Here is a 288,358-nt window from a genome sequence, read left to right on the forward strand (position 1 = left end):
GTACAAACAGCAAAACAACTGCAAAGGACAGAAAAAGCAGTTTATTATATCTTGTTCAAAAAGATCTGCTCCTCTGATAAATAACTTTATTTTTTGCCTGTTCCAACTGGTTTTATGTTGTTCCTCTTTCCCCCCCTCCTCTACGTTACACAACATCATAAGCACGGTTCTTCATGCTGCCAATCCAGTGTGAAAACAACATTCCAGTGTCAACATCAAAGCACAGCAGCCCAATTTGTCACATAGATTTTACAAGGTCTTGTGTAATTCTATGGTTAAGCAGTGATGTGTATAGGTCTGCTAACATGGTATGGACTGGTGATGTGGTTTGAATAGTCATATGTGGGTTGAATGTGTGTTCAGTCTCCCACCTCATACACAAGGTGTGTGTGTGTGTGTGTGTGTGTGTGCGCGACAGTCTCGAGGTAGTATACTTGCCAAGAGCAACCTACAAATCTGATTCCATGTGTAGGCTTCACTTTAGGGTGCTGAAATATGACAAAATCATCAACCTGTGTATAGTCCATATCCTACAAGATACCTTTTGTTACTCAAGACTTGTACATCTTGTTATCTGTCGTGGGACCGATTGATCAACGTTGCGGTAATCAATAAGGCCTTTTCATTGTCCTGTCCTTGGGAGGACCTTTCTACATATCCTCCGAAGATTAACATCCCTGATCAATGGAACACACACACCGGCTACCTCTGGTTTCTCACATCCTGCATAGTGTGAAAATAAACCACAACTGCTCTGTTTTGATTTTAACAGCTGTTGGCTGAGAGGGGCCTGGCTAAAATCTGAGCCCTGACCTTGGCCGTCATTCAGTTTGTCCACTTACTGCTCACCCACTCATGTCTTTGTAAAAGTAGTCCCCATGCTGGGTGCATGAATGCTCAAATAGCTGCACTATGACCTTCTGGCTGCAGTTTGTCGCCACTGTGTTGGTATCGAGGGTAGTAAATTAAGTCCAGGCTCTTAGTATTAGTGCGGCATGTCCAATAACTCAATCGGAGACGACTAACTAGATCTGGTGACGTCTTGGGACAAGTTTAATTAGACAACTGTGTCTCTCTGTCATTAACTCAACAGACACACACTTACCACATGCATACAAACTTGCTCACACACAAAAAGAAAAACCACATATCCCCACAAAAATATTTGCAATCTGGTCCAAGATAACAGCGTTTGGCAATGCAGCAGGCGACAAGAGACTCCACATCAAAGCAGGAGACAGATATGGTTGCCTTAACAACCAATGCAACACATTTACTGGATCCTGCTTCTCTGCCCTTCAGCCAGCGTCTACATATAGCTACAGTATGTTAATGCTATAATTACTGTCGAGGTTCAGATGAGTCTCAGACACCTGGTTTATAGAAATGATTATTTGTTAAACTTCTATTTCAGTTTGGACTTTTGTTTGTTACTGCCAACTGTGCTTTAAAATGAAAAACATGTTCCTTGGTTAGATTTAAAGAGTAACTTTAGTTTATTTTTTCCAACCTGGACCCTATATTTCCATGGTTTTGTTTCTAAGTGAGTAACAGGAACAACAGTTTTTGAAAGATAGCTGGCAGCTATGAAACAGGCTGCAATGTAACCACTTGGGGCAATAATGCACCATCAATTTACGCCCACTTAAAGTGCTTGTTTTTGCCACTGACAGGCTCATATTGATTTAATAAGTGTCTGTCAATAAGTGTAAAAGGATCCCTACAGTTAAAGAGTAAGATTCTTTTTGTTTAACCAGACACAGCCCCCAAATCTTCATCACCAAACTCACCAGACTCTATTTAAATAATCAATAATTTTATCATTGTATGACACACTTCATTCAAAGTGGATAAAAACAAAATAATACTCACAAAACCCATCTTGGTTCATCTTTTCACCGCTCCAACAAGCACCAACTCTGGTTTGGTGGAAATAAACCTTTAAATCACAATGTTTGATGTGAAAACATGCTGGTGATATGCACTCTAAAATTCCTGTTTTTTAAAATGGAATCTGGTGTGTTTGACGATGGTGATTTCTTGGCTGTTTCTGGTTAAAAAAAGGATCTTATTCCTAAACAAAAAGGTCTATCTCTGTAGGGATTCTTTCCGTAATGTTATCAGACACTTCGAATAACAATATGAGCATAACAGTGACAAAAACAAGCAAATTTTGGGGACACAAATTGATGGTGAAGTGATTACACTGCAGCCCTCTTGCTCAATATTGCACCAGTTTCAAATACTGTTGCTCCAATTAGTCACTTAGGCATAAAACATTGGAAAATAGGGTTCAGGTTGAAAAATACCAACAGCAAAACACCTGAAGTGCCCCTTTACCAAATCCGTTATTTGCCATTTGATCGTCACGATTTCAACTGGTGACCACAGGACACACAGCTATAAGGTTTTGGCATTATGGCTCATCAGTTGCACATCTACCAATTACAAGGACATGTAATATTAGCCCCAACATCCAAATGGTCTGCAGTATCAGCGTGCCATCTTAAAGCCAGAACGATAAAACATCCCTTGAAGTCAAACACTGATAACTGATTTTGGGAGATAAGAGTGTGCAGATAGGCAGGGGGAATGAGAAACCCCATTTTTCATGTGACTTGGACAGATAGCTAAATTGTTCATAGTGTTAACTTTATGTTTCATTTTTTTTCTCCGTCCCTTATTCTTTGAATATAAACGCTGGAAAAAGTCACAGACTTCTTGCATCAAAAAGAATCTGGCATTTATTCTGAGCTTTGAAAATGGGTTTAGTTCTTATCTCAGTGGTGTGCATGGTAATTTGCACCTTGCCTAGCGCTCATTCTTCTGAGTTGGGTCACATACGGCTGCTGTGTGTGTGTGTGTTGATGTGTGTGTGAAATAGAAACTCGGAGTTAGAGATAGAGAGAGACGCGCCGTTAGACAGGCAGAGCATACTCAGATGTGTGTGTGTGCGCGTGTGTGCTTGTGTCTTCTGACAGCCCGAGAGTAAACAGAAACGATATTAATCCCCCCTTTTGCTCCCCCTGCCCTTGTGTTTTCGTCATTTTTAATAACACGGTTTCTATTCAACAATTAATCCAATTAACAAGGATCCAGATAATTAATGAACATGCGTTTAGCCCCTTTTGAAGAGAGGCTGTTAGCTCGCTCACAATGAGCTTGTAGAGCGCCCTGGGTTTTCCACTGAAAGTATGCTGCTGGAGACAATGGGGCCCTCGGTAGGGGCCCTGTAGCTGGTTGCAGCCCGCCTCGGGGGCCACAGCCGCAGGAAAGTGAGTGGGAGCTGGTTACTCTGTCGAGGCAAGGCTGTCTGCGATAACGACTGTAGCTCTGGAGGAGGCGAACAGAGGCCCAAAGGCTCTGATAACACGCATACATACAAACAAGAACAACATCTTTCCCTTTTTCTTTTGGCTTACTAGTTTGGGGACTGTGGGGGGGAAAAGTGCTGGCAGAATCTGGGTCATTTACATTTTGAGGAAGGTGTGAGCACAGCGCAACAGAAATAAATGTCCTTCTAGCAACCACAGCGTATACAGAGCATATACAGAGAAATACATAATGTACCTATAATTCATTTTAACTCGTATCATAAGCATGACATGACAAATGCCCTATTCGTGCTCGTGTTCATGCACTGTTGCTCTCATACTCGTTTGCGCATGCATTTGTTATAGTCAGTGACTGAACATTATTTATTTGTCTTGAAAGCACCCGGAGTAAGAATTGTAGACGATGAGGATGAAGAGGAAGGATGAGTTAGTGAAAGCTATGGTGGAACAATTTCCCTTCCCTCTGTAGATGTACTTTAGCGGTGTCGTAGATCAAATCAGCACATTTAAGTGCCTCTATACCTCTTTGTGAGCACTTGTTTTATATGTCAATATAATGATCGCACATTAGAGTTGTTGCCATTTAACTGTATCTATGTTTATTCGGACGACTTTGCAATCATAGAAACTCAACAATCAATCAAGTCCCAGTGCAGCAGTGCAGGAATTACTATTCACAGTTGCTAACAGGTAGCATTTATGAGACCGAATCACTACTTCACGCTCTTTCAGTTGTCTGACGACGCAAAACAGGAAACTATGTAAATGATAAAAGATAAATTGTGACTTTGTTTGCACTGAAACACATTATAGGTGATCACGGAGAGCAGGAAGTGATAGAAGAGAGGCTGTGTTGGCCCCACCCATTACCAAATGTCTGTTGTTATGCATAACTGTGTGTTTTGCCAACGTAAAGAGAACAAAGACGAACAGATTTAGCCATTTTCCTGGTGTTCAGGGAAGTTAGTGTAAATGGAAAACCTGAAAAAGATTTTTTTTTTTTTTTTGCTGGTCTAGCGTGGATGTGATCTCAGCTTACATCTGCTCCAGTATGTTTTAATTTCAAAAGCAGTGTTTTAAAATAAAAACAATCTCCGTACACACTACTGTTTCAGCACAAATTCAGAAATAACTTTCATCCATACTGAAAATGCTGCTCACATAACCATTCATGCACACGGGGCATGCACATGCCGGGGTAAACAGGAAGCAGACTGTCTTCTCTGCAGCTGGTTGATTAGATACAAAAATATAATACAGAGGAAGAAGATCGATTGCGGAAAGTAAGAGTAGAAATTTCTTTGCATAGACCAATGGCAAAGTAACTCATGACGCTTGTTTCCCCATAGCGCTTTACTTTGGCAGAAAAGTGGTGGCAGGGGATCATGTGCTCATCCCATCCCAAGAATATCTTGACATTTACATTAGCTAGGTAGCCAACACAATGCTATGTTAACAGAGGGCTGAATACAGCTACTCACAAACTTACAACGTGTGGTGATAGAAGCACAACATTAAGTATTCGGCATATCTGCTCCAACAGATGGGCTTTTCTGTCTTGGTCGTGATCATTTCTGACTGGCATATCATACGGCTCAGGACAGACAGTAGCTGAAGGAGCGGCTGTGACGACATCAGTGCCTGTCTGAAAAATTCAAAGATTTTTGACTAGAAGCGCTCAGAGCGGTCATACAAAAAAGCCAAAGTGCTCTGAAAAACTATGCTGGGTGTGGCGTTTTTTCCCAGGGCGGCTGCAGGTGCTTTTTCCTTATTGGGTACAACACAAAAAAGATGCTCAGAAAACAATGCTATGTGGACCTGGGACCTAAGGCCATCAAGGCGGCTTCAAGCATACGGTAGTCTCACGTGACTAGCCTCCCTTACTTCGGAATGGGAGTCTGGGGACATCCGTCTTTCGTTTTGTAATAGACATGAGTAGGGATATCCAGACCACGTTACGTGCGTTGCACGTGTGTTACATGTAACAGAGATGTTGCAGCTCTGCAATATAGCTGAATCAAATGAAATCATATACATTTTAATCTCTTCTTGCGATGCACTGAACATTTCCTTTTCTGTTGTACTACGGACAACAATTCGGGGAACAGCAATTCCGGTGTAGGTGGGTGTAAGGCAAAGCTAATTAGCCGTTGGTCGAGGAAGTCCGGAAGTACACGGATTTGGATCCAATCACATCACTGCCGCTGGGAGCCAGTGCTAGTTCTATTACAACTTCCTATGGGAATGTCCACAGACGACAGAGTCTGCCAACATGCTGACGTCATCAGCGTCTGTGTAAGAGACTATTTCAAACATAGATTGGGAGTTGTTACAAAGCAAATATGGTGACATGTCAGAGCGATGCCAGGAGCGTTATCTGTCACTGGAGGAAGCCATGGCAATGGGAAGTGAATACCAACACAAGAAGGATGAAATAAGAAAAGGTATAAAGACCTAGCCGAATGTTTTGGCTTGACATGCTGTAACTGATGAGACCCAGTCAGGAAGCGAATGTGGCTTCGTGTCGAAAGAAGCCAGTTGAGGCGGTTCCGGCATCTGATCAGGATGCCTCCTGAGTGCCTCCTGTTCGAGGTGTCCCAGGTGTCCCGCTGGTAGAAGGCCCCGGGGCAGAGCCAGGACACACTGGAGGGATTACATATCTCATCTGGCCTGGGAATACTTTGGGGTCCCCCAGGAGAAGCTGGAAAGTGTTGCTGGGGAGAGGGACGTCTGGGGTGCTTTGCTTGGTCTGCTGCCCCTGCGACCCGGCCCTGGACAGGCGGATGAAAATGGATGGATGGATGGATTTTCAAAAGTCCCTAGCTCCGCGTGTCCACACTAAAACACAACAGCATTTTGATAAGATGCCTTCGTCTTAGCCTTAGTTTTGATTTGGGTAAAGCTGTCTCTCCAGGACCAAAAACATCCACAATGCAGTGGGTCCAGTTCAAGCTGTGAGTGAAGGGGTTTGGTGTGGGGGTGTGGAGACCTCTATCCATCATGTTATATTTGACACCTACCTGCTGACTGGATTACGGGGTTAAGGAGGGTCAAAACGGTTCAAGAAGATGCATTTTTTAACCTAGCTGGCATAGTTAGAACTGAGCTAGAGCTACATGTCAGTGTGTTTTCACAGATTTTGGTGCATTTGGGGTTGTAGAATTATCTAGAGATGGGAAATGGATACTAAGTGGACCAGGAAAGGCAGTAAGTTCAGTGAAAGTGAGGAGACTCGTCTGTTGTTGAGGCGTGTTTTCTTTTTATCCCTCACAAATTAGACTTTGCATGAGAAAGAGTATATACTATTCACACACTACAGGAGGAAGTGTCACCTGGAGGAGTGCTACAATATGGAGCGGCAAGAGGAAAAATCTATCACAATCCAATCTGAAGCTGCAGTATTCCTGTGTTTCCAATAACACATTCTATTCTCGCCACCACAGCCATTCACCATTCTCTATTTTGTTAAAGGTCACCTTGGGTGTTGTAGTCTGGATGCTCCAGTGGTTCGGCAATCTGGTGATGGAAATGCCTGTTGGCCTGCCTGTTGGCGCTCGGTCTGGGGGGAGCGAGGGATTGGGGAAAGAGGGGGGTGACAGCTGGAGCCACTTGTGGTGGAAGGCTCTGATGGGAAAACCTCCAAAGTCCCACCTCGAACCTGCTAATCATCAATCAACAGGAGGAAATGACACAGAAAAACACTCTGCCATTTTACAGTGTGGGGCACTTAAACAGGCCGAGGGTAAACAAGGTTTCGCCCACTCCTCCTTCCTCATTTCATCCCTTGTGGAGAACACACAGGTGTCAATACGGCTTAAAGAAGTCCAGCCGATGCTACATCTGTCCCCGCCAATTGTTAACAGTGTGGATCCATCCCCGCTCCTACTGAAGATGCCTGTATTTGTTTACTTGCTCGTTCGCCTGTTTGTGCACGCCCGCCAGCCCGTAGCGGGGAAAGAAATGAGTGTTTGCAAGTGATAAGACCTGTAGGAGAGGAAGAAGAGGAAGGAAGAACAGAGAAAGTGGGTGAAGGAGAGTGACAGAGAGAGGGGGAGAATCCTCATTGATCACATCTGTTCAGAGGAGGATTGATCCTGTGGTGTGGTCTACTTTGGGATCTTAACACACACACACACAAGAATCCTCACAAACCTAGACAGGAAATCACGATGTAAGATTTTAGCATACTTTATTTATATTTAAAGGAACAGTGCGCATGATTTAGGGGGATTCAGCAGCTAGGGGGATTGCAGACTCATCAGTGTTCTTGGTTCACGAGGTTTTTACTGGCAGAAGTCTCTTCCTCTACAAAACAACAAAAACAAAACAGACAAGGTGATTAAAACTATTAAAAACACAGAATAAAGCAGTTTTACGTCACAGGCAAGCCACAAGCCCTGCACCTGCTAACGTATGCTCCTCTTTTTTCTCTGATAACTAAGATCCAGACGTTTAGGAGGTTTTTACCGGGAGCTGAATTATCTGCAGAGGTCTTCTCTTTCCAAAACAAGTGGACCAGAGGCCTGTACTACGAAGCCAGTTCAACTTACCCAGAATATATTTTTGCTATCTGGGTAGACTAACCCTAACATTGGCCGTCTGGATAACCGGTACAACAAAGGTGGTTATCAACTAGCTCAGTTAATTCTGGGTTTTCCTATCCAGCCACAAGCGTGTTCACGTGAAAGAGGCGGCGGTGTTAATTACGAGCAGAATCATCAAAACCATTAATGAAGTAGGCAGCTTTATATGATATGAGATGAAACAGTAGCGACAATGTTTTGTTGACTGGACAGTAAAATGTCAGTGGCGCGGGATGTAAACTATACTCACAGAAAATGTCAAAACATTTTAAATACATTCCAAAAATTCACCGTCAGCCGAGACTTAAATTACGTGAAGGTATCACTTGGCTATATGCAACATTAGTACAGAGTATTTTTTGTGATTTAGTTGGAAGAAACTACTCTGAATATGTCACATAAAACACTTTAAAGTGTTGCCAGACTGTTTCTGCTACCGAAATAAAGGGTGGAAATGTAGTTAATGACTGATGAGGTCTGTCTGACCCAGATGTTGCATTTATAATAACGGGAGCTAAATATTATTTTTCTTATAAAATGTTTCCTCTTGTTCTCATCACACAGGTGTCTAATGTCATTTTAAGCTGCAGCGATGGAATAAAATAAATTTTACATGAGCTAAAATCATGTGTTTAGTGTTTTAACCGATCTCTGTGTTTGTTAGAAGCTCTGTTTTAGAACCAGTGGAAATAGAGCCCTGGAACAATGAAATCATTCTGACCCATAACAGCATATAGGCTCCTCTTTTTTACCTGAGACTCCGAATATTTGTCCAAGGATACTTTTTTCTTCAGTGATCTCATTGGTCAGATGTTGGGGTGTTGACAGGCTGTCATCTGACACCCTTAAGTTAACTTGCCCCGGAGCAGGTTAGCTGTTCAGCATAAGTTACCGCAGTGATTTATCCCGATAAAAAGAGAACCAGCTTCATAGTACTGAAAACCCAGAGTTAACCCTGAAGTTACCTCGCTAACTCCAAATCCTGCTTCCTAGTACAGGCGTACAGTGATTTAAACCGGTAAAACACTGAATAAAGCAATTCCACGTTCACCACGGAGAGACTCTTAGTGGACATGACGAACACAAATGATCCTATATATAGTCAGTGTTTGGTTTATCCATTCTGGGCTACTGTAGAAACATGGCCGTGCAACATGGTGATCTCCGTGGACCCCTATGTAGATACAAATTGCTCATTCTGTAACAAAAACTCAACTATGCTTATTTTCAGGTGATTACACACTAAACAAAACACACTTATTATATTCCATTTCTGCCACTATACCCCGCCTAAATCTCACACACTGTTCCTTTAAGAGGAGCTTCACGGAGCACTTCAGAAGGAAAACAGAATATGAGCTCCTCTTTCAAAGTGTTTACATTATTCCTCCACTCTTGAATTAAGCCTGCGAATCAGACACCTGGCATATGGAGAGGCAGATAGATAAATCTCCATTGTGCTGTCCTGCCTCGCACATGCTCAGTAGCTCCCCGGATGAGCACGGACTCCGACGGGCAGACGTGAACAAGACAAATCATTCCCAGGGGGGCATTTATTTCTGTTGCACGGCACAATCCTTCTCATTGCTGGTCCTAACAATCTGCCTTTTGAGACTATTACATTGGAATAACAGAGACAGCTCAGCAGAAGAAGGGACGAGAGGGAGAGGAGGAAGTGATAAAGGGGAAGACAGTTGAAGGCTTCCCGAATGCTTTATAAATCCTGCACCATATCCAGGGTTATGTTACAACACGCAACCCAACTTTGATCATATTAAGTGTGACCCACATGGATGAATTATTTGATTTCCAACACGGGGAGACGTCGTACATTCAGCTTGTTTGTTCAGATAAGGGAGCGTGATGATATCGTTAAGTGCCAGTTGTCGCCTCAATTCTCTTCTGTTTCTCACTTGTGAGGGAAAAACAGATAACCAAGTGGTGGAGTCTGCACCACCCCGCCCCCATCCACCTCCTCTTTCTCTTCTTTGGTCTCTTATTCCTCTCTCTGCCGCTGAATGCTCCTAAATCTCAGGTCTGGCCAGAGCTAGACAGCTCTCTCTACCAGGTGACACAACATCCCACTTCCCTCCATCCATCCATCTCCACACGGCCCACACAGTCTCTCCTTCCCTTCATTTCTCTGCGTGCCAGATTCATCTTGGACTGCCGGTCTGTCTCAGGCGCAATGTATCTCTCTGTCTTCCTCTTTATTCAACATGTTTACTCTCTCAAACACACACACACTCATACCACAAACACTGTCACGCTGCCGTTCCTCTTCCATAATTGTCTTTCCCCTCCTCAGTCTTAGCGTTTCCTCTACTTTTCTCAATCTCTTTTTTCCCCTCCGTCAACAGAACGCTATCGGCGTGTTTGTGTAGCTTTTGTTGCGCAGCTCACTGCAATACAAAAGCCTTTGTTGGCCTGCCACTACTGTGATGTGGTGAGACGGAGATGTGCAAGGACAAACTTGAGCTCCATGGTGCCAGCTTTCAGAAAGTCAATGTTCACTCTCACATAGCGGCTCAACCTGATGGCTGGAGTAGCTGGTGGGGTGCGAGCCAGACACACGTGTAAACACTTGTCTGCGTAGTCGACTGTGTTGATCGGCGAGGCTGTATGAATTGTGTAAAAATCGTCCTGTGTCGCTGCAATGCTTAGTGTTTCCATCAATGAAATGGCTTGCATGTGTTCCTCAGTGGGAGTTATTGCTGGCTGCAGGGCAGCGGCAGCTGTTGTGAGGGGCTGAGCTAGCGAGGCTAATAATAACCCCAGAGCTGAGTGAGTGCCCACAGGCCTCACATCGTCTAGGGTTGACCCCTGGAGTCCAGTTGCAGTGTAGAGTGAGGATTAGGCCAGGCTGTGGATTAGAGAGAGATATTTCACCCTGGTAAGGACGAAGGCAGGTGTGCAGGAACGCTACACACTCAGTGGTTAATGTCGGGGTCGTAACACCCTCAATGCACCATTTTGGAAGCCCATTAACCATGTGGTGCATAATGTGTTTTCCCAAATCCAGTTAGCAGTTAGTGTTATATACAAACAAAGTGAACCCTGAGCTCTGAGCTGGGGTTTAGCAAGGAAAGAATATATGAAATCTCTCCAGCACTTATCTGGGCTGAGAGGAAATAAACAAAAGGCAAACAACATGCACAAATATGTTGTGAAATGGCTGAATATTCTGGTTTGGCCAGTCTGATCTGGTATGAACTTAAACCAGTTTGATTTAATGCAAAACAGCATTTATCATTAGGACACATGGCAAGTCAAAAAGTGGCTACATCAGCAGCCTGTGCTGAGGGCTCCACAGCGATAAATCCAACTTGTATTGCATAAATCATAAGAAATGTTAAAATGTGATTATCAAAATAATATTTTTATAAATGGACTCAGGCCCTGAACACATGTGTTGCTTTGTGCCTTGCATTTCTGCATGCCTCACATTTTTGCTAGAGAGAGAGAGTTGAAAAAACTTCAACTCAGAGCGGAAAAGTGCCCTACATCATTTCCATTTGTTCCCATTGTCCAATCAGATGATTTGAGAGGTGGACCTTCTGTGGTGGTCATGACAACACTTTTACAGTAGGTAAAGAATGGAGGAGAAACTGGTGGTAGCGGCTGGTGGATACTCAGCTATACTTCCCCTGAGTTATCCCAAAATATGACTGTAAATGGCCATCATTGTGACAAAGCTCCTGGACCAACTGGTGGTACTCTCCATGATCCACCCTCTTTTTTAGGGTCTCATGTAACCACACAGATCCCTATTTCCCTGTGCCCAACAAACTGTTTACTGACAGCCTCTCACCCTCAACCAGAGCTAGAACAAGTAACCTCTGACTAAACATTTTAGTAACTAGCTACTAATTACCGTGAAATAAATAAACAGTAGAAGGTTAGGGTAAGCAGGTGATGGGGTGGTTGTCTGGTTACAATAAAAAAGTGCAGCAAGTTTTTATTTAACGTGTTTTTGCAACCTGTAAAACGCTGTCTGTGTAATTGGAGCCGAATGGAGCCACTAGTGTCTCGAAGGCCATGAGCTGAGCACCGGCAACATGAAGATCAAGTTTTAGTGGAGGCAGGAGGAGGGGAAAGTGGCACACACCGTGTTTGTTAACTGGAAAGTTCATGTGTTTTTTGGGGTGACAAAACATGGCTGAGTTAGTCTCTTAAGAAAACTAAAACTGCGCTAATACAGCAACACTTTGGATTTGAAGCCAATGAAAGGGAGTGTCCTAACTAGCTTTTGTTTCTTTTTATTCTTGTTGCTCGCTTTGAAAACTCTGCAATAGATGAGGAATGGTTGATTCCTGAAGTTGAATTTAGGAATTATGTAGGTGATACCTTCTTTTGCACCACAAAAACCTAAATAAGGTGAAGCTTGCTGGTGGGAGATCACCAGGAAGCTAAAAGTTTCTGCTAAGGTAAATGACCATCGCTAATAACAAGCTAAGCTACTTGCCGTTGACTATATTGTATGCCATTTCCAGTAAATATCTCAGTTTAAAACATGTTTTCTGTTTTAAAGTAACATTACAACTGTAGGACGATAGCAAGTGGTTACGTGTCCAGTCTGATCGAATGCACATCTGATATTTACATGGCTTGTTTACATGATGTAATGAAAGTGCACATTAAATCGAGTAAGTGCAGACAGCGATGCGACAGTCGGGGTCAGGGGCGGCTGCTACGTTAAGTGTTACACCTGGTAAAATTTGGTATATCAGTCCAGTCTGGTGTTTGAATTAGTATCAAAAGTCTTTACACCAACCCAACCCTACTGAATATGTTAGATGTGTATGTTATAACGTGTTGGATCATTCCTATCACCTGCACAAGACATCAGGCAGATCTCTCACAATAGACAGGGAATAAAAACAAACAAAAAACCCTTGGAAATCCTCTCAGCTGAAAATAATAATGTGGCTTTATCTGTGACAGATACTATCTGCTGTTGGGAAGTAGAGCATGATGTTATAACCTGTGCTCTATGACTGGAGGAAATACTCTGAATGGGTAGCAATTTATTTCCTTGTGTATGTCGGGTCACCCGCAGTCACAAAATGATCAATTGCTCATTACGTCTAAGGCGAAAGGGTTAGAATATGATGATCAGGACAATTTCTGCTCTATGCTACATTTGTTTTTGAGGCCCTTTTTTCATGTCCAAGAACAGAGTGAGATAAGGGGGAAATTCAAGTAATGTCATGCTTGGTCTTTCAGGCCTGTACGTCTGGACCAGTCAAGCGTTGATGCCTTTGATTGGCCAAATAACCTCATTGGCTGCCTCCATTCCTGTTCATTTCACAGTTGACTCTATTACTTGCATGAGCAATTACAGCTCGGTGTTGTTGTTTGGCATTGTTTGCCATTATCGTGTGTGTGTGTGTCGGTGCGCATGTGTGTGTGCATCTCCTGACTGGGGAGCATATTCTCCGATGTTCCTTTACAGACTGTCACCTTTCTTAATGAGCTTCAGTGGGTTCCTGAGGAGGTCGAAACGGACACCATTTAGCATTTAATGCCCATTAGCGCCTTTGATGTGACCTAATTGAGCCAAAGCAATTAGACTGCTTGGCCCTTTAAGTGCGAAGAAGGGGAAGTGAACTCTAAATTTCTGTATATTATGGCTTGTATGACATTGTGCGCTGGCTCCAAGCTAAAGGCTGTGATGAACAGATGGAGTGCGTCTGGCGAGTTCTGCAAAACAATATTTGAAGCACTCTATGAAGAACAAGCTTAACAAAAATGTTCACACTCTGTCCTTTTTTTCTTTAGTTGTCCTCTCTATCTTAAAGCTCTCCCTCCTCTCCAGCTGCTAGCCTGTGGCTCAGTAAAATTGGACAGGTGAAGCGGGACAGTGGGGCGTCACTGATACAGTTCGACAGAACCGCAGGCTGTTCAGAGTTCGATCGGCTCATCAAGCGAGAACAGAGGTGAAATTGTAACCCCCCCCTTTTAAAAGTAGTCCATGCCCCTGCACCGCTGCTATATTTGTTGGATTATGCAGCCGCAGTTATTAAGGTGAATTATGTGTTTTGTATTTGAAAGGGGGCCGCACTGCACTCCTTTTTTTGTCTTTCAATGCACAGATCAGGCAGCAGGCGGAGAGCAGCCAACCGGGTTCAGCAGCGTGGAACAGCTATTCAGTAGCGTTCTTTTCAAGATGTGCTGAGGTTGAAATATGAGCATTATGAACCTGTCTTCTGGTTGAGAATAGATTCCTCTGCAGGCCTGTAAAGTTGCTTTTGCCGGAGACATGACTTACAATACGAGACGGTGCAAGTGTCCTTGTGAGTGTCAGAAATCAATTACGCTATGTTTCCCCTGTGGGTCGCAGGGTTGTATATGTATATGCGCAAGTGTGTGTGGGGGGAAATATGGTTGCTAAAACTTCCATTGTGTCTGGGAAGAAGTTTCCACTGTGACTTTAAAGCCTTAGAGAGGATAGTGGGGAGAGAGAGCTTCAATCTGGAAGTAAGAGAACACAAAGTTGGTTAAAGATGTGACTGAGGTACTGGTTGTTCTGGTCAAATAAAAGAAACATGTATGTTGTCATGCAGAGACAGTCATAAATAAGCCCACATGCACGCCAAATGTTCAGTAGGATCACAGGGGGGCATTTGAGTTCAAAGGATGGTAACCAAACGTGTGTGTGTCTGAGTGAGTGTTATCAGGAGGAATGCTGTCGGTCCTCATTCCTATGCGTCTTTCCTCTGCATGTTTAGACAAGCTTCGTCTCCAGCTGGGTTTGTGACAGAATGGGTACAGTGGTACAACACAATAGGAGCAGTTGTAGAGCGGGACAAAACACAGTGCAGATGTACAACAGGACCTTGTGGACTGAGACAGGAGACACGGGCCTGCATCACTAGAATCTCACCCAGCTCCTTTTTTTGTGCCTCTCAAGCTGCATTAGCACCCTCTCAATTAATAGCTTTGTAGTGGTTTTCATGTGTTTACTGTTTCAGCACAGGGAAATAAACTACTTAATATTGATATTCTAAAATATCACATGTGATCTAAGTGGAACTGTGGGAAAAATGTGTCTTTTGAGGTGCGTTCACACCCCGCAGGTGTGACAAAAGGTGACTGCAAAAAGGCAAAGAAATGTTGCAGGAGTGGTTTGAGAAGTTTCTTTTGGACTTGTTGGCGCTTTTTCCACCTTGAAATCATGTCACCGTGCAGGGGAATGTAACAGCTGCTGAAGCAAAGAACCAACCTTTTACAGACAACAGTGGAGCATCAAGCGGTGGTGAGCGTTTGAGAGGCAGAAAAAAAAAATCACTTTTAAATCAATGGAATTTTCAATGCTGTGTTTTCATACATTTTGAAAGAGTGTTTGTCACATTTTTCATCTGATGGATATCGCTGTTTGACATCAAAGTCACTGTGCATCAATGATTACTTATCAGCCAGCTAAATAAATCACTGAAGTAATAAAAAAATGAACACGACATGGATAATACATTAAACATAGTGGTGTTTTTCAATGAGGGAAATTTGTTCTGTCAAGCTTGTATTAACAAGTTATAGTGGTAAATACACAGATACAGAGAGAACATGTATGCATTGTTAGAAATTTAATAGGAGTTTAAAGGGATGTGCCAAAGAGCAGAGAGGGTGGAGAGGCGGGAGGAGAGGGTTTGAGCAGAAGAGAGCAGAGGAAGGGGCAAGAGTCTGTGCAGTGTCAGGGTGACACCCTCCCTCCTCATCTGATCATGCAGGACTCATAAGTAGGCACCATGTATTTGATGTTGATGAAGGCATCCTCCCCTCCATAGCGCTCAAACACCTCCAGAGTCTCCTGGATCAGGTCTCCGATGTTCTCTCTCTTCTGCTGGCCGTAGTAGATGGAATCTCCGCAGTTAACTGCAAGGATGAGGGAGCAGAGTCAGGCAGACAGAATGAGCAAAACAAAAGTATTTCAGCCCAGCCGGGGTCACCGCACACTGTGAGGCTGATGTCAGGGCTCACAAAGCACCACCTGTGGCCACGTCAGACAGAGTCGGCAAATGTCATCCTTCCATCTGACTTCAAACCCACTGGACAGACTGAATTTAATTTACTCCTCTTATGCCGAGGCCAGTTGGGACTGAGCGGCAGCAGAGTTTTTAACTGTTCAGCTGAAAGTTTAATGAGGCGAGCCTGCGGAGAGGAGAGCAGCGTAAAGGACGTGCGAGTTAGAGACGGCTCTGCTGTTGCACAACGCTGCGTTGATGCGCACGAGGCAAGAGCAGTGACCTGGAGTCATGCTCCACAGGTAGGAATGTGTGTGTGTGGGTGGGTGATTCTCATTAGAAAAAGAAAACAAATTCAACAGTATCAATATTTCCATTTATGAAGGTGTTTGTGTTTGTATGTGTGGTAAAAGAAAAATAGGCTCAGAGAGCATGATACACATGTGGCCAATCACAACACAGCAAGAAAGCGCCCCCCCCCCCCAGGACACACACACACACACACACACACACACACACACACACACACACACAAACACAACGGCGTAGACAGCGCAGTAAAACACACAAAATTGTACAACAGAGCTCTAGAGTGCTGGGGGAACTTGTTATCGAAAAACCATTCCTGAGGTGTCCAGCCTCTATTCCTTCCTTCTTCCTCGCTTTCACCAGCAGGCACACTTAAACACACACACACACACACACACACACACACACACACACACACACACACACACACACACACACTCACACAGATCGTGACTTTATCAGCATGCAGCAAACTGCCAATCTCATGGCACTGCACTGGGGGCTCCAAACACTTTTCAGAGGGAGGTAAATATAGAGAGGAATGAGGCACGTACACACACACACACACACACACACAACAGACGTCCAAGTTTGTTTGCAAAAAAATGTCCTGTTGAACTAAAATAATCTGGAGAGAAATGGCGGGTTAATTTCTTGAGGCTATAAAATGAAACAAAGAAAAGAAAAGTGCTCGTCGTTTGACTCAAAGCGTTTCTTGTGTGAGGAGAGGAGAGGACAAGAGAGGAAAGGACAGGAGAGGAGAGTGTATCATGAAGTGTACCTATGATGTGAAAAATTAACAGCAGCACTTTAAGACGGACCCCATAGCCCCTTCTTTCACTCCTAATTAGACCTGAGGAGAGCAGGCGACATTAAACCTCTCTCCGACTTCTTCCTTACACACCATCCTTTATTCTTCCTCAATCTTCTCTAATCTCTCATCTTCCCTGACAAACTCAACCTTCCCTCTCTCTTTCTCTCCATCTCCTCGCCTTTCCACCCATCCATGGCCTCCTCATTAAAACACAAAAAGAGCCGATCTCATAAAGTGGGCTGTTAAGCAGTAACACGTCTATGATCTCAGTCAGCTGCACTTGCTTTTTTCTGCTCAGGATTCGCCTTCCTGTTCTACATGAAAGCAACGGGGGGGGGGGGGGGGGGGGGGGGGGGTTCCTCCAGCCGCGTTTTGACCGTTGCTTAGCCTGGACGGAGTGCAACTTTAACAGCGTCGGCTTTATTTAGCAGCTATTTACAGTTTTCCGTTTAGAGCAACAAGCGCAATAACAGCTCAGGAATGCAGCCTTTAAGAAAAACTCGCTGTGTATCTAAACTCAGGCGGTGTTTTATTTCGGAGCTGCCCACAACACAGGCCGCTGCACACTACTAGTTAGCAAAATCTTAAATAGCATCTAAAACGCAGCCATGTGAGCAGTGAAAGAAAAAAGGCAAAGCAATCAGGGAGAAATGTGTATGTGGTGATGTGTGGAGTCGGGGCGGTCGAGTGGTGAAAACATAGAAATAGAATGAGAGCAGAAAGGACATTCTCATTCATATAAACACAGCAGGGTGGTCAGAGTGGTGGTTTATGTGCACTGTTGCCATTGCAACCATTGTAGTGGGCTAACTTCCCTATAAACTTTGGTATAAAGTGACTTGTGGCAAGTCGTGAACTCAGTGAGGTGAGGTTTTGCAGTAACGACCAAATGAGCAGTGGAGTAGTATAAAGCATGGAGAGGCGCTGTCTCTGTTGCCTTGCTGCTAGAGAGGAACTGAGGATTGCTGGATACATATTATGGGCGGCACGGTGGTGCAGCGGTTAGCATTGTTGGGGGAGCCCTTCTGTGTGGAGTTTGCATGTTCTCTTTGGGTACTCCGGCTTCCTCCCACAGTCCAAAGACATGCAGGTTAATTGGTGAGTGTGAATGGTTGTCTGTCTCTATGTGTCAGCACTGTGATAGTCTGGCGACCTGTCCAGGGTGTACCCCGCCTCTCGCCCAATGTCAACTGGGATAGGCTCCAGCCTCGGTGACCCATAACAGGATAAGTGGTTACGGAAAATGAATGAATGGACAAAATGGAGGGACACATTTGTTCCCTTGCTTCTCTCCACTGGAGGTACCTCACTAGCTATTGCCACTCTCTTCCTGTGTCTTGCATCTGGCACCATGGCTACCTAAATGGGCTGGGGGTGTCCAACCTCTCTGTCTGTCTGTGTGCCTTGTTCCTCTCTCTTGTTGAGAATGTATATGTCTTGCAGGTTACGCCACATTTTCTTTACTGCTTCTTTGTCACACAACTCTCTAAAGGCTTTTGACGGATACAAAAATGTGCAGAAAATCGAACCTGTTCCAAAAACTTTAATGACGGCTGAAAGTTTTGGGAGTCGGGGTGCAAACATGACTGACACCAGGTGAGGTCGGATTTATTTTTGAACATGCAACAATTTGGGAAAAATACAGACTGGTGTGCAATAGCTGTCAGGTTATGACGTCAGCTTAATGCCTCGCTAAAGCCCAGTTCAGTCCAAAGATTCACGACAAGAGGAGTTGAAACAAGCAACTAGTTGCAATGCGCTGTTCTGCAACGTCCAAAAACCTGCCGGTTCACGCCAGTGCAACTAGATGAGATGCTGGATCATCTCTATGCAACAAGTCTCTGTACTTCTATTCTGATTTCCAGCTTTTCAGGCACTAACACGTGTTGTCACTGTAACAACACCAGTTCAATGTCCATTCTACTCTCCTTCTATTTCTATGGGTGAAAAGTAAAGATTAAAGTGACAGGAGTCAGCAGGGTCACTCTCACAGTCTGTTTTAGCTGCATGTTGTGTTTTGTGTGTGTTTGTGTGTTCATGCATGTTGGTGTGGGTTAAAAAGCCAGGCCTGTGGAGAGCCACCCTCTGTTAGAGTGAAAAAGAGCAGCCAAAGCCAGCCCAGAGGGAGAGCTTGGCCTTCAGACACGAGAACACAGGGAGCCGTGGAAGAGGTGCAGCTTGGGAACCAGCAAAGCTCAGACCCGTTTACTGGGGCCTGGAGGGTGGAGCAAGGAGGTCCTGCAAGGGGGGAATTGTTGCTGTTTCTATACTGAGTATTTCAGCCCTTCCTAGTGCATTTCTATTGTCGAGCCGTCGGGAGGCCAGTAGCATCAAAAGGAAGAGGCCAGAGGAATTTGCAACGATTCTCAATATTTAAAGAGGTGGAAAGGGAGAAGAGTGTTTAAGCAGGGATGGAGGGAGAGAGAGGGAGGGGAGGGGGCGAGGGTGTTAAAAGCTGCCTCTGCAAATGTCCTTCAGCAAAATAACTTCTCTTTCTCGCTCTTCTTCTTCTTCTTCTCTCCCCTCCCTGTCTTTTTTTCTTCTCTGCTTACGGCAATATCCGCAACCCTGGGCAGACAGACAGAAAAAAAAAATCTTTAAAAACAATCATAATAAAAACTCCCGCCCTGTGAACAGGAGGAAAAAGGCCCTAGCAGGAGTTGGCTGTCTGTTCCTCTGAGGAAGAGGAAGGGTCGATACAGACGCAGACGGGGGAGGATTCTCAGTGCGGCGACATTTATACACAGAGGGTGGAGGAAGAAAAGGGACGGTGGCACAGGAAAGGTGCTTTGTTTCTGCCTTTCATGCTAAATCCTCAGGATTGGAGGGGTCTTTAGCCCGCAGAGGTGAGGAGGGTGGAATGAAGATGTGAAATCAATCTATCAATCTGTCCTTCCTTCTTTTCATTACGACAGCAGTGCCTCTCTCAGGCTCTGCTGTGATTTCTGCTGAACCACAACAGGCCAACACTAAACTCCGCACAACAACAGCTGTAGCCTTCCTCCTCCTTCTCCTCTCCTCCACCCTGTTCTTTCTCCATCCCTCAATCCCCCTGGTCCTAAACAACCTGTCTTCCCACATCAAGCTGAAGACAAGCAGTCACAGATGCAGGCAGCACACAGCGTTTCCCAAACACTAATTTGGAATAGACAGAGTTAGATTTTAAGGGGATATTTAGTGTCGGGAACTGTAGCTTAATGGATGACGGCTGTAACAGAGCTGTACTGTAATACTCAACATTTCTGACCAAGGTTAGCATGCATCATGTGTACGTTGCATGGTTATAATCCCCTCTCCTGCCAGGAACCGGGTGACACACACACTGCAGCAGCTTTGGGAAGTTTAGCTCTGAATTCCTGATTCAACATAACGTCAACCCTCCCGCCATTGTTTCTAATCAACTTACCCATGATTGTGGAAGTTCCTTAGGAAAGCAGCTTAGAGAGGAGGCCCCCTAACACAATGGCTCTTTGATCGTAGCAGCCAAACGCAGAGAAGAATCAATGAAAGTGAGACCAGTTTTTTTTTTTTTTTTTTTTTGCCAAGGGGGTTTGGCCTTGCTCGAAAAGGGAAGTGAAGGAATGCAGGTTATGAGCGCGATGGAACAGCTCAAGTGCCGGCAATACTTTGTGCAGAAGTTACACAGCTGAGGGTGTTAAGTGAGGGCATGTGTTGTCATTCTTTCTTATCACCAACCACGAACTGATAACCCTCCGACACATTCTGCAGGGCTCCATATTAGCATTAGACTGGGCACATTTTTTCTTGGGAATGAATAGAGAATTTGTTATTGCTTTCCCTTGAAAAAATGCGGTTCCATGTTTCCTCTTCTGCTAAAAAAAAGCAAAATAGATTAAGTTATTATTACCATTAATCTTAATTCTAATAGTCTAGATTGGTGCCTTTTCTCTGTGTCAGCTGAGGGAATAGAAGCAAAGTTTTCCCTTGAGACGCAAATTCATTTCATTCATTCACACATACTTCATACTTTCTAATATCCAGCGTGATAATAGCAGATAAATGCTCCCGAACTACAAGACGACACACAGTCTAATACACTAAGAGTCATTTTCATACTTTTTATTTCTCATTCAGACTTCTTGTGTGGAATTTAATACAGTGTGCTGACAGTTTTTCATCTTTTTAATTGGTTGGAGTTTCTCGTGAAATCAAACTTAAGCTGGGGAGCAAAATCTGAGCTTAAGCGATCCCTCGATAAAACATATTTCGTATGTATTCTGAATGACTTACAGTGAGTACAATCTAGATATACAGTATTATGTGTGCACCAGGCCAAAGGAACAAGGAGAGGGAGGGGAGCACGGTGGTGGTGAGTGTGTGACGGAGGGTTTGTAGGTGTGAAGAGGTGGAGGGGAGTGGATGGGACCACGGGAGGAAGCCTGTGCTTAACAGCATGGCTCTAATTAAAAGGGCCTCACAGCTGGGCGCCAGGCAGGCCTCTCATAAAGAGACTCACACTTTGGAAGAGAGGTGGGAGACACCAGGTGTGTGTGTGCCTGTGTGTGTGTGTGTGTGTGTGTGTGTGTGTGTGTGTGGCTAACCACAGGTGTCTGTAAAGGAAAGGCAGCAAGACAGAGTGTAAGAGCACATACTAGCAGATGTGTGTATACGTGTGCATGTTGAGGTTATTATGGATTTTTGTGGGCCCTGTTTGTACACATACAGACACACACTTGGAGATGCACACACACAAAGACAGAGAATAAGTGTGCCTGTATAATTACATGTGACAAGGACAGAAAAAATGAGAGAGCAAGTAGACAAAGAGAGACAGGAAGTGATGCATGACGAATTAGGCTACATCCACACTAATTTGTTTTCAATTTAAAATGGCATTTCAAAATGAAAACCACCTTTAAAATGCACATAACATGACCATTCATGTACACTGGGTATGTGCTTGCTGGTGTAAACAGGAAGCAGATTGGCTATATTGCAATACAACAGAGATGGCAAAAAGAAAGATCAGAGATTTCTTTGGTCAGACCGACGACAAGGTAGAACTGTTCCTGAAAGTAACCTGTATAAGGGCCGATTCATGGTCTTGTGTCGGCGTGTCCATGAAGGTCTGCTTTGGTCCATGTGACGTAAATCTCGTCATCCACCCATGTCCGTGAGGGTACGAAAATGACCCCATTGTGGACGTAAGCAGCCCATTTTTTGTGGCCACACAAACAGAAGGCATCATAAACGCGCTGACTGCACATGCTCCGATCTTTTGTTTCACACTCCCGTCCAGAACACTGCCGTCAAGCCCACCACAGCCAATTTGTTCTAAGTTGGATACTCAACAGACATTCACTCCAGATCTAGGGGCATCTTCTAAGTTTCACTTTCACCTAATGTTGGCAGTAGGAGGACGGTAAGTTCACCTCCCAGCCGTCCTGTTCACTGCTGTGGGCCGAAGTGGACAGTCAGTTGTACTATGAATAGAACCTTATGTGCATCCACATGACAGCATCTTTCTATTGACGTTCATTGCAGAAAGTATGTCAGAGCCTTTAAGGCAGTCAAGGTGTGATTAAACATACAATGGAGCCCTTGCAAAGCAACTACGACGACATATTACAGTGGTACCAGGATGCCAATGGGAAAGAGAAGTGCCCAAACAAAAAGGTTGAAATCACAAAAGCTATGAGACCAAACTATAATGGTTCTGTCAAGATGTGACTTATAAGACCCAATCAGGAAGCAAACGGAGGTGTCTGTCTCATCATTTTCAAAAGTCTCCATTTCCACGTCTACCCAAGAAGCAATCCCGGAGTTTTCAATTAAGCGTGGTCAGCAGGCAGGTTTTTTTTTCAAAGGTCTTTGTTTCATGGCTTTCAAAATGTCTGTGTAGTGTGGCTGCTAGCATAAATCACGTGGAAGTAAACACTTGTATGTAGTAGCAATACAGTAAAAGCAAAAAACATAGATTTTAAAAAGGCATTACAGCAAGAGCCAAAAAATCAATGTAAGGTACTAGTACTTCAAAACTGTACTCAAGTAAAGTACAGTTGCTTTGTTACTTTCCACTTTAGTCTCAAACCCTCCTCTTTCCCTCACACTGGTATTTCCCTCTGCCAAAGTCCCCAACCCCCTTTTCCCCTAATGGCTAAGCCAGAGGCTGACGGACAGCACAGCTGTGGCTCACATACGCAATCATGGTCTCACACACACCACACACGTACACACATACTTACAAACATACATAATCATACACACACACACACACACACACACACAAACACACACTGGGAGCCGGGCCCATTCCCACTCTGTTGCTTTTCCATTTCAACCTTTGTGTGTAATCAATAACAGCATTTCAGCTTAACACAGCGAGCCACAATGAGGGCCGCAGCTTCAGACACATCACAACACACACACATACACACATGTTCGGATATCCACAGGAGGTTGTGAGCAGAGAAGTAAAACAATAGGCTTATGGCCAGCAGTAGTTTATTAAACCCCCAACCCCTACACCAGCCATCATCTGACTGCTCATGCTTACTGAAGTCTAACCTTTGCTGTAGGTCAGTGATCTCATTTTCCATGTGTTCATCCAGCGCAGCAGTGCTCAGTCTATAGGCTAGCTGCAGCTCAGTGCCATTTCAACCCGGTGAAAGCTGGACATCAGCAAAGCAGTATGCCAGGTGGAGGAAAACGTGTCAAGGTCAGATTGCACCACAGAAAGTAAGAGTGGAGGAATGTGTAGACAAGGTTGAGACAAAGACGTAACCTGCTGAGGATGCTCCTGAGCTGCACAGGAGCTAAAGCTGTTAGATTCCCATCGATCTGGCTCCCACTGGCTTACTAGTCTACATCTGTATGTAGGTATACAGGAATTGAATTCCAATTCCACACTTCCGCCCAAACCGTGCCACGTCTTTGGCTAATCTTTCCCTAGAAATCCCAGGCTGTGGGAGGGATTCAAAGCCCCGTCGAGGCAAAGTGGGAGAATCACTCTTCCACACCTCACAAAACCCTCTTCTTGCTCATTTCTTTTTCAATTAGCCAACTAGACCTAGCCATGACCGAGAGCAATATCAGTTTGCGCCATTTAGTCATGGTATTAATGCACAAAGAGGGCTCATCTTAGATGATGGATCAATGCTATTTTCCAAGCTGTTAACATGTCCATTATTGTTTCAATTACCACCACTCAGATAATGGTTATCCCAGTCCCATCTCATCCAATCGCAGCCTGATACATGCATCTGTGAATCAGCTTCAGTATGCTTGTCACAGCCCTACAGAAAAGGGTCACCTCGTGTTATGTTCAAAGGTAGATCACACTGAGGGCTCAGGAGGGCTGCAACTTTTTAATTATCTTTAAATAAGATTACACATTTTTCAGGGTGCGTTTGTGCTGTTGGTGACGAATGATCTTTGCAGCCTGCTGTAGCATAAGTTTTCATCTAGGCCAGAAAATACAGACAGGGTACTTCTTATCGCAGCGAGGGCCAGAGAGAGGGTCGTGCATAACCCAGAGCTGCCTGCAGACGAACACCACCGTGCAAAACAAATCCACACTCTGAATTCAACTGTGCTGTACACCAAGACGCTGCAGCTGCTGGGGTTCCAATAAAACAGAGGTCCAAACATGCCCAACATACCATTTTTCTCCCAAGGGAGGTTTTATATAAGTTAGGAATCATGGGCGAACAAAAGCAGGCTGCAGTGGTGCAATACACACTCGTTCTGTCACTTGTAATCACACAAGTCAGTGGTTAAAAACTGCCTTAACTTTAGCTGAATAAATGTTTGACTTTTATAATATTTCTAAGTCATTCCTGTCACCTATTTAGGCATTAAAAACCCAACTTTCTTTATAAGGTGGAAATATGTATCACAGTGAAATTAAGAGCAAATAAATCAAAGACATTTAACAACACAGCTGACCACAGAGGACCTAGCCTTTCCCGCTCTGCCTGTCTGTGTCTCTCCCTAGCTGGGAGGAGAGTGTCAGTGCTGTCAGGTGTGAGTCAATGCCGTCAGATGCGATCTCATTACGCCAGCTTACCTCAAGGTTAGCGGTGGGCTGCTGGCTAGGCACAAAATCGATCTGCACCAGGGACAGGCGTTAAAGGCCACCGCGGTGTGCAGTGCGCACACTCGGACACAAGCCAAACAAGCACTGCGCTTTGAAATGCAAAGGGTACGCTAATACTGCTGTAGGCACATTATTTATACACACAAAGCTCTGGAAGCACACTGTGATGGAGTCTGACGCCATCTGAAATGGGTGCAGATTAATACACTTTGCCTTTAAACTTTACAATGCAAGAGGAAAACATTTCACCTGGAGCCAAATCTAGTCAGTGGTCAAAAAGCTTTTCTTATCTTCCTTTGCTTTATTCATATAAATAATGGAAGAACCCTTATCATCATCACAAAACAAATAAGTATTTGATGCTATCACTAAAAAGAATGTCCTGAAACACCAAAAACCATGTGAAAATAAATCACGTCATACATCTCTTCAATACCGTGCCTGTTACCTGTGACCCGCAAGTTACGTCAGATAATAACAACCCCGACAGCGCTCCTCTGATAATGTTGTCTCTGGTTGCATCAAGCAGATGAATGTGTACTCACAGAAAGACTGTCTGCTAATTTCTACCACGTTTGACAGGAATCCAATCAGCATTGACGAGTTTCTGCATCCGTCAATCCGTCAGACCATCAAAGTTTATCTCGGAGATCAAAAAGAAAGTCCACTTCTTTGCATGTTAGCCTGAAAATGTCACATCATTCACTCCTCAGATCTGAGCAAACACAGACATCATATTAGCGGCTGTCACAAATAATACATAAAAAGCAGGAAATATCTGTATTCCTATTTCAGGTGGCTCGTGACCTTCAGCAGCAGAAACTAATAGTGAAGAAATTAATATTCATAGGAAACAGCTTGGCTCTTGTACCTTTGCTCTGAAGCAGGTGTCCATACGTGGGGGATACCGACGCCTCGCGAAGGCTACTCCTCATCCCATCCTCTCATTTACACATCTTAATGGCTGCAGAGTGTTTAAGTTGCTACACTGAAACTACTCTGTTTTTAGTTTGTTTGTTGTATCAGATTTACTTTCCTCAGGGAGGTGGAGGCTTTTGAATGAAACATTACAGCACAGCGTGGACACAGTGTGGCTATATTTCATTAACACCTCCACTGTGCAAGTTTGGATGCACAAATACTATGTTTACACTCACATTATTATCTAAATCGTGTGAACATACAGATTAATGTAATATCAGATTAATGTCCTGAGGAGGCATCTTATGTTTGCCACAAAATAAAAGAAGGGGAACTGAAAGTGTTTGCTAATGGAGGGACTTTCCTGGGGTTGCTTGCGGTGAATTTAATTTGATGTTTGCAAACACAAAGAGCACTTTGCATGTGGTTGGCCTCACGAGCTCTCGTGTACAAAATCAAAATAAAGAGCAGAATTCAAATGAAGGTGTTCCAGTTGAAATCCAGTAATCCAGGTCTGCCTTTAAAAGCGTCGAACAAGAGATGTATGCTAACTGTTGTCAGCACCATGTCAAGGCCATGACCTTCATTAGCAGACAGTTCTAACTTTTCTATCATTTGCCTTTACCCACTTAGTTATTACACCCACATTCTGATCATGATTATTTATCATACATCTCATCGTGTAAATATTTTGTGAAAGCACCAATAGTCAACCCTACAAAATCATCCCAATAGCACTATTGAGGGATTTGGTCAAGACTACTGTGATAATTGATTTTCTTGAATTCTGAATTTCAATTGAACAGCCCTTTTTTTTTAGCATCTTTTAAAAATGTCTCCCTACGTGACCTGATGTAGGTGTCTGTATGACGATGATGCTCTGCATAAACCTCATACCTAATGTGTCTCTTTGTGATTGAACCAAGCCTTCTTTGAGAACTGTGTGTCATTGATCATCCAAATTAGATATATTCCTTAACCCCTAACCAGCACTGAAGCTAACCAATGTACTGCTGTGGACGGACCATGTTAGTTTGGATCCGAAAGTCACAAAAGAACACAAACAAACAAACTGATCAAGGCAGCAGTAGATCGGCAACTTCCTTCTTCTAAAAGGTAAAATGATTGTTTTTGTCAAAGAAGTCTGGTGGCTTTGAAGAGAGCCATATATCGGCTTCAGTTCCCTGTTGGAAAGGGCTGTCTGATGGCGAGGCAAAGCCGTAACAATATTGCATTGGCTATGGATGCGTACCTCATACAACCCCATTTCAAAATATCCAAACTAATCCTTTCAGGTATTACTATTAGTATCAGTGATCGCCACTCTAACCTATGTCGCTGCTTTTTGCTGATGGCTAAGAACGCACACGGACCCGCCCTGACTGTAGTTTGATCTACAAACAGAGAAATTAAATTTAAAAGGCTTTACATTGAGACAGTGGAGATGTTTGGGTGTAGAAAAGGGCAGAGAAGAGCTGGAGTGATCAGGATGTTACAGAGCAAGTCAGAGGCAGGCTTCATGAGACATCTGAAAAGCATAAAGAAATGGTTTAAAACAGGGCTGCTGAAGATGGATTGACCAGGACAACAAAGAGAGGAATGGAATCGGAGGGATAGCTGTCATAAAGACAGCACATGTCCAGACAGAAAATCATGTGGGCTTCAGGTGGGAAAACTGACAAGGATGGAGAGACAGGGAGAGACACGGAGCGAGGGAAGAGTGACAGAGAGAGGAGGCCGAGCAGCGCAGCAAATTCAAAGAATGATTCCATTTGTCCTCTTCACTCATCACAGGAGGAACATTTGAAGTGACATACTCATTTAAGTCAGTGACAAATCAAAGTCTATCACTGATATTACCCTAAAGCGTGGTGAGTATCCTCTCTGCACTTCACATTTTTGCAAGTCATTGAAGGAACGTGATTGCAGTTTAAACATCAAAGGAATAAGGTGTGCTTTAGCTCCTCAGACACACTGTATTATCTCACTTTGCCAAAAACAGTGTCATTACGGCACTGTGTGAAAATACTGGCACACACACACCTGCCTACACACAGTAACTCACACACACACACACACACACACACACACACACACACACACACACACACACATCTATGTCCATAAAATCACTTTAGTCTTCATAACCACTTTAGCCTTGGAAGCTGCCATCATTGGAAGGACAAACACACACACACACACACACACACACACGCACACATTCACGTACAGGAACTAACGGTGAGCGGTCCAGCCCTTCCATTAGCCTAATGAAGTGGCTCCCTAAGATGGATGACATGACATCACCTCCACCACCAATCACAATATCACCCCTAAAAAACCTTCCACTAAAAGCCCCCCCCCCCCCCCCCCCCCCCCCCCCCCCCCCGGCTCACCCCCCCACTGCTTACTGCACCAAATGGACGATGAGTATTCCAGGGCCCATTCGGCCCTCACAACACTTTTATTGGTCTGGTTATTTATCTCTTTAATGCAATTGGTTGGCATGGATGCCTATGGATGCTGGGGGCTTGTAAATCACAGTGGGTTGGGTCGGCGGAGTGATTAAAAGAACTTTGGTTCAACAATGACAATGGCACCAAGCAGACGACATGCAGTCCGTCTGCATTCAGAGCAGGAGCGGAGAGGCTATGGGAAGCCTGAGGGTAGCAGCTCCCAAGGGGACGTGGACAAGAGAGAGTAACAGCATGTCCACAAAAATGCAAATAAATATGGAAATGTATTGTTCTTCTTCTCTATTTAGACACACAATCAGGTTTTTCAGCCTCAGAAAAGGGATAATCTAAAACACTCTCTCTTAAGAGGATAAACAATAGGTCAAACAGAGTTTTTCAGGATTTGTGATTGCTGATGACAAATAACACCCTGAAAATGACTTAAAATGCCAGGAAGCTGATAGGTCAAAATTTTCTTGAGGAGATTTATACAGGAAACCCTGAGAGGCAGGTGAGAGAAAAAGATTCTGGTGATCCAGTTTCTAGGCCTGATCTAAACTATTTTTTCTGTGTATGACTTGAATGACTTGAAAAAAGGTTCCTCAAGGTACTGTCTATAGGTCTGTCCACATGACCTCCGCTTTACAAAATATCTTTGTCCACCCAAGAAAGCAAAAACAATTCCAAATGCATTTTGGCGTCACTAGCACTGTACAGGCTAATGTTACCTTTCTCAAAACACGTACTTGAGATTTCATCACCACTGACCTCTGTTTGATGTAAGGATGAAGTAGCTCACTCAAACATACAAGTAATTCTCCTTCCACTCCTCACTGACCACAATCCCACTCCAAAAGTGTCCCACCAACCTAGTTTCTGGCCCACTGTAAACCGCGGACACTGAGGAGGAGCAAAACTTGGATGCAGCAGATGGCTCTGTTAGACCATGAAGTGCTGCAGTAATACAGAGTTTAAGTGTGAAGTAGTCATTAGACTAAGGAGTGCTAACAAAACGTTAGCAAAGTGGTAGTACTTAGTAATATTTAGCGAATGGTCATTACACAAAGCAACACTGGGTACACGTGAATGGAGGAGATTACGTCATCATTTCCTAAATTGTCTGTTTCAGACGTCCAAATGGAAAAAAACTGTAACCAAAGATTTTTTAAAAATCTGCAAAAAAAAAAATCTATCTTAATGACCTAAATCATAGAGCGAAATATCCATTTACCAAAAAACCTGTATACTTGTAGACAGGGCTTATAAAAATTCATTTGTGAAACAGGTACATTTTTCTAAGTCACCTTTTCATCTGTTAAAACAACGTTAGCAGGTGATATTTTTTGTCAGGATCAATTTTCTAAGTGTATAGTGTTGTAACTTTAACACCTGTTACACAGGTGAAAAAATTAAGGAACTTCGATTATCCTGGCAAAGAAAAAAAATCACATGTTGTTGTCATATTGTCATGGACACAGGAGAGTAAAGGATTTAGATCAAACTTAAAAAAATTGAACAACATACATTTTTTGTCCTCATTTGCCTCTCAGGGCTTCCGTAGATTTATGTGCCTTTCAATTGTTTTGACATTTCCGCGCGGATGGCACACTTTAAGAAAAAACACCACTGTGGACTAAAAATTGACATGGCCTAAAACACTTCCTGGTTGAGGGCACATAATCTCCTCTTCACCCACTGTGTCCCAGAAGGACAAAGAAAAGTGTTTATGGGTGGTAGGATGCAGGTACAGGCATCCATAAACAGTCAGTGTTTTACAGGCAGCGGCACGGCCCAAGGGTCTGTCAAGGTTTACGAGTGCCCGGGCCCTTTAAAGCAGGAGTGTTTAAATGTGGTATTTACATAAAGCTGGGCAAGGTGTCTGTCGTAAGCAGGCCTCACATCAGTGCAGCAGTGTTTACTGTTTGCCACAGGTTGAGAAGCTGAAACTGACATGTCATCAGGACCGAGAATGATAAAGTTGTAAGCATATAGTTGGGATGTAAAGATTAAAATACTGCCAAAATAATAAGAACATAATGTAATAACAGAAGCTGTGGTGTGTGTCATACATCTCAAAAGCCTACAGCCCTCAAAGTATAAACTGTGATACCACAAATCTTTGTTACACAAGCACATGCAAGTAAAGCCGCACAGTCTCACTCAGTTCCAATGTCAACTTGGCCTCTATCATCACTGGACTTTCCACAGGCCAACGCTTTGTGCCTTCAGCCAGCTCACTCCCTTTTTCTCCAGCTTTTATTTTCTGCCTCTTGTACTCCAGAGAGGGGAAAAAAAAACCGTGCATAACTGATGAAAAAACAATAAACGCTATGGAAAACCAGCTTAACTGCCCAACTAGACAGCGCATGTGTGTGGGGGTTTATGTTAATGTGTGTCATATTTACAGTATGTTTACTTATTATTACTAGAACTGTACCTCCCCCAGTGGGTAGGGACATCTGCTCCAAGCAGAGGGAGAGAGGAGAGGAGGGATGGGAGGATGGAGGGAAGGAGGGGGGGAGTATGGGAGTATTGAGATGTGCTGGGACAGCAGCACCACCCCGATGTGAGTCATAGGACACACTGTCAGCAGCCATCCAACATCACACACTGACTCATTACGCTGGAGGAGAGGAGATGACAACAGTAGCCATGATCAAGGAGAATGGAAGAGGCGCATCACTGAGAGACAGACAGAGAGGACACAGTCAGCACTTATGGTTGGGGCACTTTTCTCTGTCCTGCACTGATGACAATGGCACGAAAACTTAGAGATGGACCCAAAAACATGCACAGCAGACTTGACATTTTTATGCAGGGCTCTCCATACTCGCTGATAAAATTTAGCCATAATGTCTACATTTTAGTTAGAGTCCTGTCCCACCCAAAAAGCAGCAGCACTGGTCATTTCAGCAAATGCCCAGAAACAATACGTGCTTATGTTCGAGCCCTTTGACACAGTATATCACTGTTAGCTTCCCATTTCATACTGGCAATAAATGTTGCTTTCTTTTCGCTATCTTCCAGTAATCCTCATCATTTTGGTGCCTAAAAGGACTTATTAGTTTAGTTGAGGTCATCACAAGCGCCTTTCAGTCAGGCTAGTTTGAAAGCCTAAAGGAAAAACCCCCACTGTGCCGCCTGAGCCATTTGAATTAGCTAACTGGGTCCAATCAAAGTCAGTTACAAATTGCAATTACAGTGGGAACCGCCTATAGACCAATGGCTTATATGGATCAAAAAGTTTGGGAGAGAATCAATCCCATACAAATGATGTTTAAATAGTTCCCTTAAAGTAATCAAGTAGACCTAGTGTTCATGGTAGGTCTTTTAATACATGACAACGTACGTAAAGACAATTTAATATGAAGGTAATTCAATTTTTTTTACTTTACTCCCATGATAAATTGCCTCGTCTGCTCCCAGCTGGCTACCTGAGGCTGGTGCTGCCTGCACATTGAAATCATAGCAACAAAAAGAAGGTCAGTTTCTCTCAAACATGAAAAATGTCTCCTCAGCTCATGGCTGGTAGTCATGGAGACAGAAAACTGCTATCGATAATGCTCGGTCACGTAATGCCCCAGTAATGAAACAGCTGTATTGTGTATTACTTTATATTAATACGATAAATATACTAATGTCAATTAGATGGTAATCTGCATGAGAAATACAGAAAAAGGAAAAAATCATCAGTTTATAGTGATTTATTTGACCTGGACAGACGTGATATAATAGTTTCCACTGTTTACGTATCATTATCCATACTTGAAAACAAATTATACATGTCTAGAATCTTCTGACTCCTCTTAAAAACTAACTAAACTGTCCATTCAACTGTTTTTAATTCACATGTTAAATTTATGCCTAAAAAACTTGAGAGGAAGGACCAGGAAATTATAAAAGAGGAAAAGAAAGATAACTATCTTAGAAATGTAGCCGTTATGAAAACAAATTAAGATGTGATAAGGCTGATGCAAGCTATAATTACTGCGTCAGGTTGTAAACCTTCACGAACCACTCAAGTTGCAGTTATAGTTTATATTCATGTCTTTGAAAACATGGATGCTTCACACAGATCTTTCCCTGGCAGTATGGACGATCTCTACAATCAGCACAGTTTCAAGTTGGGCACCCAAGATTAGCATCACCAATCCAGTATCTGAACAAATGTCTTCCCTTCTGTTTCCGAGTTATGGCATTAAATAATGGCCAGAAAAGTGTTTTTGCAGAACACTATAATGTCACAATGAAATTGACCTTTGACCTTTGGGATATAAATGTCATCACTGCATCATTTTATGCTATTAGACATTTGTGAGAAATGTAATTAGCATACGAATTCTAGAGTTATAGCTAAAAACACGTTTGTGAGGTCACAGTGACCTTGACCACCAAATTCTAATCAGCCCATCCTTGAGTCTAAGTGGACGTTTGTGCCAAATTTTGAAAAATTAACTCAAGTGGTTTTTTAGATATTACATTTACAAGAATGCAATGGACACAAGGTCACAGTGACCTTGACCTTTGTCTACCAAAATCTTACAAGTTAATTGATGAGTCCAAGTGCATGTTTGTACCAAATTTGAAAAATATTCCTCAAGGTGTTCTTGAGGACGGATAGACAGATGGACAAGCCGCAAACATAATGCCTCCGACCACATCTGTCGCAGAGAAAGCATAACAAAACTTTGGATAAACAATGACACCTCCTTTGAGCCTTTTAGACATAGATGCAGATGTAGAATGGCACATTGACGCCGCTCTCCGCAACACCCTCTTCGCCTTCAGAAAGCCCAAATAATCATGACTGCTTAAGTAAAATCACCACCTGGTATGTTGGCAGAGGAGACTAATTCATAACATATGCCATAACAAATGCCATCTCAGGTGGGAAGCAAAAATAAAATGCCATGATGTACCCGATTCAGAGAAGAGACACTTGTGCTCATTTAATTATGTAATTTTCTTACATCCCGTTGAGAATATTCACATGCTGCAGCACTAAATGATGGAAACACACTGTGATTAGCATTTCCTTTTGCCCCTTTTCTAGGAAATTTGCTTAAAATATGCAGAACAATAAGTCATATTTTGTAACATACTGACATCTGAAACGTCTCCCTACAGGTTACAGAAGGCTGCATGTGCCTATATGTATGTATGTATGTATGTATATATGCGTGTGATTTGATTAGAGCTTTGAGATATGAATTACTTCACTGTCACATGCTCCCACAACAGAGGCCTCCATACATCACCATGCAGTTTCTACACAATAAACATCTCCCCTGACAAACACCATATTTGTCTGTGGACATGCTGACAGGTTTTATTCATAAGGTGTGTATATGTGTGATCCATGCGTGTCATGGCTAGTTGCAGCTTATAGGTTTTCCTCATTAGACGGTGATGTTTGCCTCTACGTATAGCGCTGTCCCCTGGCCAAGTGGAAAGCAGGACCATTAGGTCGGCAGAGAAGGGACCATTTATTTGGCTCTTTTCTGGCTGTGGCTGTATTATCTGCCGTGATGCTATTTGTCTGAGACCAGCCAAGCCGCCGATGTGACAGGATGGGGGGGGGATGAATGATGGGCTCTGAGACACAGCCAGTTTTGCTTCGCTGACAAACTGGGGCAAGAGCTGGAGGGATGTGGCGAGGAGAACGAAGAGACAGAGCAGCACGGGGAACCAACGCGTATGGGGAGACACTGCGGTAGCCGGTCGCCAGAGGACACAATTTACAGCACCTGTTGGCTGTGATTGATCAAAGGAAGACGGGAGAGGGTAATGGTGTGTGGTCTGACATGGGATGAAGTGATGGGATGGGGGAGAGGGTTAAAACCAGAGACACGGAGAAAAATAGTGTGTGAGAGAATGAGAGGGATATTGGGACGGAGGAGGATAATATAGACAGAGTGAAGAGAAGATGGGGAGTGAGGACACAAAAAGCAAGGAAGCATGAGAAAGAAATAGAAGGGAGACATATAAAGAGAAAAGGTCGTTGGTGCAGGAATGTGTGAGGAAAAGAGACGGAGGGAATATATATTTGTCCCCTGATGGGAGTGTGTTAGGAGTCCATCTGTGGAGAAATGAGATCAGTGGCTGACTTAGTGGTAGAGGAAGACTTTGCTGCCCTACGGCTTACACACTGACTCAACACCCTCTCCCCCGTCTCTTTCTTTCATTCTCTGGTCTCATACAACCTGCAGCACATTTAATCTGCTGGACAGGTTTGTGTGCACGTGTATATGTGTGTGTGAGTGTGCTCCCAAACCCGAGCCTTATTACCCAGGCTCCTGTCCCACTCCACCTCTACATCAAATGAGCAGGGCAGTCTCCTCCACTCGTCTCTCCTCACTATCTTGTTCGCTCCATCCCAGCTGAGACCACAGAGGAATCTCCTCATAGAATCACCCACTAAATCATCTATCCACCAAACAGACACCTTGGCAAACACTCTTACTGGGAGCTTTCATTTTCAATCTAAACACACACAGGACAGAGGGTGGGGGTGCGTGCGCATATGTGTGTGTGTGTGTTTGAGGAGGGAGTCGACGAGAGAAGCAACATTCCTGGTGTGTTTGTTCATATGTACACCGATGCGTTTGCTTGTGTTTTTCATTAATTACAGGCAGCTATTCAAGATTCCAATGGTGGGTTTGTATGTGGAGTCTTTGCTAAGGTCTGAGTAACTAGCTAGTTTCAAACTAGTGACTTCCTAAATCGGGTAAGACCATTAAAACCTAAGAAATGTCTAAGCTAGTAAAGACATTAGTTTTGTGTCACCTGCGTAGAGTATTATCAGCTGATTGAATGGGCATTATCAGTGGTTCAAGAGGCCTGCTACATCACGACTAGTTTCAGAAAGCTGTTATCAGCCCATCATATGGCCGTGTTTGCTAGGCAATAACCTCCAGTGGCTGTAGTAATTATGACAGGAACAAAAAAGGAAGTCAGGTAACGCAACAGTAGTTAAAAAGGGGAGGAAGGTTGAGGTGGGGGGATGGGTCAAACACAGGGCTTTCACCCAGGAGACCGTGATTCATGAACCGTGTGAAACTAAATGTCACCATTGAGTTATTTCATCTATATAACATAGTGTGTCTCATGATGTGTGTCATGTATTGTCACACTAGTAACAAACATATTAAGGGCCAGGACACATGCTAGGTCTTTAACCACCAGGAAAATGCTAGTTTTGCTAGTGCTATTTTATGCCTACTCAAGGGCCCAAAGGCAGGTCGCGTCTGAATTTGCAAAGCGACCATAAGCAGCACCATATTATGGCCCACTAACCAGACATCCTGAGTTTGGGGCTGATCTTCTTCCAAGTGTTGTTTTTTAAGTGGGTACTAGGCCTAAAATGTTGTCCATGGAACAGGAAAAAATGATCAACTTCTTCTTCGCATTTGTCATCGATTGATAACTATGGAAGAAAGGAAGATATCTACCTGCTGTGATTAGACTTTTTTCATCATGTGACATGAAGTGGATGTGCTGCATGCCAAAAGTTGAACTGTATCTCAGGATGAAGCCATTGCACCCTGAAAAACAGGCACTCCCACCACAACGGCATTGCTCTCACACTTTCCACATGTCTACATTGAAAATGACAGATTTGATGGCGCAAAAAAACACAGCATGTGTACAGACTCTAACTTTACACCAAACCATGATCTTTTTTCAAAACCTAACCATGTAGTATTCGCGCCTAAACCTAATGAAAGTGAAACGTTAAAAACCTGCAACCATTTTAATGTGCTAATAAGAGCTATCTGAATCTGCTAGTAGATGTAGCAGGTCGCTTTCAATCCATATCTACTGATAACCAGTGACAATGGCCATTCAACTGAGTGATAACATTTGAAATGGCTGAATGTGTAAATTGATTGTAAGTAAACGTCAACAGTGCCATCCAATCAAAAGATGGAGGTATATGTATGTTCCCTGCCATTTAGACTTAATGAAAATATCCAATGATGCTAAAGTAACCAACGATTTTCAATCATTTACAGTAGAATAAAGTCATTGGCACAGCAGTTTGTTATTTGAGGTATATCTGTTATTCAGGGCAGATGTATAAATCATATTCCTCATCATCCTTTTACTAACTACTCTAAAGGGTGATTTTAACATTTTCGTTGTAACATACATACAAACTGCTCGTGCAACTGGCGCTTGCACTTTAACTACTTACATGTGTCCACTGTGCACACGATCGCTTTTATCTCACACACAGATCACCACCCAAACCGCAGGGTGAGCTAATGTTGCACTCGACCCAATAAAAACTTGCTTCTCTACCCGACACACGCACGTTTACAGTACATATAACACAACACAGATCTCCTCGTCCCAGGAAACCAGATGAAGAAAGAAACAGGCCCGGGCCTAGTGCTGGGGATGCGTTGACGAAGTGTGCCAGAGGGGAGCTAGAGGAGGGAGGAGAGGAAGGTGAGCCAGAGGCGGGGAGGCAGATTAGAGTGCCTGGAGGCTGCTGAGGAGGAGAAGGAGTAAGAAAAGGAGGAAGAGAGATGAAACAGGAAAGGAGAGCAGCAGAGGAGGTAGCTAGTGGTTCATAGTATCTGACTGATATTACTCTGCTGCTGGGCTTACCTGATTACAGCACAGTGCTGGAGGACAATAAAAGACACATGGATTGGCATGGACAGGCGCACGCACACATGATCTACACACACAGACAGCCTGAGGGTCCAAAGGGAAGCAGCTGCAACTTTGTGCTCTAGATGGATTTGGACATCAGGGTGGACTGTTTATGTCTACAAGTACTTTTGTGTTACATAAGGTGTGTGTGCGTTGTGGGTTACATTCAAGAGGAAGAAAAACATCAGACGTATTAGTGAGTTCACCAAAGCTCTTCCTCCCCCTCGCTCCTCTCCGGTTTCAGAGCAATCAACCATAGGCTCTTATAATACACACTCTCTGCTCGCTCAAACTTTCCTCTTGATCTATGTTTCATGCCTTGACTGGGGTGCTCGAGACGGAGACGGAGCACACAGCGCCGCAGCCCTTGTATAGAGTCACAAAATTATCCTGGCCTTATGAGGACGAGGAGGAGAGAGTAGTTAATTAATCACGAGTGTCTCATTTTCTCTTTATAACACTCTCATTTACTCTGTGGCTCATTTTTGTGTGTCACTCTTCTCTCGCCGTCTTTTCTCATTGCTAATCTATCCGGCTGTATGGAGTTTGATGAGAGCAACAGTGATTGTTTGACTCATTTTTTAAACAGTTTTTGAATTTGATGGCTTATTTGTTGTTCACTCTTACAAGTGGTGCCAACCTCATTCTGTCCTGAACAAAGTGACCAACTTCACACCTCAAACTGTGGATCTCAGCCTGCAAATAGTTTTTCAGCTCGATGGTGAGTCAGTTTAAAGAATTGGTATTTTGTCATTTTGAAGAATCTGGTTTTGTTAGTGATCTTCAAACCTCATCTCCATGGATCAAATACTGATTTCAGAATGTTGGAGGTACACATTTGTAGTATAAAGGCAGGTGTTTTTCTTTCCACACAGACTGTTATTTCAACAACAGCTACATTTAGTGGAAGAAAATAAATCAGCAGGTGTGCAGGATTCAGTCAGATATAGCGGTAAGGATTGAAGATCCCAACCAGCTGAAACATCTCCCATGTGCCATGTGTGAACTCCCCGTTAGGATTCCTTCAGTGTTCAATGTTCAGGAGGTTTTTATCTGCAGAGGTCTCTTCCTCTCCAAAACAAATGGACCCTTGATCGTAACCAGTGAAAGCAGTTTAATTTTAAAAATCTGTGTTTCTCCGATGTTGATCGGCTTGTTGCAGAGGAGCTGCTAACTACAGTGGCTGATGAGAAGAGGCAAAGACGCTAATGGCCCTTTCTAGAGATTGTGTTTGGTTTGTTGGCAGTGCAAAATGACGGACATGGTGGACGAGGACCTGCTCTCTATGTAGATACAGTTTATTCTACACTAAAGAAAGCACACTTAGTACATACTACATACTAAAATATATGCAATTTCTGTCAACATGTTCCCCTAAATCCTACACACTGGACCTTTAAGTTGTTTTTTAAGTGAAGACGCCAAACAATTTCCTATTCCAGCTTCTAAAATGTGAGGATTTTCTGCTTCTCTCTGTTTGATGTCATTGCAAATTAAACATCTTAGGCTTTTAGAATTTTGTCAGACAAAACAAGCTATTTGAAGACATCACCTTAGATTTACTACTGATTATTTCTCACTATTTTCTGACATTTTATAAACTAAACTAATCGATTCATCGGAAAAATAATAATAAAACTCATCACTTGCAGTTCTTCTAAAAGCTTTACCTTGAACTGATGAGCGAATATAAATCACGGTACACTGTAAATCAATCCTCCTAAGTTATGATCCCCGAATACTGGCCCTTTATTAGGATTATCACATTTTTTAAAGCATACTAATCTTTGGGGAAAAAAGAATTTGACTTCCAAGCCCAAGAGAGAGGGACAGAGTAGAGTCGATTACTCATTTGTGGTGAGGATCATTTATATTAATAACAAGCGGGAGTGTGCCTGCAGCCGTGCCTCAGCTCTTGTCTCTGTGATGAATGCTTTATTGGTTGGTGTCCAATCTTTCTTGAATATTCATTATTAGTATACATATATAGATTTTATGCAGTCATGGGTTTCATTCCCTGTAGCGATTCCTTTTAATCTATATGGGAGTGGTCTGAAATAATTAAATTCCTAGAAAAGTTAACATATTTATGTGAAGTAATAACATGTGAGTGTAATGTGCCGCCACAGGAATTTGGCTCTTTAGTGTGATAAAACACTAGTGAAAAAGGAAAGATAAAAGTTAAATACAGAAAAGCTGTTCAAACTGCGTCCACTGCAATCCTGAGAAGTTCACAGCCTGATATGAATGTTTGTCTCTTTTCCACACAAAGATAGTGATTCTGTTACCTATGGATCCACTCTGTCTCCCTATCTCTGACTCTCAGCCGTGCCCGGGCACTTTGTGCGACTCCCTGAGGAGAAAGGCTACACCGCTGATCTGCTACAGTGCAATCAGACTTGAGACAGAGCCTTGAACTACACGGCCCACGGGCCTCCTTCAGCTGTATCCTGCAGAGCCGGCAGCTGGATATGGGTGTGAGTTAGAAGGAGGCAGATGCACGGAGAGAGAAGTAAGAGTGGGAGGTGAAGAGAGAACCAGTCCAAAAGTTATGAAATATATGCTCCTTGAATAATCAACGCCTAAATCAATTTGTTCAACGTCCAAGAGAAGCGGGTGGACTACAGAGGAATGTGTGGAGTGGGCGGTCGCTCAGCCAGCATCCAAGTCCATATCTCAGACAAACACATGACAGCCAGAGAGTCTGCCTGAGTCCAGAGAAGAGATGGCCAGGAGGGATGGGACTGAGGAGAGGGACAGAAACACTCGCACTGCTTTTTATTTCTCTTCTCTTCTGTCCATCATCGTTTGCAATGTACATCCGACTTCATACACTTTGTTATAACTACTTGTTTCATTCCATCTACCCTTCATGGCCAAAACTATGTGGACAGCTGCACAAAGTATAGAATATTCTACCCGTTGGTGATTGTAGGTTAGATAAGAATACAATGCTGATGTCTGGTCATTAAATATAAAGCTACAGCCAAGAGATGCTTAGCTTAGTTTTGCATATAGACCACCCAAAAAATGAATGAGTTGCTGGTAGATTTGAGGATCTACGAGCCACAGTGGTTGAATTTCCAACCCGAATACACACATATTCAGTGAATTTATTTGCCATTTACCTTACCCTTATATGTGCTTTGGAGAAATGTTTTGTTTTTAATATTTAAATCAAAACGTTGATAAAGCTTCATTGGATTGAACTGGAGTGAGAGCGAAACAGAGAGAGATGCTGTGCAGTACAAGTAGATAGACTAGAAAGGCCTGCAGGCAGCAACTGGCCCACTGTGCCCTGCTCAATAAAGGCAGCCATTTTACGACCACGCCTCTCGGCATTTTGATTTTAATACTCTTCCTCTCTCTCTGTCTCTTCCCCCCTTGTCTTTCTCACTTCCTCTTTTCTGTGTTTCTTTTGTCACAAAAAAAAGCTCAGTATTTTCTTTTGGTTTTGAATTCTTGCTCTGCCTGTCTTCTGTCTTCTGCCTTTTTACTCACATATTTCCTGAACGCTGGAAAGCAAGTTAGAGTAGGCCTAATGCGGAGGGGAGGACAAACGCTGGCCTAACCAGATTAGCAAGTATCCTATTTCTCACACTGACAAATTAATTTCCGTACAAATTAAATGAAGGAACCATCCCTTGATAATTCCCTAGGAAATTGAAGACGGTTTTGAAGAATGAAATAAAACAACAACTCCTTCTACACGAGGAAAAAAAACCCTAATTACCAGTAGAGCAAAACAGAGGTAGGCGAATAAATTAGGGAGGAATAAAACTGGGACGTCAGAATCCTATATGGTCCGTGAAACTGAATAATGTGAGGCAGAGAGGTCACTGCAGAGGTGGATTAGGGTGCAAAGCAGATTCGGAGAAAGGAAGAGGAGAGACAGAGAAACACTGGAAACAAAAACCAGCCTTGTCTATTACAGGATGTGCTATTTTCCTGCAGGCAATGGCGAGGCAGAGGTAAAAGACAATAATAAAAGTGTGGGAGAGGGCAGGAGATGGAGGAGGATGGGGAAGGAGAGGAGAGAAAGAGGAGGGGGGAAAAAAACACAGCACCCAGACAGAGACAAAGTGAGTGGCAGGCGACGGCGTGAGGCTGTCTGGGCGCAGGCTGTTCAGATCCACTGACATTTACAGAGTGGCCGATCGCTCCTTGCCATCCTCCCCTTGAAAAGTTCAAACGCACACAGATCCACAGAGGAAATGCTACGCCGTGTGGATTAACGCACTCTCTCACATCTCTCTGCAGGCCTCCCCTCCATCTTTGGGTGTTACGGCTGTCACTCTGCCCGTTTGTGCTTCAGTCTGATTTCACATCTGTCTCCTACCTGTGTTTATATCTTTGACAACAAAGTAAAGATTCACAGTCTGATTTAAAAGCACAGGAAAGTTTGTGTGTGTGTTGTGACTGTCCTGGCCCAGCTTGGGCTGGCTGGCAGACAGACAGGTAGGAAGACAGGTGTGGGAATCCAGGGTGGGGAGAGGCTGCTGAGACAGGCCTAATTAGAGTTGAGCAGTCGCCCAGCTTTTGGCTCAGCGGGGGAACTCCCCACCACCGCCACTTCCATGCCATTTACCCCCCACTGCTTTATACACACATAAACACACACGCACACACTGGCACATGCTTGCTGGCTCACTGGCTGGGAGGAGACACCATATGCACTTCCTCTGACCTCAGAGTTTTTCTTGTTTTTGTGCTGAAGAAGAGGGAAACACTCCCTCTCTTCTCCTTGTTTACGTTCTTACATTTTATTTCAGTCAATTTTAATTCTGTATTTCATCAGGAGTTCTTCACTAGTAGAAAAACAGAAAACATGGGTAGAGGTCTGGCTAGAGTCAAATCAAGGCCACTTAACCAGTCGGACAATAAACCCCTTATTCAATTATGTATATATATATATATATATATATATATATATTTCCTCTTCCCAGAAATCATGATCTGGTTACTCAAGATAATCCACAGACCTTGCTGTGAGCAATTTTATGTAGCAACTATTTTCTTTCTACTGAACTACACCTGCCAACCATATCACTGCGAAGAAGGAAGTGTGCATCTACTGTTAGCTCACCTAGCACCACTGAAGTTGCTAATGTTACAGCTCAGCTGAGGAGGATGCCATTGATGTTTACACCTCACCTGCACAAGCCTCTTATCCATGAGTAGTAAGGGTGGGGGGAAAAATTGATACAGCATAGTATCAAAATATTTATTGTGTGGTAATATCGTATCATCACACAGTGCCAAGTATCTGTTTTTTAATCATATAAAACATTAATATGACTAAAACAAATTAATCTTTAGGTAGCCTACTAAAAAAATATAATCAATTGTTTTTTCAGTCTACTAGATACATTTTGCTGCTACACAAAAAATGCCTGAAGTGAGAGGAACAGACTGAAAACTTTATGTCATTAGATAAAATGGATGTTGACAACGTTTTCCCTTGGGGGACCTAATTTACAGTTGAAAAAGAGTAATAAATCACAATATATCACAATATGTTTTATCACAATTCTCAGCATATCACAACATATTAAAAATCACAATAATATCACATTGTGATTGAAGTATCGTATCGTGTGGTGGATCCTCTGATGAGTCCCACCCCTAATGAGTAGATGCATGCTTCCTCCTGCAAGGTGATACAAGAAAATAGTTCCAACACCAAACTGCTTACAACGAGGTCTGTGGATTAACTGGTTCATGATTTCTGAAAAGTACTGTTGTCAATAATATTGATGTATTGATGTTATAGCCTTGTTATATTTATCTTTTAATAGAGAATTTAACTTGTATGCCCTGAGTGTCAAATATTCGAAAATGGTATTGAAAGCCGACATTGTCAAGGTACTGTATTGAAGTCAAAAAATTCCAGTATTGTGTCACCACTACTGGAAAGAGACATTGCTGCTGAGTTTTTCAAATGTATTTAACTTGTGACTACAATGAACTAAAGTGACCAGAACATGTGACTTCCTCATGAGCACCAAACTATACTGGATGTCTCACAATAACCCTGACAATAAAGCAGGACTATGCACAACAGTCATTCTGGCCTCAAAAAGTAATTACATTATAATGGTGCAGTGAATTTTCCTTCATTTTGCTTAAAAATATTATCATTAGACTACCTGACTCAGAGCACGTAGGATGGGACCACAAGCAGGAAACAACAAACATGTCTCCTGGTGAGTCAGGGTGTGTTTATCTCTAGTTTTAGTGTTGCGATGAAACCACTGTGAAACGTAGTGTGACAGTAGCACATATAGTAGAGAATCGTCTGCAACATACATACAATATTTATGTAGTGTGCTAATAGCTAGCTACCATTAGCTGCCACTAATTACTGGTCATACCAGATCAGGCAAGGCTGAAGCAGCCAGACCTCTGAGTGAACTGCAAGGGTGTGTTTCATTTGTAAGAGACTCTTAAAAAGTTGTATAGCCTTGCTTATACGAATAATAAAAACAGAATGAACGCACAACGCACTAGAGATCACACTGATATGATGTTAAATCTACAGTGATGATAAAATAAAGTACTGAAACAGATAAAAATATGCAAGTACCATGACCAAGCAATAACTTTAGAGTAATTTTAGCGCAGTCACTGATGATCTCTCCAGCTACGGTGCTTGAACTTTCTCTGTTCCTCGCCTCTCCCACCCCACACGCAGCCCAGAGCGAATACGCCTGCGGAGATGATGGTCGGCCTGCCCTCTTCATCACCTCTTAATCAGAGTGTTGGCACTGACTGCCCAGAATTGGATCAACCTCAGTGACCCCTGCTGCTGCTTTCCTTCCAGAGGTCAGCCTCACATCACTGCACTGTCTCCGAGGCAGCGGCACACACTCTTAAATGAAATCTTATTTCTCCCTCTCCCTCTTCCTGTCTCTCTCTTTGTCTTTATCTCCCTCTGGCTTGATGTATTAACCTGGGCGTGATCTTTCGCAGCCCAGACCTGAGTTACTGGAGTTATCTCTCTTTATTCTGAGCAGTGCTTGAGTTTTGTGTAAGACGTTAGTCTAGACAGAATTTTTTTAGGTATCAGTCGATCTCACACCGGGACCAATATTTATGATAAATGATTAACAAGACAAGCTGTTCTTTTGACCACAGGTAAAACAGGCATGCGGGCGTAGTTCTCTTGATTGGATTCGATTGCAGGAAAGCTGCAGTGTAAACAACACTGATTGCACATTGTCTGCGGGAACTCTTACTTAGTGTCCAGGATTAGGGTTTGTTTCACCTTCCAAGAGCTGGTAAACAATAAAAATCAGAAAATTAAATAAATAAACCAGCCAGCTGCGAGGAACAGTTTTACCGACTAAGATCATAATGTGTTTTTCATACCAATGTGTTACCTTGCCAATTCTTAAACTCATTTTATTGTACACAATCAATTAACTCATCGAGCAGTAGTTACTCTTTTAAGGGTGCCAGGTTTACAACAACAGTGTGACGTACATTTACAGTAAATTAAAAGTACAAGAGAGCATTCTGTTGGCACCTCAGTACTCTGTGGAACCTGACTACTGCTGCTTATCACTTTGTAAATATGCATCTAGTTACAACTAATTGAAAATGCTCACAGGCATTTTATTCCATTTCTGTTCCAATTTCTGGGTTAAATCACAAACCTTTCATATTTAATACTTTATTTCCACATGACATACAGTATATGCCAGGTCTATGTAGAACTGAACCCCGTCAATGTAGTGTCAAAGATGACCCTGATACATGCACCAAAGACCAAAGCTGGAGTGGGCAGTTTTATTTTGGCGTCATCAGTCAAAAATCCCACCACAACCTTTGAGCATATTGTTATTCAAATTGACTGAAAGAAAACCAGACTTCTGCCCCTCCTCTTGGCTCAGTTTTAAGGGTTTAGAAAATCTAGCCCATGATGGTAAACTCACAATCACAAGTCATTTCAAAGGGCGGGCCTTCCTCTTCACCATAAGCCCAGACCAGACCATAGATTCGAGATGATTCAATGAGAATGTGTGTGTCTGAACAAATGTGCTACATGCAAATAGGATTAAATAAATCAATGCATGGGTAACACTGGGTTACTGTATGAAGTGCGTAGATATACCCATGCTCATCTGGTGGGAGACTGAGGATAGAGACAGGAGAGCTGCAGGAAGAGGTATTTTCAAATTCAACCATCCTTTTTTCCCTTTTCTAGAAAACTGCCTACCCCAGCTGTAAGTGTTATTTTCAGATGCTGTTTTTTATGCTATGGAGTACAAAAATTGCTTCTCAGGGTAAAATGTGGTACAAAGTTGCAGTGTGAAGTAGGTTTGTACAAGAACTCTGCAACAGCTTTTTTTGTACTTAATAAAAGGGCAATCTTATCTTTGATTCTCTATAGACTTGAGTTTGGCCCAAGATTTTTCACTTTGGTGGGATGACACAGAGGATGTCAACACACTGTCAAGTATGTGTTCATGACGTGGGTCTGTGGTTCCACTTGGCTGGTTACACATGTAGACACACACACACACACACACACACACACACACACAACTACGATGTGTCAAGACACAAGGACATTCATGCGTGAACGTACTGTAAGTTTCCACCTTCCTGTGCTCCATCACATGTTTGGATATGCTTACATATCTAGTGGGTTTGTTCTTTCTCTTCCAAGTGAGTGTCTGTGTGTTTGGTTGTCAGTGTTCAGGTAAGCCTGTTGGCATGAGCTGACACCTCCACTGTGTGTGGACAGCACAGGAGGGAGGCATTAACAATAAGGCTGCACGATGTGAGGAAAATATGCGATAACGTTGAATATCACAATGATGGTATTATTGTGATCATGGTGTACTGAGTTCCTGATTCAGAATTGCGCACTACCTTTGCTTGTATAGTCTTGAGACAACATATCGTCATACAACAGTTGGTACGATATCCTACAAATTAGCAGTCCATGAATGGCAATGCGTAATTAACATAAAGTTACATAGGATAGGTTTAGAAAAAGAAACATGGTGACAATGTGCCTTATAAGAACTTTAAGTTCAGAAGTGTCCTGGGGAACGTCCTGTGTTTTTTGACCCATCCACCAACCCAAAGACCTCCAAACTGGACTGCTTGGGACGACCTCAATCTATACTCCAGGCAGCGCATTGGTCATGTGATCGCAGGCTGGTACCTGTGGTTATCACACAGGCTAGTTAATAACATGTCAGGCAGGAAATCCAAAGTGCGGGATCATTTTGAGAAGGTGAAGGACGAACCCAAGGTGATATGTAAACTCATCTTCATTCGTCGACTACAAACATGACGTATCATCTCAAATATGTTAGTAGTCACTTAGCACAATCATTACTGCTTTGCCGACAGCATCATTAACAGGCGGCTCGCTCAGTGTGTGACGTGCACTTGTAGATAAAATATAGGCCTATATTAATGAAGGTTCATTAGTACGGTTTTGTATTTCTCTGTAACGAGCACAGTGTTAACAATGTTACTGATACTATTCTTTCTCACACCTTCAACTCAACCCATTGTGTTGCCCCGCCCAAAATATATAATATGATAATCAAATTAATACTGTTAATATGCAGGCAACTAGTCGACTAATGGCCCTAAATGACGATTATTGGTCGACTAGGATGGTTATATTTCCTATGACTTGATAACCTTAGTCTTAATATCTTCTTTGCTCAGATCACCAAAAGCTGTCTGCTCTGAGTGCATTCACCATCACTCAGTCTCTTTGCCACACACTCGATATGCACTGAGCTATTTCTTAAAGCAGCTACGCTACTCTCATGAGTCATCATTCTCAAACCAGCTGTATGTCTGTCCCCAAGACGCAATGAACGTTCGATTTAACGCCATTTCATCAATTAAGTAAACAAACCTGGCTGTGTCTCTCTTCGTGCTGTACTTGGACGAACAAAACACAGGTAGAACACAGCAAAGTCTCCATACATCGTTATTATATTCAAAATGAAATATTGCAGTATTTCGTGATCATGGGGAAAAAAGTACATTGTGCAGCCCTTATAAACAATAGGTTTTAACCACCACACAGACACACATATAAAGTAAAGACCTGCTTTCTCAACTTCCATTTTCGAGCCACATCCAATATGTTGCCCGATGCTTTGCTCCTGAATCATTCCCTTCAGGTATGTAAGCTCTTCATTAAAGCTGTGGCAATCAGAGGGGGAAAAAGTACTGCTCCTCGTAAAGAGAATAGATTACTTCCCCCATCTTTCACAGAAAGCTGTTTGCTAGAGTAGACACTCTCCTCCATTTTCATTAGCAGCTTGACTACTATATATTCTCCATATAATTGAGGTTGAAACCTTCTGCACTGTAATGGGGCTTTCCATAACAGTCTTTTAAAAGTGAAAGCCTGCCATCCTTGGGCACTGTGTGATATGGGCTTGTGTTGTGCAGTGTGTATATGTGTGTGTGCGTTGCTATCAAACAAATCACTCCTTCTCATCTTCTTCTCATGTGACTTTTCAAAGGCAGCTTTGAATAAACAAAGGCATGTCCTGACTTTTTGAGAGCCAATATCTGAAAAATTAAAGACAGAGATGAAAGATCTAATCTCTGCTTCTCTTTGTTGGGAAGTTGCAGATCTGCTATTCACAGGCAAGACCCCGCTAACAGTTTATAAACACCTAAAGGTGGCGGGATCTTTGTCATGTGCGACCATGCACTTTTAATTGGTGCAATTCGGCAAAATAATCATAATCTTTTGAAATCCCTTTTGACATGCTTGTTTATGCACGAGTTTAAAAAATTCCCCTGATCATTATTTTGTTTTACCTCTTTCATGTTGCTTTTATGTTCTGTCCTTTAATAATGTTTTTGTGTTTTCTGTGGTTTTATGATAAGTTGTTTGTGCAAGAATGAGATTATAATGTTTATGATTATTTCATAAACTACAAACAACAGTATAGTCCCTAACAGTGGGGGTAATTCTGTGGCCTAGAATTTGAAAAAAACATGAGCTTTGATACTCTTTCTTACACTAATCTTGCCTCTTACAAGAGCAGTGTGTAAGATTTAGGGGGATTTTGTGGCATCTAGCAGTGAAGACTGCAGAATGCAACCAGCTGAAACGTCTCCTGGTTAGAAATCATTCAGTGTTCATTGTTCAGGAGGTTTTAACCAGGAGCTGAATTATCTGCAGAGGTCTTCCTCTCCAAAACAAAAGGACCAGGTGAACAGAACTGGTAAAAACACAGATTAAAACAGTTTTGTGTCACAAATTAGTGTTTCTCCAATGCTGTTTGACATGTCGCAGATTGGCTGCTAGCCCAACACCTGCAAATGTGTGCTCACCTTTATTCTCTCATAACTTAAAGGGATACTTTGCCGCTTTTCAACCAGCTTTGTATCAAAACAATGTGGGTAGTATGTGAAAATTTACCTTGGTAAACTTCCCTCTATCTATCCAGTACCTAGAAATCCCACCCCTCGGCCCAAACTCCAAAGCATGACACGAATGATGCAAATCGGGTTATCTGATCGGATAGAAACCAAGATTATGTTACTGCGCTGCCATTTTCTTGCCTCAAATGTTTTCAGAAACATTCCTTAGCTTACCATTTAACTGTAACACAAGATTGTTTGTTACCAGCCGGCCACCATTGTATCAAACAAACTAGTTTGCATGACGTCAACTACTAGCGGGAGTGTTTATTAGTCTGGTGCGGCGCAGTGCAATTGAAGGTTTTCTACCTCTTGAGCAGATGCAAATGCCACACCCCTTTTTCTCTGGCCATGTAGCAACCATTTAAAAAGTATTTGCATCTTACTACTGTAAAGACAGCCCAGTTTTAGGAAAGATCATCATTCCAGCAGTGAAGTACTTCATTAGGATCTAGATGTTCGCAAAGTTTTTATTAGGAGCCAGACGCAGACGTCTTTTCCTCTGCAAAACAAATGGACGCAGTCATTTAAACCAGAAAAAAACACAGTAAAGCAATTCCACATTGGAAAAAAACAGTGTTTTTCAAACAATCTTGTCACCGAGGGACTGCTAACTACGTAGGCTGATGCGAAGACATGAATGGCCCTATCTGGAGACAGTGTTTGGTCTGTCCGTTCTGAGCTACTGTAGAAACAATCTCCGTAGACAAGGACCCACTCCCTTAGTAGATATAAACAGCTCATTCTAAGGCAACAAAAACACACAGATTCTTATTTTCAGGTGATTATACACTAAAGAAAACATACTTATTATATTCCATTTCTGCACATATATCTGCCTAAATCCTACACACTGAGCCTTTAAGCAGAGCACTGGGCTAGTTGAGCACACATGGCCACATTTCACTCAAACTAGTCTCCTTAAATTACCAGACAGGTGAGATGACAGCGTGGTTATATCTTGCATGTGTCAAGTTGCAGAACTCAAACACAACACAGGCAGAATATTTCCCTATCATCTTCAATTCACCTCAGTTCCTCAATCAGACTGAAACATCTGAGAAGCCGACATCTGAGGGAGACTTAAGCTGATGAAAGGTAGCTATCAGGATCTAGACTTAAAGCAAAGTCAAGACGCTCAGTGTTAAATGTAAGGTAAATTACTTGGCTGGGACGATTCAAACAGCTAATGAAACATCTTGAGTCTGTCATAAAGCAGCGGTTTTCAGACTTAATTTCTCTTTCAACGGGAGGACGGCCCCAGACTCATTAATGCGATTTGGCTTTGCTTTCCGCTACAGATGGACACAAATACAGAGGAGACACTGCAGCATAATATGACAAAGACTGGTCTTCCAGCAATCCATCAGGGAGATCAAAATCATCTAAGTGTGGCCTCCCATTCGTCCAGCTTTAGCTTCCAGCATCATCAGCCAACCTTTGAAAACAAGTTCCTCTGTACTGTGCATCAAGCAAACCTACCTGCACTCCCTCTGCATCAGCCTATTAGCCTCGCTCACACCATCAAACCTTCTTACAACATAGACAACTCAGCTTCCCAAAGTTAGTGCGGGTGATTTGTGGCGGGTGTGTAAATTGGAAGTTGCGGTCTGAGTCAAAGCAGAGTCATAAATAGGAGGGAGGAGAGGACGACAGCACTCTGCCAGATTCGGGGGGGGGGGGGAATTGATGAAGGCCAGCAGCCTCACGTAGATGAGAACGCTTTCTTAATAACTATCTCGTCAAACACATCACTCTACTCACTCCCCCAGCCGGAGTGTAAAATAACAAAGTGAGGAGTCAACAGGGAGGACTGAGGTTCAGACAGACAGACGGCCAGACAGACAGTTGAAGGAGCAGAGAGGAGTTCAGTGTGCTTTACTGTTTTAAAAAGAAACCCTCCTCACTTCAAATCCTTCCTTTTGTATTTATACTGCTTTTTATTTGCTGGGTTCCTTAATGAGCCTTGTAAACATTATCTAGTATTTTTTATTTAACTCCAGCATTTAGCTTATTTATCAAGGGTGACTTCCAGTGCAACAACCTCCAGTTCCCACATAAACAAAATTAAGCAGCAACAAACAAGAGGTTGAAAAGAAGGTTAACACAGAATACAAAGTGATCTTTTTTTCTTTGCTTTTCTGAATTTTTGATGGCTGAACTATTTTTGCAGTCTGTGCTTGCATATTATGTATGCCCTCTGTGTCTCTAAAAATTCCTGAATGTCATTTTGTTCAATTGAAAGCTTCTATCAAGGTTTTCGAATAAGAGTTCGGAGTAAATCGCTGTTAGACCACCTGGTCAGGCTTTCCGTGTCAGGATAGCCTGACGCAAGTGGATCTGCTGCTAGCATAATGAAAGCTAACTAGCTAATGGTGGCAGCAGATAACATCACCACTGTTTTACATTATCACCATTGACCTGAGGGAGGTTGATCCATCGCAGCAGACCCAGTCTTTGGGTCTACGCCAGTATGTCTTATTCCCAATAGGACTTCCTGTTTGTAACACTACAAGTCTACTTTTGAAGTGTGGGTAAGTCTCTCCTTGTCTGCTAGGTTACAGAAATATCAGGTTTAAACAATGGACAAAAAAAAAATGGTAATGGTAACGAATGCTAATGTAGAATTTAAATGTCAACACAGTGTAAAGAAAGCTTTGAATCCTCGAATTATTCTGTACGAACCTCCTATTTTGTTTGTTATATGTACATTTAGATCATAACCATTTACAAGTTAGGATAAAATTGGTTACTGTGCTTTTCATAATTATGATACTGTAGCAAATATTAGAAACATTATGTCTATCTCTGTAGTGTTAAAGCACTAACTCTACTTAAAATCATCCGTTTCTGTATACTTTATACATAACTAATAATGCACAGTGTGTGCATCATTACAGCACAGAGTTCGGTGCTTTACTGTCTTATTTTTTGGCTGTTCAGTTTGAGTATAAGTTTAGGAGAATATCAATTGTGAATAAAAAATGAGAGATTCAATATTATGTAACCGCAAAACAAAATTGATCAGCCTTGAATATTGACTGCAGGTATTTATTTCGGGCTGCATTCAACCCCAACAAACTTCACCAGTCACAAAGTGCTCATTAAACTGCTTTGACCGTAATAACTTAAGGCCACTCAGATGAGCATATCAACGTTATTATCAACTCAGATGTTCTCTTATCTTGACAATGGTGGTGGGAGAGTAAAAGAAAACTGTTCAGAGAGACTTTAGTTAGGCAATAAATTGAAAACTATAAAAATGTGGGGGGCAAAAATAGGATTTTGAAAATTTAAAGCAAACCTCACGGACTGCATTTTTTCATCTGCGTAATATTGCGAAAATTAGGCCTATCCTGACCCGAAAAGATGCAGAAAAATTGGTCCACGCTTTTGTTACCTCAAGGCTGGATTACTGTAACTCTCTATTATCAGGTAGCTCTAGTAAGTCCTTAAAAACTCTCCAGCTAATTCAGAATGCAGCAGCACGTGTACTAACAGGAACTAAGAAACGAGATCATATTTCTCCTGTTTTAGCTTCTCTGCACTGGCTCCCTGTAAAATCCAGAATTGAATTTAAAATCCTACTGTTAACTTATGAAGCTCTAAATGGTCAAGCTCCGTCATATCTTAGAGAGCTCATAGTGCCATATTATCCCACCAGAACACTGCGCTCTGAGAACGCAGGGTTACTCGTGGTCCCTAAAGTCTCCAAAAGCAGATCAGGAGCCAGAGCCTTCAGCTATCAGGCTCCTCTCCTGTGGAATCATCTTCCTGTTACGGTCCGGGAGGCAGACACCGTCTCCACATTTAAGACTAGACTTAAGACTTTCCTCTTTGATAAAGCTTATAGTTAGGGCTGGCTCAGGCTTGCCCTGTACCAGCCCCTAGTTAGGCTGACTTAGGCCTAGTCTGCCGGAGGACCCCCTATAATACACCGGGCTCCCTCTCTCTCCCTCTCTCTCTCTCTCTCTCTCTCTCTCTCATCCTATTACTGCATCTTGCTAACTCGGCCATTCTGGATGTCACTAACTCGGCTTCTTCTCCGGAGCCTTTGTGCTCCACTGTCTCTCAGATTAACTCATACCGCAGCGGTGCCTGGACAGCGTGACGTGTGTGGTTGTGCTGCTGCCGTGGTCCTGCCAGATGCCTCCTGCTGCTGCTGCCATCATTAGTCATTAGTCATACTTCTACTGTTATTATACACATATGACTATTGTCACACAAGTATACTGTCAGATATTAATACATACTTTCAACATATTGTACCACAGTAGCCAGAACTATAACTATAATATTATTACTTTCATTAATGTTGTTGTAAGCTACTGTTATTACCTGCATCTCTCTCTCTCTCTCTCTCTCTCTCTCTGTCTCATTGTGTCATATGGATTACTGTTAATTTATTATGCTGATCTGTTCTGTACGACATCTATTGCACGTCTGTCCGTCCTGGAAGAGGGATCCCTCCTCAGTTGCTCTTCCTGAGGTTTCTACCGTTTTTTTTCCTCGTTAAAGGGTTTTTTTTTTGGGGAGTTTTTCCTTATCCGCTGTGAGGGTCTTAAGGACAGAGGGATGTCGTATGCTGTAAAGCCCTGTGAGGCAAATTGTGATTTGTGATTATTGGGCTTTATAAATAAAATTGAATTGAAAATTGAATTGAATTGAAAAGTGAAGGGTACATGTCCCCCTTCATACCCAGTGGAAACTGAAACACATTTATAATGGCACATTCATTTTTCTTTCTGACATTCATGGACTGAAGTCCCACAGGACGAATAAGTGAGGAATCAATTCAACTTGCACGGACGGATCTTTGCTTCAAGTTTTGCCACTGTGATCTAACCCTTATCCACTCACATCTTTCCAATTACTGTGTATGCAATCACACCACCTTTAAAAATGACCTATTTCTATAACCAGAAAGAAAAAAAAACTCTTCAAAAGTAAATTTTTTGAGATATAACATTTTCATCTAAGTGGTTATCTAACCTCTCATTGCTCCATGAGCCTCAGTGCTAAAACTGAGCAAGCACTGCTGATCAAGACAAAGCTGAAATGTTACCAGTTCATGTGAAATGCTGAGTCAGGCCAGGATCCCCCAGCTCATTCTGATTCCTGTGACACACAGTGTCTGTGTTTGCTTAAATTACTGTGCATGTGTGAATACATCTTGCTCTCGTCTGTGCATATCCATAATGCATGAGTTGACACTGTGCATGTTATGTGTGTGTGTTTGCTCCCCGGTTTGTGTGTTCTTGCACGGTGATGTGATAATGCATCAACATCTGACATCTGTGTCATATATATGTGTGTGCATGTGCATGTGTGTCGGTAGCTGCCGCACAACCCAACCCTCCGGGGGACCATCAGTGTGTGAGTGTTTGAGAGAATAATAAATTTGAGGAGGGCGGGGAGATGAGAGGCTGCGACCACCAATCGATCCCTCTGCTGTTTCTCAAATTAAGAGGGAGGGATGAGTGTGAGAGATGGAAAGAGAGAGACAGACAGACAGAACGACGGACAGACAGATGGGGGAGTTTGAAGTAGGTGGGGCCAGAGAGCATTTCAGTGTGGAAGTGGAGGAAAAAATGTACACAAGCACAGGAAGAAAGAGAGGTGGACAGAGAGATACTGTAGCAGAGCGTGGGGGAAGTGAGTAGAGTGAAAGACAGCCAAACGCTGACAGGAGTCCAATTAAGTGTCATCCCAGAAGAGGCAACCATCCCCATCCTCTCCTGCCAGGGCTACGAGGCCTCGGCTTCCAAGGACACACTGCTGGTCACGTGATAGAACACACACACACTCACACACAAACCCCATCACAAACACAGACAGACAACACACAAATAACATCTCATCAGTTTTGCCACACAAACGGACGCTCGCACACATCTGCAATCGTGCACATCTCCTGCGGGGCTCAGCCTTTGGAGGACCCGGGGAAGAATTGGTGCCAGAGATGGCTGGCGCCAGCCGCTACTGGTCCCAAGGTGCAGATCTGTGCCAGTGGCTAACCCACTCAACTCTGCTCTGCTCTGCCCACCAGCTGCTACCCAGGGGCAGTGCACACACTACCCTGGAGTAAGCTAGACATCAAATACAAACACGCACTTGTCATGTCTCCATGCAAAATAAGACACATCCACGGACGTAAACACACGCCAACACAAGCACACAAAGACACACAATATAGCCCGTGTCTCACACACAGGCTGTGGCCTCAGGGGCAGCTCGCTGTCTCTCAGAAAAGCCTGGTTAATGAGTGAGGCCTCCGTCTCCAGTGGCTTTGGACTATAGCAGAGCGACTGAATGACAGACTATGGCACTACAGCAGGATTAGAGGGATGCTTCATATTGACATAGAGAACAAATCGACATACTCTAATAATTCCCTTTCACATTCTGCGGCAGTGAGAGAGGAAACAGCAAATGAAAGGGAATAATAGAGGTCGAGGCAGACGGGTTCCCTGTGAGTGCTTTTGCCCCCCAGATAGCACAGCCAACGCTCACACACACAAACATGTTAATGCACACATTTGTACACATGCAAGTGCACACATACACACAGACAGTGACAACACACATGCACTGAATGGTAACAAGTGATCCTTTTGACTGCAGGCACTGCAGCCTGAGTTACAAGAGAAAAACACAGAGAAACAAGAAGAACACATATGAAAGGCAGAGTGAGGCAGACAGAAAGGGGGGGTGGGGGGGATTGGAGGATGAAAGAGATAGAAAAAAAGAATAAGAGTGTAAGAGCGTGAAAGGAGAGCCAGTCTGGTTTTCAACATGTGAAAAGGCGGAGAGACCCTGTTATAAATTTCCCGGGCCTGTCTTAGATTTAATCTGGGCTGGGATGCAAACAACACACCGGCCCTGCCTCAACAGGGTGCTGCTTGTGGAGTGTGTGTGTGTGTTCGTGTGTGTGCGTGTGTGTGTGTGTGGGCGGCTGAAGGATTGGTTGCCAGGGAGATTCTGACATAACGGGCCCCACTCCCTGCTGCCCTCAGTTTAGCCTCGACAAGTCAGAGAAAACGCTCTGTGGCGGCCTGGCTAATTTACAATCTCTTGTTCCCTCCCGCCTCTGTCTCTCCCTCTTTGTCTTGTCGTCGTCTTCCTTTCTCTGAATCAAAGTTGAGGTATATAACCTATTTTTTTTATTTGGAATTCTCACTTCTCATTGTACCAAACATAATCATTTTGTTAATCAGCTTTTTACAGAAGCACAACGCATTCACTTGAAAGATAATTATGTGCCCTGTATTTCTAAATTAACTTGATTATTATCTCTGAATGATGAAAGAAAAGTTTTCATAAGAGAATCATTTCTGAATTGCTAAGATAATTATCTTATTAATTCTGAATTACATCAATTTCTGAGATTATTATCTTGAAATTCTGAAAAACAAGAGCAGAATTTCATGTTGTTAAAACTTTTCTCATAATTCTGAGGTGTCGTTAATTTAAAAAAAAAGGCTAATTTTCTCGCTAATTCGAAAAAACTGAGCCAAAGTTTTTTTTCATTGAAACATCTCATAAACCTCTGATGATTCTGAGATATTAGTACTGGTTTTCATGTAAAAAACATCCCGCCTTTGTTTTTCTGAATTGACAGGATAATAATCTCAATTTTTTTTCTTAAATGAATGCATTATGCTAAGGAGGTGTAGAGGAGCATAATGCATTCACTTCACAAAAAAATATTTGCCCTGTTTTTCTGAATTAACTATATTTAGAATTATGAGAAAAGTGTTTTTATATTAAAACAAATGCTGTTTTTTTCTGGATTTAAGAAATAAAAGTCAAATTATATATTTCTTTATTTATTTTGGGGGGGATTGCCAGGGTCATTAACTCATTAATTCAAAAAAGCTGAATTTTTCTCCCATGAAACCTTTTTGCATAATTCTGAGATCATAATTTTTTTTTATGATGATTTTTTTTCAAGATAATCTCGTTAATTTTTTTTTTTTATTAAATGAATGCATTATGCTAAGGGGGTGTACAGAAGTGTAGGCCTAATGCATTCAATTGATAATAAAAAATATTTTCTCTGTTTTTCTGAATCAACAAGATTATTATCTCAAAATTATGAAAAAAGTTTTCATGTTAAAAAAAAATGCTGTTTCAGCTGGATCAGAATTTTTCTCCTATGAAAACTTTTATTATAATTCTGAGACAATAATCAATTTTTTTCCAACAGTATCTTTATTAATTTTAATAACAATAAACAAAAACATACACATACACACATGCGATATGTGTACACACACATCCACAGACACGTAAACGAAAAAGACACTAGAACAAAATGTCGGTACAACCACCGAATGTTTAACACACATATAGTCCCAAAAGTGTGAATTAAAAATAAATAAATGATGAAATGGGAAGAAAAAAATAATATAAAGTAAAATAAAACAAAAAAATAAAACAATAAAAAATAAATAATAATAAATATATAAATGGATGGAGGAAGAAGACAATAATTTATTTAATACAGAAAACAAGGCTTTTTTTTGTTCCTCAGGTGAAAGCATCACACTTCTGTAACTTTCTATCCATACCTTTACAGCTGAACAACACCTTTCTCCCTCCTCCTCTTTCTTCCCCTCTCATTTCACTTTCCCTTTCTTCATACCTCCTCCTTTCCTCTCTTTCCCTTCCTCATGAGCATCTTTGCATTCCTTTACTTTACACTCTCCCTCTTAGGTAGGCTGATGTGGTTGGGACCTGTTGTTCTCATCTGGTGACAGCCAAACAGGGCCTGTTGTAATTAGTGTGGAATTCTAATGAGCTTATCAGGTCAAAAGCAGCTTAGTCCTCCAGGACCCTAGCAGGGTGGAAATTAGCCCCGCTCCCTCCTAGACAAAACACACACACCCGCATGCACATTACACAATAACACATTGTGCATACCGATGATACAAGCTCGATTCATTAACAAACACTCGCTGACATATTCAGCCTCACCCTCTCCTCTCATAAAGGGATTAGCCCACTTTACATCAGTCAGTTAACAAAAAAGCAAATTATGAATGTGAGTGGCAACAACAACAAAAAGGGCAACAGCAGTAATATGTAAGGCTGTCATTGTGCTAAATAAACAAGGAGCTGGAGGGGGGAATGTGCTATCTGGAGAGAGGATGGCAGACAGAGACAAATTAACAAGCATGACACACACATATGCGCACAAACATGTACAGAAACTTTTTTGCTTTCTCCTTTGTCGTATGGAAAGGAGTGCCTGGCTAAAAGCTGAATACATCACACTCCCTTCTCATCTCCTTCTCCTGGTCGCAGTGTGCTGCAGTGGACGGGCTGAGGCAGCCAGACAGCAACTATCTCCATTAAATATCTCCGCAATTAGTTCTGGGAAAGTTGCAGCGATACGCAGAAAGCAGAGAGGGAAGGGCGAGGTACATTGATTAAATAGTGCAACAGCTGTACCAACAGGATTATACTCAAGAACTTTAATTGTACTTGTCAGCCGTCTTCAAATATGATAAGATGCAGGCCTTTTAAAAACATGTCGATTGCTGAATGCACTCTGTGGATGGAGATAAAACCAGTGGTTAAAGGGGACCTTCTATGCTTCTCTTTATCTTCTGCCATACATAGATGTAATGTTACAATGTATGACGCTCAAATGTGGCTTGAGTTTCAAATCATGAGGTAACTGTATGCATATGTAATCCATGTGAACAAAAGCCTTCTTCTGAGTATTCTGTTTCCAACATTTTTTCTTTCTACTTTGGCTACAAGCTGATGTCAGCCTGTTATGGATCTCTTAATGCGGTCATCTGACTCCGGGAAGGTCGCCGGCCTTTGTAGCCAGTTTTCCTAGTGGCCAAACAGTGTAATTACTAGGGCTGTCAAATCAGATTTGGCCATTTAATGCGGTCAATTACTCTTTTTTTCCCATATAAAGTTTTATAGTATGAACAGGGCTTGGTGGGACGTGCCTCAGTGTGACAGCGGCATTCATGTAATATAGTAAACAAGCTAACGACACTAACAATAGAGAGGAAATGCGCAACAACTTTTTTTTGCCAACACTAAATATCGAACAAAAGCCATAGACTGTCACACTAAGTATCAGTGAGCTACAAATTCACTACTTCAAGGAGAAGGGAGAGGATAATGTTATCACGGAGCCTTATTGTTGAAAGTTTCTCCTCCTCTGTGCTGCTGCATCACGTCCACCGTCCTAAAGCACTGGTTCCCAACTGGTCCAGCCATGAGGTCCAGATTTGTTCTAAGTCATTCGTTCAAGGTCCACACAGTTTAATATATTCAGCGTCATATTTGGGTTTGGCCTTGTCATTGAGCTAGTTTGCTGTCTCTGTTAAGTAGCTGTGTGTTACTCACTTACTCTACAGCAGGAAACAGCACTTCAAAGTAAAAGCTTTGCCAGAAATTCACTGTAATTCAAAAATAAAATGTTTCTTTACAAACTTGCCACGTTTGCGAGTCACGTGCGGTCCATTCAGAATAGACCTGTAATCCACTTTTGGACCACGACCCAGCAGTTGGGAATTACTGAGTGGTTTGAAGGTCAAGAGCACTCACTCTGCAGAAAAATCTGGGGCAGCCGTGGTAATTACACCATCACGTGATGCCATGTGGCCCATTAAGACTTTTTCCCATTGACTTAAATAAAGAAAGAATTTTTTTGTGCATCACAGCCCCCACATAACAACTCATTTCAGAATTTTATCCATTCGGCCACTCATTATATCTCTATTCACGTTGGTGTTGTGCTAAACCGGAAGTAGCTGGCTCGGCCAGCGGTAGTCTCTCGTGCGCCTGCTCTATGGGCCACACAGTGCAGAATCAGTGTCAATCATTGCAGTAATCCTGTATACTGAACTTTTTTGGCTTCATGCACTACTGAGCAGCTTTCATCAGAATTTTTAGGGGCCCCGCCTCCAATTCTGTATCTAGTTCTCCTTATACATCCATGATGCGGACCATAATTCAATAATGCCAATCAAATCTTGCATAAATGCTGTAACGTCAGCATTCCATCAAAGGCAGGGCAGACGGTCACACTGAGCCAGACAGCAGCCTGCTACACAACACCAGAGCCACACACTCTCAACAACAACCAACATTAGCTGCTTAACTCTCCTTCTCATCTGACTTACAAACAGGAACACACATTTTGTCCTGCACCTCAGCATTGTTGAGCGAGCGACTAAACAAACATTCACCTGGGAAAAGGGCACTGCTAACATCGGTTTACAGGCTAGATAGCTAATTAGCTGCTCAGGTGCAGCACATTAAACAGCATGTAAATGTAACTGCAAATGTCACGTCTTCTGTCCGGTTACAAGCTGGTGTGGTCCTTTCTCTTCAATACCTCTACCCACAATCTGTCTGCCCATGACATGGAGGCTACAGTGCAAGTTTGTTTGATCATTGCAACTTTGCCTCTCCTTCGGTACGGTGTAACACCAGCACTATGGCAGCCTGCCAACTGCTGTCAACCAAACACAGACACTGACACACCCCTCCAGTCGGCTGAAACAAAAAGGAGCATTTCTGATACTTCCTCAAGGACCTTTTTTTATATTCCTTTTCAATAATAAAAAACACAATCATGATGAATTTAAAAAACATGTTATGATTTTTGACTACAAAAAAGGGATGACAAAATGTGATTTCAGTTGGACTCTAAGAGTGTGTGTGTAAACTCTTGTACGTCAGTGTGTTATGCTGAGAACTGAAGACAGTAAAGGATTATGGGAAAACAGAAGGGGGAGGATAGACTAAATCCATTTCCTGTGTTTCCCTGTGCTGTAGCGCAGCCGTCCATCTGTTTTCTTCCAGGCTGGTTAACATCCAATCACTTACTGTAATACTTCTGGGTATGTGTGTATGCTCATGTGTGTGTGTTTCCTCGCCAGGAGAAAAATGGAAGGCAGAAACTCCTACTCTCAAAACATTAAGATTTTGAAAAGAGAAATGTAGACCCATTCTCATTCCCACGTCATATTAACAAGTCGTGTTAGTAGGTCTCTCTGTTAATACTATGTAAGGAAAGTGGTCTTGGTGTTTGTGCCATGGTAATAGAGTTGGGTCGCTTTGGTGCAGTTCAGTGTACAAGCTTAAGCCAGTTTGATTTTATGCAAACCGGCTCAACTGGCAATTGTCATTATGACACTTCTGGAAAAATAAAAAGTAGCCTACATCAGAAACCTGTGCTGAAGGCGTCACAGCGCTAAATCTAACTCATATAAAATCAATAATATGCATGATGACAACGTGACCCATAACATTACATTTGTTTAGAAAGTCACTAGCGTCAACGGGCCGTGCGCATTTTGTTTGCTTAAAAGGTCATGTGTTTTTTGGGTTGATGAGAAGAGACAAGAGTTAGTCTGCAACGATTTGGCAACATTTTGGATTTGAAGCAAACAAAACAGGTGTTCTAACTTGCTGCAGGCAATGCCGCACTGTCATTTTAAGCTGAACCTTTGTCGGACCCCCTGTTTCTATTACTTCATGTTGCTCACTTTCAAAGGGCCGCAATGGACGAAGAACAGCTGATTCATTTAATGAATGAGAAATTATCTACAAGGTGCCTCCTTACTTCACTACAAACATCTAAATAAGGTGGCAGCATGCTAGAGAGACAGACCGCCAGGCAGCTCAAAGTTTCTGCTAAGATAAATGACAACAATAACAATAATAACAACAAGCTAGGCTACTTGCTGTTTTCCAGTAAATATCACAATATAAAACATGTGTTCTGTTTAAAAAGTAACATTTCAAATGTAGGAAATTAGCAAGTAGGCTACTCACCCACCTTTTAAGTGGTCTGTCTGTACACTGATCTTCATTACTGGTTTATTTGCAACTTCTCAACATAACTGAGCTCAATAGAACATCAATACAAGATTTTGACCATTTTCTCATGCTTCTTAAATCCAGTTCCTGAGAAACAGCCTTCCTCTTTCTCATCCCAATCCTAATTAAAGATCTTAAAATGCTCCTTTTCCTCTTTCACTGCAGTACTCTTTGTTTGTCTGAAATAATCAGCCCTTTAGACAGTAAGATCCAAAGAAAACTTGATTGGCTTATAAATGAGCCTGCACAATTTCAGAAATTTGTCTCAGTGATCATAATCAAGTCTCAACTCTTATATTTTATCTGTTCTCAGAGTTGAGAAACCTCTGAGAAGCCTGTGAGCACAGCAGAAAAACTCCTGCTGACTTACTGTGCGTTCACACCGAGCGCGAATTCGCAAATTTGCGCGTCAAGATTACATACAAAGTCAATGCAAAGACGCGATTAGAAATGAATTCGCGCTGGGCGGCGCGCTGGGCGGCGCGCTGGGCGGCGCGATGGACGCGTCTAGCGCGACGCGATGGACGTGTCTAGTGCGACGCGATGGACGTGATAGACGCATAGGCACGATAGCCATGAAATTCGCATCCATCGCCTCATTGCTCGAGTTGAAAATATTGAACTTTTGAAGCGAATTCGCGTGACGCTGTGCCACGAAAGCCAATCAGCGTTGAGATTCTCCCGACGTCACTGACGTCAGTGACGTCTTTGCGCCCTGATGTCCAGTTGTTGACACAACAATAAACTGCTACTCAGCGGAGACAGATGGACAGGCACTCCGCAGCTGAAATGGAGCGCCTGTAGTTGGTGTCCTGCCGGGAGATCCTGGCGCCAACCCTCACCAACAGGTCCTCAAACTGGGCCCCAGTCAGCCTGACGTACCGCTGAAAGTGGCTATCATCCAGACGGAGTTCCTGGAGGAGGTGGTGAAACTCGCCAAGCTGGATGTGCTTGTGCAGGATAGGGTGAACCCAAAAACGACGGCGTTTGGCCCTCCGACGCATCTGGGACTTCCAGAGCAGGTACAAAGCAGCGATGGTGGTTATCTCAGCCATGGTTGAGGAGAGAATGGCGGGCCAGATGTTGTTATCTAGTGAAAATGGGTGGGCTCGCTACTCACGTGACTGACGCGATAACGCAAATTAACAAAATGGTCCAGCGTCCAAACTCACGCGTTATGTGCGGCGCGTTACACGCTTTACGCATGAGTAATTTTCTTCACTCGCGCCCGGTGTGAACGCACAGTTACTGTTTTACTCCTCACTATTCCTAAAGGGGAGGGACAAATCAGAATTTAGTCATTTCCAAATAAACCTGATTTATGTCTAATGAGACAAAGAAAAGACTATGGTGAGCAGCTCTGGGGATTGAGACACCAGCGAGTTTGATAAAACATTAGTATTGTCCAATCTGGGAATGTGATTGGGTTTGAACTGTGGAGCTATGCCCTCAAGTCAGAAACTCATAGTTGGTTCCATTTGGTAACTTGCTGAAACAAGAAAAGCATATCACCAGGGACCTGGCATTAGAAATAATCAAAACAGAATCATGCAGCCATGGATAATATTGTATTCTGTGAGGCGAAAACCTGAACTTGGCTCTGTTGAAACAATATTAACACCAAGGCATTGTTACTAAGCAGAATATGTGTACAAACACACTTCATTTTTATGGGTGGGTTTCGATTCATAGTACATTAGAGGAGTCTAAATGGGCCATTCCACCTGCCTTTATTCTGTAATACACAGATGTATCTAAACTGTATTTCAATATTAACGCCACATTGTCATATGTAAAATTGTCAAAGAAAAACTCAAGTCAGCAGCTTACTTCTTCACGGCCTTCATGGTGGTAGATAATTAGCCCATCTATCTTTATGTAAGTTAAATTTACACATCAGTCCAATGCATCTCCCATGGCTTCCCCTGCATTAATACAAATCCTGGCCTTAGCAGGCACAGAGAGAAGGAAAAGACCAGACATAAACTGAAAGCCAGAGACAGAAAAAAAGAGCTAGAGCAGCAGTCTTCCAAGGTGAGCGACACAGACAGCCACAGACAGACCCTGGCCATGGACCCTGAGAGTTAATGAAGCAGTCCTTCCCTATTATATCTGCCTGCATCCACTACAAAACAAGGTAAAAGACAACCACACAATCCTCCTCTCCTCTCCTCTTAGTCCTCCCTGTCGCCCTGAAAACTAATCCTGCACACAACTCATCCCTCACAACGCACACTGTAAACCACACCTGCCTCTGTTCCGGACAAAGGCATAAATCTGCCCTTGTTTCTAGGTAATAAAGAACTACTGATATAGCAAGAGAGCAACAGAGAGTGAGAGAGTGAGAGGGAAAAGAGGTGGTGGTGGGACGCTAAGTATGAACTGCAGTGGTGAAGCAGATTTATTAAGGGAGTGAAAAAACTCCCTGACTAATGAAGTGAATAAAAGATTCATGGTGCTGATGCCACATGGTATAATAACGTCATGACGAGTGATTTACAGACAAAAGTGCAACGCAATTGTGAAATAACATGAGAAATCTGAAGTCAGACAAAAATTATGGGGTAGTGGCAGGTATCTAGGATACTGCAGCAAACCTCCCATGCCAAATCATGGAGGCTGGCAGCAAAGTCAGCAAATTAAGAGTTTAGTAAATTTACTTAATTGCCAAGTAGAGGGGTTCTCGTGCCAATTTCACACAAAACTGAAGCACTATGTGCAGAGCTCTTTTATTTATAAGTATACTGCTGAACAGACCTACCAATAAGTATGCCACTCTAATCATTTATGCAACCCAATAAAGAACAATTACATTAACAGGTGCTTCATCACATCGAAGCAGTTACTGTACTCTGTTTGAAACCTTCAATCACATTCAATAAATCATAATAAAAATGATAAAAATGAGATTAGGAGAGTCTTCACTTGTCAGTGAAGGTACCCAAAATATAGAAAATAACATCTTCTAGCCAAAATTGTACTTTTCAGTATCTCAGTGAACTCTTGTGACTGCTGTTCAGTTAATTATGTGCTAGCTTCCCGATCTCTGAATCACCACCCACACCATTTTGTTTGTTTGTTTGTTTAGCGGTTTATATTGCTCTGATGGAACCGTTCCATACTGTCCCCATTTTTGGTCACCCCTCTGTTGGGTTACCTAGCACACAAATCTGGTACTAAAGGGTGGAGCTGTGAACACTGCAGTCCATTGATTGGTCAATAGACGACGGTCACTCTGCCCTAGGGTCTAGGTACCACAACAAAAGTATTTGGTGAAAACGGGGCTTAAATGCCTAAAGCAGCGGCTATCCCAGAGTTTGGGGGACTCCAATGCAAAGAAGCCCATCGAGGGCCTAACAGTTTTGTTGACTGTTTAACCGAACGTTGTAGGCAGCTAGCTGATTTGTCTATCTAACAGTAACCAGCTTTCATAAGGTAGCTAGAATGGACTCCACTTAAGTTTTTTTGGGGGGCAGCTGCAGTATACTGTATAGTAGAGCTGCAACAACTAGTCAATTGAAGGAAATCTGCCAACTATTTCAATATTTGACTTGTTTCTAGTCATTATTCAAGCAAAAATGTCAAACATCTGCTGATTCGGCTTCTTAAATGTGATAATTTGAATTGAAGCACTTTAAAGACATCACTTTGGGCTCTGAGAGAATGTGATGAACTTTTTTTTTTCTGACAATTGATAGACTAAATGATAATCAATAAATCATGAAAATAAACAGTAGATTAATCAATAATGAAGATAATATTTAGTTGCAGCCCCACTATATTGTGCCTTTGCTGGAAGTGTATGGGCGTTCATAGTTTTCAATTGTAAAATGTGCCAATATGAGTGATCACCGAGGGCCCCTTTTCCTAGATGTTGTTGGGGGCTCCTCACATTTTCCTGGTTTGCCTTTCCTGATGGTGCACCCCTAGCCCAAGGTAATTTCTCTACCTATTGTTGCCAGGCAAACACATGGACCGGGGAGGATAGTGTTTCTATGTTTGTATTTCCAAATGCAATATGTATGTTGTCAAACTGATAAATGTGTTTTTTAATATGCTTGTTTTCCTGGATACACAGTGCATTGCTGAATACAGTGTTTTGGTTATTCAAATTGGTGTGTTGTTGATTTGCTTGGGGTTCGGCTTTGGTTGCAGCGTGCTATACCTTCTCTCGACCACCACACAGAGAAGGTTAAATCACACTCACTATTTAACGTCTGCTAAACTGACTTTCCAGAGTTTTTCCAGAGACTCCCTGCAGCTATACAGAAGCTGTTCAAGTTATGAGAGTGTCTGAGACAAGTGGATATTGCCTTACTGCTCTTCCCCTGGGAGGGCTGGGTTTCAGCAGTGCCTAACACATTGTATCTGATAACATTTCCGCTAATATCAATATTGTATAACTCCAACGGTTGTCACGTCTCATTTTCCTCTGTTTCATCAGTGAAATAGGCCTGATGAAGTGCATTTCGTGTGAAGTGACAGCACTCTTCCCTTAACATATCTGATCTAGTTTGTTTTATCTCTCGCACCTATGCACCAGACCGAGAGAATGACTTTGTTGTGTTGCGTTTGATTTACGTCTACACAGGTATACTCATATGTCCATCTGTTAGCGCAGTGGTTTGTTAAAGAACAGCTTTGATTTCCTCCCTGAACCTGTCTATTCACCCGTTCCCAACACAGGCTTGTCAAATAGTGAACAAATATGTCTTCATCACAATCAAGCAGACATGAGATGGAAGTCAATATTATGCATCCTGCTTCCTGTGGAGATACAAGTAAGTAAAGTAACACGGAGGTATAAAGGTTGAGTCTGTCTCTCCTGATGCCAGCTATTTTCAATCCTTTACAGGGTATGGGAGATTCTCAATCATGCAACCACACCGTGATCGCATTTTTCATTTTGATTAGGACTCAAATGACACAGAGGTAACAAGATAGGGGAGAACTTGTTGATTTGCTGGTTGCCTATGCGCAGCTCAGTACCTGAGCAGACGATTAATCAGTTTTCACATTTCCCGTTGTTTCCTCCCTGCAATCTATTTCAGTTAGCCCGCAACATGTTTAAAGATTAAATAAGCTCAATTTCCATTCCGCCTTGGCAAAATCACATCTCATGTCCTGACGCCCGTCTTTCATTTCTTAGCCATGTATGGAACACATCAGAGATTTCAATCTTTAATGCAGCTAATGTCAGAGAGAGAGGGTGTGTAGGAAGAGAGGGAGGGTGGGGGTGGGGGGGGGGGGGGGGGGGGGGGGGGCACTGAGACAGAGAGACAGAGACGGAGATGACAGCAGAAGAGAGACAAAGGCGAGAGAAATCGACAGTGATATTCTTGGACTGGATGTGAGGCGGTAAGTATGAGAGGCTGGGGGGAGGAGGGAAATGTCACGGCCAATCTCTAATGAAGGGCCTTCCGGGAACTATAGTTAGATAAATTATTTAAAGGCTTTCATTTAAAAATGTCCAAAAAACTGTGCTGCGATGATTTGCGCAGGGGCTGGGGAAAGGTCAGCCGTGTGTTGGGAGTGCTTCATTAACCTCTCACCACCTCCCTACCTCAATTATTTCTGTCAAAGAGCACCTGGGGGTGGGTGGGTAGTGGAGCGATATGGAGGGAGTATGGCTGCTGTGGTCGAGCTGATACCACTCTGCTGCTGTGGCTGCCGCTCAGGAGACGAGAGCTGAGGGGCTTCAGCCACGTTGGGCTTATCTGAGAACCTGGTGGCTGTCCATTCCAGGTGCAATGTTTGGGTGACTCCAGTGTTGCAAAATCCTCTGAGATGTGCAGGGTAAAGGCTGGATGAACTAGTATGTGTGCTTGTATTTGTATGCTGTATGTGTGTGTGTGTGTGTGTGTGTGTGTGTGTGCGTGTGCGTGGGTGTGTGTGTGTCTGTGAAGAAGCGGGTAGGGAGGAAGCTGGCTGGTGCCCAGGCCTCGGGAGTGTTAAACGCTTTGATCTTGTAAAATGTTTTCTACAACCGTGGAACTAACAGAGCTGCTAGGAAGTCTGATTTTTCAGACACTTGCATGTACACACACACACACACACACACACCCATACAAAGTTACTTTTTCCACTGATGCTCTTAATCGCAGGTTAAAACTTTTCCTCTTTTTCACCTCATCACTTACCTCATCTCTCTCTAAACTGTCTTCTTAACATTCTATGTGTCAAAATAGCATCTTTCAGAGCGAGATACATCTTTTGGAGGGTGTGAAGACATAAACATATGCATGTGTTGTTAACTATATATGCGCTCACACCTTTCAAATTCAACGTTTTTTTATTACCATATGCACAACAATTACTGGCAAGCAGTCGCTGCCAATGAAAATCTTAGATCTCAGGCTTCCCTGACAATACTCACTAAAAATAGCAAAAATAAAATCATGCAAGTAAAAAAACAAAATGAGATTTGAAGACACAAATAGTGCAAGTTAAAAAATAGGGCTAAAATGCAACATTTTAAAAAGACATTTTATTTTATGTTATACAAACTCCCTCAGAGGAAATATGATTGGTCCCTAAAAATGAAACCGAATTATCCTCTGTGGACAATGAACCACATTTGATCTCAGCACAGGTAATCTGGCCAGCTGCAGCTCTGTGTGAGCGCAGGACTACAGCTGAGTGTCCAGGGTGTGTACAAATGATTTTGGCTAATAATCAGAGGCAGTTAGAAGTGCTTAGGCTGGCTTTGGGTGAGTGGTTTATACCCTGTGTACTTGTGCTGATTTGTTTGTGCTGATCATTCATCATGAGTCTGTCATGCCCTGCGGCGTAACAACCAGCCATGCCAAATTTAGGCCAAAGCTGAGTCAAGCCGTTTTGGCAATCTTAGGTGGAGGAACAGACAAACAAACTGACCAACAGCCCAAATCAAGGCAATGCTTACATTCAAGTCTCAACTCTCTCACGAATAAACTGTTCCTGTGATGGCTCTGAACAAAAGAGCAGTAGGGCTGGGTACTGTGTTAAAAATTACGATACCTATACCAATATCAGTACAGTGATACTGATTCCAAAAGAGTACTTCATTTGATATTTTTAATATCATATGAAAAATTAATATCGTGATACTCACAATATTTCGACCTGTTGACATGTTGACGTCATACTGTCACCTACAGCAACAACAAGCAGGGCTGAAGGCAAAACTATTACTGACTATTACTACTGATTACTGCAGTGGTTCCAAAAAGAGGAGCAGCTTCAGTAGTGTGGAATAAACTGTGGCGTCCTGAATGTTTTATGAACAGCCCCGGACTTCTCAGACTCTTTTAGTGAGTTGCCGCTCAGAGGGAACTCATTCAGCGGCTCCTCTGGCAGCACAGCGTCTCTCCCTCTCCTCTCTTGCCCTACGCAGAGTCGGTGTCAAGTGATTTTGTCATAAACCTGTGGTAAGGTAAACCTACGTGACGCTCACTTCTTGACCAAAACTCCATATATGTGAACGTGCGATAGTTCTGGAATCATAACAGCCTGTCACAGGTTACAGCATGATGATTAGAGGAGAAATGGCAGAGCATAAAGGTCCAGGTGGGAAAAAAAAACAACTCAATCATTTAGGATTTAGGAGCTGTTTAAATTTGTAATTTGTAGTAGATTTTTCTGTTCAACTATTAATATTGTATACAGACTCTGAATCTCACTCTCACTCTTCCTTTGATAGTTAAAGTCTCAATAATCCCTCAGAACTTCTTCAGGTCAGTCTAATCCTAATTAATCTTTAGTCTCACCATTAATGCTAATAAAATATCTAAGAAACAAAAATCAGTTGCATTCTGCGGGATCATAGACACTTGCAGATTCATACAGTGCCTCTTCATGGGCTTCAACTTAGGTGAACCTTAACATATAAATATGCAACATTGACCAATTGCAAGTCATCCTGACAGTGCTGACCTTTGAAGGAACGAAGAGCCGGCAGTCCAAATGGAGGAGACTATTATATTAGCGGTGTCGCACCATCCATTTCTATACAACAGCTCCTATACATCATACAATTTTAATAGCAGTGAGCAATGAAACAGGAGTGAAACTTCCAAAATGTTCCCTCAAATGAACGGTGTTAACTTTCTGTCCAGCAACTGATAACTAGGTTACCAAGCTTCCAGCAACACATACTTTGCCAGGATGTGCAAATTAATTTGACCAGGACCAGGCACTTCAAAGTTTACTCAAAGACACCTCTGAGTAAAAAATGTGAAACCCTAAATATGCTTCTCCAAATGTTCCCAAGGCAGGAATACATCTTAAACCTCTCTCTCCTTCTCTTCTTTTGCTCTTTGTCTGTCTTGTTACTCTGATCCTGTCCCAGTGAGGCAATAGCAGACTAATTGTCAGGCTGTTCCTCTAATGCCTGATTTCTGGGTTAGGGGCCAGCTGTCGACTCCCCTGAGCTTGTAAAGAACGAGAAAGTACAAGGGAGAAAGAAAGGGAGTAGACAGGGAGGAAATCTGATCTTGCTAACTTCCCTGAAATTCCTCTAATTCTACAAGCGCCAAGCATGCAAGCACTTCCAAAAGACTGCGAACACAGGAAACTCGCACATAATCAACTCTGCACCACATCTGCGAGTCAAAGTATTTGGAGGAAAGTGTTGCAATTTGACCCACTGATGGAAGAAAGGGTTTTCACTATTATGCTTTTCATATGACTTGAGATTTTGTATTTGTCTCAATCAGGCCTATTCAGCTGCTAAGTGTCAGGCTGTCTTCCACATAAGAGCCTTAATATAGGCTGCTACATCAAAGAGGTGACTAATCAGGCTGACGGAGAGAGGTGTCACACGGTGTCAATCCTTCAGGGCCACTGCTTGTCTCTTAGGGAGCCCACTCCATCGGCTCTGACCTAAAATAACCCGGCACATACACACATCACGTGCACAAGCAGCAGCGCGCACAAAAAAACCCACAAGCACACATAGGTACAATATAGACATGCACATATGAATGCACATTTACACCCACGCTTACCTGAACGTGCATCCACATGCAGTTAGATGTGTGTGCTTACACATGCACAAACATGATGTGTGCATACATGCTAACCCAGCAATACACATCTCACTGGGAATCGATGTGAAGGATGACTCGGTTCAATGATAGGCCTCTGTTGATGAGGGCTGGGAAAATGAGGTAAAAAATGGAAACTCATCTTGATGTATTTGGGTCAATTTCACGTCCACGGCCGTTGCTTGGTCAGGCCTATTTCTAGCAGAAGTGGTGGCGGTAATTAATGGGTGATAATGGACACATTTAATTGGCTGTAATCTATCCGATGAAGTGAGGAGCCTCCATTCTTTTGAGGACAAAGGCCCACTGGGAGGGCGGAAGAAACTAGCCTCATCTGTAATGCTGCAGGCATACAGTACAGAGTGGACCATATATCAGCATAAACCATACTGCAAGTGTGTGACGCCAAACAATTAAACCGCACAGTACATTTAAGACAATGTAAATATGCATCACTCACTATGAGCATGACTGCGTTTTCCTGCATGGACAAAGCGCAAATGCAACAAGCCAGGATGAAAACTGTTTAACATAAAACTCAATAAATCAGTTCAAGCAAGCAATGCGCTCTATGTACTCATGGCTGCTTGGTTCTGCCCGAGAGCTCACTATACAATCTAGATCCTCCATATGATAGAGAAGAGAAAATGCAGTCTGCCAAGCTCTCCTCCCAGAAGAGGGGCGAACACTTATTTGCATTGAAATGAACTGTCTGAGACATGTGTGCGTGTGTGTGTTTTAACGATACTGTGCACTTGTGTGTTTTGTCAAGGGGGCGTTGTGTGTCGACCTGCATGGATCACTAGTGATGGGGTGACTCCTCAATCTCACCAGCCCATTCTCCAGCCTCAGGGGGGAACTGTGTATCTGGCTGTAGTTAGACATAGTGTATGTTTTCTGTCCATTCTCAGTGCTGCTGCAGTGTTTCTCATCCCCAGCGTGATCTACAGTGCTGGCAAGCAGAGTAGATTCAATGCCGCTGTAAATCACCATGACATTATAAAATCTGTTTTAGAATCTGTTCTTGGATTCACTTTGTAAGAAGTCATGTAGTGGGAAAAAACATTTTAGCTATGTTGTATATCATGGAGATGTGATTCCCTGTTCTGTCATGTCCTCTAGCCTTGTTTAAGTGGCAAATAGTATTCGGAAACCAATAAAACATCACAAACTCTCATGTGTGTACATATTAGGGCTGCACCTGATTCAGAATTATGTCAGGCATATTGGATGTGGCTCTTCAAATAGAGCTTGAGAGTTTGAAGGAGGTTTGGCTTGATGTTCAGTGCTTGTTAACTTTGCTAACGATGGATCAGAAATATGCAACAAATTTCTTTTGCCAACACTAGATAACAAACAAAAGCCAGATACTATCTTAAAAGTTGCTGTGAACTGTAAATTCACCACTTCTAAGCAGATGGCTGAAGATAAAGTTATCATGGAGCCTGACGGGGCCAAGCTCCGACTCACTCATACTGGCCCTGGGTCTGGTCCACAGCTGCCTGTACCAGAGAGCAGCGTAAAAGCAGCCAAAACATCCCCAGAAGTTCACTGAACATTGACTGACAAAATGAAAAAAGAAAAAAGACTGCTGAACTTTAAATATTCTCAGTCAACTGAAGGGTTTCTGACAAGCGGAAACCTCAGGGGCTGAAAAATGAAGCCAACATGTAAGTGTCAAAAACTGCAGTTCCTTGAATGGCCACTTGACACTGATTCCAAAACAGAGTAAAGCCTGGTAGTCTAAATAACTAATAGCTAATTTCTACATTCATGACAACAATACACTGGGTAAAAGTTTTATATAACTCAACCATTTATATTTGAATAAGGTTTACAGTTATGCATATTTAAGGGTGGGGACCCTTAAGTGACAGACTGTCTGGGAGGCATCGTTATAGTCTATACGTCAGATCCACTCCCTTGTTCATCCGCAGCACCACCTTCTAGTCCAAATATGGTCACTTTTGGCTCCAAAAATACAAGATAGCAATGGCTGAAATGCCTAAGATGAGCGTTCGAAGCAGCAGTCCACAAACTACCGGGTGACGTCACAGTAACTGCATCTGTTATTTCATACATTCTATGGCCTCTGACTGATTATTCTAATCTATAGCCCTTTTTAGATAGGAATTGTGCAAATTTGCAGGAAAGCCCAATCAGTCTTCTTTCAGCATTGGCATTGCTCATCTTTACAGTGTCTGTCAGGTTTGCGTTTCCCTCTTGCTACTAGCTGCTCGCTAATTCATGCTATCAGCTGTTTCCTATTTATCCACCGCCAGTGGGTCGCACGTGTGGTGTCATCAACAGCTCCTCCCAGAAGTCTTCAACAGCCCCTCCCGTTGCGGAAGGCCGCCTCGGTCTTTTTAAACTGAAAGGGTTCCGCCAATATGACTACCCTACGAGGCGGAAAATTGGGCACCTCGGATCAACTCGCCGATCCGGCTCTGTGTGTCTAAACGCTTGCAGCTTGCCGGCAAAATGGCCCAACATTCGCAGAAAATCTGGCAGTGTAAAAGGGGCTTTTGACTTTTAGGGGGTAGCCCTGGTACATGCTCAGTTTAGAGCACCCATTTCACCTTCATCACTTCCACAGCCCATTGGCTTAAAGCCTATTAGAATGGCAAACAGGCCTTGATCCCAAGCTGTAAGTCTACTATACTTTACATGTAGCCTTGCAAAAAGTCAGCCTTAATCTTGTAAGATCAGTTTTTCCTGCAAGATTAGTTTGGAGAACAACCAACAAAAGTCGATAGAGTCTGGCAGCAAATCAGTTATGGGGCATGGTTTCAATAATACCCACAACAAGAGACTGTGTTGTAATTTCAACTGACAAAGCCATTATTCCAAGATAATGTCTATTGAATCTTGTCAGTTTACACTGGAGCTAAGTACAAAATCACTCTCCTGTTTACTCATGCACTATACCCTTCAGAATAAATAGTCAGTAGTTTATAATGAGAGGTAAAATTGAGATTTCAGACACTTATCAATCATCTTCATTGTGCACCATCACTGAGTTGTGTAGTGTTTCATAATTTGCACATCTGTGATTTTTAGAATTGGAGTTTGGACATTTAAATAAAATGGTGGGAAGTTAATACCAATATGGTAGCAAATAGTGGTAAAATTTGAGCAGTACTGGAGGAAGTATTCAGATCCAAAAGTACTAATTCTACAATTTAAGACTACTACATTACAAGTCATGGTCATGCACTGAAAATAAGACTTGGTATAGTCAATAAAATGTAGTGAAGGCGAAAAAGGACCTCAGAATTGTACTTGAGTAAATGTATTTAGTTACATTCCACCAGTGAGCTTCAGTGAAGGTAATTTTGTGGACTGATTTTGTGAAGCTAGTACACTAGAACTACATATTTGAGCACCAAATGCTGTATATACATACTCATTACTGCAAGTAGCATACTTACATAAAATACCTTTTAAAAGAAATCATTAGAAATAAAATAGTGCAATGAAAGAAGGAGAACAGATAGACAAAACAAAACACCATAGGCAAATCATATCAGACAGTCTGGTCAAGCAGAGATCCACTTACAAAAGATGTTTTCTTCTTCTGTGTAGACATTTTCTAAAGAAATGTAAGACTTTATTATGAAGTGGCCTTTCTATTTAGCCTGTAAGATGCTGTGAACTTTTGCCATGGCTTTGTTACTGTGCAGAAATTTAAGCAGGAGGCTTCCTTTATAATCATCTCCAGACTGATGCTGTCCTTCTTTGCTTGGTTACATCTTCAATTACCTTACACAAATACAACACCGCTAAATGCTGTGTTGAGAGGCAAAGCTTGGAACAGTCTTACAAAGAGAGCAGTTCAATGCCACAGGCTACCAAACTAATCAGCTGTTGGTTAGAGCGAGGCCTCACAAAACACAAGTGCAGCAGCATTCAAACGGCAGGTAACCTTTTCATTGACACAAGAGATATAATATATGTACTCTGTGTGTTGTTCTCTGACCCGTGTGTGTGTGTGTGTGTGTGTGTATGCAACATTGATGTTGCTATGCAAAAGCGTGCAGACACCTTTAGTGCTGCAATGCTTGAGGTGTTAATGTTGTGGTAGCAGAGCCCAGACTGACATACAGATTGAAAGGCTGTTTCGTCACCACTCCATTATATGATTGCCTTGTTGTTAGACATTTTCTGTGGGGAAAAATTTGATTTTCCTTAAACAGACGCTGCTGAAAGACATGTCTGGCTGTTTTGACTAGATTTTCAGTCAGCGTCCGAGGCTGCTTTTCACTGTGTACAGTCAACATAGGATTAGTTTCTGGAGAAATCAGTGTGTGGGAGTGTGGGCATCTATTGGCAGGTATATATTTATTCGTTTATAATCACTAAAACTAGGGCTGTCCCCTATTAGTCGACCAGAAAGGTCATTAGTTGATTAGTTAAACTGTATTTGGAGCTGCGCCTTGTCAAAATAAATCAAAACCTATATGACAATGTGGGAATTTAATTTGAAAGGACAGACACAGGAAGAGGCCACGCTCAGCAGTCAGACAGGAGTCACGTTTCAAACCAATCACAGCCAACAGATATCTTTCCCTTCTTCTGTAAATATTCAGTCTGATAAATACGGAAAAGTTGATCATGTTAGTGCAGGGCTACCCAGAGCTTTACATCTGTCCCACAGACGATAGGCCTTCACACTTACAAACAGCGCCTGGAAGAAGATCAGCTCTGCACTCAGGATTTCAAGTTAGTAATGCCCAGTGCCCGACCCCGCACATTCCAGGTGGTTAAAGATGCGGCATGTGTACAGCTCCTGATTTCCAGAGCTGGTGCCTGCAGTTACACAGGCTAGTTAATAACATGTCGGGCAGGAAATCCAAAGTGTGAGATCATTTTGAGAAGGCGAAGGACGAACCCAAGGTGATATGTAAACTCATCTTCACTGGTCGACTACAAACATGACGTATCATCTGAAACATGGAAGTAGCTACATGCCCATTAGCCACTTAGCACAATCATTACTGCTTTGCCGACAGCATCATTAACAGGCAGCTCGCTCAGTGTGTGACGTGCACTTGTAGATAAAATATAGACCTATATTAATGAAGGTTCATTAGTACGGTTTTGTATTTCTCTGTAATGTAGCACAGTGTTAACAATGTTACTGATACTATTCTTTCTCATACCTTCAACTCAAACCATTGTGTTGCTCCTAAATGACGACTGCTGGTCGACTAGCAAAATTCTTAGTGGGGGGCAGCCCTTACCAAAATTTAATATTATGTTTTCATTACCTTAGAATGAGCTGTTTATATCTGCATATGGAGCAGGTCTTCTTCCATGGAATCTGCCATGTTGTTTCTACAGTAGAACGAACAACCCAATTACTGGCTCTAGATAGGGCCATTCACATTTCCATGTCAGCCACCGTAGTTCTTCTACAGGTTTGGCACACAAAGAAGTGTCAGTTTTGCAACGTCACCGCTAGATTCCACTTTTAAATGAGCGATGACCAAGATGCCCATGTTAAACTCTCACAATTTCAATGTTCAGTGCTGTCCACAAAGGCTCTGAATGCCTCAGCTTATTCTCCAACCTGAAAAACAGCCATTTGCCACAGCGACACCAGATCTATTTGAATCGCTCGACAAAATTTGAGACGTGGGCGGTGATTCAGAGGTTTGGAGCCGGGCTAAGTTGAGCCTCCCTGCGCAAAGCATTATCTATGGATCACAGCACGTCTCCACTGAGTGCTCTTTATAGGTAATCAATAGGCGAGCTGGCTCATGATGGCTCTCACTCATTACAACTCTTTAATAAAAGCCCACCCTGCGGTGACTGCTGCTCTGGGTAGTATAAACACACACACACACACACACAGACATATGGGAAACCAAATCTCTGTTTACACACACAGGAAAAATACAAACTCACAAACATGGAGCAAGCACAGCGTTGTTTGCTAGCAGGCAGTTCAATCCCAATCATTTATAGCTGTTGCAACAACATTACACATTTAAACCCTGACAACTGCTCTGAGATGTCCTGTTGGTGAGGACTTTTGAAGTATATCTGGCTTAATCAATATGCGAATCAGCTTTTGGATGGGGTGCTGGGTTGAAAATATCAGGAGACTCTCGAGTAAAGGTGACACACACACTCTTAAATGCTCCAATCAATGTTCTGCGGCTTGCATTTATCAGCAGCTAAACTACCATTCTCAAGTTGAAAGCATCTTTCTCAGAGTCAAGAGAGTTGAACTCCAAGTTGCGTGGACTTGCATAACCTTCAGCAGTAACCTGTAGCTGCTTCCAAATTGCTCCGAAGCAGCTGTTAGCTCCATCTCTTCGCACATATGGAGTCAGGTGACAGGAGCCTTCGTTTTAGTACTTTCCAGTGAGGCGGTGGCCTTACACAAGGATACGGGGTCATATGTGCACACCGGGGCAGAGGTGTTATGCAGCACGGGTCGGTTTTCCACGAACCACCCAACAGCTTGCCTTTATATGTAAGTGGGGAAAACAGAGACAGAAATAGAAGAGGGAGCAGGGAACTCTGCTTCAGCTCTCACATACCTCAGTACACAACAAGCACATAAGTTAAATTACAATAACACACACATGCACACTTATCGCACCTGAGATGAAAGCACAAAGAACATTCACCAGCCAAATCAAAACAGCACAAGCCTCCATATGTTACGATACAAACATCCATATAAGAATCAACTCTAAGTTGGAAACTAACATTTACTGGAGCTGATCATAAATGGATACAGGAATCTGACATCAACTTGAACAACTGGTATATAAGCAAACATTACTGCTAAAAACCAACACCAGAGAGCTGTGTGCCTCACGATGCAGAAACCAAAAACAGTGTGTTATGATCTAAGCATCCTTAAGGTGCCAGTATCTGAGGGAAAGATGACCTTTCTCTGCCCAGAATAGTAGGGCTGTGGGGAACAAAAGCTGTGATGACAAACACACAGGAGAGACTGTGACCCCGCAGGGGCCAGCGCACATGTTCTGAACACGAGCTCAAATTCTGAGCGTCTGTACCTGCACACACCACCATAGCCCTTTACAGCATGGCGAACGCCCTGAGAATCTTTTAATATAAATTAACCAAAAATTAACATTACAATAAAAAGAACACCTTCATGTATTCTTATTAGTTTGACATTTTGGGGAATGCACTTATTTAAGGAGAAAAACACAACTCTCATGTTTGCATGCTAAATATGCAAATAGTGGCTTGATACACAAACTGGAAAAGGGGGAAAAAGCTACGCTGAGACATGCAGGTTGAGGATAGGTTAATTGGTGACTCTGAACTGCTTGCGGGTGTGAATGTGAGTGTGCATGGTTGTCTGTCTCTATGTGTCAGCCCTGTGATAGTCTGGTGACCTGTCCGGGGTGTACTCCGCCTCTCGCCCAATGTCAGTTGGGATAGGCTCCAGCCCCCTGCGACCCTCAAGAGGATAAGCATTTACGAAAATGGATGGATGGAAGTCAGAAAAGCAGGAATATTGCATAGAGGACAAAGATGATAGCAATAGGCTATTCACCCACCTTGTAATTGGTTGTGTCTCCAGGCTGATCTCAAACAAACAGCTAATAACTCGGTGGTTTGTGGCCATGAAATAGGCCTAACAGAAGTGCATATTATTTAATGAAGTCAGTGTTAAGTGATGCGACATGATAATCAGAGGCTTGTTTGCTGTTGGGAAACAGTGTCATTGTATTCAGCTTGGAAGCAGCAACACCTGGTAAAACTCCAAGCCGGTCCAGTCCGGTGTTTGGCTTAATATCAAACCGGTTTGAAAATTTTTACACCGGCCCAACCCTACAAATTGTTGGTTTAAGATGTGTACATATGCCAGTCCCACTGGAACACATCCACACAGATCAACACACTCGCCACCACCCTACATATCATCCTGAGTGACAAGCATATCGACCGCAAACAGAACTCTGATACACACAAAACACTCAAAGACAGAGTGTCTCATATTTCAGCCTTTGTGTTTCTTTCAGAGAGAAACAGCAGGGAAAATATGTGGCTGCATCCCGAGGCTGTCTGCAGGTCACTGGGTAGTGCTGGTACTATTACAGAAAATAAAGGGAGAAGGTGAGTCTGCTATCTAAGTATTCTGATCCACGAAGCATCTACCTGGGACAGATTTTTAGACAGCGGCAGGCCATCACTGCAGCTCCGAGCACAGAGCTGAGATTTCAGCATGTTTGACAAGGCCACTCAGGGGGGGCAGAAACCTAAATGATTCAGGCGCTCATCGCTTCGTTCCATCTCCCTATTGCCTCTGTGCGTAAAGAGAGACTTGAGAAGAACAGCAGGACATGTGGCGTATGAGGGAGAGAGATGAGGTGAGACAGTGAGTGAAAGCCATGGGGGAGCCAGGGATGTGCACCTCTCCAACCACACTGACTAAATATTTGATGGGAGGAGGTGGCGGAGAGGAGCCGAGGTGAGAGGAGGGGAATCGTGGGCACATCTCCTTCGGGAGTGTGTAGTGTGTGTCCCAGGTGTGCAAGGGGGGAGCTGGGGGGTCAAGACGTTACAAGAGTCTCCACAGTCCACCGGGTGAATTATTCATCTCGCTGAGGTCAACACTAGAACAGCGTTATGGGTGGCAAGCAGCGGAGAACAAAGAGGCCAAGGCTTTTAGCACATAGGAACAAAAACTGAAAACCATGCATGGCTTCAGCTATGTGGGAGAGTGAACAGAGAGGGAAAGAAAACAGAAAGAAGGAGGAGTGGAGGCAAACAGGGACAATGTGAGATAATGTAAAAACTTTAGTCAGTATTTGAGGTTAGATAGAGTTAATTATGTGGCCTCTGCCTTGTTTCGTTATCAACAGCAGGAAAATAACAAGGAAGAATTGGAACCACCGGATGCGGATGAACCACCACAGAAGGCATCCAATATCCATGACCCCACAGTGTTTTGTTTATGCTATCATGAACATTTGTTTTCTTGTATTTGTGATCTGCAATGTGGGAACAGTTTTTGTTAGAAACAGAAACAAACAAAGAAAATGCAATTGAATGAAATACGGCCTGTTTCATGTTTGACAATTGCCGTTGACAGTGGTATTTACACAGATAGCGTACTGAACTTATTACTTGGACATCTGAAAAATGAGTGTTCATACATTCAGATTGTTTGCTTTTTGAAACTAATTACAAATGTTTTCAGAAGCACCTTCACAATATAATCCAGCAGTCATCACAGTCCAGTCACACAGCTGCTGTCCTAATGTACCAGGACATTTTATGTACTACCTTTCGAGGTCATCAGCAACATGAGAGCCTTGTCAAGATGCCAAGCGACAACCTATAGAATATGATCTCAAGTAGATCATAGCTTGCGTATTCTACATTCCACATGGTGGTGTGAGGCGGACATGATGTTTATATCCCCACTATTGACTTTGAAGGGCATGGAGGATGTGTGTGTGTATGTGTGTGTGCGTATACCCCTGAATGCATGCCTGTGTGACAGAACAGATCCTGAGAGTAAATAAGACAGTACTGTGGGAATTTTCTCAATGTTTGCGCAGCAGTGACTGTGCGCCCTACTACATGCATGTGCACACACACACACACACACACACACACACAAACACACACACAGGTTCTAATAGCGGTCGTCTATGCCTGGGCGACTGGTGTGGATCCAATATTATTTACAGATGAAGCTGCAATGAATTAATTATGCAAACAATGTACAATGTGCATTCTAAATTATAATACTGGGCACTGCCAGAAGCCTATTTAAATATTAATCTTTTCTTTATTAAATGAATTTTAACCATTAGCAATGTTGCAGCACTGAAACGCATAAGTGCTTGAAGCATATTCTTTGCAGATAAAAATGCAAGTGACTCCATTAATTTCTGAGCACACCATTAGCTGGCAGCTGGCATGCTAAAACATTCTCTGGCTGCATTTGTTTAGTTTGGTTGTCACCGGATTTGGAGCTGAATACAATCAAGATGTGTTCTGTCATACATTTCAGAGATTTGCCGCGTTTGTCATGCAGTGTTTCAACACCAAATTGTGCAGCTTACAGCTGACTTGGCTCTTGTCGAGTTCCTTTTAAAAGGGTGTCCATATATCTGAGGCTTGAAGGTTGTAGCTTCAGGGCACCACCATTGTTCCTCAGAAAATGCAGTTTGGTAAAACTGAGCTTTTATAGAGTATAACACTCAAAGATGCCATTAAGTGGCCAAGAGGGATAACTTTAGGAGCAGGTGGTCACTGAAAAATAGAGATAATAAAACAGCCAATGTGCCCTCAGCCATGGTTATTCAATGACTAGATATCACAACAAAAATTCCACAAAAGTAGTGTTGAATATGGTATTTTGTAAATATAGAAGCAACAATTATTTGCATTATTAATATTGTTTGTGATAGGGAACCAAAGCTTTAAGGCACAATGGACTGTAATACCAATAAATAGGCAGACACTGAGAGAATATCAGACTCCATTTACACTTAGGGCTCACTTATGCTAAATGCTAGAGACATACAGACACTGATGGAGCCTTCTGTCCATACTTTGCATTCATTATGTCCATGTTTTTGCACACTTTATGAAATCCTCCAGATGTGGATGAAACAGAGGAGTATGATAAGATACAATACTGTACGATACGATACCATACGATATGATATACTTTACTGTCCCTGTAGGGAACAGGAGTTGACTCAGTAGTTGCTTTACAATAATTGTCTGGAAGAAATGAAGCATCCATCATAAAAACACTAAAATCATAACAGTCACACATCAACCATTCATGTATTGCACATAACACCAGCACACAACAGAGCAACATAGGCAAAACACAACACAACCCCTAACGCACCAAGCAACATTATTTCAAATCTTAGTTGGACTGCCAGAGATTGTTGGGGCAGTATAGTGAAGTTCATATGAGATTCGACAATAGGAGACAGTGAGGAGATTTAAAAAAAACTGCAAAACAGAATGAATCAGTAATATAGTGAAAATAATTCTGTGTCCACATGTTGCTATGTATTTAATTGCCTCACAGACCACCAGCATCTACAACTCTGCCTTTGTCAAAAGGCACATTATTACAATTCTTGTTGTGGGAAACTTTTGATTCTGCTGTCTAGTTACATCTGTTGGGTGTATCTATGCTATCATAAGAGATACATGGAGGTTTGAAGGCAGTGACCTTTACAATAATTAAAATGTATGTATCTATTTTTGTACGTAAAAGGAGTATATAGCAGCTCTTAGTCACTTAATGCACCCTGAGTAGATCAGACAGCTATCCGAAAAAAAGCTAAGTATCAGTAAAGCTAAGTATCAGTAAAATGCATTGATACTTAGCTTTTGGATGAAAATCCGATTGTTCAAAGATGAAACGGTAATAAAATTGCATATTATGATTATGGTGACAGGCAGCATGGTGTGCAGTGGTTAGCATTGTTTTCTCACACCAAGAGGGGGGAACCCTTCTGTGTGGATTTTGCATGTTCTCCCCATGTCAGCGTCCAAAGACATGTAGGCGGGATTAATTGGTGACTCTGAATTGGCTGTAGGTGTGAATGTGAGTGTGAATGGTTGTCTGTCTCTATAGGCCCGTTTCCACCACAGGAACTTCGGGGTAATTTTACGGGGCTGGGGCCGTTGGTGCGTGTCTCCACCGCAGGAACCACCCCCGAAGGACAGAGTTCCGGAACTTTTACAGGGGCTAAACAAGTCCCTGCCTCAGAGTAGGTACTCAGAACGGCCCCGAAAAACTCCTGGCTGGGGCTTGGGGATTACTTGGTGCTGATTGGATATACTCAAGGCGGGATGTGACATTTTGTAATTAATAACATGGTTATCGTAGATTAGCTGGGCTAACCGTTAGCTGTTAGCGGTGTCTGTAATAACTCAATAAAATAGTCGGTGAAAAAAATAGTTTTTCCAGCGGATATCTTAGTTACAACATGATTGAGCTAGCAAAGAAGTTTTGTGTTGCTATGTGTGGTATTTATTCAGTTTTGGGAAATCACGATGTCTAGAAAGCATCAGCTGACAGGGACAGCTAACAGCAGCAGCAAAGCTAACATCAGGACGTCATCTTTTAAAAGCCTCCCGTTGTCGGATACGACATGAAACTACTCCAGTTAGCTCAATCATGTTGTAACTAAGACATCCGCTGGAAAAAATATTTTTTTCACGGACCGTGACCTGAGTTATTACAGACACCGCTAACGGCTAACGGCTAACGGTGTACCTACACCCCCCCGGTCAAAATGGTCGCGCAACGATTACGTCACATACAGAGCCCGGTAACTTAACAGCAACCTTCCTCCTACTCCGCTCTCTCAGTGGAGACACAGTGGTTAAGATGGCCGAGCGAGAGGACGTTCCTATAGTAGTTCCTGTCCCCCAGATAGTACCAGGAACTTCTTCAGTGGAAACGGGCCTTATGTGTCGGCCTTGTGAGAGTCTGGCGACCTGTTCAGGGTGTACCCCACCTCTTGCCCAGTGTCAGCTGGAATAGGGTCCAGAACCCCCCTGACCCCCAACAGGATAAGCGGTTACGGAAAACGAATGAATGAATTATAGCGACAAATATTATCAGCATTATCTGGTACTGTTTAATTCTGCTGAAAACGTTCAAAAAGTACTAATACACACACTGAAACTGTCAAGTTTTATATTGAAAACCACAAATACAATTAGCAGCACTATGTAGTTTTTGTTTGCACAAACATTAAAATAATATAATACCTTATGTAAACATGTGAAAACCACATCAAGATGCGTAATCTTCACTCCTCCCATTGTATAACCATGTCAGTAAACAGTCTGTGGAAACAGTCAAAGTCTCCTCTGCCCTTGAGATAACGACAGCTAAAGTTCCACTACAATCACAAAGAAATTAGCCAATGTTCGCTGTCTCATTAAAGCAACAAGGAAAACTGCACCAGCAGTTTCTACACATAAGATTAAATACAAGGTACAGCAAGTCTTTGTAGCGTTTATCTGATCCCTGATCAGTTCAACCACAAAATGGTCTAAGTTGGTGAGAGAGCATTGATCTGTAGGGAGCAAAGGGTCGACTAGAATGAGAGAACATGAGGACGATAACATTTTTGTCTCGCTCTGAGTTTGTAAATTGTAGTTAGATGATGTGTTTGTCAGATTATGGATAGATATGAGCTGCCAAATTTTCAGATTAGCTTGGATGTGAGATAGTAAAATTACATCACATTTTACATGGGTCAGGGTCATCCTTAACAGGATCAGACTGAAAATTTCAGTGAACCTCTGAAGGAAAAGATTTTATGAGAGTTTAACCATGAGGATACTTTCATTACACTGTATTTTGAGGTGATCTTCCTTTTAATCTTCTAAACAAACTGAATAGAAGAAGAGATTTAACATGGTCATGGTCAGGGTTATTCGGAAAAGGACTCCACTGAAAATTCCAGCAAACTTTTGAAGGAAAATAAATTACAACAGTTCAAAGGTCAGGGACCTGTCAGTGTGTTATAATGTAAATTGAGCGACTGTAAATTCCTTATTTTCTCCAATAGTACACACTAAAATAGCATTATATTTTACATGGTCATAGTCAGGGTCATTCCGAACAGGATTACACAGAGAATTTCAGCGAACCTGTTTAGTAAAAGATTTTTTAAATGTATTAACTAAAGGTCTAGTATGTAGGATTTAGTGGCATCTAGCAGAAAGGCTTGCAGATTGCAACCAAATAAATGTTCTCCCATGTGACAAGCCTGTAGGAGAACTACACTGGCCGATGCAAAAACACAAAAGGCCCTGTTTGAAGGCAGTAATCTGGGTGGACTCCGTGGAGGACCTGCTCTGTATGTAGATATAAATGGCTTATTCTAAGGAGATGAAAACACAGTGGTATATACTAATGAAAATATAATATTTGATCAAGATTTGTCTTTTAATTCTCATTTAAAGCAAACCTCACGGACTGCATTTTTTCATCTGCGTAATATTGCGAAAATTAGGCCTATCCTGACCCGAAAAGATGCAGAAAAATTGGTCCACGCTTTTGTTACCTCAAGGCTGGATTACTGTAACTCTCTATTATCAGGTAGCTCTAGTAAGTCCTTAAAAACTCTCCAGCTAATTCAGAATGCAGCAGCACATGTACTAACAGGAACTAAGAAACGAGATCATATTTCTCCTGTTTTAGCTTCTCTGCACTGGCTCCCTGTAAAATCCAGAATTGAATTTAAAATCCTACTGTTAACTTATAAAGCTCTAAATGGTCAAGCTCCGTCATATCTTAGAGAGCTCATAGTGCCATATTATCCCACCAGAACACTGCGCTCTGAGAACGCAGGGTTACTCGTGGTCCCTAAAGTCTCCAAAAGCAGATCAGGAGCCAGAGCCTTCAGCTATCAGGCTCCTCTCCTGTGGAATCATCTTCCTGTTACGGTCCGGGAGGCAGACACCGTCTCCACATTTAAGACTAGACTTAAGACTTTCCTCTTTGATAAAGCTTATAGTTAGGGCTGGCTCAGGCTTGCCCTGTACCAGCCCCTAGTTAGGCTGACTTAGGCCTAGTCTGCCGGAGGACCCCCTATAATACACCGGGCTCCCTCTCTCTCCCTCTCTCTCTCTCTCTCTCCCTCTCTCTCATCCTATTACTGCATCTTGCTAACTCGGCCATTCTGGATGTCACTAACTCGGCTTCTTCTCCGGAGCCTTTGTGCTCCACTGTCTCTCAGATTAACTCATACCGCAGCGGTGCCTGGACAGCGTGACGTGTGTGGTTGTGCTGCTGCTGTGGTCCTGCCAGATGCCTCCTGCTGCTGCTGCCATCATTAGTCATTAGTCATACTTCTACTGTTATTATACACATATGACTATTGTCACACAAGTATACTGTCAGATATTAATACATACTTTCAACATATTGTACCACAGTAGCCAGAACTATAACTATAATATTATTACTTTCATTAATGTTGTTGTAAGCTACTGTCATTACCTGCATCTCTCTCTCTCTCTCTCTCTCTCTCTCTCTCTCTCTCTCTCTCTCTCTCTGTCTCATTGTGTCATATGGATTACTGTTAATTTATTATGCTGATCTGTTCTGTATGACATCTATTGCACGTCTGTCCGTCCTGGAAGAGGGATCCCTCCTCAGTTGCTCTTCCTGAGGTTTCTACCGTTTTTTTTCCCCGTTAAAGGGGTTTTTTTTGGGGAGTTTTTCCTTATCCGCTGTGAGGGTCTTAAGGACAGAGGGGTGTCGTATGCTGTAAAGCCCTGTGAGGCAAATTGTGATTTGTGATATTGGGCTTTATAAATAAAATTGAATTGAATTGAAATTGAAATTGAAAACATAGTGGTATATACTAATGAAAACACAGGTATGTATATTATATTCCATTTCATTTAGGAACACTTTAGTGCAGTATTATATTTGGCTGTATGGCTCTGTTCTGGGGCCTCTCTGCCTTTCCTCAGGCATATGCAGAAAGCCTCCTCCACACGCCTACATGGAAAGCCCAAGGCCACAAGAGCACACCTCTCCGCCCTTCTGTATGCCTACATGGAAAGTCTAAGGTGGAGAGAGGACACCTCTCTGCCCTTCCACGTGCAAATGAGGAAAGTCTGAGGCAGGGAGAGCAAACCTCCCTGCCCTTCCATGCGCCTACATGAAAACCCTAAGGCAGGGAGAGCAGCAGCAAAGACCTTCTGGGAACAGAACAGAACCAGCATCAATGACAAACAGAAATGACACTGATAAGTCAGACAGCATGAAAAGGAGGAGCTAAGGTGAAGGTGGGTTGCAAAGTGGCTTTCAGAGAACATTTAAATAGGGCACCCTGAATGAGATTTGCCAACTGGTTGCATAGAAAGAAATCATGTGATCTATCAGCTGACTCCCTTCCATCAATCAGCTGATCCATCAGTTGACTGGGTTGTTTGAGACAGCTGATGTAGCTTGCATGTGAGCTGAGATTGACACCGTGTTGTGCTCAATTTCTGCTAATATATACCCCTTAATCCTACACAATGGGACTTTCTCCTTGTAGTATGTAAAGTGAGACTACTTATGGCCATAGTCAAATAACAAGCCTAAATGGGGAGTTAGTTTGGCTCATGTGATCTTGTGAAAGGAAGAGAGGGAAGATGATGCGAGGCTCTACTGTAGAGAAGAAAACATGGGGATGTTTATCTGGGTTGTTGTGGTTGTTTGCCTGAAGGCCTCTGAGGATCTCTGACTGACCGCCTGGTAAAACAGCCTTTATTCCCTATAACCCTCATCCTTCTCCTACTAGTGGGTGGTCGAACATAACGAATTAACATCTGGTTCAGTGGACTGGCTTTCTTTTACTACATATATGCAGAAGCTAAAACACCCACACACATACTGACAGACTCTGTTACTCTGAGACAAGGTGCTACGGACGTTGTGCTCCCCTGGTGATGTCCTGGGATGAGGGAATAAAGAGTCAAGCAAAGCAAGCTAAGTGGTATTATTTCACCACCTAATTAAGCTTTAACGGTAAAAAGAGAAGAAAAGCAACAAGGAAAATAATTCTCTGTAATACTCCTGTGGCTGAATATGTCCACACATGCAGTTTAGCGATTTTGTAGGGTCAACATGACCCTTCTTTTCCCATAATTATTTTGCCTCTCAGTTCTGCTTATAAAACACTAACCACTGATCCATGTTGCTGACCTAGATATTAGGTGTATGATTAGCCTTTATATCTAACAGAGGTTCTACAAATTGCTAATGCATGTATAGCATGACAGGGATGAATAATTATGAATGGGATGAATAAATTACCACCTTTAATGACTAATAAAGTCTCAATTTTTTTCTGCTTGCCCAGTGAAATTTGCCCACTGTTGTGGCTCATTTATGAAACAATTTTGCGTCCTTTAATTGAAATGTGTGATCATTTTATTATTTTTACCCCTACCCCTCATTTCCAAGTGCATTTTTGGACCACTAGAAAGAGTTACAAGGGGTATTGGCTAAAATCTTCCCCTATGAAATGAGACAATCCTTCAAGGCCCTGATACATCCATCATCACTGATAGCGTTTACATAAACTGACACAACCCTGGCGGTAATGGTATTATCACTGATATTAGAGGACCAGTAAGTCTACCAACTTTGCTGTTGGACTTTAGTTAAATATCAGGCATCATATGCCATCACGAGGGGGAATACCACATGGAAACATGTCAAAATGCGGGACTGTCATGCACAAATCAGCAATAACAGTGTAGCGTTAGCTAGCTAGCTAGTTAGCTGCCAAGACACCAGCATACTACTAGCATTAGATTGTTTGTTGGAGTTCTTATTGTTGTGCTTGTTATAAAGAAAAGGACCACAACACATTGACATTAAAGTAAGTTAAAACCATGGTTATGGCTATTTTTTAAATTTTGGTTTACAAAGGAAATACACTAGTGGGTGTCTTTTGTTAATCATGCCGCTATCTTGCTAACGATTTGTCATAACACGCGATTTGAAGTGTGCCTCTGACAAACTTCAATTTGGTGGGCCGTGCAGCTCGAACACTTGATTGATTGATTTTTATTAGTCAATTTAATTTTTGTCAAAAGAAAAACACCACCTTAGCAGAGGCCATGGGTGAAGTCAGGATAACACAATAAAGCCCGGAGGCTTATACCCATTTTGGTCCCTTTGGTCCCACTTTGCCCTACCCCTCTATGCCAACAACAACTGGAACACCCTACCCCTAGACATGAACACACAAATGGAGGGGTAAGGGCTAAGCAGTGGGGGCAAGGGATGTATCAGGATTAAGCCTTTGTCTTTGAACTCACGAATACGTATTAATTTTAGTTTAATGGCAGCAATCAAAGTCGTCTTTGTCAAATAATAGATATCACATCTTGTGCTAAACTCTGAAAGGAAAGCATTGCATACTCATATTTTGTGATGGCTAGGGGAGTATGAGCTGTGGAGCCAGATGGAATCATTAGAATTGGGTGCCATGTGAAAAAACTGACTGTCTGGATGTAGGACAAGACTCAGCCTGGACAACCTTGTGGAGATTTGTGTGAGTGGGGGGGGGGTGTCATGTGGGTGTTTAAGGGCTTCTTGAGGAAAAGCATGCATTAGATTGTTAGAATGGGGTTCAATTACATCCATTAGAGATAGTGAGTACTGTGAGTGGCGCATGCCTGTGTGAGAATGGAGGAGATAAGGTTTCCCCTGTCAAGGAAACGTGCTGAGGAGGGGCAGTAATGGGGGGTGGTACTCTAAAGACGCAGACAGACAGGAGACAGACCCTAAAAATGACAGGTGTGGAGGCATTGTGATTGACAATACCAGGCTGAGGACTCACTTGACAATCTTGAGTAATTTCCAGACGGTGACCTAGAAAGGTATAGGTATTTCAAGTCTGAAATCATGTGTAGAGAACTCATTTTTAGATTTATACATTTTCATAATGGGTGGAATTGCAGCTCAGTCGTCCATGAAGGTATCCAAGATCTAACTGTCATCCTTAAAATTTGGATTACATTTTTTATTTCTCTGTTTTCTTCAGTGTACTTATATTTCTGCCCACATCTGACATAGGGAGCAGAGGGAAGTAGGGCTGTATCCTGACACTGGTAATAAAAATCTATTTCGTTTCTATTGTTTAGTATGTGTGTCCTTGTCTGGGACAACAAGTTAGGGAGACTGAAATGCTATATGTGATTTGCTTTGTGAAACTGTGCCTTTTTTCTTTTTCTTTTTTTTTTTTTTAAACTTTCAAGCAGCGGGCTGGTTTGTGAAGGTGTGGCTGTTTATGAAAGCTGACAGGCAACCTGGTGCAGGGTGCGAATGCTGATCCAAAACGGGCCGGACAAATGCCTGCACACACACCAGCGTTCTGTCGCTGGCTGCCCGCGGAGATGTCAAACACAATGATGTGGTGAGAGGCTGCAGGAGAGCTCGCTGCTCGCTGCTAGGAAGTCATGACACACACAAAGGCACACACAAGGACACAGATTCATACACGAGAGTTATCCCAAGAAGCAACATACTCATTGGCTATCAAATGGCTCACTTTTCTCTAGCCACAGAACATGCACATACACACACTGTAGAGAATAACAACAAAGCAGACATATCAACCTAATCCACGTTCAGACTGGAACGATCACCTGTCTTTAGAAAACACAGTTAATGTTTGCACTATTCATCTCACTCTATTGTCTAATTCCGACAACTCGATAATTGTGTTACACATGTCAGGCCCCCGGAGCCTGGACAATCCTGTGAATCGTTTCAAAGTGCCCCAAATTCATTAATTACAGAGTGTGCTAATCTCATTGAGATGGGAGGAAAAGGACCCTCATAACTCATCCAATTAGGTAATTGAGTGCTACTTGGATTAGAGGGAATGAAAGGACAAGCCCCGCTGAGATTGGGGACTTCTGTTTCCGCAGTAAGAATACATACATGGTCGTCCACAGATTACAAGGAAGTATATGCTAAACCTGATCCTATCCATCTAAAAGCTCAACATTTACTTAAAGGCTTTCTCTAGCTGCAAACCTCTAGTCCACACGTTGTCAAGGTACAGGCATTGGTATTGAGCACACATAAAGAGAGGTAAACTAGCTCCTTATGGATTATCAAGCATTTCCACGTGTTTGTGACTTGCTACTTCTGCTGTATGAGCCCACACTATTTCTCCTATGTATAACCTTTAAGGGACACTTAATCCTTTTACCTGCAGTACTATTTTGCAATCTAGATTGTAGGGTGTGAGGTGTCAAGTGTTGGAGATATAAGCCCTGGAGATGTCTGCCTTTTCTCCAATATAAAGGAACTAGATGGCACTCGGCTTGTTGTGCTCAGAACGCCAAAAAATACATTTGAAAAACTCTATAGCAATGTCTCTTTCCAGAAATCATGACCCAGATACTCAAGATAAGACCTCATTGTGAGCAGTTTCATGTAGGAACTATTTTCTTTCTGCAGAACTACATCCACCAACCATACCTCCATGCAGAAGGAAGTGTGCATCTACTACTACCTCACCTAGCACCACTGAACTAACGAACATTACAACTCGGCTGAGGAGGACAGCATCAATGTTTACATCTTGCAGGGTCATGAACATGAGCCTCTCATCCATGAGTAGATGCACACTTCCTTCTGCGCAGTGATATGGTTGGTTTGTGTATTTTTTGGCGCTTTGAGCACCACAAGCCAAGTGCCATCTAGTTTACATTGCATGCATTTTGAGTGATGGACACCTGTTTCTACTTGAATTGGTGCCTATTGGTTAAAAGTGTAGTGCATGTTTCTGTTTATCCACATGGCATGCTTCAAGTGCTTCGAATTCGAAGTTCAGCTCAAGCAATCTATGTCACAGGTCTATGTCTTCTCTAGTGTCCAATCCGGACAGCAGTGAGAAGGGCTTTCCACACTGAACAACAACGAAAAACTTAAGAAAATGCCAGTATGTGCTATTGCTAACAACCCTGAGCTATCTGATCTCAAGGAAATCCTGTGTGATCAATGCATAAGATTCAAGCAAAAAGGCTGTAAGTGCCAAAGTTACTTTAAATTTAGGTCTATTTGTCTATTTGTTGTTGAATGTTATTCATGCCAAATAATTAGTGGCATTGCAAAGCAATGAGCAAGCCTCAGCGTACTGCGGCAATCAAAGAGGTACTTTGTTTAACTTGCAGACTACTTGTGCAAAGATGCCAAATTCTATTTCATTTTAAGTATACTGCCTGCCTCAGGGCTCTGTGCCATTTAAAGAGTGGATCCCATAATTCCCCTAAGTGCTTCACAATGCAAAAGGCACTATGTACAAATTAATGAACAAATCAACAAACACGAAGCCAAGTTCTTACTGAGGCGCTCCTCTCAAGCAATTAGAAAAAGTATATTATCTAACCTGATGGAACAATAGCAGCACAAACGCGTTCCAGCTGGAAAAGGCAAAGTGAAACGTGCCCATCACAGTCTGCAAAATAAAAGGTCTGAGAGGGTCAATCATAGACAGAGTGCATAATGCGGCTATCTGTTGAGTGTGTGTGTGTGTGTGTGTGTTTTCGTTGAGCAGTCTGCCTGTCTGCCTGCAGAGCAGCCCAGATTATGCATGAATTGGGCTGCTTATCAGCTGACCTTTAAATTGGAGCCGCAGAGCAACTGCAGGCCCAAGGGCTGACGCTCGCACCTGATTGGCTGCTCCGCCTCAGACCTGCTGACAATAGAAATTAACACAGCCAGGTGGGCATGTCCGCAGGCGGAAGAAGTATAGGAGTGGAGGGAGATAGGGGGAGGTGGGGACTGCATTAATATAAAAATATATTTCCACTATTTTCCTCATTTTCATCTTTTCTTAAGCTTCAGGAGAGAAGGAAAAAGTCATTATGTGCTGTGAAGCATGCTAACGGTGGAGCAGGTAAGAAAAGACGAGCTCGGCATTACCTGGATTTCATCTCTCGCTCACTCATGCTATCTTCCCCTCTATCTCCCTCTTTTCTCTCTCAGTTCCTCCCACTCATTCTGTATTTTAATGGCGGAGGGGTCTTGGCAGGCTGTGATTGCTTGATAGATAGATATCTCCCGTTGGAGAGGGGTACATGGAAGAGGAGACGGGGGCTGAGGATGAGGTGTGTGTTCTGTCGTCCGCAGGGACAAGGAGCTCTGTGTGTCTGTGGAGGATGATGGATTACATGGGGGCCATGGGTTTGTGTGTGTGGGGTGGGGGTGCGTGGTGCCCTCCGTTCTGTCACTATGTACACAGTGAAAGCATGGCAGTGAATTAATTTTTCACAACGGCAGCTGGAAAAGGTCATTAAATAAAACAAATGTTTGTGAATGGGAATCCCCAGGAATTAACTTCAACACCGTATACGCAACAGCACAGTGTTCTGGCAGTAAACGGGAGCATTACGTTGTACTGTGGACAAGAGCACAGGTGGCTGAGAACGCTGGCATACGCTTGGCCTTCTGTCAGATTAAAATGAGTTGGAAAAAATGCTTTGGATTACATTTGCCTGTGTGTGTGTGTGTGTGTGTGTGTGTGTGTGTGTGTGTGTGTTCATGGTGGCCACTTCATATGTGACAGTTACATGTACATGATCTCCATCCAAAGATGATGAAGTGTCCTTGCCTCCTTGTTCCTGACTGCCCTTCTGTCAGGCAGCGGGAGGGGTTACGAGGTCAGCCAGCTCTTCCTGTTTATTTCTATCCCAACGATCAGCCTGGGCTGTAACTGATCTGTCGCATTCGTGGAGACGTCCAACATGAGTTGTGAGAGTGGGTATACCATGTGTGCATGTGTGTGTCATGTGATACACAGATAAAGCAGGCCCACGGGGAAGACAGAGTGGCCAGCCACAGTGATGCATCTGTCACCAACACAAAAACCTCACCAGTTGCCCAGGCACAGAAGACAGAGAGCCACTATAACAACCTCTGCATGTGTGTGTGTGTGTGTGTGTGTGTGGGCTCAGCAATGCATGTGGGTGAGACCTTATCATAGCTGGACACATTCCTAGCAGGAAGATAAAAGAGGCCAAATGAACCAGATCACCGCAGCGCGTGTGAGCAATATATGTACGGGTGTGAGAATGTGTGTTTCAGTGTGTTAGTGTGTTGTGTGTGTGTGAGAGGGAGAGTGTTTGTCAGTGATGAATAGGAGTTTAAGGACCTACACCTTACAGATAAGCGGAGAAAATCATCAGGACAACAACAATGCTACAATGCAGGCTCAAATAAATACCAGAGGAGCCCTCCAGGCAAACATCAACCACATTCAGACACAATGTAGAGCGAAGTAGAAGCTGAAGATTTCATGAAAAACAACCCCTTATGTAGTCTCTGCCCCTTTTTTATTTCTAAAAAATAGCGAGGCTAAATGAAAAGAAGTTCTGGAACCAAATCATTTACCAGTGAACTGTGTTTCAAGCTATCTTCAGTGTGTACTGGTCACTGGCTGGCCTATGCTCGTGTATTTATAACTAGGCTGATGTCAAAGGCTGAAAATTTCTGCCTATATCAGACTGAAACACATATGTTGTATCCTTGTGTATATTGGCGGAGATGGAGAAAGAAATTGCAGAGGAGTAAACTGCAGCAATACATGTTATATTTGTGACATTTAATGCTTGTTTTCCAATTCAGCTTAAAGGGACAGTTCACCCCAAGAATACAAAAAAAAAAAAAAAAAAAAAAAATCCTCTAAAGATTGTTCTGGTGTGACTTGCAAATTGTTGGAGGTATCGGCCATAGAGATGTCTACCCTCTCCTGAATATAATGGCACTCAGCTTGTGGTGTTCAAGCGCCAAAAAATACACTTGAAAAACTAAACAGTAATGTGTCTTCACTTACTAAAATATAAAAAAGTAGCAGGACAAATTGATGATGATATATCTTACTATATAATGATGGAAACTGTCTGTCTGTGTGTGTGTGTGTCTGCTCCATGTTTTTCTCCTCACTGACTTGGTCAATCCATGTGAAATTTGGCACAGTGGTAGAGAGTCATGGGAGGATGCGAATGAAGCAATATTACATTGGCCAAAGGGGGGCGCTATAGCAACCAATTGAAATTGCAAACTTTGAATGGGCATATCTCATGCCCCGTATGTTGTAGACACATGAAACACAGAGATGTGTCTCCTCATGAGGAACACATTTGCCTCAAGAACATATAGATACAGATTTTCCGCCACTTAGAATTTTTTGAAAAACACTTCAAATCGATCTCTTCCTAGGAAGTTTGACCGATCTGCACAAAACTCGGTGAACATAATCTAGGGACCAATATCTAAAGTTCCCTCTTGGCAAAAGTTGGAAAACTTACTAAAACTGAGCTTCTATAAGGCAATGAATATTGTGGAGGGCGTGGCTCATCACATAAAGGTGTATAACATCTCAAGGGTTTCACCGATCACCACGCAACTTTGTAGGCACATGACCACACATAATCTAAGGGGACCCCTCCATTATTGACCTGATCAAATAAAATGGGGGCACTAGAGAGCTAATTTCTTATCTAGGCCTAACTGTGAGTTACAGTGTGGGGGAGCCAAATCGATTTTTACTAAACTTGGTAGATATGTAGAACATGACGCCTCAAGGTGACTGGAGAAATTTAACTCTAATTGGCAACTGGGTGGCGCTATAACAACAGAAAAATGCTTAAAAATGGCTAAAATGTGACCAATCACTGTGGCTCCCCCTGTGGCCCAATGTTTTGTTTTATTTCTAAATTTTGGTATGACTAAGTCATGGTAAGGTATGCTGTACATAATCACAGAAACTGTCAGTGTGTCAGTCAGTCATTCTGTCTGTCCCACATTTTTCTTCTCACTGGTCGTGGTCAATCTATGTGAAACTGCACATAGGCATTGAGGATTGGTATAGGTAGAAGGTGACAAAGCTACCAGTGGGTATGGATTAGTATGTTATACTAATATCTATATTTAATTTCTTGTAAGGCAAAGACAATTGTTATTATATATATCACACATTTAGACTGGTTTATACTTGTAAGTCACTGACAATTGGTAATTTATATTATACACTATGACAGGTTTATGTAAGATAGATATTTGGTAATTACTATCATATACATATACATGGGTTATTTTTGTGTGACAAAGTTAAAGGTAATAAAAACTGTGTATTAGGGAAAGTCTTAGGTATAGGTTTACCTATATTATGATTCATTCACCCAATGACTTATGGGGAAGGGGTGGGATTTAATAAGGTTATACTTCCTAGTTTCATGTAGGAACTATTTTCTTTCTACCAAACTACTACCTGGTGGCCACCGATTTATAAAGTCACACACAACACACAGAGTCTCTGCAAATAAATACACCACCACACACTTCTAGTGGGTCATAAGTGATGATTGAGAGGGATTACTTTTATATGAGTGTCCGCATTTTTAAGGAAAATCCTGCATAGTATAAAACAAATGGCCTAGATAGTGTTATCACATTTTAATTACTCTCAAAAATTAGTATCGAGACAAGGGGTGCACAAATTCACCATTTGGTGTTCCCCTGATTCTGGTACCTCAATTTAGGATATTACGCACAGAGTACTAGTATCCCTGTTTTTGCATTTTAAAATCTGTATACTTCATTGCGGGGAACTCACTGGGATTAGTTTTGTATGGTAACAGTGCAAACACTGTATTTTATGATGACAGCATTTAATGTGGGTCGCTCATGTCCAGCCACTATCTAATCCACCAGATAAGGTGGGTATTGGCACTGATTTGATCCCTATTCAAGACACTGGAATATTTTCTCAGTGTAGTTTACTACGCTGCCCTACACGACTCCACACACTCTCTTTCTCTCCTTCTCAGATGACATACAGTAGATGAGTCCCCTTCCTTTCAAGCTCAGAAGAGGAATTTGCTGGATGAGGGAGCACATCTCTCCTTCATAAGGAACGTTGTTGCATTTCATTAGGGATAAGATTCATCACAGCAAGCAAACAAGAGAGCCGTGCAAATCGCATTGGAGGAATTCCTACACTATCCTCAACATTGTCTAAACACACACACACACACACAAACACACACACAAACACACACACAAACACAGCTGATATGCAAAAGGCACAAAGCAAACAAAAGCTAAGAGCGCTGATTCAGGAGACAAAGGGGTACATCAAGGACGGTGATACTGCGTGATTGCTCATTATTGCGAGCTTCAAAATGAAGCATTACTGTGTCAGTGGTAAGAATGGCAGCCGGCTGCCTGGAGTTAAACGGCCACATTTTTTCTCATTGAACAATGGAGCTGTTCCTTCTGCAGAGGCCTGGATCCCAGAGAGGCTGAGCATGTGGGGCGTGAGTGTGCTCTCCTGGTCAGAGGTCCAGTGCTCTGTCTGAGTGAGAGGACACCCGAGGGTCCATTTTGGAGATGGCTGTAAAGCTCCAGCTCTGACCCCGGAAAAATGGCTCAGATAAGGCCTGTATACAGACCAATTTAACAGGTCACGACCCTGTCTCAGAGTGGGAGCAACACAGCGGGAGTGTGTGAACACAGCCTAGGGGATCTGTCCCATGATGAGATACTGGTGATATCTAAGTGTAGCCCTGACGCTGCAGCAGTGGCTGTCAGCCCATTGATTCACAGCTAGAACAACTGGGGAGACAGGGACACAGTCAGGTTCTGTGGCTGGGACAGCATGTGATTATATGTGTCTTTTGGTATATGTGAGCATGTAGTGGACGTCCAGTGGAGCATTATGTACTCCAGGCAGGCAGACCTAAGGAACAGTGAACAGAGAGACAGAAAGCTGGGGCCTTCACCCACACTGAGGTCAACAGCTGCATATGGCACACAACAGATCTATTCATGACAGATGTACACAAATGCAGACACACACTTGGCACATACTGGACAGAGGCCTGTTTGTGGCTCAAGAGATAAGAGGGATGCCATGCAAGCTCTGTGAGTTACAGTGTGGGAGAGCCAAAGGGAGATGTTACCACACACTACTAGACAGTCCTCTGTGTCTTCTAGTGTATTAAACACAATGATCGTGCCTGTCTGCTAAAGGCAGCACGCTGGCTCCGGTTGAGACAACCGACTGAGCGTGGGATGGAGCTGGAGGTGTATATAAGCAATATTAGATAATAGATGGACTTCAATGAAAGCTTTGATATCGATATAAACAAGCCACATAAAACAGAAGTGAGACAGAGACAATGGCACGCAGAGTGAGTGAGAGAACAACAACCATGAAATATTTGCGTATTAGAAAGAAAGAACAGAGAGTTCTGATTCACAGAGTGTTTGGCCCCCAGAAGAGAAGCGTATATTTTCTGTTTTTGAAGTCGTATCTTTGTGTGTTAGCAGGGAGTGGGTGGTGCAGGACATGATCTGACAGCTTATCTGACAGTAAATCCCCAAATGGAAAAGGAAAAATACAGAAATACTCTATCTAATATCTATCTGTTAGGGATTGGTACTCTAGCACTCATATACTCTATTTTGACTTCAGTATTTGCTCACCATATTGAGTATTTGCGCCCAACCTCCCACATGTAAACATGACTTATATATTACCATTCAAAATGGGTGCTGCTGCTGAGGAAGTGTGAGTTTGCACCAAACACCAGTCCACACGCTGACACACACAGTGACAGGGCTAACATTTAACATCAAAAGGTTAACATTACCCAATCACCCAATTACCCAATTTCTGTGTCAGTGTGAGTTTGTTGGGACCGTTAAAGAGCTCAGTGTCAGATGTTAGCCACTGCTGTGTTAGCTTGTGCTAACTGGAAAGATGTTGAACTGAAGGGAGGAGAGCGGCTGCGGACTCCCAAAAAGGTCGTTCAGTCTGCGTCTACCTTGTGTAACGGCATCTATCAATCTATCTATCTATTAGGGGTTGGTCTGGGTACTCAAGTACTTGTGTACTTTATTTTGACATCGCAACCCATTTAAAGTGGGTAAAATTGCATTGTAGAGCTGTTTGCAGTGTACAGCTTCACTCATTCAAGCAATACTCATTGCCCCGCTGCTGCTCTGTTGCTCTGTTTATCATGAAACTGCTGCTGAGGAAGTGTGAGCTATGCACCCAGTGCCAGTCCACACGCTGACACACACAGTGACAGGGCTAACTGTTAGCATCACATGGTTAACATTACCTACCCTGCTTATTAATGAATTTACCAACAGTCGAGCCATTTCGGAGTCAGTGTGAGTTTGTTGGAACCATTAAAAAGCTGTGTCGGATGTTAGCTGCTGTTACTGTGTTAGCTCACGCTAATTGGACAGTTTTAGGGTTTAAATGGCTAATTGAAGCCTGGTTGTCTGAGAAATAAATTTCAAATCGCACTTGTTTTCTGTTTTTGGCCAATTTACATTCCTGTTCTTGGGTAAGATGTTTCTAGGAGGAAAATTACTTCAAATGCCAATATTTATCTATCTATCTATCTATCTATCTATGTGTGGTTATATATAAATACTGTATACTTCACATTGGCTAAACTCTCTCTCTCTCTCTTTCAGCCTCAACTATAACTAAACTTTAAGAAGAGATAAACTCTAGTGTATGCCTATAAAGTGCAGAACATGAAGCACTGTCCTTGTTTAGCTGATTGGGTCCTGTGCTTTGGCAGCTGTATGGACCCCCCTCTCTGGCCTAGACTGGTCTCTCTGGGAGAGGTCAATAGCAGGGACGTCTGCCAGGTGAGAGGTTGGCTCTGGTTTAATCGATGCGCGCCAGAGGAGGACAGACAAGCGGGCGGGCAGGTAGACAGGCCGGCACGGTAACTACCAGGCAGAGATAAAACTATTCCTGGTGGGGTTCACCGGCCAACTGCTGAGCCTGCGCTCTGGCGGAGAAACTCGCGCTTCAAAACGGTTTAGGGGATTGATTTGACAGCTAATTTACAGAGGAGATTTGCATATGGCCATGTGCTAATAAGGCAGGCTTTTCTTTGCCATCCTTTGTCTTTCCCCGCTATCTCTTTCAGCTCTCGCCTTCCTTTTTTTAGACCTCAGCAAATAGTAACAGATAATGTAAGCGAATTAAAGAGACAAGAGATTCAAATTGGATATTGATTAAGAGACTAAAGCCTTGTGTTTTCTCCTGTTAAAGCCTGTGTTTAAATGATTGATTCACAATGTCACTCTCTACATCCTACTGACTGTGTGGTGAGCTGTGTTTGGGATCGGTTGTGCCTCTAAGCCCTTCAATGGGCCCACATCATGTCACGCCATGCTAAGTGCTTTGACACAGTGGTACAAAGAGCCCTGCCTATCTGATGCCAATCTCCCCAGGTCTTGGTGTCACCCAGGTGGAGGCTTTCAGAGAGAGCAAGGACAAAGTCTCCTCCTCAGCAGTGCTGCACAATGCAGCCTGACTGACAGCAGAAAGGACAAAATGGAGCTTCTCTGTCAAGTGGATGTTAAAGCGGTGGGAGGAAAAGGAAAAAGGATTCAGGGACAGGTGCATACATTGGATCCACAGAGGAAACAACAAGTAGAAAACAGGATGCTTTCTACCTGGAAGTCACAAGATTCACAGTCAAACAAGTTGTGACATCAGACATCTGCATAGCATTTCCTTGAACTGAGCCACTCTGTGGAATCACTTAGATTAACCTGACCGCAGCCTTAACGCAGGCTACACACTGCACATGAACACCTATCAGTGCCTTTCACATAAATGTTTGCTGTTCCTTAACTCACTGTCGTAGTGGCAGTGCTAGCACGAAAAATGATTTATAACACAAAGGGACATGCTCACACAATGACTGCTCCACAAAAGCGCAGAGCCCCGTCATGCTGACACACCATCTGTCCACGAATTAACACTCAACCATTTGCGTTGCTGGAAACTCACTCTTCATGTTCTTGAAGATGTTGAAAATGGGGAGGATCTGTCTGTAGTAAGGCACCAGAGCCTCTCCCACCATGTCTCCGGACACCACCAAATGCTGCAGGACTTTCAGAGTGGTGCAGATCACCTGACGGTTCCTGGTGTTCAGGGCATCTGGAGGGCAGAGACAGGTGGCAAAGGTCAACTGAGGCCTAGAGTTTAAAAAAATGGGGTTGCAAGGGCAAATGGTCAGTCTTTTCTTAGATCTAATTTAAAGGTTGTTTGTTCAGGCAGGTGGAGGTACAGTAAATGTGAAGCGATTCTGACAGCTGCAACTATATGGTTCATAAGAGTGGGCTTAGCATACACTCACAGCCAAATTACACATAAATCTTAACCCCCACATACTCCCTTTCCCTTGAAAGCATTTCCTTTATAGCTGGGCTTTGATTTAGACTGGCTTGTCTGCAATCAGTGATTTCAAATGCACTGGGGAGGCAGGAGTACGTGAGAGCCAATCACTGGGCTATTTGGCCTACAGCTGCACTTAACTCCATCTCCCACTGATAGAGAGAACAAAAGGGAATGATGGTGGGAGAGATGGAGGGCTAGAGAGATCAAGAGAGACAAATTCAGAAAGAGAAAGAGGGAAGGGGGGAAAAACAACAAAAGACAAAATGGCAGAAAGAGAGCTGAAGAGATGTGACAGGCGGAGGGCAAAGGCTCAGAAAATAACTGTGATTAGCAACTAAGACTGACATATTTTTCTAGTTCCTTACGCCTGTTTTATTTGTGCTTTTTTAAGTTGCTTTTTTTAAATTTTTATTTGAGCTTCTGCGTGAGCGCTGGTAATTCCCTGTGCAGACTGTCAGTATAATTCAAGTTAGAAAAACAGACCTGAGCTATTTATCTTTATCAAACCTTAAACTGTCATTTGATGCCTTCTTTTACAAAAAAAAAGATCGTCATGGCATCACAGTGCCTATTTTGCCAGTAAGCACCTACAACAACAAGAATGAAAGACATGAAAAAAAAAACAACATTTCATAAAGAAAGAGTCAAAACAAAGAAAACAGAGTGAGCAGAGACACTGAGGGCTTGCAGTTGACGGAGATGAGGGAAATGTGTTATTAGGTGAGAGAGAGAAAGGAGAGAGGTATTTGCTGTAGAAAGACTAAAAATGGAAAAATAAAACACTTACTGCTGATTTAAAGGCAGAGCATATCTACAATTAATAGCCTGGGGCAGTATTGTCTGCACACAGTTCTCAACATGGAGGTGGCTAGCAGCTAATAGTGCTAGCGCAATATAAACAGCGCTCACAACAGCAACAGCACTGACAGAGCTAACCAGTCCTTTCAGGATTACATGGGCTGTTTTTGTGATTGCTGCGGCCTGAAATTCCTGATTTCATGGCAACTTTCTAAAACATTACAGCGCACAATGCGATGACACACAGCTGAATATCAGCAAAGTTTCCCTGCTTCCCTACACTGGTTCCTGTACAACAGGTTCGGTCTTTTTTTCACTGTTATAATCATTAAAAAGCAAAAGCAGCATGTGTATACATTCAGTAGGCTATATCTTCAGTAGCTAGCTAGCTAACCCTACACTTTTCAGGGTTTGATTTTGGTTTTGGAACAGGGAAGAAACGTATATCTTTTTCCAACCTCTCCAGGTAACAAGTATCATTAATACACAACGTGCCCCAGGCACAACATTTAGCTCCAAATCCACAAAACCAGCCTGAAAATGAAAGAAATCTGAAACAACTGCATTAGAGTCAATGGAGCACAGCTGTGTTGTTGTCAGACCCTGGTCTGAGCCAGCCCGATGCTACGTTATGATTGGCCAGTCTGCGTGCAGGGGCGGGACTTAGTGAGGGGCACATATAGACACTACACTGGCTCGACTCTGTTTTTAAACTTGTTAATAACCTCTGGGTAACATTAGCCGTGTGATGCTAACAGTTACGGTGAAGATGTGGTGAAGATGTAGTGACTGGACAAAATAGCAAGGTCGTGCAGAATTCACAGGGATTGGATGAATTTGTTTACTTGTTGCAAATGCAACATCGCAAAATCCTAGATGGACTATCTAACATTGTTAACCTGAGGGAGGAAAGTGGAGGGAGGTGCCACACCGTCTCACTATCAGCCGTAAACACAATATGAACACGGTGCATAGTGGCAGCAATAAGCTAGCCAGTGGGACACACTCACAGTGACTCATAGGCTCTAACATGCATGTGCTGCCAAACAACACACAAACAGGTGGTGACTTCACCAGCTGCTCATAATGCCATTACTCCACTATATCTCTGCATGGCAAATATCTGTTTGCTGCTACATTAATGCTCTTGATTTTGAATACGGCTCCTCTAATGCCCCATCTCCCTCTTTCAATTCTTCTTTTCTCTATTGACACCTGACTTTGCAAGAGGGGTGGTCACATTAACTCTCACAAAACAAATGGCCGCCGCCAACAAGGCTGGAAAAACAAAAATGATGAAACGTGTTTGGTCTTCAGTAATGTTGATGACGACAACGCTTGCTGCCACAAGTGCAATAAATTGTCTGTTTTACAAGCAACCAGGAGGCAATGCTACTAATTTGGTTCAGCGCCTGTTGAGTCAACAACATAAATTCACACAAATGCGCACTCTTCAGCGGTTGTGCCACAGTCCTCCGTCTTCCACAGGGCTTCTCTCTTCTCCTCATCTACTGCAAGTCATGTTACTATGGATCCACCGAAGCAACTTTCATCCCTTGCACCATATTGAAATTGACAAAGAACAATGACTGTCGACTGAGAACGAGACCAACAACCCTAAAATATTGTGTGACAGTTAGAGCGCGTACTGCATCACCCTCTGCCTTTGTTAAAACAGCTCATATGCAAATACAAAGTTGTGACAAGCGTACATTCGCACGTAACAGTCACACAGTGAAACACACACAATCACGCAGGGATGCACACGTTCCAACATGCACGCAGACACATTTAAAAGCAATGAGACAAAATGTCAGCCTCAGACATGAGCACAGGCGGCACTGAACACGGCTGCAACCGAATATGAAGGAGGTTATACAATGTGGAAGAGTCATATAAACAACAAGTGGCTCATAGGTCAAAGGGATAAAACATTTTACACTTGCACTGATACAAGTTTAGGTATGCATGTGAGGAAAATGACTAGTCTTTTGTTTTGTGTCCATTTGAGAGTCTGTCTTTGTCTCTGTCAGTGTGTGTGTGTGTGTGTGTGTGTGTGTGTGTTTGTGTGCGAGGCCTATACAGAGGACCAGCCCGCAGCTGAGATGATGCTGAATGAGCGAATACATTGTGCCTCGTGCCATCTCTCCATCTTTGCCTTAGTGTCTCCCCAGATAGACAAGCGCAGAGATATCTGCCATCACCGAGATAAGGTGGAATGTGGAATGACAGGAATTTCAAACCTACATAACAAACAATGAAATTCTAATTACCAGCCAGCGCAAACAATTTTCCCTGCTGTGACATTTGGACCGCGGGACTGTTCAATTATTCATCAGCACTCTCGCCTTGTTGGAAAAAAAAAAAAGAGAGAGAGAGAGAGAAAGGAAAAAAAATTAAAAGAGCTGGGGAGAAGGCAGCTGAGGGTCTGATATATTAATGCTTGTATAAAATCTGTGTTGGGACAAATCTGAATAAAGTAATAATCTATTCATGCAAGGACCTGTTTCATATTCAGAGTGAAAATAAAACAGCCGTGACCTTGTATTCTGTTTCCTGTAAAATGTCAGAGGTAGGGTGATACGTTGGAGAGTTTAGTGGCGAATTGTTCTCGCTACGAGTATAAATACACTTTTCAGATCAGAAGAAGATGTTCCCGTGCAGAGGCGTAACTGAGGATCTTCTTGTAATGAAAGTCTCATTTTGGTCCAAAGCTGAACAAATGTTATGCCAATCAACTGAGGCTCAATGGAGGCATGGCTCTGAATCCTCCTTCCTATTTAAGGAAGCCAGAAAAACCCAAACCACAGCATTTCAGTAACAGTTACCCTTTCTTCTTAAGTCACCATGGTACTGTTGAGCTGAGCAGGACATTTTTACCTTAACTCACAGAAATATCAGTGTTTAATATAAAATCATATTCTTTCTGCACTTTCAGCTTTTTTGAGGACAAAAAAACCCTTCTTAAATTCATCAAAAGAGCAGAGATGTATTAAATCCATAGTTAAAAGCGTCTTTTATTTTCTTGTTGCACACAGGGTGAAAGGAACAGGGTGTACAGTGGAAAAGAGTTCAGTCTTTCAGTCACTGAGGACAGGGCCTCAGAGTATAATGTCAGCCAGAGCCTCCTTCATTGTGTATTCTCATTGGGTGACCTGCAGTCATCATCAAAATTCACCAGGGCCTGACGTGACTCAGTCGCTCTGCAGATAAGAGCCTGCCAGCCACATTGAAGATGTATTAACGTCAGAGGAGAAAAATATATATCTTGCCATTTTAGTCTGCAGACGGGTATTTTACTTTCTTCCTCTTTCCACCATCCCCTCTTCTTTCCTGCTCCATAGAAAAGTAATTAATCTGCAACAGAGACACGGACTGGCGGCTTTGCCTTGTGGATGGCGAAACAGGCCCGATTTTTAATAAACCAAGAAGTTAATAAGGAGCAGGCCATTTAAAATTCCATTATCAGTGCGAAGTGTGTGTTTTCATGAGGAGCATAACCATCACCTTTGGTCTGGCATTCCCGAGGCAAATGACCAAAACTGCTGAGGGATTTGAATTTATAAACTACTGTCTAAGTTAGCGAGTGGCCCGGTCGTTCTGTGCATAATGTCAAGTTGTGTGTAAAGTGGATGCCTCTTGATGAAGGACAAAATGGACATGAGGCTGTTCAAATATTTAAAATATCAGTGGAAAGATGCTGACAAATCATGCACCTGAAACAACATAATACACCAGTAAGCCATGAAAATAACCAGATTTAATCCTTACACTGTTCATATTTTACCTTCACAGTATGGTCTCCAAGAATCCCCTCTTAACAAGTATCTATACCAAATTTTGAACCACAGATGTATTTAGAATGCAAAAATTCCTAATAATGTTACATGTAATCCGTTAAGCTAAGAATAGAGGTAAGTTCGCTAGCTGCTAGGTTAATTTATGCAATGTAAACATGCTAAAACTAATAATGGGTCACTAGCAAAAAACAATTGTTTTGTCTCTGAACCTTGACAGTCCTTCCAGAAAGTCTTTCTGTCAGAAAGCCCTGAAGGTTAACTTATCCCATGTGCTCTTTTATGTGTGTTAGTGGAGTCAGTTTAAGGTAAGCTTACGCTGTTACAATTACTTACATTATTTGTGTTGTTTTTATCTTTTAAGGCCAAAAGCAAAAAAGAGTCGGCAGCTTCTTCTGTAACCGACTGTGTTAAATGGGCAGATGTCTCATATCGATTGCAGGCCCCTAAATCACATCAAATCGAAATCGTATCGTGGCAGACTTTGTATATCAACATATCGTATCATTGTCCAAAGAATCAATATAATATCGTATCGTGGTGATTTACACTTCTTCCTATGACCACTGGTTTGTATGAGCATTATGATCATGCCAAAGCTGTTTTGCTCCCCCACTGTGGGAGCCTGGACGAATGTGGTGGGAGCGTAGGCAGTTCTCATGTCAAGGTCCCATTTGAACTCTGTCACAACTGTCCCATTAAAAATATAAACAGACATAGCATTTTCAGCTTCAACACCCCCTCAAAAGCTGTCAAATTTGATCCAAACAGTTAAGGGTTAAATTCATTCAACAAATTTATTTTAATACAACACTGCTTTTTCCATCACTCAGAATATAAGAATACTGTTATTAAAAATACAGTGTAATTCATGCAGACGCAAAGCTGGATATGTCAGCCTGAGATGTGTAATGGGTAAGACCTTGCAGAGTGTGTTCAGAGCAGTGTGTAGCGTGGTGACAGACTCTGTGCCAGGGTCAGTCTGTCACTGTGTCTCCAACAGCCCTGCCTAGTGTTGGCCGTTACGCCCCTCTGCCTCCACAGACGTTCAACACCCACACATAAACAAAGAACACACACACACACACTTCCATACACGTACACACCACCAGCCAACTGCCCATGACATGAACACTATCCCAGGCTCACTGGGCGCCACTTAAAGGCTCCCACTTTGAAACTGACACTCCACTTGGCAGCGGCGCCAAACAAAAGACAGTGTGTGTGTGTGTGTGTGTGTGTGCATGTGTGAGACTGTGAGTCTGTGCATGTGTGCTGAAATTCTCCAACAAAAGCCACACTCTGCATTCCTCTAACTTCTTTGTACCTTGTGTTTGCCGCACATGAAACCCTCCGCGTCTACATCACTGTAAATTCTGATGTCCATGGTCACACACCACTCTGACCTGGGATGTGACCTTTCCGCCCACCTCCATCTGCCTACTGCGTGCGTGTGCGTGGAACGTGTCAGCGTGGAAAGGTAAGGAGGCACACCACGATGACACAGTTAAATGTAGCATGTCACCACATTGCACCTGGCAGATTATCAGGCATGCTTTTAGAGCCAACCTCTTCCCGCAAATGCAAAAACAAGGACGCTTCGCCCTGAGGGTTAATGTAATAATAGGAACCGTATGACTGTGAAACCAAATTAGGACGTGTCACAGGACTGTTGTACGGTAATGTTAGAATCTGCTGTAGCGCAAGTGTGTAAGACAGGTGAGTCTATTCCTGGTAAAGTATGTTGTCCTATTTTGGTTGCACTCCCTTTGCTGCTGCAGTGTCATTGTGTGTAACTATTTAAAAATACATCTTAGATATAGATGCATATTAATATTGATTTAATAGTTTCATTTCATATTGATAACAGTTCATTTAATATATTCTCACATTTTTTTAAGCTAGGTTATTTTTTTTGGAAAATTACACAGGACTTTCCTTATGATACCTCATGTTTCCTACCAACTAAATAAAGCTTTTTATTTAATTGTGTGTGTTATCAGCTTTTCATTTATTTAAGGCTGCAGTGAGCTACACTATAAGAAAAGAATGTCATCGAGCCTTGGGATTTGTCTGAGATCAGCCAACAAAAATCTAAATGTATTAATAATAATAAGAAGAAGAAGAAGAAAAAGAAGAATACATCAGATGTATATTGCGCTTTTCAAAGTTCTCAAAGACTCTTTACATACTGGCGGATATAGATATATCTAAAATGAAAAAAAAAGAAGCTGTGAACTCTTTTACCCCCCCAAGAGGACGCTGGCGTCCTCGGCTAACATCACTGTCTTTCAGAGGCTCTAGCAGCTAGAGTCGACACTGGTATTTTGACCTACAGAATCCATTAATACCAACCATGTCATGCTAGCTTGTCCGGAAGGGGGTTAAATAATGCTCCAAAGTTATGCTTTCATAGTTATATTGACAATAAGCGGGTTTCTCAGCAGTTTCTAGAACAGAAGTGCTCGCCATCCAATTGCCAAAAAATGCAATTCTTACAGAAATCTCCAAACCTCAACATTTTCTGATACCAAATCAAAGTGTGAATTTTTCTGTGGTGTTCCTCAAGGTCTTGGTGTTTTATTGTAGTATTTTGGAGGGATTTTTTACCATTTATATCAATTCTCAAGTGGTAAAAATGCTTAAATTCGATGCCAAATCTGTGTAACAAATGGTATCAACCCAAAAAATGCTGCAACAATTTGAGAAATAATTCAGCATGGAAACGACCATCATATTCTGCCATCACCATGTGCTAAGCCCTTATACACTCTAAACTTTACCGTAACTCATCTCAAGTTAATCTTCATGTTCCCAGCTTTTATATGACGTACACCACGTCTATGTGGCACGTACTGTTGACCTGCTATCTCCCCCTAAAGATTCCCTGTCCCCCACTAAGAAAGACAATGATTAGTTCGTGTAGGATGGAGTGGAGTGGACGATGTTAATAAAGACAAGAAAATAAAATGAAAGATTAGATTAGACTGAATAGACTAGGGAATAAAAACATGTGGGTGGTTAGCTGTGGAAGAAAAGACTGCAGAGATGGGTTTTTTTTTAATGTGGTTATCAAAATAGTAAATAATGAAATAATGACATGAAAAAAAAACATATTAAGGCTGCAATTAAACTCTAACTGAGAAGATTACTTGTCTCAGCCTCTTCTAAAATAATAATAATAATAATATTTACTTACAAAAAGGGTTTGTAAATCTAATTAAAATATAAAGATAGTCGGAACATTTTTGCTACAGATGTCCACTGAATAGCTGCCGTATTTTAATGGTTGACAACTGCTGTGATAATGTTCCTGTGTGATAATTACAACATATTTTAGTACTAAAACAATAATATCAAGTTACACATATTTGAAATGCACAAATGTCGTCTGTCCTGCTCGATGTATAGCTGTGATGTTAACCTTACTGGGACATTTTAAACAATACTCTTTGTATTCAGGTTGACACAATACCAGCATTTGTAAGGTATTTCTTCAGTCTTGAGATAACCACATTTTCCCAGCAGTGGCTGGGGAACACAGTGAAGGTAAAATGACATCAACACACACGGGGGTCACTTGGGAAAGGAGCTGTGATTTGTTAACCGTGAGAGTAGACACCCTCGCAGACTTACTCTTGATGGGCATGATGAGCTGGGGAATGACGGGTTGAATCTTGGGGCCTCCGTGCTCCAGCATGTCATGGACTCCCTGGCGGGCAAAGAACTCGTACGGATGAACGGTCTCACATAAGCCATCAAAGAACAGAGGCAGATAGTGGTGGTAGTCCAGCTTCTCGATCTCCACCTGAGGACGGAAATTTACATTTACATTACAGGCATTATTAGCTGTTTCTTTAATCCAATGAGATGGAAAAAGACAGACGGGGTTTAGTTTCTGTCCTTTGCTCAAGGGCATTTGTTGGAGCATATGGCTGTTGATGGAGACATTAGCTAGCAGCAGGAAGGAACTTTTTGTTTACTGGACAGTCTCTCTCTATCCACTAAATCTGCGATACAGCAGATGAACATTCGCAGTGTTCTCGAGGAAATCAGTTATTGCCATAAAGCTCTCTTTCATTATTTGGCCTTTCTTTTTGTTTGTCATTGGCTTTGCACAAAATCTAGGCCCAAAGCTTCTCTTTAAGCCATTTATAACCCTTACAGTAAATGCATACTCACACACACTCAACCACATACACCCACGCACACAATGACTGGGAGGACAGCTGTTCAGGAGATCATGACACAGCGGCATGTGGCATCTTGTGGGCTGACATGTTAACACCTGTTTACACCATTTACAGGACAGACAGATAGGCGCGCACACACACAATCAGGCGGTAGATTAAGACATTCGTCCAGCTACAGGGCACGAGCAGGCTTTGATGTTGTTAAGCTGAGTGTGTGACACACAAGTCTTTCATGTGTGTGAAGCCATCAGAGGAAAGCCACTCAGGCACACTGGGCTGGAATGAACAGCTGACCCAGAGGAGGCTGTCCTTGAGCCTCGTGTGTGCATGTGTGTGTTCTGAAAATCATATAAAATGGCTCATGCAGTATCTGTGTGTACTCGATTGAGCCACTGAGCGTGCATTTACAACGGGGGTATCAGCTGTGGCACTGCATCCCAGTGGCACTATTGTTGAGAGAGGGGTTAGAGGTTGAATGGGTGATTCTGTTTTTCATGTAATGAAAGGTAATCCCTTTGGTGTGGAGGCAAATAGCCCCCAGCAGCCTGCAGTCCTTGAGGACAGCTGAAGCCATAAGGAGACTCTCTCTTGTCCACACACACACACACATGCACACACACATGGGTATATACAAACACACACAAGTACCCTGCTGGGTCACGCTGGTCTGTGCTGAAATGTCACCCCGGCAGTGTCGCTTGGTGCTTTCAAGTCCCCAGCCCTTGCCCAGCCACCGGTCAGAGCCGAGACTTCAAAGCAGGGCAGATCACCCACCCTTCCCCCCACCCTCTCCTGCTGTCAATCCTCTCCGACACACGTCTCCCCCTCGGGTAAACACAGAGACAGAGAAGTAGAGAAAAAACAATGGAGAGATGGCAAGATGGCGACAGGGACAGAGAGGCTCACACTGTTAGCGCACAGAGACAAGGCTGATTGCTTTGAGGCAATTTGCTGGCCAACCTTGACCTTTCCCTGCACTTGGTCAAGATCATCATTGTGAGTCAGGCGAGCTGGGGAGTAGAACAAAAGCAAACATGAGTCCAGAGAGAAGACGGGCAGAGGTAACGGAGGGTTAGCGAGGGTGGGGACACTAGATGACACTAACGCACAACACTGCTTGCTAGCCGATGGCAGTCAGTGGCACACAGGGACAGATCATGGAGTACAGTACGCTGATTCTTCAAATTTCCTGGGCCACTAAAAGCAATATTTATTTACAAAGACAATCCCAGAATGTTGCCTTGGGATGACATTTACGGTTAATATTGCTTACAGTAGTCCAACACTCATTAATGACTTAATTTTTAAGAAAAAAAATGCAATATAACATGATATACAAGAGGGCTTTCTTCTTAGAGTGGCACTCCATTGACCTAGTGAGCTTTAGCACCACATTTTGAAGCGCTATCCATTTAAACGTGGTAATATTATAATGTATTGTGATGTAAATCTTGTGCCTTTTATTTTATTTTGTGCTGGCTTTGCTGATAGATAGCTGGCTAGCCACGTTAACATTCATAATGGTCACTGCCCACGCTTCGGTCTGCAGTGCTTGACTAATTTAAGCCTTGGCCGCTCCGCACTGTCAGTCATCCGGACTGGGTGGGAGCTAACATTAGCTAGCGCGCCAGTCATTTGGTGATAACTGCTGGTAACACTGTCACAGAGGTGGGACTGACCAACAACATTGCTGCGGAAAAATTGTGGCCACCCTCCGGGCTTCCCCAGGTCACCCCAGTGAGTAAGCAGCTTCATTCTGAGACACAAAATCTCTTTAGCATTGTTAACTATGTTAGCGCCACTAGCCGTTCTGATACTACTAACAGTGCAAAAAGAGCTTACAGTGATAGTTACAAATGCTTAAGAGGGTTTGCAGCCCAAAAGTGAGCCACTTACTCACCGAGGCAACCTGGGGGGATCAGGACAGTGTTACTAGAGATAATCGGCTAATGAGCAGAGCCGCTAGTCAAAAATATTCTCTTCGGTTAACCGTTGACATCTTACTGGTAACCATCAGATTTTGACTTCTAATAACAACTTAATATTCACTTAAACTGGAAATTAACAGAGTTCAAGATTGCAATCGTGAACATTTAATGCAAGAAAGACATGCCTACATTCAAATAATATTGGTCTATTTGATTACAATTTGGGAAATGTGAACTAGTGCTCCTTTAAGAAATAAAAATATATAAGAGGGTTAAAGGGAATTGAAATGTAGAATGTAACATGAAGTTAAAATTAAGGGTTACAGACAGTGAAAACAGAAAAACACTGGCTATTGGGCTGACAATGATAAGACCTCTGGGGGAGAGGGCCAACATTTCAGGCTGATCTGATGTAGCGAGCGGATATTCCGGCCAAGACTTTCTTTTCCCAGTGCCGGTCATTTGCGCTAATCTCTATAAACAGATATCTGCTTATGAATGCACATAGTTTAAGAAAAAAAAAAAAAAAAAAAAGCTGACACAAAGCTTAACAGTCATTAGACGATAGCTGTTGGGTTCCAAGAATGCGTTTGTGCCAATGGGTTCCACCTCCACCTGTCATTCAAACGTGGTAAATACTACTTGGACAGCAAACCAACTACAAAAAGAAACCAGAACACTACCTATTCCAAAATCTTGTCCCTTCGCCTACAGATAACAACTGATTGACTGATTATATGTACATGTGAGTATATCATCTGCATCTATATCTTGTGATTGATAAAAGCTATCTTAAGCTTACTCATAATAGCACACAGTCCTACAGTATTTAACACTGTTAGTAGATCAGGTCTCACATTGAGGCACAGACACGATCTCATCTACCCTGTTGTGAACCTGAGATGTTGTGGGAATAATTACCTGGGAGCATTAATGTGGTGTTGTTGCGAGGATGCCTCTGAACTCTGTGATGCTCTTAATCAAAATCACATAAACAAGCACTTAGGGACTGGCTGAAGATTCCAGTTAGCACTGAAGGAGTGGGGGACAAATAGCAAACACCATCACATACTCATGCTTTTTACATTGTGCACACACATACACACACACACATTCCTAGGGAATCTTAATCAGCGGCTGCGCTGAGCGGTAACTCTTGCATCCGTTATCGATTGTCCGCCCAGGTTTGTTTGTCTTTGGGTGCCTGTGGGAATCCCCCTGGAGTCCGGGGAGTCAATGAGAGTGGAGCACAGAAAGACTATCAGCCAAGTAGCAGCAATTAGCCTTGGGACACAGACCTGCATGTCTCCTCTGGTCAGCGCTGCAACAGCAGACACACAGCAACAGGAGCAGACCAGACTAGGAGCAAGTGTGAGGAGAGCCTCTGCTCATTAAACAACAGCATCAGAGGCCTCTGACAGGCACAGGAGACCGGGAGGAGCGAAAAACAGCAGGTTGCCACTTTAAATACACAATAGCTGGACATGATTTGTGTGTGAATGCGTGTGTGGGTGGACCGAGGCTTGTGGGTGCGAACGCTTACATGTTAGTCCATGTGTGTGCTCAGTCATGATAAGCTATCGGGCTAGTTTGCCAGTGTGGTGCGAGTCATTTATGCTGAAAAAGCTAGGAAAGCAAAATCAAACAGAGGCGACATGGCAGGATAAGATAGTGTGTGAAAGCAACAGAGAGGATAAGAGAGGGAAACAGTGAGCGTGCATGTGTGTGTTGTTTTGGTCTGCTGAGGTAATTACTGTGGACTATATCAAATGTGATTTGGAGCAACTAGTGTCTCTCTCATTATATTTAACCACACTTGACAGTTATTTTGTGGGTCATATTGGCTAGCAGAGTGATATCATGGTGTGTGTTTGGACATCATTTGTTTAGCCTACATTTTCCAAAAGACTAGAGAGGTGTACCATGAAGCGAGATTAGTGGCTTGGTGAGGTATGTCAAACTAGATCTCCATGGTAACTCAAGCTGCACGGCTAACCAGGTCCAAACCAGTTAATGTTACGGGTTCCAGCTTGAAATTGGCTACAGGCGCCTTTCTCTGATCAATTCCTTTGTAAATGGTTTCACTCTATTGTAAATGTCAATCCATGAGTAATGCAGATTCTAAGATGAGGGAATACGCTATAGATGCAAACTTGATGAGGCGTAATGTTACATTAATAACGCGACCGAACGAAGCTGTGCAATTACAGTAGCACGAGCTGTACGTATCAAGTTGCTTTTTTTCTGCCACAAGACTCTACTGTACATTAGTGATGCAGAACATCTGAGTAATAATGCTTCTTTATTGCTTTCACAAGGTGTTAGTGCTCTCACTGAACTACTGAATATGTTACAGTGTTCTCTGGTCTATTTGCTTGTGCTGGCTATAAAGCAAACCTACTATAAAATCACAGGTAGCATATATTAATAGCTCGCAATACCACTAATCAGGATGACATTTATTTGCATATGAAATGCTGTATAATTCCTTCAAACCATACCATAATGTTACCACTTTAAACTGTGTTTTCATGCTTGGTCCTGGATCCACAGATTCAATCATTAAAATCAATTTCACTGTAATTTGGCCACAAACTAAAAAGATTTCCGCAAAGTCTTCACTATGGGACAATGTCAGACCTAAATTCAGTTCTTCTTGATCATAACATGTAAATCTGATGCATCACGTTTAAAGATTAAGAGCTGAAGAATGTGCAGCTGTCACCTTATAAATAAACAGTGCTAAAATAAATACATAACTTGTTAGCTATCCTTCCTCACCTTAATTGAAGAAGTAATGTTGCTTTATACTTAAATGGTTTTTATATTCTTCAGAGGCGGAAGTAGGTGACACGCGATGAAATCCTGAATGCAGCATTTGACTCGTTTTAAGGGAACATGCACTGCGCCAAAAGAAGGAAGCCCAAGTTGGCAGTGCAAGCTGATAACCACCTTTGTGGTACTCGTTATCTCTGACTGGAGCTCAGGCTTTGTTACGCCAGCTAAAGCAAAGAAGGCACAGCCATGTCGAACTCGCTTCGTTGTACGCCCCTTAGTTGTGGTCCTTGTTCCCAGTTTCCCCCAGGGAATAATTTCTGTATATAATTTATGTATTTCGTCCTCATCCACCACCTCCTAATCTAAGAACGTGGGTGTGTGAGGTGTGACTGGAGGTCAATCGTCCTTTAGAGCTCCATGTCCTTGTACAGCTCATTTGATGCCACAGCTAATTTTTTCAGCCCCCCTCAACAATTTAATCAAATCTCCCTCTAAATGACAAACACCCACATATTCCATTTCAGTCGTAAATGCGTCAGATTACAGAAGCTAAGCAAATTAGCAAGCTAATTCTGCCATCCAACCTTTGTTAAAGCATGTCTCATAGGTCATGCAAGAAACAGGCGGTATGCCAGGTGTCTGACAATGATGCTATTTTAATTGATGATGCCATGATGACTTGACCTGGATTCAGCTTTCTGTTAACACAAGTACAGGTTTCTGTATTTAGATGAGCTGGCGGATGAGCTGCTGTCAATTATTCCAGCTTTGAGAGAACAGGCTTCCTATTGGTGCCACACACACGCTATGAATCATTTAGTCACTATGGCCAAACAAACATCCATTAGTTCTGCTGTCTCACAGAGGACCAAAAGGGAATGCAGGAGTCACATATAATGGCATGTAGACAGTGTGGCATGCATCTAAAAGATATTTACACTCAGGAGGGAGCTATGCATTGAAAGGACTATATGTTATGGGGATGCAGGAGGCAGACATGAAGCAACAAGCTCAAAAATAACAAAACGCAGCACAAAGGAATTCCTATCAGTCATCAATGTGATCTTGACTTCATGGTGCAAACAGGCACCTTGTTGCTCTGAGAGAAACCATGTCAGTTTCAAAAACCCCATCTGTGAGCAGCGTTTTCTAGATTTGGGCAAGTTCTCTCCTAAAATAAGGATTATGAAGACTTGACACTACACTGTGATATTTTTTGTTATGTAAGTTCTGTACATGCAGGGGCATGGCAGCATTCTCGTTTCTGACAGTCTTGTTTGTTGTTTATGACACTCAGACTGGCTTCCTCTGCCATCTAAGGATCAATTACACAGCAATGCAATTTAAGAATGGTCCTCAGCTGCATATTAATGCTACATTATGATGTATGATGTATTAAAATTGTTATTCAGGTTGAAACCATACAACTAAATTATAAACTGCAATCACTGGTTTCATTTTCCTGCTATAGTGGCCAAGGCTGTTAAATGAAGTTAAAGGAAGTGCTTCATGAACTAGTTCAATAAGTGGCAGCTCAAATCACTGTGAACACAACACGGACTTCAAGCACAGCAATATCCCGCTTATTAATATCTCACATGAATAGTTTGCTCAGCCATAAAATGGATCTTCTGGATGCACAAAGTGTCCATAAGGCCTTACTCCAGCTCCGCTCTGTGCAGCTGCAGACACAGTTTGACTACAGACGCAGTTTGGACTCTGTTGGACCTTGACCAGAGAATTGACCACACTGATGAGTAACGGCATAGTGTCCATAAAGGCAAATATGAAAACAGCACAGACGGACAGACAGACAGGTAAGTTATTCAATTTCAGATCGCAGCCATTTTGTGAAGAGGATTTAATTTTTAACATCTGCTGGTTCCATTATGTTCAAGAGAAGGCAGACATCTCTACGGCCGACATCTCCAACACTGCAACTCAAACTAAAACAATCTACACTGACGAATACTACAGGTTAAAGGAAAAAGAAGTATTTTTCTAACTTTGGGGTGAACTGTCCCTTTCATCTTCCTTGGGGGGTTGCGCAGTTGGCCATATCCTCAACAATTACAGCTTGTATCCACATTACTGCAGGTTGCTGCTAAGGTCTTAAAATATCACTGAACCCCTTTCTACATTCAGTGTTTAGCTCTCCTAGAAGACGTTAACACATGTTGACACCTCCTCATTCCCTAAATTAACACAATAGCAGCAAAATAAGTTCAAGACTTTATTGTGTTACTGCTGACAAACAAACTGAGATGTAAATGTTGCTTTTTATTGTCAACCAAAGTAAACTAAACCAAGAATGCAGCCTCTGTGGCTGATTCAAGATGTAATTTATTTAGTTTGCAGAGATGCTACACCCCTTGCACACAGATTTCAATTGCCCTTTGAGAGGAGCTTTTACTGTACAGCAGAACCTCTCAAAAAATTTCAGAAATTGTCATGAGCACACTGCACACAACGCATACTAATAATTTATTCATCCTAATCCAACCTTGTTTCCAACTGTGCCACAGGTGCAAAGCACACCTCTGGCCACAACATTTCCAAAAATCAGTCACTCTGCTGCGTGCACTCACTGTGAATACGCGAAGGGGAGAAAAAAAAAATGAGAAAAAGAGAGAAAAAGAACAGAATGTTTTGACTTTCTTGGAGGTCACAATAAGAGGAGCAAGACTGGAATAGGCAAGCGATAAGTGAGGGAAAGAGGAGTGAGTCACTCTCGCTATCTCCCCTGACAGCTGTTTCCATCTAACAAGCATGCAAGTATGCTCAATTCAAAGCACTAGTAGTAGAGTACATGGTGTCAATTGAAATGATACCTAACACAAGCTGGATGAGACAATTTTTGGGCTTCAAAGACAGTTCAAAACCAGGACACAGGGAGTTATGAATTTTATGTGAACCTACCTCGACCACACACACACACACACACACACACACGCAACACAAAGATGAAAAGAATTTTATTTAGGCACACAGTCGTGGCAGCAGTCCCAAATGGTGTGTTGAGGATTAAAAGCAGGAGGGTGTTATTAGAGTACAAACATTAGCCAGAGTAATTGAAACAGTGACCCTGTAGACAGTGTTCCTGTTGAGATTGTGTTTCCGTTAACGCTGCTGTTGAAGATGAAGGAAAAACCTTTGGCAGATGTTCCTATTTGAAATAGCACACGGTAGATTTTTTTCAATGAGTTCTGTAATGCTTAAAAAAAGTCAACATGTCACCAAATATTAGCAATGAATTTTAGAGAGTCCTGACTAGAGATTTCCAGTTATGCCAGTCCAGTCTGGTTTATGATCTTAAACCGGTTTGATTTAATGCAAACCACCTGAACCAGCATTTGGATTTGTGACACTTTCTAGCAAATCAAAAAGCAGTTTACATCAGCAACCTGTGCTGACAGTCAACTCATACTGCATCAGTAAAAAGCATTATACCTATCATTTTGCTGATAACAGACTAACATGTCTGACAGGCTGTGAGCCAAGCACCGGTGCAGAAGGAGATCACATAAGAGGTTAGAGGGGGACAATGAGTGCAAAGTGTGTTTGTTTACAAGAAACGTCATGTGTTTTTTGGGTGAGATGAGACATGGCAGAGTTAGTCTCTCAGGAAAACTTCAACTGCACCAATAGCTACATAGGAGTCTTAAATTGTTGTCTTGTTGTGTTACTGGGAGCCAGAATAGTAGAAGTCATAACTCAAAACTTTATCACATAAATGCAATAAGACAAAAGGACTGGACGGAAGTGATTATCAAAAATGTTCATGTGTAGCGCACACTTCGTATCAGGTTAGGGAAAAAGTATTTACGGTTGTAGGGATGAATAAGGTTATGTGTATTAATGCTTATCATGTCCACCTCATCAGAAATTGGGGAGGTATAAAGAGGAATATTGGATTTCTTGGTTAAGTTAAGTGTGCACTCCAAAACTCGGAATAAGTATTTTCAAAAACAAGACTTGCATTATCTTCCTCCATTGTCTAAAACAAGCCAACAGAACTTGCTAGCTAGCGCTAGCTACTGTCTACAAAGATTGTTTTGCCTCCAGCTAAGCCCTGCCTACTGAAAAAAATTCATATTGTTTACTAACAGTAAAAGTGTCTATATGGCAACATTTTGGATTCTGAAGATGTCCTAACTTTTCGGACACCCTGTTTCTATCTATTCCTATAGCTTGCTTTGAAAAGGCCACAATGAACAAGGAATGGCTGATTCACAAAGCTGAAATGAGAAATCATCTATCTATCTATACATATCAATACACTATATCCATACATACTTCTTATTTCCCTACAAAAACCTTAATAAGGTGTCAGCTGGCTGGAGGGAGATCACCAGGGAGAGTAACATTTCTGGTAAGGTAAATGACCATTGCTAATAACAAGCTAGGCTTTTTGCTGTTGGCTGTGTTGTACTTCTTTTCCATTTAATATCACAATATAAAGTGTTAGAAGTAAGTAGGCTGCTCACTTGTCTTTTAGTGGTTACATCTTCAGTATGATCTCGAGTGCACTGCTGATATTATTGAGGTTTGTTTACTTGATGTAACAGAAGTGCATATTTAATGGCTTCAGTGTGGACACAGAGCTACAATGTGACATCAAGTGTTAGTCAGATGCTCGTTTGCTGTTAGGACACAGTGTCACTGTGTTCCACCCAGGAGCTGCTGAGTCAAGTGCAACTACATGTAGATCTAGTACAGGGCTGACTTTTACTTTTAGTCATGTCATGATACCTATTGGTACACAAAACTGGTAGATCGGCCCATTAGTCATGATTGATTCTGGGCTGGACCAATTACAGCCGAGGGCCGATGCTCCCTCCCACTTGGGCCTCGGCTGCCAATCAATCAATCATACAGAGAGAGAGGAGATTGACAAAATTGAGAAGAAACTCAAAGGAGGTGCGGGAAAAATAAGAGAGAAAAAGAGACAAGCCCTTTAGGAAGATGCTGCCAAATGTGTTAAAATAACACAGATGTTTGCTGGCTATGGCGGAGCTTCTTCAGCGGCAGCATCAGTGACTGCACCCGCACTGGCATCCAAAGCAGCTGCAGCAGGTAATGATGGCGGAGGTGGCCGTCAGCAGGTGGATGAGGCGAAGGCAGGAGGAGGAGAGACCCGCGGCCGCCGCATTATATGACGATGGCACAGGTGGTGCGACTGGAGGGGAATTTGAACTTCAGGTAAGAAGTGATGAACTGCAGTCTACCTGGGTCACATATGAATCAAGTTTGGTTGATCAAATTAGGATTTGCCAGGAGATGTGATGCTGCTCATTAACATAAAAGTGGCTTGGAGTTGAAAGTAACTACTTAAATGTATTTGTCTTTTATACATAAATATCCTCTTTATTCTAGATAAGTTGTGTTTTTATCAAATTGTTTTTTTTTACTGACATTTAACAGCAAACTCTTATGGACAATAATTAGCTGTATTTTTTTTATTGTGGGCATGTTTCCGTTCAATTTAAAATATCCCTTCACTTTTTAAAGATTGCCACGTTTGAGGAAGTATTATGTGTTGCTGTGCTGTTTATTGATGTGGTGAGTACATAGTCTATGAAAATATTACTAAATCTGTCATTTATTCATTTTAATATTCATCAATGATCATGTCTCACCTCTATTCCTCACTGTCCAATTTTTTTAGGATCCCATCATACGTTCATTGTTCTGGAGGTTCACTAGACCAAGTAGCCTTTTGGGTTCCTCTAAGTAAGTACTGTATAGAATACATGATGCAACTATGTTTCTAAAATAAAAATACCAGCACTGTGATCATCTAAGCAAGTCTATCAAGTGTCATTATTTCTCACCTTTCTCTCTCTGTCTCCTTTCACTTTTTAAAGGTTTCCATGTTTGAGGAAATATTCTGTGTTGCTGCGCTGAGTATTGCTGCTGTGGAGGTCTAAGGTGTTTATTGATATGGTGAGTAAATAGTCTGTGAAAATATCACTAAATCACAATCTGTCATTTATACATTTTAATATTTATCTCATCTCTGTTCCTCTCTGTCCTATTTTCAGGATCCCATCATACGTTTTACATTGTTCAGGAGGTTCACTAGACCAAGCAGCCTTTTGGGTTCCTTTAAGTAAGTACTGTATAGAATAATGGAGGGTGTAGGTTTAAATTTATTAGACAAGTACATATACACCAACAAGACAGTGTACAAGTGGTGTCACAAGAAAGTTTGTTTTCATTCATAGGCTTCATTGTCTTTCCATCAATACCTGGTGGGCCGGTCTAGGCTCAAAATGCCCGGGCCGATTTTTTGTCCCAGTCCAGCCCTGATCTAGTAGTAAAATTCAGTATACTGGTCCATTCCTGTGTCTGGCGTACTATCAAACCAGTTACGAAATATTTACACCAGCCCAACCCTCATCCTGACTGCTTTGAAATGTGCTCTGTTTACCTAAAGTGACATCATCCAAATCATTAAGTTTGTGTTTTCTGCAGATTCTTTGTTTACATAGGGAACAAAGAATAAATTCTGTTTGCTCTTGTGCTCCCACTGAGAACAAATCACAATTATTTTTCTGTAAACGAGAAAGCCAGAAAAACCAATTACTTTGCCTCATTTCAAATTTGCCAGTAGAATGCTGTCAATATCTGTTTGTTTACATTCTCCAAGTGCCTCACGCAGTTTTTGTTGCACACAACATGAACAGCAGTCTTTTGTTAGCCACCACACGGTGCGCTCAAAGTGACAATTTGAGTCTTAGACAGGCCTCTATAGCTGCGGTGATTGAACAAAGGTGAACAGGGAGTGAAGGAGGGCTGAGCACATTGATGAGGGAGTGGAGGGATGTAATGTTAGAAGAAGCTGAGGTGGCTGAGGAAGAGACTGTCTGGAACTTGCTCCAGTTTTAAAGGTGAAGCAGCTAAATAAAGCTCAGATTAGGACTCTGTTCACAGTGCTCACTGTGTGTGTCTATGTGTGTGTATTTTAGTGTGCACTCCAGCACGGGACCCTCTGCCACTGTGATGGAAGTAGGCCAGAACAGTGGAGAGAAGAAGAAGGAGGAGGGAAACAGGAGGCAATGAACATAAGAGCTGCAGAGGAGAAAAATGTGAGACAAAAGGTTTCATAGCTGGAGTTTCCCTTATCTATCTGTAATGTGTGCATGTCTGCACATGCATTGCCCTGTGTGCAGTTAGCATGCACAGATGCCCCAACTGTGAGATATTCTCCTTTCACAATGACCTAGCAATGGTCACAGCTCGCCAGCTACTGGTGTGATTGCGTCTGTGTCTTGTCTATTCAGGAGCCACGGCCTCTGCTCTTAGCTCCCAGTGATTACAGCTCAGCAGCCGAGCTTGACAACACACAGGCAGAGTGTAATCAAGTCAGAGAGAGGGAGGTGTAATCAGCATTTCCCCTCCAATCAGCCCCAAAATCACTGTCTCTAATCTGCAGCCAGCCATTGATGGGTTTGATTGATAGGATGGATTTGTTATCTGGCTGTGGGGGTCTGCAGGGAGCAGAACAACAAGCAAGAGCAAGAGACACAGTCAGCTTATCAGCTATCGCTACATTTGTTACCGCTCCCCTCGTTGAGCGAGCTGAGCTTTTCCTCACGGGCTACAACTGCAGCTCTCCTCTCATTTATCATACAGAAGAATTAAATGTGGACACTTCAAAGTACTTCCACACACAAGGGTCCCCGGGGGCATGTGTTTTCTCCCTGTTTAAAATGGAAAGGGCCAATCCATCACTGGTTGTTTGTGACGGAAACAGAAACCACTGAGAGTATTTGTGTGTGTTTGAGCGTGCAAGTGTGCATGTATCTATACATGCATTAATTACTCACATGTACATATATGTGTGTGTGAGTTTGTCTGCATGTGTGTGATTTGTACATGTCAGATGCACAGTAAAGATAAGGGGACAGAATAATGCTTTTTCAGCAAGCAAATAGCGTGACTGTAACATCTACTGCCTGCACATTCTTGATAAATCTTGCTCCTCTGCCTCACACTGTACTGAAAAATCCGCACAAATGTTCAAACAAATATGCTCATTTTCAATGAGCATGTGATGAATGGGCTCCATTGATTTTGTGCATGAAGCCAAAACAATAGAGACCAAGACAAATGCTCAGCCTGTTTAAGATAACAAGGCGGCTTCGCAAGCCTGTGTGACGCTCTGTGTAAGTGTTTGAAGGAGCGGGATCGACAAAATAAAGAAAATAAGGATGAGATATAATTTAGCAGATACAGAAATGATTAGATCGTCAACGTGTTAAAATAATTATCCAGCAGTTTATTTGAATGTGACCTCGTCTCTCTGTTTTTCCAAGTTGATTATCTGTCTCTTGCATAGAGAACCATGTACAGGGTGAATAATTAAAACTAAAACTTCCTTTACTAAAAAAAATCTCAACAATTGTGGCTCAATGTTGGCATAGGCTGTCTATCACAGGACACTATCTATGTGATGTATAATATCCTAAATCGGGCGGAGCAGATATCCACAGAAGTTTGTACTTCACATGAATAAGAAAAATCTCTGCTTAAAAAGACTGTGTGATAAAATTGAAATTTCCAGAACAGCTACTAAAAGGATCCTAAGGTAAGATTATTTTGTCAACTGCTGTTTCAAGGGTCAAGTATGAACTTTAAAGCTTAACTTTTAAGACAACATCGATAAGAAATCCTGAAAATGTTTAAAATGTTAACATATACAACTGACCTTTCACTAAGCCCCGCCCCTTTGTGATGGTCCAACAAGCTGTCGCAGTAAGCATGAAGCCCACACTGTAACTAACTGCACTCCCTGATGAAATATTGGACAAATGAAACAGTGATTCCAGAGAGAAGCAGACAGAGGGGTCTAAAGTCTGTGTTTGAAGGATATATCCAGGATGTCAAACTGACTCAGCAGCAACAACAGGTTAAAAAGACAAAGACAGTTAGAAGCTAAAGCCGAACTATAGGCTACAGATCACAGCGTAAAAGTGAACCACCACATCACTGCTGATTGCCACAGAAGACAATGAATATAAAGGGAAACTTTGCTGATATTGAACCAGCTGTGTGGCATAGCAGTGTGTGCAGATGAACGGTGTTTGGCTTCGCTTGTGCTGCTGCCAGCACCCGGACCTCCGCCACCTGACGGGCAGGGATCTCCGGGGGAAGTCAAACAACGTTCATCTGATGACACACAGCTGGTTGAGTATCAGCAAAGTTTCCCTGCTTCCCTTCACTCGTTCCTGTACAGCAGGGTCGGTCTTTTTTTTCATTGTTATAATCATTAAAAAGCAAAAGCAGCATGTGTATACATTCAGTAGGCTATATCTTCAGTAGCTAGCTAGCTAACCCTACACTTTTCAGGGTTTGATTTTGGTTTTGGAACAGGGAAGAAACGCATAACTTTTTCCAACCTCTCCAGGTAACGAGTATCATTAATACACGACGTGGATATTCTGATCCAGAGACTTAAACAGAACTCCTTCTGTGAGAGAAAGGGCACTGGATATTTCCTGGAATGCAACTGTGAGACATGCTTTTGAGGAATAAAGCAAACTTTCAGATGCACCCTAAGTCATTTTGTTCCTGAACCAGGCCTGCATCTGCTGCAAGAAATCTTGAACAGCTATTAAATGGACCTTGAGGTAAGACTGTTTGTTCAACAAATTATTTCTTGCATCAGATGGTGCTTGCCTAATTCAGAGATCCCAATTCAGCTGAGGCACCTTGATCAACCACGGCAGCCAGCCAGAATCTCAGTGCCAGTGACACCAGTGGGGGATAACTCCATGACTAACTAAAAATAAATCACAGGAAGAGCATTTCAACATTTCAAATTCAACAAGTGAACCCCGGCTTGAGCTTGTGTGTCAAGTGTGCTGAGTCAGTAATGCCCACCCTGAGCTGGAGAGAAGCACAGAGAATGAGCAGCATCAGTAGCAGTAGGCAGAGTGCTTTTAGGGCCAAGCAGCAGCAGCAGAGGCAGAGAGTGTCTGTCAAGGCTCTGTCCAGCTCCTAATGGGATGTTCTTGTTGTTGCCAGCGGATAACTCTCATCCTGTGTTCTGGACTACAGATCAAAGAGGGCCTGGACTCCACAGAGCTACCAGGGCTGCACGGATGGAGAGGACATAGGGAAAGCGGAATAGGAAGGGTAAGTAAAGGGTAAAATGAAAAACATGCGAGCAAACAGGTAAGAAAGAAATAGAGAATGAATGAAAGAAAGCAAAAAAAAAAGGAATCCAACCTATCCTTTTGCAGTGAGCATGTATTGTGTCCCTCTGTTCACCCTCACAGGCAGATTATAGCCCATTCTTCTATTTTCTGCTTCTATTTAGGTAGGTGAGGGAAAAGGGATGTGAAAAGAAGGGAGCAAAAAAAGATGAAAGCCAACTATAAAAGTCAAGTGGGACAGTGGTGTTTCCTTTAAAACCTAATCGGGGAAGCTGAGAGATGAAAATGGCTGTGAGCAGGAGCAAAACTTTGGGACTGTGCATGATGGTGTCACTTATAACATGTTTCTCCAGAGGGATGAAGAGTCCTAGACCGACAAGAGGCATGACTTCAAAATATTTTGGATACTTGTGCTCAATTCCGTTTCTCATTTTTGCCCCTACCCCTCATGTTAGAGTGCCCCTTTGCTCTTCAGCACAGATGGTTGAAATCTCCCCCTATGAAACAGAACAACCCTTCAAGACTCTGACACATCATCAGTCATCATAGATGGCTTTCATGTAAACATACACAACCATGGCAATAATGGTATCATCTGATGGAGACAGAAAAGCATGGACACTCACAATTAGTCCACAGCTGAAGTTTCACATTATCAATCAATCAAACAGGTCATCAAATTAAAAACTCCTTCATTACCAGGCTACTAGCAGTGCTCTGTAGACTATGTTTAGCAAAACATGTTCCTACCCTGCCAGTCCACACTGATATAAGAGGAGTGGTAACAAGCACAGCAATTTCACTGCTGGACTTTAGTTAAATTGTGGGTGTCATATTTTCTCTTGCTTGTGCAGCCATTTTGCCAATTATGTCTCATAGGATTCGATTCAGAGTGTGCCTCGAAAAAAACCTCAGTTTGCAGGGCCATGTAGTCACACTCACACTTCACCCTACCAATATCTCCCAACAAGACTCAGGGCACCCTGCACCAGGGTGCAAATGTGCAAAACGGAGGGGTAGGACTAAGTGGTAGGGGCAAGGTGTGTATTGGGATTGAGCCTCGGTGAAGAGGTGAACTGAGGCATCTTCACACCCTGAGCTGGCCTAACTTGTCGTGCATGAGCACATAGACAAACGCTAGCCCACACTGCTGAGGGTCAGAAGTGATGTCAGGGCAAAGCTCTTTGTCAGGTGATGTAGAATAGACCTTTTGAGTTACGAGTGGGATCCAACTGTGCAGCTGATGGTTCCGGAGATAAGAAAAAGGTTTGGGGTGATGAATATCAAGAGCCAAAAAGCAATGTGACGGGAGGCCAGCAAACAAGAATAAGCTTTATGCACAGGGCTGCGCACACAAACACACACACAGAGCTCCATCATCCACCTGTGGGGAGAAAGATGTCTTTCCTCAGTGTTGACGATAGCATCTTCAGTCCCACGGTTCAACACTTTCACTGTACATCTTTGACAAAAGGACTAAATCTAAAGAAGACTGTTTCAGAGACTAATGTGCTCTACACACGCCCTTATGAGCGTGATGAAAACTAGCTTTTGAAATGTCACTGAAAATGTAGTCCGGCATAATTCTGAACACACACTGCGAGATCAATACTTTAGTATAGCCTGACCATGATCTTTAGATAATCAGATGAGTAACTGAAAGCAAAGCAGCGCACAGCTTGACTATAAACGAATTTTCTTCCAGTCGTCCAGACTACAAGAAAATATGACTAGGACTGAGGTGGCAGTGTTAACTATTGAAACATTCATCATTGTTCAAATTACAGGAAGCAAGAAGGACAACTGTAATGCAGACCCAGACGCAACTAAAAGAGTAAGAGGTCATAAACTTCTAAGTTTATCGAGCACTGACCTGCCTTCATTGGTGACAGTCAGACAGGTAACAACAGTGTTTGCCCCAAGCCTCACAATTGTCTGTCACTGTTGTAAAATCAAACCATTATTCATACATATATTAAAATAAATAAATCTGAAAGTAAATAAAAGATGTGCTGCTGTGTGTACCTTTGTTTTTTAAAAATAATTATGAGGGGGGTGCCCTTTTATTCGTATGAGCACCTGTCCCTTGAAATGTTTCTGTACGGCCCTGGGATGGACAAATGCACGCTGAAAATTGGGCCTATTTGGGACTTTGATTAATACTGGAGTAGGGCGAGAAAAGTCGCATGAACACACACTGCATGGGATGAAAATCACTGATCAGTGCGTGCAATATTAAAATTACCCAACCTTCTCTAGAAAAATAAATTCCATCCGAATGAGGCTTAAGATACAGTTTTGGTGCCGGCAACCCAGGCCAAGTTTGAGATCAGTGACTCGGGTGAGTGTTTGAACTAATACTGAGCGTAACTAAGTGTTTTATTTAATGTTTAGCTGGAGAAATTTAAAGCAAAGTATTGGAACAGTACTCAAAGCGGTGAACCGGTGTTTCTAACCTGCCCAAAAAAATCCACACATGACAGAGAAAGACTACAGAACCTGGCCTTGCTATACAAGGAAGATCTTTTTACACTGTTCCATTAAACAAATACACTCTCCAGTCTGAATCCACCAGTTTTAAGATTGTGGACTCACAGTGGGGGATCCATTACAGCAGGTGGTGGGTGACATTACAATGAATGGAGAGAATATACAAAGATATATGTACTTGGGACGACAAAAGCCTTTCTTCCATTTAATGTTGTTTGCCCGGATGTAAGAAAAATAGCCGGTGCCCAAAGATGGTGTACAGGGATTATGCTTGTTCATTCTTGTGAGTGTGTGCAAGAACGCTCGCCCGCACATACACACACACATGCACACACACCCACAAATCTACTTTCCGTTTGGAAGGAGGGGAGAGTGAGGGGAGCAGAAACAGTGCAGTGAAGCAGATGTAATTACAAAAGGCAATACAAGCCGTGTGTCTCCAGGTCTCTCTGACCCACATGGAGGAAGTAAGTCAGAGCTTATCAGGGTGCCACAGAATGGGGAAATCTTCCAGCAGAGGTGGCAAGTACTCCCTGCTCTTTTCAGATGTGACACATTGGAAAGATGATGGTGGCGGTGGTGGCGGTGGTGGTGGTCGGGCTATAAGTGGAGAGGACAGCAAATGAGGAAATAGTCCTTCCTTCATTCATGGCAGCAGGCAATCTCTGGTTTGCCCCAGGAGGAGAGATTTGAAGACGATAAACAACACTAGTCCAGTTGTCATGTCATGCACACACAGGAAGCATAGTTAGATAATACGGGGGACGGGGGGAGCTGAGGGTGGCTGGGGTTGACTAGATATGGTTGGTGGTAGGACACCAACAATGTAGTAAATTAAATGTTGCTTGTTGCTGCTATCAATCACATTGCAAAAAATCCCCATAAACTCTTTACTATCATGTACCGTTAATTTGTAATGCTGTTCACAAGCCATGGCGACAAGAAAGCAGTTATTGCTGCTTTTGTTTGCTGCTGCTGGTGCTGCTGCTGCTGTTTTGTTGTTGTCGTTGGTGTGAAAGATGTGGGGAGATATTGTTTTTTTTAGGAAATCCTGTGGAGAGATTTGACAGGCATTGTCAGATGACAAAGTGAAAAGCCAGGAGATGAAGATGGGTATGCCTCTGACAGGTTTATTGCTAACACTGTAGGTGCACGCTGCTCGGCCTTGGTGCTGCCTGCTTCTGCGAGTACATGCACATACACACACACAGGTATATGTAAAAGACGCATGTGTGCACACATGCATGGACCTGCACACACATACACTGCTAGACATGTGATCACTTCAGGATCAAAAGGCAAGCCAATCGACAGAACAAATGTTGGCATTGTACGTTTCCCCAAACCACAGATTTGTAACATTTGTACATGATTATATAGCGGATATATGGAACTTTACATTTCTTTATGTTTCAACAATGCTGTGGTTATGTCCCCTTGATCATGGTTAGGAAACGATCATATTTTGGCCTTTAACACCCGCTTTTGGTGGCACAATCACAGCTAAAAATGTCACAGATGCCTCGCTAAAAAACAACAGTTCTGTTGTATATCATGGTCTGCAGCTGGGCAACCATCTCATTACCAACCCCTCCACCTCCAGATGACAAAGTCACATGTAATCAATACTACTTCACTTTGAATGTGTTGACATGATATTTATGAAACAAACAAATGTAACATGTCTGTACCAACATTTTTTTCTGGTGACTGGGCTGTCAAAAGGAGCAAAAGCAGCATGTAAGAAATGTATGTAGCATTCACAGGTCCTATCTGACTAAGTATGCCTCCTGTATAACTCCTTTTAAATGCACTGGTCATCTCTCGCCTGTACTACTGTATGTCCTTCTGGCAGGGCTGCTAGCATGCACAGTTAAACCTCTGCAAATGGTCCAAATTGCAACACCTGAGATATTCAACCAGCCAACGACAGTCACTCTAGTTTCCTTTCCCTGCTAACATTAAGTTGAAGACACTAATGCTTGCCTACAGACTGGCCCCTAAAGTATCCATCAACCTGAAATCCCTCATTCAGCTTTTGGAGCCTTTGCATTCACTACAATCCACAAATGAATGCAGGCTACGTCACTGCAAGGCAGGAAATTTGGTCAGCAGAATCCCTTTCTGCCTTCAAAAATTGCTTAAAGACCCAACTCTTCTGAGACTACTTACTTAGTATGCTCATTCTCCCTCTCTCTATCTCAGTCCTTCTCCAGATTTTCTCCCCCTTGAAAAAAAAAAATGCACTTACAAGCCTTGTGGCACTTGTGAGGTGGAATGTGAAATGAGTGTTGAGGCACTTATTCTCGAAGGCTTCTCCTTGATCTACTGTGGCTTGGATTGTACCTCATTTGTAGAATGCTTTGGACAAAAGCATCCGCTGAATTAATAAATGTAATGTAAGAAGCAGAATCTGATTCTTGGCCTATTATTTTGTTAGTAATGAAACCAAAATGGCTAAAAACCTCCAAACTCTTCCATGCTCAAGTTGAGCTTAGCTGTTTGACTTGACTTGTAGATGTGCTGGCATTAGCTACTTTGGGTACAGTATCACTGCAAGAGGGGGCATATAAACACTGCATTCATAAAGAGCACCAAGGAGCAGTAAATGCATCATGATGTTAGAATTTGTGGCTCTTTTGTATTTATATTAATACTGTCTTTTGAGGGTCATACATATTGTACAGTGCTGGTTACACATGCACTCATGCATGCGTAATGAACACTGTCAAAGGAAGCTCAACAGGTCCCAAATTCATTTTCACCTGGCTCCAAAACCCCAGTCACAAATAGGACTGAGTGGTGAGAAAACAAGCAAATGACATCCTCGTAGTGTATTTTGCCTCCAGGATGCAGTCCACATTACCTCTGCTGATTCACCGGAGGTAATCACCAATGTGGCTCAGGAGAAATCGGGAGGATAAGGAAAGGGGGAAAAGTCAGTTAAACAGAAAGAATGAGGCTACATGGAGGGGCCTTTGAATGAAATATGGCTTATATTATTTCTTTCTGCTCTCCAGACAGGGCCGTCTGTCATGGCTAGGAAGGGGCCAGAGAAAGTGGGCTAAGTGGTCAGGCCATTTCTTGTGCCTTTCCAAGTGGCTGAATAGATATTAGGATTTTACAGGCTATTACACATGATAATTGCACAGCATATTGAATTTTGGGCAATTTTCTCACACCGACTCCCACTTTCTAGCTCCCTCTTTTCTATAAATAAACATTTTACAGTATGTAAAGTATCCATCGTATGGGTTGTGATTTTAAGGTTGTTTATGACACACATTCAGTATCCATGGTGTGCATGTACATTCAATAACAGCACTCTACTAATTGCATGGCTTAAACCCAGCTTTAGCTCTTTAGATATTCATCTAAGCCAATTAAGTGAGAGGCGAGTTGGGGATGGGACATAATCCTTGCTTGAATGTTAGAGTGCACATTCAAGAGCAATGTCAGAGGAGGACCCAGTCCACTCTAAAATAGCAGCAAGGCTTGTCTGCAATTTATTCATCCAATGTGTTCCCACTAAAAAGAACATGCAGCTTCTGTGAGGTTTGAAACAAAGAGTACAAAAGGAGAAGATGTTTCCAACTAAGAACGGATCATTAAGAATTAATAGCTATGGCCATATATCCTCTTCTAAACACATTCACAAGAGACTATCAGCCTAGGTTTATCACATGTCAGTGTGTGTGGTGTGTGCTACATTCTCCCTCGGCAGCACAACAACAAGAAAAACACTACAACTGCTAACAAGAAACTTTAAAAACAGCCCAGTCGCTAGAGGAATTCGCCATTTTATGTTTCTGCAAACCACAGATATATTACATTTATACCTCTCATACCTACCATAGCAAGGTTTCTAAAGTGATGTAGTAGACGAGGTGACTTTGTCATCATGTGGTGGAGGGGATGGTGGATGGCATGACACTTAGGTGAGACAGCTGACAAGCTGCAAATAACTGCAGACCACTGTTCAAAATGAATTTTTAAGTGACATTTTTAAGTGACCAGTGGTTGTGTTCCCAGTGGGATTTTGGCTACCAAATGTGGGTGTTTTTTAGCGACCACCTGCCACATTTCTAGCATCTTTTGTGGTACCAAACATCGGTGTTTTTTAGTAACCCTTCAGCACATTTCCAGCTGCTTATGTGCCACTGAACATGGGTGTTTTTTAGTGACAAGCTACCGCATTTCTAGCATCTTTTGTGGCACCAAACATCAGTGTTTTTAGCAACCTGTCAACACATTTCCAGTTGCTTTTGTGCCACCAAACATGGGTGCTTTTTTGGCAACCCTTTGACGTGTTTCCAGCAGCTATTGTGCCACCATATATGGGTGTTTTTTAGCAACTCTTTGCTGCATTTACAGCTGTTTTTGTGCCAAAAAACGTAGGTATTTTAAACCATAGTCTGACCTTTGCCTACCAAGTTGTTCTGGTGCTTTAACACATTAACCACACGTTGTTATAAAGGTAAAATGTTAACACATCCGCTGCATAATGACAAACAAATGTAACCTATTTGTGGCTTGCAGAAATGTACAATACCAACATTTTTCTGGCAATTCAGTCAAGAAAAAACAGTGAAATCTATCCCAATTCCACAAATGTATGGGTGCTATAATCAAAAATAAGGGATCTGCTTTGAATAAAGAGGTTTTATGGTGAAGCCTGCACCACATTAAACTAAGAAAATAAAACAGAGGTAAATGTGGTGCCATTACTAAAGAAAAAGAAGAAAAATAGAGTAGCACGTCCACAGATAGGCTTTTACATACTCCCATTTTAAGTCAGCTGCAAACACTTGCAGTAGGTCTTTGCAGATTCAGACTGCTACCTCTTAGCGTTCAGCTCAGAGACTTGAGCTGTCCGTCAAATACTCATACAAGGCTGACATGTATGAGTATTTGATCGCCACGTACACCATCCTGCACACTGTCTCAGCTCAGTCGTGATAAAGAGCAGAGAGAGAAGACAGATTATGAAATGCTGATGGACTACCCTCAGCACTACCATTCATCAACATAATTAACCATAATCAGCACCATCCGCAGAGAGAGAGAGAGAGAGAGGGAGGGAGAGAAAGGTGGATGATGGAGGGAAAAAAACACTGTCAGTGAAAATGTTCTGAAGGTGGCAGAGCTGCAAAAAATATAAACATTTACTGGCATATATAAAAAACAATTACTGAGAAATAGGTGTTTTTTTTTTTTAATTGCAAATGATTGTTTTGATGGGGTGTAGTGAAATACACAGGATCAGTCCACTGAGTTGAGGGAAAATTACACACGCTGGTCCATCACTTATCAATGCATTACTTTTTATTATTCACCCGTGCTGAAGATGAATTTGCTCTGTGCAACTCATCATACAATTATTGTGTCACATGAAAACCATGAACTAAAAATGTGGTGCCTGCAGTGATTCAAACCACTTATGACAATGAAATTATCTACTATATGTGTTAAGGATGAGTCTAAAGCTGAGAAATCTGTGTCTAAGTTGACTCTAGTGCTTGAATAATAACACTCTACGACTGTAGCTACACAAACACACCGAAGGCTTGTCAAGTCTGGCCTCCATCAAGTGCCTGCACCTCATCTTGCATAATTTTAATAACTGCTCATCGGGGTCAGCAGACATGCTGACAGATCGTCTGAAATACCCAGTCAGCTCACACCATGTCTCCAGCCAAGTTCCCATTACACATGCTGATCGGTTCGTCTTCATTCATTATTAACAGCCAAGTGCAGCCGGGGCCATGTAGGCCACTTTATGGAAGTTTAAATTTTAAATACTTCAAAATTCCTGGGTAATTTGGAAGATGACCTGACACCAGAAAGGTGCCGCTTTGCACACAATCTGAGAGAAATTTACAGCTAATATCGCAGTGACAGCATTAAGGCTTTTTTTTTTAGTGGTTCAGACTCGCGAGTATACAGCAGTCAGTTATTACCGTCCAAACATTAAATCTATTGTTGTCTCAGGATAATACGGTTTAAAAGAAAAAAAGGAAGAGTGTGGCTGCAAATAGGGCTGGTGCTTGTAATATATAATTATTGAAAACTGTCTCTGACAGTGCCTAAGCACTCTGTTATGTAATGATGTTTAATAATCTTTAATTCAACTATGTTACAGTTTGATAGAGAAATCATGAATAGAAATTAACTCAGATCTTCCGTTCTGTGTAGACAATGGGAACTAATATTTATATTCCGACTACATTTTACAAGATTGATTAAAATCCTGGAGTTCCTGATAGTGCTGCTTGGTATCGCTTTTTTAATTGTCTTCCTAAAAGGTCGTGAAGTAAGTTCTACCATGGACCTTTTTAATCATCTCTCTGTATGTATGCAGCGGTTTGAGTGTTGTGTGTTTCACAAGCGAGTCCGCCAGAAGCCGATCCCCTATGACCCTGACCTTTTCAGGAACTAATAGAATTACAGCACACTGAATGCCAATTAAATAAACACATAAATGGAAAACAAAACAGGCAGAGAGCGCACAGGAGTGTAATTGCCATAAAACCCCTTAAGGTAAACACATGTTCCTTGCAGTAGGCAGCCTCAGTGAGATACAGGGTGATGAGGAAAGGGAGGAGGGGTGTGCCTATGTGTGTGTTTGTGCGCACTGAGGTACAGAGAAGAAAAGCCGGGGAGGAGGGAGTCAAACAGGCGAGGCAGGCTAGCCTGTGAACGTGTTGTTAATTTAGCCCTGTTTTAATTAGCTCCTCCGCCAGAGCACAGCAAAGCAGAGGGGCTAGCGGGGAGCCCTGAAGATCCGGGCAGACTGGCAGGCTGAAAGAGGCCACCAGATTGGCATGCCTAACTACTGCCTGTCTCAGACCAGCAGCTGGGCACACACATCGCCCACCGCTGTTCTAACCGCCCAAAGGTAAAAAATTAATTCTGCAACTGGGCTGACAATAACAACACACACTCATGCCACTTTATTAACTTCTATTCTTTTTTCTTTGTTTTAGATCTTTTCTATTCCTCCTGTGTCCTCAGTTGAGCTTTAATTAAATCACAGTCTTCTCTTTTTTTCTCCCTACTTAACAATGCAAAGATGAAATTTGACAGTTGCTTATGATAATGCTCCTGTCTCTCACTCTCTGAGGGACAATCTCTGTTTACAGAGGTCACACTTCAGCTACGCTGAAAGCTGGGTGGGTGTCTGTTCTGTCTCTGTGCGGCCAGCTGATGTTTAAAGACTGTTCTATGAGTTTCAGTCTTTTAGCGCACACACACAAAAAAAGAAAAAGAAAGGAGACAGTCCCCTCTGAGCAGCAAACAGTGCGTGCCCTGACGCAATGAGCAAATATGAGCCTAACTGCCTTAGTTTTCTGAGAGGATTTATGACACAGCTTCTTATTATCTGCAGGTCGGATTACTGCCATACGCTCCCCTCCGAAATAAAGAGGTTCCACGCCACATAAAGCCCAAAGTGTTTTCAGAGCTGCGCCACACTCCCTTGCGCTTTCAGCACAGATTTTAAGGACGGCTACACTGTTCCACTTCTTTGGTTGATAATGATGAGTTAGTCACCCTAAGCCCGACAGACCTACTCACCGCTTCTCTTGTTTGCCTTAGCACTTCATGCATCAGGACAATCAAAAGGTCAAGAGGACGCGGCCATTTTTCCGTCGTGACACCAACCTGATGAGCCCTCCACTTGAAATTGATAGTAATTGGTCGGTGAGCGCCACGGTAATGTGGCAAAGCTCTCCAGTGAAGACAGATTAAGCTACCTGCAGATGGAGATAGGGGCAGGGCCTGGGGACAGGAGGGAAGAGGGTCTCCTACTTGACTTTGAAGACAGAGAAAAGAAGATGGAGGGCTTGAGATGAAGGAGGCTGATTAACATATTGTGCAGCAGAGAGAGCCCCTATCTACCAGTCAGACACCGTCTGGGGAAATATGCAGCGGCCGCCACAGTTAATGGGAGCCAGCATGTTTATTGTCCTGTTAATTAGCAGGGATGTGGTTAGGGCTGTAAAGATACGCAGCCTGTGAATTCGGGGAGGATGCAGGAACAAGTCAACAAAGAGCTGTAACAGCACACAAGCTTCTCTACTCAAACAATGATGACAAATATTGTTGGTCAACCCCCTTTAACAACTCTCTAGTGAGCAGTTGGAAGTTTTCTCTGCATGGCAGGTGAGTAATTGCAAGGTTTCAGCCACATTTCCTGAAGCCTTAGGATAGGTAACTCACTTGTCTGCCAGTTGAGTTGTTTGATCTGCTAACTTTGATCATACAGAATATAGAGTGAGGCAGTCCGATTTGACTGCATACCACAGTGTGAAAAAAAGGCCCAAAGTGTGATTTTCTACTCAGTTTTCTTTCTTCTTCTTCACATTTTTATTTCTTAGCACAGTGACTCCATCAAAAAAAAATGAAATAGCATGCTTCTGGTACATTTAGAGGAAGTAAATACATTGCTGATTCTCACTCAGTATTTATTGACAGTGTTAACATAAAACACAGACTTAAACAAAAGAGCACTGCCGTGCTCAGAGTCTATTTTAAGTCCCTATTTTGGGCACAAAGGCATGAAGACAAAGACCAACGCGCCCAGAAACCACCTTTTGGTATTATATCTGATCACTAGAGGAAAAGAGGGTTCTGAAGCGAAGCCTTTGGGCTAAAAAAGCCCCTACAGTCATTTCCATAATTCATATTTCAGCCAGCTTCCAGTAATGTTGGACACCAAAATAGAAATAATGGATTTCCTGGTCTTTCTTTTTCACTCATCACCTCCCGCACTGAACCTGCAGACTCTCCACCTACTCACACACACACACACACACACCCACACACACACATATGCTCCGGCCCAGACCAGCAGAAGACGGTGGTAGCTCCAGGCCTCTAATTGGCCCCGTTTCTCCTCCTCTTGTCTCTCTCTTTGTGCTCATGAAAGCATTGGCTTTTCTGTCTAATACATATTTCTGAAAAGGGTGGATACACTGTAGCCTGCACTTATCCAAATACAATAAAACTCTCCAAATGAAACCAAAGAGAAATGACAAGGCCAGTGTCTTGAGTGTGTGTGTGTGTGTGGGTGTGTGTGTGTGTGTGTGTGAGACTGACAGAATGGGGATGAGATGGAGAGCAGAGGCAGACAGCGAGTGTGTGCCGGCTGCAGACTGTGAGGCATGAAGGACGCTCATTGAAAGATCGGTCGCGGGCATCTCACGGACACACAGAGAAGGGCTATAAGCGCGACAGGGCCACAGAAAGAACAGAGACTCTTCAAAGTTGATTGTGGCATGCATCACTTAGAGCCAGTGCCTCCCACCCACTGTCCTGGCCGGCCAATCAATGGGCCTATTGTTGTGATGTATGTGACCAGAGGTTTATGGGCGTCCGTGTGCCGCAGTGTCTGGCTACCACAGTTACTGTTGATTATAAAAGACCGCTGCCGCACACTCTCGCTCTGCCTCTCTCTCCCTTTATTCTTCCATCTACTGCAGAGCCAATTTGCTAATGGATGCAGCAACCTTGTGATTTATTGTTGTCAAAGATACGCTTCAAGTAAAATGCACTAAATGATTTAAGTTTGCAGGCAAAATTTACATTTGAAAGCCAGCCCACTCTGGAGAGCGCCTCACATCAAATATGCAAAGTTGATTATGTGGAGCATCTATTTAGTGGTTCTAAATCATTGTTCTAGCCCTCTCAGTGATATTAAACACGGTATGGATTGTCTGTGGTTTGTGTCTATTCTTGGACTCGGTTGCTGAGATGGAAATTAAAAGAGCTACAAGGAAGACAGTGCTGTAACAAAACCCAAAGTCTCCACTGTCTGGCAACTTTGGTATTAAATCTGCCTAAAGGTTAAGGTAGTTTCACGCAATAGTACTGGAAATTTCCATGTGAGTTAAATTAGTATGGGCTGCGTGAACAGACAGTGTTGAATGTAACAGCCTGTATTCAATTTTATTTTGTGGTCTTTTTCTTCTCAGCATTCAGTGTACACACCAGACAGACGGACGGTCAGTTCTGTCTCCACTGGGCTGCCAGATCTATAACTCTGTCTATCTCTCTGGCCCTTTTTAACCCATGTCAGCAAAGACTTATTACAGAGACAGACCCGCAGGAATGTTTGAGAGTTCCCTTGGGTGTCTGGCTGCTGCTGAAACCAGCTGTGGATGCTAGAGTGGAGTGGTACTCTCCAAAAACCAAAGGACAGTCCATGGCTGCAGATGCATAACATTTCTCTGACTATCTGTCAACTGTTTCACACATTCCACTCTGTCTCAACAATTCCTTCTCGCCTCTTATTCCCCTGTCCCTCCTCCCTTGGCCAACCTTCACAAATACAGCAACAACGAGTCATGTCTCTAAGGAAAAGTGCGCCACAGTGAAAAGATCATTTTACATACAGGTAGTTTACAAGCTAACGGGACAGGTTAAAGCATGAAGCAGAAGAGCAAGTTGTTAAGAAAATATTACAAAGCACAAGAAAAAACACAAGGATTCCACAGATTATACTACCTACAATTACAGTGAAATTCTGTCAGTATGCAAATAAAACTGCAATCTGGATCTGGCTCAAAATACCAAACATGGAAGTGATAAACACAACAGCAACACATAGCACTAAAGTGTGTGAATGGTTGTGGAGCCTCTATTCACCAGCAACCAGCATCCCCACAGAGACTTTGGTCATCCTAACTTTGTCTGGCAAATAAAAAGTGTCAGTGAAAGAAGAAAACTGCACTGAATTTTGGACCAAAGATACATAAAGTAACCTTGAATTGTCAAAAACTTGAAGGCTGCATTGACAATTCCATAATAACATGCTGTCTGTTATGCTTAAAAAGTATGAGATTTTTTTAGTATGTCCAAAAGCTAAGTATAAAACCAACAGTACCTGACCTCTATCCATTGTTTGCATAGTATTGAGTATGCAAACAATGGATACTACAATGGCATAAATATCCCACAGTGCAATGTGGTAGTGAAGACAATGTCCATAATAGACAGCGACCACTAACCAAGGCAACTCTGTAACGTCAATAAGTAATACATAGCTCTGCAGGTGAATAACTATGGCCATGAGTCTGCTGACTGATGTGCAATTAAGGAAACACTACATGAAGGATTGTGGTAGGGGTACCATTACAGATGGATGGCATACTACATGATTACTAAGCCTTGGTATGGGTACAACACATGGGTTTGTGCTTTTTGTTAGCCATGCTAGTGGCATGGCTCCAGGAATGTCGGTCAGTCATTCGACCACTTTGACCCAGACTGAAATATCTAAAAATAAATTGGATGGCATACGATGAAAAAAGTTAAACACATTAACATAATACATTCATATTGTATTTTGTACTATGCAGTGCGCACATTCTGCTTCTATCATGTTCTATTATGCATGTGTAATTACTGTAGTCAACCTTGAATTTTGTTTTTATTTATTCCGTCTGTGTAGGACTACAGATGGAAATTAGTGTTTTGCTAAATCTGGTGCAACCATCTTTTCATTTCTTGTAAATGATTGTCATCACACAGTGTCCTTTTATAAATCAACTAAACTAAACATGGCAAACATCAGCTTGTTAGCATGCTTATGTTAGCATGTATCTGGTAATGAAGATGCCTTTTTCATTTTTGCTGTCAGGCGGTGTCATGCCGAGGTTGGCACAAGTTACCAATCAGCAAGGAGGCTCTCAGGAAGTGATAGGTAATTATAGCTCAGTGCATCTAAAAAGATACATACTACTGTTAATTTACGCAAAAGTATGCTGACCAATTTACATTGGGAATGTAGGGCATATTAGGCGATTTCAGACACAGCAAAATTGTTTCTTATCGACCGTTTCATTGGTCCTTCTTCACTTCCTGTCAGTGACTCCATTAACAAACATTCCAACAGGAAATGCAATGGGACCCATTTACAACATTTATATTCTCAAGTTTGAAACTGTCTATTACTTCATAACTGCAGCAGATACTCAAGGAAAGTAAGAAAGACACTCAGTAGGAACGATCGATGGCTGCTCACAAAGCCCAGACACTCCCCATATTAACACCACAGCAGGACACTCTGAATATCACCTCCTGTTAGGCTGAAACATGTTAAAGAAAAAAAAAGCAAAGGGCTTATTTTGATAGCAGCATCCATTTACCCCCTGAGCCATCATTGCACAAGCATTCATATGAGTTTTTAAATATAAGTGTTTTTGTCCTTGTATGCAAAAGTGTGTAAGTTTAACATGTGGATCAACCTGTTACTGTCGATCAATGATGACACACACTAAGAGACTGTCAAGGACATGTACAATTCACAGATCAGCCCTCAGGCACTGCCTTAGGGTCTTTCTACCAGCCTGCTCAGTGACACATGTGGACACACATGCATTCAGTCCCTGATTCCATAACTGACTTAGACCTGCTGCTGTTATCACCACAGGAGGAACACAGCACCGCACTCGGGAGAGGTAATTTGCCCTCTTTGCCTCAGCACAGACCCAAGCACTTTTCAAATGTCATTAGTCATTAAAAATGATCTAACAGTGATCATATCAGCACTTACGGATAAATCATAGCACATTTGACACCAGAAGCCCATTTCTATTCTGCACTGATGGATGTCAAGGATGCCACGCAAGCAACCTGAGGTGCTGCTTCACACTTGATTGAATCTGCTTATCTGCTAACATGCATTTCACTGCCGCGTCAAAACCAAATACTGCGCAGAAACAAATGCGACATGCGATGAAAAATAAAGAGGACAAGAGCCAGATAAACGTAGACATGTGTGTTTCAGGCATTTAGTTCTGGTTTAGTTTTGACATATTTGTCAATAAGCCAAAGCAGCATAGAGGTGCAGCATGGGTCAGTCAGTCCAGAGCTGAATGCAGTAGTTTCAGACTTGCTGATTTAGGGCAAAAGAAGAAAAGACTGACCTTTTCAGTTGGTGATGCAATGTAGCTGTATGGTGCATTCACCCTCTGTAACAGCATCAAGTGACTCATGAGTATACAACATCTATTTTACACCATTTTCAAAAAAAAAAACTGTTGTGCAGACACGGTGTCACACGTTTGAAAAAGCAGACCAAAATGTGAGGGGAAAAAGCCCAAGCGAAAGTAACACATTACATTTCTGATTCAGATTTGGCATTTAAATCCCTGCCTGCTCTGCTCTGCTGTGCTTTACTGAGGCTGGGCCTGCATGTGTGATCAAACAGAGATTGAACAACTGACTTTCTTCCTTCCCCTTCACACCGCGCCACGTTGAAAGGCTTCATTAAAGCACAGGGCTGGAGATACAGTATCAGAGGCAATTTTCCATGCCTTTCCTTGGGAAAAAAGAGGATCCCATTGTTAGAGACAGAGGGAGAAAAGTCTGTCAGGGCCTTTAGATGAGATATAATACAGTGCTCCACCGCCTCTGTGCTGTAATCTATAGTGATGGGCTTGGGCTAATGGGAGTCTGACCTGCAATAGAGCTCATTGCGAGCCATGCAAAGAGGCAGAGTGGATGAAGGAAGAAAAAGGAGGGGATGGCAGGAGGGCAAAAAAGGAAGACAGCAGGAGAGAGCGAGAGGAGGAAGATAAAGAGAGAGAGATGGGGGGAAGAATTGGCTTGAAATTTTCTGACAATGAAATGTCTCCAGTAATTGTTCCTGCGGTGATAAATGGTGTCCCATTGTACGGTGGGTCTCCTTGTCCTTGGGAGTCAAAGAGATGAGGAGATGGGAGGAGAGGGGAGCAGAGGAGGGAGGGGACGCAGAGATGGACTGGCAAAGCAGCATTTAACTTGGCTCCGGCTGCAAGCAGTCAACTTTCTGAAGGTGATGGTGTGTGTGGGTATGTGTGTGTGTGTGTGTGTGTGTGTGTGTGTGTGTGTGTGTACGTCAGTGTCTGTGTGTGTCTCCGTGTCTGTGTCTGTGCTTGTTTGTGTCTGCGTGTCTATGCGCTGTATACGTCGAAGCGTTTCTGTCGAACTGAACCAGCAGGCAGCACAGTTGTGAGTGGGGCTCCTGCCCTTGGGGATGAGGCTGACAGAATAAAAACACATCATAACACTGCAGTAATATTCCCTTGACAACACGCTCCGAGCACTTTGTGCCCCAGAGACATTTTTTTGCAGCCATCCACGGTGAAGAACATTTACCATGCAGTGACTCTTCAGCAGACAGCCTAATCATTTAATGGAAAATCACAGTTTTACTTTTTCCTAATTTTGCTTATTTATTTTGCTTTCATGATACGCATAATCTGAGCCCGCCCTCAGCCAAACAACAACCATATACGCTGTCTGTGATGGCAGCTTATTATGACCAAGTGGCAACTTCCAGGACAGAAAAATGAAGCCAATGCAGAAGTGCAAAAACTGCAGTTCCTTAAAAGACCACTTGAGGGTGGCTCCAGAAGCCAGTCTACACAACAATGGGTGACGTCACGGTGGCTACATGCATTATTTCTTACAGACTTTGATTACAACCCATGATTATGTTTATTGTTAGGCGGTGACCTCTAGTGGCTGTAGTAATTATGTCCAGACCAAAGGAGGAAGTCAGGTGACGTAGTAAAGAGCTACAAAGCCTGTGTGATGTAATATAAAGAGCATCAACATCTGCATGGGGGGAGGACAGGGTGGATGGATGGCTCCAATAAAAACAGGACTTTCACCTAGGAGACCGCTGTTACTGTCCCACGTCAAGTAGTCAACGTAACAAAGGTACTAAGCCCAAGCCATTATCTAATTCTAACCCTAACCAAGCAGTTTAGCTGCCTAAATCTAACCACAGGGTTTTTTTACACATTGATTGTGGCCGCTCTCCATTGTTGGACCTGGCTCGTTCATTAGGAGCATTACTGCAATACATATACTGTTCTCTTATTCATTGCACCACAGCCTCAGAGTGCAGAGTGCGCTCTGGGCACCAACAGAGCAGCAGAACACCAGGTGCTGTAAAAGTGAAACTGAACAGTTCATTGCGCTGGGTCTAAAAGTTCGCGTTCCTCTGCAGCAGTAGATGCTTTGCTTAACTAAAGACTGATGACTTTCTCCCTGATTTTGTGTTTAGATGGGCGGATACAATTTCAGAGTTTAAAAAAACTCCCTACATTGCAGAACCAATAGTAAATCTGCAAGGAGGTCCTTCGGTGGCTCGCTGAACTCTTGTGCTTGTAAGCATAGTCCCACTAGAAACACGTGTAGCGGTACAAAATGGCTCAGCCGTGCTCGCAGAAAACACCATCAAAGTTAGTGGATGTTTGTTGCGTTTGCGGCGACACATTCTCGCCAACTAAAAGAAACAAACATAATCTTTTACAAGGCCATGACTCATCCGTCCGGCCGGACTATAGAGGGAATCACCTTGTAAACAACAAGGCGATTCCCTCTATAGTCCGGGTAGAAAACCAGCAGAGCTTTTAGCTATACATATATATATATATACAGTACAGGCCAAAAGTTTGGACACACCTTCTCATTCAATGCGTTTTCTTTATTTACATGACTATTTACATTGTAGATTCTCACTGAAGGCATCAAAACTATGAACACATGTGGAGTTATGTACTTAACAAAAAAAGGTGAAATAACTGAAAACATGTTTTATATTCTAGTTTCTTCAAAATAGCCACCCTTTGCTCTGATTACTGCTTTGCACACTCTTGGCATTCTCTCCATGAGCTTCAAGAGGTAGTCACCTGAAATGGTTTCCACTTCACAGGTGTGCCTTATCAGGGTTAATTAGTGGAATTTCTTGCTTTATCAATGGGGTTGGGACCATCAGTTGTGCTGTGCAGAAGTCAGGTTAATACACAGCCGACAGCCCTATTGGACAACTGTTAAAATTCATATTATGGCAAGAACCAATCAGCTAACTAAAGAAAAACGAGTGGCCATCATTACTTTAAGAAATGAAGGTCAGTCAGTCCGGAAAATTGCAAAAACTTTAAATGTGTCCCCAAGTGGAGTCGCAAAAACCATCAAGCGCTGCAACGAAACTGGCACACATGAGGACCGACCCAGGAAAGGAAGACCAAGAGTCACCTCTGCTTCTGAGGATAAGTTCATCCGAGTCACCAGCCTCAGAAATCGCAAGTTAACAGCAGCTCAGATCAGAGACCAGATGAATGCCACACAGAGTTCTAGCAGCAGACCCATCTCTAGAACAACTGTTAAGAGGAGACTGCGCCAATCAGGCCTTCATGGTCAAATAGCTGCTAGGAAACCACTGCTAAGGAGAGGCAACAAGCAGAAGAGATTTGTTTGGGCCAAGAAACACAAGGAATGGACATTAGACCAGTGGAAATCTGTGCTTTGGTCTGATGAGTCCAAATTTGAGATCTTTGGTTCCAACCGCCGTGTCTTTGTGAGACGCAGAAAAGGTGAACGGATGGATTCCACATGCCTGGTTCTCACTGTGAAGCATGGAGGAGGAGGTGTGATGGTGTGGGGGTGTTTTGCTGGTGACACTGTTGGGAATTTATTCAAAATTGAAGGCACACTGAACCAGCATGGCTACCACAGCATCCTGCAGCGACATGCCATCCCATCCGGTTTGCGTTTAGTTGGACGATCATTTATTTTTCAACAGGACAATGACCCCAAACACACCTCCAGGCTGTGTAAGGGCTATTTGACCAAGAAGGAGAGTGATGGAGCGCTGCGGCAGATGACCTGGCCTCCACAGTCACCGGACCTGAACCCAGTCGAGATGGTTTGGGGTGAGCTGGACCGCAGAGTGAAGGCAAAGGGGCCAACAAGTGCTAAACACCTCTGGGAACTCCTTCAAGACTGTTGGAAAACCATTTCAGGTGACTACCTCTTGAAGCTCATCGAGAGAATGCCAAGAGTGTGCAAAGCAGTAATCAGAGCAAAGGGTGGCTATTTTGAAGAAACTAGAATATAAAACATGTTTTCAGTTATTTCACCTTTTTTTGTTAAGTACATAACTCCACATGTGTTCATTCATAGTTTTGATGCCTTCAGTGAGAATCTACAATGTAAATAGTCATGAAAATAAAGAAAACGCATTGAATGAGAAGGTGTGCCCAAACTTTTGGCCTGTACTGTATATCACGTTTTTCACATCACTGTATCACCATTTAGACTAATCCAATTTGTAAAGTCTATAAACACAATGATTGAACAAACATTACTATTTCTGTGTGCACATTTAGCTGGGCTAACCGTTAGCTGTTAGCCCTGTTAACCGTTAGCGGTGTCTGTAATAGGTAATAACTCATTAAATGGTCCGTGAAAAAAATATCTTTTCCAGCGGATATCTTAGTTACAACATGATTGAGCTAGCAAAGCAGTTTTGTGTTGCTATGTGTGGTATTTATTCAGGTTTGGGAAATCACGATGTCTAGAAAGCAGCAGTGGCTGCAGCTGACAGGGACAGCTAACACTAGCAGCAAAGCTAACATCAGGACGTCATCTGTTAAAAGCCTCCCGTTGTTGGATATAACATGAAACTACTCCAGTTAGCTCAATCATGTTGTAACTAAGACATCCGCTGGAAAAAATATTTTCTTCACGGATGAGCATACGTTTGATAAAACGGAGTTAAATCTCTCGGCATCCATTTTCAAGCTCTCTGTGTGTTTGTTTCCTTGCGGACGAGAAAGGGGGAGCGCACATTTCCGAGTAGGCATGTCCTTTTCAAAATGCAAGAGGCGTCGCTTTGTTGCCGGCCGTTTTCGCTGGTGTGTTAAACACACTTTAGAAAGGAGTGTCCCCAGACTATCAGAAGGCGGAGATCTCTGATTGTCTGGTGGCGAGACTACTGCAGCAGCTGCTCCTCTCATCCACTGATCCTATATGATCAGCTTTGGATCGACTGATCCAATTATCTACCCTACAACTCAAACTCCAAAAAATACTGCTGAGGAAATAAGAACTCATGAAGAGTCACACCTGCGCTGCGTTCACTGACCTGAAAAAAAATCGGAATTTAGAAAAGGAACACAGTGATAAAAAGCACTCAGCTACCATCACACATCGATCCTAATTCTGTGGGAAATACTAAAATTGCAACTGTTAGATGTGCCCGTCACTCATAAACTGTCGCTTTGAAAGTCACTGGCACACAACCTATCTCTTCCAGTTATAATCTATATAAATGGTCCAAGATTAAAGATATCCAGTCATATCAGGGTTACTCACTCTCATTCAATTCCAAGCACCATAAAAAAAACAACTCTGAGGCAAGCTAAGTGAGTCACTGTGGAAATTGTATTGTTTCACACCTTTTTTTTGAGATCTAAAATGAGACAAGAGGAAAGTGTATGCCACTTTCTGCTTCTCAGATTTTATGAGATCCTTTTTTTTCTTACCAAAATAAATGTTTAAACAGTATCCAGCATTCTCAGTGGTTACAATAGAAACCACTTTCTGAAAACCCACATATGACAAACAAAATCAAGAAATGCATGCCAACTAAAAGCAATTAAACATAAAGTATAATTCCACACAATCAGGATCTAAGTTGGTACTCTGTTTTTTTACTTAAGGTATTATTATTATCATCATTTTTGTTATTCACTTAAAACACAGGTGGACCTAAAATAAGCAAAGACTTACTCATACATATGTAAAAATGTCAAGCTAGGAAAAAGTAAGTGAACTAAATATCCAAGTTCAAACCATCTGATGAGAGAAGAGAAGCGCAAACAGTGGAAAAAAGGAACACAAAAAAAACAACAATGAAAGCTTGCTTGATAATAATCTATTTCTGATTCATTCTGTTTAGCTGGCAAAACTAAAAATATCAATGTTGACATCTTAAATCTACACAAATCTCTTAATTCTAAATCATATAACAAAAACACCCACAAGTTAATTGATGTGAAAAATAAAGATGCCTCCACAGATTTCCCTCCCACACTGTAAAGACAATAATACCTGTTACAAGAAAGGTGTTGAACACTTGTGGAGTCAGCTGTGTAAAGACGGCTTAATGCGGATACATTCCACAAGTGAACAAGCTGTTTCTGAAAAGTGCATTCAGCCCCAGAGAGCCCTTGCCGAGTCTGTGTTTCCCTGATAAGCATGAAGGTTAATTGGTATTTATGCCATTTACGTTAATTGGCATTTGTGTCATGTTGGGGAGAAAAAAGGAGAGAAAAAAATAATGATGAGTGAGATATAGCATGGATAAGTAAGTACGTAGTAATTCACTGAAAGGAGAGTTTTCAGTTGCTTTCAAAAGAAACTAGTTAATGTGACTAACATCTACCACTGTGGGCCCAAACAGGAAGTATGAGAAGAATGTCAGAGAGAAGAAGCTGTTTCTGCTACAACAGGACGTAAGGAAAGAGAAGAAGAAGCTGTTCAGGCCTGGGAAGGATTGTAAAAGCGAGAGGAGGAGGACACACTGTAAATGCTAAAGAGACTGCAGAGCCTCGAGTTACCCATGACACACATTAATCATTGGTGGCCTCTCTTCACTGCATACGAATGCGTGGTGATGATGATCCTCCCCCTGCACCACTATCTTACCTACAGCTGTGACACAAACACAGGTGTCACATGAACCGCTCTCTTCTCTTCACTTCCTGTCTTTGCTCTTTTACCCCCTCCCTTTGTTTTTAGCATCACTTGATGTCCTCTCACCTCCCACCGTCTCTCCTGTCTACAACAACCCCAGCCCATAACATACATCCACACTGACATTCATCTTATCCTGCTCCCACCCCCCTCTCTAGTCCCCGCTGGCCTTGGATGGGTCCATGCCAGGCAGAAGGCAGGTGGCTGAAAGAAAAAGGTTACACTCATTATACAGATTAAACCTGTAAATGCCCTGTCATTGGTGTAATCGATGTGCCACTTCATTGCAGTGACTTATTGATCAATCTCATCTGGGGGTCGTACACAGTGCATCGTTATAGCTTCGGTAGTAGCAGCGACTGCCTTTCCTTTCAGACCCTGGCCCTTCCACAGATGCACTCTCTAACAGTTCCTCACACCTACTGGCAGTGTACTCTAATATGAAGTTCACCTCTGGCTGTTCGGTTTTCTTGGTCTGATAGCCCAACACAAGAATACATGCTGGCATTGTACATTCCTGCAAACCACAGATGTGTAACATTTGTACATTATTATGTTGCAGTTATGTTGAGGCTTTATGTTATATTTCAACAACGCTGTGATTATGTTTAGGCACAAAAACCACGATCTCTATCAGCCAATCGGGATGCCACTGCAAAATTTTAAATCTGCTCTCTCCTCTGCTGCTGTCAGCTGTCATTTTAGGCAGAATTGTCACGCCCTCCTCACCCCATTCACCTCCAGCTATCATATCAAGAGTCCAGGACAAGCTCAATAAAGGTTCCTTCCTCTACTCATCCAGATCATCAGCACTTCTCCATCTTCCTTTCATCTCATCTTCACCACCTCTACCACCACCAGCGTCTAGACCTCAGGGGGGTTCCCTATTCGACTATAGATTCATCACTCTCCTTAAATCATACCATCTCTATGGGGTCTAATCGCCAAAGACTTCACATTTTTCATTCTTAAGTGCACATGCTAAAAAAAAATATTTTTACTACAAAAACGAGTGTCTCCTGATTGAAATGCTGTTGGTGGCACAATCACAGCTGGAAGTGCCACCGATTTCTGGCTAGAAAAACACCCAATTCACGGCTGGACATGTCTTTCCAGCCTTTCTAAAGTCTTTCTAATGTCTTTCTAAATCACACGACTATTGGTAGCACAATCATGCCTGGAAATGCAGCCAGTGCCTGGCTAAAAAACAACCAGTTTTGTTGATCTCAACAGAAGTCTGCAGTGGTCTGCTGCTTGGCAGTCGTCTTGCCTAGGTGTCACATAATCCACCATCCCCTCCACTTGCCAAAGACAAAGTCAGCTCAGCAACACTACATCACTTTAGAAACGTTAATATGTCACGTATGAAATGTACAAATACAAGATCTGTACAATGCCAACATTTTCTTATGGCGACTGGGCTGCGTAACAACATGGCTCACATGTTATTCCGCCGCTATAACTGTGGGCATATACATCTGTAATGCATATGAAAATCCACTGAAATCAAAGTCAGTTAAATAGCACCTCCATAAGTGCTACAATCTTCTAACCAACTATCATTAACAGCTTCCATGCCCTATCACCACCTTTTTTTCATACCAGGGGTTGAACACATCTTTTTGGCTGTACCTGAAACTCGACTGAGTTATGAGTTATCAGGTCTTGGACACTTTTAAGAATTTATAGCCAAGAACTGCAACACTGTAAAGCAGTACTGTCCTTGCTCAGTGGTCATTCAGTAGTCAGCCCCTCCCTACCATTGTAGCACATTTCTGGAAAACAGACAGCTTTGTTTGCTGATAGGCACACAGTCTGGCCATTAAGGGTGAAAAAATAAACAGTTCTCCCTTGCCCCTTCAACAACTTTTCAACAGAGTTCTGTGAAAATCCACTTCATAATATTTTAAGATAGCAACAGACAAACAGAAAAACAGAACAAGCGAGGAAAAAAAAAATCAACGACTATCCAATTCTCTTGATGGTGGTAATTAAAATTGATAACCATCTAAAAATAGCGCATTTTCTTTATCTGTAATTGTTTTTCCTGACAGCTATGCTCAGTCCTATAAATCTATCCCTCTATTGGAATGAAAAAATGTACTGTTTCAAGAAATGCCTCGAGACAAACACAAATAGTATCAGACTACTCATTCAGAGCTATGTGTGCTAAAGAGAATAAAAAGATAAAAAATAATTAAAATTAGAGCAGCTCCTGAATTGAGTCAAGGGGTGGATACCCACAAAATGAGACAGAAAACACACAGAAATGTATAAATTCATGCAGTTCCTAAAACCAGACAAAAGGAGAACAAAAATTGTTTGTGTGAAAGCTCAACTGACATCCTACCACCTGTCCAATCTTATCTGAGGGCTCAAATGAACTACAGTGACTCAATTTTGCCTCGCTGAAAGGAGATACATTTGGCTTCTTTGAAAGGAAACCCTTTACTGCAGGGAGGGAAGAAAGGCAGAGCAGCTGCCTCGCCTCGCATGACGCCTGCCTCTCCCAACCCGCAGATCACACCAACCCATGGCTACAAAGGACATCAATTTGTGATTACAAATAACACAGCTCGTCTGTCCCCACATTCAGCAGAGCACTGCCCAAACATCCCATTGCTCTTCTTTAGAACTCCTGTGTCCCTGCTGCATCAGTCTGATGGGGGAGGTATCAGGTGCACCTTTGGATTGAAAAAATAATTGGTTGTGGTAAATGGATAGATGGAAGCGTGTGATCGGCCAAGTTTGGGAAGCAGAGTTTACATGCTTATCATGCTGCACAGCTGCACACTGCGGGGGTTTCTTTGTTTCATGGCGGCTTGCTGAAAAGAGCCTCGATTGCTAGTGAGGCAGATTACTTTGTTTTAAACCACATGTTGGAAACAGCTCTGAATATATATAGCATTGTGGCGTACACAGCACCACAGCAGGCCTGTTCTGAACTTGATTCCCTTGCCTTGGACAACATCTTTCCATGCCCTTTTTTCAGGTCAATCACAAGAAGATGTGGAAGCTTAAACATACATGTTGCCTCAGGGAGCTATAGCAACAAGAGGTGAAGGCATGAGGCAAAAATGACTGGAATCTCGTGCCTGTTGCTAAGGGGCAAATCTTTTGTGTTCGACAGCTTGCATTTCAGCACGACACGCCCTCCCAGAGGAGGTATCCTCCATCCGTCTGCACAGCACAGGTCTGCTAACAAAAAAATCAGCAGAGCCTCACATTACTGAGAAATGCGTCAGTTGTAAACAGTGAGCATTTGAAGACTATGAGCACTGCCCTGCGGTATTTGCCATGAGGGTGAGAGTGTATCAGTCTGGCTTGTCGCTACGAGGAGTAAGCTCCTACAGCATGAGGCGCCATATTAAAGTCTTCATCATTCACCATTTTTTCCCCCACCCTCAGTTATGGATGGAAACAGATGACCGGGAAATTGCACCCTGTCTGACAAATGGCAGGATGGCATGGCTCTACAGGCTGCCCACCGGCAAACTGCTGCTACTGAGGGAAAGGATGGGAACAAATCGCCTCCCGCTGCTCCAATTACCGAACACGCTCATCTCACAGAGGGGCTGCAGTCAACTCCATGGGAGGGGGATGGAAAAACACTGGCTCGTGTGAGGGCAGATGATGATGGGGTCAAGGGTAAGATGACATCTCATTCCAATCAGCTATCAGCCTTAATTTGTTATTTCACTGAAGTGGGAGTCCAGCAGACAGGTGACCAATGCAGTTAGGACATTGCTGCATAATTCAAACAGTTAACTGATAATATAGTGTAAAAAAAACACACACACAAAAGTGCTAAATATTCTGTTCTAGTGTTGGGGAAAGAGGAGAGCCAAGGATTTTCTGTCCAGTTAGGACGTGATATACTTGAGCTCTGCATTGGGGTTTGGCTATTCACTATTAGCTTAAAGTGCTCCTTAAGGGAATGAGGGAGTTACTAAGTTTTAAAAATAAAATCAGGGAAAGGCAGGGAGGGGGAGTGGGGGCTCTTTGTTAGATTTAAATGCTGCACTATGTCCTCTGTGACAGGCTGGTGGTAATTTATTGCCACAGCCATTACGGTTATTAGAAAACTCACTCAGGAAGACAAATGGCAGCCTGGCTGGTCGTTGGTCTTCCGTCAGGGCTGACAAGAGAGACGCAGCACTCTTGGCTATTGACATTTTCGCACCTAAAGCCAAGCTCTGCCAGCTGTATTGCAAACTTAAAGGCAATGAGCTAAATCATCCCTGGCCTTGGTGTACAACTTTTCTTCATTTCCTTTATAAGGGGAAGAGCGTTCTGGTAGTCAGCAACAGGGTACAGCCTTTTGAAATGGCCATTTCATGGGCAGATTTTTTTTGTTCCCCAGACTGACAGATTAAAATTAATAATAACTTCTATCACAAAGAGCTATTAAGAAAGACCGTTAGGAGTGTCTAAATGGAGGCCATTTCTTCTGTATGACTGAGAGTGTAGAGGGAAGAAGGAGTAGAGGGAGGAGATTCGAGGCAAAGGCACAGTGTGACAATGTCCTTTTTCAATTTCAACATTTCTGAGGGCCTATGAGTCATATTTCACTCAGTGGCCCAGAAAGAATGACAAATGATTCCAGTTGTTTTGCGGCAATTGAAAGTGAAAGGTGACATGGCTATCAGTGAGGACTTTGGCCCCACAATAACACCTTGTCCGTTAGAGCAAAATACAAGAATAAAAACAAAGGTTGACAAAGAACAAGGCTAAAAGTTAAAAGTTGGGTGGAATGAACAGTTAAGTACAATTTCGCTATTCTTAGAGGGGAGTAAAGCGGTTTGACCTGAAGGAGACATTGCAAAAAAAGTTTGCCTATAACATTATATCCATTTTAAAATGTTTGTGTATGGTTCCATTGGCTTGTTAGATGAAGTGTGTCGTGTGCAAGTAAAGATAAAAAGAATGGCAACAAACATTCATCCTCCAGCAACCATGACTATCCACAGCATATTTCAGGAAGTACCGCCTTGTGTCTGATGTTTGTGATGCTTTGTCATGAACCAAAGTCTGGCTATAGGGATGCTGGACAAAAGTTCATGAGGTCAAGAAAAATCAAATCATGTTGCAGAGGAACCTGGCGCCTATATGCTGAGACATCTTGCTTTGGACAAACATTCTGACAGAAGACAAAGAGTAAGACACCCACTCAACATCTTTAACCTTTCTTTTAGTTTTGATGTATGTTGATTAGGATGTGTGGTCCCCTGCACCTGATTGGGTCGACCTGCTGAGGCGCAGACCATCCCCACTCATGCTTCCTGTTTAACGAGCCAGGGATCCTATTTGGAGCAGCACCCAGTCCAGCTCCCCAATCCAGAGTGTGCAATTTGGAACCAAGATGCTACAAAAGGCTGGCTAGCTTGACAGTTAGCATAGATGTTTCAAGGTAAGATGTTAATTGTTGAATTAGCTTTTGTGAAACTAGTTTTGAAGAACTTGCTAAACTACTTGGGGACTGGGCCTGGCGTAATTTTAAAAAACTGAGCACACACATACGTAGAATTTTTCCTTTGTTAGAGTCACTAGGTGCAGGGATGCTGTTTGTCTATTTTAGGTTTTCCATCAGGTAACATAGGATAGTGAGGTTTTTATTAATGAGCTTAATGAGCTCATTACTTACTTTACTTACTTACATTACTTACTCATGACTTAATGAGCTGAGTCATAACAGACACACACAGCAATGAAAGGAGCATAGTTGTGCAATTGTGTAGGAACTGCTTCTTTTTTTTTTTTTTTCCGTCTAGACTGACCAATATTGACCTCTCTTGGCCCATCTGCTTACTGGGGCAAAAACACTGGCTGGCTGGGGACAGCATTCCAAAGAAATCAGTCAATTAAAAAGTATGTGTATGAATAACAATGCCATTTCATGTCGAATATGCATTCTCTTTCATTTTAAGAAACTGTGACTCTCCAGACATTACAGGATATTGGACAAAAATAACCAGAAAGCAGTGTTTGTGGGGTGTATACGGTGGCCTGTTGTGTGCACTGGTAAATATAGAGAAGGGGTGTATAAATAACACACAGTAATTGTAAAGCCTGGTGCTCTTACACTGACATGTATTCCTGAGAGGCCACAGGGTGTCGAGAAGACTGTGTGTTGAATCGCTAATGGAATGTCATGTGAAGAGGAATGCTGGATACACGGGGGTAATGGTGATGATGACACTGTGCAGATAGTTTCCACAACAGTGCAGTTTGTGGCATTTTTGTGCCTTTGTCAAGGGAAAGGTTAATATATAGCACAGCGGCTGGTTCCATTACCTCGTGTCAGGAAGCAGAAAGCCAACTGTACTGTACCAGAAAAATTATGACATTTGGAACAGACCACACCTGCACTGTATTTTTGACCTGTGGCTAACAACACTGAGACTTTCCTGGTCACAAATGCAAATTGATTTCATTCTGTCTTTATAAGGCAGGATAGGAATAGAGGTAGGCCTTCGTATTGTGACATGTGCATTCTCCATGCTAGGCCCTCATTGAAGATATGTATTGGTTTAGCGAAGGCCGAGGTTCAGGGCACACTGGGGTTAACTGCCACTCCCTGACAGCCCAGATGAGAAAGTGATGTGCGCAGTGGGAGGTCGCTGTGTGTCAGTCCGCCAGCTAACACTGGCTCATTGGGAGCCCGGCACGCTCCATTTAACATCACAGGGCATCCACAGCCTGCTTGTCTCACACACACACACACACACACATGTTGAGGCCCTTGCTCCCCCAGCCTCTCCTGTATGGCCTTGCAGGGCTCCCTGTCTCCCATAGCCTTCCAAGGAAGCCAGAGTCACTCTGACTCATTAGGGTAATTGAGACAGGTCCTCCTGAGACTAAAGAGCTGCTGAATTGCTACCCACTCACGCATTTAAAAGACCACTTAATCAAGCCCTTGTGTGTGTATGTTTCATTCTCCCTCATTCTCATCATTCCCCTCCTTTTTCTTGTCATACTTTTCTTTCCTTCCCTTTTTTCCTTCAGTTTGTGTCAGGTCATTGAGTGGGACACAGTGTGTGCTGCTAATTGCCAGAAAGGAAAGGATCTAGGGGTTTTCTGTCTCTAGACAACAGTCTTCTCCCCTGGTGTTGAGAAAGCCTTCGGTCCATGGAAGTGTGAATGGGTGACAGCAAAGAAAAAAAAATGCTGATCTGTGGATGTTGGTAAAGGAAGAGGGGAGGGGGGTAGAGATTGAGTGAGGGAGGAGAGGAGAATCCACCACCTCAGCAATTCTGGGGGCCCGGGCTGCTCTGAGCTGACAAAGACACCCAGATTGCGGCCAGAGGTTGTCTCAGCAAGGCGAGGTGAGCCAGAGCACCCGTCATGTAACAAGTCAGATTTAGCAATACTGCTGGGTCAGGTCAGACTCAGATTGAAGTTGGAGTCATGGCTGGCACCACGCTGCTTGCCTCTTCTATTGCTCATCCATCTGAACACAAATTACTGAGCCTTCCTCCTTCCGCTGAGAAATATAGACTGGTGCCTTGTGTGCGTGTGTGTGTGTGTGTACACGCACTTTGTTTACACACACACACAAATCAAAACAGTGACGATCCTAAAGATGCTAGAGGATGGATGGATGCTCCCAATGTGTTGTATTTTCTCTCAAAACTGCATACAAGCCTCTGGCCCAAGTAGATGAGGACAAAACTGAGATGCTGTTAATCTGCTCCCATGACATAAGGCAATGACAACGCAGTAAGTTCAACAAACCACCTATAGCACAAAACAGAGAAAAGGGGAGAGAGTGTCACCATAGAGACCTCTCTCTTTAATCATGCCCTATTTCTTTCTCTATTTCTGTCTCTCTCTTTCGCGCTCTGTATCTAATTTTTTTTTAACCACCATTCTCCTCTTCTTTCCCTTTTTCTTATTTCCACAGCTCCACACATACACCTCCCTCCCTTTCTTCTCTCTTATCAGTGACAGGCTGGAAACAGAAGCGAGATAAGGAAACGCCAAAGCCAATACAAGGTGTGATGGTCGAACACGCGGGCAGATTAGTCATTGACACGTTTGTCAGGTAACAATGGCAAACACGCAGCTCAAACTGGTAAATGGGAACAGAAACAATGAGATGAATTTCGCCTCATAATGCATTATGGGCCCTGCAGCATTAACAGCCAGATCCAGCCGCATACCGTTCATCCCCAGAGGTGTGGCAGCACAGATTACTAAAACGGAGCCGCTACTACATACCTTAATCAGTTCCTGTCACTCAATCACTCAGACAGACACACAGGCACAATTTAACACACACACACACACACATGCAAAGTTAAAATACACCAGGGTCTGCTTCATCACTCCCCCACTCTACCTGTCAGGACAGTGGAGGCCTTAATACTCGTGAGTACCAACAGTTTGTGTGCATTCATTTCTACACATCACATTCACTGTATGTCTTTCAACAAATCTCAGTACTACTGTCAGCCATTTCAGTGTAACTGGTAAACTGACTGACACTCTGTTGATTCAGTGCAATTTAGGCACGGGATAATGCATCATTTTTTAGATTAGTTTTCTTTGAAGGGACAGTTCACCCCAAAATCAAATATGCATATTTTCCTCTTACCTGTCGTGCTTTTTATCAGTCTAGATTATTTTGGTGTGAGTTGCCAAGTGTATACCAGCCATTGAGATGTCTGCCTTCTCTGGACTACAACTGAACTAGATGGCACAGCTTGTGGTGCTCAAAGCCCCCGAAAACACATTTGAAAAAAAAACTCAACAACAGTGTCGCTTTCCAGAAATTATGACCCGGATACTGAAGATAATCCACAGACCTTGTAGGAACTATTTTGTTTCTGTTGAGCTACACCCACCAACCATGTCACTGAGGAGAAGACAGCATGCATCAACTGCTAGCTCATCTAGCACCACTGAGATAGCTAACATTACAGCTAAACCGAGGAGGACAGCATTAATGTTGAGCATAAGCCTCTTGTCCATGAGTAGATGCACTCTTCCTTCTGCACTGTGATACAGTTGGCAGGTGTATTTTGGTAGAAGAAAAATAGTGCCTATATGAAACTGTGCACAGATTATCTTTAGTAACCAGGTCATGATGTCTCTTAAAAGACATTGCTGCTGAGTTTGTCAAACGTATCCTGACCAGGAGACTCATCAAGATCCACAGACCTTGTTGTGAGCAGTAAAAACAATTTTATCTTGATGGCAGGTGAACTACACCTGCCAGCTGTATCACTGCACAGAAGGAAGTGTGCATCTACTGCTAGCTCACCAAGCACCACTGAGATACTGTGTTTTCGCTACATTCATTTAGCAGCGGTGACACACCGCTGCTAAATTATTGCCGCCGCTGCTGCTCCTTCAAAACATTTATTTTGTAAATGCACCACCACCACTCTGAGACATCTGTGCACTTGCACAGCGCAGCAGCCAGTGTAGTGAGGAGAGCAGCGGTGAGGGGAGGGGGGAGGAGGGAGTGGGGGAAGGCTCCTATTTAGGGATGCACCGATCAGCCGAATATTGCAAAAAACCACACATTCAGTATTCTGGGGAATAAGTGAAAAGCAAGGCCGAATAATAGCAGCGTGTTTTGATAACGCAATCAAACAGCGTGCGGCGACATACAGAGTAAAATGTCGGCAGTGTGGAGATATTTTACTCTGTCTGTCACCGCACTCGCATTTGCGACTAAAAATAGTTTTGTGCGGGCAAAATAAATCGTTCAGCACGCTGTGCAAGTACAGATTTCAACCAGCAGCAGAAACTAAACGGCGAATCCCACCGGTTGTGGGTTGAACGGGGGTCACAGACACAGACAGGACATATTCCTGTCAAATACGGCGGCGCATGATAACGGCTTACCAGCGATGGAGAAGTCCAGCTCCAGGTGAGTAACTTGTTGTCATGACTGCCCATAAGTACCTGAACAGCCGAGCCATGGCAGCACACAGTATGTGGCGTATCAGAGGAGGAACGAGCCGTTCGCATTTCTCTCTGTGGCAGGTAACGGTCCACAAACCTCACCGCACTTTAGGGACTGTTCGTTACTTATGAAGGGACTTGTCAGGGGAGGAGGGTGGCTGGTTGATTTTTATTTCATTTATTTATTTTATTTTGATCCCCTCTATGTTAATCACTTATTGATGCTGTTTTTGAAGTATGAATAAGTCAATAAGTATGGATGGAGGGATGTCTCTCAGCCCCTTCCCCCGCCACCCCCACCTCGCTGAAAAAAATCCTAGAGGTAACACTGAGATAGCTAACATTAAAGCTCAGCTGAGGAGGACAACATTAATGTTTACATGTCGCACTGTCAACAAACACAAGCCTCTTTTCCTTTGGTAGATGCACGCTTCCTTCTGCACAGTGATACGGCTGGCAGGTGTAGTTCGGTAGAAAGAAAACAGTTTCTACATGAAACTGCTCACAACAAGGTCTGTGGGTTATCCTGAGTGACCAGGGAGTATTGTGAAAGACAAGAGAGCTCACTCCGCAGCAAAATCTGGGGACCAAAATAACCCCAGAAGTGTACTGCACTGCACACTGACAAGCAAAAAACTGACCCAACTGATGATATAAATCTCCCACTTACAAGGGGCAGCCCTTCTAGATTTTCATTAATACTACAGGTAAGAGGAAAAATTAGTACTTTTGTATGTAAATGTATTCATTTCTTTTCAGGGTGTAATTTAGCTCTAAATGTACATAAACCTACTGGTTTAGGCCAGCAGCACTTATTCTTGTGGTACATTACTGAGCTTTAACTATTCATCCTGTGCTCATGATAAAACTGCTTCGGTATCTCACTTTATTTGGTATCTTAATTTCGAACTGGGTAGAGTACGTCAGGAAAATGTTCAGGTACACTGCAACTTGCTCACTTCTATGTTTGAGTCTCATCGGTGGTTGACAGAGTTGCTCTCTCAGTGTCACCATCAGGGATGATGTGCTTCAGTGACAGCTCACCAATAATTGCTGCTATTTTGTCATCTATGGATGACACTGAAGTACTCTGCACCCTTTCTGTGGCAATAATGTCTCTCTGTGTGCTGCAATTTGTGGATTTTCTTTTTAGGGTCAAGTTATTTTTTCTTCACCTCTGCCACAGTTCTTATTAGAGGTGAAACAGTGTTCACAGTATATGTCAACTGCCCCCATGCTGTGTGTTTTTTATCCTTTGGAAATGCCACATGTGAAAGTGCTTAAAAAATGTATTTAGCTGAACCTCATTTAGCTCAACTTTATTGTCTGGGAATTTTTTTTTTCATCTTGCTCCATGTTTCCACAAGTAGTCCTCCTGTTTATCAAGGCTACTAGGGCATATTACAGAATTACAAAATAATAAACAAACAAAAGGCTCAGTTAAAGCAGTTACAGGTCGTATTTCCCTGCAGCTCAGAGGGAAGCTGGTTCTGTTTCTGAACAAACAGCCAAGTTTTGTCGCAGTTTTCCAAGGCTGAATACATGATACGGTATTCAAATGTAAATTTTTCAGTGCTGCCACATTAAAACTACTAACATTAGAGACATGCAAAGTTCTGTAATCTACATCTAAATTGCAAGAACATGAATTTTGTTTTATTTCCACAATGTGCTGCTACATAAATACCACGTAAGTGAACATAAGAGCATCTTGCAGTGCAACACACGACAGTTGTTACTTCCCAATGTTAACTGCACAGGAACAGCAAAACAGTGTAAAGCTATATCATCTGCATATTTATATATTTTAAACACCCTTAGTGGCATGTGGCAGGTGTCAGGAATTTAGCTGTCGCTCTACTCACACACTGATGAATATTTGATGAATATAACTGATGAACCACTTGTAGGCACTCCTGCTGTTGACAGCTGCCAACAGAGGATGGTATCTGTAAAATCAAATGATCAAATGTATTAAGTTGTTTTGATAAATATGTGCATTGTCTAAACCAGCAGTTCAATATCTTAAAGTTAAAGTAACAGCTGAGACATTGCTGTAATTGTCTCTATAACTAGACATATGTGGACTTCGAAAGTAGTGCACCAAGAAGAACTGATCCTGACAAGGTATTTGAGTGATATTGACGGGCAGGACAACTTGGACATTGGGCAATATTTACTGTGTTTATTGCTGTCTTTGCCTTCATCTCCTAATGCAGAAAACTGTATTTCTGGATCTATATTTGTACGTTCATGAACGAGCAGATGTGAAACAGGTGGGATTTATTCTTGTTCCCTGCTTATAGTGTAGTCTAAACGCATGCTTCATTATTACAAACTAACTTGTGCATACACAGTTCATTCACCTACATTTTGTTCTTACCACGCTTTGATAAATACAGCCTCTGGACTTCAGAGGCCTCTCTTTCCCAACAGCCCACCAGAGACAAATACTAGAAGTGTATTCTAGTCAGCCACCTGCCACTTTAAATGGCACTTCAATCAAGAGAATAGCCACGAGTTCTACTCCTTTAAAATGTTACCATTTAGAATTATTGCGGCTGTAAAAGGGTGAGGACTAGACTCGAGCATGGAGCATGAAGTCATTCAATGTTTCTTCCTGGCTTTCTCCCTTTGTATTTAAACCAGTAAATCCGAATAATATTATTGTATTTAAGAGTGTGAGGGGGAAATAAAACTGGCAGCACTGAAGGTTTTGTCCCTTAGTTCCGCAAAGCAAAGTTTTTGTTTTTCTCTCAGACAGCTCCCGCTGGCTCAATTAACTATTGATCAGATTTGTGGAACCGAATATAAATAATTAACAAAAGTGGAGATAGCATCTACAGCTCTGCAAACAACTTCAATACAGAGGCCTCTGTGGCTCTGATCAATAGGGCGTGGACAGCATGCACATCAGCCACTGCGAGGACCTCTGCAAGGTGGCCACGGAAACAGAGAAAATCACATTTTTATCAGACATCGCAGCGGTGTCAGCAAAAAACATCAAGACCACAGAAGTAATCAGGCGGTGGCTGTTTTATTGTAGATACCAGAGTGGGGAAAACCATCTGTCTTTGACATTTAGAGGAATCTAATTAACTCTCTGACGTGGCAGACTAACAGGTAAATGAAAACTGAAATTGTTGTTGTTGAAGCGCTGAGGTGCGATTGGACTTTTTCCATACAGGAAGTCTACCTAGAAAGATGTGCTCCAATGAGAATCTGTCATCCTATAAGCAGCTCTGAGGGAAGTGATAGCCTGGTTGTGTCCAACAAAGCCTGAGTAAGTAAAGATGTAACATACTGAAGAGAGAAAAGCATAAAGCTCCTTGGGGAAGGAAGTACTGTATGGCACTGTTGGGGGGAATTGAGCTGAGGCCTCTAGGTAACCCTATTTGAATATGAATGCGTCCCATGATCCACATCAAGGGCACTGACAGGGGCACCTCTATCTACAACTACCTCCAGCCGATGTAGTCGTGCGTCTGCGGATCTGTGTGTGTGTGTGGGGGTGCACAACTGATCACTCCATGCAGCCATCAGCCACCACATTTTTTCAAGGTACTTTGTACAGTGCATTAATCACAGGGACCCTTGAGCGCTTCCACGGATCCAAATATTCCGACCTTGAGGTTACAAGAAAGACATTAGTCCTGATCCATTCAAAGTATTGGAGACAGGGAGGGGAGCAGAGGGAGGGGGCAGAAAAGCTTTCAAGGTAATGAAATTCTGCCATAATTTAAAGGAAAAGACTTGTGGGGACAAGCCTGAGCCAGAGTAAGAAAAAAAAAAGATTAAATTGGATTTTTTTTCTTTTTCCCCTTTATTTTAAATTAGGCTTAAGTGCATGCGGGGGGTAGTTTTTCTTTCTCTTTTTTTTTCGAACAAAAGCATGATAACAGCATTAACGTCCAGAATGAATCGAATCATTTCCAAACCAATTAACCTTTGACAGAATGGATGAGTGGACAGGAATGAGAATGGCGCATAGGGGAGGGGAGAGAGAGGTGGGTGGAGGAGAGCAGGCAGCAGCGTGCAGAAACAGCGGTCTGACTGGCAGGGAGCTAGCTTTTGGGGGTGATTGCTGACTGAGAGCATAGCATGAAGGGGCCTGTTGGGGCTCCTGGAGATACCCCATTCAGACAAACATGCCAGGAAACCCTGCTGGTGGTCCATCTGAGTGGGGACATGCTGGCTGAAACACGCAGCGGACCTGTGTCATATATGTCTCCTGTATAAAAGGGGTATTGGTGGGAAAAAAGTAACTAATACCGGGCACCAAAAGTTAAGCTGGGATGCAGGGAACAGGAGATGCTGAGGAACGGAGAGGACACCACCCACTCAATCTCAGCTCCCTCTCCCTCCTCCAGTCTGTCGTGTCCATCCTGACTGATAGTAGAGGGGTCTGCAGTTAACCCCACTTATTCTTTATGCTGGCTCTCACTCCCTCTATCTATTTCTATTCCTCCCTCATTGGCTCACACACAGCTGCAGCCGGTCCATTAAGTTAATTAAAGGCTCCATTTTGAGCTGGAGCCCGCTAGCAAATACGAGTGCCAATCAATAGATCTCTGGCTTATTTTGTGGGAGGGAGGGGTGACAGCGCTGGTGCTGCATTCGGGGACATGATTTGTAGCCTTGGCAGACGAGCCATGTCCCTCTCTGTCTTGTCCTCTGTCTCTGTCTAATTTGGTAGCCACCCTGCCCCTTGCACAATCTCCTTCTCAGTCTTCACCGTGATGTCATCTATCACTTCGCTTCTCCCTTCTTTACCCTCAGCCATCCACGGCTCTTTCCCATCTGCCTACGCAGAGTCACAGTCCTGTGTATCCCTACGACGGCACGTGTGCATTTGTTTTAGTCGCCATCTGCACAGGAGAGGCAGCTGTGTGGGGTTGCAGCTGGGGTTGGAGGTGTGGGAGGCTGCAGCGGGCAGTAGTGGAGCTGAGATCAACAGGGTGCCCGAAGGGATGATGTGAGCTCTGGGACCAAGAGAGGAAGTAACAGTGGGACAGAAGGCAAGGGTCTTGTTATGTGAGACTGCACAGCATGCCAAAAATCACGACACAGAATGAGAAGCTCATTTCCATGTCTGCACCATAGACTGTATAAAATAGTGGACGTAGCTACCGTGACGTCACCCACTGATTTGTGGACAACCATTTTAAAGCCTGGAGTTCTGCATTTCGGCCGTCACCATCTTGGATTTTTGAAGAGAACATATTTGGACAAGAGGGTGGCGATGTGGAGGTGTGACGGATAAATCTGACTCAAACTGGAGTGATGCCTTGCAGACAGCCTGTCATTCAAGTGGCCCCTAAATAAAAATGTGTAACTGTAAGCCTTGCTAAAATGAAAATGGGTGAGTTGTAAAAAAAATTCATACCCTGTGTAGTTGGCATGGATGTTGACATTAGCTATAAAGACCAAAAGCATTTTTATACCAGGCTGTAAACATGTTTATTTCTGCTGTAAAGTGGGGCATTTTAACATGGGCATCTATAGGGACTGACTCTGTTTGGAAGACAGATTTAAGTGGCCATTTGAGGAATTGCAGTGTTTGGCATTTCCACGTTAGCTTAATTTTCCAGCCCATGTCTAAAAGTGTCAACACACTGGCGCGACCTCTAGCTCAACCGGTAGAGTGTGCACCCCATGTAGGCTGAGTCCTTTGCAGCAGCCTAGGTTTGATTCCAACCTGCGGCCCTGTAATAAAGGCCAAAAGCCCCGAAACATATAAAAAGAACTGTCAAAATAAGCAGGGAGAAGAGATGATTGGAAGCAGCTGGTTGCCAGTCACAGCGTTGTGTGTGGAAGCTTCTCAGATGAAGATCACTATTGTTGGAAATAAGGATCATGAAAACATACTTGGTTTATTGGGATTTAAATCTGAGCCCGCTATAGGAGCAGCATCACTTTGTTCCATACCCATAGACAAGACTAAAGATGTAAACAATTCGATTCACACTGTATGTCTTCAAAAATAAAAGAGTCTCCAGTGATCCTCAATTTTCACCAAAGATCTTTTTTTTTTTTTTTTGCTTTTGTCTCATTCCACAGCAAGAGTGGAAGGCCCACAGGCTAAACAACCATCATCAGCTTCATGTGGCGTTCCTCTGCGATGAATAATGGCTGAGGGCGGCAGGCAGCGTAGCAGTTCAAAATCTGCATACAAGCTCTCTCTGCTGGATGCCTCTGCTCCAACAGTCCCCCCATTCCTACAGTCACACCAGCAGCATGGCAGTGGCGCAGCTCATCGGGCTCCTTCCCAGCAGTCATTCGACAATTCTCTCCCTCCAGGGAGGCAGCCCATACAGGCCTTGATGGTTAGCCAGTGTTGTTTGTTGGAGGCCTTTTCCTTCCACCCTCCTTCCTCTACTCCTCCTCTTTCTCTTCTCATCTCTCTTCTTTTTTTTCAGTGAGAATGCCTGGTGCTTTTTCCACTTCTCTAATCTAAACTCCCTCCTTCTCTCTTCTCTCTCCTCTCAGAGAAAGCCCAGGGGGGCTTGTTCATATTCTCTCCTCTTATTGTGTTTCATCTTTTTCCTTATGACACAGAACTATCCCCCCAGAGTATCCAGCTTTCAGCCAGGGAGCTGGAGAAAACGCATGGTTAACCCCATTTTATTCTGTCTATTCAAAGGTTCCCCGACAAAGCTCTAGTGCTCACAGCAGATAAGAAATCATTCACATAGAGCAGGAGAGAAGGTTTGGTATGCATTCAACAGAGGCAGAAGAGAAGGTCATTTTCTGCAGGAGTGTGGCATTCGAAAGGAGCAGTGCATTTCTAAGCAATATGTTGCACCATATTGTGCAGCTTACAAAACAATGGACGAGCTCACTTACCTAGGCATTTCTATGAAACAGCTGTTGTGAAAGCGCTATGCGGCTGTACCTTCGTCTGGCTACAGTATCTGTTCCTAGATGGGTTACTTTCTAATATCCGCATAGAACTTCAGAAGGTAAATTTAGCACAATGTTACAGTATGCCCTTGTCAATCATACAGATGAGTCTATTATATTATAACAAAGTCAATTTAGATATGAGAGAACACTGCTATTATTGTGCCACAGACCATTGCCATAAAGTCCTGGTCCATATGCATACTGTAAGACAACTTAACGTTAAATAAATGACGAATTTGTCAAGAGCAGCCCTCAGCTGTGAATTGACTCCAAAGCAAAATGATGTACCCATGCCATGTAATATAACTGTCAAAAGAAGGGGTTATCAACCATAAGGTATGACACATAAAAATGTAAATGGTTCGATGGGGGGAAAGGGGGGGAGGGAGGGAGCGAAATAAGGCTCTTCTCTATTGGTGTTCCTGCAGTGACCTCATCTCTCTTTCACCCCACTCTTTTGCTCTCGCTCTATTTCATTTTCTGTCTCTCTATCTTTCACTCTCTCGTATCAAGCACACACTCCCACTGCGTTTCTCAAGCACATGCTCCCTCATCCTCGGTCACCCTAACCACCTCATTTCTCCAGCCCTCCCTCCTCTCCAACTCTCACTCTGTGCGTAATTCAATCATCCCAAGGAGATGGATATCCGTCCCCTAGGAGCGCTTACGCTCTCCATTTCCTAAAGCGCTTGATCAGATTAATTGATTGTCCCCCCCCTCATCTCTGCCCCCCTTCTCCTGACTGAGGCTGCTGTGGTAGCGGAGGGTGGGAAGAAATCAGGTTTGCATTGATATTTTTATAAAATGGCTTTTTCCTTCTGCCCCCAGACAGACCCCGTAAAAGGACAAAGGGGAATAGATAAAGTACATGAGCCAGGAGCAAGGGGGGGGGGGGGGGGGGGGGTTGGGGCAACATGGAAAGGGTGGAAGCCTGCAGAAACAGACAGGTGGGATTTATAAAGAGGACAAAACAACAACCTGGAGCATACAGGAGACACAGAGCTGAACAGGAGATCAAGGGACAAGATAAAGCAGATAGGCAATCAATGAAACGAAATAAACAAGACTGTTTAGGAGGTGTATGGCACATGTGATGCAAGTGTGTGTGCATGCATCTGTGTACCATGATGTTTGGCTGCAAGCCCGCGGAGCACAGCAAGGGGTAGAGATGGGATAGTCGAACCAGGCCCCACAGGGAATGCAGGAAGACCTCAACTCATCTATTATAACTGAGAGCCAAGCGGCTGCCATGTCTCCTGATTGCTGAGTCCCTGTGGAGCTGTCTCCCTCCCCCCTTTCTCTCTCTCTCTCTGTCTCCCCCTTTCTCTCTATCTCTCCTCCCTATTTCTGTCTCCCCTATGTTTTTCTATCTCTCCTCCCTCTTTCTGTCTCCCCTCTCTATCTCCCTCTTTTTGGCACTGGGGATGGCAGTAGATTACGGTGCTGTTCCAGGCCTTTGGCTTCTATGTTATGGCTTGGGCCAAATACACGCACAAACATACACGTACTCATGCACACACACGCACACTCGCAAGCACACAAACACACAGAAACACAAATACACGTAGACAGGAACTCGCTCATCTCTCTCTTATCTATCTGCCGCACATGTTCCCCATACGTGTAAAGCTTTTACCTGAGCGCGCCATTACAGCTGAGGCTTTTACCTCTGGAGAGCCAAATTACCTTTCAGATACAACCTTCCCTTTTTCAACTTGCCCTTGACATTTAGTTCACTTGCATTCCCCCCCGTACATATAGACTCAAACGCGCGCTATAAAAGCCACACATACAGCAGCAGGCAAGCAGGCGGACAGACACACACGCAGATACACAAAGTTGCAAGTCCCCAGGCTCTTAATTCTCTGTCATTTAGACCTCACACATGTTCTACACATCCTTCTTCTTCCTCTACAGCAATTTCTACGCTCAACAAATACTGTATGTTTGCAGGATAGAGCACACAGCTTTGGCAGGATCATACTGTAACCACAGAGCTGACCGTGCTCTTCAAAGCTGCAAGCATTTCGCACTTGGCAATAACAGGTAAGGCTCGCTTTTCATTTGTTTTATTAAGTAAGGGACTGGTTCTATCAATAGGGAAATATTCATCCAATAAACCCAGCTCCAGCTCTCTACTTATTTCCCACTAAAATAAAACAAATATAAGGAGACTGCTCCACCAACCCTGTGTCCAAACACAGGATGTTTTCAAACCGTAACATATGGTTAGGGCTGCACAAATAATTGTACATAATTAAAAATTGATGTTTTCTGTTTCCACAATTAATCATGTTCTTTATCAAAACCCCACAATGCAATAACTTTGATATTAACATTGATTTAAATTACTCTTTGTTAAATGAAATGGTTGGTATCAGCTGATCCCACTGAGAGTCAACAGCACACACTGCAGTCATATGCAAGATATACGCAAGGCTGCTCACACAGGCCAATTCTACACTGCCTGCCCAGTGTGAAATGGTGGGGAGCTTTATTTATTGAGTGGCTCTTACAGAAAGCATTTAGGGAACAAAAGAGAGCAAGATGTATTTTTCAGGAGTTAGTGGGACCAACTAAAACTAAAGGGCAAGTGAATCATGTTGGCCTTGCGTTTCACAGGTGGTAATAAAGAGGATTTGGATACTCAAGAATGCATACCTGCCAGTTTTGTAGATAAGTTGGCAAGTGTTTACCATCAAATTCAGTATTTTACAGGCCCATATATTTTATCAAAAATAGAAATAAAATGAGTAGAGAAGACAGTGAACTGTTTGCTGTTGCCATTTGACTAGAACAAAAGAAAATGGCGATTATTTTTAGTTGTTATGGTGAAAACACAGGTCAGTGGCGCCTTCAAGTGTGCCGCACTCATGAGTTTGAGAACTTTGTTTAGGATTTCTCTTACCCTTATTTTCCTTATTAAACAGAAAATGCAACCGCACATCAATTTAAGTTTCTCTTTTTTACCAAATTTAGACTAACATTGCCTTGACAGCCTTGTTAATGCATCATAAAACACACTTCATTCAAATTTGACAGAAACAAATGTAACTCACCAAAACTGTCTACATTAAAACAAATTATGGTTGGCGCGGGACACTCTTGGAAGTGTTGCACAACAGAAACTGAAGAGCAGTGCAACCTTCTTTCATTTATGCTTTGGCAAGAGGTTCCAGTCGTCTCCATATCACCAGAGAGCCTGCTTACATTCACGGTCTGTGTCTGTTTCTGTCGCAGTAAATGAAGCATAATCTGCACAGACAGCTGTTTAAAACCACACAAATATCCCACTGTATATGTGTTTTTAATTTATTAACCATATATTGATTGATTTATTAGCCCCCAGTCTGTCTGTGAGTGGTAGATTCCCCATACTCTCTACGATGGGCTGGTAGATGAAATCAATGAATCAATAAATACAAACACTGTTGATTTCTTCGCGTGGCACTGACATGAAAGCAATATTTGTTTACTAAATGTCTGCTGTCAGTCAGCCTGGTGAAGGTGGCTCCACAGTAGCTGCTAACGGACATCTGCTTCTGTGGAGAGAGATGCTAAATGTATGTCAGAGTCGGTGTGGATTTAAAACTACTTTCTCCGTGGCGATGATACTAACACTGACAATCACACTGCGCAACAAAAAATGACGACATGAAAGAAAAATGTGAAGCGTGATTTTTTTCTGTCGAAGATATGTCATTTCTGTTGCGTGACACTCATCAAAAGTGTTGCATGGCCAAGAATAAATCAGGCTTTAGTCCTGTTAGTCATCCAATTTGGAAGAAATAAATCCCATAGTTAAAGTGTTTAGTCATTACAGCAGACCTCAACTTGAATAAGCGACTTGCAACAAGTTGGTTTATTCTGCAGTTTATATGAAAGTCAGCCTGCTACAATGACCGCAATGGACAATACACATATAAATGGCCAGTTCTCTGATCATCCTGCTATGTTGATTTAAATGAGAATGTCCATTCTATTCTCATTTCATTTCTATGGCATTAAACCGTGCAAGCTAGGGTCTGCACTCTGTCATCTAGCAATCAAAGCAGTCACTTTGTTTATAATGCTCACAGAGGTGAAATTCCTTCTGTAAGCCTCTGGGGGTTTTCTGAATCTCACCTGCAAAACTTGCTTCTCCTTGTGTCACTATATAACTACTGTTTTGCTTTATTGTGCAAATAAATGAATAAGGATCAAATAAAAATCTTTCCAAGAGCACCCTTACCACAATTTAATGTTTTCCCCTCCAATGGTCTAAGTGTACTCAGGGTGTGTTCAGTGCTCTTGCACTATGGGTGCAGGTGCAACAGAGGACATTCAATCAGGCCTGTGTCTGTGTATCTCATGGCTGCATTGACTGTTTGCTGCTGCTCAGAGGCAAACATGTACAGACAGCATCATTGTAGGGGGTCAGCTGAACTCTTGACCTAAACACACACAGACTCATCAATACAGACAGTCACACTGACACACAAATAAAGCACACATAAACACACAAGCATGTACACTCAATGCTTGAGTACTCAGCCCACAGACTAAATCAACACACCATTTATTTTTCTTTCCGAAAGACTCTCTCTCTCTTTCTTACTTTCCCCAGACTTTTTTATTTGCTAGGGGGCTGAGCTCTCAGACTGGGATTGATCCGGAGCCGCCGTCTTGAACCTGTGCCCCGAGGGCAGCTCAGTGCAAACACGCCGCAGCCCCTCTCCACTTACTCCGATCATGGTTACACTCACTGTTACACTACACCCGCATATAAACCCACAGAACAGATGCACACAGCAAGTGCCACCTCTACCTGAACTGCTTTAAACAAACCGAAGGCTGATAAAGACAGATTTGAAGGGAAAAAAATGTGTCTCCTCCACTAAAACAGCAGCAGCGTCATAAGAAATATTCCAAAGACACTTGTTCACAGTCAAAGTGCAAACCCAAGAAATCTGAATGGACCTGAGTAATAAACTCTTCTGTTGAGGAGGATTTCAAAAATGACTAGCATGTGTATAAGTATTGGAGGAAAATCAATAAGCCTAACAGCTGCATTGGATATGACAGCAACAATTTCATACACCACATCCCATTTGCTGAGTGCTTTTTCATGGGCAGAGCACAAAAGAAATCCATTATTTTTTGCAAACGCAAAGATTCATTTGAACATTTTACATAAATAATTCATACAAAGAGAGCTTTTACAGTGTTTTCACCTGAAGACAGACAGCTAACTAGCGAGAAAGCTCACTCACCCACCCACCCTTCCTTCTCTCTTTGAAGTCGGAAAAAAGGGGGAGAAATAGGGTATAATTTGTTTGATTCATTTATCGTTGCTTACTATGAATAAATGTCATTAAGTGTGGTTGCTGCGCAGCGGTTGTGAAGTTATGGAATAGCTGGCAGCATAGTGGGGGATGAAATAAAGCAACATGGTGATTAGAAGAATGCATCCATCCCACACACACTGTGCCAGTCAGAAGTCTAATGGCTCTGTGGAAGTTTGTGTGTTCAAACACACACACACACACACACACACACACACACACACACACACACAAGGTACACACACAAATACATATACAATTACTCCCTTTTCTTTGCTGTGACTGCCCTGAGTTCGTATGGAGTTTGTGATTGATGGATTCTGTGATTGGTGCTGTAAGACAGGCGGAGCCTTCACGTGAGCTAATCTACACTGCCTCCTACAGGATAACAGCTCACACTGGACCTGTAAATAAGTGAAAAACTGTCATCATCACCTTCAGCCAAGCTGATAATGATGACGATAAATGGTGTTTGCACAGCACCTATCGAGTCTTCAAATTCAACCACCACAACTGCTTGACAGAAGGGTGGATTCAAACTGTCCCTTGCGTACAAGGACTTCTGTATTTCAGAGATGTGTGTAAATGCAAAAAAAAGAAGGAAAAAAAAGTCTTGGGTGCTTTCTGAAAAATACTTTCTTCATTGCCTGATTTCCTTTGCAAGCTTTAATGAGACCCCAATAGCTTTGCAATTGCTCCTATGGGGTCATTTTTGTGTGTTATTGAGAGTATATCCCCATCCCTATTCTGACATACAACATCCCCTGATGGCAAATTCAGCACCCAAGCCTTTTCTGTTAATGGCATGTGAAAACCACAAATATTAGTCAAGTCTTACCAGAGGGCAGCACTCCTACCTTCCATGCAATGCGGTTGCCCTTGGTGTCATGCATCAGTGCCATCGGGAACTCTCCACGCTCATAGAACTTGCGAAAGGTGGTCGGTTTGGAAGGGCGCTCCCGAAAAGCCCCTGCAGCCGGGGGGCCCTCCACCTGGTCAAAAACATGAGGGGAAAACGTGAACGAGGAAAAAGCAGCAAAACAGAGAAATAAACACAATGAGACATATACAGCAAGTTGAGAGTGTTGTTTTATGAAATCAGAATTGACTGTGTTTTCTCCTACAAGAATAGAATCACTCCCACTGCCTCTTCTTAAGAGTAATTCAGGGAGACACATGTGCCTGCTCCTCTGCTCCTCTAAGGAAGGCAAAACACAGATAGTGTGCGCTTGTGTGTGTGTGTGCGCGTGTGTGTTGGCCCTGTAGCCAGAGGCACTGCCAGAGGCATTGTTAGGATCATCTTTTCTCTGCCTCCATATTGGATATGTGCTATTACTGCACCGCCAATGGGACTCCTATTACATCAGCCACAGTGTCTATTGTTGTGGGGACCATTGGTGGTGGTAGCCTTACAACAGATGTAAGTTAATGCAACACATTGAAGTGGAAATGGGAGGGAGGAAGATTTAAAGATTAGAATACATGTCATATTAATACTGTATTCTATAGGACAAAGAAATTGGTGAACTTATTCAATTTAGGGCTGAGCGATATGGAGAAAATCATATATAATGATATTTTTGACCAGATACCTCAATATCAACATTGCAACTATATTGTAGGGTTGACCATTGGTGCTTTGACAAAATATTTACACAATGAGATTCTTTAAAATAAGGGCAAATATGGTAAAGGCAAAAAAATACAACAGAAAATTTGTTATAAACCTTTGGCAATGTAAACCTATGTGACGCTTGCAGCTCAACAAAAAAAAATAGATACATATGTGCGATAGTTGTGGTATCATAACAGCCTGTCACAGGTTACAGCGTGATAACTAGAGGAGAAATGTCAGAGCATAAAGGTCCAGGTGGAAAAAAAACAACTCAATCATTTAGGATTTTGCTAAAAGAAGGAAATCACCTGTTGATATATATATATATATATATATATATATATATATATAGATCCCATGGTACATTTTCTGTATTTGGGAGCTGTTAAATGTGTAATTTTATTTTGTTGAACTATTCATATTGTATACAGAATCTGAATCTCAATCTGATTTAATGTTGTTGTTTACAAACTAAAGAACGAGAGATCATTTTTGTTTAGTTTTCACTGAATATTTGAAGGCAAACTGTTAGGTTGACATGTAAAACTATATCACCTATTTTGCTGCAATTCTATGCTCTTAAACTACTAATAAAATATTTTTTGTCTCATATTGTCAAGAATACTATTATCGCAAAAATACCCTGAAATATCGTGACATTATTTTAGGGCCATATCGCCCACCACTATTGTCATGATCTCCTAAGTCGAAGACAATATCTTGCCTTATATCCCAATAGCAATATAATATCAATATATTGTCCAACCCCAATTCAATTTGAGAAAAATGTTACCAACATGTTGAGAGATACTACAGAGAGATATTGAATTTAGGAGCCTTGAAAAGACCAATTACCCCAAATACCTGGTAAGAAACACTCACACTCCATCAAGGAAGTGACCGAAACTTCTCACAGAACACCCACTGGTGAGGTTGCTAAAGTGGGAGCCACTCATGTACTTGAGGGATATGGATTTATTTGATTGAAAACATTAGAGCTTTGCAACAGCATGTTGTAGTGGACGAATGACAGAATGTTGGAGCCAATCGTTTCCCTGTCTGTGTCCCTTGTGTGCATCCCTCGCCATCTGTGTCGTGCTGCCACATGACTGGCAGATGTGTTGCTGTCATTAATCCTCAGATTACCACCCATTGAGAAACAGAATTTTGCCACAGCAGCCCACAGACAGAGCAGAGCGATACTGGGATGTGTTATCTTTGGCAGGGCTGCCTAAGATTGGTGTGCAACTTGAGAGATTTTAAAGGGGTTTTAGTCTATTACTGTGATGCTGTGCAAGGGTAGTTTAGTTTTCCGTGTTACATCATTCACTACTATTGCCTGTTTGTTGCATAATTCAAAAACAAAATGGATAAAGGGAAAAAAAAAGCCTAGAACCCCGAATGTAGCTCAGTACAGCCGCCACCAAGGAATGATGCAACATGGAACAAAGTTTAAGTTACACATGTGATGTGGTGTAGCTGGTACCATTGCTGGGCTCAAGAGAGACAAGAAGAAAGGAGAAACTATTATGAGGGACTCTGAGTGAGTGTCTCAGAGCACTCACTGCATTTAAACAGCCCTAATGCACCATGGGATTGCAGCACAGTCATTTCAAATGAATCTGTTTGGAGCATTTGTTTACCATGCCAGGGAATGCTGAATAATATTATGCTGAATTAATAGGCACAGGTTTGTATACCTGCAGGAGAAAGACTACCTTAACAAAATGTCTGTGACTAACAATGCATGTAAAACACAAGAAAAGGCACTTTTTCAGTGTCGCCTATTGCACTAGCCGAAAAGAAATCCATCACAACAAATGGCATGTACGCCTTCTACGCTCTTTTAAGTCCCCTCTTTAATTTTCAAGTATAATTTTAGTTGCAATGGTGTGTTTAATCATGTGCGGTGACAAAAAATGGATACACTTAGTCTTTTGTTAAATGGTATACCAGAGGTGGGACCAAGTCATTGCTTTGCAGGTCACAAGTAAGTCTTAGAGTCTAATGCCAGGTCAAGAATGACAATGTCCCAAGTCCTAAACCTATGTCCTACTGGAAAAAATGTCTATAACTTTCTCTTCCAAAACTGGCAAGTCCTTTTTTTAAATTTGTCAAATTAAATCTGAACTCATCAAATTTGTGACTATTTGTGACCCCAACTTCACCATGTACAGTGCACTTTTGTAAAAAGAGAGATTGCTCCCACTTTTTTTCTATTAGATTTTAATCAGCTAATCAATAATTGCCTGAATTGTTTAACTTGCATTGCTGTGACCGGTTAAGTGTTAGCTTTCCTCAGTGGAATACTGTCTCTGTCTCATCACATCAAGCACAGAGAATAAGTTAATACAAGAATGCGATGCCTTTTGTTGTTTCATTTAGACACTGTGAAACATACATCACTATTATCTGTTTGTCTTCCCTCTTCTCTCTCTCTGTCTCTGTTCATTCCTCTCACTGCAGGAGTTGTTTTGCAGCCCTAGCCTGTAGGAAGCTGGAAAGCTTGCGAGATCAGTGCTGCTCCAGCCTGCAGGAGTGACAAAGCCCTCATATCCAGGTAGCTACGATGGCGGTTGAGCCACGCTGCACAGGGAGGCTAAAAATAGCTCAGACTGGGCAGCTAGAAGAGAATGAACCTAGACTGCATTGACTGGCTGAGCAGCTTTTATGGTCAGGAATGATGACGCTGCAGTCACTTCCATGGCCTGTGCTCGTGGCTGAGCTGTTGCAAACCAACTTTGCAGCTATTTTCCTGTTTCCTCTCCAATTATCATCACTGGCATGCCAAACACGACAGCAGCCAAAAAGATACATGTACATATATGCACAATAGCACATTTCCTTGTGACTCAGTACACACTGAACACAGAAGCCCTTTGCTTGCAACTGGCGTGGGCTGCCGTTCCGAGCAGCTTAAGGAGAACTGTAATAGGAATAGCACTGCGGAGAGATTATCACCTGCTGGCTTCCTGATGCCATTCCGATGATCTGCCTGCTCCTGTTCTGCCATTCATGACGTTCAGGTCTAAAGCTCCTGCATGCTGAGAAAACAACCGCTATCACTGAATCCCAATGTAATAGCCACTAACCTAGTTTGTCTAACAAAAACTAGTTTGTTTCCTCTGCTTTGCAGCCTTCTGAGAAGCCACATGAACTCATGGACAGGGCATGCAGTTCAGAAGCACACAGCGCCCATGTTGTGAGCAACAACATCCCTAAGTTCTGTCTTGTATGGATGAGCATGCATTTGTGTTAACTCAATTTAGACTTGCTGCGCTGACGACGACGACTGCCACTGATTCTGTTGTACTGTTTGCCAGCACGTCGCATCATTTTGAGCTCTGCACGTCTCCTAAACACATTTGAATCATTGTGTGGTTTTTCAGTTTTACGCTATTCTGCCTGCATTTGTTGATGTGAGTAGCCACAAAGGTGGTTGTGTTGTTACATGAAGTGGTGAGAAGCAGCACAGCATCCCTCCATGTAATCAAAAATTCTTCCCCATTCTAAAACACTGGCATAAACACAAACACAGACAGTGAAAAAAGACAGAAAAAAGGAGCCCTATAACGTCGACCTATACAAGCAGATAACATCCCGCCCCTCAGTGGAGGCCATAAAGCGAGCCTGTGAGGCGACAGACTACAGAACAGAGATAGAGGTGGTGTAAGGCAATAAAGGGAGGAAGTGTCTGTTTTGTGTGCCCCTGGTGCACACATCAGGGAGTCATAACAAGGCAGGACTGGTCAGATGTCATTTCTCTCCTTCGTCTTCACTATGCCTCCAGATCTGTTTCCTCCATAATACTGTTGTCCACTCCAACTAGCTCTACCGTAAACCTGGCTGCTGCAAGACCACAGAGGCAATAACACACAAACATGCACTCATGCACGCACACACTCGCTCACACACCACGCATGCTGAGCTCCCTATGGGTGAGCCCCTGCAGAGGTGATTGAGCACCGGCAGGGCCTCGTGCTCCTGTCATTTATAAAGGTGTCACCCTAAGAAACAGAGATGCTCCCTCTAACCTTATTAGTATGGCACTTCCATGGCTCTCCTGCCTGATTTTGACACACAGAGTGGGTGGGGTAGTCAAAAGGCATGAGGAAGAAACTGCGAAAAAAAAAAGAAATTAAGTGAGAGGCTGAGGAAGGATAAAGGTGGAGGGTGAGATAGGCCAGAGAGAGACAGAGACATGTAGAAGCTGGAGAGATGAGAAACAGAGAGACAGAGAGTGAGGAAATCAAGAAATAGAGAATGGAGGAGGGTGATGGAAGAATAGTGGATATGACAGAAAAAGGGAGCAGGGGAGACAAGAGGTGTGGCTCATCAATTCTGAGGGTGAGTTCAGCATGGCAGGGCTGCTGCAGCATGTAGGTGATCCATCACTGTGCCTGGGCCTCCAGCTCCAGCGCTCTCTCTCTCATCTCTCCATCTTACTGCTATATGCCACCACCCCAAAACACCTCTGAATACCTCTGATAGATGTCTGGTGAAGGGCTGTCAATTCATTGTCAACCCTGCATTGCCATCACCACCGCACACTTCCTCAAATGAGGCCCTCGTTAATCTCCCTTTTCATTTCTATCCATCTCCTATTACCCTCCTGCCTCTCGCCTTGTCAGAGCAAAAATGCATTTTGTTGCATAGTATTTGTTTGGGAACAAGGGTGCCACCGCACATAGGTGCATTGCATCACCTGTTTACTGAGGCAGCAAACGGGGTAGGCACCCGCTCGCATGCTCGCTCGCTCGCTCTCCGCATTTGACTGCTGTTTTCAGTTGAGAGGTTATTGAAATCTAGCTCCGTACATAAGGCCGCCTTTCCTGAGGGAGGGAGCAGGGTAGGTGAGTCACAGAGGAGAGAATAGACAGGCCGAGGCTCTCCTGATAAGGTCAGCTTGCACATCGGTGCCACAGGCAACTAAATTAGCTCTCTTTATTTACAGGGCATTTTCCGCCGTAGCCCAGCCTGCTGCCTGCCCGCTGGTCACCAGGGATAATGGCCAGGCTAAATATGTGTGCTTTATTCTCAAACTGCATTTAAATGAACAAGACACAGACAAAATAATGGAGGTATTTCGGCTGTTAGGGAATCTCTGCTTATATGGTCAAACAATCATTGGATCGGATATTTTTGCTTACTCATTCCCTCTGCAGGGCAAAAACATGGACTGGTGGGAGGCTGATTCCTTTCAGAAGAATAGATCTGCAATATTTGTGCAGCACTCCATTAATTTCTCATGACCAAACAGCAAGAAGTGCAATCAGTCTGCGAGTTTCATTATGTTCAGAAATTAGCCCTGTTGTGAGAGACAAGGTCGGATGAGAACAAATGAGTAAAGAGCTCTCACTGGACGGGGAAAACCACAGGCTGATGAAAGGTAACAGAGTCTTTTGTTCAGCGCTCACAGGACCATAGAGGTGTGCTTTACAATTGTCACCGTGTCAGAGGCTTTTGCATCAACTGTACCGCGCGCCGAGGCACAAGGGCAGGGATGTTTGTAATGAAAAATGACGACACCGGCAGGAAAAGACGACACTACACACCTCGTGTCACTACAAAGGCACGAGGATGAAACAGGTGACAGCCACCTACTATTGAACTGCACGCGAGAGGGATAGCTTTAAAGAAAAACTTCAAAAAAAGAAGCTTCAAGCATTGAAGAGTGCCCCGCTGTTTTCTGTCTCCTCTAGTTTAACCCCATCACTTAAAAGAACAGCATAGACACAGGGAGACGTTAACGGGGTGTGAAAGAAAGAGTTTGCGGTAGGAGTGGGAGGGGTGGAGAGTAAGTGAAAGAGAGCGAGCAAGACAGAATGAGGGAGAGCGAGGGAGTGAGAATGCCCTGAGTATTTTCCATCTTCTCTGTGTGGCCCACTTATCAGCCAGGCAGCAGGGCAGCCTTGTGCTTACAGAGCCCTATTGGCTGATTCATATCACCAAACCACAGTTGAGATGATGGCTCAGAGTGAATCAGCCTGCATGGCAAAGGCAGAATATAGCAACTCTTACTACTTGTTAAGTGAACGGGAAACCACATGCACTGAGGCTCAACTTAAAAGAAACATGCACATTGCTTGACTCACATAAGTCTGACCCGCTGCCAAGATACACTTGCAATGTGCATGTAGACTGATACAAACCATGTAAACACACAGGTATACAGTGCACCACACATGTGCAGGTTGTCTTAAGTCCGTATAATTTATCATATAGTGGTGTTATAATGAAATAATTGACTTGTTAGGAGTAATTACCACAATCGTTCTGCAATAGCTTGTTTGCAATCACGTGACTATCATGATGTCTAAATTCAGATGCAGGGCAGAAAGTGATAAGTTCCGAATATCATGCATGAACTGGAAATAGAGAAACATGACTACATAAATGGGTTGGATGAACCTGCAGGCAACACATGTTGGATGCGATCCATACAAAATGAAGAAAATTGATTTTTTTTCCCCCAACTTGACCAATTTGCCTGGTGTGAACACAATCATGATTACAAATCACCTTGTCCTCCAGACCTCCTCATGTTATAAGGCAAGCCAATGAAAGAGTACAAGAGTCTAGTGGACTGTAATAGGAACCATGATTGAAATGACTGCCATTTTGTTTTTGGCCAGGTGAGCAAATGTGCTCGAGTATAATGCTCTCTTAGGCCCTGATTACACAGAAAGCATTTTGGCAGCTGGAGGTCCCTTTTCCTAATTGTTTTTAGTGAGTATGAAGCTTTTTGCTCGCAACTATTGTGTTGCAACACACCTTGCGATGCTGTGCTCGCGGTGCCTGTCATTTTGCCAGAGCGCTCTGAACTCCTTAAGTTGAAAAAACGTCAACACGGAGCAGAAAAGTTCCCAGCATCATCTCTTTTTTTGTGATGGTCACAACACCAAGTTTACAGTTGGTAAACAATTGAGGAGAAACTGTTGGTAGCGGTTGCTGAATACCCAGACAGTGTTTCCCCTCGGTTTACAGCTTTGGGGGGTCGGATAACAAATAAAAAATTTTGCTCGGGTTCGGCTCACTTGACATGTTGCTGTATTGTGCCATGGCCTATTCAAGTGCTGGAATTTGTTCGCAACACAGGCTCCACTCCAACTGAGTGTGTGTACAGTGCCGTGCTGCAGGTTTGGTTATAACTGTCTCGAACATGGGCCCCCCTAATGGTAGGGGAAACACTGCCAGAGCAACAGACATTAGGTTGTCAAACTGTCCCCGAGTCATCTTGAAATACATCAGAAAACGGACATCATCAAGGAGAAGCTCCTGGACCAACTGGTGGTACTCCCTGTGATCCACCCTCTTTTCATAGACTCATGTACCCACACAGATCTCTGTATTTTGGTAACTAGCCACTAATTGACCCTTCACTAAGCCTCTCCCTTAACCAGTCACTGTCCAATCCTACGTTAGCAACCGTGTGTAGCAACCGAGAGGTCCATCAAGCTTTCAGCAGAAGCTAACATGCTGAAGCAGTGTGCATACGGTAACGTTACCTTCAAGTCCGACACCTGAAACCCAAAAAGTGTCGAAGGTGGTGTTGAATTTTTCCCCTTCCCCAAACCCAAGACCCAAGGAAGATATGGCTAAAACAGTGTAGAAGACCACACGAACAGCTGATTCCAGCAAAGATCAATAAAAACACCTACATTTGTTCCAAGTTATGATGCTAACTTTAGCTAACGCTAGCTTTGTGTGCTAGCTGCTCTCCCTTTGTCTGCCCCAAGAAGGGAACATAACTCACACTTGCATTGCGACTGGTGAGCTTTTCCCTCTATTTTAATGTTTTCATGATTTAAACTCCGCCAGCAGATGATATTGTGAATGTAGCTCTCACATGCATATTGAAGACCTTTCTGTCGGCTTCTCTCTGATATCTCCGAACAGTTTTTCCAGAAATTTGATGTTATTTCCTTTGGAATGTCTCTCACTGATATCGCTGAAAACTCCATATTTCTTATGCTATTAAATTTTTTAAAAATGGCAGTGCAGTGGGCCTCGCATTTTGCAACCTGTGCATGGATGCACCACTGTCCAGCTAACATTACTAGCTAACGTTAGCTAACATTAGCTGCTATTTTCAACCTACTATGTCAACCGTTCCCGTGGTAGTTTTTGCCTCCAGCTGCCTGCCTTCCATCTGGTTAGCACACCAGTGTATGACGACATATGCAAGAAAGCTTATCTTTACTACAACTCAATGTGAAACATGGCTGCAGAAACATGCACTTGTGTGTCAGCTTTTTGTATGCATGATTATGAGTGTGTATATTAAATGTCTGTGTGTCAGCAAAGAGAACATTTTCTTGTCCTGGCTGTTAAGAGAGTGGGGCACGCACTGATCCAATGCTTTGTCTTTACAACCTCAATCAGTCACGACACCTGAAGGTATTAAAACACTGCGCTGGGCCATGAAATTAATGAGACACAGAAGGAAAACTATGTCCCTGACCTGCTGCAGTTGCCACTTCTGCTGCTGAGAAAGAAGAATTTAACTGTCCTCCCAATTTTATTCACCAAATAAGTAGCTTCTTGTCAATAAATATCCTCATAACTGCATTTAATTTATGGCAGACTGAAAACCACCTCATAGAATATTAATGTTCCTGAAGTCGGTGACAACACTCTTTGTTTTAGAGTGGTTATCGGGCGATGGGCACAGCTCGGAATAGCTGCATGACTCATCCAAAAGTTGAAACCTAAGTTTGTTTTGCAGGTAAGGAGACAGTCAACTAAGCAGATAAGGCAGTTGTAGAAATAAACAGACAGACAGGGAGATGCTGAGATGGGCAAGCAGGCTGGAACCAGGCAAGGAGATGAGGAGATAAGCAGTGAGGTGAAGTGAATGCAGCTGTGACTTTATTGGGGAAGCATCACTGGGAGCTGTGGAAGGTTTGATTTGGCAGCAATAGGCCCACAGGGGGAGGAATAGGAGAAGGACACACCCAGAGCAGCATGGAGGCCATCGATTTCACCACAGAGCCACAGACAGACAGCCGCACAGATGAGAGAGGAAAAGAGCGGGTCAGTCTACAGCGTCACCACATCACACCACCCCACAGCCACACACACATTCACACAGTGTCACAGGTAGCCCAGCACTGACAGATCCCTGAGGAGTGGAGGAAGGCATGGGGAGATAAGCAGACTGCGTATGGCAAGAGATACAGGTTCTACCTCTGATATGGGAATATTGTTTAACAGTGAAGAACATTATCTAGGTGATTAGTATGTATTGCAAAATGAACCCCAGGCCCTTGGTCTTATCACTTGCCCAGTGTGACTTTCTATTCCTGGAAATCGGTCTTGCTGCCTGTAAGGCCGTCTGCTAAAAATGATGCTCGGGGTTTGCTTACAGAGACACCATGCAGAGACCAAAGCCCGGCATGGTCTGGAATTTGACCTTTACATAAACTAAATGTGGGGAAAGCACACTGAAGGCTACATCCCTGCTAGAAGATACCCAAGACACACAGCCTGCCAAACCAGGCTGCACGCATCCAGTCCCAAAACCACACACTTTATCTTCTCCTTCTCTACTTCCTTTACCTACTTGAATGTAACATAAAATGCCTCTTAATACAAATTTTGTTTACTCCATAGACTCAGGGGGGAAACGGGCTCCCAGCAGAGGTTGTTACAGGAAACAGTGAGTGATATATATGGAACAGAGGTCTGTTATTGAGACCTCCTACAAGGATAATGCTCTGAATGATAGTCCACCCTTTGGATTAGCCTGAGAGACAAAAGAAGAAGAAGAAAAAAAAAAAAAAGACACTCGTTGCCTTGAAAACACGCTTCTTCTCAGACGCCTCAAATCTCACACTGTGCTTGCTGGAGCAGCTCTCTCAGACAGAGAGGCGACACTTTTGGCTTTTGGCTGAGCTACAGGGAGGCACTCACACAAATACACACACACACATGCGCACAGTCACACAAACAAACAAATAAAATGGAGCTAAAGCAAAGACATGCCCTCAGCACTTTGTGCCAGCCACCCCTGGCTTTTATTCTGAGTGCAAGGTTTATATTAAAGTCATACAGATCTACTTCAGTTTTATCAATTCTTGCCCCTACAGTCCATTCATCTATCCACACACCTTTCTGATCACCCCTTCTGCGTTTGCAAAATTGCTCTGCATTGCAGGTTGCTGGTACTCTGACAGTGAAACAGGTGTCTTGGCTATTAGTATGAGTCTTCCTATGCCACCTCCTCTATCCCACACCTCCGATGACAAGCATAAATCAGGACTGTGTGAACAAGCAGTAGTGATTAAGATGCTTGCTACAAAAACAGCCAGGCACTCAAACACCAATGATACAGCCTACACTTGATCAGAAAATCTCGAAAACAGACCAAACCAAAGCAAAGAGTGTATTTTTGTTTACTGTTTAGGCAAGAGTTAAATATGACCTCCCAAGTTCAGTCTGTGCAGCAAAATCCCTTTCATCTTCAATCATAAAATGAACACTCATCTATTTAAGAGGTGTACTACGTCAACCCCTCCCTCCTGAATCATATACGCTCTCCAATATCTTTCCCCTCCACTCACTCTAATTTCCTCTCATAAAAAAGCCTGCCTTCTACGACTCTCCTTGGCTTGAATTTTTATGTCTTTTTGTGGCCCATCTCAGAGGAATGTTGTCAAGGTAATGTGATGATGACCCTTAGACTCCTCGTTAAATCACTCAGTATCAGAGCATCAACTTAATGTCTAAAATGTTAATGTAAAAACACAGCCAAGACAGTGCAGATGACCTTAAAGAAGTGGCGGGGAGTTTTCTTTTTATCTGCTTCAAGCAAAGGTCTAAATCACAATCTCTTACATTAGTACTCACATCAGCATCCGTGTCACAACCTTATTCAGACAGCCAGACAGACAGTCCCAAACAAAGTCAGTTAGATTCGACAACACTAAAGAGATGGGTGTCAGAGTGACAGATGGAAAGTTGAGCATCTGTCACTGTGCTGAACCATTTGGCTGAAATCAAAGGGAGATGAGGGCCTTCAAAGGACAGGCAAAGCTGTGTCTCAGGCCAGACATGCTCTGGTGTGCTCTGCAGATAAGGGCCAAGAGGTTATATTGCTTTTCTTCTGTCTCTCCCTTTGTTCTCCTCTGTCTTAAGGGAGTGGGAGGGAGAGAGAGGAAAAGGATGGAGAAGAAAGTGGAGGAGAGAGAAAGGGGTGGTGTAATGACAGAGAGAGAGAGAGAGAGAGAGAGAGAGAGAGAATGAGTCATGAACAGGTTGCCCGTCTCCCTCTGCCACTACACGCCGTGTTGGTCAAACACTCGTTAGTAGAATTTGCTTGGTGTTTCCGGATGGCGAGGGTAATGAGCAGAGGTGGCTGGAGCAGAGAGGTGCCAGGCCGTGATGTGGATCATTTCTGATAGTATCAGAGTACTTTTGCCCTCCAGCCTTTCCCTTTCCCTGCCTTCTCCAGCTTGCTGCGGCAGAGCCGTTGCCTCCAGCGTACCTTCGACTGGGAGCACTTTGACTCAGCTGGATGTGAGGCAGGAGCTAAATAGCAGAGTAATCCTCAGTGGAATTCTGAAGGGAACAAACACACTACTTCATATCTCAAAGGGTTTGCAGGTTTGCTTTCTTGGCACTGGGTGAAGAACACCAAAGCCCTGGAGCACCTTCTATGAAGTTGGCTGCTGTGCAGTTTAAACTGCATTCAGTCTGCAAGATGGTGGAAGTGGTGCACTTTTCCTGTGCCCTCTCATGCCTCTTCTCTTTAGAGAGAAAAATCCCTTAATAAATATTCTTTTGTATCACAAAATGCCTCTTTTCTAACATTTATAGGTTGCAGCTATGTATTACTAATGCATGGTGGATTTTGTCCTTGAGGTATTACAGACATACGCAGCCCATTTTGGTCTCTGCGCTGGTCAGCAAAACTTCAAAGGTCAGGCCAGTGTTGTTGCATTGATGGTGATTTTAAAAGATTTTCAAAGTGGGGGGGTAGTGAAACAAAGGCCACCATTTGGCATTATTGGATTGGAACAACAGTGTTTGTCAGATACATTGATTTTTCTGCGACTAGTTCCTATAGTGTTGATGTAGGCAGTATGTAAGCTGCCACATATGACCCTGTAGTACACGTGCCTACACTAAGAAGGGCCTATTCTCCCCTAGCAAGGACAAGTCAGTCTGATGGATGATAATGATGGAGGATGGGTGAATAAAAGGCTAATGTCCTGTCAGTTTAATACTCTTAAGCACAGACTCATTTCAGTTGAAGTTTAATCGTCTGGACTATGGACATTAGGGCGGTATATATCACTTATAACAGGTATATTTACATAAAGACACAGACACACAACACAATATTGTGATGCACAGCACAATGTAAACACTTGATGAAAACTGACTTCACTTGGAAGTAACTGAATTAAGTAAATTAAATTAAAAACAGCTCCAAAGGGGTCAGAATCTGAAAGCAAATTAGCAGCATTTGTCAGCTATAAAACAGGTCTGGCTGTCAGCACTTTTATATTGAGCTCTAAATTGTTTCTCAAGACAATCACTTCACTTTAGATGAAAAGTGGTCAGAAATTGATCAAATGTGATATAACGGACACGCACCATACACCAGGTAAACAAATCCAGCTGATTCTAATTCAACCTAACATAACCCACCTTTGGCTTTGCTTGCAATTATGATTATCAGGACATTTTGTCTGTTGCTTGTAGTTAGACTAATAGCGTTTCCAATTAGTCACTAAAAACGCTGCTGATGATTATCTCTTTTTTAGCATTTCACAGCCCACATTTTTGTAAATATCTCACATACTGTGAAAGGTTATTTTAATGTAATTAATACCTCATTCACCTCACTTCATCAAGAACTGTTGTTTTTATTGTTAGGTACATTTGCATACACAATAAAATGCAAAGCAATGCATAACACCTCAACAATACTAAAACTAAAACAACAGAAGTGTTCATTCTTGTGTGATAAGTAGGGGCCAAAATAATAGGCTATTTTTTATTCTATATTTGCATTTATAAGTCTTGAATATTAGTGGCATACAGTACCTCAGTCCAATTAGTGAAAATACTTTAAGCTTGAAAGTTAGTAAAACTAAATGGCCTGATTTGTGTTAACATAAATTCATCAATTTACTGACTTACTGTCGCCAAGCTTGTTCAAGCTCTACAACATCAGCTAACAACGTATTAAGAAAATTGATTACATGGTCATTCCTAATCATTTACAGGAACTTTGGTGAGTATGTTAAATATAGCAACATCAAAGTATGTCCTCATATTTATCTGTGCTATTAATAGGACTGGGACTAAGTGCAAACAAGCCAAACCTGCAGTCTTGCTTTTGATACAAGAAGGACGCTGCACATAGAAGAGGCACAGGTCTGAATGTCCTCTGCACTGGTTATCACATGACATAGGGCTAATTAACTCTAGAGCGGAAAATAGAGGCCCTGCAAGGAGCAATAAACATTCTCCATTAAAAGCCATCTAATTAGAATGCAAGCTACAAGGGCTTGAAGGAGAACACAACAAACACTGAGGCCAGTGTAATTGTCAACCGAGCTCTGAGGAAAGCAAACATAATAGACATAATCAGCCAAGCACTTCCTACAAGGCCATGATAGAATGCTGTGGAAGTACTTCTTCAAATCTGACTGAAGTTTCCAGATGGTGTTTTCCTCAACCATGGAAAAGGTCACAGACATTTCGGCAGTCATGCACTTCATACAGCGTGCTATCAGTTATAACCTAATCTAACTGATACCTTGTGAGATGAGCATCAAGCACATAAACTACTTTGAGTAAGTTCTTCCAAATTCATCTTTAGTTGTAGAGTGTTAATATGAACAAAACAGCAAATGGCATTTCACAGACAGGCTTTACTTTACTTAAATGGACACTTTTAATTAACAACATGCGATGGATAAATAAAAAAATGCTTCAACAATGCTGAAAATGTGTTTGTATTTGGGTCAGTCTTTTTCCACTGCTTTTTAAGCAAGTAGCAAGGCAGCCAAAGTCAACAAAGTCAAAAGTTATGAGGGAAACTGTAAGATTTCCAAGTCAGCCAATGCTCCGTCTACTCAAGGCCTTTAGGCGCCGTGGTTGATCGATAGTAATGGAAACGCCAGGAGGCCTCCAGAGCCCATTGCCAATTTAACCTTTTTTACCATGACTCAATTCTTCCTCCAATAACCCAGCTGCTTACCGGGATGGACTACAGGCTTCTGGTGCTGATAAGACGAGCGCACGGGAGCAGAGGGAAGGATGCAGAAAAACAGTTTCAGTGTGTGTGTGTGTGTGTGTGTGAGGGTGTGTGTGTGTCTACAAGCACCGCTGGTTTAGAAAACACTTCCATGGGGCAGTTCAAGAGAGATAGACAAGCAGACAGGTGAGGAAATCTATAGCAACAGCGGAAACCTGCTCAATTTGGCTTTACCTGCATCGGCATGCCCCACGCACAACACAGACACAAAACACCCTAGCAGCTTCATGGCCAATTTATGTATCACGCTGGGCACATTACGAGTTTCCGTGTCAGGTAAATGTGTTTGGAGCGATGGGGAAGAATGATTTTGACTGCGAGTGAAAATAATAAATAGACAGATTCATCTCCATAAAAGCTTTCAGGGGTTCAATCTTGGTCAACCACTGCCTGCTATCCATATAACTGACAATGGGCTTCTTTCTATCTCTAACTTGCTGCCATTTTATCCGTGCTGTGTTCATGTTCTGTTCGTTATGATTTCTCCACCCCATTGTGTGTCAGTGGATGGCAGCAAGGATTTAATCATTTCAAATCAAGCTTTAACTGATAAACATCCAACCATTAGACAAACTTTAAAATCTGGATTAATTCTAAACCTAATCAAATTTAAGACAGCATTTTAACTAGGGTTATATTGCAATTTAAAGTGAGATTACATTTAATCAGGTTGCGCTGAAATTCCAGACTCATTTAAACCCTAATCAAGGATCAATTCTGAACTGTCACTTGTTTAATTTGTTGGATGGCTTAATCTATTAGACTGACATTCAGTGGTTACAGCGTCAAAGGCAAATAGCTGTGATGCAAATCAACACATCTCTGACACAGCTTTAAACTTCCAGGGCTTGAAATACTTTTAAAATGACAAATAAAATAACATGCACTAAAACACTTTTATCAGTGTCGTAAAATTTTTACTGCTTCATTTGGTGTATTAGTCCTTCTTTCTTGGCACGTTTGAATCCACCACTGCAACATTTGTTTTTAATGATAGTTTAAATATAAGTCATCGTCGTTGTCATTGTGTTTTAATGTAATCAGAGCTGTGAATACCTTCAAATTTTCATAGTCAGGGTCATCCTTAACAGGTTACACTGATTATTTCAGCAAACCTCTGGCAGAAAATGTCTATTCATTTTATTTATGACAGTTTAACAATGAGGAGATTATCAATGTTTAACAAAATCATTTGAGCTGGCCTTCCCAATACAGTAATATACAATGAAACTAGGCCTGGGCGGTATGACAAAATTTTCATGTCACGGTTTTAAGAAAAAATCATATCGGTTTCACGGTATTTTGCTCAGGTTCGGCCAACTTGACATGCTGCTGTGTTGTGCTATGACCTATTCAAGTGCCGGAATTTGTTATTTACCTGACAACGCCTAAACACAACACACGCTCCGCTCCATTCATTTGGGCTCCACTGACTGCGTACGGAAGCGACACGTAAAGAAGCCAGCGGGGTTGTTTACCGTTTGCCGAGCCGAGAGGCTGCATGTAGGCTGCATGAAATGTTAAAGCATTTTCCACCTAAGTTATTACATATATTTGAGTTATCTACAAGTTTACTGTACTGTTTGTCATCTACTCGCTTTCAAATGTCCGCCACAGACATTTACACAATGTCACGGATAAACATGGATAAATGCATGAAAAAAAATCATCACATATCACCTCTGATAATGGTTTATTCATTTAAAAACACATTGTGCTCGTTTAGCACACTATTTCATGTAGTTTTTATCTGCTGGAGGGTCGCGTAGGGGATCGTAGCGTGACAAAAATAGAAGAGCCCCGTAAAATAGAGAGTTGTCGCGTGACAGACGGGGTTGTTGCGCCGCTCCAGTTGCCGGTGGAGCCGCTGTAATTGATTAACAAGGGGGCGAGCTGCTACGGGACTCGCGCTGCAGACGTGTTGCGCCACTGACGTGCCCGGTGCAGCCCGGCCGTAACTGTCTCGGACTCGGGACGGGTCGTCTTCGGCCGTGCTCTAGTGTGCTCACCTGTGTGTGCGCGCTTTGTGTGTGTGTGTGTGTGTGTGTGTGTGTGTGTGTGTGCGTGCGTGCGTGCGTGCGTGCATCGGGGGAAACACTGCTCTTTTTGGTAGGAGTTCTTCTGGGTATTCGTGTACAGTTGCTTTGCTTTCAGGACTCTCTCCGGCAGCCATTCTCGCCTCTAAACTTTTCTATGCTCTCACTCTCACCCGCTCAAGCGTGCCTGTGGTGTGCAGCGATGAAATGGGTCCCCGCTGAAACACTTTCCCGCCGCGCACGTTCATATCATAACGAAAATAAATACCGGTTTTTGGTACAAACTGGTATACCGCCCAGCCCTAAATGAAACTACTTTAAACTGTATATGGTCATAGGAACATTTTGAGCAGAAATCCATTCTCATTAAACCTAATATTGAAACATATTTTATCACATTAGAACTGTCTAGATTTGATGTGCAATGAATTATTGCTACATGCAAGACTTTCTTTGTCCTGCTCCAAGCACCAGTGCATATCAGCAGATATAGAGGCGCTTCAAAATCCAAGCACTTGCTGACTTGACCAGGTTTTACAAAGTGCTGCTGCTGTTACACTGGGCTGCTTTGTCTTGTCTGACTGTTGCTGTCAGTGTCCTACTTTTCGTGCCATGAAGTTATCAGTTATAGATTCGTTTTTCATTGTGAGAAAATGGACGTGTGGCCTGAGCGTGTCAACTGCGTGAACAACTGCACAACTTATACCCCCTTTACACCTTGCATTGACATGCGTTTTTTGTGATCGGATTGCAATCAGATTGCTCTTGACCGCATGAAAGTACAGGTAGAAAATAATCTCAAAACACACTGAGGACAGATTGTTAACTGATCTGCCAAACCACTTCTGAAGATGGTCAGGGACGCATTGTGACCACATCGAACACCAGTGTAAACGCAAATGTGTCTCCAATCCACATGCAACAACTCCGTGGGCGAAAATACGTCATCGAGGCGCGCCAGCTGGACACAGGAAGAAGGAAGACAACAACAACAATCCTCACCGGGTAGCGACTGCCAAGAAAAAGAAAATCATGGTGAGACGAAGTGTCTGCTCTCCATTTGGTCCGACAAAAGTGTCCATATAATAACGCTACTTCATGGGTGGCTAACATCTTGTTCTTGTTGTTGTGATTATTGCGGCGCACAGGATATGATGCTGAAGTCTGCTGCTGGAAATGTTTGCCGAAGAAGAAGAGGAGGATGCGGCATCAGCGAGATGTAGCGTGATCGGATAGCAAAGGCATCTGGATGTGGACACCAGAGACGCATATTAACACCAGGTATAAATGTAAGTGGTCAAGCGCTATCCGATTGCAATCCGATCGCAAAAAAACGGATGTTGATGCCAGGTGTAAAGGGGGCCATATTGTCTATACCAAGTTACGTTACCGGTGCACATGGAGCTGAGAATTACGTGCACAGCTCAAATTTTACGCACACTGTCGTGCATATGCACATGGTATTTTGAGCCCTGACATCTAAAGGAAAAATTACTGCGAAACATTAAAAATAAATTCAACATCTTATTAATTGGTTCTTCCTATGACGTATTGTTATTATGTTGCTGATTTGGTTTAGGTTTTATTATTGTTTACAGTAATTGTCTGATAACCCACCGTTTCACAGTATAAAATGTTTCCATCTCCAGGGACCTGCCTGGTTGAATGAAGGTCATGCAGAGAAAGAGAGGGAAATAAACATACAGGGAGAGAAGGAGAGAAAGATAAAGACAGAGAGGGGGGACAGCGGCGAGGCTGAGACATCTGCTCAGGTATATAATGATGATGCGGTGGGGGAGGAAAGGAATAAGATATGGAGGTCACGTTTGCTAGCATGGAGTCTCCATCTGTCCCCTGGGGTTAGTGGGGTGAGCCAGGGATGACGGTGGTGGGGCTGTGGGGGGGAGAGGGGTTGGCGAGTTGCGGGGAGGGTTGTAGCAGACTTGGGGACAATGTTTGCCAGCTCAATTTTTATCCTAGAGGCCAAGCAAACAGTAAATGAGGTGTGCGTGTTATAAAAGCAGTCTATCAGCTCAGCAATCTGCAGACCCTCGCAACGCTAAAGTTGAGGTTGGGATTAGGTGTAGTTTGTATCGATTTGCCCTCTCAGGTGAACTGTGCAATGCTGTGTCTCAAAGAGGATCATGTCCATGTTCTTGTGCGTGTGTTGTATATGTAGCGTAGGACACAGGAGAGTGTAGAGGCATTTATATAACTTGAGCTCTTCCTTTCATATCTTTTCATCAAGGAGCATTTACTGAGACAAGCAGCTTCACAACACTTAAGACCTTGAAAATATCCTCAGTCTTTGTTTAAGCTTGAAAGCAATACACAAAAGGAGGAAACATTACAGGATGTGTTCTGGCAAACATCTAACCAATTACCTAACTACATAAATCAATTACAGGGCATGATGATGATCTAAGGTCACATATTCCACATCTTCAGGAGTCTATAAATCAATTGTACCCTATCTACATGACTGAGCTCAATAGTTGTGGGTGTTGAAACTGAGAAAATGAATAAGCTAGCCTGGTTCCACACCTCTGAATTGCCGCCTCCATCTCTGATTGCTCAGTCATTCAAATAGGTTTGATAAAGTGCCATTGGCGACTGTTCCCACCAGTTAGAGAAACAGACAAAAACTTTAAGCTCTCTAGCTGGAATAACTAAAAACTACACAGTTAGCTACCAAGCAACATTTATCAAACATGGCCACAATGTGACAAGCGTGAATGGGATCAATACAGCTGTACAAGTTGTTGAAAGCTGACTTACAGAAATGCAAACTCTTCAAGCACCATATTTTTTAGATTGGTGTGAAAGCTGTTGGGTTTACTGCTCTTAGCAGCAACTAAGGACATGTCCCTGTAACTGGAAATGATATCAATAGACAAATAAATCATGCACAAGTGATTGGTTAGGGCAGATAAAACAAAACATCCCTAACATAACAAGATCTCTAATGAACACATCAGGCAGAATGAGTGAGCTATAACAAAATGGCAATTCTGTTTAATGCTAGATAAATGCAAAATGCACTGCATAACAGAGTCCTGCATCCGGTCAGATACCCCCACATATCTAGTAGGTGATCTGCAAAAAAGGTGAGATGCAGGTGGTGTTTTGTCTTAATTTTATCTCCTGGTTCAGTTCTGGGTGAAAAAAGAACATGCAGGTCCGATCACAGGTGTTTGATTATAAGTATATTAAAATAAAATGAGAATAATAATAATTTAATTTAATGTTTTAACGTTTTAATCATCTGACTGCAGACTTTGTGCGTCTCTTCTGCACCAGCTGAATATGAAAGCCATTTCAATCAGGTGCATTACAGACAAGTACAGAGATTAAGTACAGAGATGTGCTGCTCAAAATAAATTTTAATCTAAATTGTACTTCCTAAATTATCTTCATTTTAATATTATAATATCTTAGTTTTACATGTATGAAATGTCCCAAACTGATCACTTTAAAGGCACTGCCTGGCCAAATTATTTGATCAGCGCATTGTTTTTAAATGGTCTGCAGTTTCGGGTCAACCCGCAGATCTTATGTCAGCGGGTTGGGTCAGGTTGTGGAATTTATTGGTCATATGTGCAGGTGACGGTGCAGGTGTGGTATTGCACTTCATGGTCTAGTTTGGGAATGGGTCTTGAAAATCAGACCCATGCAGGACTCTGCTGCATAATGTCATTGGGCAATATGACAATACTGTGAGACAATATAAGTCTATCAAATGCCTCACCAGTAACAGCCTGATAGCAATACAGTATCTCTTTTTCTACAGCATTTTTACATGTCCTGGTTGGAAAGACACAGTTGTGATAATAATGATGATAGGTACCCTTTCAGGGCTCTAACATTGTGCATGATGTCTCAGTTGCATAGCTTACCGGGACATGTCAGACAGGATGAAAAGTGCTATGACAAGTCATAATCTCTGCTGTTGAACCATTAAGGACAAGCTTGCAAATTAAAGATCAGAACTGCTTCAGGCAAAATAGATTTTTTATGATTTTATAAAGAATAAAGTAGTTTTTGAAATATCTTTATTTGAAAGAAATTTAATTTCCTGGGCTGGCCAAAGACAGATCATTTCTTAGGATTCTACCATGGCAAACAATTTTATCCATATCACTCACTCATACCGCATAACTCAAGAAAATCAATATGTTCTTTTGCTTTCTCTGTGTCGGCTGCGATGTTCACACTGACACTATGTGTGTCCATTCATGTCACAACACTATGCAGGTGTTTGCACTCTCTCCCCAAACCCTTGCTATTTTTTGTCGCCAAGCTGGAATAAGCCTCCGACACAGAGAATAACAGCTTTGTTCTCCCCTCTGTCTGAAACACAAGGTGACGACCTCCCACCAGAATGTAATGTGCATCTTTTTTCTCTTTAAATGCTTGGGGATGAATCACTTGAAAAAAAAAAAAAAGGGGGGGGGGGGGGGGGGGGGGTGTTCACAGGCCTACGCTATTGATTCAATTTCTATGACCACAAATACTTTAAAGCATAATAAGCCTATGCTTCAAGTCCCCATACCCTTTCAAGGCTTGAAATGGCCTTGTCGTTACCTACAAATCACAGCTCTCTGCAAAGCCCTCTCTGGAGCAATATGTCAGTGACCACAGGGGAGGAAAAAAAACAGAAGGCAACAGACACAAGCAAGCCTCTGAAAAATGTAATGGTTTTCGTTGAGGATTTAGCCAGTGGTATGGCAGTGTGGGAGTATCATTCATGTTCCAGACGTAGCAGATCCTCTGGGGAGATGGTGAATATTAAAGGGCTTTGCAGGAGCCTTCCTTGTGAAGGCTCTTGACAGGAGATTTGTTTATGACCTTCAAAAAAGGAGGAGGAAGTCAATGATAGCTCTGGCTGCCTCTTTTGCATCTTAAGGCAGTCCCAAGCCATAGAAAAAAAATAGAGCTGCAGTTACAGTTTCAGGTATTTACTGTTGTCATCAGAACTGTGCAGCTCTTCCGTGTGTATTTATCACATGTGCCAGATTCCTTTAAGTGCAGTGTGAATTTAACAAGGAAATAGCTGTCTGCAGAAATAGCTGTCTGCAAAAAAAAACTAAGCAGATCAGAGAGGAAGACCTAGTTAAATTGTTTGCATCAAAGTACCCAAGGCTGGTCAGTCAAGACAGTCAACATTATAGAAGTAAAAAAGATATAGAAGTGAAAGCTGGGGGATTGCTGACACAAAATATTAAACTGACACTTTTCTCAAATTCATTTATGAACTTATTGCTGACCACGGATGCCTCAACTTTTGATGCAGCGCTCTCATTTCACCAGGAACCAAATGGAAACTGTCAACATGAACGCATCACAACAAGACAAAAATCTAAATATAGGGTATTCTTGGAACTTCATGAAGAGGGTTTTGCCATAACCCTGACAAAAAAAACAAACAAAGACAGTGACAAGTTGCCAAGTTTGCATGTAGGAAGAGTACTGAAAAAGAAATCCTTACACTGTAAGCCACCTCTCGTAATTTCCAACCTTAAAGAAAGCGATTCTAATGACGAGTTTGGTGTTGTCTCCAAAAAATAGGTTGGGGATAATTGCCTGAAAGATCAGGAGAGTGAGAGTAAAAGAATGCCTCAGTCTGTCAATTTAAGCAATATGAGTGTCTGTGACAGGCTTTGTTGCTCACCAGCTGCAACTGCCTCTGTGTAAAAGTGCCAAGTGAGAACTAAAAGCAAGAAGAAGTAATATGTGAGGCGTCTCAGGCTGTGTTCCTTATATATGATACTGCATGCCTCTGAAACAAAGCAAAGCACAACATAACCTTCCTCCACACAGAAACTGAAGCATGAGAAAAGGTGAACAACTTCAGCTTAACTTGCTGGTGAGTAACTGTTCAGTCTCAACTAAGACTGACAGTCTTGTGACTTATTTGTGTAAAGTGATCCGAACTTGTGCAGCAAAATATAAACCGTAGAGAAGGACTATAATTAACAGCTCGGGTGTCAGTGTTAAAAAGGTGTGACGGCACTTTTTTTTTAAAACGTACCTTCACACAGGCACTGATAAGCTCTGGTTTGTGCACGCCAAAGAAAGGATGACTGTGTAAATGTGCTGCCGGGAGGCTTGCTTTCATCAGCAGCTTACAGTCTGTCATCATGGCTGCTCCTACAGTATGGCCTACCACACCTGCCAGAACACAGCAGGCTGCATGAACCTTTTTTAGTGGCAAAACAACATTACATGAGCAAATATGGAAGCAAATAAGAGACATTAATATTTGAATTTCAATAGCCACTAAATACTTAGCACTGAAATTTGATTGCCACTTTATTCATAGCACTGAAATATTTTATGTTAAAACCATGTATCAGTTTTTTTTTGTTCTGAATTGACCTCTAAATTAAACAGTAAAATTTCTCGATTTGCAATTTTAAAAGCTATTTCATTATATTATATTTATTTCATTTATTATATTTTTCAGTATTCACAAATTCAGATTCAAAATTACAAGCTTATCAAATTTATTAATTTATATATATTTTTTTTAAAGATCCAGGGTGCTCAACTTCAATTAGTCAATTTCAGATTAAAAAAATAGTTTCATAATTAACAAAAAATAGATCCAGGTTGCTCATATTCTGTTGGTTAAATTAGGCTCTCAAAATTCAAGTTGTAAAAATTTTAACAGAACACCAGTAAAATTCAATCGGTCAAAACATTTAGGTCGGACTGCCTATCCTATCCTGAATAATATTAATTCAACTTGAATTTTTGGATCTGAACTTGTGAACACTGAAAAAATAGATTCATGCACAGCTTTTAAAATTGTAAATCAAGAGATTCCATATTTTTTTTTATTTTTAAGTTTCAAAGAAGTGAATTGAAAACAAATACATTTTAATACATAGTTTAATTAAGTATTCAAGTGCTGTTAAAATTAAAATAGGCCTACTTATGTCTCTTATTTGCTTCAATAGAAGTTTCATACATGATCCTATTTTCACAAGATCATATTAAAAGTCACTGTGACAACAAAGGTGCAGCTCTAACTCATCTTGATAACAAATATACACATACAGGTAGCCCTACCCCAGATACAACTAGTCCAGATTTCTAATAATAATTTATTTTTGGCCTCACAAAACCTAGTTCTACTGACCAATCAATACAGTTATTCAATAAAGACTGATGTCCTCTGCTATACAAACCTATTACACTTTCCTGATCCATCTTCATTTGCGGTAAATGAGAGAAAAGGAATACCTGACATGACTGTCTTTGGAAATTAGTAAGCTCCTTCAACACAGTTGGGGGGACTGCTCTGGAAGGAAGTAATGGTTCAGGAAGATTCTGTTTGTTTGTCCCAGAGTAAGACAAAGGGCACCAGTACAAAAATAAGTGCACAATAGTTTATATAGAGCACAAAAAAAGCTTTGGTAGCCAAGCAAACAAATAGAAAAATGTAAGCTTGTAAAACTATACTCGAATCGTTTGCTGTGTACAACCCGACTACCCCACAAGTATGTTCATCTATAAAACATTCCCCTTTTGTGTTAATGTGGTATCTTCAAGACGTTATAAAAAAAGACATTTGCATTTTTCTTAGCATATGGCTTCTGAGTTTCATGGTGTCTAATTATTGCGTTATGGCTTTGGAATGGGTTCTAAAAGTGTCATTTGAGCCCATAAAAGTTATTGGATAATTTTAGAGTCCTCAGATCCCCATACTTGTGTGAAACCCACCCGAGCTCGCCTGACCAAAAGAGTTACACACACTCGCACACGTAAGATGGTTGGACAGAATATGTTAGACATTTTTTGGTGTTTGCTTTTTCCACTGAATCCCAATATCTCTAAGCTATTTGGTGTGCTGAGATTTTTTTGCTCTGCAGAGAGCAGAAAGATGATGGGTTGTGCTAAATAATAACAAAGAAATGATAGAGGAATAGAGCGAGTAAGAAGATCATTTAAACTGGCAAGTCCTTCTGTTCTTTCCTGTCAATTGTAACTTCACCTAGATAGTGGTGTCACACTAATGGCAGCATGTGGAAGTCCCCACTGTTCATGTAACCTACCACACAAAGCACTCAGCCTCTGTCTGTCCCTCTGACACTCATATGCGACTCTTGTCTGTGATGTTTCAAACATTCAGAAGGGTATAGAACCGGAAACAATCCTTAAATTAGCATTAACTCACGCCAAATATGCATTTTTATCCCAAATACCACATTGTATTGAGTCACAACTTCCCCAATAACAAAAAACACGTAATATAAAGCCATTAAAGCCTATTCAGCCAGCTGTCAGTCGCTTGTTTCGGAATAAAACACTCCAACTGAAAGCTAAAAACAATGCTAAAGCTAACATTAACCGCACGCTAGCAAAGGTCAACTACGTCGTCAAAATAACTTCACTCACCACCGCGTTCTTCATGGTGGCCTTCACGGTGAAGCCCGGTGTTTTCAGCTCCGTGTTTGTCCTCAACATGTCCACAGGTACTGTCTTCCAAAAAGGATAAGACCAAAGAGTCCAAAAACCGACAAAGAAGAGCAACGTTGCTAACTAATTAATACTTATTTGGCTCTCAGAACGTGACGACCGTTGGGGTTTTTTTCCCAGAGGTTGCTAGGCGACTTCAGAGACGCTCTGGTCTGGTTGCCGGGAGACGTGTGTTTCCCTGTTGCCATAGAAATTCCAGGGCACTGCTGAAAATATGCAGAGCAAAGTGTCGTGGTTAATCTGTGCAGGGTGCCTGATGTGCTTTATAAATAATAAATAAAGCGGTTTAAAGTTGTCAACATAAACAAAATGGATTCCTTTGTATTTGCTGTGTGAATGCAAGGAAAATATTTATTATATTTTCCTGGCTGGAATGTTTTGTAGCGTATGTGAGTGACATCAGCTGACAAGAAGTAAACACAGACTCAAGCTGTTGCCTAGCAATGTGATTCCAGTATTGTTTTTTTTATTTGCTGTTATTTTAGAAGGGAGTCATATATCAAATTGTTATGAAGATGGCAATATTATAGCAAAACAGGAAATTGCCTTTATATCCTGACAATGACTGTTTCATCAGTGTTTTTTTAGTCATGAGTGCAAGCGATGAGGGTTGGGGTTGGCCTACCTTCCTACCTCTTTAAAGACAGGGAAAATTAACAAATAAAGGTAAATCAAAGAAAATAAAAGAGTGTTACTCCTTAGTGGACACACTCCATCCACTCAAAGCTGGACCAAAGCACCTGCAACAATGAGCCAGCACCCTCCCCTGGGCCTGGAAGCCACTCAAGGCAAGCTTTCTCCAAAATTAAAAATGTCAACTAAACAGTCAACAACACAAAAATAAATATTTTTATTTTTTAAATAGAGATTGAGTAAATGGCCCTTTGCCCTCCTGTTTGCCTCTCCCTTGCGCCTGTCCAGTCCCGCTCCTCATCACTTTACAGTTTCACATTTAACTACTATAGTGCTTATTATATTACAGTGTATTGATTGATGGCCATTATATTATTATCACATCACTTAAACTTAACACTGCGTTAATATATTACTATTTAAATAATATAGCTGTCACACAAGATATACTTCTTGTCACTTTAACATCAACACAGCTCCTTTTTCTCTCCCTCTCTGCCACACATCCCATAGCCTACTCCTTACCCAACAAACAGACCCACAAACATTACCAACACCTGAGGAAATCTCATCTCTAGCCCCGGACTCTTATCATATCACCACATACATCATCATAACTGCTTTTTGTTACTGTCTATGTCTGTTAGTTGCCCCTTTCTCCTTGTATGTAAATGTGCCACCAATTAAAAATCTAAAAAAAAAGGACAGAGAAGTGCACAGACGTATAGTTTCTTTGTTTGCAAAGGCATGCAGGTACAATGAAGGTCCGGTTGCAGGCCAAAACATTCATACTGGACCTTTCTCTGGTAGTCATGGCAGCAGTAGGAGTGAGTCACACACATAAAAATTACCTGTCATTTATTTCTATTTTCCACACATGCACAAGTCACAAGCAAGTCTCAAGTCTTAATCTTAAAGTCTCAAGCAAGTCCCAAGTTACTGTGATGAGAATCAATCAAGTCGAGACCCTGCTATAATTCAAGCAAGACAGTTCAAGTCATGGTTAAAGTCAAACGAATCGTAAGTCAAGTCATATGAGATTGTGTATCTGGTCAAAAGTTTTACTAGCCAAGAAGCTAATTAGTTAGCCAAAAAAGACACATTGCTCTCCGTGTCTTTGTAGGCTCAGTAGTGGTGGTGTCTCTTCTTACTTCTTTAATCGACATAGCATTCACTTTACGTAACCGCTTATCCTGTTGGGGGTTCAATTCAATTCAATTCAATTCAGCTTTATTTAAAGTGTAAAATCACCATAAACATGGTCTCGAAACACTTTACAGTTCACATAGACAAAATACATTAGAAAAATACAATTTACAGATAAAAAAAATACAATTTACAAATAAGCACAATTATTTACAAAGAAGAAAAAAAAAACAATTAAAAAATACAATTAAAAAAGTGCTAGCAAGTTGTGCCATATGCTTGGGAAAATAAATAGGTTTTTAGTCTTGATTTAAAGATGTCAACAGATTCAGCATCCCTTAGTGTTTGGGGGAGCCGGTTCCAGAGAAGTGGGGCACGGTGGGAAAATGCTCTACCACCTACTGATTTTTTGTGAACTTTGGGGACTGGAGTCTGATCTGGACTGGATCGGGAGCCAGTGGAGAGTGATTAAAGCTGGGGTTATGTGCTCATATTTCCTGGTTTTGGTAAGTATGGATGGAAAAATGCTGCCTGTGTGATTTCCCTGATGTGAGCATCGAAGGACAGAGATGAATCAAAAGTCACACCAAGGTTTTTAACTGTTGATTTTGGGGTGACAACACAGTTATCAATGTTTAGACTAAGGTCAGTGAGGAGTGGTAGTTGGGTGCTCGGGCCTATAATTAGTAGTTCGGTTTTGTTGGCATTCAGTCGTAAAAAATTTTGTGACATCCAGTGAGTAACAGCAGCTAAGCAGGATTCAAGATTTGTAATTTGGGATTGATTGTCAGGTGTAAGTGGAATGTAAATTTGCATGTCATCGGCATAACAATGATAGTTAATGCCAAATCTATGAAATATGTCACCAAGGGGCAGTAAGTATATACAAAAGAGTAAGGGACCCAAGACAGATCCCTGTGGTACGCCAAACTGCACTAAGGAGGATATGGATGTAGTGTTTTTATATGAGACACAGTGCTTTCTGTCACTCAGATATGATTGTAACCAGGAAAGTGCAGTACCATGGATGCCTACGTGATTGGACAGACGATCTAGCAGAATGTTGTGATCGACCGTATCAAAAGCTGCACTTAAATCTAGGAGAATGAGAAGTGAAGAAGAATTGGAGTCAGATGCAAGGAGAAGGTCACTGGTTATTTTGGTGAGGGCAGTCTCAGTGCTATGTAGTGGTTTGAAACCAGATTGAAAAGGATTGAGGAGGCTATTGCGTGAAAGGTGATCAGTGAGTTGACTGGAGACTATTTTTTCAAGGACCTTTGAGATGAAAGGGAGATTTGAGATTGGTCTGAAGTTGTTGAGAACATCAGGATCAAGAGTAGGTTTTTTGAGTAGTGGTTTGATTACAGCTGATTTGAAAGAAGTGGGGACAATGCCAGATGAGAGGGACCTGTTAATAATGTTGAGTAGTGGGGTGCCAAGAATCAGAAGGAGTTCTTTAATTAGTTTTGCCGGGAGAGGGTCAAATAAACAGGTTGTAGGTTTAGATGAGAGCAGTAATTTAGAAAACACATCTAGAGAGATGGTCTGAAAGTGCGAGAGTGTCATAGTCTCATCTAAGATTCTTAAAACCGGGCTAGGGGATGGGTTTACACACTTATTAAGTAGATGGCTGCTAATTTCATCTCTGATACAGGAGATTTTGACATTAAAGAAATCAAGAAAATCATCAGCTGTAAATCAAGAGTTGGTATCAGAAGAGGGTTGGCGAGTGAGGTTTGCAACAGTGTTGAACAGGAATTTTGGGTTATTTTTATTTGTGTTAATAAGAGTTGACAGGTAAGAGGCTCTAGCAGCAGAGAACATACGTTTGAATTCTGAAGGCTGTCACTCCAAGCTAGTCGGAAAACCTCAAGCTTAGATGAGCGCCATTTACGTTCTAGCTTTCTGCATACGCGTTTTTGTGTATTCTGTTGTTCTGTTGGGGGTTGTGGGTGGGCTGGAGCCTATCCTAGCTGGCATTGGGCGAGAGGCCGGGTACACCCTGGACAGGTCACCAGACTATCACAGGGCTGACACATAGACACAGACAACCATTCATGCTCACATTCACACCTACGGACAATTTAGAGTCACCAATTAACCTGCATGTCTTTGGACTGTGGGAGGAAGCCGGAGTACCTGGAGAAAACCCACACAGACATGGGGAGAACGTGCAAACTCCACACAGAAGGGCTGCCCCAACTGGGAACGACTCTAGTCAAGGTCAACTCCCAAGTCATGAATAAGCAAACCAAGTTAAAGTCAAGTCATTAATGTAAGTAAAGCAAATTTAAAGTCCTCAAATGTGCAATTTTACATCCAAACGAGTTAAGTAATGAGACTGTAGCCCCCAGCCTCTGAGTAACGGGTCAAACTGATGCCCAGCTCACCTATTGTTATATGGCAATTTTACCTAATGGGCTGCAAACTGTGAAAAGATGACCTGACCTCACTCTGGGTGACCTGTCATTTTGTGTCCCTCTGCGACAGCTCCAGGGCCCACACACTTTCATCTTACACACACAGGATCGATCCCACCCTCAGCTCATCATTATACTCATGCAGCGGATACTCATCCAGAAGTAAATACTTAATGATGCTCTTTGTCTGGCAGGTAGACCAAGGCCTTGACTCTCAATAAGCTGGTTAGAGAGCAGCCCGAGCTCTGAATCATTCCAATTTAGGGATGTGGCACTTTTAATCTTCCAATATCGTTTTTGCCTCTGGAGACTTTCTTGGGTGAACTGGTGCAACTGTTATTAATCTTCAGTGCACAGGCAATTTCTCTAAAAGCCCCTATTTGTTTTTTATGGCTCCATTGAGAGAGGAGGGTATAGCAGCAGGGAGGGAGACTGTAAACAAGGTATGCAGGGAAGGCAAGTTATGTCCCTGTCAGCATTCAATGCTGGTCTCTCTCCCTCTCTCTCCCTCTCTCTGCTTCCCCTCAGAGGATTAAAAAGAGGAAGAGGGGAGTTTTCAGAAAGCAAACTGAGCAAACTGGAGCGTCAGCATGAATTCAGCTGGACTGAGAAATGATTGTTCAAACAGCACTGCACTATCTCACTCCTGTGAGTGTGCAGCAAGGAGAGGAGCTGGCCTTTGTGAATCCTGGAAACAGACATCGCAGGAATGACGCGTGAAATACAAAATATATCGTTAGTCTTGCCAATCTCTTGGCACGTTCATGTGTGGACACGTGTATAAGTGTGTACATCTGTGGCTCTGTCAGGCTGCCAGTGTCGTTCACTGCACAGGTCAAGTTAATATCTCAGTTTCCTACAGCTGCTTCAAGGACACAAGTGTAGTCTCCAAATTGACTTACACAGGGAGGATTCATTTGTATTTTCCGCCACTAATGATGTATCGTGAATAACCAGGTGGTTCGGTAGGTATGAGGAATGCGGGAAAATATCAGTAACAGCATCGAAAAGGAAACGCAATACAAAACGCTTTGATGAATATGTGCTATTTTTCTGCATCGACGCAGTGCCTTCATCATCATGATGTCCCTGGTTTGATCTCCAGCTCATTTGCTGGGCCACCTTCAGGCTTGGCAACCATTGTCCACTGCGAGGGAAAACAGCAATTATGATATCATTATAGCAGAAACCGGTACCTACAAAGCGGCGGACCCAGAGGAGGCCAGCAGAAGAATCTCAGTAGAAAAAAGAAAGCAGAGACTTTGCTGCAGAGTCAGTTGCCCCCCAATTACCATGAAACAAGACAAACAGCCATTAGACTTGGCCATTAGGGCTGTAGGGAGAGCGGCCAGGGGCTTGTTGGTTTTAACAGTTCGTCAGCTTGTGAAAGTCATAAAAAAGTGTACAAGGTATGTGACTGCGATAAATGTCATCCCATGCAAAAGGGAATCAGGATCGCTGTATGTGTGGCTGCCTACTGTGTTACATGCTTTATGACTTTTAATCCAGAGAAGAAAAATGTCATCTTAGATGTGTTTAATGTCCTATAGGGGCATTATAGAAGAGACTATTAAAGCCTAAATTCAATAGAATTCCTATAACGGCACTACTGAGTCAAATACATGATCTCATCTTCCCAGAAGGAATATTATTGTGTGTGGTGATTTGTCATGAGGTGTCTGAATACATGTCGCAAGTGTTACAGCCTATTAAACTGTTGCTTGAAGGAAAGCCATGGTGTATATCTAGTAGCACCTGACCCAAAGCAACACTTAACTACATTCTTTCACACAGTCAAAATAATTTGATCTGAGATTATATTGAACGACTTTCACTTTTAAAAGGCTCTACATTTCACTGGACTGTGTGTGTGTGTGTGTGTGTGTGTGTGTGTGTGTGTGTGTGTACAGACGGTGCTTGACATACCCTGGACTCCTCTTGTTAGCTTATTTGCACCTGTTATGCCTCGAACAACTTACACCTTTACTGTTTTTATTAATACAAGGACTTTTGTGACCAACTGCAACCTCAGCACAGATCTAATCAGCCAGAGTAAGTGAAACACCTGTGCGGGTGCACAGGGCCTTTAACTTGTTTAACATCTAATCTGGAGGAATTTGGTGCTCAATGAAAGATTAAATCAAACACAAAGTGGTCTGAGTCCTCAAAGATGAATTTGTGATTCACTATGACAGTGTGTTTTTAACAAGGGCGTGCAGAGGTGTCTGAATTGAGGGTAATGTATGGAAGAAAATGACAGACATAAAAATATTTGAACTGAAAACTTAAAGGGATAGTGCACCCACAAATGAAAATTCAGCCATTATCTACTCACCCATATGCCGAGGGAGGCTCAGGTGAAGTTTTAGAGTCCTCACATCCCTTGCGGAGATCCCGGGGGAGAGTGGGTAGCAGCACAACTCCACCTAATGCAGGCTGACAGCGCCCCAGATAAAAACATCCAAAAAACACATAATGGAAACCACAAAATATCTCCATACTGCTCGTCCGTAGCAATCCAAGTGTCCTGAAGCCCTGACATAAAAAGTTGTTTGGAAAAACGTCATTTAAACTCCAAAAATACATCCAAGGCACTGTAACTGTAGTTAAAAATCCTTCATTAATACATGGATAAACCAAAGCGTTTCAACTAGAGAGTCTTCATCAGGGTGTAAAATTAAATGGAATCGTGTGCCATTTAAGAACTCATGTAGGGGTCACGTGATATATTGGTGTAGCCCTACTAGACGAAAACCACAATGAAAGAAACTGCAATTGAAAATGACATAAATGTATACTTACAGTAATTCACATATTTAGTAACAAGAAAAAGGATTCAAACACACTACGTTGGTACAACACCACTAATTGATGTTTTTTTTCCTTCAACGACAAACACACATGGTTGGGTTTAGGCAACAAAAACACGTGGTTATCTTTACAAAAAAGAACAGGGTTTGGCTTTAGAATCTTAGTGGACGTGAACACCGCTCTCGCAAGTGAAAGTCGGTGTTTGTTAGACCCATCCATCATCCCTTCGGACTTTTGCCACCATAACTTTTGTCCTTGTCCTGACGCATTTCCCCCTGACGCAGCCAGGTGCCGTTGAGCTATACAGTAAGGTCAAGCGGCCGCGTATCATGCTGACGTTAAGGGATGCCTTTTTTCTTTGGTTTCTGACACCGCAGGTCACTGCCCAAGCACCAGATTTCGACAACTTCCGAGTGGGACAGGGCTCTATATTTTTTATCTTCTGCCACTTTATGTGCAGGTTTGTCACAATATATAACAATTCTTACTTTATTTCACTGTCGTTTCCTTTCTTTTAATTTGGCATTGAACCTTTTTTCTTGTTACTAAATATTTTATTTTATTTACGTCATTTTCATTTGTAATTTCTTTCAATGTGGTTTTTGTCTGGTAGGGCTACACCAATTTAATCACGTGACCTGTGTCACATGACCCTCCATGAGTGCTTAAAATTGCGTACCTGTTTCTGATGCATTTTACACCCTGATGAAGACCCTCTTTCAAAACGTGTTGGTTTGTCCATGTATGAAATTTCTTGATTTGCAATTTCAAAAGTTGCAGTTGAATGAAGATTCAGGTTGCTCCAATTCCACTGGTCAAATTCAGATCTAAAAATTTCAAGTTGAAATTCAGATAATAACATCCTGGCGACCCAGGACAGGATAGGCAATACAGCCTGAATGTTTGTACCACATGAATTTGACTGATGTACTATTTTAATTTTTCAACTGACCAACCAGAATCTATCTTTTGAAATCATCAAACTTGTGTTTTTGGATCAGAATTTTTGAAAAAAATCAGCTTTTGAAATAACAAATCAAGAAATTATCATGTAAAAGAGGTGAATTTAGAACAAATAAAGTTATAGACATGGTTTTCAAAGTGAAATATGCTATTCAGCGGCTGTTCAAATATGTATATCTCTTACTTGCTACCATAGTCGAGATAAATCTAAGGGTCAAATCTAACAAACAGATGAGAGAGGAAGTGCACATTTCTGCTACAAAATATTATATTTATAAATCTGTTTTCTTAGTAAATGCTGGAGAGTTTCACCTCTTTCTACCTCAGCCCTCTAAAAACTACTATAATTAAAAACAGTCTGACAAGGGAACACTCTTTGGTTGACAACGCCAACTCCTAGACATATTTGACCTTTGCTGAGTGGTTGTGAGTAGGCACTGCTTGACTATAAAGGTCCACTAGAGGGAAATATCAATACAAGTAGTAGGTAGGTCGATGCAGTACAATTTTAGCATCATGGTTTTGCCTCCTACTACTGTCTTCGTGCAAGTGCAGCCGTTCTCTGCTGTCGTTTTTCTGGCCTTGACTGGTGAAGCTGCGCGCACAGATTCTCCCCACAATCACTTAAACCCCTTTTATGTATGTAACGTATGCCTGCTGGACGCTGATATAAATTCTTTGGCAGCACAGCGACTCAATGGACACAAGCCCTCAATTTGATGCCATTTGTCTCTGTCTGGAATTTGCATGCTCTCCAAGTGTGCAATTGAGTTTCCTCTGAGTGCTTTTCATTCCTGTATTCCAACAACATGCAGAGCCACTGCCTTCTTCCCAGTGCGTACTGGAATAGGTTCCATCCAGCCCAGGACCTTGAACTGGAAAAGCGAGAGTATAAAATACAAATGAATTAATAAATAAGTCTCAGACTCAATTTTAACCTTCAATTACCTTTTTAATAACTCAAAGGCACTCTGTAGAGTTTTGACCACTTGTGGTGTGGAAAGACATGTCTGATGATGTACTGTGTTCTACAAATAAGGAAGCAAAAGAAGAGAAGAAGGCAACAAGCATTAAACATCTGAAATAAGGTTTTGTGACAAACATTTTTATGCAATGAATGTGTTTGCTGGATGATAGGGATATACAACATGCATTTGGGAGTGAGAGTCTGAACGTAACTAAAGCCATGTTTCTTCAAAATGAGAAATCCACAGGGTACCTTTAAGTAATCTACACTCAGCCTGGACTATCTTCATGTAATACAAAACTGTCAGAGCACCAAGGTAGGGGGTTTACTGCTTTAGGAGAGTTTGAGAGAAACAGATTTGACTGGATTCTTTTTTCACTTTGCATTTGCAACAATAGCTACAGACACACATATGTGTTAACTCCTTTAGCAATATATGTTGTTGTTGTTGCACATGAGAGCTAGAACATACAACACAATACATAGTGAAACAAGCTTGTAATATAATGATGCAGGTGCAGAAGCAGCCAAAATCACCAGAATAAATGTTGGCATTGTACGTTTCTGCAAACAGCAGATATGTAGCATTTGTACGTTATTGTGTTGCAGACATTTTTTACATTTCAACGCTGTGGTTAACGTGTGAGTATGTTTAGGCACAAAAACCACTTGGTTTATGTTAGTAAAAAGATCATGTTTTGGTTTAAAGTACATGATTTGGCACAATCAAGGCTGGTAATGGCAGCAATATCTCACTGTAAGAGCAACTTGATTTGTTGTTTGTTGGTCGTTAATTGTTTCAGATTTCCTTCATTTTCAGGCTGGTTTTGTGGATTTGGAGCTAAATGTTGTGTCTGGGGCACGTCGTGTATTAATGATACTCGTTACCTGGAGAGGTTGGAAAAAGATATACGTTTCTTCCCTGTTCCAAAACCAAAATCAAACCCTGAAAAGTGTAGGGTTAGCTAGCTAGCTACTGAAGATATAGCCTACTGAATGTATACACATGCTGCTTTTGCTTTTTAATGATTATAACAGTGAAACAAAGACCGACCCTGCTGTACAGGAACCAGTGAAGGGAAGCAGGGAAAGGAGGTCGAGGCACTGGTGTCGGCACAGAGGGGAAGCCAAACACTGTTCATCTGCACACACTGCGATGCCATACGTTGGCTCAATATCGGCAAAGTCTCCCTTTATATTCATTGTCTTGTGTGGCGATCAGCAGTGATGTGGTGGTTCACTTTTACACTGTGATCTGTAGCCTATAGTTCGGCTTTAGCTTCTAACTATCTTTGTCTTTTTAACCTGTTGTTGTTGTTGCTGAGTCAGTTTGACATCCTGGATATATCCTTCAAACACAGACTGTAGACCCCTCTGTCTGCTTCTCTCTGGAATCACTGTTTCATTTTTCCAAAAATATGATAATATTTCTTCAGGGGTTAGTCACAGTGTGGGCTCCATGCTCGCTCCAACAGCTTGATGGACGATCACTTGGGGCGGGGCTTAGCTAAAGGTCAACTGGGAATCACTGGGAGAAAATAAAACTGAGGTAAATTTTTGGTGAAATGTTTCTTTAGTACTGATCTCTGGAAATTGCCTCTCTGAAAGTCGCCATCAAGTCTTGTCATAAAACTGCAAATGTCAGAATAACCCCAAACATAGCAATACTAGCTTTGTTTTTTTTTTCTCTCCAAACAATAGCAGTTCAGGTATCCAGACTGTAGTCTTCTCTCCCCTGAGCCCTGATAAATCCAAAGGCATAGATCTCTTCAAACGGCGGGGCAGTTGGCAGGAATACTTGATATGGGCCCAGAGTTGCAAGGCCTCACTCACAAAGCCACAGCGTATTGATCTTCATGCATTATAGAACCAGCTTTGAGGCCAGCTGATATTGGAAGGCATAGCCTGCTCTTCCTTGGAGCATACACTCTAACATGCCCATTGGACCATAGCAGCAATAATCAGACACAGGTCCTGATAATAAACATATGGAGATCTAATCTATTCTAGTATTGCTGCACTCTGCTTGATAATTGTTTACATGATTATGTTTGTTCCAGACACTTTTATTTGGGTGGTGTATGTCTCTTTGAAACTGTCAAAGGCTGACAGACTTTAATCTTAAATAGATTACAGGCCATTGTGTCACTGTGGGCTGTCAGGCTTTTTTCAGCCTGAATCATCAAAGTAAATCCATTGAATGCCGCATGCCTCACAGTATGACCTCACTGTTGGTGCTTTCAGCAGCCTTGGCAACACCTAACCCTCCAGAGAATTGAGCTCTCCTGTCACCTACAGGTCAATGTCACATGAACCTGAATGTGTGAACAGTGACACCAGTGATCCCACTGGGGCGCACAAAAGCTGGCCTCTCCTGCACACGACTCCACTGCAAACATGGTGTTAGGGATAGTGAAGAGGGACAGAAAAAAGAGACAGAGAAGGTGAGAGTGATGGGATAATGGTGTTTTAAAATTTGTAGTACCTGCTCTGGAGAGTCCAGTTGACAAGCTCAGTTTTGGCTGTCAAAAACACCGACTTGGTGCGAATGGAGGGCCGGGGGGAAAAGGTGTTTTCAAATGTATCTCCTTTTAGCTACACTGTTATTGCCAGGTTTGAAACTACATGTCTGAGTAACATGGCTGATTTGTTAGTAATATAATTAAGACGTCTCCTAAAAGTTACATACAAAAATTAGCATCAGCAAATACATTTTGTTGGACAATGGGACAGTTCACCGCAAATTCCCTTACCTATAGTGCTATTTATCAGTCTAGACTGTTTTCGTGTGAGTTGTTGAGTGTTGGAGCTATTGGCCCTCAATGTCTGCCTTCTTTCGAATATAACTGAACTAGATGGCACTCGGCTTGTGGTGCTCAAAGTGCCAAAAACTACATCTGAAAAATTCCACAGTAATGTCTCCTTCAATCTGCAGACCTTGTTGTGAACAGTTTCATGTTGGAACTATTTTGTTTTTACCCCTAGCCATATCATCGTGCAGAAGGAAGCGTGCATCTACTCATGTGTGAGAGGCTCGTGCTTGTGACAGCGCCAGATATAAACATTAATGCCACCCTCCTTGGCTGAGCTGTGTTGTTAGCTAGCTCAGTCGTGCTAGGTGAGCTAGCAGTAGATGCATATTTACTTCCGTGCTGTGACATGGTTGGTGGTTGTAGTTTGGTAGAAACAAAATAGTTCCTACATGAAACTGCTCATAACAAGGTCTGTGGATTATCTTGAGTGACCAGGTCATGAAGCTCTAGCCAAATTCAGAAGCCCCTTTTACACTGCCAGATTTTCTGCGAATGTTGGACCATTTTGTCGGCAAGCTGCGAGCGTTTAGACACACAGAGCTGGATTGGTGAGTTGATTCAAGGTGCCCAATTTTCCGCCGTGTAGGGGTAAACATATTGGCTGAACTGTTTTGGTTTAAAGAGAATGAGGTGCCCTTCCGCCACGGGAGGGGCTGTTGAAGACTTGTCGGAGGAGCTGTTGATGACGCCACACTTGCGACCCATTGGCAGTGGACTAACGGGAAACAGCTGATAGCAGTAATTAATGAGCAGCTAGTAGCAAGAGAGAAACGCAAACCTGACAGACACTGTGAAGATGAGCCACTGGGGAGACAAGGAATTGTGCGCCCTCCTTGCCCACGCAAACGCAGAGGCCATTAACCCTTAAATGATGGGGACGGTGAAGGACAGGCCAACTTATGAGAGAATAGCCGAAGGACTGACCAGCCGCGGCTTCCCTCGGAGTACATCGCTGTTTACGTCACACGCCGAGCTACACGTATTGTTACTTGCTCATGAGTCACGCCGCCCCATTGCCCCGAAAAAGGCGCATTCTGTATGAACCAAAGTAGGTCGCTGCACTCCCTGATTTTGATTTTATACTGCCAATGCTGAACGAAGACTGAGTGGGCTTTCCTGCAAATTTACACAATTCCTATTTAAAAAGGGCTTCCATCTCTGGCTGTCAGTGTTCGGAGCTGTCAGTCGAGTCATATGCTGTTCTACAGCTGATCCACAATCAACAAACAGAACAGTTACACACCCTCTCAATCAGCCTATCATCTCACTGCTCCTCATTTTAAATATGGCTCTTTTTCTGCCCTCAGTCCTTTCATGTTCCTGCTGTGCGTACCCTCCATCTCCCCATCATCACCTCGTCTTCTTGGATGCAGCCTCTATTCGCCTCAGCAATCATCAACCAAAGTCATCAGCCACCATCACCTCCACCAGTGTCTGGACTCCATGGGGGGGATTTATCTTGCTGCCGCTCAGATGTCTCATAATCACAAATAATCTCCCTCTGGTGTCTAAGTGGCAAAGACTTCTGTAAAATCTTATCTGCACAAATCATCTGTTTATCTGTACACTTATATTTCGCATTATACTTCATCTTTGTTTCATTCTTCTGTCTCTCCTGATTGAAATGATTTCCGGAAAGAGACACTGCTGTTGAGTTTGTCAAACATATTTTTTGTCGCTTTGAGCACCAGCAGAGTGCCATCTAGTTCTATTATATTAGAGAGAGGGCAGACATCTCAACGGTCAGTATCTCCAACACTCATCAACTTACACCACAATAATCTAGTCTGGAAAATAGCACTACAGATAAGAGGAAAATTGGATTTTGAGGTGAACTATCCCTTTTAATGTGGGCAGACATTACAAAACTGTACACTTTATAAACATACTTTGTGGGTAATAGGGTGGTGTTGTTATTGAAATGCTTGTGTAACCGATCACTATCAAAGTCTAAAGAAAAGAGATGAGTTATATGACTTATTTAAAGGATTGTAGTGCAGGGGAAAGATCTAAATAGTTAGCGGCAACAAAGGAAAATACTCCGTCACCCTTGGATTTTAGCTGGGAGCGTGACATAGGTCAGCAGATCTAAATTGTCCGGAGGTGGAATAGATGATGAGGGAATCAGGGATATAACCTGGTGCCAAACAGCAGGATATTCCATTCCTTTGTTATGTGACTGGCTGAAATGCACCACAAAATAAACACAGAGAAACTCAGAGGTGACATGGCTCTCCACAGTTTTCTTTACCAGATCGTGACTTTGATGCACCACTTTGTGTTTACCCAACTGCCATTAAACTAAAAGAAGCAAGAGATGGAGAAGAGGAGATATTGATGTTGACAGAAAACTTTTAGATTAAGATCTAAAAACAGTGGTGTGCATGAAAGAAAGCTTTCCGCCCATAAATTACATTTTCAAAATCATCCACATTAGTCTTAGTCAGTAATGTAAAGTGTATGAATGTCAGAGTCTCATACATATGTTTTTTTATATAAATCAAGCTATTCAAATGCATTCCCTTTTTCTTCACAGACACAAACACAAACAGAACATCCCTGAGGCGACAAACTGTGTATGGCAGGGCAAATGCAATTTGCTTTCATTTAAAAAAAAAACCAACAAAAAAAAACAGCATGCCTCTCATTTACCTGACTGATGCTCCTCTGCTCTGCGTATAAAACATTCAAATAGAGAGAGACAGCCATTTATAAAGTCGATATATTTCAAAGCAGATTCCCCTAAGTAAAGATGATACTGGGGATCTTAGCACATATGGGCAGATGGAGGTAGGGAAAGGGGGGATAAGAGAACAGGAAAGTCTTCTCCACTCACATCACATCTGCCTCTCTTTTCCTGGAGCGGGAGGCTCAAAGTCTGCCTCTCCGGCGTTCCTGACATCTTGGCTCCGTTAATTGCAACGTTTGCCGACCGTATTGGTATTCACGTTAGGCCCCGAGAACAGATGGCGTTTAACTTTAAATATTATTAACACTTTCTAAGATCCTGGGTGGGGGTTATGAGGACGAGCAGACGTGCAGGTGAAATTACAGCAATTTCCATAACAGCATCAAAGAAGAAAAAACAAATTGGGATGATTTTCCATTTGTTGCTGCTGGTGTGTGTTTGTGTATGTGTGTGTGTCCTACATAATCACCCTTTTTATGTTTGCGTTTCATCTGTGTGTCATTATTCATATCATGTTTCCTATCTGCATGTTTATGTGTATACTGTATGTTGTATCAGTTTCTCCACAGGTTTCAACACTTTAACAGAGAAAACAATCACGCACGAATAATGAATTGCAGTTTATTGAATAATATTGATTGCTGCTATTTTGTACTGATATGGATCTTAAGTATTAAATAGCTTCAGCAGTAAATGAACACCTATAACCTCTACAAATACAATGTACTCTTGTAAAATTACTATTAAACCAGTATTTTGACAGCCTAGTTGCCAGAAGAAGTGTTGGCATTGTGTGTTTCTGCAATTATGTCACATTTGTACATTTCATACGTATCATACAAACATTTCCAAAGTGTTGTAGTTCAGATTACACGCATATAAGCTGAGTTTCTCATCAGGAGTAGGAGGGATACTGGATGGCGTGAGATGTAGGTGAGATGAGCAGCAGACCACTGTTTAAGACCCACAAAATAGTTTAAGACATTTTTAGCCGTATTTTTTGCAACAAAATTGTATTTTAAAGGTTCAGTGTTTAGGATTTTGGGGGTTATGTTGGCAGCATAATATAATAAGTATGTTTTCATGCCTCTGTGCTGTGATAGCTGTGGGAGGAGGCATTATGTTGTCAGGTTTGCTGTCCTGTGACGTCATAATGTTCTGCATAAAACACTTTTGTGGCCGTGACATCATATCTCAGATATGTCTCTACTGGTTTAAGTAGAGACATATCTGGTTTAAGTGGTGTATAATCACCTGAAAATAAGAATTGCTGTTTCCATAACATTACAATGAGCTGTTATAGATACATAGGTAGCAAGTCCTCATCCACAGAGTCCACAATGTTGCACCACCATGTCTCTACAGAAGCCCAGAACAGGCAAACCAAACACTGGCTCTACAGAGGATCTCTGCAGATATTATGGCTCCCAGTAAAAACCTCCTGAACAATTAACACTGCAAGAATCCTAACCAGGAGAAGCTTCAGCTGGTTGCAGTCTGCAGTCCTCACAGCTAGATGCCACTAAATCTCCCTAAATCTTACACACTGGACCTTTAAAACAAAACATGATGTTTGTTTTGAAATGTTGCAGTAAATGAATAAATTATATATTTTTTTCTAACGCAGGACATCCTGTTACAGCCTGTAAAAGACACGTCAAATATCTTATCGACCCACTGTGAAAATCATAGGTGCGCTTACACACTTAAGTGAGTATATGAGATCATTACAGTCAAAAAATGTCTTATTCAAGGGGGAAAAAATGACTGTGAAAAGCCACAGCACGATAGCACGCCCCGTATAGCCTCTGAGTATGCTCTGAAATGCCTCTGAAATATATATGACAGCCTATCTGAGACAGTCTGCAAATGCACTTAACCGCTGGGTGGTAGGAAAGGTGGGATGACGTGGAAAGACTGGAAGTCACCGCGGAGGAAAGGACGAGTGAGCGGGAGGAGGAGAGAGGCTGAGACCAGGGAGAATAAAAGCAAGCTGTTACTTTTACATAGTGTAGGGCAGAGTGGCTGCTTTTGATGGCAGCCACAGGGGGAGTAGAGTGATGTGTGTGTCTGCGTGTGCGTGTTCATGCAAGAGTGAGTAACTGCGTCTCTCTATTTGAGTGCCTTTGTGTTTCTGTGTCTGGTTTTGTGAGAAATAGAGAAAGCTACTGTTTTTTTTTATATGTGTCTGTTCTGTGTGTGGGTGTTTGTGTGCCAGTAACAGAGAGGGGGGGATAAAAAAAATAGTGCGCCAGTATGAGTGAAAGAGGGCGATGTTCTCGAGCATGCACTGACATGTCACATCGTATTTGCCACATTCGAAGGGAGAGCACCCGTAGTCTCTGGTGCCCTGACCCTGCAGCCACGTGGCGCTGTCTTGCTGTAGCCACACAACAGCCACCATTTCTGGGATTGAGGGGCTGCAGATCACTGACCCTCAGTGACCCCACTGGCAACCTCTGGAGAGCTCAGCAACTGTCTCCACTCATCCCACATATATTGAACTCTTGCCCGCACCACAGGGATGCATTGTATTGTATGTGTGGGCGCGTCTGTGCAGGTGTGCATGAAAAGAGCAAAATATCACCTCCCCTCCATCAAAATTAGCAATCACATTCAGCTGATTGCTTAGCGAGCGCTACGTGCTTTAGCGAGGTTCCCCACCAACACTGCTCGACACCCACTGAAAAGCTGCAGGTCTGGAACTACAGGAGGTTATTAATCTATGAATAGAGGTGATTGCAGTCTGGCTTCAGGTGAATCATCTGCTCTCTCTGTTCAGTACTTAACAGGTGCCAGAGTTACTGCTTCAGTTACCCTGGAGACAGCGATTTGAAAGGGCAGACGAATCGGCTCCAGGATCTGTAGGTTAATGGGAAAAGGCTAAACTTTACTGTAAAGTGCATGCTGCCACTGTGGAAAATGACATTTCGTGATGGGCTTGAGCTTCCTGTGAGAGAATCAAGTGAAAACCTCTTTGTGTTTGTTTCATCGTTTTGCGAAAACAACACTGCATATTATGTGCATTCATTGTAGCCTTTGCCACCATGGTTGCGTTTTAGCAGCTAAAAACCTCATGCATGATGCAAAAGTGCACCGTGACAAATAAAAGAGAGCTCTATTTATACCTAAGCTTCCTCACGCTTTCCTCCTTTACCCAGAAACACATGTTGTGTTACTGGGTACTGCTGGGAGAGAAGAAGCAGGCTGTGTCTTTCACTACTCCCTTCACAGATTTAAATTCCGTTTACATTTTAGGCATTTGTCTAATGTGCTAATTTGCAGCAATCACAATGTGTAAAGCGTTAAGGGGGTTCACAGTGCTGCAACACAGTGGTACAACAGGAAGGACGGCTATTATTGAACTGCTGTGAGAATCAAACTTGTGTCTTCTAATTGCTTCTCAGCCACAATAGTGCACCCTGCTAACCCAGCAAGTCCCTGCTTCAGCATCAGATTAACAACAAAGGAAGGGAGGAGAGCACAGGGAATTATAAAAGCTTCTACCTTATATCATAAAGTAAATAATGTGTGTGATTATGTTATTATAGTGTGTTTCAAATTGATCGTCTTCAGGTTCTTTTGTATTTAGAGGAGTGGTTTATAGAAGCAAGTAAGAAACATAAATGTATGAATTTCAACAGCCACTGAATACTCAGCATTCAAATTGAAATTCAAACACCACTGAATTCTGCATTGCTTTGAAACCCTCTTTGACATTATTCTGTAAAATGTCTTGATTTGCAATTTCAGACGCTACATTTGTTTTTGTTTTTCCTCACTGTTCACAAGTTCAGATCCAAATAGCTGAGCTTCACAATGAAGAAAAAAAAAAAAAAAAAGGAAAATTCAGATCACAATATTTACGTTGAAAGATTTTAGATAGAACATCAGTAAAATTCAATAGGTCTAAACATTCAGGCTTGATTGCCTATAATGTCATGGGTAGCCAGGATGTTAATATACTGAATTTTAAACATGACCAATTGAATTTAAGCAATCTATTTCATATATTTATGTATTCATGGAAATTCTGAACATTGAATAAAACATTGTCAATTTCAGCTTTTAAAATTGCAAATCAATAAAGTCGTGGGGGGGCTGGAACCTGGTACACCCTGGACAGGTCACCAGACTATCACAGGGCTGACACATAGAGACAGACAACCATTCACACTCACATTCACACCTACGGACAATTTAGAGTCACCAGTTAACCTGCATGTCTTTGGACTGTGGGAGGAAGCCGGAGTAGCAGCAGAAAAAACCCACACTGACACGGGGAGAACATGCAAACTCCACAAAGAAGGGCTCCATCCCCCCCAGGTTCAAACCCCCCACCCTCTTGCTGTGAGGTGACAATGCTAACCACAAATTTCAATATTAAGTACCATAAAACTTTAATTAATTGCCCAGGCTATTATTTGCTTAAATCACTGAAATCAACAACAACCCGGTTTTATACATCTGAAAAAAAGGACTGCTTTGCAACCAGACCAGGCCTCTGATTGAGACAGGTCTTTACTGGTCAAAGTGTGTGGCCACACTGGGCTAGTAAAAGGGACTAGGCTTTAATTGAGACCAGGCTTTTAAATTAAGTTTTACGGTATTCAGTGTCTGTTAACATTCAAATAATTATGTCTTTATTCTGCTCCCATAGATGTTTCTGGTGAAACAGAAACGAAGCCAAAATCACTATACCACAAAATAAAGAACAGTTTGTTTTCCAGTCTCTGTAACAAGTTCAGGCGAGTGAACAGACGGGTCATTCCAGTGTTTTGCTTGGCTCACCTCTGGGCTCCAACACCCGTCAAAGCAATTACACAAATAAGCCTCTGCAGTTCATTCCTGTGTGAGACGAACAGACGTGCCAGATACCTTCGCAATTCTAATTGAGAGAAAAAAATCTTTTTGCAGACTCTCTCTTAACAATGCCTCCCACTCGGGGCCCTCCTCGCAGAAAGCGGCTGATGTTTGCTGTTTGTTGCTGCTTGGGTTGTCCTTCATGTCAAGTGTTTACATCAGTTCTTTAATTAATTAGCTATTTATAAAGAACTCAGCCTAATCACAAGCGGGAGGTCAAAAGCTGTTTATGCATTGTGCTGCTGTGGTGATAGAAATCTACGGTGGCCCTGAGAGCTCATTCACTGCAAACTAAGACAAGACAAAGCATGCAAATACAATACATGTGAACAAAGAAACAATTTAACCAACTTCACGACACATCCACAGCATTTACAAAACATCTTGGTGACACATGCGCAGCCTTTAGAAATAGCACCTGAAGAAACTCACAACACAATGGAAACTGTATCCAGGGGACACTTAGAGTGATACACACGGCTGTGACATGCTTATTACTGCCATTGTTTGTAATCTAATAAGAATATGCACTGGGTTAAAAGCAGAAAAGTGTAATAATATCTGAATCATGACATCACAATGTTAAAATTAGCCAAAAAACCCACACATTTAGGTCATTTTCCATCACCACTGACAGATAGCTGACCTCAGTAACTTTATAATAAATAAACAGCAACGAGTACTGCATATCCCAGCTGTGTGTATCACTTTTTAGTGTTACCTGGAAACAGTTTCTGTTGTGTTGAGAGCATCTTGCAGTGCTAGTTATCAACCCTGACAACGTCGGGTGGTATTATTTTCACCTTGTGAGTCTGTGTGTGTGTGTGTGTGTGTGTGTGTCATCATGGCAAAATGTGGTAAAGTGCCCTCCTGGGAGCCAAAATGCACGCTAAAGTGCCCCCTTGAGAGCCAAAACACATGCTAAAGTGCCCTCTTGAGAGCCAAAATGCGCGCTAAAGTGCCCTCCTGGGAGCCAAAATGCGCGCTGGAGTGCCCTTTTTTTTTTCATATCGCCCCTGCCCTTCAAAAAGTCTGTGCACGCCACTGGGCAGGAGGTTTGGTGGATGGGTCCAACAAACATCGACTTTTACTCGAGAGAGAGCAGTGTTTGCGTCCCGTAAGATTCTAAAGGCAAACCCTGTTCTTTTTTCCTAAACCTAACCTTGTTGATGAAGGAAAAGAATGTCAATTTGTGGTGTTGTACAGACGTAGTGCATTTAATTTGAAAGAGACAGTATGTAAATGGTAAATTTCCTATGAAAACAGAAGTGTAGTTAGTTTAGTTTAGTTTAGTTTAGGTTTATTAATTCATTTCAAACCAAACAAAATAATACAACACTTTGAAAGAAGACAATGCATGTAACAGGCAGAACTTGACACGGCGTCCCAGAACACCAACAACCAACGCACCCAGGGTACCTTGCACGTCGTATGTGGACATGGAAAGTCCATGACCAAACTTCAATATTTGACAAGGTCAGAGTGAGAATGTGTTGGTTTGTCTGTCTGTCTGTCTGTGGACAGATTTTCGTCAATGTGCTAACATTACAACTGCACAAAATGCAGTCCTGAAACAGATGTGTCCTTGAGATCAAAATAAAGGCCCAGTTCAAAGATGGGTGTGGTCCAACAAGGTGGGTGGAGGTAGAGCAGTAGGAAGTAGGGAAGTGGCCACTGGCTCTCCTCTTTACTGTACATCTCTGGCCAACATTCGCTCTAAGCTCTGGATTGCTTTATTGCAACTAGAGTGATCCCATCACAAGATGGTCTCTAGATCTAGATGCAGCACGTGTCGTCACATATTGTTTTATGTGTTGCCTTGATGGTGAAGATATTTCTTCATTTGCTTGTGTTGTGGGTGTGAATGGTTGTCTGTCTATGTGTCAGCCCTGTGATAGTCTGGTGACCTGTCCAGGGTGTACCCCGCCTCTCGCCCTGTGTCAGCTGGGATAGGCTCCAGCCCCCCCATGACCCCTAACAAGATAGGCAGTTACGAAAAATGAACAAATGAATGAATGCTTATGTTGTGTATTTCTTAATTTGCAGTGTGTTGAGCTCTCAGCGTACTGTAGAAATCTCACTATGCTGTTATTAAAAATAATTTTAATGTGGTGAAAAACACCATGGGGAAAACGTGTATGTGAGAGTTGTTCTAGTATCCTTTGAATGACAGATTTATTTATTTTTTCGTAAAAGCAATCATGCATGCAACTGCAACAACTGACTGTCATAGTGGGTGGAGATTGTCACAGCAGTGTCATATAGTGTGTTGCCAAGACTGTTAAGAAGAAACACTTCATGCAAGAGGAGAATTACAGTAGAGACTGAATTAATGGAGTTTGATTAAATTCACTAAAAACAGGTAAAATATGAACTTAAAAGTTGCTATAATCAATAGTTTCAAGTTTACAATTAATCATATGACAATATAATATGAAAGGTTTAGTTCACAGTGATGAACTCACAGAAAACAATCATCAGCTGTGCAGTTTTAGCATCTTAAATGTCATAGTTTTGGTTTGGGGCTCACACAGTGGCGGCTGCTGGTCTTTCAAGGAGGGGAAGCTCATTTTCGGCCTACATCGTAAAATGTGTCTGTTTATTTATACGTAAATTCTACCCTCTGGGGCTGCTGTGCGAGGCTAGTGTGACCGCCTGTGAGTGCTTTGGGATGGTGGAGCGGCTCACAGCAGCACCCGCTGCCCGTTGGGGACAGTAACTGCAGAGCGACAAAAGTCAGAGTCTCCAAACACGAGTACAGCCTCCAATAACACCAGAAAAAAATGCTAGATTTGTCGCTAGTCATTTTTAACAAAGAAAAAGTCACTAAAAGGATTGGAAAAGTCTCCACATCAACTCGGAACAACTGAATGAAACTTGAAAAATGTTCCGGTGGTGGTTTATATTTCAAGATTGCTGATTCGCTCATTTCGCTGTCAATCAAAAAGGGATTCAGCCTCAGACAGATCATGCAATCATCATGCAGAAGCCCAGCGTCCAGGCCAGCCGAGGCCAGCCTACTGCCCCATAGACCCCCAGAGACGATGAGCATCCGATGGGCGGGACAAAACCGAGCATTTATCCAATGACTGTCTAGTTTCGCTGCAGTGGAACAACCCACTCTATGCTTCCCCATTGAAGTCTTTGGACTCCGAGCTTCCACTGTTTAATGCACTGTGACGCTACCGGAATGAATGAGAAGAAAGTCGCGTCAGTGACCTGTGATAAGTAGCTGATTCTGAACAAAAGTTGAACGTGTTCTAGCGCATATTTGGTCCACTTATTTATTTAAGTTTTAGGGGAAGCTGAGCTTCCCTTGCAGTCTTAGAGCAATCGCCACTGGGCTCGCAACTTTATTGTTTTGGGTCATTTGCATCGCTCTAATAAATGCCATTTTCTGATAAAACAGAGACCTATTTTCAGTGAAAAACTTTAAAAACCCTGTCAGCTACCATTACCCAACAGCAAAGAGACAAAGTTAGCAGTGAATATAACAGAGCAGTTAGCCGCTAATTACAATTTTCAGGTGTGGGTGGAGACCAAAACAGAGCTTAGAGCATGTGGCATGAATGCTAATGTTGCTCTGTACCCGGTGGATGTGTCAATAAGTAAATAAATAAATCATATTAACTTTATCGGTTGATAATATGTCAGTGTTGTTTTTACAGCTTGTTTCCACTGCCCCAAAAACGAAACAAAACGACCCAGAAAATGCTGATGAGATGATTCTGAATTTGAATTTCACCTGCTACTAAAATAAAATATGTAAATCCATTATTATAGTTCCCTGGAATGTACACAAAGAAAAGAAAGTGATACGACTACTGGATTTCAATGTGCGTATATTGGCCACATATCCGTCATTTGTCCTGCCAATGGATCCATCAGTGAGCTGCAATAAGAATCCCCTGTAGGATGATTGAGTTGTAACAGTAGCCATGACTCTTAATGTGTCCCCCTGTTTAGGACTGGACTGAATAATTTATGCAAGAGTAAAATGATCAGTAGTAGAGCTTTTAGAGTCAAGTGCTGTTTCCATTTCTGCAACAACATCCTGCAGGGGTCATGACTTTTGCCTTGTACAATACCCGCTCAAAAGAGCGAACAGTGGATGGCAACAGAGGAGCAGGGAGACTCGGAGGCAGAAAGACAAATGACAAAAAAGAGAGACAGATTCGGAGAGAAAAGGGGGAGTTAGAAACAAAAGACAGAGAGACGGAGCAGTGGGAGGTATATGCTGTTTGTCAGCACAAGGAGAGCGAAATGTCAGTTTTTGTGCTGCATCAGTGAGTGATGGCTGCCATTATCCCACCCAATGGGTATAAGCAGGCGATATTAGCACACTGTTTCCACACCCAGATGAAACAGGCAGAGTTCTCCACAGTGGGGATACCCAGAGCCAGCATGGAAAATGGAGTGTGAAAGCATGCAAGGCATAAAGATTGGTGGGGGGAGATATAAAAAGTCTAAGGGAGGAGGGGAAAAAAAGAGAAATAAAGAGAGAGGAAAAGGAGCAGGTGTCGCCACGCACTAAAGACAAAATCACAAGAAGGCTAGTGTCAAAAACAGAGGAAGAGAGGAGGGAGGAACAAAAGGAACTGTTGTTTGTGCCCCTGTTGTTTCAGAAGATCCCGCAGTGTTTTAAATATAATGGTCCCTCTCAACATAGACCACACGGTGTGATCTGACATCCATTGAACAAAGTGGCTGAGGCAGATATGGTGGTTTGGGGCACTGCAGTGGGACGCACACAATGAGAGTTGTAATTATAGAACAAGCACACCTCACTAGCTCTCTTAACACAGAGGGAAACTACCTGCTATTGTTTCAGCAGTATGAATGGGTGTGTACTGTGTGTGTGTGAGGGAGACAGAGAGAAAGAAAGGCAAAGAGAGACAGGCTCGGAGATGATAATGCATGTAACTCGTGTGGACTGAAATACAATATACATGCAATCATGCAGTGAAACCTACAATCATATGCCTCTTTGGGGTGAAAATTGTGCCATGTTCCCAGTTGTTTTCATCCTGCTTTGTGCATTTTAGAAAGCACCTGCTCCTGATGCAGCACCCACTGTGTGAAGAAACCATGCCTGACATTCAATACCCGTAAAAATCTGTATTGGACACATGTTGGGAAATACAGACCCAGCAGAGGAAAGGAGAACTTCACAGTGACGGCTCAGGAAGATTTAATGCTGAAAATGCACCTTACTGTACAGTGATGCAGCTGTGAAAGTGTTCCAGATTTGAAGGTGTTCTGGTTTTTATTCTGCAAAGACATACTGATCACAGAAAACCCAAAATCATGTCACGTTTTTAATTGTAGATGTAAATATATGATATACAGTACAGGCCAAAAGTTTGGACACACCTTCTCATTCAATGCGTTTTCTTTATTTTCATGACTATTTACATTGTAGATTCTCACTGAAGGCATCAAAACTATGAATGAACACATGTGGAGTTATGTACTTAACAAAAAAAGGTGAAATAACTGAAAACATGTTTTATATTCTAGTTTCTTCAAAATAGCCACCCTTTGCTCTGATTACTGCTTTGCACACTCTTGGCATTCTCTCCATGAGCTTCAAGAGGTAGTCACCTGAAATGGTTTCCACTTCACAGGTGTGCCTTATCAGGGTTAATTAGTGGAATTTCTTGCTTTATCAATGGGGTTGGGACCATCAGTTGTGTTGTGCAGAAGTCAGGTTAATACACAGCCGACAGCCCTATTGGACAACTGTTAAAATTCATATTATGGCAAGAACCAATCAGCTAACTAAAGAAAAACGAGTGGCCATCATTACTTTAAGAAATGAAGGTCAGTCAGTCCGGAAAATTGCAAAAACTTTAAATGTGTCCCCAAGTGGAGTCGCAAAAACCATCAAGCGCTACAACGAAACTGGCACACATGAGGACCGACCCAGGAAAGGAAGACCAAGAGTCACCTCTGCTTCTGAGGATAAGTTCATCCGAGTCACCAGCCTCAGAAATCGCAAGTTAATAGCAGCTCAGATCAGAGACCAGATGAATGCCACACAGAGTTCTAGCAGCAGACCCATCTCTAGAACAACTGTTAAGAGGAGACTGCGCCAATCAGGCCTTCATGGTCAAATAGCTGCTAGGAAACCACTGCTAAGGAGAGGCAACAAGCAGAAGAGATTTGTTTGGGCCAAGAAACACAAGGAATGGACATTAGACCAGTGGAAATCTGTGCTTTGGTCTGATGAGTCCAAATTTAAGATCTTTGGTTCCAACCGCCGTGTCTTTGTGAGACGCAGAAAAGGTGAACGGATGGATTCCACATGCCTGGTTCCCACTGTGAAGCATGGAGGAGGAGGTGTGATGGTGTGGGGGTGTTTTGCTGGTGACACTGTTGGGGATTTATTCAAGATTGAAGGCACACTGAACCAGCATGGCTACCACAGCATCCTGCAGCGACATGCCATCCCATCCGGTTTGCGTTTAGTTGGACGATCATTTATTTTTCAACAGGACAATGACCCCAAACACACCTCCAGGCTGTGTAAGGGCTATTTGACCAAGAAGGAGAGCGATGGAGTGCTGCGGCAGATGACCTGGCCTCCACAGTCACCGGACCTGAACCCAATCGAGATGGTTTGGGGTGAGCTGGACCGCAGAGTGAAGGCAAAGGGGCCAACAAGTGCTAAACACCTCTGGGAACTCCTTCAAGACTGTTGGAAAACCATTTCAGGTGACTACCTCTTGAAGCTCATGGAGAGAATGCCAAGAGTGTGCAAAGCAGTAATCAGAGCAAAGGGTGGCTATTTTGAAGAAACTAGAATATAAAACATGTTTTCAGTTATTTCACCTTTTTTTGTTAAGTACATAACTCCACATGTGTTCATTCATAGTTTTGATGCCTTCAGTGAGAATCTACAATGTAAATAGTCATGAAAATACAGAAAACGCATTGAATGAGAAGGTGTGTCCAAACTTTTGGCCTGTACTGTACATGACATGAAATCTCAACAGCAATGAGCCTCTGGAGACAAAGGTCAATTTAAAGGAGAAGTCCGGTATTTTGCACTTTGAGCCCCATTTCTGGGTTGTTTATGATGAAATAGAGTGGTTAAGACCAAAATAGTGACGATTGCTCATTTTCTGAGAATTTGGCTTTCCCCTGCCTCGCTTAACAGTGCTGCCTATGGCCATATGTGAATCTGTCCTAACACCACTCTAAATGTTTGTTTTCAAAGCCATGAAACTCACCAAGTGGTCAGTGGTGTTCGTTGATGTGCTGGCATAAAAATCGTAGCATACTGTGGTTTCCATCCGTGTTTTCGCTATTCATCTGATGTGGAACTATTTTTTCAGCTGCCTCACACCCGTGTGTAAACTTCTGCTTGATCCTTCGTTTGACCCTGACGCGTTATACACTCCAGCCCACTTGATGGCGATAATGCTCCTTTACGTGGGTGTCGCCAACTGGCAGGAAACCATTGCAATGTAATGGGAAGAAAAGAAGCAGAAGAAGAAGGCTGGCGTTGTGTTCAAAGGCATCGTACTGTGAAGGTTGTTTACAAGTGAGTAATCCATTGTGCAGTTGTTTAAACTTCTTAGTTTGTTCTCGTTCTTCCTCTAGGAGCGCACACAGCACTGTCGAGCCGGCACTTTCACTGAGCTAAAAGACCACAATGGCTACAACCTTGTCGTAAACAACCCCCTTTCCGCTTCCGGTGGCGGATTACTACCAATGGACAATGAGGCTTCCTATATGAATAAGTTAGACAAAATGTCAAATAAATCATCACGGAAACCACAGTTTGCGATTTTTATGTCAGAACATCAACGAACACCAGTGACCACTGAAAGCGAACGTTTAGGGTGGTTTTAGGACAGATAATACACATTGGTCGTGGACTTTTCATGTCGACATATGACATGCAAGGTAGCCTGGGTGCGTCTGTGGTCGACGTTCTGGGACGCCATGTCAACTTCAGGCTTTAACTTGCATTGTGTCTTTCAAAATACACTTCCATTTTCAGGGGGAAATGTACAAAATAAATGTACTATGTCAAATTTTCCACGTTCATTATTTTCCTCATCATTTTCCTTTTCTTTTCACAAGCTTTTAGTTAGGTTTTTAAGTGTATTTTTATTTGTTTTAGGAATTAGTATTATTGTTATTATGTACCTTTTTTAAGAATAATTATAATAAAAGTAACTTCTTATTTTGTTTGTTTTTATCATGTCCTGCTTTTTTATATATATATTTAAAACTTTATATGATATTTTATGTTTGTCATGTATGATGTATCTTAAGAACGAAATGAGACTATGTGACTTGCCTGGACGTTTAGCCAACACACATGTGGTTGGGTTTAGGCAGCATAAGCACATGGTTATGTTTAGAAAAAACACAAAAAAAAAAAAAAAAAAAAAAAAACAGGGTTTGGCTTTAAACATTCATACAGGAAGCAAACACCGGCCTCCTTTGAGAAAGTCAGTGATTGCCCGCCCTACTCAGACTTCTAGCTCCCTTAACTTATGCTGTTGTGCGGCCACGTTTCCCTGTGACGCCACTAAGCTGCGTATCATACCAATGTGAAAGGACTGCTTTTTTCATAGGTGTATGACGCAATCACTGCCCCAGCGCCGGTATTCAACGACTTCGGAAGAGCCGGGTTACTTGCAGGCAGTCAAAGCTCACTGAAATGTGACTGGTCAACACTCAGACTACAAACTGAAACCAGAAAGCTTCCAACACCAAAATCTTGTCCTGTTTCCCAGAGATTCTGCATAAATATGAAGAAATCTGTTCATAGAGATTACATAATATGTTAAAAAAAAAAGCACAGGCTGGGCCTTTTAAGTAATTATTGATTTGCAGTCACATATTTTGGGTAGATGTAGATGTAAGAGGAGGCTCTTCACTTAGGGATCTGGACCCCAGTTAAAGGGTTGCAAGATAAATCTGAGTGGTGGCAGAATAGCAGGGTAGAAAAAGCATATTGCTTTGCTTTTATCTCCTGAATCACTTTAAAAGCCATTAAACTGTAGCAGTTTGAGAAGGAATAACTATCCTTGTGGTGAAATGGTCACGAACTTAACGTATGCAACCTGTGAAGAGAGGTCACAAGTAGATATAGCTTTGATTCAAGGAGTCACAATCCAAAAAGTTAAGGAATTACTGTTTAAAAAAACATCAATTGAATTCTTGATCCCCTTCTTCTCGTCACATCTAAGTCTCTGTCACTTTGAAATGTTGGATTGTGGAGCCAAAACTCTCTAATTACATGCAGTGTCGTCATACTGCACATTCACAAGAAAAGTATGTATTTGTATGCCCCCCCAAAAACCTTGTTAATGCTAAGACAGATGTGCTTTTTTCCCCACTATTTTTTCGCTAAGGAGAGGAACCTGTGTCATCCATCACTGCAGGAAGCTACACCTTGTCTGACGCAGCCAGCAAATTAGAGAGGGATTAATACGCAGGATATGTCCCATGTAGGATATATCCTTTGTATTGATTAGTTTCCCATATACCATTTTCCAAGGTGAGCACTATACCCAGGAATTTCTCATCATTGGGAGTTGTATAAGAAACCTCCTGTGATTTAAACCCATGTGGAAAAAGGTATTATATCAAAATACTAAATACTGTAATAATATCATTGATTTTTCATTTGCTTTAGCAGTTTATTGGCCTTAGAGGCCTCATCTTTTGGCAGATGAAAGCATGAGTAGGTGGAAGATTTAATGGCTGCGGTTTTATTACAAGCTTGAGAACAATCTGGGAAGTCATGTTTGAAAGCCGGGCAAAAATAATGACCGAGTTTGTATTGATCAATAATTCTGTCAAATCCCAGCAGACGGGCTATACCATGATGACTGTGTGATTGGACAGTAAAAGAAACGTATAAAAATCTTATTGTCTGCTCGATAACATTTATGGTTAAAATGTAATAGTTGATACAGCAACTCTAAAGCTTTATTTGCCTGCATTTGCCTTTGCTGTGAAGAATAACCCAACGTTCGAGTGAAACAAAATATGTTTTCCAGATAGTCAGAAATGCCATTATTTTCTTGGCACAAACAGGACAACATGCTGGCGTCTGCATGTGTCAAGATATAGCTGCTGAGATGAATCTGCCTCAGTAAGTGATTCACAGTCCCCTGGGCCTTCAATCAATGTTATTCTTCCTCTGAGATTTGTAATGGCATGTGTAATGGCACTTCTTGCTTCTCTTTGATGATGCAGGTAAGGATAAAAAACAAAGAGTATGACTCATGGAATCAAACCATTAAAAGAAAATGTCACGGTGAGTCAGAAGTACAGAAGAAGTTTGTATCCTCTCGACAAGCAGCCGAGGTGCATAAATGCTGAAATGCTGCACTTTCTTTGTCAATCTTGTCCACACTTCAGTGCAGCACAGATAAGGTTGAAATAGCAGAGGAATTTCAGACAGATGAGTCTTAGCAATTTCAGAGCGAACCAACACATAGTTCAGCCTACATCTAACCCCATCTCAGTCTATTCACCAGCTGCGGCTCAGCTACTCTGTCTCTCTCCCTCAGTGTCTATCTCTGTATAAAACAAGTCAACAATATGAAGGCAGCAAAGCAATCAAAACAAAGACCTCGCTGTGTACATTTGATTGAGAACTGAGGGGAGGTGAAGAGAGGTGATGCTGAGAAAACTGTAATTCTAGACTACAAAGACTTCCTCTCACGGGAGACGTGGAAATGAACCGAAAATGGCAAGGTGTCAGCTTCAAGAGGAGAGTATTTGTTTTCAGCACTAGAGGAGGGCAGAAGCACAAATCACAAGCTAAGAAGTGGAAAGATGATGTGGGGGCACCAGGAATACAACTTTTATTTCAACCTGTTTGTCCTCTGCAGAACCAGCCATAGATAGATTTCTTAACAGGCCTACCAGGGGCAAAAGTGTTTACGGCACCCCTGGGACCAAGTCTCTGTTTATAGTCATTCTTAATATTATTATTATTCAAGAGTCAAGGTAACTACAACGAAGACTCAAATGACTACAAAGATATGTAAAAAGACAATGAGACAAATAATAAAGACAGAACAATCACAAAAAGGCACCAAACAACCACAAAGAGACACAATACGACCACAAAAACACACATAACTAACGTGAAGAGATGAACAACTACAAAAAGAAACACAAAAACACTTGAAAACTACAAAATGACTTCAAAAAGATGCAAAACAGCTTCAAAATGACACAAAACTATTGCAAAGAAACTTGAAACAACTACAGAAACACTTAAAAACTACAAAATAACTACAGAGATACAGCTATCAAATGATACAAAAAAACACAGTTGCACAACGACTACAAAGAGGCACAGAACAAAAAAAGACCAAAAACAACTACAGAGGTACAAATAACCACAGAGACCCTTAAGAACTACAAAAGGGATGCACAAGAGATGCAAAAGGACTACAAAGACATGCAAAATGACTTTACAGAGAACCATACAAGCACAAAGATGCAGAACTACAAAGAGGCAGAAAACAGCAACAAAGAGATGCAAAAAGACTACAAAAAACTCCAACTACAGAAGAAACAAAACTACCACAGAGACAGTTAACAACTACAAAATAATGCAGAATGACTACATAGAGGCACAAAACAACCACAAAAAGACAACTACAAAAACACACAAAACTACCGTAAAGACATGCCCAAAGACAAAGAGACACAAAGCTACCACGGAGACACTTAACAACTACAAAATTACTAGATTTAAAATGACTACAAAGAGATGCAAAACAGCTATTAAGTGACACAATACAACCATAGACATTCAGAGGGACTACAATAGGGGACAAAACAACTACAAAAGAACTGAAACAACTGACACACAACTACAAAATGACTACAAAGAGATGCAAAATGACTTTATGGGGACCCAAAACTACAGCAAAGAAACACAAACAACAACAAACCACCACAGAAACACTTAACTACTACAAATTTACTTCAAAGAGGTAACACAGAAAACACAAAAAAGCAAATAACAACCACACAGACACTTAACAACTATAAAATGATTCAAAGAGATGCAAAACACCTACAAAGTGACATAAACATCCACAGAGTCACAAAAGAACTACAAAGAGGCACAAAACAACCACAAAATGACAACTATTGTAAAGAAATACACAACCACAAAGAGACAAGAAACTACTTCAGAGACACTACAAAATGATTAAATGAAAAATGACTACAAAGAGATACAAAATAGCTATAAAGTGACACAAAACAACCATAGACGTGCAAAACAACTACAAAGGCGGACAAAACCACAGAAAAAAACTACAACTACAAAAGAAACAAAACTACCACTTAACTACTACAAAATGACTACAAAGAGACCAAAATGACTTTATAGAGACCCAAAACTACTGCAAAGAGACATAAAACAACTAAAAAAAAGACACAAACCACCATAGACACACAAAACAACTACAAAAAGACCCAAAACTACTGCAAAGAAACATAAAACAACTAAAAAAAGACACAAACCACCATAGACATACAAAACAACTACAAAAAGACCCAAAACTACTGCAAAGAAACACAAAACAACTTCAGAGACACTTAAAAACTACAAACAACTATTACATGACACGAAAAAACCCCCACAGAGATGCAGAACAACTACAAAGAGGCTAGTAGTTGACTTCCAAGAGATGACTACAAATGACAAATGACTTTACAGAGATCCAATCAAGCACAAACACGCTGAAAACACCTACAATACATGCAAGACTACAACAAAGAAACACAAAACAACCAAAAATAGGCACACAACAATCACAAAGAGACACAAACCACCACAGACACGTAAGTACAAAATGACCGCAAAGAAATCTAAAACTCCAAAGAACTACAAAAAACTATAAAGAGATACATAACAACCACAGAGTCACAAAACGACTGCAGAGACGCCTCACAATTACAAAATGATTTCAAAGTGATGCAAAACACCTAACGTGTCACAAACATCCACAGAGATGCAGAACGACTACAAAGAGGCACAAAAAGACACTGACCAGCTACAAAAAGATACCAAACTACCACTTGGACACTTAACTACTACAAAATAACAACAAAGGGATGTAAAATTACTTTAGAGAGACCTAAAACCACCAGAAGACACAAAAAATCCTAAAGAAAGACACACAAGAAGGACAAAGAGACACTTAACTACAAAATGATTTCAAAGAGATGCAAAACACCTATAAAGTGACACAAACATCAACAGAGACACAAACCGACTACAGAGGCACAAAAGAACCGCAAAAAGACACTGACCAGCTACAGAAAGACACAAAACTACTACAGAGACATTCAGCTACTACAAATTGACTTTGAAGAGATGCAAAATGTCCTTTAGTGTCTCTCACAGTCTGGGTGTCTTGCTCTTATGTCTATGTCCATGAGTCCATTAACTTGTAATTCATCCACAGGCACACGATACACACACACAAACTGGCTTGTTGTAAAATATTGTTTCAGCAGATGCAGATATTGGCAGATACAATGCTTCAGTGGTAGCGCTCTAACATTACTACAGTCAACATCAAACCCATACTCTTTTGTGTCTTCACCTCGTCTCCCACCTCGTCTTGTCTTGTAGCGGTGACAGCTTGGCACAGCAATGAGAATCAGATCGCAGGAGATGATTGTGCTTTTCCATCAACACAACCAGTGAGTGCGTTCATTGTGCCTGCGATTGTACGAGTGCTGACAATTGGTTTAGAAAGATCTTTTTCCTACTATGTCTGCAAATGATGCTATCTCCCACCTATTCTTATCCGTCTCTCAAGTAACTTTTTTTTTTTTTAAACACATCCTGCATTCATCTCTGGCATTTTTTTCGACCAGATTGAACTAAATGAGAAAAGATGTTATGGAGTTTCATTTTTGGGGAAATGAGGACAGCGTATGACTCTTACTCTAAATCAGCACTATCAGCTCGGTGAACTCCGCTTCTCGCTGTGACAGTTGAATATGTGTGGGTGACAGTACAAACAGAGGTGAATCGATGCATTTCCCGGAGGAAGAGACAAAAAGAGGTTGAGAGGAAGACAGAGAGTGAGGGAGAGAGGGAGAGATGAAGGTGGCAGCGTGACATAGGGAGTGTGACAGTGTCATGCAGGCTGGTTTCATCGTTTCTCCCCAGCGCCCTAGGGAGATCATTAGCTCACAATATGGAGTCTATCAATCCTCACAGAATACCACTCTCCCCTCCGGATACATGTCCCGTCTGTCTGCCTCTCTCTCTGTCTATCTGTCTCTTTGTCTATACGCCGCTCATAGATGTGCATTCGGGATCATGAAAATCTAGTTAGTAAGATAGGGTTACATGTTATCTCGCCCTTGGGGGTCGTTCATGGAAAAAGACAGTGGCCTAAAGAGTGACTATTATCCCCTTTAAAAGCTCATCTCTGACACTCTGTGTGTGCTTGTCAACGTCCTGTCGTTTCATTTTATTTGACTTGAGGTTTCGGATTATATAGTCCACATGCTGAATTACTGAAGAATTGAACTGACAGATCTAGTAAATGTCGTGAGGAGCTGTTAAGGTAGCAATTTTATTTGATGTCTGCCAATTATTTGAACAAGGTCAGCAACAGGTAGGCCTTAAAAAACTAAGGTGACGCTGTAGCCATGATGGAAACACTCAGGTTCTTTCTTTGTATGCAGTTTATCTTTTGGGATTTTTGCTCCTCTAAAGTTTGAAGGTTTCTGTCTTCTTGTTAAAATACTCTAAGTCTGAAGTCCATACAGAATTATAGAGTTAGCTCATACATTATACTACATACAGAGTTGGGGAGCATATAATTTAAGTCAATCAGTCATTATTTATTCATTTATTTGCCACATGGAATTATACATGATACAACTCCAGTGAAACGAGATCCCATCAGCTCATTAAACTTGTCAACTGTACTTTAGTCCTTCTTTTTCTTACATTATTGGCTGCTGCTTTATAATTGTCCCTGTAAATCCATGGTTTCTGGTTGAGGAATGAATCAACTGTGCTCACATCCTGAACTCAACAACACAGCTGTATGGTCGCACCTTCTAAACACGGGGAGCACCGCTTCTGCAGCCAATTTTGAAAGGAGTATAGCAGTGATCCACAGCAGGATCGGGACAGCTACTCACATTCCCACTGTCACACCAGTCCTTATTCACTATAAATCACACGCCTCCTCTGCCTGTCTCACCAGATTCCTCTGCTCTGCCAGATTAGCATGAAGAATAAAATGACGCTGTCCAGGATTTAGCCAAGTTTCGGGGAATCAAAGGATATTACAGTTCCTGATATCCCTAGCATAGTGATATCTACCAGTGGGTGCTCCATGTTTACTGATGGTTACATTTGAAAACCTTGACCTTGCTAGCTAGAAGCTAGGTAGCCAGACGTTAGCAGAAGGAGAGTTCACAGACTGGTGGGTTTATTTCCTCATCCCGATAGGTGACTTGTAATTACACGCCACCAATGTCCAAAGCAAACTACAAAAATCACCATCAATACTTGCAAAATGGACATAAGAACCTACATTTAGCACAAATTTAGCAGAGCTGACAAAAAGGAGACTGCAAACGTCTGTACCTACGTCATGTTCATTACTAGATTAACTACAACTTGCCGTTGTTGGGTGACAATTTAACCACATTCAAATACCAGCAGCTCTTGGCAGGTGCACAACTGCATCACAGGTTACACAGGTTCCATGTGTGCTGTCGATGTTGGAGTTCATTTGAGAGATTGCACTAATTCTCCCTTGAGAATTATTGGTGCACAGCTGTTATTATTGATACTCTTATTACCAGTATTGCCAGACATTTATATTACACTGTGACATAACTTGTTCAGTGCGTATCCCCGACTCTCGCTCAGTGACAAACATGTAATAATTTATGGATGAATGAATGGAAAAGTCAAGTTCAACCCTTATTCTCGTGGTCATGATTGTTTCTAGGTAACATAACACGTGATGCACTCAGACTGAGGGGCTAATCTCCATCAGCCTCCACTTGAGGGCTGATAATTATTTCTGACTGACTAGACCACAGTTACTGAAGTGACTTTTATTGGCAAGCATGTCAGGAGCTGAAGAAAACAGTAATCCACAAGTAACTTTGAGGAGAACATGAGAAAATGTCAGACATGCTAGTGAGGTTAGCATGGATGATGGCAACAGCGTGCCGTTCAACAAAAACATTGCTCATTGCCCAGAATGGTGTGCCCTTATGGAGCTGTCCACCCTGAACAGACTTTGTTAAAGGGTGCTTTCAGATAGAGTTGTCTTGCTTTGGTCCGAATCAGGGACTAATTTGTTACGAAGTTGTATTATTGCCTAGAGTTGGTTCATGTTCTCACGGCAGCATTTACAAGCGGACCAGATAAAATGCCTGCGCGAGAAAGGTCAGAATTGGTCGGAATTTCCATGTGGGAAAAATCCAGGAAGTAAACAAAGCATTGAAGAAGAGTACGCTTGCAAGATAAATGTGACACTTTCTAATGTCACAATGGAGGGACAACTATGCAGGTTGATTTTAGCGCTGCTCATCGTGGACTATATTGCTGTCATTGTTCATTTTAGTCAAACCATACAGTTTGAAAACGAGGCGCGGCTCCAACTAGAAAACAATGTTTTGATGCATTGGATGTGCTGAATGTGTATATTAAGGCAGTACAGGAGGAGGTGCACATTAATAATCCTCCAGGACTGTAACATGCTCATGTTTAACCCAAACAATGTGTCATGTGACTGCAGTTGGTTCAGATCGAGGTCGGAACACGTTCTCACCACAAATGAACCACACCAGAGTTCATTTGTAACCAGACTGAGACCACCTCTTCAAGACGGTCACGGTCTGATTGTTTTGGTGCGCACCTGAGTGTGATTACTATGTTCACACCTGCCCAAACGAACCGCACTTAGGGGGCAAACGAACTTGAGTTCGACTGAATCGAACAAAACAGGGCAGGTGTGATTGTATGCTAATAAGTATTTGAAATACAACTTGCAACTCAGAGAAACTATGCAGAGATAGTGATGTGTTTTCCAAAAGGAAGATAATGCACCAATGACCCTGTTGGCAAAGAGGTGAATGTGTTCCTAATTGGAAAAGGATGTCACACAGACACACGCGCACACATTCACACACACACGTACACACACCGACAGAGACCCTCCGGGAGGTAATCTCTCTTCCTGTTCCGGCTATGCCTGGCCAACCAAGCGGAGCTGCCACCTCATTGTGTCCTTCTGTACCAAGGCTCTGTACGGTCTTCCTGCAAGCAGAGAGGGAGAGAGAGAGAGAGAGAGAGAGAGAGAGAGAGAGAGAGAAAGAGAGAGAGAGAGAGAGAGAAAGAGAGAGAGAGAGAGAGAGAAAGAGAGAGAGAGAGAGAGTGGCAATTCAGTCTCCACCAAGACACACATGACACACACATGGCTCCATGTTGCCTGATGCCCTGCAGTACAAACAAATTTTACAAAGAGATTTTACAAAGGCTGCAGCATCTGATTCACCGCCTGCTATTTTCTGTGTGTTTATGTGTGTGTGTGTGTGTGTGTGTGTGTGTGTGTGTGTGTGTGTGCCGCACCTGCGAGTTATTGCTTGTGTATTTGTTCTAGTTGATTGTTTGACTATAAAAATAGGTAAAAATTGCCATTGTTGAGCATTAAAGACCAGCTGCTCTGGAAGAAAATACAAATGACTTCAGAATTCTCAGCAGCAGTCGATTTTCTATTCTATTGTGTTGTGTAAAAACAATACATACCGTATATATAGAGATGGTGTGACGCACTGGTCAAGACAAAGCGAATCAGTGAAGAAACAGGTCGAAGTACAATATACTGTACATGATATAATGGAAGATGTGCTGGTTGAAGTTCAGGCGGCGTTTGACAATTTCAAAACATAGAATTTATGTCCTTTATAATATCAGCTTTATTCATGCAAATGCACGCAAATTGTCACCCTCTATTTATTGCCATGACATGTGACAACCTAAAATGTCACTTCTGAGAGAAAAAGCAGGGGAAAAACACAAATGTGAGTAACGTGTTTATTCTGATTCCACACACGGAGCAGCCAAAAGGCACTTGGAGGTCAAATAAAAGGAAATGAGCCCAGCAATATGAAACACAAACTCGTGACACATCAATACATGTTTAACAGTTATCAACGAGCCCATAAATGTAAATTAAAATGATATGTGGGGAGCAATAAATATGCTGTTTAATGGGTTTGCCCCTCCAGAAGGGCCTGTTTTTTTTTTCTCTTTCCCGCGTCCTCTTTTCTCACACACACACACACACACACACACACACAGAACAGTTTCATCATTAACAATGTATGCACACAAAAAACTAATTTTAGCTTTTTTTTCCCCCATATCATTTACTTCAGTGTATCTGGCATCCGGTACCTTCTTACTTTACTTTCTTCAGTTTTTCAATTTGTTTCACCTAAGAGGTTTTTAAAAATTCATTAACGTTTTGTGCAAAACACTTCTGGGAGTCACATATTGATTTCTTATTAATAGGTTGTTTGTTGTAATAAATTATTTTGTTCTTAAGGCAATGAATATGTAAAGTTGGAATGCAGTTGGTGGAAAGAAAATGGCCCCAGGTGCCTCAACCAGCAGAGAGGAAAAATATGAATGCCTTCATTTATTTGATGAAAAAAACAACGCTGAGGTAATCGTTAACTGTCATTTTCTACAACTCGTAAACGTATAGTTGTTCTCGGTTTTTCTCTCTGAGCATTTCACTTGTGATCGATCTGCTTGTGTGTGCGTGCATGCATGTGTGTCATCCGTGATAAAAGAATGACATACTGACACAATCCATTAGTATAAAAATGAATGAATATAAATATAAATAACACACTGCTTAGTGAAGGTGTCATACAATCAATATGGCCTTGTTACTTTCAAGCATCTCTGAATGTTTGTAGTAGTGTTAGCAAAAAAGACAAGAGGTGAAGGAAATGCTACTTGAGATATTATCGTTTTTATTCCACACATTCGTCTTCTGTTTCAAAACCATGGATGTATAAAGAAAACTATAAACAAACAATGTTCGAGGCAGGACCCCGATCAGCTCTATTAAAGTTGCTCAGTGGTGCATGAAGCCAAAAAAGCCAAAAGATCTTCCCTATTGTTAGTTCCATAGAGCATGCATGTTACTGACATTTCACTAACTCTAGTGGGAGTGAAATTATTTAATCTTGAGGCTCTTCTAAACTTCGAAATGTTGGAATGCTCAAAAAAATGCACTACTATCCACTACCTTACAGACGCCTCTTTCACAATCTAAGTCTATAAGAAAATGTGTTTTTGGGACCAATGACATCACCTGACAGACTCATTCATTTATTCATTCATTTTCTGTGATCGCTTATCCTGTTGGGGGTCGCAGGGGGGCTGGAGCCTATCCCAGCTGACTTTGGGCGAGAGGCAGAGTACACCCTGAATAAGTCGCCAGACTATCACAGGGCTGACACATTAAAAAAGACAACCATTCACACCTATGGGTAATTTAGAGTCACTTATTAACCTGCATGTCTTTGGATTGTGGGAGGAAGCTGGAGTACTCGGAGAAAACTTGCGCTGACACAGGGAGAACATACAGACTCCCCACAAAAGGGCACCCCCGTCACCAGTTTGAACCCCCAATCCTGGGTTCAAACCAGGATCCCTTTTGCTGTGGGGCGATAATGCAGCCACTGCACCAGAGTGCCTGACAGACTTGCTAATTATAATTCCGTTGCTTAATTGGCTTCTAAGCCTAGCACTCTGACTGGGGGCCTGGTGAAAACCTGACATATTCGGGTATGTTATGCTAGTAGCTGCTAAAGAGCCGTAAGAAGAGACGAGAAGTGGGCTACAGAATAAGCTTGCATCTTTGAGATTACTTCAGACTTGTAGTCTTTAACCTCAAATGACGTCGACTCAAGTGACATCATGCAAGGCAACTAACAAGGCGTTTAAACTAAACACTTAATCAAACTTCTCATGAGGTGCGATTACATAGAGTGCCGAAATCACGCCCCTTCCGGTGAAGCTCATGGACGTTATATTGGAAAAAATATGAATGGCAGTGAATGAGGAGAGAAATATTATCTTTTGGTCCCGTTTGAGTTGTGACATGAAATCCAAATATGTCGTTAATGAATTTAAAACATAAATTTTAAGGTCAAGAAAGTCATACTTTGTGGTAAAACTGCTGAGATATAAGCTTTTGAAAAAACGTAATTAGAAAGACTACACAGGAGGCGGTCGCGTATGTGACGTCATAGCCTTCGCTCGCTTCCAGCAGCTTGGAGTGACTGCAACCTGGCACAAAACACACAGACATCTTCAATCATGAGTCGATTAATCATAAAACAGTGGAATTTCAGGGGGGAGGCCAAGCTGCAGGAAGCGAGCGAAAGCTATGACGTCACATACGCGACCTCCTCCTGTGTACTCTTGAGTCTTTCTAATTAAAAAGCTTATATCTCAACAGTTTTACCACAAAGTATGACTTTCCTAACCTTAAAATTTATGTTTTAAATTCATTAACAACATATTTAGATTTCATGTCGCAACTCAAACGGGAACAAAAGATAATATTGCTCTCCCCATTCACTGCCATTCATATTTTTTCCAATCTAAGGTCCCATGAGCTCTACCAGAAGGGGCGTGACTTCGGCACTCTATACAAAGTCAATGCAAAGACAAAAATAGACGCAATTTTGTACTGGGTGACAAAAGCTAGCGTCCAAAGGAGTTGAAATGTTTAAACTTGAGCAAGGAGGGGGCTTGGAGAAGTGAAGCCATAGGATGGTACGTTCTGAAATTATGTATTTGGTACTTGATTCCAGCTATCAGTTGTACTTCACTACAAACCACGTTAGCACTAACATTAGCATGAGCTGCCTTCACCAATTAGTTAGCACAACTATTAGCAAAGCTGGCTCTCCTGGCAAACTTGTCAGTGGCCATATTCGTGCAAGTAACACAAAATAAAAATGTCCTTTGCATTTGGTTTGGATACACCTTCAGACTTCGAATAGTCTAGTATAGTAATTCTCACATGAACAGGGCATGGACAAAATAACAAGAATATTTGACAATATATTGCCATTTGTCGGTACAATAGTCTGTCTAAAAATGCACCTCTGACAGGAATTTATTTAATTTTTGTATTTTCTGAGGCTGCTTGTGTAGTTGTTGTGGTGGATACCATCATATTGCCAGATGTCCCCGCTATTTTGTCCACCCTCCTGCACACATTCATGCTATACGGTGCAAATGTTCAGCCACAATACAACATTGCCATAAGGAGATTATTATAAGAATATTTACTGAAAGGAAGGACATGCGGATTGAGTGAGAAAGCTATTAAATCAGGTTGTTCAAGGAAGCAACAAGAATTAGGAATACATCCAGGCAGATATGTGTCACACTCATACAGAACACCCACAGTAGCATGTCTTGAGCAGCCAAGCGGCTCTTGTTAATGCATTATTGGAGCTGCCATCCCGATTCAGTCTATTTATCGCCTTTTTCAAGTTTGTTTACTGCAGCCCGTAACTCATAGCAGCAACAGACAGACCATTCCTCTCTTCAGCCCCGTATGAAACTTTTACTGGGCTAACAAACTGCAACCGTTGACAGGGACACTGGTAGGCCGGGGAGGGCTGGTGGGGGAAAAGGAGCGAGAGAGGAGAAAAGGAAGGATTTATGGCTGCTTGTAAATTTGTCCATCAGGGCTTTGGTTCTTATCAGCTACATTTGCTCTCCCGGCTCCACAATGAGCCGTCTAGACTCTGGTATAATGAGATCAATTCCACCCTTCACACACAGTATGCTCAACTTAAAATGAAAAGATGTTTTATTTTGGGGACAGGGAGAAAATAAAAGGAAATGTGTTTTTCAAGCTGCTAAACACATTTCATTAGCGGATGGATCCTGTTTCACACATAGGCGAGAATGAAATGAGAGGTAACAGAGGAAAAAAGCTTTAGAGATGAGAATTTATGCAAAGCCACACACAAAAAAAAACTCACCTTTCTGCCGCACCAGAAACCCACTCATTAGCTTTATGAATTTAACATCATGGTGGAGAAAGCCAGATCATTCAGCCGGCCTGCTCTGTTTGTTAGGGGAGCTAGTGATTATTGTTTATTACTTCAATAAAAGCCATACAATCCTCAGCCTTCCTGTGCCCATCTGGTATAATGACAGCTTAAATATTCAGAGCTGTGCAGCCGTAAAATAAAAACAGAATGAGTAAAAAATAAAGTGTGTGGAGAAGCTGGCTAGCTTCCCTTCAGGGTTTGTTTTTTGTCATGCACTTCCAGTTTTGGATTGAGAAATGGACTGGCATATAAAAGCAGCCGCTTGGCTCTTGATGCATGAGGGGTACATTTTTTGTTTACCTGAATGCACACACACACACACACACACACACACATGTCTATACACACTCCAACAAAGACAAAGCCACGCACAACCGTGCGCAAACAAGTACACACTAATCACATGCCCAGAGGACATGATATAACGAGATAAACCACAACAATTTTGCATGCACAATAATTACACCAAAGTATCATACATACACTGCACCAATTAAGCTAACACAATTAACTCCAGAGCCGTGGAGGATCTTAGAGGCTTGGTGAACCTTGTGAGGATTTGTAGCAGGTCCCAGTCAATCCTCATTTCATGTAATTCTTCCAAGTGTCATGTAACAGTCTGCGCAGTGCACCTGTGGAGTATTAGGAGGGTCATTTGGCTCTGATTACATTCTCTGTCTCTGCCAAACTGTTTTGCTTTTGCAGGAACAGTTAGTTCACGGCATCCGTCTCTGTAGCTTTCCCTTCACAAACCTTTCTGAACTCCTCTCTGCGTCATCTCTTTCTGCTCCCTCTTCACGTCCCTCCACCACCCTCCCTCTCTGTCTGTCTCCATACGGCTGTGAGGAAGGCCACTGTAGGCGATCGATACCTGACAATGTGGTGAAATCATATATTTTTCCTCTTCTTTAGCAAATTCAATTTGGTCCTTAACATTCCAGTGGCTTTAATTAGATGCCCACGGTAGCAAATTGCAATTTACATTTTTATAGTTTTTCGAGTTAATTAGCTTGCTCACTCAGCCAGACCCGACTTGTTTATGCTCCCCCCCTTTCCTTTTCTCATTCTGCCCCCTTGCCTACTTTTTGAGGCCTCTGCTTATGTTGTGTTTACAAGGGGAAAAAAGCTTAATGTCACACTATTCCTTCTCAATAAACCAAATAAAACATTAAGCCTACAAAACGCTTCTTTTATTAGCCATTGAGAAGATAGGCTGCCAGCTTCGGTGTGTTGTTTTGACTATATCAGAAAGTTTCCCAGCCTCGCCAATGTTACATCCCATTGCACAGAAACATTTAATCATCTCTTTTATGAGGACGGACCTTTTAAAAACCAAGTAACTTGTCTTGGGCCTTTGCTGTTAAACTCTTTCCTTCAGCTCCTTCTGGTCCAAAGGGATGTGTTGTATTGAGTTTTCTCTGGCACAGACTGCTGCTGCGAGCCTTTAACAGCATCAGAGTGGAAATGATTGTTAGCTGTTTCTTACTGATTTGGATCAACAGTGTTGTCCATGTACAGGTGTACGAACATGATTCTGTCACTTTGTGATGAGAGGGGGACACTTGTTGAAGATGTCACTACCAGTCCAGTGATGTCTAACATCAACACTGTCTTTTTACCAAAGGTGTCTTCACTTACAGATTCTTCTGTTTATCTTTAACACATTAATTTATTGCAGAGTATGCTCACTCAAAACGGCCACGCCATTAATTATATATAACTTTAAGCCTTAATAAAATTTGAACAGGTGAGTCATAGCTGATGCGATTTGTAGACAACAGCAACAGTGGCACCTAACAGGCACGTTAACATGGTATGTAACTTACATGAATGAATGAAATAACCACTAGGGGTCTGGGTATAAACATTTGTGGAGCCCCAATACGCTTTACAAGTAGCAGGTCATGTGACGAGGCTAGACTGTCGAAAGTTGCTTCGGTACGCTACCGAGTTCAGTAGTGCCTTGCGCTGCTTTACCAGCGTGACAGAGACCGGATATCTCGACATAAAAACACAGTCCTTAACTTAACAGGCACCTTAAACTGGGTTACACATCTGCTCATTGACAAAGCTGAGCATCCCATGAGTAAAGCTAATCACCTGGTAATTACCATATGGGCTTCTACATGCTACAACAATGACAATTAGTATTCTAACACCATGAAAACATAACGTCAGGCATTATTTAATAACTTACATTGTCACCAAGGCAAACTGCTGTAATAAAGGATATAGAGAACAAGGGATAAAGAACGTACCAGCCAAGTGAGGGGAATTAACTATTCACACAGTAAACTTTTATACACGACTGGTCACCCTTTCCAAGTCTTCTGCATCTCGTCACCTCTGCATCATCATTGCAGCCACGAACATGTTCCAGCAGGAGTATGATCTGAACTCACAGAGAAATGTACAACAAGGGCAACAAAGATTATATGTTTCCCTGATGTTAGCATGTAGCTACATTTAGCAGTGTAGGCTATGTGATGTAAACACTTGTAGTAGCATACCTGGAGCAAATGACCAGATAAAGAAATCCACCACACCATGATGTCATACTGTAGCCAGAGTAGGAAAAAACAGTTGGAAATGGAGGATTTCTTTTCCATACATTTACCTCATTATACATTCAGCCATGTTTGATACCAACAGCCTTATTGTAACATTATAGCCTATACTGTTCAATATTTTCTTATCTTCAGACAAAAAAAGACAAAGACAAAATTAACCTAATCAATCTATTATATCCTATATAAGCAAAGATGGTGGATAAACCAAGACGGTCCACTGCGAGTCAGTTTCCTGTATCAGTGTCACGTGGGGTTCGGGACCACCACGGCCCTTTAGGAGACTAACAGCAGGTCCTGAGTCCACTGACTTCAGTGGGAGAAATGAACGTGATTACAGATTATGGCCGATTCTTTCGCCCCATAGTCACGGAAGCAAATATTGGACCCATTTATCACATGTTACATATCTTCAGAACATTCTGACACCAAAATGGCAAATTTCAGACGGACAAATCAGGAGAAAATTTACTTTGTTCAAGACCTGTCTCTGTCTCAACAACACACTCGTGAGATCTGGCAAAAGATATCTCCTCTCTGGTGCTGAAATCAGTGCAGTTTCACCAAAGATACTGGAGTAAAAAAATGTTTTTTCCAGTGGATATCTTAGTTACAACATGATTGAGCTAGCAAAGCTGTTTTGTGTTGCTATGTGTGGTATTTATTCAGTTTTGGGAAATCACGATGTCTAGAAAGCATCACTGGCTGCAGCTGACAGGGACAGCTAACAGCAGCAGCAAAGCTAACATCAGGACGTCATCTGTTAAAAGCCTCCCGTTGTCGGATACAACGTGAAACTACTCCAGTTAGCTCAATCATGTTGTAACTAAGACATCCGCTGGAAAAAATATTTTTTTCACGGACCGTTTATTTATTTAGCTTACGGCCAGTAAGGGTACACACATGTTGACAGAAGCGAGGTTGGGGATACTCCTCTTTGATTGGCGGTTCTCCATTGTCTTTGATTGGGGTACGGGGAACAACACCTACTTAGGAGAGCGGAAATGTATACCATTTCATACAATGGGAGTATATTGTAGGTGGGCCATCTTGAAGTAATCAGTATCTTTGATATAAGTCACATAATACAGAAATGGATAGGTCACCTTAGAAAAGGGTGTCCATTGGGATCGACTCACTTTTAAAGTTAGCCTCAAGTGGCCATTTGAGGAACTGCAGTCGCCGCTTGTGTACCGGTAAGACAAAGAAATATAATTGATTTTGAGTAACAGATCCATGAGTGTGAAGGCTTATCAAATGGCAAAACACTACACAGTATGTTACAAGTATGGGATTTTACAACACTAGAAAGTTGTCAGAATGGCAATGAATGTAATTTCCATTGCAACAATTGCAAGGCCAACAGTAGAAATACTGCGTTCACATTGCAAATTAATCAGTCTGCACTTGCTCATATTTGACTGTCCAACATGGTGCCCTGTCAGATGAAGTTGTAATGTGCTGCTGGTTCAACTTCTCTGCCTTGTGGTGTTTTGCCGGAGCCCTCCACGTCAGCACTCTAATAGAGTGGCCTCAGGGCTAAAGTTGGTCCAAACATGGCCTCAGACAGCAGTAGCTGAAGAGCACACTGACTTCTGCTACTGCTTATGCACTTCAGCCATTTGCCAATATCACCAGAGTAAATGAGCACTGAACTCTTCTGGTTCGCTTTTGCAGCTTGACGTGTAACCATGGCAACCCCATGAACCACTACAAGGAAAACAAACCAATTATACCCAGTTAATGGTATCAGAGGACTCCTGAGAACAATTAACTATTTTACACCAGTTTGCAGAGATATTAATGAAGAAAAAGGGCTCGGAGCACCAACAGCTTCAGAGTTGGACGATCCTAATATGACCTAAAAACAATGTTTGTGTAGTGATTTCTCAAACAATTCCCTCTTATTTGTGCTACAACTCCATTTTAGGGCTGCACAATGTATTGTTCTTCTAACTGTCATTGCAGTAACAACTTGCAACCTGCGATACTGCACTCATATATTGAGGTATATATGAAGGAGACTATCAGTGTAAAACTGCACTTTAAAATGTAACAATCACTCTATTTCTAATTCAGGTTTTCAGTTTGTTCAATAAATTAATGCTGCAAATAATTTTCTTTCATTTTTTTTTAAATCCAGCAAGCAATTTTTTGTATTTTAGCAGCATAATGGCATATTTCCCTCATATTGTGCAGCTCTACTCCATTATTTCATATTACATGATGAGATAAAGGAAGAAAAGAAAAGCACATTCACTAATACAGCCAGTGAATCTTTGTAGTAGCTTCAGTTTAAAAAATTCAAACTTCTCCTCGAGCCAAACTACACCACGGTTGCCCCAGAAATATGTACCCCTGTAGAGCTGCCCCCTGCCAAAATACAGCTGACCTGAGCTGCTGGCAGCATTTGTGCAAAGAAATGAAACTGCAAAGTGAATGCTTTGACCTACCATTGTCAAAGAAAAGACAAGAAACAGTATCTCCTTGTGTAACTTGTCTTGACATTTCCTTGTTTCTTTATCCCAACCCATTATCATGTTTATTCTAAAACTAAACCTTCCTTTTAGATGACAGATATGCACAGGAGGAAGAGGGGGGAGAGGTGAAGGGGGGGGGGGGGGGGGGGGGGGGGGTAAAGCAAGAGACGGGAAAAGTCCATGAGTGCAAGAGAAATAGAAAGACAGCAGGAGGGAGGGAGAGCCAGTCAGTGCGGCAATCAGCCGAGCAGACAGGCAAGTCACCTCTACTGTCAGTCACCACTCCCCCCCTGTGACCAGAGGACTAAATGAAACACGGCCTTAGAGGTCCTGCACGTTGTCTTCTGTTTCATCCTCTTCCACCATCACTCTTCATCTCCTTAACAGACATCTAACATGTAGTCATGGAGCCCCGGAGACTGTGTGGCTACTTGGGGGACCAAGAGGTTGCCGACTGCCAAGAGACCATGTAAGCACTGACCTCCATTACAATGCAATTAAACGACTCGTGTCCTCCTCCAAGGTAAGAGAGCACTTGATTCTTCCCCTGTCCTTTCCATCCAGTCCATTCCCGCTTCCCCCACCTCACTTTTCTTTGATGCATCCCTTTGTTCTTCATTAAAACATCCCATCCATTTAGCGAAGTCTTGGCTGACATATTGTACAGCGTGTTGTTATTGTTTGACCCAGGCTATTACCTTCAGGGCTTCCCGGAGGCAGAAAGGACAGACGAGGGATAATGTTCATATCAGCCTCTAATTGCTGGTTTTATACTGATAAAAAAAAACGGGGTCAAGAGTTAAAAAAATACCCAAAGATCTTCAGACAGTCTGGCTGGTAGCAAAACATCAATAAACAATAAGTTATAACCTGCTGCTGTACGCTGCGATGATTGTGGAAATGGGGCAAGTAGAAGCTCTCCATCACATGACAAAGAGACAGTGGGAGCATCAGCATTTAAACATCAGCTGTCAGATCATTTCATGGACCAGAGAAACCGAGAGCGCATTTGCTCTTCCTGTGTGCTTTTAAATACCACAGAACAAATGAATGAATCAATCTTTCGCTTTCACACTCAAGCAGTCTTTGCCAATTTAGGAAAGACAAATAACCTTGGCTAAGATCTTAAATAGAAAAAAAAAAATTTAAAAAAAAGGCGAAATGGTGTTGGACCAATCCACGTTCTAAATTAACAGACCTACTGCGTTGGAGTGTTGAGAGTGCAGAAAGAGGCCCTAATTTTAAAGTCTGTGGGGATACCTCTACACCCTGCAGGCAGACTGCATCATTATAGGCGATATTTTGGTGGAAAACATGCCCAGGGAGCAGCTCCTGGCTCTGAGAGTACAGTGTTTGAAATCACACAGAATCTTTGAAAGCAAACTTTAGTGTTTCTTTGGAGTTTCCGAAGCCTCTCTTTTCTACATAACTTCCTTATCGGGTTATGCGCTCCCCTCAGTTGGAATTCACCCTTCTTCTCTAATTATAGACTGCTTGTTTTTCTATGAGCCCAGCTGTGCCTTTGAATTTAGAATGTTATTTATTTTATTTTCCTGACAGCTTGTTCCTAGTTTTGTTTTGAAGTACTTTGCAATTGTCCTAACCTTATTTTGCTTCACACAGATCGGTATTTGCTGTAACTATCCTGTTCTAAACAGAGGATCAGCGGTGTGCTTCCCTGGGGAGACTTTTCACTTTTTTCCCCCCATTAACGGCAGGTATAAGCACTATTTTTGAAGCTATTTGAGATAATAGACAGCGTAAAAATCTGTACATCGTTTAGCAAAAACACGATAGTTGCCAGAGCCCACACTGTCGCTAAATGCACTCCCTTAAGAAGTAACATTTTTGGAAAAACAAAAAAGTGATTTCAGAGAGAAGCAGCCAGATGGGTCACCACATTGCATTTTAAGGATATATCCTGGATGTCAATCTGACCAGGTTAAACAGCTGAAGATAGAAGCCTACAGATCACAGAGTAAAAGTGAACCACTAAATCACCTGGTGATCGACAGAAGACTATTAAGACTATTAAGCCACACTTGTCTCTATTCACAAAACGCAAATGTAGCTTAAGCAGTCAGTACACTATTAGAAGCTAGTGGAAGACGCGCTATAACTCAATGTTGTGTTCACACTAGAGTTTGAACGCTAGAATATTTTGTGTTGACTCCCTTCATACGCACAAATAACTTGCATCATACGCATGTAAAATCAATGAATTGATGAAAGAACTTCCACCTGTACGTCCTCAGTGTCATATGTCCTCGGAGGATCTCAATGCCGATTGGCTATCGAGGCATGAATAGGTAGCTGAAGTTTAGATTTTCAGCTCTCGCGAATATGTGCATGATTACTCGCTTCATTCACACTGCTTAATTTGCATATTTCACATAACTTGTGTTGCATCCATCACACTGCCTGACAGGAATTTGCGTTTAATCATGACTTTACATTGACTTAACATGTAATTCACTTGCTCAAATTGTTTTATTTGTGCCCCATGTGAACACAACATATTGAATAACATCCATCCATCCATTTTCTAATGTCGCGGGGGGGCTGGAGCCTATCCCAGCTGACATTGGGCAAGAGGCAGGGTACACCCTGGACAGGTCACCAGACCATCGCAGGGCTGACACATAGAGACAGACAACCATTCACACTCACATTCACACCTACTGAGGTCACCAATTAACCTGCATGTCTTTGGACTGTGGGAGGAAGCCAGAGTACCCGGAGAAAGCCCACGCTGACATGGGGAGAACATGCAAACTCTGCACAGAAGGGCTCCCACACCCAGGATCAAACCAGGAACCCTCTTGCTGTGTGGCAACAGTGCTAACCACCACACTACCGTGCTGCCCTATTGAATAACAACCTAACATATATACGTATATCTCCTTTCAACCTAGCCATGTGACAAATGTCACTATTACATGTCCCCGAGACACAATGTTTAACCATGATTAGTTCAAAATCCACAAACCAGCCTGAAAATGAAGAAAATCTGAAACCACTGAATGAGAGTCTTTGGAGCACAACTGTATAGTGGTCAGACTGTTCGTTGGAGCTGGATGATACTACCCTATGACTGGCCAGTCTGCATTCAAGGACGGGACTTTGAAACAGTCAGTTGTTTTCCAACTGTCTTCCAAATGCGTAAACAGCATTACAAATCTTGAAACCTATTTTTGTTACACTACATAGTTTGCAGGGTTTACAGAATGGATGTTTAGCTGACCTATCTGCTTCATTAAATCTGTTCAGGGCTGCTCTAATTGCTAGTTAAGGATCCCCAACAATGTCAAATACATGTGGTCTTCAATACTGAAGCTATTAACTGAAGCTAGGCCTGCGCAAGTAGTTGGTGGCACTCAATGACGAGGATTAGGTGTATATTGTACATGCAACAGTATCCTGGTTTCTTCTTTCGAGTACTCTCGTGGCATATTTGGCATTCTCATAAACAGGATGAGGGCTTTTGAAAGGGTTTCTGAAAACAAGATATGATGTTTACATGCTCAAACATATAAACAGGATACTTCAAAAACCCGATCATAAAAGGGACATTTATGTTCATGTACACGCACTCAGTTATATTAGATTTCTTCAGGGAGTATAGATTTGAGGCTTTTGAGAACAACATTCGCCACCCCCTGCTCCACCCCTGGTCCTTAAAACTGAAAGCCATAAGCATGAACACAGCTGAGACACCGGTGCAAACAGCAGCATAATCTCTGCCTGAGGAATAGAGGGGAGAGGGTGAGGACACGGGGGCGGAAGGAAGAGGAGCCTCTGACCTGATGTTCTCGCCCCCATCTGCTAATTAGTCCTATTCACTAACCAGATGCTTATAATTAAATTTACATGCAGTGGTGAATAGCCGGATAAAAAAGAACAGATCCATCAGGAGGCCACGAAGGAGGCGTTCAGCGACCATCACATGGTGTGTAAAATACACAAGAACATAAAAAGCTCATTAAGAGAGACAATAAAGGGAGGAGACCCCCAGAGCACTTCAAACACCATCTTGAGCATGTGCCCTGGAAGCATCCGCCCACCTTCGCCCGCCTCCCCTCCTCTCCCTCCCCTCCCATGTCACATTTTCTCTCCATCTTCCTCCTTCTGTCTCACCCCTGTCTTCTCAGTCATGTTTGCGTTACTAAGACCATCAATTTGCACTCTGGCTCTTTCATACTGCACCTGTCCCATGGTGGGGTTGTTTGTTGTCACGCAGGCAATGTACGGCTACCAGAGGTGGACCCTCCTTCCCTCCGGTGATGTTCAGAGGAGAAGGAGAGGGGTAAAAAGAACAAGCTCTCCTTTAATGCAGTTTTGGCACAGTGCCCTGGCTGATGGAGCTAGCTGCAGAAGGAAAACAACAACAACACCCCACAACAGAAAGGCCTTACTCACTTACTTACTCCCACTTCGATGCTCTGGCTAGTTAATTATTGCTCAGAGCTATTTGAATACACCTAATTAAAACAAATGTAAAGTAGATCATTAGCTGAAAGATGTTTGCTCCCTGCTGTAGGGGAACCAATGGTGTGGGCCGCAAACAATAGGGCACCCTGGATTGATAAGATTTTCATCAGGAATGAGGCCGATGGAGGATAAACTGGCACGAAAATGCCATTTCCTGTCGATTTTCAGAAGGCAAACAACGGTTTAATTTCTAGCAAAAGACGGCAGCCAGCAGGCTGCAAGCTGAAAGCACATATAGAGGGAAGATCATCAAAAGTAAATATCAAAAGGATCTGACAGCCAGGGGTCTAATGCCTGATATTTTCCACGAGGTCCTCCCCTGTTCTGTAGATAAATAAACTTGAGCGCAGAAGAGAGGAGGTGTAGGTGCAGAGAAAACACACAGAGCATTTAGCAGCCAGGAAGAAGAAAAACTACATTTAATGGGCCATTTTTAAGGCGGACCTTTTGATATGTCGTAGCGGGAAGCAGAAGTGTAATTAATAACATTAATAATGATGGCTGAACTTCATTTAGGTGTTCCAGTTTCATGCTATTTAGCTTGCTCATTGGCATGGATTACTGGGACACTTAAATGGAACAGAGCCGTCGTTAGTGTTATTAGTTACACCTGTGCTTTTTCCTGCTATGACACAGTCAAGATGTCTGCTGTGAAAAAGGTCCATTGGGTGCTGGAACGACTTTGTTTGTGTGAATGTATTTATATGTCTGCATGTAACACCTCCCTTCACAGGAATTTTCCACTTTATTACAATTTAGGTCTTATTTTTGTAGTTTGGGCCAAATGTTTCCATTGGTTATGATATTGTATTCAACAAGTTAGTCGCTTAAAGTGCTAAATATAACGCTAATATGCGCCTACTTTAAAGTCCAACCAGGAAACCCAAGTGGTGTGACACTTATAAACAAGCAAATAGATTAGCCAGATTATCTGCCTTTGTATTTGGAGCTGAAAATGAGTTTGCATGAAATGTCAGTGAAGCCCCGCTTCCACCGAGCAGTACAGTACGGTTCAGTTCAGTTTGGTATGCATTTTTCCCATTTCCAGTTGTGGATGGTACCAATGGAATCGTTCCATACCGTCCCCATTATTGGTCCCCCCTCTGTTGGGGTACCTAGCACACAGATCTGGTACTAAAAGGTGGAGCTGTGAACACTGGAGTCTGTTGATTGGTCAATAGCGGATGGTCTCTCTGCTCAGGGCTGAGCTGTGGCTGGTTTTGTGACCACTGTTCATACTGTCACAAGTTTAACATGTCTCTTGCAAAGGCAGCAAAATATCACTTTCACTGGGCCGACTGCCGGCGACTTTTAAGGTAGAACATTTACTTGTGATGCGACTCAATGCATGAGATGACAACGTGAATCCATCAGCACACTTTAAAGTTCAATGTGACAACTTTAACCATTGCATTAGTTTTATTGTCTCTCTTGGGTGACATACACTTTTAGTAATGAGTGGATCTTCAAGCGTAAAAATATATATGTTAATTTCGACTGAATTATGTGAACTGCATATATTCTAATCCTCACTTGGAGGGAAAAAAAAGCTTTGCAGAGCGTCATTCCTGTGAGCTATGGCCGTCTGCGCTTGCCTGAGAAGGATTAAATACACAAACCTGCTATTTTCAAATATCCCATGGAGAGAGACTCTCACTGCAGCCTGTATTTTGTTCTGGATGAAGCAGTGAGTGACAACAACCTCACCCACACTGAAGAGTACTGTTTGCAGTGAAAACACTAAACTGACGTAGGGTCTAGGTACCGTGTCTGATGGGTTACTTTTGGTTCCAGTGGTACCATACGGACAGTGTTTGGTGGAAACAGGGCTTAAGAGTTATAGTTAAAAGTTTATTTTATTTGATGCAGACATTACGGTAGCATAATTGCACATTTATGCACAAGAACCAGATGCACTGTATTTAGTGTTTGTATTAAAACACTAATTTGCGACACCTATCTAAAGGTGATTTTAAAGGAGACTTTTCAAAAGTTAAAATAGAAAAAAATTAAAAGAATATACATCTACAAATACATACACAAAAACACGCAGACAAATACCACAAGTATATCCACAATGATACATCCACTAATACACACACACAATTAGAAAAGTGAACTCAGTGGACCCTCGGGCTGATTGTGGCCAATGTATACAATTCTATTAATTCCAGGAGACGTGTTTCAGAAGCTCCCAGAAGCTAAGACAATTATGGGCCTCATCTTTTTTTGTATTAACAAAAAGAAACAAGTATTTTTTTGTTGCCTCCAGACAAAGTATTAACTTTGTCTGGAGGCATAGCAGAACAAAGTAGGAAACATTTAAAAAACTAAAACAGACAAAAGGAATAATTTAATCACCTAGCCTAATTACTTACTTATGGTAGAGACACAAAAATCAAGTAAAAATGACCAAAAATCTGTAAGACTACAAAATCGCTCAGGCAAAACACTCTCGCTCCCAGTGTGGTATGTAGTCATACCACATTAACAGGCCACAACAAGACCACAGAAAGCTGTAGCTAGTGTAATTGTCCCTCCTGGCTCACCTTACATTCAATATGGCGGAGAAGATAAAAACAGGCATTCGTTTATCTCGTAATGTGCCTAACTTTAGTGCATCATAACATATCAGGTCTGGAATTAATCTGCAGATGCTCCGGCTCAAAATGAGACCAAACTTTTCTATGGATGTCAGTTTTTAAGTTTTGTTAAACGCCAAAATGTGGCCTGTAACAGACAGTAAGTCTTGTTGTTCATAGCCAAGCTGATTTCTGGAAAACCCACAGCCCCACCCAGATATAAATACATCTACTATTCTATAGGTAGAAATACATAAAATACAGGTGTGTCTGGTGATGCTAGGTGTGAGAACAATGTTGTTTCTCAATAATCCCTCATTGCACAAGAAAACTGTGTTCATGCACAACAATATCCAGAATGGTGTGTCAAAGGCATGGTTCATGGTTAGGGAAAAAATTATGATTATGGGTTATAAAAAGATGAATTTAATTACATGTCGGCGACCCAATTTCCAGTCTCCTGCATTGAAGCAAGACGTGTTTCATGCTTATTCACCACTGGAACCTCAACACTCCAACTCTCCATCTTGCTACATAAAGGGAACACTATTTCCTGTACTGGCACTGAACGTTGGCACCTGACGTAAATTGTGAGGTGCAGAAATGTCCCATATGCAATTCTACAGGAATGACTGCCAACACCAGTTGTTATAAATTGTAATAAACAAGACATATCTTTACATTAGAGGAGAAAAGAGAAGAGAAGAGTAAAGGTGTGCTGCTCAGCGAGGTAAATCAGAGAAGACTCGCCCCATCGTCCAGCAGTATGAGGGCCCTTCTCCTGTGTCAGCCTTTAATTAACTATTGACCGTGCCACCAACAGGAACCAAGATGCAGCAGACAAAAAACCTGGGCTAAAGGCTAATGGCCTGAGAACGTAATACATCCCTTAAAGGTCCTGCTCTGCTCATCGCTTCTCCCAGTTTAGGCAGCGTTTCAAATCCACACTCAGATCAGCCTCCTGCAGCCAACACACGCCGTCAACAAGTTCAGTCTTCCCAGAATCTACAGATTTGTCTGATCCAAGTCTGACAACAATTACACACAGATGCTGCCAACTCACTCATAAAGCCATCTCCGTGCACACACACACACACACACACACACACACACACATAGACGTCAGCATGTATGGCTTCAGTGTGTGTGTATACCTGTTTGATTGAACTGGCAGAAAGACAAAGCAAGTGAAAAAGACGAAAGCTGAAAATGTCTGTGAATGTGGCAGAATCTGCAAAGGCATTACCGCTGGCATAATTAGCATCATGGTGCAGGGACTCGAGCTCACAGACACACACACAAACACAGCACACACACACAAGCCACAGGGACCCTGTTTTTACTGCCCACAGTCTGACAGGGGCCCATATGCAAAACACATACGCCAACGCATAAATTATATATGCACAGAGGGAGAGAAACAAACAGTCTTCCAGTTATGCACTGCAGCACGCCAGGGTCTGCTCCCTATGGACTGCAAGCTTGAACCACCGACAATACGCATCTGGTTACAAGTTGAAAGTTCGGTCTTAATGACATGACATCCCACATGATTAATTTGGTGTCTTTTTTTACAAAGTGATACTCTGTAGAATCTATATCTTAATCATTGTGTATGATATATGCTACGATACAGACAACACAGAATAATTAAACACTGAGAAAAGAGGTGTTGTGAGGACGAGATAATTAGCAAGCACAATCGCGGTATCTTTACACTTTCCCATTAGATATAGACACCTAATGTAAATTAACAATAATTAAGGGGGATATTTTGAATTTCCTTACATATCCGTCCTCGTCCGTCAATCATTTTCACTTATGTATGTGAGGAATAATTACCACCTGCAGCACTGACAGTGTACAGCTCCGCTCCATACCTGTAATTACAGTGAAGTAAAACCACACATTTGATTGAAGTGCGAGCAAATTATGCACAGAATGCGCAGGCCAGACAAAAGCAAGAAAGATAAGTCAAAAGGTCCTAGGAGAGGACACACGCTCCGTTCGCTGTTTCTTCTTTATATTATAATGAGTCTCCATGGTCTCCAAAAATGCCCATAAATTTTCAGAACTGGTGGGTGGACCATAGTTGGCACAGGAAGTGAGCAAATGGCTCAGTCTCAGGCATCATGCATATCAATGAAAGACGGGGAATGTGACTGTCCTGACAAATCGGGGACTGGGCAAGCAGATCTCAAGCACTTCCAAACCCTGAACTGGACCACAAAACGTCCCAAAGCTCATGATGACTGTCCTGTATAATTCTGCCTTCATTATGTTTTTCAGTGTTTACAATAGAGTCCTAATCAAATGAGTTATTGCTGAGGCTCTTGAGACATAATCAGCACCACGCTGACTTTAAGTATGGATTGTTGTATGAAGTATAGCATGATAGCTAACGTGAAGGTGTAAGTGCTTTAAAAATGTTTTAACCTGCACAGTGTCAGACAACAGAAATCAGCTGATTACAGTCTAATTGTGGTTTATCCTGTCTGTCTGTTAAGTCTGTTAAGCTAAACAAATTTTTAGAGCATTAATTTTCCTAATGACTGTGCTAATGTAGTTGTCAACAGTCCCGACCTAAGAAGACTGGCAGCGCGCTCCGATCTAGTTTGGATATTTGTTCAGATATTTACTGGAACTCTGCAGTTTTGTTTTTCACAGCACAAAACAGAAAGCCAGTTACTCTTCCTCCTTCAAAAATGGAGTGAAAGCTTTGAGAGTTTTTTGTGACGGCAGATGGTGGAATAAACGAAAGACTGATGGAAAACTCACTTCCATGCTCGAGCATGTTTATCTTCTTCAGACAGAGAAAACCTCGCCATAAGAAGCGGCATATGTGTGACAAGAACCGGCGTGGTTTTATGAGAACTGTACTGCCAAATCAAGGCAATCATCATCACGGTCTCATTTTTGCAGCAGTTATAACAATGTTACACCACTTATCTGACATTACTGATGCTTAATAATGTTTGATGTAGGGCTTTAACAAGAGAACTCCAGTATTTCAGTATTCTATGAAGTCAGGGGACTTGCAAAGCCAAAATTGAAAAAGAGAGGTCAAAACTGATGCAACACAGGGTGAGAAAGAAACTACTATTTTTTAATGCATGTGTGAAGTAAATCAAGTCAGTTGAAGTCATTAAATTAAACACCCTCTGTCCTTTTTGACCCTTTTTGACCCTCTTCAACAGGAAAAAAAAATGGAATTAACCTCAAGAGGAGTAAGTACGGAGGGTTCTCTCTCCAAGGACGGACAGACATGCTATAGATATCCTTCATACACAATAGACCAATGTCCATGTGACAAAATGATACATAGAGTGTGAACATCAGGCGGGAGAGAGAGAGAGAGAGAGGTCCCAGGACAGCTGACAGTCCAGCACAGAGAAGCCTGAGTTAAAAGCAACTTTTATTAGATTTTTAGTTTATCAGATTAAATGGCCGCCATCTAGTCTGGTATCCAATTCTCAGAATACATCCATGTTTGGGTCCTCACTGCCTGGTTAACACCACAATCTTTCAAATTTGAAGCTGGGGTGGCAGTTTAATTTTTCCATCATTGGGCAAAAATTCCATAATAAACTTTGTGCATATTGTAATTCAAGTGGTCTTACTGAAGACCACTAGACACTAGACACACACTAGACACCACCTCTTGGCTTTGTTTACAGGTCATATTTGGAGAGAGTGTTCCTTTTGGCTGTTCTTTAAATGCAGATGTGCATGTGGTACCTTGGGTGAAAGCCTGATTCAATGACAGAGAATTCTGCAGTGAAAGTTACTATTCCAGCATTGACAACAACTGCCTACACTGCTAAGTAACCCATAAAAGCAAGACAGCCTTACTAAAAAGAGGGTCTGCCAATAGACAAAATAAAATGTGTCAATATCAGCAAAGTGTTTCAGAGAGAAAATATTGCTAATAGTTTGGGTCACGGCTACAGCTTCAAGTTCACATTTATGTAGCAACCCAAATCTAGGCAACCCCCAAGCCCCAACTCCCCCCAGATCAGTAAACTTTCTGTTGCTGCTGTTACACAAGTGAGACCCGCTGTGATACCTGGCACTTGAGAGTTTGTGCTGGCCGAATTTGAGCCGCTACAGTCGCCAACCGACTCTCCGTCTCCCAAGCTTGTGCCTGCTCTCCTCCCGGGGAAGCAGTCCACAGCGGCGGAGAGTTAGGCGGAGGGACCATGGGGTGGCTAGCTAGCTATAGCTTGTCTCATTTGTGGTCTGATAAACAGAAATAGGGGACAGAGAGGGGCTGAGTGAATGTGCTACCCCAAACTATACAACGAAATAAGATTACATAAATTAATAAATATGAAACACTGGGTTACTGAATAAGCTGCATACACACGCCTGTTGTCGCCTGGTGGGAGGAGCTTAGGGCAGAGAGGGGAGGGTTTTTTTTTTCTTTCTAGATTTCTGCCTATCTTAGCTTTAATATAAAGATAAGTTGTCAGTCTTTTCATTTGTACTGTTACTGATAAATGTTATTTTATGTGAGGTTGTGTTGTGGGTACTATTAAATGTTCTACATATTTTTTTATTACATGCTTTATGCATTTTGTTTTATGTTCAAGTCTGTGTGCGTGTTCTCTTTTACTTGGCTGCATAAGACAAATTCCCCTTGGTGACAATAAAGTTAAAGCTGAATGTCTACAACCTATTTTGCAACATCATATCACATGAATTCAATGTGCTCATCTAACAGATCTAATGGCAAAGCATTAATGACCTCAAGTCTCAGAGCAGGTGTCAGCGTATTAGAATAAGTCCAACTGTCTGGTTGGAACAAATGAGGAAAAAAGAAAGTGGTCGTTACCTGTTGGAGCACAGAACACAGCAGAGCCGGTAGTTACAGGAGTCAATGGACAGTCAGCCCTTCCATTACAATAGTATTATGAGCAGGATGGATGGTTGAGCCATGACATCAATATCTACTTATCCATGTGTCCATCTAGAAATCGGCTGAGAGGAATGTGATTAAAAGGCTGTGTGATTCATGCTTTCAATTCTATTGATCTCCTTATATAAACCATTACTGGAGCCTCAAACACTCACGCACATATCACACAGGAACACACACAGGCTAATAGACACAGAAACACACACTTGCACTCACACACACACACACACACACACAGATGCTCCGTCCATATCTATAAATATCAACCTGAGGTAGACTGACTGACGACCTTATTTCCTCTGCCTCACACACACACACACACACACACACACACACACACACAGTAAAGTAACGCAGGCTTTCATATTGCCAGGGCAAGCTAGACAGCTAGTTTGCTGTGAATTTAAAGCGATAAGCTGAGCAGTGGCGAGCCGTAGCTATTCCTGGACGTTAGGTGCACAAAACCGGGCACTGCCGGAAGATTTATCTCCTCCTCTGAAATTTCATTTGGGGAAGGAATAATAAGGCATAGGAAATGAAAGTTAATCACGAATCCTTGCTCACTTTCTCCTTCCGCCGCTCTCTCCCTCCCTCTGTGTGACATTGGCTTTGAGAGCTTAGCTGAGGCCTGCTTTATTTAGTCGGGAACCTTTTGTCTTTTCTCTCCCCCCTGCAACCTTTTAAAAGCTTCATAAATCAGAAACAATGTGCACACTTCTGATGGTTTGTTGTCCCGCAGAAACTAATTACGGTGAGGAAGCCCTTCCACCAGTGTAACAAAGTAGAATGAAATGGTTCGCCGTCTAACACATTAAAGAAGTGGGTAGGTTAGAGAGCATGAGGTAGATACATTTCTATTTCCTGTGAATCACATTTCTCAATTTCTTGCAGTAAAATGTGATAACGTGGAGTGTTACAGTATATAGAGCAATATTGCACGTAGTTATAGAGAGTGAAATCTATTTTTTTATCCATCAGAAACATTACCCACACACACAGAGCGACGTTACTCTACAGTTAAGCTCTTATTCTGGATGAAGGGATAGCTTACCCTGAAATGCAAATTCAACCGACATTTACCTCATGCCAATTTTAACCTTCTACTTTAGTTAACAAGGCGTTTTATTCCTCCAAAAAGCATCACATGCTCATCCATTTTCTCCAGACGAGTCACGTCTATCATTTTTCCAACCCGTTTCCGCATAATGAAAGCGAGCTGCCACATATCAAGGCCCAAAGATTGGCTGCTAGCCTACTACCGCTGCATGCACGAAGTTGGATGCTGGCTCAAAGAGGTGTCTTATAGCTGGGTGCCTTGTGAAATCGCACAGCTTGAGCTCATCAGTGGCTTTGAACACCACCCAAAAAACACTGAGTAACTCTACCTCTCTCTCGTTCTTCTCCTTAGAGGGAAGACGTTGGGTTTTGATGTCTCTCTACCTCCTTTACATATCTATGTGTCTTGTTTACCTGTGTTCACCTCCCCTGTGTTTATCAGTTTTTACTAACAGTCTACACTAATAGCTGGCTGAATTCAAATTGCCACGGCTGTACAGCCTACACAAAAACAGCACACACAACATATTTACGTCTATTGTTTTTCCAAGCCACTGTAGATGAAACCATAGCCACCTGTGCTTGACAAAGGCAGGCTGCCTGTCCCTCTGCTTCACTCCCCATCATTCGGAGACTACAAACTTGGAAAGTTTGCTGACCTAGCAGGGAGTCATGGGGCGATTTAATCTGGCTGAATTCGAGTTGATGGTCCATCTCTGCAAAATATGACATCTACAGTATCTTGGAAAATAGCAATGCCAACCAGCTCTGTCATTACAGTGTGGGCAGTTTGTGCAGATGAACGCTGTTTGGCATCACCCCTGTGCAAGCAGTGCCTGGAGCTCCCTACTTATCTGCCAGCAGTGGTCCACCAGACTTGAGCGGGGAGCTCCAGGCATTTGGCATCCCCCGTGCCGCCAGCTAGCTCGCAGCAGTCTCTTTCCATGGTGCTGTCTAGCAGTAGACTTGCAGCCAATCATCAGGCCCTGACACATAGCACCCAGTCTTTGACATGTGGAAGTAGGTGTGGTTTGGAGTGGGTTGGAAAAAAACTGCTCCTTTAGCTGCTTTAAGAGAGATTCTCCCCTTTGCCATTACTGAGCCAGGTTATAAAACACTCCCCCAACCTGTGGAGTCCCAGCCACAGCTGAACACAAAAAGTCTAAAATATGACACTTAACTTAACACTTTTTGAAAGATCAGCAGATACCTCCTAATATGCACTGTGAGGAAATGATGTGACCATATTCTCCTCTTTAAGCTGATAAGTTGGCATGAAATGTAAAACAATAAGTGAGGGCTGTTCATACATCAGAGTATGAAATTTAAAATCAAATTAAAGTATGCATGAACAAATCCTTCATGATATGATCTTCAGCTCCATGAGCCAATAATTCTGATACTAACATTGAATTTAATTACTTTTTAAAGGGTTCACTAGTACTGCTGAACTCAAAATTAACATCCAGCTTTAAACCGGTTTGAACTATTTTTGGTTTTCCTGCCTGCACATACTGTTGACACTACATTTGAATGTATGAAGAAGTGATAACCTGGACATAACTTTAACCAAAAAAATATTGCTTCTGATTAGAACGGTTTCAAATTAGTCCCTGAGAATCATGTCATTTTTTAATTGAGCATAGTGTTAGTTCAGGCAGGACACGATGTCAAGCTCACATCCCAGCTCCATCAGCTGATCTCAAACAGCCAAATCAACTGATGGGGCAGCAGACTGATGGAAAGGAGTCAACTGATAGATTCCTGTCTATGCAACCAATTGGTGAATCTCATTCAGGGTGCCCTCTTTAAACTGCTCTGGCCTGCCTACTGTTGCTGCTTCCTCTGCAAGCTGCTTTGCAACCCGCCTCCGCCCCAGCTCCTCCTTTTCATGCTGTTTCTGACTTATCAGTGTCATTTCTGTTTGTAATTGATGCTGCTCTGTTCTGTCCCCGGGGGGTCTTTGCTGCTGCTCTCCCTGTCTTTCCATGTAGGCGCATGGAAGGGCAGGGAGGTTTGCTCTCTCTGCCTCAGGTTTTCCTCTGTTTGCACATGGAAGGGCAGAGAGGTGTGCTCTCTCTGCCTTAAGGCTTTCCACGTAGGCGCGTGGAAAGGCAGAGAGGCCCCAGAACAGAGCCATATCACCAAATATAATCCTGCAAATGGAAATAAAGTTTTCTGTACTTAACTGACTTAAGTGTTCCTGACTGAAATGTTGTTTTTTGAAAGTTGGTAACACAACACTGTGCATATTCTGCTGTCATCATGACTCTGTACCAGGGTGAGCAACTTTGAAATTGGTAGGTGAATGGTTGGACTTTTGCAAAGGTTTCAAAGCTCAAAAAAGGCATTCAGCACCACTTTTGTAGCAGTATTTTATCCCATCAGGGCTTCACTTGTGTCCTGGTATACATTTATTCTACTTTTTCACATCTCATTTATCTTTTTCTGTCTATTTTAACCTTATGTTTCATAGATTAATATTGGACTCTGTTTAATATGCACTTAGCCTGATCTTCTGTTTTGATCACATGTAATTGAACGGGGCCAGAAGTGCCAGGATAGAGAGGGGGAAAAGAAAAGAAATGAATTGAAGAGAAGAGAATAAAACTAACAAATGAACCAAGGAGACAAGCTCTGAAAGGTGTTTTTGATGCTGATCCCTTTTACAGTAACTTACAAAGCCACTAAATTAAAATAAACTATTAAAATGACCTTCGGATATGCAGCTGCTCCATGGGTTCTCCAGTAAAACATTAAAATACACTTCATGCAAATAGGTGGAAACATGCAAAGAGGCTTCATACTAACATAGTGCATATAGGGCTGTTTATTGCTGCAGTTTATGATGGAGAACACAGAGAGTGATTTTTATATGGCACAGGGATGTAAAGGCCTCAGGCTTTATGGTTGTTGAGCACTGACAGCGAAAACCAATAGCATATTCCTCTAAAGCCGGGTTCCCTTATTGAGATCATAAGGTTTAGGCATTTATTCAGGCATACATGTGAGCAAACACACGGTTAAATACACCACAAACACCTTCTAATGTGTTAGATGGAGTGCAGTCAAAAGCTTGAATGCAACCATTAAGCAGTGGTTGATGAATCCAATTTTCTTTGAGTAAAGGAAAGCTGCTGTCTGTCATTCCTCTCAGCAAGTCGCTTAACCTGAATCGCTTGTGTAAACACACTGTGGGATAAATGGGTATTATCTTAGAGGAGGCCAAGAGCCGGCAAAGCAGAGGGGTGACGGAAATAACTAGGAAAAAAAAAAGCTATCGTTTCCACTTCCTGGACAACGAGGATGGCTGTAATGAGTATTGGTGTGTGTGTATGTGTGTTCGAGGGGGAGCGGGAGAAAGATCGAGCGGCGGCGGTGATTGGGAGAGTGAGACGGAGAAGAAGAAAACAGAGAAAGAGAGAGAGAAATCACAGTAATGAGGTGTCTGGGATGCTGATGTGTTTTCAGCGATACGCAGCGTAAAGCTAACAGTTCTCTGAGCAGGGTGCTTTAACATATACGCCTCCTGACCAAGCCGAGCTGATCCAGATTGCCTCTCAGTGATTTGATTGTGGCGAGCAGAGCTGTGATTGGCTGCTGTGCTTAACGGTTAGAGTGAAGATAGAAGACTTTCTTTCTTTCTTTCTCTTACTTTCTTTTTTCTTTCTTTCTCCTGTTGATCAGTTTAAATTTCCTTTTGTCTAAGGGGCACTCCACCCATTTTACGCAAGAAGATTAGCCGTCTCTTCAAGAGGAGTAACACACTGTGGAACAGTTTCATATGCCTATATAGCCCTGTTTCCACCAAACACTTTCGGTATGGTACCTTTGGAACCAAAAGTATCCTTCAGACATAGTACCTAGACACGAGCGTGTCCACTGCAAACAGTACTCTTATATGTGGGCAGGGTTGTTGTCACTCACTGCTTCGTCCAGCACTCACTGTATTTCCTCATTACCAGTGACACAGTTGGAAGTCTGCACCTCGTTTATCGTCCACAGAACGAGGCTGCACGCCGACACTTTCAGAACAAAATCAGCCACAACTCTGCCCTGAGCAGAGTGACCGTCCACTATTGACCAATCAATGGAATGCAGTGTTCACAGCTCCACCTTTTAGTACCAGATCTGTGTACTAGGTACCCCAACAGAGGGGTGACCAAAAATGGGTACGGTATGGAACGCTCCCATTGGTACCATCCAAAACTTTTCACAGTGGAAATGGAAAAAAAAAGCTTACCTAACTGAACTGTACTGTAGGGAGCTCTGATATTACATGATGCAACGTGATAGTCAGTGCTTGTTGGCTGTTACAACACGGTGTCATTATGTTCCACTTGGGAGCCTCGTGATAAAATTCAGTATACAGGTCTGATCTGGTGTTTGTTTCTCTAGCCCAACCCTGATCTTGACCCATATCAGTGAATAAAAGGTGAGGTTATTTCGACCTCTGCTGCACTGATTTTGACCGTTCTTTTTGTAGTCTTTCTTGCAAGTCTCTATCAAAGCAGTACCTCTAATGCTGTTCTGCATTCTGTGTGTGGCATACAAGTGTTTTTGTTTTTCTGAAGCTCTAATAATCTCAGTATTGCTGTAGTGCTCATGTTACAAGACTCATTTTGCCCCAGACTGTTATCATGTCGACATGGGGCTGCACAAATGACACCACTGATCTTAGATAAGGTGCACTGATTAGGAGATATCTGTGGAAGGAGCGAGTAGTTATGAAATTCCACACAAAAAACACATGAGCAATTACTATATATATGTTTCTGCCTCCTTTCTCTTTCCCTGCTACCAAATGCCTGTTGCATTCTAAGTGGCTATTGTTCATCTCCCATCTCAGACTCATAGTAAAGATGGGTCTTGATACAGCTTGAACGCAACAACCAAGAACGTGGATTCTGTGATGACTCAAGGGTTTTAGACTCGGATCCCCAACACTTCAAGTTTATTTTTATTAGCAGTCGATCCCTTAAGCATTTTTCATTTTGATTGCTCAGTGCTCTGTAGTCAATACATCTCCCATTTTCCCTTCCTACTCTTTCTACCTGTCACTTGTCCCTATTCCCTCCCTGCCTCCCCTGCTCTGTTATCTGTTCTCTCCTGCCCGGGGCCGAGTCTCCTGCCTTATGGAAAACTCCTGTCTGCCAGTGGGAGCTAACACAGCACTAACACATCACCCAGCATGACACAACAGCAACAAAACTGTGCCTGTGTGTTTATGTGTGTCGGCATGGATGCGTCTGTAGACCTGCAAGTATAGATCCGTGTGCACTCTCCAGTGTGTGTGTGTGTATGAGTGAGTAGAGAGCACTTTGAGGCATGCATCGTTTTCCAGGCAGACAAATAAGAAAATGCGTGACAACTCTTGCATGACAGCCCTGTCACCATCCATCCATCAATCAACTTTGCGACATGCGCATGCACACGGAGAGCACATGCACACACAAATGCTCACATCATGAGAATGTAGAAATATGCTGATGTAATGTCATGTCATTTACTGTCCAATATACAGCAGAAAGAGAGATGGTGAGGAACAGGTTGAAGGGTGAAGAACTGAACATGACACCTCGAAAAACCTGTTGGCGTTTGGGCTCGCCCCATTTTTCTCCTTATTTCTGTTCATTTGATCGTCACTGGATGTTTGTAAGATGTCACATCAAATTCTGCTCCATCTTCAAGGACAGATGGGGACAAGAAGCCACTATCTGGGCAGGTGGATGGAGATGGCGACGGAATAAAAGAAGCCGACAGATGAAAAAATGATACCTTTAAGGCTTGTCTGCCGGTTACAATCTCACTCTTGAGTGAGCTGTCATTTCTGTTAGAATCATTTCAGGCAGAATGTGTCAGTCAACCATGCTTAATCTTACAAATACGTCACAATAGTATAGAAATTACCGACTATATACGAAAGTCTGCAGCCAACAGCCAGTTAGCTCAGGGCCTCTCCCCCGCCCTCACTCCTGCTTCTGTATCCAGAGTGTAAATCAACGCCTTAAGCAGCTAGTCCCTCTGCTCCCTCTTATCTTTAAGCCATATATTGCCTTTTCCATTCTGCAATTTCCCCAAACTTAGCCCGCCTCTCCCCTCAAGACTTATGAAGAGCAGGTTTTATTGGTCGGGGTCTCCTGCAAGTGGATTCAGAAAAGGTATGAGAGGGGCAGGAGGGAGGACATATAGATTTATTTGGGGTAGAGTCAGAGGAATGGGCTGCCTATTCAACCGGTATCTTTTTCAATTGTACACAGTAGATATCAAACTGGAGCTCCGCTGTACTGTGGAACTGTTTGGGAAAAGGTCACAGTGCTGCCTCGCTCACTGCATACAGTCAATTTGTTCAGTTGAAGAGATTCAATTCTCAGCACAAGCCGAACCGGAATGAGAGGACAAGTGTAGCATTTGAAATGTGTCATCGTGCTTCACTTACTCACTTTAAAGAATAGTCATTAGTATGATTAAATGCCTTATCTAAAACACAGAACATGATGCATATTGATTATATCATTACCATTTGTGCCATATCCAATTGATTCTACTCCCGGCGTGATATTTTTTTTTGCAGGAGGGCTGCAGTAATATCATTTGAGTGACAGCTGGATTCTGCGAGGCTGAGATTGGAAAGGTTGTTATATGCCAAAGGCGTGGTCATATAGATAAAATATGGTTCCAGTCATTTTAAATATTAAATGTATTATGCATGGATGGCTCTCATTCATTTTGTGCGTTTTCTAGTTTGATAAGTCCATGTAAATGGATTGTATTTTCAGCCACAGCGGGAGCCTGTTGTAAATGGGACGTCAAACGAACACTGCCATCTTTCTGGGAATAATGACAAAACCAGTGGGTGAAATTATTCTGAGACTGTTTTATGGCTGTTTTTCATCCTAAATTACATAGCTTGAAATTCAGCTTATTATAATTGCTATTTGTAAAATATGAAGTTTGAGTTTCTCAAAGTTGCTGGGGTTTTATTTGATGAGTTTTAGAGTTAAGAACCTGAACTTAAAGAAAAAAACACAGATGGTATTACAGAAATCTGCAAGATAACAGAAATCTTTCTGTTCTATTCTACTCTATGTACTAGTGGGACAGTAACAGTGGTGGAACAGATTGGTAGAGCCCTCTGAGAGCAGAGCAGATTCACCATAATCTGCTGTATGATGTCAGCATGTTATTGTTCTCGTGGTTTGAGCTGTGATTAGACAGCAGATTGAAGGCATTTGTTGTGTGCAGTTCCACAGATTACTGACAGACATGGCAACAAAGAACAACCAGCACTGCAGGCCATACATCCAAGAAAGAGGGGTGGGGGAGGCTGCACAGTGATGACAGAAAAATTAAATGGCTCCTGTGTCAAACACGTTTCAGACACATCATGCAGGCTGTTAACAGAGACAAGAGACAGTGTGCATGTTAATACACGTGTTAACAAAAAATGTATGAATACAATTCTGACAGAGAAATATTTTTAATCAAATTCAAGTTTACCTCCATGTCTGTCCAGACTCACATGTAGCCATGGCAGCAGACAATACTACTCAACTTTATTTATAAAGCCTAATATCACAAATCACAATTTGCCTCGGAGGCCTTTACAGCATTCGACATCCCTCTGTCCTTTGACCCTCACAGTGGATAAGGAAAAACTCCCCAAAATATCCCTTTAACGGAAAAAAATGGTAGAAACCTCAGGAGGATCAACTGACGAGGCATCCCTCTTCCAGGACGGACAGACAAGCAATAGATGTCACGTGTACAGCACAGATCAACATAATAAATTTACAGGAATCCATATGACAAAACAATAAATAAAGAGAGGGAGAGACAGGCAGAGATGCAGGGCAGACACTAATGACAACAGCTACAATAACATTTTAGTAATAATATGATGATAATAATGATTATGGTAGTGTGGTAGCAAATATGTTATAAGTAAATATCAAATCACTGCAGTGAACAACTATTTAAAAGGCATTTTCTTGTATATGCATGGATTTTGATGCTGGAGTTGCATTTACATCACTACAGTGGACTCTAATGTGTCATGCCATACACCGCCCCCCATTGGCCAGGTGTTGTCAGTGCAACGCAAATTTTTAAAAACCAAGATTGCTGACAGAACGCAAGAAATGAAAAGGATGGAGTTGAATTGGGGGGGGGGGAGAAGTAGAAAGAGAGATGGGAGCAGCTGAAGAGGAGCAAGGATGAATGCTTTAGCATCCCATTGAACAGTATTATAATATGTTAAAATATATTAACACACTGGTTTAACAGCATTAAAAAGATACATTTTATTGTTTCACATGATAAACATCACTCTTTAAAATGGATTATATTTCTCCAGTTGAAAACTTAATCACATGCTATCCACCCGAGCAGACTTGTGAAAATTCCATGAAAAATGCATGTTTAAAAAAAAATGAACTTCAGAATTTTCTTTTCATGCCTACAGAGGAATAAGACACTCAAGAAAAAAATCTTGACTGACGTCGTAATAATTCATGGGATATGGATGTTGCTACAAAGAAGCCAGAAAGCCTAGAAGAATGAATAATGGCCAGAAAAGTGTTTTTGCACAACATTATGTCACAGTGAAGCTGACCTTTGACCTTTTGGATATAAATTGGCATCATTTTATCCTATCAGATATTTGTATGAAATTTTGCCTTGATCAACGTATGAATTCTTGATTTGTGGCCAACAATGGGTTTTGTGAGGTCACAGTGATCTTGATCTTTGACCACCAAATTTAATTAGTGCCTCCTTGAATCCAAGTGGACGTTTGTGCCTAATTTGAAGCAATACCCTCAAGGCGCTCTTGAGAATGGGACAGACAGACAACCCAGCACATAATGCCTCGGGCCACAGCTGTCAGCAGCACGGAGGCGTAGTAAAATCGCTTCACAGTTGAAACAGCCAATCACAGACTATAATGACAGAAGTTGGTAAACGTGTATTGCAGGACGAAACCATGACAGATTATGCAAATCTATACCTTGACTAATGTCATGACAAATATATGTAATACTGCTTTACCATACACACATATTCACACTCACACATGCATGCATTAACAAGACTTACAAGAATGTGCTGATGTGCTGTCCGTGACCGATCTATGCATTCACGAGCTACTGTTTGTATGCATATGTATGCGTGCGCTGTATGTGAGTCTGTGCCTGTAAGTGTGTTTTACTGTCTGTGTGTAGACGTGCATGAGTGTGTGTGGATACAAGTGCCCAGGCACGTACGTGTGTGTTTTCCTCCCCCTGTCTAGCACTCTAATAGTGTGTCCTCTGGATTAAGTGATATAAATGGATAGCTTTTCCTTCTGATGCACCATCCACCTGCAGGAAAAATAGGCCCCCTGAGGGGGGAACGTCGCTGCACTGGGCCAACTCTCCCTTATTGTCTTCCCCCCTCTGGAGCATGGTATTCCATGGCCACTGCTGCAGTCACCGAGGATCAGCAATGAGGGAGACAAATAGAGAAGCAGAGGTAATCAGCAATTCAGATCAGTCTCGCTGTCAGAGGATGTGGGTCATAATATGTGACGGTGTAAAAAGACAATAGGATGTGCCACCAGGAGGGAGCAAAGGCTGCACATAGTAGCAAAGACCTCTAGAAAAAGAAAAGATGCGATCACTCAAACTAAATCAGTCTGTTTTCATTTTAAAGAAAAAACACTAATTGGAATATTTTCTGTAGCTGTGGGCATACAGTGATGACATCATTGGAGGATATTCCCATGCAGTAGCAGAAACATGTTAAGCTATTCAAAACATCACTGGTAAATGTATGTTTTTTATGAAGAGTCAGTCCCGCAGAGTCTAAAAGCGAGAGCTTTACTGTTTTATATCTCTCCAACATAAGAAATCCATTACAGAGGAACGATTTCTCCACTGAAAATAGAATATGAGACCATAATGCATTGGAGCTATAACACATGTTGCGTTTTCAGTTGAAGAGATTTTAGGCTTAATTTGTCCTCAGTGGAAAAACTCACGCTCTCGCTCTTACATTACAGCATCACTCTCTATCACTACATGGAGAGCCAACAAGTTTACCCCTGTTCTCTGGGGTTTGTCAAACGGCATTTCAGGAAATGCTGGAAAAATCACTACCTGAAGCAGATTCAGAAGTTGAGGGAAATTGGATTCAGCACTCGGTTACCAGATTATTTATGATATGCCTTTAACATTAAAGATGATTTTATCTGAGGGTAGAGTTTGACTAAAATCTGACTAAAATAAGTTTTGGCAAGAATTATATAACCACTGTAAAAGATTTTTTGCTGCACATACATTGCAGAGGAAATGTAGGTAAAAAGTATGTAAATGTTTAGTACAGATGACACAGAGACGATGCAAACATGAAGTTTTCCATTCTTGAAGCATTAATGTCACTGCACTGCGAGTATTTTAACTTCACGCCTGTTTTGCAGAGACACGAAAGTTACATAAAACTCTATTTTCAGGACTTTAACCTAAATTTCAATCAAAGCAAAAGTTTCTAATTTGCATCACAACATCTTCACGCCTTTTGCCTCCCCCCGGCTCTCCTCTGTCTTCCTCCTGTCTCCCTCCATCACCTCCACACCTTCGCTCACCTCGCTACCACACATCAGTAACAATCTCATTTACCGCCCCATTAATTGCTGGAATCCCAGACACTGGTGAGAGGTGTGTGTGTGTGTGTGTGTGTGTGTGTGTGTGTGTGTGTGTGTGTGTGTGTTTGTCACCTGTCTGTGTGTCTGTGTGAAGTTTGGAAGTAGCAGCAGTGTATTAAGGGAGGAAGGTGAAGCAGAGAAGCTACCTAGGATGTGTCACTGACAGTAAACCTCCACCTGGTGCTGTAAAACCACTCAGCCTCACTGAGGAAAAAGAAACTCCTTATATACACTGATACCAGTGGTGTCTCCAGGAATTTCTCATAGTGGTGGCCAGATGGGGCTGCTAAAAACCAAAAGCCATAACTGAATTTCAGGAAGTCTATTATGCTGTTAAAGTATAATCCACTTAACAATCCAACAGCCCGCCTACAAGCCAAACAAACAAACAATTACAACTCACCTTTGAGGCCTTAGAAAAATTCACCTATCGATAATATCCCAACAAAACGGTCCTGATACATTCACAAACGTCAAGATGATCCAAATCCAGTAAAATATTTAGTCCAAACAACACCCATAAATGTCCACGGACTGCTGCTGCATCTTGTCAAATGTTCTTATCTCTCCATGTCTTGTTCATAATAACTCCAGTTTGCATGTCAACATGGCCAATAGCTCAGTAACAAAATGGCTGCTGCACTTTGAGCTTTTGATGGACACCTCACTTGACCTGATGGGAGCTCCTATGTCTTGTCCACAGCCTACAACAAGCCTGCATTGAAAGGAAAGGTCTGTCCCTCTTTTCTCGTGTAAGGATCCAGCCAATGGCAAGGGGTCATCTAATGAAATTCTGAACATGATGGTATGCGTTTTGAGGAGGTATCCCTCAACATAGACCAATACAAATAGAAATAGAAATAGAAATAGATAATAAAGAGATTGTTCTTTCATTCTCCTGAGGGAAAATCCACTCTTTCTTATTAATTTAGATTTTCTAAAATGCTGGATAAACCCTTAGAAAACCATGACCCAAATATTTATATTCTGTGTTATTGTTATCTACTTTGAATTTGAACCATGTAAGGCTTCATGTTATTGTGTTTTCCAGCTAATAAATTCCAGCTATAGTTGACTGCAGCATCTGTTTTTAAGAAAATATTTAGGCAGAAATAAAAACTGTCTACTTCTGTGTTTTCAAACTTCTTTAACTTAACGCCAGTAGCACTTAGTGATTCTGACTGTTGAGAAAAGACACTTCACACTGTTACCTTTCTACAGAGACCATGTATGTGCATGCACTCCATGTGATTGAAGATTAGCTTTCAGTTTACTTTGGGTATTCTTTGTATAGGCATTTTAGGAGAATTTTACAGGACTGGTAAGGTATCCCACAAAACCATTATTGGTCCTCGGAGATCAATCAAGGGAAGAGTCATTATTCGTCAGTGATTTCGAATAGTCACAAAGAAGAAGATGTAGATAGCTGGCAGGAAGGGATCGTGGGTGGCATGGGTATGACGTTTTGATGGCGTCTTATGTGTTTGACCTACCACGGGAGATTTAAAAAGTAGCTGCTAGCAAAGAAGATGTAGGTAGCCGTCAGGAGGGGATCATGGGTGGCACGGGTGTGACATTTTGATGAAGTGTTACATGTGACCCACCGTGGACGATTTAAAAAGTAGCTGCTAGCAGTTAGCAGCTAACTCAAAAAAGGAGAACAGCAGCCTAAAACTGGGAAAACAATGTGGTCCTGGAGCTCCTTACCCTCTGAGCAGAGGATGAGATTAATTGCCATATAACAGGGACAGTCAATGACTCCTATTGTCATCTTATTACATTATTATTGTTTATAAAGCACTGCTGACATGTATGTTATATGTCACAATAGAGGCCGACGCTGTTGTGTTACATGCCATGCCCGTCACGCCTCTTTTGCTTCCGCGATACCAGCATGCAATCGTAAGTCATACAATGGAGCAGCATGATGCCACCATTGTTTGGTTGTGTGTAAAAAAGCAAAGTAGACATAAAGAAGGGACTTCCTAGGGGCCCTGTAGCCCTATCTCTGAGTAAAAAGGACTTCTGCATCAGGATGGTTGTGCCCCCCTCCCCCTGGCCACCCCTTGGCGGTGCCACTGACTAATACTTACTTATCCTCTTCATCCCGGCTGGGGCATAAGGCCGCAATCATACACTGCCACTTAGCCCTGTCTCGTGCTTTGGCCTGTGCCAAAGCATGAGACACGTCAAGGTAGCAGCCCGGACCTTGACAAGGTGGAGGGGCTTGCGTGTCTCAAAGATCCTGTGAGCTATACTGGTGAGGGCTTAAGGCCCCTGGCAGGTCTAACCAAGCCGGGCAGGTCATGGGGGAGAGTCCGGACAAAAAGCAGCACTGGTCCTCCAGGTTGCGGGTTGAGCGTGGGGCCAACAACCTCACCTCGGAAAACATAAAGTGTTATAGACCCTCCAAGATACAAACCACTGAACCTGGGGTCCAAACGAAGCTCCAGCCAAACCACAGGCAGTATGATGGTAGCAGAACAAAACCCACCCTGGGAATTCTGTTGCTTGAAGAAGAAGAAGAAGAAGAAGAACCACTGACTGATACAGCCGATAAAAAACCATTATTGGTCCTTATTCTTTCCATAAATGATGAGATTAATCTAGGGAAGAGCCATTATTCGTCAGTGATTTCTAATAGTCACAAAAAAGGAGACGTAGATGAAGTGCAGAAGAGTTAGACAAAGATTCTTAAAGTTTGAGACAGTTTATATGTGGATTGATCAGTTTCAAAGAGTTTTATATTTTCGTACATTTAGTTACCACTGCTGCAAAAGTGGAGGCATACAAATATCTGTTTTCCCATCCTGTCATCTATATACTGTAGCTGCATTCAAACACTCGTACAACCGAGACACCCACGTATCTTTTCACACACGAATCATCTTTCTATCTCTGCCTTAATGTCTTACTGTAAGATAACACACAGACATTGGCAAACACACACACACACATGAAAAAACAAAAAGTAGAGTGGCACATTAGCGGGGGGCTGTTAATGAAGTGAGTCCCTGCTGCAGTAATGAGTGTGCAGATTTAACTACATTAGCATCCCATTCCTCCTCAACAGTGCATCAGGTAGGGCATGACAGTGCTCACAGTCAGACACATTACAGTTATTTGTTGCAACATTGATCCAAGCATCAGGATGCTGCTGCTTTACTAGCACAGGGGATGCAGGGGGAATTCTGCACTGAACTAGTGTAATTCTTTGAGCTTTTTTGAGCTTTGTTTGTATTTGTGGTAATGCTTTGAGGAGGTTTGTTGTTTGCTGCTTTCAAGAGCATCACGGGGGAAGACTTTTCTGATCCGAAAATGTGATTTAAACCCTCTGACAGGACAAAAAAAATAAGGCTCTTTTTTCAAATAAGTTAATCGCAAGCTTGAAAGGAAAGCACGACTGCTGAAATCATCATTATTATTAGCACGTTTACACCTTAACACATTTTTGTTTATAAATCATTGTGTCATCTGTTTGCTGAATGACATGCAAGCAAAAGCGTTCTCTTTCATGGCTCAGGGTTGCCAGACTTCACAGTTCATCTAGAGCAAGAGAGACACCTCCACTCAGTTATAACCTCCGCATCTTTTTTCTGAAGTTATTTTTGCAATTTTACCCTCACTTTACATACACTCATGCTCTCTACAGGCAGATGTCAGTTACATTTCTGGTGTGCAATAAGTCTAATGAGCGTCTCTGCATGCAGGGCACATCATGTGGATACTTGGCCATGAAATGAAAGCATAATTACACCAGGGAAGTGCTTTTGTCTCTTCATTTTCTCTCATCTTCACTATTCTGTGCTCCGTTGCTCTCAGGTGGCTCCGGTTCTTACGTGAATGCACTCAGGGGCAGCCTCTGTCTGTCTCTCCATCTTCCTCAGACTCTCTCTCTCACTCTCTCTCTCTCTCTCTCTCTCACACACACACACACACACACACACACATACACACATGTGGACTCCCAAAACTCTCTGTAACAATCATTGTCAGGGCAGGTCTGAGGAGAGTGAAATAAATTGAGAGAAAGGATCTGACTGTGTGATGGGCCTGAGTCCTGGATAAAGGTCAAGCAGATTGATGGTTCTAAAAGGCTCTGCGCAAGGACGCAAGGTTATGACATCTTATATCACCACTGTCACCGCCACCAATGCCATCAGCGTTGTCTCCATCACTGCAAGTTTTATATTGCCAGTAAGTGGCAAGTGGTATCTGACATTCCAAGGCTTTTGCAAATTGTTCTCTCAACAGTTCGAGTTGGTATTTCTCTCTCGCAGGTTTTAGTTTGAGATGAATAGGGATGTGTAAGTGGTGGCTTGGGACGCCGTCAAATCGTCCTTGAGTGTCATACAATAGACACAAAGCGGAGTAGAGAGGGGCGAGAATGGGAGGCAGAAAGAGATAACAGGGAGAGGGTTAACAAAGAGGCTGTCAGAGACTGAGGCGCTTTGTCATTGTCTGGAGCCTTTAATGAGCAAGAATTAAACAATGACAGCCCGTAATAACCTGAGAGCAGTGTGTGTGTGGAGGTGTTTGTGTGTTGATACATGAGGGTTTGCTTCCGCGCTTATTTTAAGATGACGAGAAATACTTGACCTGTTATGTTGAGCATTTAACTGTTATTAACACCCCAAATAAAAACAGTTGTGTTCACATACCAGCAGGATGTATGTACTTGCACACCTTGAGTTTTAATAAGTGAATTACAGACACATTGTAGAATGCGGTACAGATTTAGCAAAAAACCCAAGGACTCACGTTAAGAGATTAATGACAACAGCTGTACCCACTTGCTTAGGATGTTAATTGCGATGTCCTCGATTGGTTTTCTGTCAGTTATCTAATGATACAGACAAAAGGCAATGAAAATAATCTTAAATGGGAGACAAAACATGACTTTGCAGACGTGCTAGCAGCTTTGTGAGACTGAATACTTAGTTAGATGGTGCTTTAAGCTAAATGCTAATATCAGCATGCTAACATACTCATAGCAACAATGATAAAATGCTGATATTTAGAAGTTAAAGCATCATGTTAAGCATCTTAGTTTAGCATGTTAGCATGCTAACATATTGCTAATTAGCACTAAACACAAAAGTACGGCTGAGGTTTAATTCAATTCAGAATTTAATTTAATTTATTCATTATTTGTCAATCCACACAATTCTCAGACAAACTGGAAGTTGAAATGCAGCTTTCGTTTGTCCCTCTCTTTACACAACACTAGGGCCGTAACGGTACATGTATTTGTGTCGAACCGTTCAGTACGTGACTTTCGGTTCGGCACGACCCTGTACCGAATTATTGGGTGCAGGATATTATTTTATTTTATTTTGTTTTATTTTAATTCCGTTTTTGCGAGCCGAACCATTTAAAATATCTAGTTCCCCGACGGACATAACTGAGTGACGGACCGAGTCCCGTAAATCTCCGCTTTCACTTTGTGCAGCGCATTCTTGCATTTTGACAACATGGCAACCCTGGCGAACCTGAAGACCCACCCGCAAACCTTAAGTCCTCCGTTTGGGAACACTTTGGTTTCAAGGTAAAATACGAAGATGGAAATAAACAAGTGGACAAGACAAAAGCAGTGTGCCGACACTGCAGAACAGCAGTCGGGTATGTACTTGGAAACATGTCTAACATGCTAACGCATCTAAAGCGACACCATCCGAGTTCGAACGTTAACCGGCACGACTAGAAAAAGCAATCTGGTGCAAACTATGATATCGTCGTCGATTAAAAAGAAAGAGCATTTCCCTGACCATCGCGCTAAAGAAATAACCAAAGCCATTGGAGTTGAGTAAAATTGTTTAAGCTGCACTTTAGATATAAGCATGTTTTGTTTACTGCACTTTAACAAAGTGGGAAAGCTAAGTAAGTTCCTAGTAAAACTGAATCTGAGCAGGCTTTAAAGCTGACCAGCTGCACTATACTTTTTATTTTAATTGAGTAAAACTGTTAAAGCAGAAATGTATATTTATATTTTTCATTCAAAAAATGTGTTAAAAAAACAGCAGGATTTTATTTTTCACTTTTATATGACAAAGCAGGATTTTATATATATTTGTTTCATTCAAAAATTGTGTAAAAAGAGTTAACTGCTGTGGTGGTATGTTTTAATAAGTTTACCAATAAGTAAAAGATATTTAATAGTTGTCTATTTTTTTCATTACTGTACCGAAAAAAACCGAACCGTGACTTGTGTACCGAGGTACATACCGAACCGAGATTTTTGTGTACTGTTACACCCCTACATAACACATACACGATTAAAGGGGTAAAGCAGGGTCAGCTATAAAATGGCTGCTGGCACAGTTTGGGGGTTCAGTGCCTTAGGCCCCTTGGCAATGCCCAGGAGGAGAACTGGTAAATGGGCGTACACTTGTGTAGCACCTTCCTAGGCTTCTGACCACTCAGCGCTTTTACACTACATGTCACGTTCACCCATTCACCGAGGCTACTGTACAAGGTGCCACCTGCTACTCAGCTTATTCACACTCAAACACCAATGGAGCAGCCACTGGGGGCAATTTGGGGTTCAGTATCTTGCCCAAGGATACTTCGACATTCGGACTGGAAAATAACCGCCAATCTTCTGATTAGTGGACGACCCACGCCACCTCTGAGCCACAGCCGCCCAACTGGCACTTCTCCAGCTGCCAGTCCCCACTTCATACTTTATCCGTACGGGGTACTTGAATTTGCAACCCCCCAGTTCCCAAGCAAAGTCCTTACAAACTGAGCTACTGCTGCTCTGCTTGATAGTAATGTCATTAGTTTTGCAGATATTAAGTTATAAAACAAAGAATTGGACAAACTAAATGCTTTACTTGATGATGGCACTAAATAACGACTTAAAGGTTCAGCTTGGATCTTTTGAAGTGGGGTTGCATGAGTAACTTATCCATAGTAAATGTATTAAACACAGTAGATGTTGTTGGCTGGCCCCCAGTTTGGAGAAGCAGGCAGGGGTAGCCTATTACCACAGATGCTGAGCAATGTACTGCTGTGGACGGAGGCAGCAACAAAATGTATTTGAGCCACCTAAAATAAATCCCACCTTAAAAATTCAATAACAGTTTAAGTGTACCTGCCGTGAGACAACAATTTCCAACATGGAGCTGAAGCTGTTTTATATCTATTGAGAAAAACAGCAATTTTTTGCCACTGAACATGGGAATTGCTGGTAATATTCTTACAGTGTACACTTGAACTGCTATTGATTTTTTTTTAGGTGGCTAAAATACATTTTGCTGCCTCCCCCATCCACAGTGGTACATTACTCAGCTTCTGTGGTGGTAGGCTACTCCTGCCTGCTTCTCAAAACTGGGGGCGTGCTGACTACCATCTACTGTAGGTAATACACTGGCTATAAATAAGTATCTCAAACAGCCCCACTTAAAAAGATCCATCCCTTTCGTAAGTGCTAATATCGTAGGCAACTGGACTTGCTTGCGTTTCTTGCCTATGATATTAGCACTTACGAATACCATGACCTGGATGACTGAGAATCTTCACTGACAAGTATCATCCCTTTACGGGATCACCATGTATTCTTCATCCTGTGAAGAACGTGAATGCCTGGACTAATTTCATCACAATCCTCATGAGGGCACAAAGATCAGAAGAATTTATCCTTTGGCATAATTTAATTGCAATCCATCCCATTGTTGAGATATTTCAGTGTGGACCACAGTAGTGGACTGACCAACAGACCAGCATTGCAATCCATAGAGCCACACTAAGACTGCATAAAAGACCAAAGGCACGGATAGCTCTGCAACCACAAAATCTGCTGACAATTATTTTAATTCAGCTGTGTGAAATACTGCTCAGCAATACTGTAGTTACAAGTTTCCTCTACACGTTTGTGAATCACCGTCCTGTCTTTCAGTACAGTAGAAGAAAAAAAATACAGCAACAAAGGAAGGCTTTACGCTGTGATTTAAGCATCGCAACATTCACACTGAAAAGGACCAGAGGAGGCCGCCCACAGCTGCTAAAAACACTTCCTTTGAAATTGTTTAAAGGACCCGCAAACATGGACACGGTGTATTTACTCATCCTGGTGTCAGTGGAAACCACGGTGAAGCTTGTATGCCAGTAAACCATAGAGGAAGTTAGCTGACACAGCTTTGTTTAAGCCTTCAACACTATCACCGAGGTGGGTGGAATCGTGTTTCTTAGAGGTCCAAAAAAGGCAACCAATAAATACTGTACACAGATGATGTAGCAAGTGTTAAGAGGCCAAAATTCAAAAATGTACAAAATTAGCTAAGTCAGGTGCAGCTTCGTACTTTACCTCCCTCCTCCACTGGAAGCACAAGAATCTCTCACACAGTTACACAAAACAACTTCCTCGCCACAGTCTCTTAATGAGCATAATCCTCCATGTTTGAATCTCACAGCCTAGTAAAAAGGTTTGGCCACCCAGTTTCTTTGCTTTCCAGCTGATTCCAATTAGATGCTCACATTAAATAATATAGTAATGCAGTGGTTTGCTGAAAAGAGAACAGGAGCGAGAGGAACAGAGCGCATTAAGGAAGCTCTGCGTCTCCAGAGGTTAATCTTCCATTTTCAGCCTAATTTACAGAGCACCAGGAAACATGCATGCAGGGAGAATGCAAAAGAGGGAAGATAAAGCAAGAGGTAGTGCGATTAGGGGGGAGAAAGCAAGATTAGAGCTAAAGACAAGATGAGGAACAGACTGGGAGAAATAAAAAAAGGTTGTGTGGGTATATATAGAGGAAAACAGGGGACAGGCCGTAGCTCCTCCTGGATTCTGACCAGGCAGCAACGCTGCATGTAGCAGAGACATTTCATTTGCTGTCTATTTGAGTGGAAAATGACTGGTTGTGATCCAATCAGACTGCCTGTCAGAGAGGAGTGTGAGTGAGCGAGCGAATATGAGGAAACGTACACAGACCAGCCTTCCCTGCCGCAAGCATCAATCTCACCATCAGATTAAACACGCTGAAATTAATCCAGACCAACTGGGCGATATGCAGATCACACCGCCGTATGTAAATGATGGAGCAGCTGTCTCAAAGGTGGATGGAAACCCAGCTGTGTGGGTTTGTCCAAAAAAATGGCTGTCGATGGAGTCAGGAGCAGTACAGATATAGATGTCTGCCCTGATTGCTGCATCACAGGATCAAATGTTCCTACCGTGTAAAACAACGGATGATCTCTTGTGGGTGAAGGCATCATATAAATGTCAATTGAGGCAACAATAACATTGTGAATATGTTGAAATAGGTCAAGCTGAGTGCAGTTGAGCTGAGGTCTTTACGCAGCAGGGTGAGCTGCATCCGTGAGGCGACTGTGTCAGAATTGAAAACACACCAACACACCAGCCGGACGACGCTTCCTGTCTGGATACACAGCACCCCCTAGAGGATAATCCAACACAGGGACTCCCTTTGTGTGTGTGTGTGTGTGTGTGTGTGTGTGTGAAAAGGAATGAAAGAGGGAAAGACATAGCAAGTGTGTGTGTGTGTGTGTGTGTGTGTGTGCGTGTGTGTGTGTGCAGTAAGCGGTAGGCTAGGCCGAGCTGAGAGGGAGACTCAGTGACTTTATACTCCTGATAATCTGGATTAAAACCCTCTGGGACAGCATTAAACACCGCCGGCTGGGCATTACACGCGCACACACACACATACACACACACACAAACACACACACACACACTGGCGCTCTCTCTGTATTTCTCTCCCTTTTGGTGTGTCGTTTTTAAACACGACATGATTTCTCTTATTAAGACTGTGTGTGTACATTTGACTGACTGAAAATAAACCACTAAATTCAGGCTTTACATTTATCTTTTGATCTGAGTTTTGTTGTGTTGAATGTTCACAGTCATTTCTTCCGAACACTCTCTCGTTCTAAACACCTAAATCCTTTCATACACTTACAACTGTTGACAGGGATATTCTCACATGGAGCGATGTCAGTGTTTGATGAGATGATGGGAGGGATGGAGAGTTGGTGGGTTCCGCCATGCCTGGCCCAGCGGGGGTATTAGATTTGATTGGATTGGGGTTGGGGATTTGTGTATTAAACTGAGATTACCATGTGATCCAGTGTTTCGCAGGGAAATCCACACAGCAAGGCTCGCAGAGGGAGTCAGCTGACCTCCTGCACGCTGCCCGATTCAATTCGCCTCTGCCCTGCCCTGCTGGGTTCTGGGTTCTTGAGTCGTGTTGTGTTTACATTTCTATTTATACCATCCCGTCCTGCTCTGGGCCCTCTCTTTTGTTCTGTGGCCTCTTTCCGCCGCAGTCTGTTTCATTTCATCGTTCTCAATTCTGTTCTGTTTATCCTGATCCTGCTGGCATTGATTAACTTTTCTGATTAGATGGACATCATCGGTCCGTGCCATCCAAAGCCGTAATAAATCACAACTGCAAAAGTAAACGGGAAATATCTTCTCTTTTCTTGTTTTTGCAACGAGCTACACAAGATTGATACCACAAATCTCCAACTATTCCTTTCATGGTTAAAAAAGACAAACGCTGACTGTCAGGAGGAAACAGGAAGCAAACAATGGTCCCCTGTGTCAAAGACCTATATTTTGTTGACCCACCCAACCACCCTGAAATCGTTTTGTGGCTCTACAACAGTGTCACTATTTATTCTTAGCTGTCGACTCAGGTGGTGATGGTTGGTGTTTTCGTACGAAACCCTTAGTCCAGAGGTCACAGTCTGGACACACAACCAGACACACAGTATGTAGTCTGCTGCACGCAACACAGAACCAAAGTTCACAAGCATAAGTTCCATCCAGAAACTTTCAGCTGTATGCCATTAGAGGATAAGTCGATTGTAGATAAGCAGTAGATTGCAAGCAGTAGATTGCTGCTGCTTGATCAATCCCAGATGGGTCACCTGGGTGAGGGGGTCTGATGTTGAAAGACCCAACCCCCCCTGTAATTCCCAGGAACATCACTGATGATGCATCTCAGTGCATCCTAAAGATGTATCTTGAAACCAGCATCATGTGCTGAGGTTAGCAAAACAAATGCATTGGCATGCAAGTCACACTATAATGAGCACTAACGAGCTGGAGCTGGAAGACTTACCTGAAGGTTCCAAGTCAACGGCAGCAGCAATGGAGAGACAGTTGTATATAAGATGAGGACAGTTGCTCCAGCGTTGCAGGGGATCTGAATGGAAACATTCAATGCCATCACCCAGATGTGCCAATCACCAGGACAGGGTAATTACAAACTGAAGTCCAACTCCTTATCCCTGCTGCTTCCATGTAGCCTTTAGACAAAAAAACAGAACAGCAGAAAACAATACTGAAGCAATTGGATTTTCCATTGGTATTTAGTCAAGGTGGAACAAATTGTAACACTCCTCCTAATGCACACATTTTATATTTTATTCTGTATTTTCACTTTAATAGCAAAGGACATAGTTTTCAGTTTTATAGTCTGTTGTGTCCAGTTGCCTTTTGGGGAAGTGTTTGTCCAGTGTTTGTACAATGCAATACAGAAATGTTTTTTATTTTCACAATGAAAGTAGCTGAGCAAAGTTGCCAGTGGGCAAAATGCTACCTCAGTCCCCAGCAAGAGGATTTTGTCAGCCTCTGACACTTGCACGACTGTCTGTTCACAATAAATGAGAAGAAATGTGTCCTTATGCATTTGAGGTTTTCTTTCCGCTGTATTGAACTCACACTGGACGAGTACTCATAAACCATGATATTAACTGAACAGTGACTTCTGTGTACAACGCCCCTACTTTTGACAAAGGCCGTGAGTTCTGTGCCTTGAAAAGGTCTTAGTGACTTGGAAATAAGCACCTATTGTTTTAGGGCCTTCGCTTGAACCTGTGATGATGTCGTTTTAAAGTACATCACATACAAAAATAAATCTTAAATCGAGTTCCTCTTACTAGCTTTCAACCACATCTTAAGGTTTTGGGGGCTTTCGATCCGATCACATGAGCTTCATTAGGATATAGAGTTTGCTCTGTTGTCATGGAATTGTAAATTTTTTCTGCATCTGCTGATGAGGGTCATCTGACATGACTAAAAGCTCCAGAGCAGCTACTAAATGGACATTGTGGTGAGGCTGTACTGTCAAGTGCTGTTGTCAAGGTCAAGAATTAACTCTGAACCTCAGTCATAACATTTTATTATATATGTTTTATATAGCACATATTTCTGGTGTCCTAATCTGTTTTAGATGAAATTCCCCAGATGTCTGTATGAAAATATAAGCAAATGCAATAACAGAAGCTCAGTGGATTTATGTTCTATACTTGGCTTTTGATATTTTTTCATTGCCTTTTCATTTCCTATTTCCTCAGCTATATCATTGCTTATTTAATATGTTCTATAGAGCCATTTTTGCTGTTGAATCATATTACTTTTGCTGCTGCACCAAACTAATTCCCCCACAGGGATCATTAAAGTTTCATTTTTTCTTATCTTAAAATTCAAATTTAACTTTGAGTCTTCACACCTTCACTGCAGATTTTCACACAGCTCCCACATTCCTTGCCTCACATTCAGAAAGAACCACATTTGACTGCCAGAATGCACCACGAGACTGTGCACAATCTGCACTCGTGCTGTTTAATTCTGTTGATCTCTTCTTTCCATTTCCCTCGTTTTGTTGGTCCGTTCTGTTCTCCGACGTCCTCCTCTAATGACTCTCTAAAGTTGTGCTTAATCTGGTTAACCTGACCCCATTGTGGGACATTGTGCTGGAAGTCTGCGGTCTAATGCTTTTCAGAAAAACAAATGGCATTGTGCATCCGGTGTACTAATCTGTGTGTTGTCTGAGTCCGCAGGGTTGTGTGGGTGCAAGAGAAGATTAGAGCTCACAATGGAAATCAAGATTCAGTGAAAGTAGACGTGTGACAACTCTGTCATAAGCCACGGACATGAATCCATAGTGTTTACAGTTGGTCAACCGTCCACCAGCCTTTATCCCTCACTCTCTCACTCCTCCTCTCTCACGATGCACAGCGGTAGCAGTATTGGGCCTACCGAGTGGGTCATTGATTTTCTGTCAGCAATGCAAGGGCTGAAGCCCATTAGGCCAGGGCCAGACAGACGGACAGATGTGCACACATACGCAAACTCGCACACACAAAGTTAGGCCATTTGAAGTGCCACTGCGTGCATCCAAATCAACTCTGGGGGTAAAGCTTAAGATTTTTCTGCATGCAATTCCACTGTTACATTCAACCAGGCACAGATAAAGGACATCTGCAGCAATTTAGTGTCACGCTGACTTAAAGAGTAACTTCATACAAGTCTGTAAAGCAGTGTTTCATCAGTTGTCATCTCTAGTTGGACGTTTGTTTCACCAGTAACCACACCCAGTATAGAGCTATGATGGGGCCAAAACATCAGGCCCAACTCTACTTGAACTAGAGATATTCCTAACCACTCATGTCCCTGATGTTTAAACCGAAATTAACACTTAGACTGGTCAACTATTTTAAACACAAGTAAACACTCGACAGAAAATAGTCAGAATTGAGCACAATTTAATCTGCAAGGTTTAACACTATCCAAAAAAATAGTGCAGAGAATGGAAGAGCCATTTCGAGCCAAATCATTAATCAAATGCAAATTGAAACACACCACACACACACACACACATATCGAGGCCTCTCAGGATCTCCCATGCACCCAAAAGCACTCTCTCATTCAGCCTAGTGAGAAGACATCCAGCCAGTGCAAGTGTGTGTGGCTTGGACATACTTTCCACACTGAATGTCTGCCGACAGCTGTGGTCAGGCTTGTGGTGGTCACGGGAATGCCCACGCCATGCCATCCATTGAGTCACGTGTGTGTGTCACCACCAATCCAAACGCTTCCCTTTTTCCTCTAGGTATCTCGGTAATAAGTTTAACCGTGTAGTATTTCTGGTGCCATGTAGCAGCGTTTAATTGACTAGCCAACTAATTGGGCACATCCCGACATAACCCACATAGTTTCTGACCAAGCTGAGCCCGAACCAGTGCAACAGTTTTGGCCCTAAACCTTTAAGTCCACTGTAAAAGCAAGAAAATACATTAAAGCATTTATTACAAGTTAAATTCTTTTCAGAGTGGTAAAAGACATTTGTGACACGATCTCCTACATGGGCCTTCTTGTATTAAATGTTCAGTACATTCCGAAATCTGTCATATGCCACATATATTAAATAGAGATTGAATAACTTCAATCCGATCTCACTCCAAAGTCGAAAACCTGCGCTAGTTTAGAAAAAAGCCATCCTTTGCGTCTGGATTATATGCCACAGGTCACTGTTACGGTTTCGTGGCCCCTGGCGGCATCAGGGGGAAACGCAGCAGGACAACAATGAAAGTAAAGGCGGTGAAAAGTCCAACTAGAGTGAGGAGGAGGAGTGGTACATGGGTTGAACAACCACTGATTTTCACCCAGGAGACTGGCAATCACTTCCTGTTCGAATGTAAAACCAAACCAAGTTCTTTTCTCCTAAACCCAACTATGTGTGTGTGTTGGCTACACCCAACCACTTGCGTTTGTTGCTGGAGAAAAAAAAAGTAAATTCATGGTACAGACGCAGTGCATTTATTTTGAAAGAAGACAATGCATGTAACAGGCAAAAGTTGACACAGCATCCAAGCACGTCAACAACTAACGTACCCAGGGTATCTTGCACGTCGTATCTCGACATGGAAAATCCATGACTAAACTTCGATATGTGACGAGGTCGGAGTGAGAATGTGTTGTTCTCTTCAATAATGAGCGGTGGGAATCAGGATGAGTCAATGGCCACACAGCACATACATTATTTAGGACATTAAACAGAGTATAATGTCCACAAAAAAGTGCCCCCCGATCCCGACATCAGACAAGTTTATTGCTCAAGCAAGCACTTCACTGGAAGCATAGTCATGACTTTATTAGCAGCAGATTTAAAAAATAATGGTCAAATCAGAGCAGCACAGGCCAAGATAACCCTTAATTTTTTCCTCCACACAGCCAATTTGTGACACAGGCTTTTGTGTCAAAAATTTGTAATTTTCAAGCCCAAGCTGAGACACCCAGGGGAAGTCACTTAAGTAATTTTCTTAGACTTGATAAAACTCCCTCAAGGGCCACAGAAGACCTTATACAGCTATTTTCACAGGCTGTGTGGTACTTCCTGTGACTGATAATTTGTCATGTTAAATCTTTGGTGTGTCCCTTTACATATGAAATGATGTAGCGCCAGCATGTGAAAATGTTGTAGGTACACATACAGTAGTTACACGGTCCCAACATTGCATTACGTCATTACTTTCTTCTCTCTCTCCCTCCCTCTCTAACACTCTCTGAAGGACATTTGGTTGATTGATGGTGGTCCAGGCGTTTGTTAAGAGGCTCCAGGTGGAAAGCTGTTATCAGCTGTAGGCCACAAGATTACCTCCAGCAGCTTTCTGCTCCAACTTTTCCCTCCTAAATCCTCCCATTCACAAGCTGCTCCCAAGACACACACACACACACACACACACACACACCAACACCTGAGTACACTCTCAAACACACAACTTCGTGGACTTTTGCGCAGATGGCGACACACACACCCACAGAACAGATTTTTTTTTCCATTTGATGTTTTCCCACCATATTTCACACTCTCTTCGTCTTTTCCTGTCTTCTTCTATTATTTTCTGTCCCTTAGGTCAACATCTATAAGTCAACACGCCGATGCTGAATGTTGACTCAAAAAAGAACTCGGACTAGCACACTTTGGTCCGACTCTCCTCCATGTATTGACCCGTGGATTCAATCTGCCTTACATGTACCTGTCACTCTGCCTGATCTCCAACTGTTTGAGCTGTTAAAATATTAACAAAGGGCATTTTCCATCTCGCTCTATGAGCGGCGCTCTGTGACAGGTCTGACACCATAATATGAGAGGAAGTTAACACCTTTAAAGAGTTTAGCAGCAGCCACAGCGAGAGTCAGTGTAGTCACACCCTTCACCTTCAGGCTGATTTTGACAGGATGGTTTACTGCGGTGCAGACTGTTATCCCAAAAAACATACAAACAAGCAGGAAAACGATTTTTTTCAAAAAGAAATTATCACCAATATATTGAAGATATTTGGTGTACAGTGTTTCTTTTTTTAGATTCACTGTAAACTCCTCCTCCTGTAAACTCCTCCTGTTGGTTCTGGCATTAAGGAAGTGAAGATGGAGGGGCTTCCTGTAGTAAAAGCAGTATGCAAGAGCAGGTTTAAGTAAGAGAGAGCTCGCCGACAGGCTGGCAGAGACACAGAGCGGCCCTTGCAGGCTGTTAAAGGGCATAGTACAGGGCCTGGTGGCAGCAAGATGGATACACAGGCTATTATGCAGGCAAAGGAGATAAAAGCAGCCAGGTTGAAAGACAAAAGTGCTATGAAGTCAGAGGTAGTACTGGATCAAGGTGACTGGCAGTGTCAGAGGATAGACAGAGCTGCAATGCCTCAGTATTTAAAGACAAAATAAGACATAAAAGGTGCTGTGCGAACAGTGATAAAACTAATATATATATGTACGGGCTAAAACGCTATTTTTCACCACCAGCTCCTGTGGTTTGATTTGTTACAAGGACAGGCCTGGGACTCAAGAGAGATGTTCAGTAAGGTGAGAAAAAGAAGTGACCATTTAATCACTTGCTGCAATACAGTCAATACTGGCTCTCTGTCTTGCTGACTCTTTCTCTGTGTCACTCTGTACCTGTGTCCCATTTAAGAAGTTGCCTTTTGCGAAGTGTACATTTAAAGACTGAATAACTGGTCAGCATGTTCGTCCCGTTCATGGGGCTCTTCCAAATGGAGTTAAATTCAGGTGGTCATATGTCACCAGTAAATATATGAAATGTTCTGCACCACTGAAAAGCAACTAAATGACTAATGTAATGGGGGCAAAGAATAAATACTGTATACTATACCATTATCTTGGTGCACTGGTGCATCATGTATTGATGGCGTGGCTGTAGAGTCAGCAGTATGTCAATATGTTGGTCTGTCGGTCAGTGGGTCCACCACTTTAGTCCAGACTGAAATATCTCAATAACTACAGGATGGACTGCCATGAAATCCACCGTCAGACATGTATGGCCCCCAGAGGATCAATCCTGATAACTTTGGTGATCCCATGACTTTTACGAGTGCAGTTTTTACAAGATATCGCAACAACTACTGGAAGGATTGCATTGGAATTTGGTGCATGCATTAATGTTCCCCTCTGACTTTGATTTGACTGCGAAACTGATGACATTCCCATCAGTTTCAGCTGTACTTCAGTGGTAATTAGCAAATGTTAGCATGCTAAACTAAGATGGTAAACATGGCAGAGATTACACTTGCTAAACATTTAAACATCACCATGTCAACATTGTCATTGTGAGCGTATCAGCATGCTGATGTTAGAATTTAATACAGCCTCTCAAAACTGCTAGCATGAACTCTGAGCAGCAAATTTACAAAAGATTTGTGTGGCTTTAGAAACTGCTAAACTTCCACAAATTATATCAAAGGCAACAGCTTAATTCTCAAAGCACCCACAAAGGTTGAAATGGACCTTTGTACGGCAAGTCCATATTTGTCATCACACGTTTAAAATATGATCATTATTCATGTTTACACACTGACTCTGACTGAAGTTTTTGGAACAGGTTTGCATCCATAAAAAGGCTAGAGAGTTGTTGGGAGTGCACAGTCTCATTTCATAACTCAGATAGACTACTCTTCAACAGGTTCAATAGTAATATTCAGGTGGCTGATGATGATGAAAAGGATGAAGAACACACACAGATAGAGAGAGAGTGATAGTGAGCAGACAGAAAGGGAAGACAGCTGAGCCTCTTCAGGTAGCCGCTTTGCCAAATGCAAGACACGGCTACCTGAAGGGAGAGCAGGGACAATCTAGGGAGGTACCTCCAGTGGAGAGAAGCAAGGGAGCGAAAGTGTCTTTACATTTTGTCTCATATTGCAAATTTTCACAACAAATAAAACAATTAAATGTATCAGACTCAATGTGTGAGGTTCCTGTGCATCATGAGTTTTACTGGATGAGACACATATGGTGACCTAAGCTGTTGATGACTTTATGATCATTATTTTATACCTAATATTTATAATTACGATTTCTATCTTGTCATTTTATTAATTTTTATTGTATGTTACGTCGTTGTTTGATTTTATGATGTATAGATACATTCTCTTGTAAGGTGTTCTTGAGTGCTTTGAAAGGCACCTATAAATAAAATACATTATTATTATTATTATTTATAATTTCCAGTGACCACGGCAGCAGAGATCATAGCCAGGCAATGGCATCATCATGCCAGGCGTGCCTCTGCACCTCCTCCGTCAGGACCTGTAGCTCGCAGTCTGAAAATTTAAGTTTTTGGTTTCTCTCTGATATTGTTCTGCCTACGGTGTTTTTGGGCAGCATTTATATTTTGCCATATGGATAACTGCAAACAGATCCAAAAATGGCATATTGCACTCAGCTGCAAAACTTTATGGGCATATTTGCACTGTAATATCATTAGTGTGATATCCTTTGTGAATCAGACTTTGAGATGGGGCGGACAGCAATTGTAAGTGATGGCAATTTATGGTGCTATCAGCAGTCGCAATCCATTCTTTGTAAAGTTGCCCATGAGTCTTGTCGCCTCTGAGATGGCCTTTCGAGTACTTCCTGACATGGACTAGTTTTGTTTCTGAGAGGCAAGGGGTAAAAACTTATAATACTATGACAAATCCTTTGTCGACCAACTCAATTCAGGAGGCTTCAACTTGGTAGGCCACATCTGTCAAAGGAGGTGGCCCCTAAAATGGGACACAGTGTCTGTATCGGTCCCTCTCTCTCTCTCATTTGCATACTCTCCACCCGTCCACCCCTCATTGCACCGTGGCACTTCTGGGTCAGTCTTCTATCACGACAACAGGCAGCAGTTCAAACTTGGAGAAAGACTTGAGCGTAAGGAGAGAACAGGCAAGAGTGAGGGGGGAAAAAACAAAAAAAGAAAGGGAGACAGACAGAGAGGGGGATGAATGAAGTGAGGAGAGGAGACATACGGACGGACACAGTCCAACAGACGGAGAGCTATAGGGACATTTGGAGGATACATGAGGCAGTTATGAACCTATTTGGTTTCTTCTACAGGAGCGCCCGAGTGTCACTAATGGCAAAGTAGGGGCTGGTAAACACATTTCTGTGACAGCACGACACTGCCGAAAAACAAATTAAACTCTCTTCTCGCATTTCACACCCTCGCAACCCTTTTCTCTCTGTCTCCCTCAGTTACTCATTTCTTGCCATTCTGGTTTTCCATCTCTGTCTCTCTCTTCTCTCAGTCTTTCTTTTCCTGTCCATCCGTCTCTTTCAACCTATCCCTCTGTCTTGTCTCTGTCTTCCTGTCGCTTCCTCCTCATCCATTCCTCGGGCTCTACCTCCTTCTCTCTCCTCTCCTCTCCACTGTGTACACCCAAAAATGAAAAACAGGGCCATATGCGCGGGGACAGCTAGCAGTATTGCGCTCCTGATGTTCCTGCTGAGGCAGTTAAGCGTCTCTCGGCAGACCGCGCCCACTTCAGCCTTGCCCAGGACATGGGGACAGTTGGCAAGCACTGCAGCTCCGAACAACACGGTGGCTGCTTTCTGGCTGCTTGTACTGTGATGAGACTGGGAGCAGGAGTGTAATGAAGCTTCTGGGTCCTTGTGTAGACTCGCTACCCCGTGTACAATGGCTGTCTAAAGCAGCTGGTGCGGAACTGGACGAGAGGTGTGTACGCACCTCTTGCAGGAGGACAAATGAGGACGAGAACGGATTTCATAGAGGATGACTGGCATGGCCTGTGTTGCTATGCACACAGATAGACACAAATTGTATGTACAATAAAATACAGGCCCATGAGTTGCCTTAACTTGTCACTTTCTGCATCCTAAAATGAATCTTTTCTTCAGCAGCTAGATGTGAAATGGCCTCAAACTGGAATTTCGGCATCTTATGAAAGCATCAAACTCAGCATTAGCCTGTCCAGAGCGTCCCCCTCTTTACTCATAGCCTTTACTGGGGTTAAAATTATTTCTTAACACACAGCTTACCCCTTTCTGACCTTCACTTCAGGAGAGATTTACGCACATGTGTGTTCACTTCACACTCATTGCCTGTTGTCCTTCAAAATATCGATCTCGGAGTCACATTTTCTTTCTTTCTTTCCTTCAAAGACATCAGAGCACAAACGCCTAATCTGTTTGACACTCTAACTAAAGCACTGGTAATGTATCCCCTGACCCTTGCAGTATTAGAGGATAATTTAGTGTGTAACATCACACTGCTTTCAAGGTATTTTGGAGGCTAATCTACCGTGCTTGTAGGGTACTGGAGTTTTCAAATGGCAGATGCTGCACAATGCGGCACTATGTTTGTAATAATACAATAATGGCAGTAACAAACATGATGGCAATAAAAAAAAGTCTAAAAAGTCCTTGAATATAGTTCTAGCATGAGTGACGCGGGAAAGTTTTTGCAGCAATATCTAATAATTTTATCTTTTTTTTTCTTTTATGCTAGTGAGGACATGTGGCATCATTCAATAGCTTCAAATTTTGAATTTCCCCTTTGTAAAAAACCCATAGCACTCAAAGAATTTAGATGACATCTTTATTATCTGATATTTAAGTTTTGTGCTGTCCTCACAAACCGACACATGAAGCTTTTATTAGTATGGATGCAGTAAATATGACTTTTCTGCCACTTAGGTTTTGTAATGTATTTCCACTGAGACTAACTGCTACATGTAGCTCTCTGAAATTTTGGGAATATAGCTCCAGATTCTTTGCTCAAAACTGTAAAGTGAAGAAGAGGAGCTGCAGCAGGTGGTAGTGAACAGAAGGAGTCTGATTTTGAAGTTGGATGTTTCTCAGAATAACTTGAATCTGGTGTACTACTTTTATGCCAGTTTTACCAAACATGTTGTAAGCAAAGTTTTGCATGGTATGTAATGTTTGCTCATGAGAAAGGCAACATTAAATTGATAGATTTTTGAAACAGAAAGGGCTACTAGAATATTTGCAATTATTCAACCCAATCGGCAGAATAGATATTGGCATTGTATCTTTCTGCAAACCACGGACATGTTACATTTGTACGTTTCATATATAGACGAATTCGGCGAGCGATTTGTGTATGCCGCCATCTTGCGGCGGCGCCATTGCTGCGGTGACATGTGTCAGTCATCAATTCATTATGCTGTCAGTGTGAACCATATGACCGCATCATGAATAGCTGGATTGATGATGTTAGACAGTGGCCTCTGGTAACTGATGAAGGTATCTTAAATGAGTACCGATATTAATATAGAGATTAATCATTTGTTTGAGCGATAACCAGGAAAGATTAGAGTAATAGGGAGATAATAGACTGTATCATTAAACACTGTGTAATATAACATTAGCATACGTTATGTGTGCTGACGTTAGCAAGCTAGCAGCGTGACATTTAATCATTATGGACAGGCTACGTGACCATCACATCATATTGAAGGTGAAACATTGATCGCCTTCAATATGATGTGATCTTCGTCTAAAAGGCGGTGTAAAATTTGCCCGACCCATCCGGAGCTCAGGTAATTTTGACCCTCAATCAGAGACCTGTAATTGCCGTTTTTTTGGTCATCGGAGGCCAGGCATCAATAAAATATTCTTGAATACCTAAAACAAAACACAAACACGTGTTGTTGTTGTTTTTAGTCACGTAGCCTGCCCGTAATGATTAAATGTCACGCTGCTAGCTTGCTAACGTCAGCACACGTAACGTATGCTAACGTTATATTACACAGTGTTTAATGATACAGTCTATTATCTCCCGATTACTCTAATCTTTCCTGCTTATCGCTCAAACAAATGATTAATTTCTATATTAATATCGGTACTCATTTAAGATACCTTCATCAGTTACCGGAGGCCACTGTCTAACATCATCAATCCAGCTATTCATGATGCTGTCATATGGTTCACACTGACAGCATAATTAATTGATGACTGACACATGTCACCGCAGCAATGGCGCCGCTGCAAGATGGCGGCATACACAAATCGCTCGCCGAATTCGTCTATAGCAGATATGTTGAAACTTTACATTCCTCTATGTTTCAATTTTTTAATTTTATATTGGGACGACTCTGTAGTTAAAATGTAGTTGGGTTTAGGCACAAAAACTGCTTGATTAGGTTAGGAACTCATTATGTTTTGGCTTAAAATACCCAGTTCTGTCACCACAAACATGGCTGGAAATGTCGCAAACTCTCGTTAAAAAATACCCGCTTTTTTCAATACAAACATGGCTGGACTTCTCATTAAAAAAATGCCTGCTTTCACTACAAATACAGGTGGAAATATTACAAGGTCTTATTAAACATACCTCCTTTAGTCACTACAAACACAGTTGGAAATGTCCCGAACTCTTGTTAAAAAATACCCGCAATTTTGTCAATACAAACATGGCTGGATCTCTCGTTAAAAAAAAATGCCTGCTTTAGTTGCTACAAAAACAGGTGGAAATTTCACAAGGTCTCGTTAAAAAATACCCGCTTTTGTTGCTACAAACACAGCTGGAAATGTCCTCACCTCTTGTTACAAAATACCCGCTTTTGTCAATAAAAACACGGCTGGAAATGTCCCAACCTCTCATTAAAAAAAAAAGGCCTGATTTAGTAACTTCAAATACAGGTGGAAATTTCACGAGGTCTCATTAAAAAATACCTGCTTTTGTCTCTACAAACACAGCCTGAAATGTCCCTAACTCTAGTTAAAAAACATTAGCTTTGTTCGCAACAAACATGGCTGGAAATGTCCCGAACTCTTAAATAAAATACCTGCTGTTGTCACTTGAAACACAGCTAGATATGTCCCGAACTCTCTGTAATAAATACCTGCTTTTGTTGCTACATACATGACTGGAAATGTCCTGAACTCCCATTAAAAAATACCCACTTTTGTCCATACAAACACAGCTGGAAATTTCAGCAGGTCTCCTCCTAACCTCTTGTTAAAATAACCACTTTTGTCACTATGAGCACAGCCTGAAATGTACCGACCTCTCATTAAAAATACTTGCTTTGTTTGTTACAAACATGCTTGGAAATGTCCCAAACTCTTTAAAAAAATACCTGCTTTTGTCACTTCAGACACAGCTAGAAATGTGCTGAACTCTCTGTAAAAAATACTCGCCTCTGTTGCTGCAAACACAGCTGCAATTGTCCCAAACATAAAAAAATGCCAGCTTTAGTCACCACAAATATGGCTGGAAATGTCCCAAACACTCACTTTTGTTGCTACAAATACAGCTGGAAATTTTACACGCTCTCATTAAAAAATACCAGCTTTTCACTATCCACCATCCTCTCTTCCTCCTGATGAGAGACTCAACTCAAATACATGCAATCTGAACTATGTCACTTTTGAATGTTGATATGATACATACCAAACATACAAAGGTAACGTATCCTTTGTTTGCAAAAACATACAATGCAATATTTTATTCAGGCAACTGGGCTAAATTATTTCACCTCAATAAGATTGTTTCCCGCCGTTTAAAAGTGGGAAGATTGTATTCTGCATGTGAAATATGTGATTACCTTTATTTACATCCATGGACAACACATGCCACATTAACTATCACATAAAAGCGTAATGTTATTGTACAGGAAAACAGGTTCATAAGCCACAATAGTG

General features: G+C 42.3%; 1 protein-coding gene across 1 annotated transcript; it reads right to left on the reverse strand.

Moving 5' to 3' along the window:
* Positions 1–2,077: 2,077 nt before the first annotated feature.
* Positions 2,078–194,561, reverse strand: pacrg (PARK2 co-regulated). The gene is made up of 6 exons (XM_078175090.1): positions 194,324–194,561; positions 168,852–168,986; positions 108,398–108,569; positions 99,777–99,926; positions 15,666–15,793; positions 2,078–7,640 (listed from the first exon to the last, which is right to left on the reverse strand). The coding sequence occupies exons 1-6, from the start codon at positions 194,390–194,392 to the stop codon at positions 7,608–7,610; spliced, it is 687 nt and encodes a 228-aa protein (XP_078031216.1). The 5' UTR covers positions 194,393–194,561; the 3' UTR covers positions 2,078–7,607.
* Between the last annotated feature and the right edge of the window lie 93,797 nt (positions 194,562–288,358).

Source organism: Epinephelus lanceolatus, chromosome 15 (genome assembly GCF_041903045.1).
Source record: "Epinephelus lanceolatus isolate andai-2023 chromosome 15, ASM4190304v1, whole genome shotgun sequence".
NCBI lineage: Eukaryota > Metazoa > Chordata > Actinopteri > Perciformes > Serranidae > Epinephelus > Epinephelus lanceolatus.

Coding starts and splice junctions, on each gene's coding strand:
- pacrg (XM_078175090.1), bottom strand. CDS start 194,392: ATGTTGAGGACAAACACGGAGCTGAAAACACCGGGCTTCACCGTGAAG. Junction 15,794..99,776: donor CATCTTCAAGAACATGAAGA/GTGAGTTTCCAG, acceptor TCATCCTTGCAG/TTAACTGCGGAGATTCCATC. Junction 7,641..15,665: donor TCATCAACATCAAATACATG/GTGCCTACTTAT, acceptor GTTGTTTTGTAG/AGGAAGAGACTTCTGCCAGT.